Below are 288,358 nucleotides of genomic sequence, written 5' to 3' on the forward strand. Positions count from 1 at the left end.
CCATCCATCCAGTCCACACATATTTAAGGAGTTTATACGCAGTACAAGCCCTGTGTTGGTCACTGACTCAGGCATTAGAAAAATGATTATTCATTTACTCATCCAGTCATGCAACATTTACTGAACACCCACCACCAGGATGGTGAGTAGGTTTCATTTAGGTCACAGAGCCAATAACAATTGACAATAACAATTTTGAGAAGGACTGTGGGGTTTTTTCTTCCAGGGGAAGAGCGTTGAGATCAATTACTGACCCCTGCTGTGAGTGCAGACCAGGGGACTGGCGGCACGCCCACATTACGTGTGAGTGTGTGGGCACTGAGTCACAGGTGAAAAAGCCCCGTTTTCCACTCACAGTTTTGTAATGGATGGCTTCATTCTTTAGAATTGCAAATGGAGCAGATAAATGGACAGAGATCTTCTCAGTTCAAATGCCCCATTTTTTGTGTGTGCATTCGGGAAGCACTGGACTTCCCAAATGGCTCAGTGGTGAAGAATCTAACTGCCAAAGCAGGAGATGCAAGTTCGATCCCCCATGTGAAGGAGAGGAGGAGGAAATGGCAACCCACTCCAGTATTCATGACTGAAAAATCCCATGGACAGAGGAACTTGAAGCGCTACAGTCCAAAGGGTCTCAAAGAGTCAGACACCACAAAGGACTGAACACAACTGGGAAGCAAAACAAGGACATCTACCTGGTCTGGCATCTATAAGAGAAGATTCAGTTTGCCGGGAAACTCATGATGGGTCTTCGGAAAGGATCACCACCTCCCCGCACATTGCTGCACTGACCTCCGAGTTCTGTTCCATTGCAGACGCTGTTCCCTGTGCTGGCCACACAGGGCATGGTGGGGGCTCTGATTTGTGTGGTCGTTTCTTCGCTGGGTTTGCTCAGTGGTCCCCTCTGCGACACAGCAGTGGAGGCTACACCTACCCTTTCAGGAAAGACTCCCTGGAGTGGACAGCACTTATGGCCTTGGGTCGGTGTCTACCATGTAAAGATGATGCAGTGATGGCTACAAAGAGTGTGTGCTCTCAGAACTGACCGAGCAGTAGTGGGGCCAGACACTTCAATCAACACCTGGTGCCTTGCTCCTTTTTCCATACCAGATCGACGGTTTCCTCCCAAACGACCAGTCTCTAGAAGAATCTCTGATTGGCCAAAGCAAAGAGTGCCCCATGAAATAAACAGCTCCCCCAAGGGGTTTAATACAATACCCGATCCCTGGTTCGGGAAGATCCCCTGGAGGAGGGCATGGCAATCCTCTCCAGTATTCTTGCCTGGAAAATCCCAGGGAGAGAGGAGCCTGGTGGGCTACAGTCCACAGGGTCACAAAGAGTCAGACAGGACTGAAGTGACTTAGCTCATACGCACTTGACTTCATTAGCTCTTATTATTAAACTCAATGAGTATGTGCTGAGGGCCTGCTTAGCACTGACTAGGCACTGTGATAAGGGGACGGATTTCAAAAGAAGGATAAGACCAGCTGCTTATTTTTAACTTGCCTGTTCACGATCTAACTGGGGAGACAATAGCCAAATTTAGAGTTTGTTTTGTGATGATCTCAAGCCTATCAATAAGCATTGCTGTGGTTGGGCCAGCCCTTGTGGTTCTTATTATGATTTCAAGATGCTCTTTAGCATTAACCATCAAGAAACTTTGAAAAAACAAAGGTTTTTTATTTCTAAGACCTGGAGATTACACAGCCCACAGCAAGGAGGGGAGAGGGGTGCTGGAGAAGGGAGTGTGTGGGCCTTTAATTTTGTTTTCACTGGGGTTGAGGGTGGGGGTCTAAGGTTCCCAGGCTCACTCTTTATTGATGAATATAAAATAAAGAAAGAGTTTAAAGCACAGGAACAGAAAAGACAGGTGGCCCCAACAATCAGTTATTGAAATCAACCAAGATCTGTGAATCAAAGGTACCTCAGTCGGGCAGAGGCCCGACTCTATATTTGGGCAAGAGGCCTGCACTGTATTTATTCAGATAGCAATAGTGGATTCCTAGCAATCAAAGCTGAAGTCATACATTTGCATTACAAAAAGAAATACCAGCTGTCAGGGTTTACATGCACACATATCCTGAATGGCAGACCTGGTGACGCCGACAGCTTTTCCTCAAGTAACAGGGAAAGAAATCCAGAGTCACTGGTTGAGAAAGACGCTGCCTCTCTTCTCATGTCACGTTCCCCCAGGTAGAGCTCACCCACCCCCATGGCTTTCAGAACCCTCCATCTATTCATACAAATAATCCCCAAATGTCTGTCTCCAGCCCAGCTCTTTCTTCTAAATTCCTGATCCAGATATCAAATGATCTGTTTGAAATCTCCCCTTGAGCATCTCATGTCATTTCAACATTGGTTTGTTCAAACTCTGGTATTCCCTCTCCACTTCTGCTCTGTCGTCGCCAGCCCGTTAGAAGGCACCTGAGACCCGTGAGTCTTTGATTCTTCCCCCTTCTCGTGCCCGCATCCAGTCCACTCCCAGGTCCTATCGGCTCCGGCTCGACCATACACCTTGACTCCGGCTGCTGCTCTCCATGCGGTCTGTCTTCACCCCGTTCCAATCTGCAGCTCCCTCTGCCTCTGTGCCTACACCTCCAGCGAGCACCTCAGTTCCGTCTTGCCCATCAGTCCTTTCGCTGGAGATGAGCCGGGGATGGGGGTGGGGTGTGGGGAGCGGGGTGTGAAACATAAAAGTGCTGATGAAGGTCAAAAAATCTTTGCATTGAAGGAACTTGGAATCTCACTGAGAACTCAACAGATGAGTAAGGATATGGGCGAAGACAGAGATTAAAGGCAGAGATACCAAATAATATGGAACTCTATAGATACAGGGCCTGAAAACATACTCCATTTTCTTTGTCCTACTAGTACCCTCTGATTCCACATTTTCCTTACAGTTTTTGCTTATATGCTGTTTCCTCTTACAACTCAATGCCCTCTCCAGAGCTGCCGCCTGCTTCAAGGCCAGGTGACTCCATCTTTTCACACAAAAACTCTGGTTACTCTAGACCTCTGCTTTCTATGAAATAATTATGAATATATTTCCTACTGCATGGCAGGCACTGTGCTGATATCTAATCCTCCCAACCCAGTTGTTGGTATTGATGCCATTTTGAGCCCCATTTTATATATAGGGAAACTGATGTAGAATCTGCCTGCCAAAAAAGTTTGATCCCTGGGTCGGGTGGGAAGATCCTCTGGAGAAGGAAATGATAACCCACTCCAGTATTCATGCCTGCGAAATCCCAAGGACAGAGGCGCCTGGTGGGCTACAGTCCTTGGGGTAGGAAAAGAGTCAGACACAACTTAGCAACTGAACAACAAAAACTGATGTACAGAAACACGTCACTGTTGGAACCAGGGTAAGCTGCATGTTGATGCATATGTCAATCAATGGCGTATTATTCTGAATGAAAGTAACTTAAAAAAGAGATGAGGCAAGGCCACTCTGACCCTCCTCTCTGTCTCCCTGAAAGCAGAAAATAAATCTCTCACATCAAAGGTACACTCTTTACACCTGAGGGTAAAAGGACACCCTTATCACCAGAGACAGAGAGTTCAGGGCCAAGAATCCTGTATAAGCAGGTCCTGTTACTTCTTTAATTTACTACCCAAACTCAAACTGTTCATATTCTTTACTAATCAAGCACCTAAACCTAAGTTTCTTTGTCTTGTCAAATCCTCACAAATTTACTGTTTGTCTAAAGAGTATAAAAGCTGCCTCCTTTGGAGAATTCCCCAGTGGTCCAGTGATTAGGACTCCACACTCTCACTGCGCAGGGTTCAACCCCTGGTCCAGGAGCCAAAATTTCATAAGCTGAGTAGTGCAGCCCCTCCTCCCCCAAATAGCTGCCTTCTTTGGCCATTTTCAGCTCTTATTTCTATGAGACCTCCATGGGCATGAATTAAAATGTGTTTCTTTTTCTCCTATTAACCTGTGTTGTATCAGTTTTTGGTATTACTCCAACCACAAGAATGCAAAATGTGCAGAGGGACCATTTCCCCTTCCCCGACAAAGTGTATCAAGAACTTCCTAGGATCCAGGTCTATGGAAATTCAGACCTCTTGTTGTTAACCTTTTATTTATTTGTTTATTTGGGGGCCACGCCGGGCACCTTGCAGGATCTCTGCACGGGTTCCCGCTGCAGAGACTGAACCCACGTCCCCTGCAGTGCGAGCACAGAGTCTTAGACACTGGACGCAGGGACGGGCTGAGCCTGAGCTCTGAGCCACCCCTCACTGCCCCGGGAGCTTTAGCGCAGTCCACACCTTGTGCTGCCCGATTCCCGTTCCTTCCGGCACGCCCGTGCGCAGCTGCGCCCGTACCCGCAGAGCCTCGCTGAGACGCTGCGCTGTCACAGGGAATTTCCACCCTCTACCAACGGGCGATCCTAGATGTGCCATCCTCACAGAGACGAGAGTGCTATATTAGCCCAGTGCCTCTCACACACTTCCAGCTCTCCCCCTTTCCTGTCTCTCAAAACCAAACTAAAGGTCTCCCCTGTCCTGGCAGGAGCAGCTACTTACCCAACCAGCCCACCTGGGCCACCTGCCAAGAGACTGAGCAGGCCATCCTCCGGACAGAGTCTTCTTCTCCATCCTCCTGGGCATCAGAGTGGGGGAAGCTGTTCTCTGCCTCAGCCGTGTTGTCAGCAGACTCCGACATCTTCTGCAGTACATGCGTCCGAAAAAGACAGATCGGTGCATCTAGAACCCAGGAATTTTCAAGTCATATCCCCTGATCTATTCCTCACATCTCCCTCCTGCCCTGACCCCACACTCCCAGAGGTAATCCAATAATTGGGAAATGCCTTTTGAAATGCATAACTTCATTTGCCACCTGGGGCTTCATTTTCTTTCAGGAGAACATAACTGTCTTATGACCAGCCTAAGAAATTGCAACTGATTGGCAGAGTTTCCTGGATTCAGAAGGACTAGATTTGGTGAATATCAATCCCCAGCGTACTGAGAAGCTGAAGAAAAGTCCCCAGTTTTTATAAAAGTCATCAGTTTCGATATTCTTTGCTTGAATCTGGATTGTCATTTCCCCCAAATATTCTCTGCGAATAATATAAGAAGTCATAAGGCTGTAAATACTTTTTAACATTTTTAACAATAATAATAATAGAGACCTAATTGTATTCAGTTGTTTCCATATTCCAGGCCAGGTGCTAAACACTTTATCTACATTATTTCAGTTAATCCTACAAAAAAAGTGGCATTACAAAGTCATCATACTGATGAGGAACTCCAGTTCAGAGAGGTTCAGTTACCCAAAGTCAATAAATCTAAGTTTTGAATTTGAACCTGTTTCCAACATTTATATTCTTGACCGCTCTCTCCAGTAGTATTCAAACCACTGGACTAGCTCCGTGGATTGTAATAGATGTTATTCATTTACCAAACTGGGGGTGAAGGAGATTCTGTGGTCAAGTTGCTGCTGCTAAGCCGCTTTAGTCGTGTCTGACTCTGTGCGACCCCACAGACGGCAGCCCACCAGGCTCCCCCATCCCTGGGACTCTCCAGGCAAGAACACTGAAGTGGGTTGCCATTTCCTTCTCCAATGCATGAAAGTGAAGTCGCTCAGTCGTGTCTGACTCTTAGCAACCCCACAGACTGCAGCCCACCAGGCTCCTCTGTCCATGGGATTTTCCAGACTAGAGTACTGGAGTGGGTTGCCATTGCCTTCTCCACGTGGTCAAGTTAAACAATGTGTCATAGGTTTCTCTGCTGCAGGACTTGTCAGAACCTTTACAAAGCCAGTGTGCAGAGCTAATATCCAGGAGAATAGCAAATGCACAATTTCCCAGAAGTCTTATTTGGCCACAAAATGCTTTTCTACAGAAAAATTTTTAATGGGGCTAATATTTCCATGGAGCACACTTTGAAAAGGACTACATGGCTTCGTGATGAGGTCGATCCTACCTTATGAGACTTTTCCAAACCACCAGAGAACAGAAGAAAATATGGGACAAAACAGGTTAGGTTGACTGCTCTCCTGTGTTTTAAAAAAAGAAAAAAGTTTTGCTACAATTGCTGGAATCAGAAGTTTGTTCTTCAGACTTCCTCGCTGTCTTTGCAGAACATTTTATTTTTTTAGTTTTCATTGATGTACAGTTGATTTACAGTGTTGTGTTAGCTTTAGGTGCACAGCAAAGTGATTCAGATACGTGTATAACATATACATATACGTGTGTACATCTGAGTATATGCATATACATTCTTTCTCAGATGCGTTCCTATTTAGGTCATTACAAGATATGGAATACATTTCCTGTGCTATATAGTAGGTTCTTACTGTTTATTTGTTATTTACCTTTTTTATATTATATAAATATGTATTATAATATATGTAGTATGTATCTGTTAGTCCCAAACTCCTCATTTTTTATCCCTCTCCTTCAGTAACCATAAGTTTGTTTTCTATGTCTGTGAGTCTGTTTCTATTTTGTAGGTAAGTTTATTTACATCTTTTTTAGATTCCACAAATAAGTCATATCATATGATATTTGTCTTTCTCAAAACAAACTTTTTTAGTTTATTTGTAATTGGAGGATAATTGCTTTACAATGTTGTGTTGGCTTCTGCCCTACAACAACGTGAATCAGCCGTGAGTACACATGAAACAGACATTTTTAAGAACTCAGTTTTCCATACAAGCCATGGCAGTTCCCAAAGAAGCATCAGTTTCTGCTTCAGGAAGCAAACTAATGGACCTTGCATAGCTGACTGCTCCCATAAATGATCATATCCAGGGCCCTTGCTAGCCCACATGACACATTTGTACAAATTACTAATAGTAAAGAAAGCCAATATTACAGTTGGCAAGTAGACAGAGCTGATGGCAAATTTGTAAGAGGGGCCTTCTCTGCAGATTAATGCCTATTTGGGGTGGAATAATGCCTGACCCTCCCCTACCCCCCAGAATTCATATTTACAGAAATGTGTTAAATATTCCCTTATTTGGAATCAGGGTCTTTGTTGAAGTAGTTAATTAAAATTAAGTCATACTAGATTAGAGTAGAGGAGAAGGCAATCGCACCCCACTCCAGTGCTCTTGCCTGGAGAATCCCATGGACGGAGGAGCCTGGTGGGCTGCAGTCCATGGGGTCACTAAGAGTTGGATACAACTGAGCAACTTCACTTTCACTTTTCATTTTCATGCACTGGAGAAGGAAATGGCAACCCACTCCAGTGTTCTTGCCTAGAGAATCCCAGGGACGGGGAAGGCTGGTGGGCTGCCGTCTATGGGGTTGCACAGAGTCAGACACGACTGAAGCGACTTAGCAGCAGCAGCAGATTAGAGTAATTCTATCGGGATGGGGAATACATGTAGATCCATGGCTGATTCATGTCAATGTATGACAAAAACCACTACAATAATGTAAAGTAATTAGCCTCCAACTAATAAAAATAAATGAAAAAAAAAAAAGATGTGGCACATGTACACAATGGAATATTACTCAGTCATAAAAAAGAATAAAATAATGCCATTTGTAGCTACGTGGATGGATCTGAAGATTATCTATGGAGTGAAGTCAAGACACATAAAGACAAATATCATTTAATATCACTTGTATGTGGACTCAAAGAAAAACCAATGCAAATGAACTAATTTACAAAACAGAAATAGAGTCACAGATGTAGAAAACAAAGTTACAGTTATCAGAAGGGAAGGGGAGAGAAGGATCAGTTAGGAGGTTGGGATTGACAAATACGCATTAGTATATATAAATAGATAAATAATAAGAACCTACTGGACAGCACAAGGAGCTCAACTCATTGCTCTTCAATGACCGATCTGGGAAAGAATCTAAAAAAGAGTGGATGTGTATGTATGTGTGTGTGTGTGTGTGTGTGTATACACACAATTCACCTTACTGCACACCTGAAACACAATATTGTAAATCAACTATACGCCAATAAAAATTATTAAAAAAAAAAAAAAGGAGTAACTCTAAATCTAATGGACTCCCCAGGTGGCACCAGCGGTAAAGAACCCACCTGCCAATGCAAGAGACATAAAAGATGCAGGTTCGATCCCTGGGTCAGGAAGATCCCCTGGACGAGGGCATGGCAACCCACTCCAGGATTCTTTCCTGGAGAATGCCATGGACAGAGGAACCTGGCAGGCTACAGTCCATAGGGTCAAAAAAAGTCAGATACAACTGAAATGACTTAGCACATGCACGAAATCTAATACGACCAATGACCTTCTGAGAACAGGAGACACACACAAACAGAAGGCCCCGAGGTGGTAGAGGCAGAAAATGAAGCTATGCTGCCACAAATGAAGTGATGCCAAAGATTGCCAGCAACCACCAGCGGCCACCAGCGACCACCAGCAGCCACCAGCAGCCACCAGCGACCACCAGTGGCCACCAGCGGTGAGGAGACAGACATTGTACAGATTCTCCCCCTGAACTTCCATGAATTTTAGCCTCCAGGACTATGAGTGGATAAATTTCTGCTCTTTTTGTTGGTGGTGGTACTGGGGGAGATTGGCCGTGCCGTGTGGCTTGCAGGATCTTAGTTCCCTGACCAGGGATTGAACCCAGGCTCTTAGCAGTGAAAACACAGAGTCCTAACCACAGGACCAATAGGGAATTCCCAAATTTCTGTGGTTTTAAGCCACCTAATTAGTCATATAGCAGCACTCAGATACACATACATTGTCCCACACCAGGGCGTAGGCAAGGTGGGCACAGGCTGCATTCCCGCCCCCGCTCGCCTGGACCTCTCACGGCCTTGTGCAGAAACATCCTACTCAGACGGAGGGGGCCCTGCTGATGGCACAAACACCCATCTGCCTTGCTACGCCAGGCTGTTCCTTCAGCTTCCCTTTAGCCCTCCGACTGACATGAAGCAGACACACAGCCCCCAGAGAGGGAGGTGCCCAGAACCTGCAATGAGCCCAGCACTGCCCAGCCCCTGCGACTGTGCTCTCAGCCCTGACAGTGCTGAGGTGTCATCCCCTGGGGAAAACTGGGCTTTAGGGAGGGGGTGTCTTTAAAAGAGTCAGTCTGTCACATTGAATGTCTCTATATGGCCCAAATACTGTTTCCCTGGGTGGGAAAAAAAATCCAAAGCAAAAAGTTTTATTAGCTTTTCTCCATTAAAACACCCTCTGTGTAAAGTGATGGATTTGAAGCAAGGGTGGAGAAAGGTTTGCTGCCTCCAGCAAAAGTCCTTCTTGTGGTTCTTCCTTTGGTGAGTAAAAGGGATGTGGAGTTAAAAACACCGAGGAACAAACATTCTGTGGCCAATAAAGTGGGTGGAGGAGGCACTGAGCTGGGGCCCCAGCTCGTAAAGACAGCAGAGTTCAGCTAATGCCTTCCATCAAGGGCTTTGGAGGGCAGAAAGAATATCACCAGCATTTTAAAGTGGGGCCAGCCAGAAAATGATTCATGATCAGTCCACTAAAAAAGGTGCTTATTGCCAAATGGAAAAGAACTCTCTGAAATTAAATAGAAACAGTTGATTTTCGAAGCTGACTTAGGTCTACTTCAGCTACAAACAATTATTTCCTGAGTTTTTACACTATGCAAAACAAAGTGCCTAAACAAAGGAGAGATGGTTGGGCTCTCAGTTCTGGAAGAAGAGGTTTAAGCAGAAGGCAGTTCAGTGCATAGCCACCACGATGCAAGGCAGAAGCAGGGAAGGTGGTCACTTCTACCTCAATCTCTGTGTTTGCAAGCGTATGTCACTTTTTATCATTCTTTACTCTCTCAAGAAAAGCCACGTTTTCCAGATCAGAGTTAACTGACATTGTTTTTTCCAAACTTGTATTCTGGATATTTACAGTGTTGATATAACATGAAATGTCTGTTATTGAAAATACATAGAAAATAGCTCTTCATGATGACTTTAAAGATTCTTTACCCTTTATGCTTTGCTACAGTATAACAGTTTCCACACTTTTCAGAATGAGAACTTTGACTTTGATAATTATAAAATATGTGAGAAAATAGACTTTACCATTTTATGAAAATCTTTTGGAATACTCACTTATCTGCTGTGTCTGATGAAACACTCTTTTAGTTCTGACACTGACTTGAGAGAAACTTCATGGGTGAGAGGCTCATTTTCAAACCAGCATCTGGTATTTCTCCCAAGTCAAATGGGAAGCAATAATTTTGAAGGAGAGAGATGTAATATAGGGAGTAGAGTGGATCCAAGTAGCTTTGGAAAAAATGGAAATGTTTCTTTGACTAGAAACTATAAGGCTAAAGACAAAGGGAACTGTATATAAACACTGTCCTCTAAAACTGCTTCTCCCAGGAACATGAATGACCAATTTTGGAACTGCTATCCATGTATAAGGAAGTTGATTGGTGGATGGTGGAAGCCAGGTTTCTCACTGCTGTAGGAATAATTTTCACAGATAAGAAAAGAGGGGAAGTCTAGAATAATCCATGTAGTACTGGATTACAGTCAAGGACATCAATAGAAACTCGTGTTTGGTTTAAAATAGATACAGATGGACAGGTACAGAAATACAGACATGTGTGTATGCATGGGTTATTATACACACATGTATTTCCTGCTGAGAGAGCTAGGAGCAGTGACACCCTAGTAGCAATGAGCACATCCAGTTCCAAGATCTTGGTTTCTAATGTCATTCTCTACTAAAAGCAATTTGGGTCCCTTGAAGAAATGACTGATCCTAGGATGAGGATAAAGAATAAAGAAGAGTTGGAGCATATTACTGTGCCAGAAAGCAAGAAATTGCTCAAAAAGAAAAAACACAGAACATGAAATAAGCACATTGAGGGGACACAGGAGCCAACCTGAAATAGCTCCCAAGGGCCAAAGCAGAAACAAATTGAGCAACAAAATAAGTAAGTATCAGATTATAGCCCAAGTATAAAATAAATATCAATGTCAATGCTGATATAAATAAATGATTGATTAAATAAATAGAGAGAAACCAATCTTTTTTAAGAAGATTTTCAAGTAATTTTTATAGATACTCCTGTGTCTGTGAAATGGACTTCAGTCCCCCACCCCTTTAAATGTGGACTGCGCTTCCAAAGGGCTTCCGCCATGGCTCAGTTTGTAAAGAATCTGCCTGCAATGAAGAACACATGAGTTTGATCTCTGGATCAGGAAGATCCCCTAGAGAAGGAAATGGCAACCCACTCCAGTGGTTCCAAAAATAGAGTGTGAAAAGTGGGGGGAAAGTAACTTTATAGTGCAGCAAACTAGGAAACACCACCTTGGCCAGGTGATATTTTAATTGAGATTAACAGGGGGCTTCCCAGGTGGCCTAAGGGGTAAAGACCCTGCCTGCCAATGCAGGAGACATAAGAGAAGCAGGTCTGATCCCTGGGTCAGGAAGATCCTCTGGAGAAGGTAATGGCAAGCCACTCCAGTATCCTTGCCTGGAGAATCCCATGGGGAGCCTGGAGAGCTCCATAGAGTCTCAGAGTTGGACACAACTGAAGTGACTATAACATCATCAGTAATATATCATGTTGATAACAAGTACTTTTTATATTATGTGATGAGCAGGGCACTTCGCCTCTGTGCTCTCCCTCCCAAAATCCATACACCAAAAATATCAGACAAGCAAACTGAGAGTCATTCTATAAAATACATCTGACCAACATGCCTCAAAATTATCAAGGTCACCAAAAACAAGGAAAATCTAAGCAACCGTCATAGCCAAGAGCAGCCTAATGAGGCATGATAATTAAACACAACATCAGATCTTAGATGGGCTCTTGGAACAGAAAAAGGACATTAGTCAGAAAACTAGTGAAATTTAAATAAAATGTAGAGACTAGTTAATAGAAATGTACCAACAATGATTTCTTAGTCATGACAAAATTACCATGGTAATGTAAGATGTTCACATGGGGAAAGAAAGTGAGGAGAATATGTAAACTGGCTGCACTACTGATGCAATTTTTCTATAATTCTAAAACTATTCTAAAATGCTTAGAGGCATCAGTATAAACTCACGTTTAACTTAATAGAGATACACAAGGATAGTTACAGAAATGCAAATGTGTGTATATGCACGGCTTAATTATATATACATTTGACCTTTCATATCCACAGGTTCTACAACCACAGATTCAGCCAACCTCAGAGTGAAAATATTTGGGGAAAAAAATTCTAGAAACTCCCAAAAAGCAAACTTTTAGTTTGCTGTGCTACAAATTTTTACATAGCATTTACATTGTAGGAGATATTATAAGCAATCTAGACATGATTGAAAGTATGTATAGTATGTAGAAGGATGTGTGTAAGTCATATGCAAATACCACACCACTTTTATGTAAGGATCATGTGCATCCTCAAATTCTGGGATCTGCAGGAGTCCTAGAACCAATCCTAGCCAGATACCAAGGGATAACTGCATATATATTTCCTTGCTGTGTCTGCTGAAAGAGCTAGAAACAATGATATCTCAGTAATAATAAGCATACCCAGTGCTCATTTTTTTTTTATTTTAAAATAATTTATTATTTAAATTTTATTAAATTTATTATTATTAAAAAAGAAAGGAAGAAAGAAGTAAATGGGTTTCTTTGACTAAGAGGCTTTGAGCTTCCCAACCTATCCAAGCAGCAGTCCAGAATTATCCAAAATTGGACACAGACTTGTAGGGGAGCAAAATTTGACACCCCAAAATGTCTCTTCTGCATGTGGATTACTTCCAACTGAAAAAATTAAGGCCTTGAAAGACTCGGAATGAAACTTTGACTTTCACCTTAAATGCCTAATAGAATTTAGTTCTGTTCCCAGAAAAGAGCTATCACTAGAGAATACTGCAAAAATATTATCCAGGGGTGGTGGGGAAACTTTAAGCAGGACCCAGAGATCAGAGCCCACTCTGTGTCCCATCATTTCTGTGTGGGCCCAGCCAACATTTATTTACCAAACGTTTGCCTTTTCATTGTCATGTGCATTACCTTCTTCTTATCCAAATTTCCAAACCACTACCCCTAAAATCATCCTTTGTCTTTAGTTGAAGGTGATATTTAAGGGCTATCAGCCATTTTCTGGGCTCTCCCATGTATACGTGTTATTAACTTCTGTTTGATTTTCTCCTGCTAATCTCTCTCATATCACTTTAATCCTTAAGTCAGAAAAATCTAGAAAGGCAGAGGAAATTTTTTTCCTCCTGGACAAATTTAACTAGCTCTCCCTGTGTTTAACTAGCAGGCCTTATCCACAGATGCCTAAAGTGAGTAAAGCACTGTCAAGAAACACAGAGCTTTTTATGGAGGGACCCTGACTTGGCCTCTTGCTCCAAGGCTATGCTGAAAGTAGGTCTAAAGAAATTATTTCATGCCATAGAAATAAGGACAATGCCCCTGATTCCTGATAAACTGGCGGTTCAGCCCTAAAGTAGCTGAGAAAATGAATTCATATCCTTGTAAGTACAACAGTAGAATCTGCTGGACTCCTTGATCCTGTGTGTTTTCTTGCCCTGCCTCACACTGTCTCATGCCCACTGTAGCCTCTTACCCTCCTTGCAAACAATACTCAGAGTAACTGGCAACCCCCTGGCTTGAAGTAGGTACCCCCTCTATCCCGGGACAGATCTCCACTGTTGCACCCATGCACGATCCCTAAACCTAGTTGTGATTCAAGATGTAGCTTATGCATCTTAATTATTAGGCCCAGGGCATAATAGGTTCTCAATAAATGCTTAGTGAATGAATAAACCAAAGAAAGAATGAGTAAACCTTCCAACTGCAAAGGGAAAGGGCTCTGGAAATGTAATTAAACAAAGTAGTTTATACAGACAGAATGCCCAGCTCTTTAAAAACTCAGTTTCCCAGACATAGAGAATAGATTTATGGACATGGGGAGGGGGGAGGAGAGGGTGAGATGTATGGGAAGAGTAACATGGAAATTTACATTCAGTTCAGTTCAGTCGCTCAGTCGTGACCGACTCTTTGCGACCCCATGAATCGCAGCACGCCAGGCCTCCCTGTCCATCACCAACTCCCTGAGTTTACTGAAACCCATGTCCATTGAGTCGGTGATGCCATCCAACCATCTCATGTAAAACAGATAGCCTATGGGAATTTGCTGTGTGGCTCAGGAAACTCAAAGAGGGGCTCTGTATCAATCTAGAAGGGTGGGGTGGGGAGGGAGACGGGAGGGAGGTTCAAAAGGGAGGGGATATATGTATACCTGTGGCTGATTCAAGTTGAGGTTTGACAGAAAACAACAAAATTCTGTAAAGCAATTATCCTTCAGTTAAAAAATAAATAAATCTTTTAAAAAATAAAATAAAGCTGCTATAAACATTTGGAGGAAAAAAAAAAACTCAGTTTCTTTCTTTTGTTTCCTCTCTTTCATCTCTCTGGCCAAGGTGCCAAGGTTTCTAAAAGGAAACAAAGTGAGTTCTGAGCAGAGATTACTTTGCAACTGTGGTTACAATTTACTCCTGTCACTCAACCACCACCCATCAGCTGGGATTATGTGAAGCTTAGTATGGGTCATGCTGTTCTAGGTAGTGATCTTGTGACTGATACATAAAATTACACATTTTGATCTTCATTTCTGGCATGGAGCTTCTGAAACCCTTGGAATTTCAAGTAATGAGCGGATAAATATGTCTTTTGTTATTTTTCACAAGCCTCTTTCAAACTACACTACCAATAACCTCAGATATGCAGATGACACAACCCTCATGGCAGAAAGCAAAGAAGAACTAAAGAGCCTCTTAATGAAAGTGAAAGAGGAGAGTGAAAAAGTTGGCTTAACACTTAACATTCAAATAACTAAGATCATGGCATCCATCCCCATCACTTCCTGGCAAATAGATGGGGAAACCGTGGAAACAGTGTCAGACTTTATTTTTCTGGGCTCCAAAATCACTGCAGATGGTGACTGCAGCCATGAAATTAAAAGACACTTGCTCCTTGGAAGAAAAATTATGACCAACCTAGACAGCATATTAAAAAGCAGAGACATTACCTTGCCAACAAAGGTCCATCTAGTCAAAGCTATGGTTTTTCCAGTAGTCATGTATGGATGTGAGAGTTGGACCATAAAGAAAGCTGAGTGCTGAAGAATTAATGCTTTTGAACTGTGGTATTGGAGAAGACTCTTGAGAGTCCCTTGGACTGCAAGGAGATCCAACCAGTCAGTTCTAAAGGAGATCGCTCCTGGATTTCATTGGAAGGACTGATGCTGAAGCTGAAGCTCCAATAATTTGGCAAAGAACTCACTCATTAGAAAAGCCCCTGATGCTGGGGAAATTGAAGGCAGGAGGAGAAGGGGATGACAGAGGATGAGATGGGTGGATGGCATCACTGACTTGATGGACGTGAGTTTGAGCATGCTCTGGGAGTTGGTGATGGACAGGAAGGCCTGGCATGCTACAGTCCATGGGGTCACAAAGAGTTGGATATGACTGAGTGACTGAATTGAACTGAACTTTCAAACTACAGCTGAGTTTGTGTTAATGAGATGAATTTTGGAAAGCCCCAGGAGGTGGTGGGGGGTCTGGAATTAACCAGGGGAACCAACCAGGATCAGAAGGTTAGAGCTGTCAGCCCTACTCCCAACTCCAGACCTCAATGGAGGAAAGAGGGGCTAGAGATTGAGTTCAGTAAGCAAGGCCAATGATTTAATCAATCGTGCCTATAAAATGAGCCCTCCGGGGGAAAAACCAAAGAACAGGGTTCAGAGAGCTTCTGGGTTGGTGAACACCAGCGGTCCTGGTGGCAGAACGGTGCACTCTGCCCTGACAGGGCATGGAAGCGCCATAAGCTTTGCCATATTCCTTGTCCCTTGCATCTCTTCCATCTAGCTGCTTCTGGGTTATGTCCTTTTATAATAAACAGGCAATCTAGCAAGTAAACTGATCTCCTGGATTCTGTAAGCCAATCTAGCAAATTAATCAAGCCCAAGAAGGGTTCAGGGGCTGTCTGAGGTGTAGCCAGCAGTCGGAAGCACCAGTGCCAGGGCGGGGGATGTTCTGTGGGACTCAGCCTTGACCAGGGGATCCCACACCACCTCCAGGCAGGGTCAGAGCCAAGTGAGATCCACCTGGTGTCCCAGAATTACCTGATGTGGGGAAATAACCATGCATTTGATGACAAGAATGGAAGCATTCAGAGCACGGTATGGGATAGAGTGAAGGAAATCAGGGAGTGTTTTTTCTCTTTATAAGCATAACACGCAAAAACCCTCTAATGGTGTCTGAGATCTTTACATAAGCTGAGCCCTTTTCCTGTTTGGTCATGCTTGACACTAAAGCAGGCACATCACATAGTCCAAGGACAAACGGTTATCAGCACTTTACCGAGGATGACACCGCAGGTCAGAGGTGGTTGCCCAAGATGAGGCAGCCACGAGGCTCAACTTCTGATCCCAACCTGAACTTCTGACTCCAAGCCCACGATCCCTCCCACGAATCTGCTTAAGCAGACACAGGGGAAAGACCCAGAGGGCACAGTGCTACTGGCTGGACTAGTGAGGGGGGCTGCAGAGGAGACGAGCCGGGGCTGGGCAGAGAAGAGGCCTTTCGAGGCAGAGGGGACAGCAACATCAGAGGAAGGAAACGGGACATCCCGGGGCCTCGTGGAGGCACCAGAAGGAAGGCAGGTGACAGAGACGGTGGCATGACCCTGCGCATTCCTGGGGGTGGGGGGCTCGTCTACTTGTCAACTTGGGATGTACAAATCTTCCCACAAAAGCAAAGCTGAACACCAGAGCCAAAGCACCTTTGACCAGCATGACGTCTCAGCAACGGTTTTACCCTCTGACATACTGCTGGGCTCAGATCATTTCAAGAATTTACTAAGATTATTAAGAAGAACATCCTACATTATAAATGGAAAAAAGTAAGATTGAAAAAGATTGAAATGATAAGAAAAGGATAATGTTGCACATTCTAATGGCTTACTCCTGTGACAATAGAAATGATTCCCCAAATTGAAGAAAATTCCACCATGTGTGAGGTGTGGGAACGTTGCAAATGTCTGACAACCAGCAGGACCTGAAAGGAGATGAATAAAATGGACAGCTTCTGAACACACAGCTTGAAGATTAGCATGAACTTAATACACCTTAATAAATGAACAGTATGAAATGGGAAAAAGATATGACACTGAAAGATGAACTCCCCAGGTCGGTATGTGCCCAATATGCTACTGAAAAAGAGTGGAGAAATAGCTCCAGAAAGAATGAAGAGGCTGAGCCAAAATGAAAACAGTGCCCAGTTGTTGATGTGACTGGTGATGGAAGTAAAGTCTAATGCCATGAAGAACAATATTGCATATGAACCTGAAATGTTAGGTCCATGAGTCAAGGTAAATTGGAAGCGGTCAAACAGGAGATGGCAAGAATGAACATTGACATTTTAGGAATCAGTGACTCTATAGAGTCAGCAAAAACAAGACTGGGAGCTGACTGTGGCTCTGATCATGAACTCCTTATTTGCAAAATTCAGACTTAAACTGAAGAAAGTAGGGAAAACCACTAGACCATTCCAGTATGACCTAAATCAAATCCCTTATGATTACACAGTGGAAGTGACAGATTCAAGGGATTAGATCTGATAGACAGAGTACCTGAAGAACTATGGACAGAGGTTCATTACATTGTACAGGAGGTGGTGATCAAAACCATCCCCAAGAAAAAGAAATGCAAAAAAGGCAAAGTGGTTGTCTGAGGAGGCCTTACAAATAGCTGAGAAAAGAAGAGAAGCAAACAGCAAAGGAGAAAACGAAAGATACACCCATCTGAATGCAGAGTTCCAAAGAAGAGCAAGGACAGTTAAGAAAGTCTTCCTCAGCAATCAATGCCAAGAAATAGAGGAAAACAATAGAACAGGAAAAGCTAGATATCTCTTCAAGAAAATTAGAGATACCAAGGGAACATTTCATGCAAAGATGGGCACAATTAAGGACAGAAATGGTATGGACCTAACAGAAGCAAAAGAAATTAAGAAGAGGTGACAAGAATAAACAGAAGAACTATACAAAAAAGATCTCCCATGACCCAGATAACCATGATGGTGTGATCACTCACCTAGAGTCAGACATCCTGGAATGCGAAGTCAAGTGGGCCTCAGGAAGCATCACTATGAACAAAGCTAGTGGAAGTGATGGAATTCTGGATGAGTTATTTCAAATCCTAAAAGATGATGCTGTTAAAATGCTGTGCTCAATATGTCAACAAATTTAGAAAACTCAGCAGTAACCACAGGACTGGAAAAGGTCAGTTTTTATTCCAATCCCAAAGAAAGGCAATGCCAAAGAATGCTCAAACTACCGCACACGCTAGCAAAGTAATGCTCAAAATTCTCCAAGGCAGGCTTCAACAATACGTGAACCGTGAACTTCCTGATGTTCAATCTGGATTTAGAAAAGGCAGAGGAACCAGAAATCAAGTTGAGAACATCCACTGGATCATTGAAAAAGGAAAAGAGTTCCAGAAAAATCTACTTCTGCTTTACTGACTATGTCAAAGCCTTTGGCTGTGTGGATCACAACAAACTGTGGGAAATTCTCAAAGAGATGGGAATACCAGATCACCTGACCTGCCTCCTGAGAAATCTGTATGCAGGTCAAGAAGCAACAGTTAGAACTGGACATGGAACAACAGACTGGTTCCAAGTTGGTAAAGGAGTACTTCAAGGCTGTATATTGTCACTCTGCTTATTTAAATTATCTCCAGAGTATATCATGCAAAATGCCAGACTGGGTGAAGCACAAGCTGGAATCAAGACTGCCAGGAGGAATATCAATAACCTCAGATATGCAGATGACACCATCCTAATGGCAGAAAGTGAAGAGGAACTGAAGAGCTTGTTGATGAAGGTGAAAGAGGAGAGTAAAAAAAGTTGGCTTAAAACTCAACATTCAAAAAATGAAGATCAAAGGCATCCGGTTCCATCGCTTCATGGCAAATATGGGGAAACAATGGAAACAGTGACAGACTCTATTTTCTTGGGCTCCAAAATCACTGCAGATGGTGACTGCAACCATGAAATTAAAAGACACTTGCTCCTTGGAAGCAATGAACATGAATCTGAGCAAGCTCTGGGAACTGGTGATGGACAAGTAAGCCTGGCATGCTGCAGTCCATGGGGTTACAAAGTGTCGGACACAACTGAGAGACTGAACTGAATCCACCTTAGACTAATGTAATTAGATGTAGACTAGGACTTCCGTGGTGGTCCAATGGGGAAGAATCCACCTCCAATGCAGGGGACAGGGGTTACGTCCCCGGTCCAGGAAGATCCCACATGTTGTGCTGCAACTAACCCGTGAGCCACACTCCTGAGCCCACCTGCTGCAAGTACTGACACCCACGCGCCAGGAGCCTGTGCTCTGCGACAAGAGAAGCCACCCAAATGAGAGGCCCACGCTCCACCACGAAGCGCAGCCCTGCTCTCTGAGACTGAGAAAGCCTGCGGACGGCAGGGATGGTTCAAAATGTTTTAAAAGTAAGTTAGTGGTTCCTTATTCACTCACCCCACAAATACTTGTTGAGCATCTACTATGTACCAAGAGCTCTTCTCGATACTGGGGGTAGAGCAGTGAACAGTTAAGCCCCTGCCCTCTGGAGCTTTTAGCTAGTAAGGTGAGATGAATGACAAACATACATATCGGGTGCTGTTAAGTATTACGGAGAAAAACAGAGGAGCTGAATCAGGCAGTAATGGTCTGCGCAGAGCAAAGACTCATGGGTAATCATAATCAGAGGGCGGGAAGGCCTCTCAGACACGCTGGCTTTGATCACAGACCTAAAGGAAGCAAAGAAGTGATTGTTTGAAATCTACAAGTTTAAACACAAAGAAAATGCTGCCAATAAAACTTCTTGAAAGTTAAAAGCTTAAACTATTTAAGTTTTCACTAAATTTTGTGAGGTTTTTATTAATGTAGTTGGGGTGGGTGGGTAGTGGACTTAGGCTGAAAGACACAGAAGTCCAGTAGGTTCAAAGCCCCAGGAATGTTGTCACATCAAAAAGACCTAAATAAACCACAACATGGGTGGACCTAGAGAATATTATGCTTAGTGAGATGTCAGACAGAGAAAGACAAATACTGTATGATGTCACCTATATGTGGAATCTAAAAAAATACAACAAAATAGTGAATATAGCAAAAAAACAAGCAGATTCACAGACAAAGAGAACAAACTAGTGATGACCAGTGGGGAGAGGGGAAGGGGGAGGGGATTAAAAGATATAAATCATGATACATAAAACAGATGAGCAACACGGATATATTGTAAAGCACAGAGAATTATACCCACTGTCTTGTAATAACTTTAACTGAAGTATAATCCATGAAAATAGTGAATCACTGTGCTGTACATATGAAACTCATACAATACTGTAGGTCAACTATACTTCAGTGAAAAAATAAAAATGACCTGTAAGCAGTGGTATGGACACGATAGCGGCCAGAGTTTTCTCACGTTCACAGAGATTCTCAGGGAGCAAGGGGTCTGACTTGCTTTGCTTCTGCTCCATCCCGCTGCCAATAATGAGCAGAATCAGGCTGGTCTGGAGAAAAGAAGCACAATGATACAGCCATCACTGAGATGACAAGTGTATCTGATTTTAAAGCTTAAAATGAACTCACATTTCTATCAAGTGCAAACCATCTGGGAAATACAAACAGAAACCCCTTTTGTCACTTGGGTCTCCAAAACCTTCATCACTGAGAATGGTAAATGGTGATAATTTCTTTCTTTCTCATTTAGTCTGCAGAAAACAGAGGCATCTGCTTTGCCTTACATGGGCTGCTGATAAACCTCAAATGTTGGTGTTTTCGGGAGCATCCCATGCCTAAACGTAGCCCATAGGGAGCATCCCTCCAATCTGGAGAGTGTCTTTGTCACGCTTCGTGTTACAATGCTGACAGCAGCCTGCTGTAGTAACTCTCATAACTCAGATCCGGTGGCCTTGTGTGACAAGGCCGCAGCAAAACAAGCAACGCTCAGAGGGAAAACGAAACCAGCCCAGCACTGACCTGACTCACAACCTTCATGCCCAGAGGAAGTTGGGCTGGCCTCTCACGAACCTCTTACAAGCCAAATCAAGCTCTCTGAGCTGGACTGTTCGGGGAGGAAACTGGGAGCTTGCCCTTTAATTACTTAATATCCTACAAAGCTCCAGAATCCAGGTACATGTCACAGTGCAGCCCCGAAGAGTCACATCTTATGCCGACAACGCCAGAAAGCACAACCACCCTCCACGGCCCTCGTGTGACGGACACCCGTCTAATCAGCCCAGGAAGGGCCAAGGTGCGTGTATAACTAAAGTACAGCATGTTGTGGTGACGAATAGGAAGAGGCATCAAGAGTTGTGACTTCCTGGGACTTCCCAGTGGTTAAGACTCTTCCATTGCAGGGAGCAAGGGTTCAACCCCTAGTCAGGGAACTAAGGTCCCACATACTGGCAGTGCGGCCAGGGGGGAAAAAAAGATGTGAGTTCCTGTCCAGACAGTGGCTCTAATTAACTGAACTCAAGCAAATATCAAGCTCTCTGGACCTTAGTTTCTTCATCTATAAAATGAAGAGATTGAACAAAGTGGTCCTTAATGTCTCTTCCAGCTTTTTATTTTAAAAGTCCTAGAGAAAAAATTCTAAAGACCAAAAGAGCTATGCTTAGTTGCTTAGTCATGTCCAACTCTTTACAACGCCATGGACTGTTGCTCGCCAGGCTCCTCTGTCCATGGGACTCTCCAGGCAAGAATACTGGAATGAGTTGCCCTGCCCTCCTCCAGGGAATCTTCCCAACCCAGGGATCGAACCCAGGTCTCCTGCATTGCAGACAGATTCTTTACCACCTAAGCCACTAGGGAAATTAACTGTTACTCAGCCATAAAGAAGAATAAAATAATGCCATTTGCAGCAACATGGATGGACCTAGAGACTATTATATTAAGTGAAGTCAAAGACAAATACCATATGATACCACTTAAAGCATGGATTCTAAAAAAAATTATATAAATGAACTTATAAAACAGGAAAACACTCATAGAAAACAAATTTATGGTTACCCAAAGGGAAAACAGGGGTGCAGGATGAATTAGGAGTCTAGGGTTAACAGATCAACACTACTATAAATAAAACAGATAAACAAGGACCTACTGTACCTCACAGAGAACTGAATTAATAACCTATAATGGAAAGAATCTGAAAAAGAATACACATATTCCGAATCACTTTGCTTTGTGACTGAAATATTGTAAACTTACTATACTTCAATAAAATATATGAGTATATAGACATATTTTTTAAGCATTATGTTAAGTATAAGAGTCTAGATGCAAAAAAAAAAAAAAAAAATGTTTAGCCGTTTGAAAGCCTGAAAATGCCAAATGAGAAGGCTAAGGTATCACAGAGATAACAAGCGCAGATGTAGTCAGCCCCTGCGGTGGGGAAGCGAGAGAAGAGGGTGGAAAGGCTGAGATGCAGACGCGGAGGAGCGGCGCTCGAGGCGGGGCCGGGCCTCTGCGGAGGGGGCGCGGACCAACGCGGGCTGACGGCCGGGCAGGCGGGCGGGCGGCCGTGAGGCTGACGGCGCGGGCATCAGGAGCGCTGCCAGCTGGAGTCGCTTGCCGCTGTCGGAATAAACCGGCCCTGGCGGGTGGAGAAGCAGCAGCGCCGCGGCAATTCTGAGAGGCAGCCAGACGCAAGCAGAAGAGCCGTGTCCGCGTCTCTTCCGCCTCTTCCAGCCTGCCTTCAGCGCCCCCTACCGGCGCTGCGGGCCGCGGCTTTGCAGAGCCCCAGTGTCGGGGCCAAGTACCGAAAAGTGTACTTGAAGCTCGGAGACAATAGGTTAATAAGTGACACAGTATTTTGAAACTAAAAAAAACACTGGGTTTGTAATCTATTATACATAATGAACTTTTTAAAAAACTTCTCCATTGAGAAACCTAGAGCATCTTTTATTTATCTTTAATGGATCTGAGTTCTTACACTTAAAGTTATGCTTTTAAGACCAGTAAATAAATGCTCCCATTAATACCCGGAAGGTGTCTACTTATCACATTTCATTCAGTTCAGTTCAGTCTCTCAGTCGTGTCCGACTATTTGCGACCCCGTGGACTGCAGCATACCAGGTTTCACTGTCCATCACAGCTCCTGGAGTTTACTCAAACTCATGTCCGTCGAGTCAGTGATGCCATCAGACCATCTCGTCCTCTGTCGTCCCCTTCTCCTCCTGCCTTCAATCTTTCCCAGCATCAGGGTCTTTTCCAATGAGTCGGTTCTTCACATCAGGTGGCAAAAGTACTGCAGTTTCAGCTTCAGTGTCAGTCCTTCCGATGAATATTCAGGACTGATCTCCTTTAGGATGGACTGGTTGGATCTCCTTGAAGTCCAAGGCACCCTCAAGAGTCTTCTCCAACACCATAGATCAAAAGCATCTATTCTTCACTGCTCAGCTTTCTTTATAATCCAAATCTCACATCCATACATGACTACTGGCAAAACCATAGCTTTGACTAGATGGACCTTAGTTGGCAAAGTAATGTCTCTGCTTTTTAATATGCTGTCTAGGTTTGTTATAGCTTTTCTTCCAAGTGAGCAAGCGTCTTTTAATTTCATGGCTGTAGTCACCATCTGCAGTGATTTTAGAGCCCAAGAAATAAAGTCTGTCACTGTTTCCACTGTTTCCCCATATATTGGCCATGAAGTGATGGGACCAGATGCCAAGATCTTGTTATTTGAATGCTGAATTTTTTTTTTGAATGCTGAATTTTAAGCCAATTTTTTCACTCTCTTCTTTCACTTTCATAAGAGGCTCTTTATAATCACGTTTCATTATGTGCCCAATTATTCTGTCACCCAGTAAACTATTTGAGCACTTATCCTGTGTCATCTGTTATTCTGGGTCCTGGGTTCTTAGTTATGTGATTTTGGGTTGCTCTTATTCAGTCACTCAGTCATGTCCAACTCTGCAATCCCATGAACTGCAGCACTCCAGGCTTCCCTGTCTTTCACCATTTACTGGAGCTTGCTCAAACTCATGTCCATTGAGTCCATGATGCCATCCAGTCCTCATCCCCTGTAGCCCTCTTCTCCTCCTGCCCTCAGTCTTTCCCAGCATCAGGGTCTTTTCTAATGAGTCGGCTCTTCACATCAGATGGCCAAAGTATTGGAGCTTCAGCTTCAGCATCAGTCCTTTCAATAAGTATTCAGGGCTGATTTCCTTTAGGGTTGACTAGTTTGATCTCTTTGCTGTCCAAGAGTCTTCTCCAGCACCACAATTTGAAAGCATCAGTTCTTTGGTGCCCAGCCTCTTTTATGGTCGAGCTGTCACACCCACACATGACTACTGGAAAAGCCATAGGAATCTTTGTTGGCAAAGTAATGTCTCTGCTTTTTAATATGCTATATAAGTTGGTCATAGCTTTTCTGCCAAGAACTTCTGCCAAGAAGCAAGTCATCTGAAATGGAGTTCCTCTGGTTGGATTATGAAGGAAAGGGTAGTTTCTCCAGCAAATATAATTAAAATGTTGACTTGAGCTGGCATGTTGGTTTATCCTCTACCCCTCTCCCAACACCATCCACAACCCTTTCCTCATATGGTCCCTTACATTCACATTCACCCACCCGCAAAACAGCTTGTGGGAACAAGAGATTTGAATATACCCATGTCCCTAAGTGAAGAAAGCAAGGTTAATGCAGCTTTGTAAGAAGCTGAGCCGTTAGCATTTATACCCAGGTGCTCTGATTTAATGTTCAGGACTCTGCCCACCACACCAGGATGCCGTTTGCACAAATGACTTCATCAGATTGGCTGATGGTGTAGACTTCCTGGGGTAAACTCAGAAATTCTGTACAGACCCCAGGCAGGCATAGGGCACCTGTAGCCCCACATCAGTGCACACAGCCAGGCAGGCCATCTCTCTTGGCTGCAAACAGATGGCATCTCACCTGAAATCCTGCAGGAAGGCAATGCTGGGCAGCCTCCTAGCAAACTAAGGACAACAGAGAGCCTCACCATGTTCACGATGAAGAAAATCTGAGAACTCTCTGAAAGAACACCCAGGCGTCCTTGTATCAACAATGACAATGCTCAGCCAATAGAAACAGTAAATATGTGTATATATATATATATATATGTATGTATATTGTATAGATTATATATGATATAGATTATATATACATTATATGTATTATATAATGCATAATAATATTATATATTCTATAATATATACAATCTGTATCATATATAATCTACATATTATATATGTACATATATAATCTATCTAACCTTGGGCAAGTAAGTACCGTGGCTTCTCAGAGATGCATGGAATTCTCCCAAGCATTGGCCTCAGAGGTGCAGACCCATTCCCAGACTGGTTTCTTGAGAGTTTAACTTTGGTGCAAATGCCTTGCTCAGATTCACAGACTCCTCCGAAGACCGTTCACTATAGCGTTTGATTTTGACCTCTCTGTGTTCACTATAGCACTGAATTTTGACCTCTTTAGAGTTCTCAAGCTCACTTTTGCTCTGGGTTTGGTTTTTATCACGCACCCGAACACCAGCACGCACACACTCAAGCTCACTTTTGCTCTGGGTTTGGTTTTTATCACACACCCGAACACCAGCACGCACACACTCAAGCTCACTATTGCTCTGGGTTTGGTTTTTATCACACACCCGAACACCAGCACGCACACACACAAGCTCACTTTTGCTCTGGGTTTGGTTTTAATCACACACCCGAACACCAGCACGCACACACTCAAGCTCACTTTTGCTCTGGGTTTGGTTTTTATCACACACCCGGACACCAGCACGCACACACTCAAGCTCGCTTTTGCTCTGGGTTTGGTTTTTATCACACACCCGAACACCAGCACGCACACACGCAAGCTCGCTTTTGCTCTGGGTTTGGTTTTTATCACACACCCAGACACCAGCACACACACACTCAAGCTCACTTTTGCTCTGGGTTTGGTTTTTATCACACACCCGAACACCAGCACGCACACACGCAAGCTCACTTTTGCTCTGGGTTTGGTTTTGATCACACACCCGAACACCAGCACGCACACACTCAAGCTCACTTTTGCTCTGGGTTTGGTTTTATCACACACCCGAACACCAGCACGCACACACTTGCCCCCAGTGCTGGGAACTCCCACGCATTGACTATTACAGGCTCTGATCGCTGTGCAAATGCAAAGAACACTCTAGTCCTCTGTTTCTCACCCCGCATCCCTCCACGGCACCTCACAGTTGCATACCCAACTGACAGAAAAGGGGATTGGCTCAGTGAAGAAAGCCAGAGCCCGTGAGAAAACCCAGATGACCCCCGTCTACATTAATGAAGGAGATGACTATAGAGATCCCTCCCATTCTACACACAGGACACTGGGTTCAGCAGTGAGGATAACACACCTCTGTGTGTTGTCACACATCTTTGATGTTCACAGATTCTTTAATTGCCCTGCATCCCCAATAGCAAACAGACAAATGAGAACTGGCAAAACTCCTTGAAAAATGGGCCATTGCCTTTCATCTCATAAATTTCAAAGACCCTTTGGAAACGTTCATTAGGCCCAACCCCATTCCATAGGCAGTGGGTGGAAAACCCAAGACAACCATAAACTGAACTCTGTATCTCTTCCAGCCCACTCACACAATCACCTCCTCCCAGTAGGATCTGACTAAGTATTTTGGTCTGCTCGTTTACTGTTTCTTCTTTTCAGCCCTCAGGGGAGCTAGCCAGGTGCCTTCTTTACAAGGAAGCAGCCGTGCTCCTGCGGAGCGGCCTTCTTTTCTAAGGAGTCATCCCAAGGTGATCTGTGGGGAAGCAGAAGCGGACTCAACAGGAAAAGTAGCAGATACCGACAACCATGCACCAAATAGGCAGACAGCAAGGCCCTGCGGCACAGCACAGGGAGCTATGGTCATATCTTGTAGTAAATGATACGGAAAAGAATATGAAAACATATATATGTGTGTGTGTGCGTACATGCAACTTTATAAATCAGTTATGTTGTTGTTTAGTCACTCAGTTGTGTCTGACTCTGCGACCCCATGGACTGCAGCATGTCAGGCTTCCCTGTCCATCACCAACTCCCAGAGTTTACCCAAACTCATGTCCATTGAATCAGTGATGCCACCGAACCATCTTGTCTTCTGTCGTCCCCTTCTCCTTCTGCCCTCAGTCTTTCCCAGCATCAAGGCCTTTTCCAGTGAGTCAGTTCTTCGCATCAAATGGCCAAAGTTTTGGAGCTTCAGCTTCAGCATCAGTCCTTCCAATGAATATTGAGGATTGATTTCTTTGAGGATTGATTGCTTGGATCTCCTTGCAGTCCAAGGGACTCTCAAGAGTCTTCTCCAACACCACAGTTTGAAAGCACCAATTTTTCGGCACTCAGCCTTCTTTGTGGTCCAACTGTCACATCCATACATGATTACTGGAAAAACCAAAGCTTTGACTATATAGACTTTGTCAGTAAAGTAATATCTCTGCTTTTTAATATGCTGTCTAGTTTGATCATAGTTTTTCTTCCAAGGAGCAAGTGTCTTTTAATTTCATGGTTGCAGTTATCATCCACAGTAATTTTGGAGCCCAAGAAAATAAAGTCTGTTTCTATTGTTTCCCCATCTATTTGTCATGAAATGATAAGACTGGATGCCATGATCTTTGTTTTTTGAATGTTGAGTTTTAAACCAGCTTTTTCCCTCTCCTCTTTCACCTTCATCAAGAAGTTCTTCGGTTCCATTTCACTTTCTACCATAAGGGTGATGTCATCTGCATATCTGAGGTTATTGATGTTTCTCCCAGCAATCTTGATTCCAGCCTGTGCTTTATCCAGCTTGTCATTTTGCATGATATACTCTGCAGATAAGTTTAATAACCAGAGTGACAATATACAGTCTTGACGTACTCCTTTCCCAGTTTTGAACCAGTCCATTTTTCCATGTTCAGTTCTAACTGTTGCTTCTTGACCTATACACAGATTTCTCAGGAGGCAGGTAAGGTGGTCTGGTATTTCCATCTCTTTAAGAATTTCCCACAGTTTGTTCTGATCCATGCAGTCAAAGGCCTTAGCGTAGTCAATGAAGTAGAAGTAGATGTTTATCTGGAATTCTCTTGCTTTTTCGATGATCCAACAGATGTTGGCAATTTGATCTCTGATTCTTCTGTCTTTTCTAAATCCAGCTTGAACATCTGGAAGTTCTCAGTTCATGTACTGTTGAAGCCTAGCTTGAAGGATTTTGAACATTACCTTGCTAGCATGTGAAATGAGTGGAATTGTGCAGCAGTTTGAACATTCTTTGGCATTGCCTTTCTTTGGGATTGGAACAAAAACTGGCCTTTTCCAGTCCTGTGGCCACTGTTGAGTTTTCCAAATATGTTGGCATATTGAGTGCAGCACTTTCACAGCATCATCTTTTAGGTTTTGGAATAGCTCAACCGGAATTCCATCACCTCCACTAGCTTTGTTCGTAATGATGCTTCCTAAGGCCCACTTGACTTCGCACTCCAGGATATCTGGCTTTAGGTGAGTGATCACATCTTTGATTAAAAACAAAACAACTTTTAAACAGAGTAGCACAGACTGAGGTGAGTCTCTGGCTTTTATCTTCAGAACATTTGTTCACCCCCCAAGGCTAAAGCAGCATCAATCTCACCACACTCTGTATATTCTCTTTCTCATGGTAAGTAGCTCATTTTGAATACTTACTGTGTTCTCAGTGCTTTGCACACTTCATTCCATTATCTGGCTAAGAGTTTACCTCTGGAATCAGAAAGATGTGGGAACATGCGTTTTCCTCACAAAATAGCATAGCTAAAATAGGTATTTGACCTTAAATAAGATTAGTTGCCCTTGGAGCCTCAGTTTCTTCATCTGTAAAATGGAAATAATAATTCTATCAATCACAAAGAGTTGTGAGAATTAGATGAGTAAACTCATATGAAGCAGTTAACATATGCCCAGCACCATTTAAATGCTCAATAAATATTAACCAATATTAAAGTTCACACAACACCATGAAACAAGTATCTGAGACCACTTGGACTTCCCAAGTGGCACAGTGGTAAAGAATCTGCCTGCCAAAGCAGTAGACACAGAGATGTGAGTTCAGTCCCTGAGTCGGGAAGATCCCCTGGAGAAGGAAATGACAACCCACTCCAGGATTCTTGCCTAGAAGATAACCTGGTCAGAGGAGCCTGGCGGACTACAGCTCATGGGGTCTCAAAGAGTCAGACATGACTGAGCACAGTGCAGCAGCAGATCCTCTTTACAGATGAGGAAATAATATTCAGAGATCAAGTCATTTACCAAGGCCACCAAATATAAGTGACAGAGCTCAGACTCGACAGACCTGTGACTGACCCGGATCCATGCTGGTAACCAGCGCCCGTGTGGAGGGGCTCACGGTCACCACCCCAAACTGGCCACGCCCAGCCCTCCCGGCAGAGATGTGCAGGGAACACTCCGGGCAGTGGGAAGCAAAGGCGAGCAGACATGGTTGGCCGATGCATGAAGCTCATGGTCACAAGTCCTGAACATCTCGCAGCCACTTGGGTCTTGTTTTCTTCAAGAACTGGAACAGGATCCGTTCAGACTGTTGAGGGGATAAGTGCATTTCAAACACCATTTTATGCCCAGACATGAAGCTAGCTTCAAAGTTCATCAGGAAAACGGGTTTTATCTTGTGCTGCATGGCCAAGGCCTGGCTCTGGGAGGTTTCCCAGGGCACCTTCTCTTCTCCCTCCCCTCCCCTCTTCCACCAGCTACACTCATTCTTTCCTCCCAGACAGCAGGAGGAAAACAGTCTCCCATCTCTTCACAGCATGGATGACTTCCATGACTGTTCACTGGGGGCTGGCACTTCCTAGTCGCCACTCAAACCAAAGAGACTAAGAGAGATAAAATTAACAGGCAAAGCCATAGAGACAGGAGTGGAATAGTGGTTATCAAGGACTGGGGAGAGGACTGGTGGGGAGCTACTGCTAAATGCATATGGAGTTTCAGTTTGAGATGATGAAAACGTTCTGGAAGTAGATAATGGTGATAACGGCAATGGCTGCACAGCAGTGTGAATGTATTTGATGTCACTGAGTTGCTCAGTTCAAATGGTTAAAATGGTAAGCTACTTGTTATGTACATCGTACTACAACTTAAAAATTCATTGATTTAAAACATCATTCATTAAAATATATTATTAATTTGAAATAATTTTATTCAACTCAGCACTTCCTGATAAGGTAGTACCTTGGCGCCAATAACAAGAAGACCACCTCTTCACTATCTGGGCCATAGGAAGGAAGAAGGCAATGAGAGCTAAGCCTCTGGATTCTAAGATATCAAGCTGGTGGAGGGGCAAGTGCAGAGAACTTGTTCTGATTTAAAGGACAGAAACTAGGAAGAAGCACTGTCAAAAGAGTTAATTCCTTGTGATGTTGTAAGTAGGCATCATGCCATCCTGTTAGCATGACATCTTAAATCCCAATGGTACTTCTCCAGCTTTCCTGAGAGATAAAATATGGTAATTCATCCAACCAAAACACTGTCCAGAAGAAGCTGTTACCACCATAAACCGAATCCAGCCCAAAGGGAAGCATGATAAAACCCATCAGGGCCTTCCCTCTAAGGACTAGTTTGGGCCAACAGAAGCTGGTCTATTGACGACATTTATATAAACTCCCCTTTGCCCTTTCCCATTTGAAACAAACTGGGCAAGTATTCCTAGAGCTAGTCAGGGTCGATGCTAAGCCCTGGGCTGCATTATGAACTAGTCTTGCCCTCATGTTGTTTACAGTCCATTGATACTCAAAAGCTCTAATGCTCAGAGTCTCTGGCCTCAAAGCTCTTGTTCTCAGGTCGATTCTCAGGACCTGTAAAAGGCATTTGGGTTTGGTGGTGTAGGCTGAGACTTAGAGCAAATGAGATCTGAGTTCAAATTCCATCACTTCCCAACTGAGCTACTTTGAACAAATGTCTTAACCTCCCTGAGTCCTTCTCATCTGCAAGATGTCGATGGCAATCTCATTAGCTACTTGTGGTTGCTGGGAGAACTGAATGAGGTCGTATATGCAGAGTATTTTATATGGCGCTTGCCACTGATTGGAGTAGGAAATGGCAACCCACTCCAGTATTCTTGCCTGGACAATCCCTGGATAGAAGATTGGGGGGTGCAGTCTATGGGGCTGCAAGGAGTGGACGTGACTGAGGGACTGAGCATGCACACCACATGCCTGCTGACAATAGATGGCCGCTGTTACTGCCAATGAGAGTGATTTTGATCCCCTAACTGTGAATCTCTTTGGAAAGAAGTAAGGCCCAGTAGGAGATACAGACCTAGGTGTCAGGGATTCCCAAGTATGGTCTCCAGCTGCATCTTCAGATGTGTGTCAATCTTATGACCTCGGTCTCACCGGATATAGAATAGGAACAGCACTTGCTGTCTCCTAGAGCTCTTGTCAGGATATATTAATTACTTTTTGCAAGACCCCTTGAAGCTGAAAGTGCTGACTAAATATTACAAGATAGAAAGTTGAAAAGCATAACATTTGTAATGAATAAAGAAGATGTGGCACGTATATACAATGGAATATTACTCAGACATTAAAAAGAATGAAACAATGGCATTGCAGCAATATGGACTGACCTAGAGATTGTCACACTGAGTGAAATAAGTCAGACGGAGAAGCAGAAACATCGCTTGACATCCCTTATATGAGGAATCTAAAAAGACATGACACAAATGAACTTGTTTACAAAACAGAAGCAGACTCACAGAATTGCGGAATGAACTTACGGCTGCCAGGGGAAAGATGAGGCAGAAGAGATAGGGTGTTTGGGATGGACGTGTACACACTGCTGTATTTAAAATGGGTAACCAACAAAGACCTACTTAGCACCCAAAGTTATGTGGCAGCCTGGCTGGGAGGGGAGTTTGGGGAAAAATGGATACATGTATATGTATGGCTGAGTCCCTTTGCTGTCCGCCTAAAACTACCACAACATTGTTAATCAGCTATCCGCCAATATAAAGTGCTATGCTAAGTCGCTTCAGTCACGTCCGACTCTGCAGATGTGGACTGTAGCCCGCCAGGCTCCTCTGTCTGTGGGATTCTCCAGGCAAGAACACTGGAGAGGGATGCTATGCCCTTCTCCGGGATGGTCTTCCCAACCCAGAGACTGAACCTGCGGCTCTTATGTCTCCTAGCAGGCAGGTTCTTTACCACTAGGGCCACCTGGGAAGCCCCCGATACAAAATAAAAATTTAATAATAATAAAAAGGAATCTTTCTGGAATGAGCAGTGCCTTTTTAAAAAAAAAAAAGTATATCATTTCTACCAAAACATTTCTAGGCAAATGTTTCTAGGCAAAACATCAAACTGGTGCCTGCCCTCGTTGCCAGGGATACAGCCCCTGCAGCAACATCCCTCCTTGACTAATGCTAAGTGAGATCAGTTCAAATACCACCACAATCTTCCCCGGTGGCCCAGACTGTAAAGAATCTGCCACAGTGCAGGAGACCCAGGTTTGATCCTTGGCTCGGGAAGAACCCCTGGAGAAGGGAATGGCAACCCACTTCAGAATCCTTACCTGGAGAATCCCATGGACTGAGAAGCCTCGCGGGCTAGAGTCCATGGGTTTGCAAAGAGTCGGATACAACTGAGTGACTAACAACATATGACGCACTGCCATCCATCACTCACTTCCAGCTCAGGTGGGCAATGAGTATTTCAAACAAATTTTTTTTCAATGTGCTTTCAACGTTTTGGCAACAACAAAAGAGTACACATGCATCCTAATATACCCATGGCCATATTGCAGTGAGTGCTCTATTAGGTCAAGTTTCTCCAGAGAAACAAGACAAACAGGAATGCCTAAAAAAAGAGAATTCGCTCACATGATTATGGAGGCTTGGTAAGCCCTGAATCTACAGGGTGGACTGGCAGGCTGGAGATCCAAAGAAGAGTTACAATTCAAGCCTGAGGCCATCTGCTTGACAGAATTCCCCCTTCCCTCAGAAAGACTTTCAGCTAATCGGAAGAGGGTAAATACTTGCCAATGCAGGAAAATTAAGAGATGTGAGTTCAATCCCTGAGTCGGGCAAATCCTCTGGAGGAGGACACAGCAACCCACTCCAGTATTCTTGCCTGGAGAATCCCATGGACAGAGGAGCCTGGCGGGCTACAGTCCATGGGGTTGCAGAGTCAGACATCACTGAGCGACTTAGCATGCACGCACCCACATTATGGAGGGTACTCTGCTTTACTCAAAGTCTATTTATTTAAATGTTGTTATCACATGAAAAAGCTCTTCAGATTCTCCAGGGTGGGGCTTAGCAATCTGCTTTTTAAAAGCCTACCAGGGGATTCTGACACACACTCAAGACCACTGGCTTAAGAGCAGAAACAAGTCCAACAGGTGCCATAGGAAAGAAGCTTCTGGGCCCAGCGTTCTGCTTGTTTTCCAGATACACTCTGAACCATCTAGTGAATGCCTGTGAGATTCCACCTATGAGATTTCAGGGTTGGTTTCTCAGCAAACCAGAGTTTTTCAAAATGTGAATCCCACTTGTTATATACCAGGTACTCTTCTAAAGTGTTTTAATGACATGCATTCAATTTCATTTAAAGTGACTTCTTCCCCTAAGTTTGTAGTATTTATCTTTCTGAAGACAATATGGCTTAAAACTGCATTAAGACATTTGGAACACCCCCTATCAGCTCCTTTTATCCTTATAAATCTCATAAACCAAGTATGATTATTACTGTCACTATTTCAAAGATCAGGAAACTGAGATTCAAAGAAATGAAGACATTTTCAGGGAACCTGGCTCCAGAGTCAAACCGCCACTACCATACTGCGGGTTGGGCCTTCTCTTAACTTATGAGCTGCTTGGGCCTCAGTCCTGAAGGCTGACTGGACCCACGGTTGACTGAGATGCCCTCCAGGGGCCATCTAGCTTCACTGGCCCCCGCTGGCTGTGGCTTGCTGGGTATGTTTGCTTTCAGAGTAATTCCCCCAGGGCCTGCGAGCCCTCAGAGGTGTGTTGCCAGCATCACTAAACCAAGTAATTTGCTCAAACTATTTCAGCAGCTCCCACCTACACTGATCTAAGAGGCCAAGGGAATTATGGATTGCTTTTAGAGTTTGCATTGACCCCACTTTCCAACCTTGTAGAACATGGTACAAAATATTAACTATTAAGCTAATATTTAGTAGAATTTAGTACAAAGCATAAGCAATCACCACTGTTCCCACTAACCAAGAGGTCTGGTTCATGGAAAATTGCTATATGTCCTATCCACGGATAGTTCATTGAGAAAAATTCCAGAATCATAAAGCATATATTTTGGAGATTTGAAAGAGACCTTCTGATTTAAGTCAACACACCTTCCCTGGGTCGTCTGATCATGGTCTTGGTCAGTCATTCATTCAGACATTGACTGATGGGAATCCATCCCCATGGCTATCCATTCCACGTCAGATACTAGAAAGATCTTCATTCTTATGGGCCAAGGGCTATCTCTCTGAAGCCTCATCCTTTGACCCCTGGGTTTAATCTGTCCTTCATTCTCACGCACTCAGGTGTTTGAAAACAATGAGCATGCCTTCTGCAAGCCTTCCTTCCAGCTCTCAGCTCTGCCATTCCTTCCGCCAGCTGAGCATCGTCTCCAAGGTCACCCTCTCAACGTGTGGTAACCAAAACTGAGTCCATATTCCAGGACAGATCTGATCAAGAAGAAGAACAAAGCAATCCCCTCCCAGCTGATGGACTGGGATACAAATATAGTTAATGCCATCATGATGTGCTTTTATAGGCACAGAAACAGAGTTCATTTTTTTTAACTTTTTTTTTTTTGGCCACACAGCATGACATTCAAAATCCTGGTTCCCCAATCAGGGCTCAAACCTGTGCCCCCTGCAGTGAAGGCATGGAGCCTTAACAACTGGACCACCAGGGACGTCCCCAGAGTTCACTTCTGAATACACACATGTAAATAAACTCTAAATACACGGAGTCTATTAAATGATAAAAAAAAATTTTAATACTCAAAAAAACTTTTTTAGACAATTTAAAAACACATGGCCTTTCCTCACCTTTCCCAAGCTCTTCTCTGTCTTCCATTTCGGTTAGTGTCATGAGCATGGCAGCAGCTGGTTGAAAGAGTCTGGGATTCCAGAGACCCTCAGGGCCATGACAGGAGCTGCCCCAGGTCCTCCTGCCTGAACCCAGGGATGTCCCTCCTCACTGGGGTACTGGGCTGGGTGGCAGGACCTGCCTCACTCTGTGACACAGAGTAATGACTTTGTGTAGATGAAGCAGCGACAGGACTCAGCCTCCAGAGGCAGGCCCTGAGCTCAGACCTCCTGGGCACTGGCTCAGCCACTTTGTGAAAGCAGAGTCCACTCTCCTCAGGGGAAGAGGGCAGGGAAAGAGCATGTGCTGAGCTCTAGTGTACAGCGGGCACTGTGGGGCTTCCGTGCCTTCTGTCTCCTAGAGACCGCCCCCCCGCCAACCTCTGAGGGGTGCATGTTGTCCTCGAAGGGCTCGAGTGGGTATGTGAGGCCAAGGCCCTGCAGCTGGTTAGAAGCAGGCGAGAGGAGAACCCTGCTGCCCTAGGTCACATCTTCCTACGACAGGCCCACCAGGGAGACTGGGTGGTCAGCACTCCCCATGGCAGCCTGCGCTGAACCTCGTGCTCTGTGAGACAAGGCTGGGGTGTCTGGTGGGAACCACCAAACAGGCCCCTTCTCAGGAGCAGAGGCCCTGAGGCCCAGGAATCTGAGGACCCAACAGGGTCTCAGCCCTGCCCTCTAATAAATCACTCTTCTCCCCACCTTGGGAAATGGGTCCTCGGCTGGCTCACAGATGTCTGGGTTTTCTCTGTGGCCTGGGAAAAGCTTGCACCACTGCTAAGTCAATCAGTGCTTATTAATTAACAACAATGAGCATTTTTCTCTCCCCCTCTCCACCCCTTTGCACTTAGTGAAATGCCTGGGATTAAGGAGATAATTCATGATACATAAAACTGCCACTTTTCAAGTCAGATCATTCTGAGGGTATGTCTCAAGAAGGTGGTATAAGAGAGATTCAAATCACTTTCAGGAGGTCTTCAGAGTCCCAAGGCATTAAAGGTCTCTTGTGGGGCCAGCCTGGCGGGTATAATGTCTCGTCTGCATGGGGAGCTAAGATGCAGTTAAATAAGTTAAGAGGGGCATCTCCCAGTGTGTTCGAAGGAAAAAATACCATTAATCATGATGGGTACTTACATGGGGCCTTTAATCTGTGCCTCTCAAAGTATCTTAATCACTATTAATTATACCTCCCGGTATACCTCTGAGGCAGGTGAAAACTAATATACCCATTTTACAGGTGAATAAAGGACTACCTGGGGAGGAGGAGCAAATTATCTGGGGCCACACATAAGCCAGTGGCAGAGTAAGCAATTTCAGCCCCAAGTCAGGACGTAGGCTACCCTGTTTTCATTGGAGCTTCCCTCTGAAGGACTGGGCTCTGGGAGAGAATCAAAGATGCTATTGTGGTACCACTTCTAAGGGCCAATGTGATTGATCACTCTTAAAAAAGAAAAGTGCCCTCTTTATGGAAAGCATAAAAGCAGAATATTATCATGCTCTGGACATTGTCCCTCAGGCTAAAGGTGGCCAGTGACTGTCGGAACGTTTGAGACACATCTTAGACTATGACTCAGTTGTCCTGAGCCATGAGAAAGATGCTCCTTTCAATGGAGTCACAGCATAGGGTGTCCAAGTTGATCTGAACAAGCAGATGTTCTGCAGCAGCTCCTGCTTATGTCCAGGGCTCCCTCTTCTCCCTCTGTGCTCCTCAGCTTTGGGTCCCCAACCCCACACTATAGGAGCACACAGCAGGGATGTCTGATCTAGTCTTGGAGACTCAAGGAGAGTCCAAACGAAGAGCATGAGCAAGTCGGCAGAGGGGGTGAGGAGCACTAGACTTGCGAGAGCACGAGTGTGGGGAATGCAGGGAGCTTTTTCTTCTTCGGTGCACCAGGTGTTAGTTGCAGCATGCGGGTGCTGTCGTGGTGGCAAGTGGGACTGAGGTCCCTGACAGAAACAGATCCACAGACATTGAGAACAAACTTATGGTTACCAAAGCAGAAAGCGAGGGACAAATGAGGACTATGGGATTAATAGAATACACACGACCTAGCGTAAAAGAGATAAAGCAACAAAGATTTACTGAGAACTATATTAAATAGCTTGTAATAACACATAACAAAACATTGTAGGCAAAATCCCAAATTCCTGGACCATAAAGAAGGCTGAGCACCAAAGAATTGATGGTTTCGAACAGTGGTCTGGAGAAGACTCTTCAGAGTCTCTTGGACAGGAAGAAGATCAAACCAGTCAGTCCTAAAGGAAATCAACCCTGAATATACATTGAAGGACTGATGCCGAAGCTGAAACTCCAATACTTTGGCCACCTGATGTGAAGAGATGACTCACTGGAAAAGAGCCTGACTCTGGGAAAGATTGAGGGCAGGAGGAGAAGGGGATGACAGAGGATGAGATGGTTGGATGGCATCACCGACTCAATGGACATGAGTTTGAGCAAGCTCCGGGAGTTGGTGATGGACAGGGAGGCCTGTCCATAGGGTCGCAAAGAGTTGGACACGACTGAGCGATTGAACAACACCTGAAATAAACACAACATTGTATATGAATTATATTTTAATTTTTTTAAGTAGGCTTTCTTAGAGAACTATATAAACTGTGTCTTTTCAATGGGACTAGCATGATACCTTGCACATAATTGTTTGAAAGAAGGAGGAACAGAAGAAGGAAGGGAAGGAGGGAGGGAAGGAGGGAAAGCTACCTCCCTGGGCCCAGTCACAGGGCTGTTACCACCTGGGGCCAAGTCACCACCTCGTTCCTGGATTTGGTGCTAACTGGTCTCCCAGTTTCTGTCCTTGCACCCTATGGTCTATCTTCAGTGGGCACCCAGATGACTCCCGCTGAAACAGAAGTCAGACCCCCGCTCCTCTGCTGGAGCCCCAGCAGCCCCACCGCACTGGCAGTGCAAGGTGGAGCCCAGGCTGGCCTCCGAGGCCCCACTTGACCTCGCCCCGCCTCCTCTCTGCCCTCCCCTCCCACCCGCTCCCCTCACTGAGCCTTCTGGCTATTCTTTTCTCAAGCAACCCTGCTCGAGGGTCATGGCCTGCTCCCTCACCAAGCTCCAAAATATAAGCTTAATGAAAGCAGGATTCTTATCAGTTAGCTGTGTTCTCTACAGTGGAGCAGGGCCTAGTACATACTGGTGGTCAAAGAATATTTTTTTTTAAAGTCACTTAAACGGTGCCTTGTGCAGGGAAAGTATTAGCTAATTAAAATTGATTCACAAAAAAAGATATAAAGATCATTATTGAACAAGTGGGAAATCTTGAATATGTATTCTGTTATATTACTGTACCAGTATGAAATTTCTTGAATGTAATTATGTGAGTTATATAGGAGAATGTCCTTGTTCTTAGGAGACAGATGCTGAGTGTCATGATATCCACAACTACATTCCAATGTTTCAGCAACATATAAATACTGAGATGTGAGTGGATCAGAACAATTAATGAGTCTAGATGAAGGGCAGGCTGGTGTTCATTGTACTGTATTTTAAAAATCATCTTCACTTTGAAATTCTTCAAAACAAGATGCTGATGTGTTTGGTTTGTCATGTGCCAACTTGGCTCAGCTGAACTACATTTCCCAGAAATCCTTTTCCCGTGCGATCCCGGTACGGACGGGCCACAGGGAGACTCCGGTGCATGGCGTGGAGGGTGGCGGTGAAGTGGCGGCCGTCTCACACTGGCCCACCTGGTCACTTGTCTGTCGGGTCACCACACTGGCGTGCGGCAGCAGTGTCAGCTGCTCCGCCAGCCCTAGACTCCCTTAAGATTCTCTGACTCCTGGGCCAGGTGTGTGTTTTGGGTCCATGAAGCAGAGCCCCGGCTTCTGCAGGACATCCATGCCATAGCGACCAAAGGCAACAGGTACTCCACTGAGAAGCCCCGCACTGTGGGTCCAGCTTCTGTGAGTGCCGGCCTTCTCCCCCGTTAAATCCATCTGCCTGTCCCCCCTGCCTGCCCTGAAGACTTCAAGCAAGAGCGTCCAAGGCAAAGGATCCTCACAGACATCCTTACAGGGATGGCTTAACCAGCTCCCACAGCTGCATACGGTCATGTTCATACAACAGATTCCTTACACACACACACACACACACACATTCTGAACTTGGTGTCAGGAGTAGGATTTACTCCATTAGTGTAAAAAGCCACACTCACAAATCTCTTTGAGATGAGTTCTTTATCTTTGGCTTCTATTGAAACCATTGAGCAACCATACTCTTAAACTTCCTATTCTTTGGTTGAGAGGATCTGTAAGGCACACTCAGTCTTTCTAGAGGGCCTTTGGCTTGACAAAAAGGTACTGTGAGGCCCCACCTTTGCTATTTCTACTGCCATAACCAAAGTTTTATGGTCACACCCTTGGCTTCACCATCAGGTTTTCCTGGCAGTGTCCTGGATCTGATCTCTGCCTAGAAGGCATTTCTTAGCTTTAGCACCATATGCCATCTGGAGAGGCTGAGAATCCTCCAACCCATCACATCCCAGCTTCTTTGGACCTAATAGTCCCTCCCCTGATTTTCCCCTCTCCTCAAATTTCACAACAAGCAGCCAGGAAAAATCAGGAGATACATTCCTCTCTTTACCTATAAATACTTGAGTAGATCACCTACTTCATTAAGTATATTTTCTAGTTTCCACCTTGCTGCTGAAAACAGTGTTGCTAATGATTTCTGCTACTACATAATGAAAATCTCCTTTTTTCTTTAAGTTTCCATAAGATTTTTCTTCATGTGCCCACTCATAAATGCACTGAAGGTGCACCACTTCTGTAATATTAATGCATAACCCGCTGAGTCAAACCCAGATGGAGGGATATTCTACAAAATGACAGCCAATATTGTACAATAGTGTCTACATCATGAAAAACAAGATAAGACTGAGAAATAACAGGTAAATAAGACTGAAGAGAAATAATAGGTAATAAATGCAATGTGGGATCTGGACTGGATCTTGGGGCTAGAAGAACATCAGTGGGAAGGGCTTAGAGTTTAATTACTGGTATTATAGCAATGTTAACTTATTTCCTGGTTTTGATCATTGTATTATGATTATGGCTAGAAGAACATCAGTGGGAAGGGCTTAGAGTTTAATTACTGGTATTATAGCAATGTTAACTTATTTCCTGGTTTTGATCATTGCATTATGATTATATAAGTTGTTAACATTGGGGGAAGCTGAATGAAGACTATTTGGGAACTATTTTGCAATTTTTTTGTAAGTCAAAAATTATTTCCAAATAAAATTTAAAAATCTCTATGCTTGAAGAATTCTCAAAAAAAAAGAAAAAGATTTTCCTTACTTTAAGCCCTAAATTCTACAAGTTGTGTGCACCTAATGTTTCGCTAACATTCTCTTCAAAACCCACAGCCTACTTCCAAAGGCACATCCATTGTAGGGCTTTTTATGGCAACACCCCATTCCCAGGAACTAAAATCTGTATTCCTTACCTACTGCTTTAGAACAAATTACTGCAAATCTCAGCACATTAAAAAATTAGCGTTTATTATCTCACAGAGTTTCAGACTGTCAGGAATCTGAAAGCAACAGGGTCTCTCGCAAGACGCTAGTCACACTGAGAGCCCAGGCTACTGTCACCTGACTGGCTGAGGCTGAAGATCTGGCCCCCAGCTTCGTTCTCATGGTTGTTGGCAGACCTCAGCTCCTCACTGGCTCCTGGCTGGAAGCTTCAGCTCCGTGCCACCTGGGTCACTCTAGAAGGTATCCCACAGCATGGCAGCTGGCTTTTCTCAGAGCAAGAGACAAGAACGTGAGGTGAGGTGGAGGAAAACAGAGTCCTCAGATTTCCTCCATCCAGCTAGTTTAAGCAGAAAAGAAATGTTTGTTACAGAATGACTTACAGAGTTATTTCAGGGAGACATAGAATTAAGCCTGACTGCCACAAATTCAGGACAAGTCATCCAAGAGATACACACAGCTACACCGTGAGACTATTCTTGTAGAAACCCCACTGTTGCTTCTGCCTGCCTTTTGCATCTGTGGAGCAGGGACCAGAGAACAGATGCTCCACCACAGTGTCCAGGAACATCCAGCCTCTCCACCCAGCATCCCTCATCCAACACACGCATTCCTCACCCACGACCCATGTCCCTCACCCACCGCCCATGTCCCTTGCTCGCCGCCCGCATCCCTCACCCGCGACCCGCATCCCTCACCCATCGCCCGCATCCCTCAACCACCACCCACGTCCCTCACCCTCCACCTTCATCCCTCACCCACCACCTGCATTTCTCATCCACCACCTGCATTTGGTCATCCAGGTCTCTGAAGGCATGTCTAGGTCACAGGCAGAATCCTAACCACAGAGAAGTCTGTAAATTACTAGTAGCAGAGTCATTGCCGCTACACTGAGAATCTATGTCTGAAGAGGGACAGGATGATGCGAGACGTCAGCAGGCGCATCCTCCTATGACTGTGGGTGTCTGAGACTTTGAATACTCCAAACAGAACACCTTTGAGCTACGAAGTCAAGAGACCCTGGAATGAAACACAGAGGGCGATAGAAAATTGGAGGAAGGCAACACTTTAAAACACAAAAAGAATTAAGGACTCTTTATACTCATATGAAGGGTGGCCCATTTATAGGGGAAAAAAAAACAACAGTAAAACTAGAATGTTCTCAATTCTTCCCAGTTTCAAATATCCTCTCCCATAGTCAACATATTACACATACTCTTGACAGACATTGTGTCCTAGTTGTTTTAATAGTATTTTTACACCTCCAATTTCTACATGGTAACCCTGCCACTACTCTTTTGGGCAGACTCTCTTCTTTGAATTCTTCAGAGAATGAATCTACAATCTTCCTCACTTTGTGGATGCACCTGGAATCTAACTCCTGCTTAAACAAACGTGTAGCAAATTCTCCAACGCTTAGCCTCACATTTACCCCCTCTCTCCAGAAGGACTTGGTGCCACCCCTGTCTGAGTCTGTAAAGGCTCCCAAGGTGTAAATAGGTCCTTGACTTTTCCCCAGAATTTCTCTTCTGCTCACCCAGAATTAGCCCCATTCCATTCCATCTTCCAAAATTTTGTTTCTATCATCTCTTTTCTCCTCTATTAATCCTTAAGAGTGTGTGCTTTTTAAAAAAATCCTCGTATCATTGTTAATTTAGAGAGGTTTCAAGAGGGAACAGATCTGAATGGGTATGTTCAACCTGCCTCCTTCAATCAGAAGTCCGGGCCTTGGGTTTTGCTCCCCATTTTAAATAAACTTCAATCACTTTATCACTTCTGGTTGAGAATGAGAGTGAAGTGATAAGCATTAGTCATTCATTCATGTCCAACTCTTTGTGACCCCATGGACTGCAGTCCACAAGCCGCCTCTGTCCATGAAATTTTCCAGGTAAGAATAATGGAAGGGGTAGCCATTCCCTTCTCCAGGGGATCTTCCTGACCCAGGGATTGAACCCAAGTGTCCTGCATTGCAGGCAGACTCTTTACCGTTGTACATTTCCTTAAACTTGTCCAGGAGTCTTTCATACTCTAGACCTGGGTTTGGAAGCAGAATGGATGGTGTTCATCATCTGATAAATGTGACACCTGTCTCCACCACTTTCCATGAGGATTTCAGGCGTTACCCCAAAAAGGACTTGCCTTTAATGGCCCGCACTTTGGAAAAATCCTTTTTAGGCTAAGTATCTGTCAAATCCATGTTTAAGCACAATACTTATCAATCAAATGAATGGATTGGATGAGCAGTGAAGAGTGGGACTCGGCTATCTTTCTATGGGGAGTTGTCTAATGCAGAGACTCTCAAACACCCACCCACAAGTATTTCTGCCAATTCACAACAAAACAAGAACAATAGGACATTGTATTAATGTCTATTCAGGGAAATACATTCAATGTATAAGGCTACTTTGTTGTTAATCCTTCCCACCTTAATGTTAAATTATTTTAATGCCATGCTGGAAAGAGTTGATTTTAGAGTTTATTGTTTTGCTGATTTTTGTTTCTCAGCAAAATAAAACATTGTTGACCTTCTGTTACTTAATTGTTAGAACTTTCACATTTCCCTGAAATTCTTGAGCCTGGGAGCTGTGGGTGCAATAAGAGTTCTCAGTGGAAAGGACTTTTGGAACCGTGGAGGGGCATGAATGGGGCCAGCAGCGGGTGAAACAGTGGCGTCAGCGAGCTGTGGTTTGGAGCCTTCCCACAGCCGCTCATTCTTCTTCTCCACTCCCATGCACCCTCTCTGGGGTCACACCAGCCCTAAACGCCTTACACACCACACTGTCCAGACTGAGAACTGCCTGCCTCCTGTGAACACTGGTATGTTGAGGGGTGTTCCGGGAAAGAGGCTGGGGGGGCCACTCATCACTGTGTGTCAGGTTTTATTACCTGGTCTCTAATGAGGGTGTTTTTGCCTCATCTTGGCCCCACATTCTGGGACTTCCTTTCTACATATGACAACTTGACACATTCTGGCTATAAAGGCAATGTGACACAGGAGAAGGAACTCTGGACTCAGAGCCAGAAATAGGACCACTTTCCAGCCATGTGACGGGTGCAACCTCTCTGACCTAAGTTTCCTCATCTGCAAAATAAACATAATGATGCCACCTTCACAGACTTGTTGCAGGAATTAATTATTTTAACAGAGGTTTTAACATCCACTTGGGGGGGCTATTGCAAAAGCACCATAGACTGGCTTGAACAACAACCATTTATTTCTCACAGTTCTGGAAGCTGGTTAAGCCCAAGATAAAGGTATCAGCAGATTCTGTGTCTGGTGAGAGCCTCCTTCTTGGTTCGTGCATGTGTGTGCTCAGTCACTAAGTCATGTCCAACTCTTTGCAACCCCATGGACTGTAGAACACCAGGCTCCTCTGTCCATGGGGTTTTCCAAGCAAAGAATTCTGGATTGGGTTGCCATTTTCTTCTCCAGCAGATCTTCCCAACCCAGGGATCAAAACTGCATTTCCTGCATCTCGTGCATTGCAGTCGAATCCTTTACCACTGAGCCATGGTTGCCTTCATTCTGTGTGCCCTCACATGGTGGAAGGGGCAAGGGAAATCTCCGGGGTCTCTTTTATAAGGTCACTACTCCCATTCAGGAGGGCTCCACCCTCATTACCTTATCACCCACCTCCTAACACTATCACATTGGGGGTCATGATTAAGCACATGAATTGGGAGGGGGCACATACACTTGGAAGGAAAGTTATGACCAACCTAGACAGCATATTAAAAAGACATTACTTTGTCAACTAGAGACGTTACATTGTCAACAAAGGTCCGTCTGGTCAAGGCTATGGTTTTTCCAGTGGTCATGTATGGATGTGAGAATTGGACTATAAAGAAAGCTGAGTGCTGAAGAATTTATGCTTTTGAACTGTGGTGTTGGAGAAGACTCCTGAGAGTCCCTTGGACTGCAAGGAGATCCAACCAGTCCATCCTAAAGGAGATCAGTCCTGGGTGTTCATTGGAAGGACTGATGTTTAAGCTGAAACTCCAATACTTTGGCCACCTGATATGAAGAGATGACTCATTTGAAAAGACCCTGATGCTGGGAAAGATTGAGGGCAGGAGGAGAAGAGGACGACAGAGGATGAGATGGTTGGATGGCATCACCGATTCAACGGACATGGGTTTGGGTGGACTCCAGGAGCTGGTGATGAACAGGGAGGCCTGGCATGCTATGGTTCATGGGGTTGCAAAGAGTTGGACACCACTGAGAGACTAAACTGAACTGAACTGAACATACACTCAGTCTATAGCAGGTTGGAAAAGCAAACATGGTCTCTGGCATCTCAAAAGTGCTCAGCAAATGTTATTTGAATCTGATGGTAAGAAAATAAGAGCTGAGAGCAGTTTTCCCTCCATACTCCAATTCCCGTAGGAGGGAATATTGAGGCAGAAGAAGTAGCTGCTGGTGAAGTTGCGAATGTGGATTGCGTGTTGTTACTAGGGAGCTCTGAAGCAGATCCTGACTCCTCAGCTCCTGCCCTTCAGCCAGGCCTAGTGTTCCCATTCTCTGCTCACAACCTCCTCACCCTTGAATCCCTCAGTCACTGACTCACTTGGCTTCCCTCTTAAGTCTCATTCCTTGTTTAAAACATATATGTGTGTATATATTTATGTATTTGAGTGCACAGGCCTTACTTGTGGCACATAGGATCTTTGATCTTCAGCGTGGCATGTGGCATCTTTAGTTGTTGTTGCATGTGGGATCTGTTTTTTAAATGCAGTGTATAAGATCTTTAGTTGTGGCATACAAACTCTCGGTTGTGGAGTGTGGGAATTGAACCCAGGCCCCCTGAGTTCGGAGAGTGGAGTCTTAGCCACTGGCTTGCCAGGAACGTTCCTTTAACACTCATCCTTATGTTGTAACACCTGGGATTTAATAACTGGATCATGGAGCGCTTGAAAACCCACTGGGCCCTGCCTCTGTTGTTCCCGGAATCCCTGGGTACCATACGTCTACTCTGACCCACCCAGTCTCCCCTCTGCTCCCCATCTACACCCTAGGAGAGCAGCTGAACCACACACACATGACAAACCCAAGTCACCAGCCGTCTGGGGGGTCTTCCTGCCTCCATACCCAGCAAAGCCCTTCTTTGGGGTCAAGTAGGGCCTATCCCCAGGCTTTCCAGGTGGCACTAGTGGTATAAAGAACCTCCCTGCTAATACAAGAGACATAAGAGACTCAGGTTCAATCCCTGGATTGTGAAGATCCCCTGGCGGAGGGCACGGCAACCCACTCCAGTATTTTTGCCTGGAGAATCCCATGGACAGAGGAGCCTGGCAGGCTATGGTCTGAAATGTCCCAACAATTGGACACAACTGAAATGTGTCCAAACGTTGACCCCACCTCAGAGCGCACAGCACAGCGCAGGGTTTGTCCCCAGGTAAAGCTGACTCTGTCAGACAGCACTGCCTGCCCAAGTGAGTCTGGTCTGATTCCTCAGTCTCAACTTGAGCTATCACAGCTAGATGGTGAGGAAGAGTTATCAGTTTTAGGAACTGAAAAACCATGTCTTCTTAGCACATCTCAGCGTAGCATGAAAATGTTGACCCCGCCTCAAAGAGATGGTGGGTTATTCACTTACCACTGTCTCTCCTACTGGACCTTGTCAGTTTTTCTCACTGTTGCATTCCCAGAGACTAGCACATAATAATAATTAAAGAATTTTTTGAAGAATGGATAAGTGAACAAAAATGAAAGCGGGGGTGAAAGAAAAGACATCTCTTCTATCAACAGCATCATGAGAGGAGAGCACAGGGCGATAGGTGGGAATCTGGGCAAATTCAAAGGGACAGAGTTAGGAAGCAGAGTTAGTCTGCACAAGACGTCTCTTTCTTTATCTTGAGTTGGGGGTGAGGGGTTATCTCCTGAAAGGGAGGGGTGGCAAGAAACAGGAGAGAGGATTGCGGACAGAAGGGAAGGTTTGAAACAGTTACAGTGGGGAGTGGACTAAGTGTCCACTAGAGCCTCTTGGAGGGGTTCCTGGGCAGCAAGAAGGCCCAGACAACCGTGATGCCACGGCAGCAGATGCCATCAGCCCAGAAAGGGAACAGAGGGGACAAAGCCTAATTCCGGGAAGAGTAATGAGGGGTAAGACCTGCAGATAGAGCTCGTCAACTCAGATCAAGAATTTGTGAGGCTCCTACTATGTGCTACACCTGCTCACTGAGTACAAAGAAAAACTGGAGAGCTCTAGACTTGGAAGAGCTCAAAAATGCTTCAAGTACGGGGAGTCATAAATGCCTAAGTAAAACTACAGGAAGTCTCAGGCTGCAACTCCACTGTGAATGCAAAGGATGCAAAGACCAAAGGTGTTTTCTCTTCTCCCTTTTCATTCTCCTTTTAAACCAAAATTCACATCCTTGTCTTCATGTCTAGAATTCTTTTTCAGCAAATATGACCGACACTCAGTAGTCCTGGAATGCCACCTGGTGGGATTTCAGTGTACAGTGTTACTCAGTCGTGTCCAACTCTTTGGAGTCCACAGACTGTAGCCCACCAGGCTACTCTCTCCATGGAATTCTCCAGGCGAGAATACTGGACTGGGTTGCCATATCCTTCTCCAGATGGGATTTCAAGGTATTATATATTTAGCTTCCAGAGGAAAAGCTTCTATTCATAGATTATAAGACCAGGAGAACAAAAGTGCATTCGTTCAGCAATATTTATTCCCTACAACTCTGTAACAGTCACAAGAAATACAAACAGGTACCTTCAAGTTTCTTCCAACTTAATAAGAGAAAAATGTAATAGTTTATTAGGAAAAACTTATATTAATTTATAAATTGAAAGTGTATATGAATTCAAATTTAATAAGAACTAAGACCTGAAGACCTGATGGCTGAATTATGATCCCTTACAGAAGACAACACAGTGTCCACTGTTAAACAGAAAATAAAAAGTCTAGTCCATCTATGTAAACTGTTTTGGTTTCTGAGCCTGCTCTCATCTCCTCTGGCTCCCCAGATTTCACTCCAGCAGGTATGACAAAACCCCACATCTTCAAAGGTGCTAACAGGCGAGGCAACTCTAGGCAGAAGAAGGAGAACCAACTGAAGTTAAAAGTCCTGAATTGAGCTAAATAGAGAACAGTGAGCTGGAGTAAGTCTCTTTCTGGCTGCACTGTGCCCGTGGGCTCAGTAGTTGGGCATTCAGGCTTAGCTGTCCCCTGGCATTTGGGATCTTAGTTCCCTGACCAGGGTTTGAACCCGTCTCCTGCACTGGAAGGCAGATTCTTAACTGCTGGATTACCAGGGAAGTCCTGAGAAAGTCTTTTTATGTTTCTGAGCTTGGATTTTCATTAGTGAAATGAAAATTAAAATATTTACTTTTCAGGATGGTTACAAGGATTAAACAAGGTCATAAGGCAGGAAACACACTTCAAAGTGCTTAAAATTTGCTTCATTCCATAAAAGAAAAATGCATCCCTTTCTCACTGACAAGCTATCACTGACCCAGATAAATGAGGGAAAGGTGAGGTCAATGCTGTGAACATCTTATCAAAGATATTTTGCTAATTTATTTAGTTTAATTAATTAATTAATTTTGACTGCACTGGGTCTGTTTCTGCTCAAAGGCTTTCTCTAGTTGCAGCGAGCAGGAGCCACTCTTCATTGGAGTGCATGGGCTTCTCATTGCTGTGGCTCTTCTTGTTGTGGAGCACGGGTTCTAGGGCGCACAGGCTTAGTAACTGCAGCACATGGACTTAGTTGCCTCATGGCATGTGGGATCTTCCTGGACCAAGGAGCGAACCCATGCCCCTTGCATTAAAAGGCAAATTCTTAACCACTAGATCACCAAGGAAGTCCTAAGAATGTCTGCATTTCGCACACAAAAAATCAAAACTGCATAGAAAAATTCTATGTATGGCAGACAGATTCTACCTTTTATAATCACATCAAAAATATGAAACACCTGGGAATAAATAAAAGTTGTGCAAGGTTTTAGCAAAGAAAATTACCAAACTTATTGAGACACATTAAAGATAATTGAATTAAATTAAGATAGATCATGTTCAATGGATTGGAAGACGCAATATTGTAAAGATGTCAATTCTTTCAAATCAACTATAGAGTTGATGCAATTCCAGTCAAAATTACAGCAGGTTTTTTAATAACATTTGACAAGTTAATTCCCCAATTTTTATGGAGATGAAAAGGGAAAGGGACAGGCAAGATGCAAGAAGAAGCGGGAGGAGGATGAGGACAGCAGGAGCAAGAAGAGGGGAGAACGGAGGGCTCGGGCTACCAGGTGTCAAGGCTTGTTGTGAAGCTATAATGTTTAAGACAGCATGGATTGGTACGTGGGTCAACAGACAGACCTACACAATAAAACCCAGGAAAGGGACTTTATATTATATGAGCACTTGCTACATGATAGAGGCGGGCAAAAGACAGTTTTTCAGTGAGTGCTGCTGGGACAATTAACTCCCCATATAGGTTAAACGTATAGATTGCACTTTCCTGTTGGCTCAGCTGGTAAAGAATCCGCTTGCAGTGTGGGAGACCTGGGTTCGATCGCTGGGTTGGGAAGATCTGCTGGAGAAGGGAACAGCTACCCACGCCAGTGTTCTGGCCTGGGGAATTTCATGGACTGTATAGTCCATGGGGTCACAATGAGTTGGACATGACTGAGCAACTTTCATTTCATAGGTTAAACAAAGATCAATTCCTGTTGTATCCAAGTCCTTAAGGTAAAAGGCAAAATTACAAAGCTTTAAGAAGATAAAAATAGGAGGATAGCTCCATGACTCTGGAGTAGGAAGCTTTTTAAAATAAGTATAAAATAGGTGTGTGTGTGTGTGTTAGTCACTCAGTCGCATCCGACTCACTCTTCGTGGCCCCATGGACTACAGCCTGCCAGGCTCCTCTGTTCATGGAATTCTCCAGGCAAGAATACAGGAGTGGGTGACCATTCCCTTCTCCAGGGAACCTTCCTGACCCAGGGATTTAACCTGAGTCTTCTACATTGCAGGCAGATTCTTTACCATCTGAGCCAGCAGGGAAGCCCTAACTGTTAAAGAAAGCACTGATAAATTTTGACTATATCAGAGTTAAGAAGTTCTATTCATCAAAGTATACCTTAAGAGAATGAAAAGGCAAGCCACAAATTTAAGACATACATAACTAACGAAAGGATTCATATTCAAAATAAAGTACTCCTTCAAATCAGTGAGAGAAAAAAAATCCCATAGAAAAATAGTAAAGGTATTGGTGTGGAATCAGTACTTTTAAATATATATATATTTAATAACATTTACAGGGAAACCCTAGATTACAATGACAATGATATAATACTACAGACCCACCAAAGAGGCAAACACTTCTAAAGCTGGTATTATTCAGTGTTGGTGATGTGTGGCAATGGAATTTTCATACACTGCTGTTGGGAATACAACTGGTACAACCGCTTTGGAAAAATGAGTTATCTCCTAAATTTGAATGCATGTATATTTTATTGTATATCTAAATTTGAATGTATGTATATTGTCTTGGCAGGAAAGTTATGACAAACCTAGACAGTGTGTTAAAAGCAGAGACATTAATCTGCCAACAAAGGTCCATATAGTCAAGGTTATGGTCTCCCCAGTGGTCACATACAGTTGTGAGAACTGAATCATAAAGAAGGCAGAGCACTCAAGAATTGATGCCTTCGAACTATGGTGCTGGAGAAGACTCCTGAGAGTCCCTTGGTCTGCAAGAAGATCAAGCCAGTTAATCTTAAGGAAAATAAACTCTGAATATTCATTGGAAGGACTAATGCTGAATCCGAAACTCCAGTATTTTGGCCATCTGATGTGAACAACTGATTCATTGGAAAAGTCCCTGATGCTGCAAAAGATTGAGGGCAGAGGAGAAGAAGGCGTCAGAGGATGAAACGACTGGATGGCATCACCGATGCAATGGATATGAACTTGGGCAAACTTTGGGAGATGGTGAGGGACAGGGAGGCCTGGTGTCTCCCTCCATGACTGGGAGACTGAACAACATGTATATTTTCACTCTTAGATAAATTTCTTAGAGAAACATATATACAACTTTAGCAGAAAACATGTATAAGAACATTCACAGTAGCATTTCTCAGGAGTCAAAACACTGCAGACCACTCAAATACCCATCAAGAATGTAAAAGAAAAGTAAATGACGGTATATTCATATACAGCTAGGTTCAGAAAAACATTTCCTGTGAAGGGCCAGAGAATAAACATTCTAGGCTTTGTAGGTCTGTGTCTCAAAATCTTAGTCTTTTTCTCCCCAACTTTATAAATATAAAAACGCATTCTTAACTCATGGGCCATGGACCATAGGTTGCCAACCCCTGATGTAGAGGAAAACTACACAGCACTGAAAATAAATGAACTACAGCTATATCTGGAACCCTGTGAATGATTCTTACAAACATGACACTGAGCTAAAGAAAAACACAAATATGCACATATATACAAATCATATATAGAAAATCATAAACAAAACCTACAAAAATATACTTCCGTTCACATAAAACAAGCACAATGACACTATAGGATTTAGAAATGCACAAAGAGGCCTTAAAACCACAAAGAAATGCAGGAAAGTCATTACCATACATATCAGCATCATGGACACTTACGCGTGAGGGAGGGGATTGAGACCTGGAAGGGACCTCTGGGCTCTGCAAAAAATTTTATTTCTCAGCCTAGATGATGGTGACAGAGGTGTTGGCCTTATCATTATTTGTTAACTCATGTGTTTGTGTTTGTAAATTCTCAAACTGTGTGTTTATGTTTTATGCATTTTCCTGTGGATATTGTGTTCGGACAGTATCAACTGAGCTTGAAGTTGAGGTTGACAAAGACAACAGTACAGGAAAGAATCAAAGAGAAACCTACAGTCTCATGACCTACTGCTCAAGCAACAAGGAACAGGAATTGAGAGGAAGATGTCCCTGAGGAAAGAGGAGGCTGGCCGTGTCCAAACATGTGGAATCCAAGGGTCGGGTATCCATTGGGCCAGAGAAGCCCTGGTTAGAACAGAACTGGGCAGTGGCAAGCTGCCTAATTTTTCTGGTCCTGATGGGAACTGGGACTGGAAAGTCACTCTCCAGATTCCACAGTTACAGACACCAGACAGGCTGGAAGGGCCACTGGAAGGAAAGGAGAGGACTGACGGGGTGGGACAAGGCAGCTTGGAGCAGCTTGGACACTGGGAATGGTGAGCAGTTTGTACACTCTCTGTGCCTCACTCTCCACACTCCCTCCTGGGCACAGGGAAGCATGCAGGAGAGCTTGTGCAGAGGGACAAACATTTTAACATGCATAATCTTTTTTTCCCTACTTTTGGATGCATCGTGTGGCATGTGGCTCTTAGTTCCCTGACCAGGGATCAACCCCATGCCCACTGCAGTGGGAACATGAAGTCTTAACACTAGACTGCCAGGAAGTCCATAAAATACATGTGAAAGTGCAAGTGTTAGTTGCTCAGTCATGTCCGACTCTTTGCGATTTTTTAAAAATACACAGTGGAATATTACTCAGCCATTAAAAAGAATACATTTGAATCAGTTCTAATGAGATGGATAAAACTGGAGCCCATTATACCGAGTGAAGTAAGCCAAAAAGATAAACAACAATACATATATACTAATGTATATATATGGAATTTAGAAAGATGCTAACAATAACCCTATATGCAAGACAGAAAAAGAGACACAGATGTATAGAACAGACTTTTGGACTCTGTGGGAGAAGGTGAGAGTGGGATGATCTGAGAGAACACATCAAAACATGTATATCATCATGTATATCATCAAACATTATTATCAGATTGCCAGTCCAGGTTGGATGCATGAGACAAGTGCTTGGGGCTGGTGCACTGGGATGACCCAGCGGGATGGATGGGGAGGGAAGTGGGAGGGGAGTTCAGGATGGGGAACACATGTAAATCCATGGCTGATTCATGTCAATGTATGGCAAAAACCACTACAATACTGTAAAGTAATTAGCCTCCAACTAATAAAAATAATTGGGGAAAAAAATAAATACATAAATGCACTAAAAAAAACTCTATTTTTTAAGTTTGTTGTATAGATCAAGAAACTGAGAATCAGGGAAGTTAAGAGATGTGTCTAAGGTGACAGATTAGTAAATGGTACAGACGGGATTGGGGACTAGGACCTCAGCTTACCAATGCTGTAGTCAGCATCCCTCCATGCCCCCCACCAGAAAACAGAACAGAACAAATAGGGGAGGGAGAGAGACAGAGACAAGGACAGAGAGACACAGAGGGACAGAGATTGCTCATGCCAGTGGCAGGTCTGAACTCAGCAGAACAGGCCCTGGGGCTGGATGCTCAAGCAGGATTTCTATGTTTCAATACTGAAGCAGAACTGCTTCTTCAGAAAATCTCAGTATTTGCTCTTAAGGCCTTCGACTGATTGTGTGAGGCCCACCCACATTGTGAAGGGCAATCACCTTTACTTAAAGTCAGCGGATTATAAGTGTCAATCACTTTCACAGATACCGTCACAGTAACATCTAGCTCAGTATTTGAACAAGTTGGCATCATACTCTGGTGAAGTTTTCTGTGGTTTTTTGGTTGGGGAAGCATGCTCTATGGTTTGTGGGATCTTAGTTTCCCAGCTAGGGATTGAAAGCCCTGAGTCCTAACCACTGGGCTGCCAGAGAAGTCCCTGTAGCCTAGTCACATAAAATTAAACATCACAGCTGGACATGAGTACCCTCCATTGACAGACTGGCCTAACATATGGTGATTGAGTTAACTTAGGCAGGTGTCTCGGTAGAAAGCATGGCCACATTAGTGTTCCCACCATACAGCCAGGAAAATGAGGCAAGGCCGTATTGACTGACCTGTCCCAGTTAATTAGCATCAAGGCTGGGTCTGCCCCTGTCTCCAGATTCCCACGCCTGCCTCTTTCCCTCTGGCCACACCCCTCTCTGTAGCTGCTCCTCACTTTCCCTCTGCTCTAGGGTGGCCCAGGCACTAAGCCCAAGCTTGCCAGACATGGGCCTTGCAGCCCTGACATGTTTCACCCTCCTAATGAGAACACTGAACTGTGCTGGAAATTAATTTATTTTTACTAGACCGTTCAGCAGAACTATACTGGGGAATGTTTAATGGTAAAACAGACAATCTCCTGTACCAAAAATGGCCTCCCATCTCTCTGGGCCACCAGTCATCCTGTGGCTCAAAGGTCTGCAGAGAGAAGCCTTCTCTCCCACTTTTCTCATGGCCTGGTGAAGGACAGGGGAGCCTGGTGTGCTTCAGTTGATGGGAGTCACAAAGAGTCAGACGCAACTGAGCAACTGAACAACAACCTGTGAAGGAGAGTCCCTTGCTTAGAAAAGCTAAGCCACACCCACTTGTGGGTTCAAACCTAGCAAGCATGTTTGCGCCACTGTTGGGCCAGGGACCAATTTCATATCAGGAGCAAACTGCATCTTGGGAAATGATTCATCCTAATAGAAGAACCCCTCATATTTGGGGGCCGGCGGTTCAGCAACAATGGAGAGAGACATGAATCTCAATGTCGCGTGACACCTACCTCTCAGATGGCACATTGGGAGCTGTGATGAGGAGTGTGGACCAGGAAGCCAATGAGTGGTGTGTCTAATATCTCTGTAGGACATCTGCTCTGTGGCCGGTGCAGGAAATGCCATGCAGCGCCAGTGGGAGTGAGATGTGCTTGTCCTCTTGGAGTGAGGGCCACAGCTCTAAAGGGCATGAAAGAGAAAAGGTGAGCGATGGTCTCTTCCAGAGAGAGATGGCTAGAAAAGGTTAGTGGCTCCTAGGTCAGTTCCGATCAGATCAATTCCCTTCTATGTACCAGCCCCAGAAGCACACAGATGAACAAGACATAGCCCTTGTCCTCTCAGAACGGAAGGACTAGTGGGGGATATAGACAATATCAATAAGAGTAAGTGCTGTGAGAGAAACATACTCATGGTGCCATAGGAGCCTGGTGGGGGGCACCCCATCCCACAAAGGGGTCTGGCTACCAGAAGGAGTTGACACTTGAGCTGATTAAGTATGAGCAAGAATTTACTCTTGGAGAGCTTCCCTGGTAGCTCAGTGGTAAAGAATCTACCTGTCAATGCAGGAGACATGGCTTTGAGCCCTGATCTGGGGAGATCCCACATGTCATGGAGCAACTAAACTTGTGTGCCACAACTACTGAGCCTGCACTCTAGAGCCCAGGAAGCGCAACTCCTGAGTTCACGTACCGCGACTGCTGAAGCCTGTGCACCCTAGAGCCCACGCCCTGCAACAAAAGAAGCCTCAGTACGGAGGAGCCCACGCCCTGCAGCGAACAGGAGCCCCCATTCTTCGCAACTGGAGAAAAGCACGCACAGGAGTGAAGACCCGGTGCAGCCAAAAATAAATTAATTTTTTAAAAAGAATTTACTCATGGAAGAAAGTGAGACAAACAACGGTGTAAGTGAAGACCCAGAAGCATTAACAGCAGGGGTGAGTTAAGAAAACAAGCTGAGAGTTCATAGGTCAGAATATAGGAAGGCAGAAGGCCAAGGAGCTAAGGCCAGTAGTGAGAGGGAGTGGCCGGCTCTGTGATCAAACTAGTAAACAGGTTAGATTTTATTCTATAAGCTATAAGGAGGCCCAACAGACTTTAAGGAGGAGTATGGCCCATTTATAGAGTTCCAAATTGCAATAGGTATCAACAATTTCTATATGCGCACCTTCAAACTATTAAGGTTCCAGAGTGGTCTTTCTAATGTACAAATCCAATGACATAGTATGCATGAGTGAATGAATAAGAAGACTTATTCTAGAACAAAGTGAAAAGTTGTCAAGCTGCATCAAGGATCCGGCTGAGATGAGAAATCACGAATTTGCAATGGCATCAACCTACACCGCTGTGTCATTTTCTCTAGTAAGAAGAAAAGTCACGTCTGTGAGATGGATACAGAGACGGAATTTTGCCATGTCAGACCTGAGAGTGAAGGGTGTAACTTTAAAAAAAAAAAGTAGTTTTATTGATTAAGTTTATTTCTTTTTGGTGGTGCTGGGTCTTCACTGCTTCACGGACTTTTCCCTAGTTACAGAGAGCCGAGGCTCTAGCTGCCACGTGCAGGCTTCTGTTGCGCTGGCTTCTCTTGTTGCGCGCTGGGCTCTAGCGAGCTCAGGCTCCAGTAGTTGCGGCCCGTGGGTCCACAGTTGTGGCTCCCAGGCTCCAGAGCTCAGACCCAGTGGTCACAGTGCTCGGGCTTAATTTCTCTGCCATGTGGGATCTTCCCAGACCAGGGATCGAACCTGTGTGTGTCTCCTGCATTGGCAGGCCGATTCTTCACCACTGAGCTACCGGGGAAGCCCCTGTGAGCCAGCAACTTTGAGGACTCACCACAAGGTGCAGGTTGGGGAAGAGGGAGCTTAGCACAGTGCCTGGCACATAGTGGGGTTCAGTACATCGCTGCGGAATGGTGAGTGGAGGGGTAAACGGGTTTAACTCCCAGGGACGGTTCCCCTTCTTCTAGTAAGACACGCCCACTCTCCTGACCACAAACGTGACCACGTGATCTCAGGCTGGCCAATCAGCGCTCCCCAGCTCCCTCACGCAGGGATAGGCCTGAGACGGCCACGTGACCACAGCAGGCCCGTCGGTGCTCTTCCCGGGCTGCAGCGGGGCAGGTGGAGGCTGGCCTTAGGCCTGTAGAGTTATGCCGGGAAGATGAGAGGCTCGGGCTCCCCACGGCCGTCTTCCCCACCACACAGAGAAACCCCCTTGACAGCAGTGGGGACAGCAAAGCAGAGCTGAGAGCTGAGTGAAACACTGCCAGGGACAGCCGAGACTACACAGCAGCTTCGTGTGAATTAGGGAAACGCACCTTTACCACAGGTTTAAAGAGCTCTTTGTACATCCGAGTGCAGGGAAATCCCTGGTCGTCTAGCAGTTAGGGGTCAGCACTTTCACTGCCGTGGGCCTGAGTTCTTTTCCTGGCTGGGGAACTAAGATTCCCAAGCCTCGCAGAACTCAGCAAAAATAAGCAAATAAATAAACATCTATAGATGTCGATAAGTAGATACAGATATCAGAATACAACCTGAACAACCCTAAGTCATAGGCCCTGGAAATAGGAACAAAGGTGAATGCCCTCTGCCGTGCTCAGTAAGCCTGGTCGTAGCCACTCTGAAGGAATGTTCCAGCCCCAGTGGTCTTCCTGCCATCTTAGGAAGGCTGGAATTAGAGAGTAGAGGGACAGGAACATGCCGCTGAGAGTCACAGGTGAGAGAAACAGCCGTTGAGGAGGCAGGGAGTGGTTGGGTCAGGGCACAGATTGCACTTGTGTGCACATATTCTCCTGAGCCTGTCAGGGCTTCCTATGCCAATGTGGCTTTATTAAAGAGGGGATTCTCGCTCACTGCTCCAGGACTCAGCTGAAACTGTCTCACCTACCTGCAGATCTTATATAGGTGAGTATGTGAATGACATGTGTTTCACATACAATGCCATGGGGATGGTGCTTCCTTAAGATGTGGTGCCCTTGTGCAGTGCACAACCTGAACAACTGTATGCAGGAACCCTGAGTCTGACATTCCTCAGACCCTATTGTACCTCTGCCATTTCCAGTTTAAAAAAAACATCAAAACTTCCTCTCTAAGCAAGCATAAAATGGGTTCCTACACTGGACAAGCCCTATTAATACACACTGACAAGTGAAGTGTAACCGAGAGATCAGGGCCGACTACAGGCTCTGGAGGTAAGAAAGCCATTTAAAATGTCAGAGGTAGAGTTGGTCTTGGTAACAGCAGAGTCAGAGATGGGCCCTGGGAGTGGGGTCTGAAGCAGATGGAGGGAAGGGAAGAAAGTTAAGCTCTGAGGCTGGGCCACGTCCGCAGACACTGAAGTTCCCCAAGTGGATTGCCGGCAAGAGGTAGAAAACCACCTCAGGGAATTATGAATACTGTTCTTTCCCCTCAAACCCCTCCCCACTCTCTCCCACTTAAACTTGATTGGTTGGTTTGTCCCTAAATGTGCCTGGAAGCCCAGCTGCATGAGCTAATGAGGATTTCCTACTCTATCTCTGGGGGTGGGGGGAAGCCAAATAAAATCCAATATGTTAACTCCCAGGGCTTCCCTGGTGGCTCAGGGGTAAAGAACATGCCTGCAATGCAGGAGACCCAGCTTCAGTCTCTGGGTCGGGAAGATCCCATGGAGGAGGAAACGGCAACCCACTCCAGTATTCTTAGTTGAAGAATTCCATGAACAGAGAAGCCTGGTGGGCTACAGTGCATAGGGTCACAAAGAGTCAGACATAACTGAAGTGAGTTAGCATGTGCATAGTATTATGAGGAAACAAATACAACTGGGCTAAGAGTAACTGATATTGCAAACAAGTTTTAAAAATTATTGCTGTTGGATGAGGGAAGACTGGAGTTTTCAGACTACCTGCAAAGTCTATATTTGGCTTGGTAGAGTATAGACTAGGGATGGCAGCACCCACATTTGCCACATGCCTTGACCTTGGCAGATGTTACTTCTCAACTACCACCCTGCTCCCATAGAGCCCAGATATAGCCTCATAATCCCTTTCATCACTCTAGATTCATTAATCTTCAATCAAGTTGAGATAATGGGGTTTCCGTGGTGACTCAGAATGGTATAGTGGTGAAGAATGGTAGCGTAGTGGTAAAGAATCCACCTGCCAACCCAAGAGTCCTGACTTCAATATCTGATCCAGGAAGGTCCCACATGCTGTGAACTGAACTAGGCCCGTGTGCCACAACTATTGAGCCTGCGCTCAACCTGGGAACTGCAAGTCCTGAAGCCCAGGCTCTGGAGCCTGTGCTCCACAACAAGAGAAGCCACAGCAATGAGAAGCCTGCGCACCACAATGAAGAGTAGGCCCTTCCTGCTGCAACTAGAGAAAAGCCTGAGCGGTGATGAAGATCCAGCACAGCCAAAAATAAAGAAAGAAAATTATGTTTTAGAAAGTTAAAACCACAATGAGGTACCATTATGCACCAGTCAGGATGGCTGCTATCCAAAAGTCTACAAGCAATAAATGCTGGAGAGGGTGTGGAGAAAAGGGAACCCTCTTACACTGTTGGTGGGAATGCAAATTAGTACAGCCACTATGGAAAACAGTGTGGAGATTCCTTAAAAAGCTGGAAGTAGATCTGCCATATGACCCAGCAATCCCACTTCTAGGCATACACACTGAGGAAACCAGATCCGAAAGAGACACGTGCACCCCAATGTTCATCGCAGCACTGTTTATAATAGCCAGGACATGGAAGCAACCTAGATGCCCATCAGCAGACGAATGGATGAGGAAGCTGTGGTACATATACACCATGGAATATTACTCAGCCATGAAAAAGAATTCATTTGAATCAGTTCTAATGAGATGGGTGAAACTGGAACCCATTATACAGAGCGAAGTAAGCCAGAAAGATAAAGACCATTACAGTATACTAACACATATATATGGAATCTAGAAAGATGGTAACGATAACCTTATATGCAAAAAAAGAAAAAAGAGACTCAGATGTATAGAACAGACTTGTGGACTCTGTGGGAGAAGGCGAGGGCGGGATGTTTCAAGAGAACAGCATCGAAACATGTATATCTAGGGTGAAACAGATCACCATCCCAGGTTGGATGCATGAGACAAGTGCTCAGGCCTGGTGCACTGGGAAGACCCAGAGGGATGGGGTGGAGAGGGAGGTGGGAGGGGGGACTGGGATGGGGAATACATGTAAATCCATGGCTAATTCATTTCAATGTATGACAAAAACCACTGCAATGTTGTAAAGTAATTAGCCTCCAACAAATAAAAATAAATAAATTAAAAAAAAAAAAAGAAAATTATGTTTTAGAAAGTTGAGATAAGGGATGGACTTCTTTACATCCTTGTTCTAGAGCAATGGTTCTCAACCCTGGTACATGCTGGAATCACCTGGGAGGAGGGGTAGGCAGATTTCAAAGATAGCCCTCAATGAGCCCCACTTCCTGGTGGGCATGTCCCCTGTAATCCTCTCCCTTCTACTGTGGGCTGGACTAGGTAACTTGTTTCTAGTGAATAGAATATGCAAAAATAGTGGAGTGTCATTTCCATGAATGGGCTAGAAAGGAGCGTGACTTTCGTCTTGGAAGTGGACATTGCTCAGTTGACCTTGACTGAAGCCTTCTGAAAGACTTTGGGCCAACACCTCGATTGCACTTTGTGAGAGACCCTGAAGCAGAGGCTCCACCTGAGCTGTGTCTGGATTCACGAATACAGACACCGTGAGATAGTAAATGCATGTTCTTTGAAACCACTAAGTATTGGGGTAATTTCTTATACAGCAATAGATAGCGAAAACAAGTGGGAATGTTTTTTTTTTTTTAAATACATACTACCACTAATTAAATCAGGATTTCTTAGAAATTTCTCCAAAGAAGACATATGGCCAAAAAGCATATGAAAAGATGCTCTACATCACTAATTATCATAGAAATGCAAATCAAAACTACAAAGGGGTACCACCTCAGAGCAGTCAGAATGGCCATCATCAAAGAGTCCACAAACAATAAATGCTAGAGAAGGTACGGAGAAAAGGGAACCCTCCTACACCGTTGGTGGAAATGTAAATTGGTACAGCCACTATGGAGAACAGTATGGAGGTTCCTTAAAAAACTGAAAATAGAGTTAACATATGATCCAGGAATCCTACTCCTGAGCATATATCCAGAGGAAACCATAATTCAAAAAAATACATGCACCCCAATGTTCAGTGCAGCACTACTTACATTAGCCAGGACATGGAAGCAACCTGAATGTCCATCAATAGAGGAATGGATAAAGAAGATGTGGTACATATATACAATGGAATATTACTCAGCCACAAAAAGAATGAAATAATGCCATTTGCAGCAACATGGATGGACCTAGAGACTATCATACTAAGTGAAATCAGACAAAGAAAAACAAATATCATATGGTATCACTCATATGTGAAATTAATTTTAAAGTATGAAATAAATGAACTTCTTTACAAAATAGAAACAGACTCCCAGATACCAAAAACAAACCTATGGTTACCAAAGGAGCAACGTGGGTTGGGGGAGGGGTAAATCAGGCACTCACACACTGCTCTCTGCAAGTTAGATAACCAACAAGGACTTAGTGCAGAGCACAGGGAACTCAGTATTCTATGATAATTTATGAGAAAGAATCTGAAAAAGAATACATGCATATGTGAAACTGAAATACTTTGTGGTACACATGAAATTAACATGAAATTGTAAATCAACTATATTCCAATAAAATTAAAATTTAAAAAATAGGATTTCTAAGGTTAGGACCCAATCATTAGTAGTTTTTACATCTCCCCATGTGATTCTAATACATACCCAGACCCCACTGACTAGGCTTCTTCTCATACAGTAAAGTGCAGAGGAGTCATCTAAATACTTTGTCAAAATGTACACATAGGGTGGAGCCTAAGGTTTTGCATTTCCAACAAGCTCCCAGGTTATGCTGATGCTGATGGTCCCCAAGACTACACAAAGCAGCAAGGCTCTAAAGACTCTAGACACAGGACAAGACAGGCCTGGGCTCAGCGTATGGCTCTGGAAATAGTGTGCAGCAGGAGGGTGCGAAGTACATGAAGAGATGTTCCTCAGGTCTTGGCAATCAACTGGGCTTGGAGGGTGGAGGCAAGGGGGGTAGCTATCTTAAGGTTTGAAGTCCAGAGGACTGGGAGGAAGCTGGCAGTTTTAGGTGAGATGAGGAATTTTAAAAGAAGTCTTTTGGGGAGAAAAAAATAATCCATGAGGGAAGCAATCTGTTAGAGATGATCAAGACATAATTTATGGGACCCAGTATAAAATGAAGATGTGGAGCCCCTTGTTCAAAATTATTAAGAATTTCTGCAAAATCTAAAATATGACACAATCAAACTTATCTGCTAAACAGAAACAGACTCAGAGACATAGAGAACAGATGTATGATTGCCTGGTGTGGGGGTGGCGTAGGGGGAGGAAGGATGAATTGGGAGTTTGGGATTAGCGGATGCAAACTATAACATTATATATGGAAAGAATAGACAAGGTCCTACTGTATAGCATGCAGAACTATATTCAATAACCTGTAATCATAATAGAAAAGAATATGAAAAAGAATATAAATATATATATATACTCAGTTATATATATATTCAGTTATAACATGTATATATTCAGTTATATATATACATATATAATTGAATCACTTTGTTGTATACCAGAAACTAACACAGCATTGTAAATGAACTACACTTCAATGAAATAATTTTTTTAATTATTGAGAATTTCAAGGGATTTCCCTGGTGGTCCAGTGGCTAAGACTCCGTGCCCCAAAGCAGGGGGCCCGGGTTTGACCATGGTTGGTTAACTAGACCCCATATGCTGCAGTTAAGACCCAGTATAGCCAAATAAATAAATAAAAATTTTAAAAAAATTCCAGGATGTTGAGAGGAGAGCATTAATTCAAGGGTGAGAGGCCCTCTGAACATGGGTCATACACCCTGGGACAGATTTGTCAAAAGCAAGACTTACCTCCTCCAAGAAACTCTCTTTGGTGACCTTGACACCCCCTGTCCCAGCCCCTCTGCCTTGCTCTGTGCTCGGGGCCCCCTCCCACCTTCTCCTCCCACAAGGCACTGGTCTTGCTGGCTCCTATGGCTGCTCCTCAGTGAGACTGGAAGTCGGTGGAGGGCAGACACTGCCTTGCCATCCACCCCCCCACCTACCCACCAGGTCTCACAGCAGACTGGGAGTGGCTTGTTCAGCCCCGCCAGGGTGCTCGCCTGGCCTGGGTCCCTGTCCTGCGCTCGCCTCCCCTGTGCCAAGGCAGATCTGTGCTGCCTTGAACTACAGCAGCCTGCTTTCCCCCCCTCCATGCCCTCCCTCAATCTGTGGGCCTCTCCCAGATCAGTCGCCCCAGTAACAGGCTATGAACAGAGTTCACAGCCTGTAGCTCCAAGGATGTTCCCCAATAGTTAGTTTCAGCAGAGTGCTTATGGTTTATATCAGAAAAGGCTGTTCTCAGGGGTAGGGGGCTGGAGAATTGGATGAGGTAGTCAAAAGGTACAAACTTCCAGTTATAAAATAAGTGTTAGGATGTAATGTATTATTATCAATGTGCTGAGTTGTGCTAAGTCGCTTCAGTCATGTCTGACTCTTTGTGACGCTATGGACTGTAGCCCACCATGCTCCTTCCTCCATGTGGATTCTCCAGGCGAGAGAATGCTAGAGTGGACTGCCATTTCCTCCTCCAGGGGATCTTCCCGACTCAGGGATCAAACCTGCATCTCTTGTCTCCTGCATTGGCAGGTGGGTTCTTTACTACCAGCGCCAATACAGCATCACTAATATAATTAACACTGCTCTATGTTATATATAAAAATTACTGAAAGAGGAAATCCTGAGTTCTCATCACAAGGAAAAAATATTTTCTCTTTGATTTTATATCTGTATGAAATGGTGGATGTTCACTACACTTACTGTGGAAATCATTTCATGATGTATGAAGTCAAATCATTATGCTGTACACCTTAAACTTATACTGTATGTCAATTATATCTCAATAAAACTGGAAGAAAGAAAGAAAAAAAGAAAAGAAAAGAACTGTTCCCTCTCTGAGGCTCTTGGTTGATCATTTGACATCAATTGTTTTCCTGTGGTTGCCTGAGAATTGCTTACAATGCTAACCTGGACACCCTCATGATCAGATACCACTCTCAGGCCAGCCCCTAGATTTGCCTTAAAAGGAACTAGGAACTCTCCTTTTGGGCCAAAGTATGAACAAAAATTCATAATGTACTGGAAAAGTATGTAATCAAACTCATCTACTTGGCAAACTTACTATCCTGCAAGTGCTTAAATCAGGTCTCATGAGATGCAAGAAATTGAAATGTCTAGAAGATGAAAATAATGCAGTGTAGCAGTCTATGATCTTCCCTGGCGGCTCAGATGGTTAAAAAAAAAAAAAAAAAATCCACCTGCCAATGCAGGAGATGCAGTTTTGATCCCTGGGCTGGGAAGATCCTCCGGAGAAAGAAATGGCAACCCACTCCAGTATTCTTGCCTGGGAAATTCCATGGACAGAAGAGCCTGGCAGGCTGCAGTCCATGGGGTCGCAAAGAATCACACCCGACTAAACAACAACAACAAATCACAGTCTACAAAATTCCATTGAATTTTACCTGCTGCAACTTTGTGCATATGGTCCTGAAATTATAAGTAAATGGTGAGATGTTTGGCATCTTGTTCTGTGACTTTATACTTAAGAAAGAAGGACATGAATATTTACTGTGAAGCTAGTATGAGTCAGATACTGTGCTGGAACTAGATCTCACATGCCACAACTAAGAGCAGGCACAGTCAAACACATAAATATATATTTTCAAATGTTTCTTATCTGTGAACCAGGGCTTCTCAGGTTGCACTACTGGTAAAGAACCTGCCTTCCAGTGCAGAAGACTTAAGAGATGCAGGTTCAATCCCTGGGTCAGGAAGATCCCCTGGAGGAGGGCATGGCAACCCACTTTAGTATTCTTGCCTGGAGAATCCCATGGACAGAGGAGCCTGGTGGGCTACACTCTGCAGGGTAGCAAAGAGTCAGACACAACTGAAGAGACTTAGCACATATCTGTGAAATGGTTTGAATGATAACAATAGTATTTTCCTCATGGGGTTGATGAACTGAATAAAGAAAGAAATCAATTATTACTCATAAGGCACTTAGGACAGCACTGACTTTCCATGGTTAATAATCTACCTTTATATTGTACAACCTTGTGAGGTAGTGTGATAATGCTCAATTTGTAGATGAAGTAACAGAAAATCAGAGACATGAAAACAATTTGCACAAGGTCACAAAGCTAATATTGCCAGAGCTGATATATGAATTCAAGAATGTGCCAAGTACAGCTCAACACTGAAATTCCTGGCATTATTCATTTCCTGAGCGCCTGCCATGCGTCAAGCACTGCAGATAAAGTGGAGAACTATGCTGTGTGCACTATGCTAAGTTACCTCAGTCGTGCCCAACTCCTTGTGAGTGGGTTGCCATTACCTACTCCAGGGAATGGCAACCCTACAGAAAAAGTGGAGAACTGGAAGAGGTTTCAGCTGGGGAAGAAGAGAGGAGGCAAACACCACCAACAGATGAAGAAGGTAGTTTCAGGCAGTGACAATGCAGTGAAGATAGTGAAACAGACTGACGTCAATAGGCATAGACTGAAAATAACCTATATGTTGAATGAAGACACAAATGGCAGTAGACCCATACAACGTGGCATATAGGTCACCTTAATTTTTTTTTTTTAATACGATGGCAAATCATGATTTTTAAAATATGACTACTAAGTTTTCATCATACCTATTATATTTTTTAAGTTTTATTTTTTATTAATTAATCAATTTGTTTACTTATTTATTTACTTATTTATACAATTTATAAGATCCAGCTATACCAGATCTTAGTTGCAGCATTCAGAACCTTCAGTTGTGACTCATAGGATTTTTAGTAGCAGCATGTGAACTCTTAATTGCAGCATGTGGGATCTATTCCCCTAATCAGAGCTCAAACTTGAGCACCCTACATTAGGAGCACAGAGTCCTAACCAACAGACCACCACGAAAGTCCCTCATCATGCCTGTTTTAATTTCCTTCATTGTGGCCTGACTTTGTGGCTTTTTCATTGACTTTTATTGAAACTAGACTTGACTAGGTCAATTCCCATCCTGTATGTGAGATATCCAGCTCATCCTGGTACCTAACATGATGTCAGATCCTGCTAGTCAACTAGCTCAAAAATACTAACTAATTCAGGAAAACTGCTATTTGTTTGTTTTTCTAATCTATGTGTTTGTTTTGTTATTTTTGACTGAAAACCTCCTGCAGGTCATATTCTGGAATCAAGCACATGGCATCTGCTCCAGACCTTGTACTCGATGGCTAACCCTTCATCTTTACCAGTGAAGGAACTGAGACCCAGAGACATGAAATCACTTCTGTAATAGAACAGCTAAACTAGGATCAGACTGCCATCCACTACATATCTGTTGAACACCTTCCTTATACTGGGTGCCATGCAGGAAGAGACAGCCCAGAGAAGATGTGGGAGAAATGACCTCTGCCTTTGAGGAGTGTTAGGTAGTTAGAACAGGAAAAAGGAGTCTAGAATGGTGGTGGCTAAAAGACAAAGAAGGGCAAAGCCCGTGAAAATAGAACAAAGGAAGGTCCAAGGATCGGAGTGAGAATCTCAGGTAAAGCAAACACCCCTCCTGGCTAGCCCGCTTTACATAGGGCAGGCTCAGGGGGAGGAGGAAAACATAAAAAGAGGAGCCAAAATTGGGCCTCTTGCTTCTCTTCTCTTCACGTCTCTTGGGTCGGCCCGCCCTCACGCCTTGAGGGTGTATTTTCCTTTGCTTACCAAATAAAACTGAGCTGTAATACCGAGCTGTAACACTGATCCATCCGTCACTTCAAATTTTTGCTGTGGCAAGACAGAACCAAGGAAATTACACCCTCCCCCGACAAGAAGTATAGTCTTAGAGATGAAGACTAAAAAGCATGAACCCACCAGAGAAATGTGTTCAGTTGCCAAGCACCTATTATCACAGCGCTGGACACTGGACACTGTGATAATAACTGACGTGAACCAGAGGTTCCCCTGCAACCATCCCACTTCACGACTGCGTTTTATTTGACTCTCTCAGCAGCATTACTGAGTAGGAATATCAGAATCCCATTTTACAGAGAAGGAAACTGCTGGAAAGAAATTCTAAACAGCTTGCCTGAGGTCACACAGCTAGAAGTGGAAAAGCTGGGCTTTTCCTGCATCTGTCTGACTCCAGAGCCAGAGTTCTTACCCAGAGTGCTCCCGAGAAGCACTATTATCATGTAGAAGAGATATTAAGAGATTAAGTTTCGGTATTCATCCCTAAGGGGGCCATAAGCTAAAAGGGAACAAGGCTTGTCTACAACTCCACAACTCCTTGTCATAGAGGCTAACACAAGCTGTGTGGTATAGGCAGTTTGGACCAGCCAAGTTCTCAAGGGAGAAAAAGAATTTCATTTTGGATCTACCCTCTTAAAAGTCTTGGCCTACATGGGGCTGCAGGGTGACACGGGGAATACATATCAGCTCAGCTTAGGAAGCTTAAGACACCATAAAATCTCAGCTCAAAGCAACCAATTTTAATAAAGATTTGTACAGGTCTTTCATACTGCAGCATTCAACACAATTCCATCCCAGCTCAACCACCTGCCTGGCACCCTAACACCATGTACACAATAAACAACAATATTTTCAAAGGAGACCAAAAACAAACAAACCCCAGAACTTACAGGTTATCTGAATGTGATGACCAATTTTTCAGAGCCAAACACGAAGATATGCGGTCTCACAAATTCATATGTCCTTACAGGAACAATAGAATAGTATATTAAAAATCAGATCTGTCTCTGAACATGAGAATTGTTTGAGGATATATGGCTGTCATAAAGCTAGGTCACTATCAACACACATCATTTGCTTCTACTGGAAGTGAATAATGGCTCCTAAGCTTTTGAGAAAATAAACTCTGGTGGGTTTTCTTTTTAAACCAAGTGATTGATTGGTGAGAAGAATCACCAAATACATGAAGGATAAAGTATATGTCAAAGATTGCAAAGGAGAAGACTACATTTCATACTCACTATGAATCTTGAATTATATCCTTTAGAAAAAACAAGTGTCCTCAGTATTGGTATGTGTGTGTGCCTAGTCTCTTCAGCCATGTCTGACTGTTTGGCTGCCAACTATAGCCCACTAGGCTTCTCTGTTCAAAGGATTCTCCAGGCAAGAATACTGGAGTGGGTTGCCTTGCCCTCCTCCAGGGGATCTTCCTGACCCAGGGGTCAAACCCATATCTCCTGCATCTCTTGCATTGCAGGCAGACTCTTAACCACTAAGCCACCAAGGAATCCCCCAGTATCAGTATATAGACCTCTCAAATCTTAGCCCCAACATGCTTTTCTAGTTTTCTTCCCTATTCTTCCTCTCTGCCTCAACCAGATTTATTGCCATGCCTGGGACCTTGTAGGCACTTAACTAATAATTGTAAAAGGAAAGGAAGAGAGGGAAGGAGGGATGGAGAGAGAGAATGAACAAATGAAACAGCAGATATAATCATGGCTTAAATGAACTCATGCTATCATGCTCCTCCCCTCTATGAAATCCTACTCTAAGTAAAGGATCTGATAGATTCAGATCAAAGTGTCATTAAATATGACACAAGAAGCTTCTAACTAACCTAGAGCAGTGGTTTTCCACTCTGGCTGCACATTAGAATCATCCAGTGAGCTTTCAAAGAACAGTAATGCCGGGGCCCCACCCCAGAAAATATGATTGAATCGAACTAGAGTGAGGCCCAGGTCGTAGTGCTTTTTTCCTACCTAATGTGCAGACAGGGTTGAGCATTTCTGCTACAGCCTGACCCCTCCGAGGGGCAGAGAGCAGATGTTACCTCTCCATGACCAGAGAGCTGGTGGGTGACGGAGGTAGGACTGGAACTCAGAGCATCACTGAGTCACTCTAGCCTTAATCAGCCCTCGATCTAATGACATTCTTCCCTCTCTCTTATATCTCTCAGACTGCAATTTTTCTCATTCATATTAAGCACCAGCCACGAGCTAGGTGCCAGGTAAACGGCAGTGAGCAACACAGCCAGTCTGCTCCCATCTCGGCCTCAGCAGGAAGAGCTCGTATATCTGGAGGCCTTTCCCAGTATGGATCATACTGTCCACTTTGAGTTTCTCAAGACCAGGAGCCACGAGTCATTCATCTTTGGAGCTGCAGGGCCTACCACGTAGCCTGGAACAGGGGCAGAGGTGGTGGAAGTTTAATGAATAAGTAAATGAACACAAGTGGTTCCTGAATCCCCTTACATGGAAAGAAAAAGAACAGAAAACTGTCAAGAAGATCCCTTGTATGAGTCAGGACGATTTAAGTTTTATGTCATAGAAATCCAACATTAATTTTTTGAGGCAAAAGAGGGTATTTATCTGTTCATAACTGGCAAAGGCAAGTGTGTAGAATCCCAGAGCTCAAACCACGTCACAGGGCCTCTATCTCTCTTCTCAGCTCCCACCTTAGTTTGTGCCATCTTGGCTTCATGCTTAAGTCAGGGCCTTTCCAATATTCCCAGCATTCCCAGGTTCATATCCTCTGATTTTAACAATCCCAACAATGACCACCTATCATTCCCACGAAAGACTCTGAGGGCTCAATTCACCCATCCCTGCACCAAACACTGGTTGGTTGAAAGTATATTCTGATTGGTCAGCCTGGCTCACAAGCCCACCCAGGGGCAGTTGGCAGGGAACCACAACGGTCAGCCTCACCAATAACATGTGAAACGGGCGAGGAATCCCCCTTAGGAACCAGAAGAAGGAGATAGGAAAGTGTGCCACACTGCCATGGTCTTCTCTCTTTCCATCTTTTGCTCCATCATCGTACTTGGCAAGATGGCTTTTGTCCTCATCCATGTAACTTCACAGCGGCTTCTCAGTAAGGAATCTGCCTGCAATGCAGGCAGGTAATTACTCTTGCTCTGAGTCTGTGTAGCCTCCTGGGGCTCCCTCATCAAAGACACAAATGCTCTGTACAGCAATTGTTTGTTTTTCTAGCCCCTACCTCTTGCTAGGATTTCTAAAGACTTCTATATTGTTCATGGTTGTATTCCCAGCCTTTTGTACACCATCAGTGTTTTATGAGTATTTACCATGTGTTAATGAATTTGAGTAAACTCCGGGAGTTAGTGATGGACAGGGAGGCCTAGCGTGCTGCGATTCATGGGGTCACAAAGAGTTGGACACGACTGAGCGACTGAACTGACTGACTGAACTGAACATGTGTTAGGCCCTGTGCAAATAAGTAGGTTCTCAGTGAACACATCTTGGAGGCATGGATGAATGGAGGTGTGGATGGTGGCTGGATAACCCTATATGCAAAACAGAAAAAGAGACTCAGATGTATAGAACAGACTTGTGGACTCTGGGGGAAGGCGAGGGTGGGATGTTTCAAGAGAACAGCATTGAAACATGTATATTATCTAGGGTGAAACAGATCACCAGCCCAGGTTGGGTGCATGAGACAAGTGCTCGGGCCTGGTGCACTGGGAAGACCCAGAGGGATCGGGTGGAGAGGGAGGTGGGAGGGGGGACCGGGATGGGGAATACATGTAAATCCATGGCTAATTCATTTCAATGTATGACAAAAACTACTGTAATGATGTAAAGTAATTAGCCTCCAACTAATAAAAATAAATGGAAAAAAAAATAGTGGATAGAAGAACGGCGGGTGGGAGATGGACAGATGGATGGATGGTGCTCAGATGCATGGATGGTACCCGGTGGACAGCTATCACCACTGCCCAGCGGCTCCACCCAGAGCAGCCTGAGGCTCCCTCATCCTTTTCTCATCCCTTTCATTCCAGACTGTCATTTCACTTTTTTGAAAGCCGCCTCGTTTCACTTGGAGCCATTAGACGGTCCCTCTAGGCCCTCAGGCAACAGCTAATAGTTTCCCTCCCTTCTGCCGCCCAGCTGAATCCTGAATCAACACCAGTAAAGTGGGTGTGAACGTAAGGAGACTACATAATTTGCTATGATTTACCCGGAGTGTGTGCATTCCTCTCCTCCCTCCCTCCCTCCTCGCTCCTCTGCCTTGCCCGCTCCCAGGGAACTGGTTCAACCGGAGCACGGCCGGCGCCCGGCATCTGCCTCCGGGGCCGGCGGGACGCAGCCGAGGAGGCGGGGCGCGCGCGGGCCGCGCCTTCGCGCCCGGGACGCCGGTGCGGGGCGGCCGGCGCGCTCATGAGGCCGCCGCCGGGCGGGAGGACGCGGAGACGCGGCCTCTCGCTGGGAGTCCTCGCCCTCTGCGTGGCCGCCGCCCGCTGTCTGCAGAGTAAGCGCGGGCCGGGCCGGGTCGGGCCGGGCGGGCCGTCCCGGGTGGGGGTCGCGGCCACCGGCCGGCGGGGCGGGGCGCGGCCTGGAGCGGGGAGTGGCCCCGGGCGCGATCGGAGCCGGAAGCCGCCGGGGGAGAGCCGGCTGCCGGTGGCCGTCTCCGCGGCTGCGTTCTGTATTTCTTTTTCTTGGAAGAACCCGGCTGCGGCCCTGGCATCCTTGACCCCCGGCGCACGCGCGCCCCGCCCCTGCTATGGGGGCCATTCTCCCTCCGCGCCTTCTCGGGTCCCCAGCGCTGGTCCCTGGTTCTTTAGGCCCCCCACCTCTTAGAGGAACCCCCAACAGACGCTCTCACAGAGGAAAGGGGGTCGGGGCTGGGGTTGGGGTCTGAACTCCTCAGGCTGGAGATGGCCCTCGCCGCTCCGCCGCGGGCGGAGGCTTCGGATGGCTGGACCCCGGGGACCCAGACCCCAGATCAGAGCACAGCTGCACCTTCTCATTTAGTCATTCCCCTTATGATCACTCCCATTTTACAGATTACTCACCCGAGGTTTCCAGAATGACAGGCGCAGGGCCGCGGGCGGGGGAGGACCTCTAGGCAGAGCCGGTGCTTACTAAGCGCCTTTGCGCTCACTGTCGCCAGGGCTTGACGGCACGTCTGTCATTGAATCGTCAGAGCCACTCTATGTAAAAAGTGCCACTCTTCTTATTTTCCCTTAATTTTCACTGGAGTGTAGTTGCTTTACACTGTTGTGTTAGCTTCTGCCGCGCAGCAAAGGGAATGAAAAAGTGCCGCTCTCATGCCTGTTTCACAAGTGAGGAAACTGAGGCACAGCTGCCGCCACCTAGGCAGTGATAGAGTTAGTATTTAAACCCGGGTTAACGTGGCACGATTGACCCTTACACCTCTCCAGCTACAGCCCAGCTTCGAAGGCTGCGAATCCCAGGAACCCACAAAGACTGGTAGGGGCCGCGTGCCTCTGGCTGTCTGTGGAGGAGGAAGCAGGTTAGTCCATCAGATGAGTGGGTGCGTCTGGGGTCGCAGTGACCTTTTCTATCATTTTGCACTCCTCCAACATGTTTCCGACCAGACATTCTCATGTAACATCTGTACAGCTGTCCCTGACGTTCAGGGGTCAGCCGTTCACCGCAGTGCGGAGTCCATTTATCCACTCACTCATTCACGGCCCCCTCTGCTTCCAGGAAGCAGGCCACAGCGGTACTGGGGGTTCTGTGGTTCAACAGTGATGCTCTCAGACAAGCAAACAAGAGTGCTGGCTGGGAGTGGCCAGTCCTGAGAGGCAGGGAGTGCCGAAGTTCTGGAAGCTCTAGAGGCTCAGATCCCAGACGTGGGGAATTAGACCAAGACTCCCAAAGGGAGCTGTGCCTACCCAGTGACAGATGGACAGAGCTGCCGGGAATGGGACAGCGGGACACAGGGCATCCTAAATGAAGGGGAAACGCATGCAAAACCGAGAGGAAGGGTCAATGTTTTGCAGTTCTCCACTGAGGAGCGACTCCTGCAGAGCTGTAAACTGCAGGAAGGCAGGTCCCTAGCACTTGCCCAGTGCCAGCCGCTGTCTGCCCTGTCCCCCTGCCTGAGGGGGCTATATTTCCAGGCCAGCTCCGGTGACACGGGGAGGGGGGCTCTGCCCTCTCACCAGCGCCCTCCATTCTCTTCTGCAGCCTCTGTCCAAAGCCTTCACCCAGAAAGCCAGATATGCATCACTGACACTGAAGCCCGTGTGAAAGCACGTGCCACAAGCTCACATACACACACATACACACACACACACACACACACACACCCTGCACGTGAAACCTTTTCTCTGTGAATGCGACCGTTATGGACTGAATGCTTGTGTCCCTGAAATTCCCATGTTGAAACCCTAACAGCCTTTGGGAGGCATTAGGTTTAGAGGAGGTCATGATGTTGCGGTCCCCACCGGGAGGAAGAGACACAGGAGAGCCCCTCCTCTCTTGCTGCCTTGGGAGGACACAGCAAGACGGCAGCTGTCTGCAGGAAAGAAAAAAGTCCTCCAAATCTGCCAGGACCTTGATCTTGGCTGTCTCAGCCTCCAGAGCTATGCTCCTTAAGCCACCCAGTCAATAGTATTTTGTTACAGCAGCACAAGCTAAGACAGAAGTAAAAAAGTGCTGATGTCAAAAAAAAAAAAAAAAGTGCTGATGTCATAAATACCCCCAAAATGTAGAAGCAGCTTTGGAACTGAGTAATGGGGTAGAATTCTGGACGAGTTTTGAGGTACATGCTAGAAATAGACTCTAAGTGCTGTTCTGGTGAGGTTGGAAATGAGGAACAAATTATTGGACAATAGGGAAAAGGTGATCCTTGTTAGAAAGTGGCAAAGAACTTGGCTGAGCTGTGTTCATGTTCCAGAGTTCCCGTTGAAGGTGGAGCTTGGGAATGATGAAATTAGATAATTAACTGAGATTCTTTTTTTTTTTTTAATAATGTATGTGTCTAGATGCATTTTTTTTTTTTGCATATGGATGTCCAATTTTTCCAGGACGACTTGTTGAAGAGACTGTCTTTGCTCCATTGTATTGCCTTTGCTTCTTTGCCAGTGATCAGTTAACTGTATTTAAAGGGATGTATTTCTGGGCTTTCTGTTCTTTTTTTAAAATTTATTTATTTATGTTACTTTACAACATTGTATTGGTTTTGCCATATATGGCAGACTTGAATCCACCATGGATGTACATGTGTTCCCCATCCTGAGCCCCCCTTCCACCTCCCTCTCAATCCCATCCCTCTGGGTCATCCCAGTGCACCAGCCCAGAGCATCCTGTATCATGCATCAAACCTGAACTGGCGATTCATTTCACATATGATAATTTGCATGTTTCAATGCTATTCTCCCATATCATCCCACCCTCACCCTCTCCCACAGAGTCCAAAAGACTGTTCAATACATCTGTGTCTCTCTTGCTGTCTCGCATACAGGGTTATCGTTACCATCTTTCTAAATTCCATATATATGCATTAGTATACTGTATTGGTGTTTTTCTTTCTGGCTTACTTCACTCTGTACAATAGGCTCCAGTTTCATCCACCTCATGAGAACTGATTCAAATGCATTCTTTTTAATGGCTGAGTAATATTCCATTGTGTATATGTACCACAGCTTTCTTATCCATTTGTCTGCTGATGGGCATGTAGGTTGCTTCCATGTCCTGGCTGTTATAAACAGTGCTGCAATGAACTTGAGGTACACGTTTCTCTTTCAATTCTGGTTTAACTGAGAAGATTCTTAAGTGAAGTGTTGAAGGAGCAGCTTGATTCCCCTTGTCTGCTTAGAGTAAAATGCAAGAAGAGAAAAGTGACTTGAAGAAAGAATTCTTAAGCAAAAAGGAAAAGGAACTTAAAGCTGTGGAAAATTGGCAACCTGTCTGTGTTATAAAACAGAGAGCATGTTCAAAAGAGAGCACAGAGACTATGACAAACCACTGTTTGATAAGATTAGCCTGGGTGTGAACCATGGGCCTAATCATCCCCCCAGCAGGAACAACTCCAGTGTAACTGCAGGGGTGAAGACAGAGGGAAGTGAGGGGAGGCCGTCAGACTTGATGGATCCTGCAGGGCTGACAGTATCACTGTCTAGCTGTGTATGCTATTTTTTAGAATAAGAAAAGAATGAAGGCAATTCAGTCAGCATCAGAGTTGTCTCCTTGGTTTCAAATGTGGGGTGAGGGGGCAGGGTATTGGTTTCAACAGGCAAGGCGGAGGCTTTGCTGAGCCCTCCGGGGGGCCTGGAGATGTCCAGCAGAGCTGCAGGGGTGAGGTGACCCCTGCCTCAGTGGGTCCTGAAGGCAGAGCCTGGCACCACAGAGGATTATGAGCGAACCTTAAGAGCTGATGGATTTACCTTACTAGGTTTTGGACTCACCTGGAACCTGTCACTCCTTTCTTCCTTTTGATCTCTCCTTTTTTGGAATGGGAGTTTATATCCTATGCTTGTTCCACTGCTGCATTTTTGGAAGCACATAACTTACCTGGTTTTACAGGTTCTCAGCTGAGAATAATTTTCTTTCAAGAAGCATATCTCAAGTCTAACCCAGTCTGATTTATTATAGATGAGACTTTAGATTTGAAGGAGAAATGAGTTCAGACTTTGGGAACTGTTGGGATGGAATTGATATATTTTGCATGCAGGAATTCATTGCATGAATTTTGGGGGATCAGGGACAGAATGTTGTGGACTAAACGTTTCTGTCCCCCCAGAAAGCCATTATGTTGAAGCCCTAACTCCCAATGTAATGGTATGTGGAGGTGGGGCCTTGAGGGGGCAGTTAAGTTTAGAGTTGACGTCATGAGGGTAGGACTTCTGTGAGGGGTTGGTGTCTCTCTAAGGAGAAAGAGACCACGGATCCCGCTCTCTGCACATGACAGTGCAGCAGGAAGGTGCCCGTCTACAAGTCGGGAGGAGGGCCCTCAGCGAGAACTGAGTCTGTTGGCACCTTGACCTTGGGCTTTCCAGCCTCCACAACTGTGAGGAGTAGATGTCTGTTGTTTAGGCCCCTGGTTCATGGTGTTTTGTTATAGCAGCTCAAGCTGACTAAGACAGGGCCTTAAAAGCCCTGAAAGCTGGCAGGTCACCTGCACCTGGCCAGGTAGAGTGCTCTTCCAGGACGCTGTTCATCTCCTGTCGGAAGTTAGCCATCAGGCTTCTGAGTATCAGTGCCTGCTTATCTGGATGCAGGTGATCCAAGACTCGAGTAGGAATGCCTTGGGTTTTTTCGTTGTTGGTTGGTTGTTTTTAATTGAAGTACAGTTGATTTACAATGTTTTGTTAATTTCTGCCATACAGCAAAGTGATTCAGTTTATACATATATGTACATTCTCTTTTAAATATTCTTTTCCATTGTAGTTTATCCTAGGATATAAACCTACATAGTAGGGCCGGTTGTTAAGTAGAACAATTTAGTTGGTGGCCTGAGCCAAGTCAGCTTGCTGCCTGCGTTTCAACCCCAGCTTCTAAAAAGCAGCCTGCTCCCCTAGCACGCACCCACACCCACTCACACATGTGCACACATGAACATACACACAAGTATTTCGCATCCCCGCTTTCCCAGGGTGGAGCCGGGGTGGAGGAGCTGGCCCTGCTGAGTTGCTCCTGGCCAGAGCCCAGGAGAACGGAGGAGCAGCGGGGACCAGAGCTCGGCCTGGGGACGAGGCTGGGGCGGCCACAGCCACGTGGAGCCATGGTTCCGGCTTAGCTGGAGGTGGTATGGGGCAGGCGGGAAGGGAGGGCCGGCCTAGAGAGAATCCCCTGGGGAGACCCCAGGCTCCATCACCGCAGGACACGGCCCCGCTGGCAGCTGCTCGGCCGTCTGTGTTGGCCCACGAGTATTGTTACTGAGCACGTAAGGTGCGCCCCACTGACCCAGGCAAAACTGACGGATGAGGTGTGGGCTGTCTCCGATTTATAGACAATGGTCTTGCATACCTATAAACATACCCCACCCACAAGAGTGGTGCTTGGGTATGCTTTTAAAAAATGCAGTAAAAAATGGAATCATGCTGTGCTTGTTACTCAGCAGCTTACTTTTCACAGCAATCTTTTTTTTAGCTCTGTCCACGTTGATAGCCAAGATCTTGCTCATTCCTCTCAACTATTAACACCATACGTATGTCGTATCCATATCTACTTTCTCCTTAGCTAGCCCGTCCCGAGACATGGCATCTTGCGGCTGGCAGCCCTTCCCGTGGGGAGAGCAGAGCCCTGACAGGGTGAATGCAGCGCTGCTGACGTGACATCATGTGGAGGGCGAGCAAGGCTTACGGGTGCCCTCTCCTCACGCCTCCCCTGGGGGTGGTGCTCAGAAATGCCTGGGGCTTACACTGCAGTTGTTGAGGGAGGGGCAGCATCACCAGAAAGTCACCCTAATGGCTTCATCCCTGGTCTCCAAGAGTCCTGAGGCTACTCCATGCTGGGCTGAGAAGGGGCTGCAATCAGGAGATCCTCCTCTCTCCATCGTCCCCGGGGCTTCAGGCCACTTATTTCTTCCATCTGCTCTCAGGCTTTTTTTCCTTTCAGGATTCTGATGTATCTAAACTCATGGTGCATATTATAAGTCAGTAGCTTTGCTGTAATCTCTGTGGGCCTGGACTGAAGTTGAGTTCTTCCCTAGAGAATGCGTGTTGCTTCTGTCCATCACGGTCGGCAGGAAGCATCCTCCTCTTGGAGGGTGCGATGGAGAAGCTGAGGTTGGGTCTTGAAGGATGAGCAAGTGCATACAGCAGGACGGGGTGGAGAAGAGAGCTCCAGGCATACAGCAGGTACTCAGAAGCTAGGAGGACGATCCTCAAGGATCCTGACACGGTCTGGGCGTGCCAAGTGACAGAAGCAGTAAGGTTGTTGCCTCAGCAAGCACTTACTGGGGATTTAACTGGCCCCCCATCCGAGACCCGCTGATGCTGCACCCCCATAGCCTGTGCTCTCAGGACCCTCGTCTGACTGCACCTGGGTTTTTCCTAGAACATAGGCTCGGGTTAAGAAAGTATTTATCTATCCGGCAGAAATGGGAATAGGAGAGAGGCACAGTTGGCAAGTATAACGTAAGGCAATGATTTTCTTCTATAACTGGTTTGCCGGGCTGGGAAGGCACTGGTCAGCCCTGTGGGCAAAGCGGAAGGGACATGCTAGACCATCAAATGAGCACAGAATATTCCTGCTGCTCTCTGTGGTTCAGGAAGCTCAATGGCCTGCCCCTGTGGAGGCACATCCCTGGGGACAGCTCAGGCTGATACCATCTGGACCCCAGAGGAAGCCCACGGCTCCGGAGCCTCCAGGAAGTCCCCCGCTGGGAAGGGTAGGGGCGGAGATCTGGTCCCAGTGCTGGCAGTAAGCCCTGTATATTGGGTCACCTTCCTTCTCTGAGCCCATGGGGCCAGGAGGATGGGTTCTCAACCGGGGCTGCACATAAGAACCTCCTGGAAGGCTTGTAAGACCTACAGATGCCTAGCCCCCCCCCCCACCTTGTCTCAAGGAAACAGCCTGGCAGGAAGTGTGTGCCCCTCTCCCATCTTCCATTCTCAGAGCATCTACCACTGTGTGCAGGAGAGTCTTGCTTCTCCCTTACTGGTAATTTAATCCTGACAAACCCACGGACACTCTGCCTCCAGGCTTAGGTCAGGAGACTTTCACTTTGAAGTTTGGTTTGGTTTAGTAAATGGTTGCTGAGCACCTAGTGAGGAAGGGGCACTGTGCCAGGAGCCAGGGACAACGGCATGGTCCCTGCAGTGGGAATCATGTGACCCGGCGGGGAGGGTCGGGTCCTGCCCTGATGATCAGCGGTCAGATGCCCGGGGAGTATGAGAGAGGCATTCAGCTGAGAGCTGGAAGGAGGCTTCTTGAAGCAGCAGCCTCGAAGTCACAGTAGGAGGAAGCCAGGCGAGTGGGAGGAGCAGGTTCTGAGCAACAGGAATAATGAGCGCAGACACGGCAGCACCGTCTTCTCGTCCTTGGGGCCAGTAGCCGGTGGCAGTGCCTTAGTTAAATCAGGTTTTTCAGCCCTGGTTAGTTTCTTCAAATTCAGTCTGATAAATTGTCTAGAGAAATGGGATTGGGAAAGTCTTGGATCTTGGGTGCCGGAGTAGTTCCTCTGAGAGACTTATAGCAGCGCCGGGGGTCAGATGTGAGTCCTCCGCAGTGGACGGGCCAGGGACCCCGTGGGGCGCCCCCGCGGTGTGCCGTCGGGCCTGCGGCAGGGCTCCCGGCCGAGGCTCACTGTGGGGCTGGGGCGCATTCCTTTTGAAAGCCGGTGCCCAGAAGCGGGGCACCGGACCCTCTCTCTCACCATCAAGCAAGCCCTCCACATGCTTTGGGATGGGCGGCCAGGGGTCCTTCAACCACCTTCAACCAGAACTGGCTCCTTTATGCAGGTAGACTGTCAGCTCAGCTCGAGCACCTCAGTCTGAGTGAACCGTCCATCACGTCGCACCCTGCCGGGTTGCCAGCGATCCGGACCGAACTGCGTGCTCGCCTGCTCCTTCCAGCGCGGGCACTCCCTCCCCCCGCCTGAACAGAAGGCCCGCTGGGAGCTGCGCTGTGTGGGCTGATTAGGCCTGGCAGAGGAGGGAACAGTCAGAATGGACCCTTCCAGTGAGTAGAAACCTGAGTACGGGGAGGGTGATATCAGCTGAGTTACAGAGGCGAGGCTGCGGGGGGAGTGGGCCACAGTCTGTGCAACAGCAACTGGGGAGAGGTGACGAGTCTTGGGCAATGGGGCAGGAAAATGGGGTGAGGCCAGGGTTCTTGGGTCTTTCAGAGGAGACACAGCCAGGTGGCTTTAGAGAGATTACTAACAACAGCCTCCAGCCAAGAAGAGAAGAAAAACCAGTACCTCCCAAGTGTTTACAATTGTTTTTTAACAATGAGACCACAGGTGCCATACCTGTGACTATTTATCGATCATATACTTTGTGCCAAGCACTATTAACTGCTGCCTTCCATGCATGCGTGCATGCATGCTAAGTCACTTCAGTCGTGTCCGACTCTTTGCGACCCTACTGACTGTATAGCCCCCCAGTCTCCTCTGTCCATGGGGATTCTCCAGGCAAGAATACTGGAGTGTGTTGCCGTGCCCTCCTCCAGGGGATCTGCCTGACCCAGGGATTGAACCTGTGTCTCTTATGTCTTCTGCACTGGCAGGCTGGTTCTTTACCACTAATACCACCTGGGAAGCCCTCTTCGTAGTAATCCTGCCAATGGGGACTATTAGTCCCCATTTTATAGATGGGGAAACTGAGACTCAGAGAGATTGAGGGACTTGCCTAAAGACCTTCATTCTTTCATCATGTGTTTATGGGAAGCCCACAGTGCCAGGTACTGTGCCAGGCCTTGGGGGGGTCCATGGAAAACAAGGTAGACTAGCCCCCTGGGTTTGTAGCTGACAGCTGATCTAGGAGGATGGACCATTAATCAAGAGCAATTACAGTGGGGATTTCCCTGGTGGCCCACTGCAGGGGGCTCAGGATCCATCCCTGACTGGGGAAGGTCCGCATGCCATGTGATGTGGCCAAAAAAAAAGAAATTACAACGGGACTGGGTTAAGTGGATAGAGTGGCAAGCCAGAGCTGGAGCCCCCTGGTGTTGAGCGACTGCAGAAGGCTCCTGGAAGAACTGATGTTCAGGACCTGTGGGCTGGAGAGGGGCTGGCCTTCAGTCTCACTGAAGGAGAAGCTGTGTACTCTCGCCATAGTACCCAGTCACTCATGTGTCTGAATTGTCTTTTGATCACTCTGCACCTGTCTCTCAAGCGCCTTCAGGCATCCTGGGAAGTCCTCCCAGAAGAACTGTTGGAGGTAAGCACCTCATCTCCGCCTTCATGCTCCTGTTTGCACACACGTTTCCACAGAAGTGTCCGAGGAGGCGCCCCCCTCCCAGTTTCCCAGGCCGGCCCCTGGCTCAGGCCCACTGTAAGTCCTGCAGCCCAGCTCTGCAGAGGGTAAGCCCAGGGGCACCTCACTCTCCACGGCTGGGCAGGGGCAGGCAACACCTCCGCCATACCTGGCTTTCTTGGCCTCCAAGCAGAAACACAGATTTACAAATGCAGATTCAAGTTCTAAACTTGTTGTGTAATTTGGGCTGGAAGAATGAGCCTCCTTCACTCAACACTCCAGCTCCCAGCCTCAGCTTTACTGCTTCAGTCCCTGCTACAGCTCCAGCTTCTGCTTACATACCCCTGAGGATGAGGAGCTCACTACCTCAATAAGCAATTCAGTGCATCTTCAAAGAATTCTCTTTAATAAAAGAGAAATTATCTTTAAAGAAAATAGTATTCACTTTAGTATTATTGAATGGTCACCAAGTGTTAGAAACTATGATAAGCTCCTTATATGTGTTGACTCCCTTAAACTTCATTCAGACTTCCCAGGTGGCTCAGTGGTAAAGAATATTCCTACCAATGCAGGAACCGCAGGGGACGCAGGTTTGATCCCTGAGTCAGGAAGATCCCCAGGAGGAGAAAATGGCAGCCCATTCCAGTATTCTTGCCTGGAGAATCCCATGGGCAGAGGAGTCTAGCAGGCTACAGACCATAGAGTCACAAAGAGTCAAAGAGTCGGAAGAGACTTAGGCACAAACAGACGCTGGGAACCTTTGCTTTACAGAGTTGCTTAGCTCACCTGTTCTTCCTTCCTAACCCCAGGCATCTCTAGAAATAGGACTGGACACAATCAAATTTGACTGATGCCAGAAAGAGTCCATTTCCCCCAGAAATCTTGCTGAGACTGTCACGGGGTCTCAAGCATTCCTTTTCACACAATGGCCCTTCATTCTTTTGGTTTAGGCATTGTTAATGCCCGTAGGAAGTGGGTCTGCACTTCAGCTGCTAAGCCTTTAGTGTGGATTCGCTCAGTGGTTTTCAGTTTTGGCTGCACTCTGGGATCACATAGTGACTTTTAAAAAGCACAGAGGCTTTGGTCTCAACCCTAAAAATTCTGAACTCCTAAGTCCAAGGTAGGCTTTTTAAAAGCTTCCCCAAATGGCCTAATATTCACAGATTGATAATAACTAGATTAGATCAGGTGGTTCACCTGGGTTCAGCGTCCTGTGACAGGGGAAGTGGGTTTGCAGGCCCTCTCTGCGGGGCTCTGAGAAGAGGTTGGGTGGCACTGTTCGGGTGCACAGTAGTTGATTAGCCAAGTAGCGAATGGTGGACTTGGGTGTGGCGTGTGTGACTCTGGGTTGGTGTTCCATCAGTGTTAGACCCCTTCACTTCCTTCCCAAATGCTTGTTGAATGAGAGGAGACTTGATTAAGTCTGGATGAAAAATCACAGAAGGGAGCTCCCCTGCGTCCTTGGGATTGTTCCTGGTGCTCAAGCTCCCTCATGTGTCTGGGCTTTTTAAAAGAATGAAGCACTGAAGCCAAGCCGTGATGATCCTTAGTTACAAATGAGGAAAGGATGCTCAGAGAGGGAGGGGATTTGCACAGTGGCCCAGATAGGGCCTGATGCAGCCAAAACAAGACTGGGGTCTTCAGATTCCGGGGCTTCCCCAGCCAGCCTCTTGCACTCCTCTGCCACCCTCTGCCCCCACAGGCAGGTGTGCCTTCTGGGCATCTGGAGAGAAGGGCGGCATTTCCACTCTGCAATCAAGATGGAACTGAGAAGAGCCCCGGGTGAATACAGTGGCCCAGAAGCCACAGGGCATTTCAAGCATGAAAGGGTGCTCTGCAGTGTCCCAGATGGACAAGGTTATCTGCTGGGAATGAGGAGGAATTTGGAGGTCTGGAGAGATTGGGGGAAACTGCTCATAATAATCATAGAGAAAGGAGGCGTGAATTTACATGAGAAGTGCAGTAAGGCAGTCTGGAGGGCCGTCTCGAGGGTACACTGTGCTCAGTTGCCCTGGAGACTGTCTGCTGTGGACACTGTCCACTGTGTCGACTGCTCAGGCCTCAGTCTGGGCAGAGAGGAAGTGAAGAACGGTTGATCCAGGGTGGGGGTTTTGCCAGGCACAAGTGATGAAGAGAGGCCGCTAGAGTTTGAAGAATCTTGGCCGAGGAGAGGGAGGAGGTTCTTGTAGATGAGGGTGCTGGAGGCATGGGGGCTGATGCCGGACTTCGCAGCAGGTTTCTACCTGTTGGAAGAATGAAGAGGAAAGTCTGGGGGAACAGAGCACTCACATTGATGAGGGTGGACCAAACTCAAAGGTATAGGATTTTTCTGGAGAGGGTGGAGGAGTGATGGTCTAAACTAGTATCCAAAAAAATTATAATGTGAGCCGCACACACACAAGGCACATATGCCATTCTAAATTTTCTGGTGGTTACCTTAAAAAAGAAAGAAAAAAATAAGAAACAGGCACAGTTCATTTTAACAATATATTTTGTTTTACCTAATATGTCTAAAATATTATTTCAACATATAATCAATATAAAAATCATTAATGAGCTCTTTTTCATTTCCTTTAACATTTCTTAATACATTAAACAGAATCTTCAAAGTCTCCCAAATCTGGTGTGCATTTAACATTTAGAGCACATCTCATTTCAGACTGGCTAATTTCAAGTGCTCAGTAGGTACTGTGACATGTAGCTCCTGTCTCAGAAAGCCCAGGCCTGGACTCCTGCTTCTCGTCACATCTGCCTCCCAATTCTGTACCAGTACTGAGTGATGTGCTATGTTGGAAAATGAGAGAGTGAAAACCTCCACCTCCGTAGCCCAAGTGCCTGATCTTATTAGAGTAAGCTGTGGAGCAGTGAAGGGAGGGCTGGGCTCCAGTCCCAGCTCTGATCTTCTACTCGGCAGAAATTTGGACACATGGCATGCCTCTTCTTTTTCTTTTTTCTTTTTAATGAATAAATATACTGCTGGTTTAATAAAATTCTGCTCTAAAACATTCTGATCACAGACTATCTTTTAAATTGAGGTGTAGTTGATTAGTTTCAGGTATTATGATTCAAAATTTTATAGATTATATTCCAATTACAGTTTAAAATATTGGCTGTATTCCCTGTGCCATACAATATATCCTTGTAGCTTATTTATAATAGTAGTAGTTGTATCTCCCCTACCCCTGTCTTGCCTCTTCCCACTTTCTTCTTCCCACAATAACCTCTAGTTTATTCTCTAATATCTGTGAGTCTATTTCTGTTTGGTTATATTAACTAGTTTAAGTTTTTAGAGTCCATATATAAGTGATAATATACAGTATTTGTCTTTCTCTGTCTTACTTATTTCACTAAGCACAATACTTTCCAAGTTCATCCATGTTGTCACAAACGGCAAAATTTCATTCTTTTTCAAGGCTGAGCAATTTTCAATATAAACTGTTTATACCACATCTTCTTTATCCATTCATCTGTTGATAGATACTTAGTTTGCTTCCATATTGCACATAATGCTTCAGTGAACATGGGGACACACATATCTTTTCAAATTAGTGTTATTGTTTTTTTTTTTGGATGCATACTCAGGAGTGGAATTGCTGGTTCATATAGTGATTCTATTTTTAGTTTTTTGAGGAGCCTCCATGCTGTTTTCCATAATGGCTGTACCAGTTGACATTCCCACCAACACTGTACAAGGGTTCCCTTCTCTCCACATCTCACCAATATTTATTTATAGTTTTTGATGAGGGCCATTTGACAGGTGTGAGGTGGTAGCTCATTTTGGTTCTGATTTGCATTTCCTTGATTAGCCATGTTGAGCATCTGATTTTCATGGGCCTGTTAGCCATCTGCCTGTCTTCACTGAAAAAATGTCTATTCAAGTCTTCTGTATACTTTTTAATTGGATTCTTTGGGTTTTCTTTTACAGTGAGTTGTATGAACTGTTCATACATTTTGAATATTAGCCCCTCATTAGTTATATCATTTGCAAATATTTTCTCCCATTCAGTAGGTTGTCCTTTTACTTTGTCAATGGTTTTCTTTGCTGTGCAAAAGTTTTTAAGTTTTATTAGAGCCTATTTGTTTATTTTTATTTACTTTACCTTAGATTAAAAAAATGTTGCTACAATTTATGTCAGAGTGTTCTATGTTTTCTTCCAGAAGTTTTATAGTTTCAGGTCTTACCTTTAGGCGTTTAATCCATTTTGAGCTTATTTTTGTGTATGGTGTGAGAAAATGTTCTAATTTCATTCTTTCACATGTATCTGTCCAGTTTTTTCAGCACCATTTACTTAAGAGACTGCCTTTTGTTCATTGACCATAGGTGCATGGGTTTATTTCTGAGCTCTCGATGCTGTTCCGTTAATCTTTGTGTCTATTTTTGTGCCAGTACTACACTGCTTTGATTACTGTATCTTTGTAGTATACTTTATTTATTTATTTATTTTTTGTAGTATACTTTAAAATCAGGGTGCATGATACTTCCAGTTTTGGTCCTCTTTCTCGAGATTGCTTTGGCTTTTCAGGGTCTTTTGAGTTTCCATACAAATTGATGCTTTTGAGCTGTGGTGTTGGAGAAATCTCTTGAGAGTCCTTTGGACTGCAGGGAGATCCAACCAGTCTATCCTAAAGGAAATCACTCCTGAATATTCATTGGAAGGACTGATGTTGAATCTGAAACTCCAATACTTTGGCCACCTGATGTGAAGAACTGGTTCATTTGAAGAGACCCTGATGCTGGGAAAGATTGAAGGCGGGAGGAGAAGGGGATGACAGAGGATGAGATGGTTGGATGGCATCACCGACTCGGTGGGCATGAGTTTGAGTAAACTGTGGGAGTTGGTGATGGACAGGGAAGCCTGGTGTACTGCAGTCCATGGGGTCGCAAAGAGTCAGACACAACTGAGCGACTGAATTGAACTGAACTGAACTGATCTGAACCAATTTTAAAATTATTTGTTATATTTCTGGGAAAATTGCCATTGTTTTGATAGGGATTGCATCGAATATGTAGATTGCTTTGGATAGTATGGACATTTTCACAATATTAGCTCTTTCAGTCCATCTTATGATATATATCAAAAGATATTTGATAGGATTGTTTCCTTAATTTTTCTCTGATAGGTTGTTGTTAGTGTATAGAATTGCAACAGATTTCTGTGTATTAGTTTTGTATGTGCAGTCTTATCGGATTCATTAATGAGCTCTATAGTTTTCTTGGTGGCATCTTTAGGATTTTCTGTGTATAGTATCACATCTTTTGCAAAGAGTCACAGTTCTACTTCATCCTTTCCAATTTGGATTCCTTTTATTTCCTTTTTTCTCTGATTGCTGTCACAGGACTTACAATAGTATATTGAATAAAAGTGGAAAGAGTGGACATCCTTGTCCTATTCCTTATCTTAGAGGAAATGCTTTCAATTTTTCATCGAGTATGATTTTATTTGTGGGTTTGTCAACGTATGACCTTTTTTATGTATGTATGACTTTTTTATGTTCAGGTTTGTTCCCTCTATGCCCACTTTCTAGAGAGTTTTTATAATAAGTGAATGTTGACTTTTGTCAAAGCTTTTTCTGCATCTATTGAGATGATCATATTTTATTCTTCAATTTATTAATGTGACATATACTGATTTTCTAATGTTGAACTGTTCTTATATCCCTGGGATAAATCACAGTTGATCATGGTGTATGATTGTTTTAATGTATTGTTGGATTTGGTTTGCTAGTATTTTTTTTTTGAGGAATTTTGCATCTGTGTTCTTCATCAGTGATATTGGACTGTTTCCTTTTTTTGTGGTATCTTTGTCTGGCTTTGATATCATGGTGGTGCTTGCCTAGTAGAATAAATTCAGAAGAGTTTGTTCATTTGCAGTTTTTTAGAATAGTGTCAGAAGGCTAGATGTTAATTCTTCTTTAAATGTTTGGTAGAATTCACCTATGAAATTATATGGTTCTGGACTTCTGTTTGTTGAGAGTTTTTTAAATTAGTAATTCAGCTTCCTTTCTGCTAATTGCTCTGTTTATATTTTCTATTTCTTCTTGTCTCAGTCTTGATTGTATGTTTCTAAGAATTTGTTCATTTCTTCCAGATTATCCATTTTGTTGGTATATAGTTGTTAGTAGTAATCTCTTTATGAGCCTTTATATTTCTGTAGTATCAGTTGTAATTTCTTTTTCATTTTTGACTTTATTGATTTGGGCCCTCTCTCTATTTCTTGATGACTCTATCTAATGGTTTATCAATTTTTTTGTTTGTCTTTTTAAAGAACCAGCTCTTAGTTTCATTGTTTTTTTTTTCTATTGTTTTTTTAGTCTCTATTTCTGCTCTGTTCTTTGATTTTTTTTCCTTCTAATTTGGGAGAGGGTTGTTATTCTTTTTCTAATTCCTTTTGGTACAAGGTTAGGTTGTTGATTTGAGATTTTTTTTTCTGTTTCCTGAGGTAAGTTTGTATCCCTATAAACTTCCCTCTTTGAACTGCCTTTGAGCTGTTAAAAAAAAAAGAACTACCTTTGCTGCAACCCATAGAATATGGATCATATGTTGTTGTTGTTGTTGTTGTTTTGGTTTTCAGGTTTTTATTTCTTTGATTTCTTTAGTGAACCATTGGTTGTTTAGTAGTGCATTGTTTAGCCTTTCATGTGTTTGTGATATTTGCAGTGTTTTTCACATGTTGTTGATTTCTAGTGTCATAGCGTTGTACCAGAAAAGATACTTGATAGGATTTCACTTTTCTTAAATTACCTGAGACTTATTTTGTGGCCTAGCATGTGATCTATCCTGGAGAATGTTCTGTGTGCACTTAAAAATACACAGCAGTGTATTCTGCTGCCTTGAGGTGGAATATTATTTATATATCTATTAAGTCCCTCTGATATAATGTGTCATTTAAGGTCAGTGTTTCCTTATTGATTTTCTGTCTGGATGATCTGTCTATTGCTGTAGTAGGGTTTTAAAGCACCCTACTATATTGTGGTACTGTCAGTTTATCCATTTATGTCTGTTCATATTTGCTTTATATTTAGGTGCTCCTGTGTTGAGTGCATATATTTAGTGATCAAATAAGCAAGTACCTGTGAAGGAAAAAGCATGGATCCTTTACCCTAATCCCCTGCCTGCCTCACAGGTTCAGATAATGCTTGTGAAGTACTTTGTGAATTGTACTAATATAAATGTGAATTGCTAACATTTTCAAATGTGAAAAATCTGGGACTCTGACCCAATCTTGGCATGCAGTTTGTTTATTGTTTTTATTTAAATAATACATATACTCACCAAAATATTCTCTAACTGTTCAAAAGGATATAAAGTGAAATGCAAAGTTTTCTCCCATTCCAGTCCTTTCCCTGAGGACAACCAAAGACACCTGATTTTTAGAATACCCTTGGGGGATATTTTGTGCATGTTATGGATAAATGTGCATATCTGTGTGTGTGCACATGTGCATATATACATATCATTGGTTTACTCAAATAGAACCATTTGTACACACTGTTCTGCTCGGTGCTTTTTCATTATTTTTGAGATCATCTAATGCCAATGCTTACAGATCTATCTCATTTTTAAAGTGGTGGTGTAATATTCCAAAGTATGCATATTGATGATTTACTTAATCAGTTGTGACATAAGAAGAAATACGTATTTGTTTTCTGCTCCTGATTCCTGAACATCTAGTAATTTCCTGGGTGAGATCAGTGACAGGAACTTCTTTTTTTCTTTTTGCTGTACCAAATGGCATGCAGGATCTTACTTCCATGACCAGGCATCAGACCCATGGCCCCCTGCAGTGGAAGTGCAGCGTCTTAACCACTGGGCCAACAGGGAAGTCTCAGGACCATTTTTGTTACCATATTTGGTCTATTCTCTGGTTCCTGACATATAAGCTTCTAAGACCCGTGGATTCTCTAGAGTCATGAATGCTTTTTTGTTTGTTTGTTAATGATGTGACTCTTGGAAGATGAGGGCTCATTGGCAGGGATTAGAAAGTTGGAACTTTCAAGGCGTCCCTGGTGGCTCAACGGTAAAGAAGCCATCTGCCAATGCAGGAGACAGGGGTTCAGCCCATGATTCGGAAAGATCCCACATGCTACAGAGCAAGTAAACCCGTGTGCCACCACTGCTGAACCTGTGCTCCAGGGCCTGGGAGCTGCAACCTCGAAGCCCATGTGCTACCGCTACTAAAGCCTGTGTGCCTAGAGCCCAAGCTCCACAGCAGAAGCCACCACAGTGAGACGCCTGCTTTCCACAACTAGAGAGTAGCCCCCCGCTTGCCACAGCTAGAGAAAGGCCCGCGCAGCAACAAAAACCCAGCTCAGCCATAAGTAATGACTTTTTAAAAAAAAGGAAAATCTGAACTTTTAGCCTCTACCCCTGAAGGAAGAAATGCTGGGGATTAAGTTAATCACTAATGGCCAATGATTTAATCATGCTTACGTCAAAGTGAAAGCAGAAGTCGGTCAGTCGTGTCTGACTCTTTGTGACCCCAGGGACTGTAGCCGATCACGCTCTTAGTTCATGGGACTTTCCAGGCAAGAATACTGGAGTGGGTTGCCGTTTCCTTCTCCAGAGGATCTTCCCGACCCAGGGATCAAACCCAGTTCTCCTGCACTGTAGGCAGACGCTGTACTGGCTGAGCCCCCAGAGAAGCATGTCGTGGGGCCTCCCCCTGAAACACCAGCTGAGTGAGTTAGTTGGAAGAGAACGCTTCTGTGCTGGTGAACAGATGTAGGTGCCGGGAGAGTGGTGAGGCCAGAGAGTACATATGAGAGCTCCAGTTCCCTCCTACGTACCTTGCCCTGAGGCATCGTTTCCGTGTGGCTGTTCCTGAGCTGTATCCTTTATGATGAAGTGCTCATAGTAAGTAAAGTGCTTTCCTGAGTTCTGTGAGACGTTCTAGCAAATTATCAAACCTGAGGAACTGTGGAAACCTCCAGTTTATACCCAGTTGGTCAGAAGTCAGGAAGCCTGGACTTGTGATTGGTGTCTGAAGTAGGGAACAGTCGTGAGACCGAGCCCTTAACCTGTGGGATCTGCACTAACTTCCGGTAGTAAGTGTCAGAAGCATCCTTTGTGGGGTAGGAAACATTTTTCCTCTACTGGTTCCTTACCAGCTAACACATACGTTGTCACCAGTCTTTTGCTACTGCAATTGACTGTACTATGCTTCAGTGACAATATCTACACTAGTATCTTTGCATCTCTGTGCTCTTACCTCTTGTAGGATAAGTTCCTAGAAATAGAATTTCTGGGTCAAAAGGTATATACTGTTTAATATTTCTATAGGTTTCACCATATTGCCCTTCAAGCAGGTCACACCCACTTATAATCACCACAGTAGTGATTCGGTATAACTTCTACACACTCCTGACAACATAATGTTATCAAACTTTCTCACTGTTCCTAGTCTGATAGCAGCCAAGTCAATCAGCTTTCCCAGCCGAGGTTTCACTGGACGGTGATAAATGTATATGACAGGTAGTACTTAATGAGTGTTGCCACTAGAAATGGTGGCTCTTGCTGTTTTAGAGTGATTTTTCTGGTTGGGGCACAAATACAGGAACCTGAAGGAAAGCAGCCTGCCAGCCTTGATCTCAGCTTGCATCTATTTTGTTTGAGCTTGGCTGACATCTGGGTGACTTCCCAAGGCCATTATATAGCCATGTCAAGGCGATGGGAGGAGCTCCCTCAGGGAGGACCTGAGCTTTGGTCTCTGAGTAATCAGGCACCAAGCTGGGGAATTACTACCTGAGCTAACAGGAGGGATAGGTACCCTATAAATTATGTGTGGATGTCAATCATTAACGCCATTCATGGCATCTAAACCAGAAAGCCAGCATTTGGGGTTGCTGTGTTGGCCCCTTATGAAACTATGTTTCTTAAACTCCAGGCTTGCTTGTTTCAAGAATGAAGGGGACGTGCATATTTTAATTCCAACTTAAAATTGTGCTATTTCTCGTCTTAGCTATTTGACTTTAGTGGGGAAAGGAGTCTTGTCAGGATCTCCCCTCAATCAGAACTGTTACCTCCTTAGCACAGGTCCAACCCCACACTCTCCTGATCTTTCCAAATGGGCAGCAGTTCAAGCAGCAGGGCATGTGTGTTTATTTATGCTTTATTTGTTCTTTCCTACGAGTATATTGTGAGCACCTATGAAGTGCCAGGCCCTGTGCTGGGCACTAGTATTTCTGAAATGAACTGGAGATGAGTTATCCCAGCAGAGGTCTGTCCAAGGCAGCTCTGCCCTGCCTGTATGCACTTCCTGCCCCACCCCCACTGCTGTCTCCCCAGTCCTGGTCAGAGGCGGGTCCAGGTCTATCCACACTCAGCATTGCAGGGTGCTCCCAACTGGGCTCCAGCCACGAGTTCTCCTGAAGGTGCATAGGACAGGAACATGTGGTGGGCCCAGGGCAGTGCAGATGAGGTGCATAGATGATAAGATCGTGGATTCTGCAGCCAGATTGCCCTTCCTGAAGCCCAGTTTAGATATGTCATGCAGATGGCACTAGTGGTAAAGAATTTTCCTGCCAGTGCAAAAGACATGAGATGCAGACTCAATTCCTGGGTTGGAAAAATCCCCTGGAGGAGGAGGTGGCAACCCGCTCCAGTATTCTTGCCTGGAGAATCCCATGGACAGAGGAGCCTGGTGGGCTACAGTCCAGGGGGCTGCGAAGAGTCAGACTCAACTGAGTAACTGAGCACACACTTCCTCTTGAACACCATCCTGGGGCCTCACTGCCTGCGGACAACACATGCAGTTGATCCCAGCCTGTGACAAGATTCCTGCTTCTTATTCACCAGGCCTCAAACATAAGCACCCATCATGCCCCTCTAGGTGGGCTGTTTTCTCAGCTGGGATTGCCCTTCCTCCCTTTCAAAATTTTAGTCTTCAGGTCTCAGCTTTAATGATGTCTTGCCTCTTCCCAGCTCCTGCAAATATCCTGGCTTATTACTGGGACAGTTGAAGAATACCCTGGATTTCCACCTCTGCTCTGACACGTTTTAAACTGTGATATTGAACAAATTACCTAACCTCAGTGACTTTCCTCCTCTTTAAAATGGGGATGATGGTTATCTTTCCTCCAGGCCAACACCCACAAGCCAGTGCCCGTCGGTGGAGGGGGCATGGGGAGTGCAGGGCTGGGCTTAATCACTTAAAAGGAGATGCAATGAGATTGCTAAGCCATGGAGATGCCTCTGGGAGACAGAGGTTACCAAAGAATGACTTGGGACTTACCTGGTGGTCCAGTGGTTGCGAACCTGCTTCCCAATGCCAGGACGAGGATTTGACCCCTGGTCATGAACTGAGAGCCCACGTGATGCAGGGCGGCTAAGCCCACAGCTTCAGCTAGAGAAACCAGGGCACCACAGGTACTGAACCGTCGCATCTGGGGCCCACGCCCCGCAGCTCAGCACGGCCAAGAGAGCACAGGGCAGAGTGGCTCTGGCCTGCCTACCTAGAGCTGGCTGCCTCTGTACCCACTGTTGAGCCCCCGTGAGCGCCTCGGGAACCAGCGGCTGTCTGTCTGGATTATTCTTCAGTGTTTCCGCGAATCTCAGATAGGGTGACCGGCTGTCCTGTTTTGCCCATGACCATCCTGATTTTAGCCCTGAAGCTCTTGAACCTGGGAAAACTTGTAGCCCTGGGCAAACCAGGAGTCTTGGTCACCCAAGGCCATTGACCCACCGATGGGGAGGGGAGGGGCTGCTGCAGGCTCTGGGCAGGCTCCGTGTGCGGAGTCCGGCTGGGCCTCGCCCATGCTGTGTTGCCTCATCCTTGCAGCCCTCCTCTGGAGGTGTTCCAGTCCTCATTCCACAGCAGAGGAAGCGAGGCTCTCAGCAGTGAAGGCTCTGTCTGCAGGTCTCACAGCTAGGAGGTCCCCGGGGTGAACTCTGTAGACCCGCTCATGGCAGGTGTCTCCACCACACCTCACCACACCTGGAATGACCCTTTCGTGACAGGACTCATCACTTCACCACCCTGCTTCAGTCCTTCCAAGTTAGGACTACGAGACCTGGCTTTCTGACTCATAGTTTAGCTGCATACAGTCTTTTTTTAAATGTAATTTTATTTTTATTCAGTTAGTTTTAGTTGTGCTGGGTCTTCACTACTGCATGGCTTCCCATCGCAGTGGCTTCTGTTGTGGAGCGCAGGCTCCAGGGCACGCGGGCACAGTGCTTGTGGCTCCCAGACACCGGAGCAGACACACGGATTGGTTGCTCCAAGGCGTGTGGGATGTTCCTGGATCAGGGATCACACCCATGGGTCCTGCATTGGCAGGTGGATTCTTTACCACTGAGCCACCGGGGAGGCCCCTTAGCTGCATACGGTCTTGATGAGGAGGCTCATGACGATGATGCTTGTTTCCTGGGTCTCTCCTGGTGATCACACTGGCTGGACAGGTGGCTTTCCAGATGAGTGAGGTGCAAATGAGCTGTGCTGATTAAGGCACATCCTCCATAACCGGTAGTATGTATCTCCCCATTAATTCATGTTCTTGTTTCCCAAAACTGTGGCCCAAATACTAAACAGTATTATCCTTTATTGTGATTTGGCTTGGCTTTCTCACAAGGAGGATATATTTAAGGGAATATATCCTCCTTAAGTAATCAGTTTTTGAAGGCAGCGAAGCACCGGTGCTATACTTGTAGGAGAAGGAATAAGGGCCCATCCTGCGTGCTAATCTCCAGCCTGCTGTTCAATAGCTGGTGGCGCCTGCGTGGCGCTTCTCTGACTGATCTACGGTGGGCGTAAGCAGCTCGGGACGCCAGGTTTTCAGGGAGCCCCTTGGTCCAGGGTCCAGTGGCTTCTGTCCTGCTGATGTCTTCAGTTCACAGCCTCTTCCTTAAAGGGAGCATCTGCATTTATCTTGGAAATCGGTAGACTTTGGTTCTTTTCTTCTCTCCATATAGAATTTGAATAAATATGAAGAGCAAGGTAAACGTTTAAACTTTGCTCACCAGATTGTTGGGTCTAATCAGGAGAACTTTAAAAGATTTCTTAAACATTTTATTATGAATTTAATTAGTGTGAAAATTAAAAATAATATAAATGTATAACTTTAATTTTCTGTTGTCATCCTATCTCTAGTGCATAGTCCCTATTAATATAGCACCTATTACTCCAACATTTTTCTATACAGAATATATAAATATCAGCACTTATTTGCGCATATGTAAATAAGATCATAGCATAAGAGAACATTTTTTTGGCTGTGCTGGGCCTTCAGTTTTGTGCACGGGCTCTCTCGAGGTGTGGTGCGTGGGCTTCTCACTGCTATGGCTTCTCTTGCTGCTGAGCATGGGCTCGAGAGCATGCGGCTTCCGTAGCTGTGGTACTCAGGCCCAGGTGCCCTGAGGCATGCAGACTGTTCCCGGATAAGGGATGAAACCAAGTCCCCTAACCACTGAACCATCAGGGAAGGCCTATAAATTTATTTTTTAACTGAATATCATGTCATAGATATCTTCCTTGGTCCACACAAAATTCATTCTTGTTCAAGGCTGCCTGGCCTCCATTTTACAAGTGAAATCTGATTTACTGCATCAGCTTCCTTGAGTAGAACATTTGAGCCAGGTCTGAATGTTGGCCTGGCCACTCAGTTCCTCTGGACTTGTTCTGGAATGATTTGGGCATATGGTGCAGGGGTGGTTACTCATTAATTCAACTTTTTAAACAATTGACAAACAGTTTGCCTTTAGACACTTAGAACTATTAATTTTCCTATTAATCTTTGCCATAGACAGTTTATTCCTAATTCTGTGTATCAGGAAGAGGAGGAGCTCTTTGTTCCTAAAACCTAATTAAATGCCTGATTCATTTGTCAGATTAGGAGGCGGTTTCTCTGGTCAAAAAAAAAAATACAGGGTTCTCTTTCCTCTGCTGCCGCTAAGGTGCTCGGTTCTTCTGAGGAAGCTAAGGCCGTTTTGAGGTGAGGCCCTCACTTCATCCGGCGACTAGCACCGCGCTCGGCAGCCCCCACCTAGCACTCGCCCGCACCATGGCCTCCGTCTCGGAGCTCGCTTGCATCTACTCTGACCTCATTCTGCACAACGATGAGGTGACGGTCACGGAGGATAAGATCAATGCCCTCATTAAAGCAGCCGGTGTAAATGTTGAGCCTTTCTGGCCAGGTTTGTTTGCAAAGGCTTTGGCCAATGTCAACATCGGGAGCCTCATCTGCAATGTGGGGGCTGGTGGACCTGCCCCAGCAGCTGGTGCTGCACCAGCAGGAGGTCCTGCCCCAGCCACCACTGCTGCCCCAGCTGAGGAGAAGAAAGTAGAAGCAAAGAAAGAAGAATCTGAAGAGTCTGATGATGACATGGGCTTTGGTCTTTTTGACTAAACCTCCTTAGTAACACATTCAATAAAAAGCTGAGCTGTTTAAAAAAAAAAAAAAAAAAATACAGAAACTAACAAGGACCAGTTGGCCAGTTTCCACCTGTGTCAGCGTCTGAAAATCTTGGACTTACTATTTTTGTTTTTCGGTTTTGCTGTTTCTTGAGCCAAAGTAACTGAAAGGCTCAAAATGGAGGTTCCTGAAGTCCCTATTGAAGCGTTTCCCAGGTGGCTCATATGGTACAGAATCTGCCTGCAATGTAAGAGATCTGAGTTCGATCCCCGGGTCCGGAATATTCCCTGGAGAAGGAAATGTCAACCCTCTCCAGTATTCTTGCCTGGAGAATCTCATGGAGAGAGGAGCCTGGCAGGCTATAGTCTATGGGGCCAGCAAGAGTTGGACACGACTGAGCGACTAACACACTTCACTTTTCTTCTATGTGTTTAGAAGCTTTTGTTTGTTGCTGTTGTTTAGTTGCTAAGTCATGTCTTTTGTGACCCCTTGGACTGTAGCCCACCAGGCTTCTCTGTCCATGGGATTCTCTAGGCAAGAATACTGAAGTCGGTTGCCATTTCCTTCTCCAGGGGATCGTCCCAACCCAGAGATCAAATACATGTCTCCTGCATTGCAGACAGATTCTTTACCACTGACCACCAGGGAAGCCAAACCACCCAAGCAGCAACATTTCTATGAGAACATTTTAACAAGGCTCACCTCCTTGTTCACATAATTATTAGTTGTTCACTTACTCATTCACAAACATTTATTGGCCAATTGCTGGGTGTCAGGCCTTATCCTGGGTACAGGGAATACTGAGATGAAGAAAGCACTTACTTCCTACCCTCCAAGGGCTGACCTGAAACTTAACCTCTGTTTCCTTCCTGAGAGAGAGAGAAAGCGAATGTGGCAAAATGTTAGTAATTGGTGAATTTAGTAGAGGGTGCATAGATATTATACTTGTCTTTCAACCTTTCTATGAAAAACCTCCCAGTTTTTCAGTGTGGATCCTATTGGATTATCCCCAGCCACTTAGCGAAGATTTAGGAGAGGAATGGTAATAGGATATTCTGGGGATATGTGTGCATGTACTAAATTGCTTTGATCGTGCCCAATTCTTTGCAACCCCACGGACCCCATGAGCCACCAGGCTCTTCTGTCCATGGGATTCTCTAGGTAAGAATACTGCAATGGGTTGCCGTTTCCTACTTCCTACTCCAGGTGATCTTCCGGACCAAGGGATAGAACCTGAATCTCCTGTCTCCTGCATTGCAAGCAGATCCTTTACCCACTGAGCCGTTGGGGAAGCCCATATTCTGGGGATAGGAGAGGACGAATGAGAAGTCTGGAAAAGTAACAGATGTGATTACCTGGAGCCACACAGCAGGAGCCCTGAGGCAACTGGGCACCCAACAAGGAAAGGGGTTAAATAGGAAGGAAGTGGAGGTGGAAACCCAGGCATGGGCTCCAAGCCCGAATCCTGCCCTACCCCCTCTCTGGCCAGACCTGACCGTTCTCTGTGTGTGTGGTTGTGGGGAGAGGAGGCTGGTACAGGTCTGTCACATTCTGTGCCCTCCACTGGCAACCACTGACCTTTGACTTGAGCATAGAGGTTAAATATTTGAGCTTTGGAGTTGGCAACCTTTGTGAGAATCTCAGCCTTGCAGGGTGAACTTGGACCAGCTAGTGAATCCTGTTACAGCCTGGATAGACTTGCAGGGGGTTATGTGATGCTTTGAAGACACGGCTGTGTGTGAAGCAGTTAGCACAGGGCCTAATTAATAAATGTATCATGACATGTACCATCCTAGCCAGTGATCAGCTGTTCATCTGCACACTCACGCAGGCGTCTCTGCTTGATGCCTCTTTGCCTCGCCCACCCCACAGATGTAATCAGCAGGTTCTGTCCTCTGCTCCCATACACATCCTAAGTCAGACCCCCTCACTCTCTCCAAGGCTGTCTCCAGTTTTAGCTGCTGCAGCAGTTGCCTGACTGTTCTTCCTGCCTGCACACTGGCTCCCTCACCCCCAGACGTTCTCCATGGTGGGCTTTCTCAAGCTCAGTGGAGAACGTCACCTTTCTTCTCAGCCTTCTTATGGCTTCCCATCACCCTGACTCTCACATCATGACCCAAGTCCTGCCCAGCCCTCCAGCCTCGCCTCCTGACCCCCCCGCCAGCTCCCTGCGCTCTACATTCTGACCTCCCTTTTGTCCCTGCCATGCCGGTTCACTCTCACTTCAGTCTTTCAGTTGCCCTCTCTGCCTGAAACACATGTCTTCACATGATTGCCTCCTTTTCCTCTCTGTCCTTTGGGTACAGTTCATTTCTACAGAGAGGTTCTCTCTGGCCATCCTGTCTAATGTTGTGTACCACCTCCATCCCCACCTACCTGTTTCATTATCTTTAAAGCATTTATAAAGTGATCTTGTGTGTTTATTTAACTCTTGTATGTCTCCCTTATACAGTGGAAGCTCTAGGAAACAGTGATAACCTTGTGTTTTGTTCAGTGTTCTAGCTTGGGATGCCATAACAAAATATGGCAGACTGGGGAGTTTAAGCAACACAGATTTATTTTCACAGTTTGGAGGCTATGAAGTCTCGGATCCAGGTTTTGGCAGGGTTTGGTTTCCAAGGAGAGCTCTCTTCCAGGCTTGCAGACATCTGCCTTCTCACCGTGACCTCAAATGGTCCTTTCTCCATATGAGAGAGAGACTGTTCTTACAAAGACACTAATCCCTGAGGACTTTCCTGGTGGTCTAGTGGTTAAGATTCCACACTTTCAATATAGGGGGTGTGAGTTTGATCCCTAGTAGAGGGACTGAGATTCCATATATCATGTGGCATGGCAAAAAAACCCCCAAAAAGCCAAACCACTAATCCTACTGGAGCAGGGCCCCACACTTATGACCTCTTTTAACCCTAATTACCTCCTTGGAGACACCACTTCCAAATATAGCCACCTGGGTGGGGCGGGGAAGGGCTTCAACGTAGAAACTGGGGGGAAGGGGACTATAAACATTCAGTCCATAATATTCACCTCTGTGGTGTCAGCACTAGAACCCAGAAGACAGCCTGACATGTAATGTGTGCTAAGTCCCTTCAGCTGTGTCCAACTCTTTGTGACCCTATGGACTGTATGTAGCCCACCAGGCTCCTCTGTCCATGGGACTCTCCAGGCAGGAATACTAGAGTGGGCTGCCATACCCTCCTCCAGGGGATCTTCCCAATCCAGGGATCGAACCCACGTCTCTTATGTCTCCTGCACTGGCAGGCGGGTTCTTTACCACGAGTGCCACCTGGGCAGCCCTGACACGGAACAGGCACGCAGTAAATCCTTGAACGGATGCAGGATGAAGCTGACTTCCCTGCGAGCCGTGTAAGTGGCCCACCTCTAGCGCTCCATCCTGCAGGTCAGGGCGTATCTCTGTACATTCCCCAGCCAGCCATCAATGCCACGGTGGAAGAGGACATCCTGCTCTCGGTGGACTACTCCTGCGACGGGGTCCCCACCATCGAATGGAAGTACACGTCCAGCTGGGGAGTGCAGAAGATCGTGGAGTGGAAGCCGGGGACTCAGGCCAACATCTCCCAGAGCCACAAGGACAGGGTGTGCACCTTCGACAATGGCTCCATCCAGCTCTTCAGCGTGGGCGTGCGGGACTCCGGCTCCTACATCATCACGGTGACCGAGCGCCTGGGGAGCAGCCAGTTTGGCACCATCGTGCTGCACGTCTCAGGTGAGACGCTCCCGGGGCCCCCGGTGCCTCTAGAAAATTGGAGTGTGTGGGAGGCCAACTTGATATTCAGGGACGTTATCTACACCCTCCCCCCCACCCCTGTAGAGATCCTCTATGAAGACCTGCACTTTGTCGCCGTCTTCCTTGCTTTTCTCGTTGCTGTGGCCGCACTGCTGATCAGCCTCATGTGGGTTTGTAATAAGTGTGCCTATAAATTCCAAAGGAAGAGAAGACACAAGCTCAAAGGTAATTCCCCGGGACCATCACCTTCTTCTCCCCAGGAAAGCACCCCTGCTGAGTGGCAACTCACAGTCAATGTGTCTTTTGCTTTGCAGAAAGCACAACGGAGGAGATTGAGCTGCAGGACATAGAGTGTTAGCCAAGGCCAGACCCAGTGACATTCCTACCTCAAGAGGAAGACATGATTTTCCCATGAAAGGAAGACACGCGGCCAGTCCCGCCCGAGCCTCTTGTTCTGCCCTAGCCACCTGTTGCTGCATGCTGACGAAGCTGACTGCCTGGAGCTGGACTCTGGATTGGACCACGTCAGTCCCAGTGGCGTGGATGTCAGCGAGGAGGAGGGCAGTGCTGTGGGCCGGCGCTGTGCCCAGCTGTGGGGCCGCAGCGGCCCAGTGCCCCATCTGCTTCCTCACTGCACTCTGCTCCGGCGGGGCGGGGGGCGGTGGCGGGGTCCCCATGCCTGTGTGCCCTGTGCTCAGGCATGTCTGAGTCTGTGACCCCGTGGACTGTAGCCCACCATGCTCCTCTGCCCATGGGATTCTCCAGGCAAGGACACTGGACAGGGTTGCCATTTCCTCCTCCAGGGGGTCTTCCCAACCCAGGGGTCGAACCCAGGTCTCCTGTGGCTCCTTGCCTTGCGGGTGGGTCCTTTACCTCCTGAGCCATCGGGAAGCCCCATAGCAGAGGCGGGAGTGTTTCCAGACCAAGCGTGCAGTGCTGTAACACGCTCTCTGTGCCCTGGTCTTCTCTGCCTGTGGCCGCTTCCAGCTTCTCCCGTGGGGACTGCTGTGAGCACCTCTCAGAGCAGGGAGGGCACCCGCCTCCTCCCTGTGGCTTGGAGCTTTAGGGAGAAGAGCTAAATTTGTTCTGGGGGACCACCACTGGGAACAAGGGACAGGGAGAGAATTGCCTTTCTTTTCCTCTCTCGCTCCAGCGTTAATTAGACTTTCCCTCCTGAGGCCCCAGGGGAGGCCACTGTGAGGAGAGCAGCTCATCTCCACGCGGGCAGCCCCCTGACAAGCTGGGGATGCCACCTGTGTGAAGGCTGCGGCCGCCGGATGGGCAGGAAAGTCAGCATGGGCTTTGAACCTGCCCCCTCAGTCACTCAGGCTTCCCGGCACGCCAGGGCCTCGCTGGCTTCCAGCGGGCTGGGGAACACCTGGCCCTCAGCTACCTCACCCTCAGAGTATCAAGGGAAGCCCACAGTAGCACAGAGCACTCCGAGCAATTAAAGGAAGCTGTGAAGACTCTTCCAGAGCCTAGGATGCAACGAGCGCTATGGCGGGTCCTGGAGAAAGTCAAGCGCCCTGGAGTACCGGGGCCCCAGGTGCCCCTGGGGATGGGTCACAGCTGGCCCTGGTCCTTAGCCTCCGAAGTCACTGGCCACCGTGGGTACCTGTATCTCTCCATGCCAGCCTCCTTTCAGCAAGCTCTAAAGCAGGCCTGAATTTATCTTCCGTTCTCCTTTTCCTCTCCAACATTCTTAGCTACAAATCAAAGGTACCACTCCATTTATTGGTGGAATCTGACCTTATTACCTGTGTCCCCAGCCCTCGCTGCAGATTCACCCATGCACACACGAAGGAGACCTAGAACATTGTCTTCTCCCTCCCTCCAAGTCCCCAGTGTCCACATCGCTTCCAGAAAGTTGCCTGGAGACATTAGTATGAGAATTTTGCCTACACACTGTCTCCAGGGTTACACGAAGGAATCTCTTGGGGTTACAGGAGCTATCATCTATCCAAAGGCATTACTTGATTCAGAATGCCAGAGAGCAGCTAATCTGCATGACTGGCTTGTAGCCCAAGCGCATGACAGACACGGGTCACCTCGGGCCAGCTCTCAGTCACAGAGGTGTACACAGACACACCTGTGCCCTTTCCCCATGCAGCAGCCAGTGGAACCCGACCTCCACCATGGAGAATGGGTTTCTTGTACTGGTCTCCAGCACCATGAGGAAGCAGGATGAGACACGCCAGAAAGGATCAAGGATAACTTGACTGTTCCTTTTTTGCACAGAGAGCCCATCAGCAGGAAATCGGATTAAATCTAGTTAGCTGCCAGAACCTCTGTCCTCTTGACACCTTACCTGCTTTCCAGAACTCTGTCTCTCAGCTTCTCAGAAGTCAGGGGTGGTAATCTTAATAAAAGGAGAAGTGGAAAAGAATACCCAGCGAGAGGTACCAATCCAGATATAAATTAAATTTTCTCCCCCGCCCCAAATCTTCATCAAAGGTTGTTCCTTCAGCTTTCCATGTCTCTATTTTGCACTTTGAAAGCTCCGCCCAGTTTGAATATTCCTGTGGAAAGTTCTTGAGCCTGGGAGTTCTATTTTCCAAAAAAGAAAATAGTAAACCATAGAGGTTTAGCCACTGAACATGTTAAACTGTAAGTTATGTTTCAAGCTGTGAAAAAAAATATGTTTTAAAGGCTTAAATAAAACCTGAAAATAAAGCCCTGATCCTTTATTTGTGAGCCTAGCCCTGCAGAGAACTCAGAGGCCTGGAAGAGGTTTCTGTCAGCTGCAGACAAGCAAAACCCTCAGCCAGAGCCAGGGGTCTGGCAGAGTTTTAAATGACAGTGGAATTAATCACATTGATTCTAACCATAAACATTTTTCAGCAAGTCAGAAAAACACCATTATTCTCCCCTGTGTTATAACCAGAAGACTAATTTGAAGCTCTTGCTTCCAGAATGTGACTTACAATTCAGTAGAGCCCTTCCTGCTTCTGGAAGGCACCAAATCGAGGATGTGGCAGGTGTATCACCCGGTCAATGGTGCGTAGGACGCGGGACAAAACGTACATGCTCTGTGGACAGAATGTCCTGTCTGAAACTGTGATCTTGGAAACCCAGAAAGTGTGTGCACTTCTCTCACTTCATGGTGTTCAGGTGGGCGAGGACTGCTGCAAGAGAACCTCAGTCTTGTGGAGTCCCCGCCGGACTTCATGCTCCGAGTTGAAATCAAACCACACACAGCTGAGGAGCCCAGACAGTGAGAGATAGGAAGGTTATCAGCATGTCTGGCTCAGTTCAGGGATGCAGAGACAAGGCCTGAGAGAGGATCGGGTTCAGAAAGGCTAGCTGTCTGTAATGAGGGCAGAGAAGAGGTGGCAGACTAGAATGCTAGGAGATGGAACCACAAGGAGCTGATGTGATGGAGTGAAACTGCAGGGCCCTTGGGTGAAGGAAAACCCTCTCTCCATCATCAGCCTTTATATATCCAGCTTGTTTCTTCTGCCCAGTTTCCAGGGAAGATCAGATGCTTCTAGTTTAATGAAAGATATGTCCTTGTGATTATGGGCAGTGTGTCTCTCCCCAGCTCAGCTTCTGATAAGGAACGGCGTGAATCTCCAGCACATGTGCCTGTCTGCACATCCATCAGCTGTGCCCACTGTAAGCTTTTCCAGCCCTTGAGAACAGTTACTGCGTCCACTATTTATACTGCTTTTAATTAAAATAAACCTTTTATTGTAGTGCAGTGATAGCTTACAGTGAACGATATCAGATTTGTGATCTTGGAAGATTTAGCTTCGGGACCAGGGACCAGGCTTGATCACTCAAGAGCTTTCATGTAGCAGAGTTTTATTAAAGTATAAAAAGGCACAGAGAAAGCTTCTGACATAAGACACCAGAAGGGGGATGGAGAGTGCCCCCCTCACTAGTCTGAGCAAGGGAGTTATATACTTTTTAACTAGTTATTACAGTAAATCAAAAGAGTGTCTCAAGGTTGTAAAGATCTCACTAGACCCACTCCCATAATTTACATTCTGAGAGAACAGGATTAGAGGAAGGAGAAATTGCCCTCAAGCAGGATACGTTGTTGTTATATAATCCTTAGTCCAGACTTTACACTGAGTTGTTTGTTGTGTAATCATCAGTTCTGTGACTAAGACTAAGGAATGTAGAGGGGAAAAAAAAGATGTTTGTCCTTTCCTCCTCCTTGAGAATTCCAGACCCTGTGTCCCCCAGATCCCTCTCCTCCTCAAGGACTCCAGACTTCTTGTCAACCTGCCTAGGAATTGACTCTCTCAGTAGTTGATTTACAATGTGCGGTTAGTTTCAGGTGTACAACAAAGTGAATCTGTTATGTATCAGTATATACATACTCTTTGCGACCCCATGGACTGCAGCCCGCCAGGCTCCTCTGTCCATGGGATTTCCCAGGCAAGAATACTGGAGCAGATTGCCGTTTCCTCCTCCAAGGGAGCTCTCTGACCCAGGGATTGAACTCTAGTCTCCTGCATTGGCAGGCAGAGTCTCACAGGTGAGTGTGTGTACATGTGTGTGCGGGCGTGCGCGCTTAGTCACTTCAGTCGTGTCTGACTTTGTGACCCCATGGACTGTAGCCCACCAGGCTCCTCTGTCCATGGGATTCTCCAGGCAAGAATAGTGGAGTGGGTTGCCATGCCCTCCTCCAGGGGATCTTCCCAACCCAGGTCTCCTGCACTGCAGGCAGATTGTTTACCATCTGAGCCACCAGGGAAGCCCATATACATATACACCCATTCTTTCTCAGATTCTTTTCCCATCTACGCTAGTACAGAAACTGACGAGCTCCCTGTGCTGTGCAGTAGGTCCTCATTGGTAATTTATACGTAGTAGTGTGTATACTGGCATTTCCTGGTGGCTCGAACGGTAAAGCGTCTGCCTGCAATGCGGGAGTCCTGGGTTCGATCCCTAGGTTGGGAAGATTCCCTGGAGAAGGAAATGGCAACCCACTCCAGTACTCTCACCTGGAGAATCCCATGGACGGAGGAGCCTGGTCCATCTCCTAATTTATCCCTTCCCTCTACATTTCCCCTTTGGTAACCATAAGTGTGAGATTTATGAGTCTGTTGCTGTTTAACAAGTGCATTTGTGTAATTTTTGCAATTAGATTTTACTTGTGATATCTCCACTACCTTTTAAGCATTAGGTAGGTAGTTCACAAAGGAGATAAAGCCTTTAAAATTAAAATGATATTGAAGTCCATATATAAAGAAAAAATCAGTCCTACTCAATAAACTCGTGTATCCTTCTAGACCTGCTATATATGAACATATCTGTCTATATATACACATACTACAGTATGCATATTTAAACTATTTTCTCTTTAGGCAAGTGGAATTCTATTATACACATTACAACTTGCTTATTCTCCTTTAATCTTTCTTGGGCATTATTTCATGTCTCTACCTATTCCTAAATATTCTTACTGCCTCCACAATGCAATTTGTAGTATGGATACATTATAATTGTTTATTCACTTAAGAATTTTTATTTCAAGTGGTATATACAAAAATAATATCTGGGGCAATCTATTATATGAGACTTGTTCCTTCTGCCGAGATGGCTTCCTCTTGTTAACTAAGGTGTTCAGCTATCACCTATGAATCGCTTCCTCTTAGGAAATTCAATTTTTTATAAGATTAAAAAAAATTTTTTCAAGTATAGTTGATTTACAATGCTGTGTTAGTTTTAAGTGTACATCAAAGTGAGTCAGTTATACACACACACACGCATATTCTTTTTCAGATTCTTTCCCACAATAAATAGGGTGTTACAAGAAATTAAATACAATTCCCTGTGCTATACAGCAAGTCCTTGTTGTTTACCTATTTCATATATAGTAGTGTGTGTTTGTTGTTTCTTTTTAATAAATAAGTTCATTTGTATCATATTTTAAAGTCCACATTTATGATACTTGTCTTTGTCTTATTTCACTTAGTATTATCTTCAGGTCCTTCCATGTTGCTGCAAATGGCATGATTTCATTCTTTTTTTTATGACTGAGTAATACTCTGGTGTTTTACATGTGTGTGTCTATACCGTAGCTTCTTGGTCTATTCACCTGTTGATGAACACTTAGTTTGCTTGCATGTCTTGGCTATTGTAAACAGTGCTGCAATGAACACTGAGGTGCAAGTGTCTTCAAATTATGATTTTCTTCACATATATGTCCAGGAGTACCACTGCTGAATCTATTTTTAGTTTTTTAAAAAACCTCCCATACTGTTCTCTGTAATTTCCATTGGCTGCCCCAATTTACATTCTCATTAACAGCATAAGAGGCTTTTCTTTTCTGCACACTCTCCAGCATTAATTACTTGTAGACTTTTTGATGATGGCCATTCTGACTGGTGTGAGGTGATAACCTCATTCTAGTTTTGATTTGCATTTCTCTAATAATTAGTGATGGTGAGCATCTTTTCATGTGCCTGTTGGCCACTGGTACATTTTCTTTGAAGAAATTTATTTAGATCTTCTGCCTATATTTTGATCAGGTTGCCTGTCTTTTTTAAATGATTTCTAATATTGGTGGAGTTTCTGTAAAATTTAGCAAAGATTGAGTGTTGGGAGAGACGGAAAGAGCACTACTAATGTAAAATCAAAGGATTTAGCTTCAGATTTGACCTTATCAAGTGCACCCATAGGTCCTTTGATACAACAGACCAGTGGTTGTTCAGGAAATTCTGTCCCTAATATGCTAAAAGTACTTTTCCCTCAGGTACCTCACAGTTTGAAAGGACTTTTTCTCACTAAAGTGAACTTATTAAATAATTCAGTTTTCTGTTTTTATTCAACAATGATATACAAATGCCAATTAGAATTCCTGGTCAGCATGAAATTATTAGGACTCTTCACTTTGATTTCATGGTGTTCTGGCAAAGAAATCTGATGGTGAAGTTAGAGGATAAATGTACGATTTCTGTGGCTGGTTACCACAGACCACAGCTCTCTCCTTGGGTCTCAAGGGAATCAGGATGGGACTATGTGTAGAGAAGGTTAAAAAAGAGGTCATGAATCGAAGTGAGTGGAAAAAGAGCTCATGCCACTGGCCTCATCTTGGTGTATCACTAAGTCATCAGGAAGTTTTCCAGATTGTATGTTACTTTTCTATCTCAAACTTCTCCCTCATCTACCAGATTTCAGGCCAAGTATACCCTAAAACAATAGCTCAAAATCACTAAATCAGGAAAGGAAGACAGCCTAACATGGAAGTTTCTCTGGTGCAGAAGCAAGGGAAGTCAGAACATCAGGAGGAGAAAAACTCCTCAGTCATTCAGTACAAACGAGTGCCTGCGTTTGGGACCGCTGTACCATAATTTTAGTCATTATTTCCAATGTTTACATTGGTCTCAGTTTTTCACTTTTACAGACTTCTGGAATGATCTTTAATGATCTTTGTGAAGTATGACTATAAACAAATTTCTGGAAGTGACCATGCAGATAGTTAACAGCAAACTTCAGGGCAAAAACCCAGCTCTGGTCACTGACTTTTGAGTACCACTTGAGTTACTGTGTGTTTTTTCCAGTAATCATTTACGGATGTGAGAGTTGGACTACAAAGAAAGCTGAGTGCTGAAGAATTGATGCTTCTGAACTGTGGTGTTGGAGAAGACTCTTGAGAGTCCCTTGGACTGCAAGAAGATCCAACCAGTTCATCCTAAAGGAGATCAGTCCTGGGTGTTCATTGGGAGGACTGATGCTGAAGCTGAAACTCCAATACTTTGGCCACATGAAAGAAGAGCTGACTCATTAGAAAAGGCCCTAATGCTGGGAAAGATTGAGGGCAGGAGGAGAAAGGGACGGCAGAGGATGAGATGGTTGGATGGCATCACCAACTCGATGGACATGGGTTTGGGTGGACTCCAGGAGTTGGTGATGGACAGAGAGGCCTGGCATGCTGTGGTTCATGGGGTCACAAAGAGTCAGACATGACTGAGCAAGTGAACTGAACTGTGTTACTGTGCTTGCTGCTTTGAAAACACAAGAGCTTTCTCTGTGGTGAACTGCTTTTCACTCCCATCCTAAAGTGAGATATAAAGAGAGCTGACTTTAGCTCCAAGTATTTAAGGCATCAACACAGAGCAGGAGTAGGAAAGTGAAAGTCAATGAAAGACCAAGGCAGAGGGTGTGAGGAGAGGTCAACCAGAGAGATGGGCTTTAACAATGGACATGGAAAAAATAAATCTTCCACCCACAAATGTGCTGTCTTTACTGTCTAGAAATTTTTCATACAGGACATGCTAAAATGCCTAAAACACCTTCTCCTACTGATGAATAAAATTAAAACTGGTTATCTGTACCATCTGACTTGTAATTGCGTTTGGGTGGCCTCGGCCTGCAATGGCTTGGAGCAGGGCCTGGGCTCCCGGCCAGAGATCGAGGCTGGGTTGCAGCAATGAAAGCACCTAACCTAGCCATTAGATCAGTGGTCAGTGACAAGGGCTCTGGCCCTGAGGCTTTGCAGAAAGGAATTTCCACAAAGAAAGTAGTGAAGCAAACGAAGTATTTATTAGGAGGAAAAAGAGTACAGTACTTGTGGATAGACACACGGGCAGACTCAAAGGGAGAGTCCCTGAGTTGTGCCCTCATGGCAGTTTAAATCACTTATATGAGGTATTTCTTACCATTTTCCCTTGGCCAATCATTTTGATTTGCCTCATTCACAGTCCCTATCTGGTATATCTCAGGATCCTTTTGTGTGTACACATGTCTTAGCCAAGATGGATCCTACCGCAAAGGCATTCAGGTAGAGCATCCCTTGACATTGTAACCCCCTTGGCTTGCAAGGAGCCTTTCGGTGCATGTGTAGTCTGGGGAAGTCTTCTGACTTCGTGAATGAGAAGTATGTGGTCGGGGCAGGGCCCAGCCTCATCCGTTAATCGTCAAGCTGCTCTCATCTTGGGAGTTTTGGTCAATAGGGGATGAACCTCCAACTGCTTTACCCTGGCGGGGGAGGAGGGTCCACCTGCCTCCTGCCTCATACTTAGTTGGATTTTTACAGTTGCTTCATGTTTTACATTTGCACATCTTAAAGAGTTTAGTATCTATCACCAGCCATAACTAAGCCTTTGAACCACCCCTGCGGTTAGCAGAGGCATTCCTCCTTCCCATTTTATGTGCATGGAAACAGCTTCAGAGAGGATTACACTGGCAGGCACACAGCTAAGCAGAAGTAGAGCTAACGTTCCAACACAGCTCTTTTGCCAACTGTTAAACACCTGGTGAGGGGCTAATTGGCTTTCTCCAACCTCTCCCCCCAAGGCCACAGCACATCCTTCCAACTGTGGGTAACTCACGTTGAAACACTGCTGCCACAGCAACTGACTGGCCAGCCACTTTCCCATGCTTACCTTAGCTTCCATTCCTCTCAGTCAGGAAGTGACTGATCTCTGAACATGCCTTAAAATAACGGGGCGAGGAAGGCCTTTGATTACCCCTGTCCATTCTGATGAAGTGTACGTGAGCGGGTGGTAATTATGCACGTATTCTCATCCGTTCTACTCCAAGACTGGTCCTTTTACTGGTTTGTGACAAGATAACCATAGAAACAAAATAAAACATTCAAACATTTTTATATTTGACATTCAATTTATGTCCATTATAATAAAGAGGGGGCTTTCATTTTGTATCTTTTTAGGTTTGTCTAGTTAATTCTATTTTTAATAAACTCTATATATACTTGGCTGCACTAGGTTCTAGTTGGGGCTCACGGGCTTCTCTCCAGTTGCGGCACATAGGTTTCTCTTGCTGTGACTGATGGGCTCTAGAGCACACGGGCTCAGCTGTGGCACACAGGCTCCGCAGTTGAGACACATGGGCTTAGCTGCCCCTAGGGATGTGGGATCTTAGTTCCCTGACCAGGGATTGAACCCACACCCCCTGAATGATTCTTAACCACTGGACCACCAGGGAAGTCCCTCCAGTAATTCACTTTACTGTATTTTACCAAAAGTATCAATCTGCAAAGGATGGAAATTAAAAAAAAAAAAAACTAGTCCTTTGCTGAAAGTTTGAGATTCACTGTTCTGCACTTTGAGCCTTCATAAAAGACTCCATACGTGAGCACATGCATACACATTAGCTTACTGTAATTTACAAAGCAACTTTGGGGATATCATAACTTAGGAAGCACTGGAAATTTTTAAAATACTTGCAGATTAATCTTTTAATTTCCATGGATAGAAAGATGCAGAAGCTTAATCAGAGGAGGAAAAAAGCACACAAAAACACAAAAGTATTATGGTATTTCATGGCTTACAAGTTCCACTTACCTTTTAAAAGAGAAATACAAAGGATTTTTAAAGTTATTTCAGTAATAAATTATTAAGATACCCATCTTTTAAAAATTGAAAGCCTTCCTCATAAGGAAACTACAGATTACTTAGATTATTTATAGTGGCACCAAAAGGCCCATAAGCCCAAATTTCTTATTAAGGGAAGTTCTTCAGACACGTTTTTAGGGCTGGGACACTATTTCTAAATTCACATTATCTGTTCTTTGCAAAATGTATTCCATTAATCCATTAGTATTTTCCCTGGGAAAATGCAGAGACCTAGTGAAATAAGATGGAACAAATATTTAATCAGAAGAAGCAATCCAGTGTTGCTGGCTGAGGCTGGGGACTGCCAAGGTCAGGGTAAAGCAAGGCAAGTGATGTCATTCAAGGGGGAAAAAAGACCAAGGAGATACCGAGGAAGCCCTAAAGATACAATACTATCTGCCTTATAAGCCTTCAGGTGGAGCTCTAAGGAATTTCTCAGCGGACTGAGACCCAGGCATGCGTAACAAAGACAATCAGAGGGAAAAGTACTTTATCCACTAACACAAGAGCTGGCTTTAATAGGTGTGGTGGGGAGGGCAGGACAGGCTCCACTGGTTGGAAAGTACTTTGTTGCTCTTAGGAGAAAAGATCTGCTTCTCTCATTGTGAGGGAATTCCTGTATGAAAGCTGGGTCTTAAGAGTGTTTAAATATTCTTAAGCAATAACAAACAATGTAATGATATGACATAATTCATTTAGGTTAAGAGTTCAGAGTGTCTGGAATTTTTAACTATACTTTATTTGATGTCAACATCAAAGGGATATTTTAAAAAACAAATGTCAATCCATGTTAGTAATATTTCAAGTCAACTGCATAAAAAAAGTACATCTCTCCATGTTTGTATACCCTATAACTGTACATAAAATTTTGCATTTTAAAGCACTTGTCACTTATAAAGTGAAAGGTTTCAAAATGCTAAGTAAACATTTGCTAATTATTACTTTTTAAAAACAATATTCCTTTAGAAGATTACTCTTCTTTGTGCTTACTGTTGATCTGCAAACATTCCTCAAAGTTTCTGGAAACTTCTCTGGGGGAAAAAAAATCTGGAAACTGGTCCAGAAAAAAAATCACAGTAGACAAGGACTAAGTGCAGACATAAGTAGCTCCATTTTATAAACAAAGTTTCGGCCTTCCATTTTATTCCACTGAACTTCTTTGAATGGCCCACGAAGATGATTCCATTTGCTATCTTGTAAAACATCACTTTTTGGAAGGTCTTTACACTGGTTACGGGGAAACTGAACCATAATCTTGCTGCCACTTTCAGGGCCATTACGAACTGTGGAGCAAAACCAAAATATCAATATATTCATTTTCCAAGCTAGAAACAACAAAGATCAGACAACTTCACTTTCCATGAGCATAAAAAGCCTTGTTTGTCTACCAACTTGAAAGTGCTTATTTAAAAGTACTTTTCAGGTTCAATATGCTAAAATAAAATTTACTAATTTATAGATATTGTGTGTTTTTGTGTGTGTGCTCAGTAGTGTCTGACTCTGCAATCCCGTGGACTGTAGCCAGCCAGGCTCCTCTATCCATGTATAGTTTTCCAGACAAGAATACTGGAGTGGGTTGCCATTTCCTACTCCAGGGGATCTTCCCAACCCAAGGATCAAACTCAAGACTCCTGCATCGCCTGCACTGGCAGGCAGAGTCCTTACCACTGGGCCACCTGGAAAGCCCCTTACAGATACTGGGCTGGTATAAATATTTATGAATTAACGTTTGTAATATAAAAATGTGGCAAAGATCAGTGTTGGTTTAGGAAAATCAAATGTTCTATATATTTTTAGAACATCATCATTTTTTTTTTCTAAAATACTTGATAACCTAGTCATTTAACAACTTGGTTAATATACACCCACAATGTGATGAAAGTCAAATGTTCAAAATCAGAACTGGAAGGGATGGATGAAAAGATTATTCTGAATATGAACTTCAGGTTTTAATGAGGCTTTATAACTTAGGCAAGAAGAAAGGGTATTTAGAAATTCTTATCAATAAAGGTCTCAAAATGATCAAGACTACAGATTCACAAGCTGTGATCCTATGGGGAAGAATCTCTAACTACCTACTCTTTCAAATATTTAGAGCAAGTATTAAAGAAGATCACACTGAAACGATATATAATTGTCAACAAGACAAAATGTATACACGCCTATCAAAGTGCCCCATTCATGGTAGGTGCTTCTCAAAACACCTCTCTGTTCTATCCCTTGACCATCTTTAGGATCAGATACTATTCTTCTTGCATGTTTGCAGCAGTATATTTATAAACTTAAAAAAAAGATTTTTGGCCCCATCATGCAGCATGTGGAGTCTTAGTTTCCTGACCAGGGACTGAACCTGGGTCCACAGCAGTGAAAGTGAGTCCTAACCACTGATCGATCACCAGGGAACTCCCCAGCAGTATATATTTTAAAAAGCATTTATCCATTGAAAGTTCTGAACTGCAGGAGTAATAATGCTGATGGCATTTTTCAGATAATCGCCTAGGAAAATGTGTTGCCAAGCAAAACATCTTTTATAACTACTATAAAAAGATGTAATAACCTGTTGCTCTGAATATTAGCTATGATGAGATAAACACTCAACATAATTAATAAAGGAACTCACCTACTACAGAGGTAGTTACTCTTAAGTATGGTAACTACTAAAGCTAAATGAAAAGGCCAAATCCCCAAAGGTCTCCTCACATTCAGAGCAGCAGAACATACCTGAGATAGCATAGTCACCATTGGGGGAGGCCACGGTTATGGCAGAGGCATTGCCAATGCTCTCTACAGGCCCCAGTCCCACGTGATTACTGAAGCTCAGGACCTGCCAGCCCATAACCTTGGCTAGCTGCTGAACTGCATGCACCTGATGCTGTGACATCTGTGAATGAAAAAGGAAACTTCACTGACAATCAGAACAGGTATTTACTCAGCAGTGACTTGACATCATGACTGTAAAGTGAAATTTCATTGGGGATTTTACTGCCTAGCAAAGGAACCCTATCTTATGTTTGAGGAATTCTCCTCTGTGTGGGGCAAGGGAACAAGATCCCACCTTCCACTGCAGAAGCTAAAATAGCCTGATACTTGCTTTCCTGTACACTGGCAGCAGGAACAGAGCCCACAAGCTGAACTTGGCCAGCTGGAGCCTCTCACCTGGATCACCGAGTTTGAAGGAACAGTAAAACAGCAGCAGGGTGTGTGGCTGAGTATCTCCCACTGGCCCCATCAAGTCCACTCTCCAGTCCACTTTGTTCTGGGAAGCTGTCACACTAACAGCTTTTTTATTGATCCTTAGTAAAGAGACAACCCTGAAACCACCCTGAAAGACCCTGACTGATACACAGCAAGGAGGGTCGTGGTGCTGGGATGGCAGCAGCAGGGGCCCTGCCCTGCCTGTGGTTCTTAACATCCAGCTTCCTTTGATCCTGAGCCATTTGCAAGCCTTATTCTCTAGAATTCTTAGCAATTCTGGAAGCTCTTTAACAGGCTTTCATTACACTTCTGCATGTGTGCTCAAGCTAACCAAAGCTATTTTAGGTACAATCAACCAAGAGGTGCCATACCTCACAAATGCCCTTTAAATAAAGGCACCATAGAGGCAAATCAGTGTAATAGATTACTGCTTCTAAGATGGAGAGGGTCAGTATTTTTGTAAAAATTTATGTGAAATATAAATATGTTTCATGTGAAAGATATATTAGCATTTCAAAAATCAACCCTTTATCCCAATAACTCAGTATTTCAATGGATCATCACAACTCCATGAAGAAGGTAGGAAAAATACTGTTCTTACTTTATAGATGGAAAAAAAAAAGGTCAAAAAATTTGTCCAATGTCACAAAGCAAGTCTGTGGTATAAGCTGGGTACTAGAACTCAACATTTTCCATATTGTCCCTTACTATGAGGAACGCTGCCTTAGGGCTTATGCATAAAGTGTTCCATTCATCATTTTGGAGCATGGATACTATAGTTTTGTATTTGATCATCCTTTCTCTGGTTTTCTTTACTTTCTGATTAATACTTCACTTTCATGTGGTCCTATGGGTGCTGTAAATCTCGGCTAACAGGAGAAATAAAAAAAGTTTGGTAGTCTCAGAACTGGTCATGCATCTTAAATACAAACCAAGAGTAGAAACAAATCTAGAACAGTATCAACATTTTCAATTAGCCAAAAGGTGGTAAATGTGCACTAGAAATCATTGTATTTTAGTCGCTCAGTTGTTTCTGACTCTCTGTGACACCTTGGACTGTTGCCCTCTAGGCTCCTGTCCATGGGGACCCTCCAGGCAAGAAGACTGGAGTTACCATGCCCTGCTCCAGCGGATCTTCGTGATCCAGGATCGAACCCACATCTGTTTGTGTCTCCTGCACTGGCAGACGGGTTCTTTACCACTGAGCTACCTGGGGAGCTCTGCACTAGAAATTAGTTGGCAAGAAGAAACGGCTTTTAAAAAAGTAATGTTACTTCGTATCGGCTTTGTTCTTTCAATGGTAGAGTGGAAGGGGCTCAGGAACCCTGTTACCTGGGACAGAAGGAAGTCCTGCAGCTCCTGGCCCTCATGAGACAGTGTGATCACCCTCCCATCTCTGTGCACGACCCGGATCTGCTCAACTCCAATATTCAACTGCAGCTGAATGGACCTTTATAGACAACACACACTAAAATTCAGAAATGTCCAAAATTACCTTATACAAATGTCAAGAACCTTTAGAGCAAAGAAAAAGAATACAACAATTTTGATAATCTACACCAAGACCCATGGGGGGAGAGTTTCCTCAGGTTCAGTGAAAACTATCAGACTCACTGAACTACTGACATCATAGGCCACGGAGTGCCAGTCTACTCAGAAGGATGCGGGGCAGGAAGCACAGCTTGTCACCCTGCCAACAGCACCTGCTCCTCTTCTCCTGAGGGCCCTGAGGCTGTTAACACAGCAGCCACACACCTGTGTTAAATAAGAAGAGATGTGCGCTGAGAGCATGTGGGCCTGCCCTGACCCAAAAACCTGGGTCCTCACAGGAGCCACGCACTCTTGTAACAGCTTCACAGGCCAGATTCCAGGGTCCCCGCAGGAGACTTGGCCCACTGATAACACTCACCCCACCCTGGGACATCCAAAGCCATCCCCAGCAAGGGCTTGTAATTTCTCCCAGTCCAGAACCATGTTACCAACTGGGGATCATTTTTGCCATAAGCAGTGTTGCCTAGTAACACACATGGCATCTTTCCTTATCAAGTTACTAGGTAACTAGAGAGAGTTAGTCAAAGGTCAAATTCTCATATAGAAAGGAAAAACAATTAACTTTTCACTCTCTTCCGAAATAATCAGCTAAGAAGTCAAAATACGTATGCTCTACTAACTCAGCTTAGGTCAAACAAACTCATAAAATAGCCAATGAATATATATATACAGGTCACAAATCTCTTCCAAGTCAGTTCACAAATTTTTAGCATATGACATGTACAAGAAACACAAAACTCCTCAAATAATCCAGGTGAACAAATGCAGAAAAAAACAGCATTATAGCTTTCCACATCTTATAGTAACTCTTTTTTCCTAACTTTGCTTTTACAGCAAATATTTAAGAATAAAAAATTTTGGTAACTATATAAAACTGTAATTTTGATGAATTAAAGTTTATATATTTCTTTTGAAGGAAAAACAAACAAAATTCATAAGGCTTACAGAAAAAAAGACTTATAAATCTAACCACATTTCTGAGTTCTCCTTTTTCAAACAAAGGTATAAGGAAAAAGAAATTTGTATCACTATTGGTGGGCGCATACATATGGCAATTACTCTGAAAAGCAAATTAGGGGACTTCCCTGGTGGTCTAGTGGTTAAGAATCCGTCCTCCAATGTAGGGAACTAGGGTTCAATCCTTGGTCAGGGAACTGAAATCCCACACGCTGTGGGGCAACTGAGCCCACACACCACGACTGGAGAGAACCTTGCACACCACCAGCACCACCACAGAAGGGTCCTGCGTGCCGCACAAAGGCCCCAAGGGCCACAGCTAAGACCCAGTGCAGCCAGAGAAAATTGTTAAAAAGGAGGAAGAAAGAAAAGCAAATCGGTAACATTAATCAAAAGTTTAAATGTCCTTATCTTTTGACAAAGCAATTACACTTGGAGGACTTTATCCTACAGACATGGTTGCACAAGTACAAATCACTGTTCTGGCATCCAACTAAAATAAAATGTTCAACGACAGGAAGTTGGGGGGTTCTAAGAAAGAGAATTACTTTCAGTTTTAAAAAGTGTAAGATGAAAAAAATAAAAAATGTAAGACGACCCTACCAGCTACAAAGGTGGGTAAGGACATTCTATACTTCCTTCTACTTTCTCTCCTGTCCTGACACTGACCTCTCTTCACAGAAGTTTAAAAGGTGTATGCTGGATTCAATGCCCATAATCCCCCAGTTTTCTCATCTTAGTTGTAGATGCAAACAATTCCAAATTGATCAATTTTTTCTTTTCCTCTCCTTAGTGCTGTACATTTGTACCTTTTGACCACCTTTACCAACATCCCACTACTGCAAACCACCAATCTACCATCTGTGTAATAACCTGTGATTTATGAACGTAAATCAAGCAGACAGCTTCTCCAGGGATGCTGGGGACAGGAGTCACTGAGGGCACAATCATGGACTCGAATAGACACCGAGGTTGCTTCAGACTGAACATTATGGAAAGTATGGGCTCTAATATAAACGACCCTCTTCACTTCAAACACCCCAGACTGGCCATGGCCTCCAGGCAAGAACTGAAGTGGATCAGAGTCTGAGGAAGCATGGCAGCTTTCCAGTCAGTGCTGGGGTTCACTCCTGACCATAGTTCAAATATGCAGCATTTACGTAGAGACTATGTAAATAGTCTCTGTGACTAGAGACTATTAAATAGAGACTATTTTGGACATTCTTACCTGTCATTTTCTTTTTTTTCCTGTATATTTTGGCCTCACTACGTGGCATGCGGGATCTTAGTTCTCCAACCAAGGATAGAATCCATGACCCATGCAGAGGAAGCATGGAATCTTAACCACTGGACTGACAGGGAAATCCTTATCTCTTACTTTTAAAAACACTCTACAGCTCAAATAATTTACTGGAATGTTATGCTTCCCTATCAAATAAAACCCCAAATCTTGATGTAATCACTCTACAAACATCAATACATAAAAAGCAACTTAACGTATTAAACAACTTCTTTTCAATACCTACTTGCAAAAAAAAAAAAATACTTACTTGCATATCTGTTCATAGCCTTGTGATGTAATTAAGACTTTCACACTAGATTCATAAACATCATTAATATTTGACCAATGAGCCTGTATCTGAGGATCTTCAATGCGACTTGCTAAGCTGTCAATGGTTGCAGCAGTCCTTTTAAAGCAGAGAAGTTAAAATTTTTATAGTCACCATATAAAATAATAAGGTAATAAACTGCTTATCAGTTTTATGGCTATTTGAAAACAGACGGTGACTTTCTGAAAATACTACTATTTGAAAAGCAAAGATTTTAAAGAAAAGTCAGATGTAGCTCTGATGTACTGGTTCTCAACTTCACATCACAATACATTTTCAGGGCACAATGATTTCCTTTTAACTTCATTTGTTTTCTGCCACTCAGAAAATCTTACCAGAATACAAGTGAAAGGCATACTTCTAGAATACTAATCTCATCTCTAAAAAGAATAAAAATTATTCATAAATATCAGTATTTGATCCCTGGTAACAAATAATTTGGGACATACCTACATTTGAGAACTATTACTGTCATGGAATTAGCATTTTTCAAGAAAAGCTAGAGAGATTTACTGTACAAGTAAAACCTATACACCAAGAAAGAAAAGTATAAGTGAGAAATAAGATTTATCAAGTGATGATTATGTACCAAATACTGTAATAAGTGCTTTCATGAATTATTTTAACCTTACAAACAACAAAAGTAGACACTACTATTATTACCTCAATTTTTCAGAAGGAACAAAAGCAGTTTAGCAATGTTTAGTGAAAGTTTGAAGCTGTTTGGGGCACAAAACCTGGAAGTGTAACTCCAGAGCCAATAATCTTTCCTTTCCATTTTATACACACTAATGAATAGCCACTGCCTAGAAACAAAGCATAAATTACGTAAATCAACAAAACTACCGAGATCCTCAGTGTCTAAAATCTGATGTTAGCACTTTGACAGAAGGAAAAGGCATGAGGAAATGGAAGAAATGAGAATAGCTACTGAAGACAAAGGATTTTTATATCAATTTTTATATGCTCTTGTATCCTGCTTCTGCTCTAGTACTGATTTCCTTCAGTCCATTTTTAACTTTCCCTTCTTCTTCTGTGATTTGTTTCCCTGGCAATGCTTCAAGAATTTTTAAGGCAGATAAATATGTGAGAGTTTTCACCTCAGTATTAACATATATCAACAAACTGGAAATAAAAAGAAATATAGCAATTGAGAATTGGTAAAAGAAATTATGGAATATTCACACAATGGGCTATCACATAGCTATTATATCTTTGAAGGCAGGGTTTAAAATTTTATGATACCCTATTTATTAAAAAAAACAAAAAACGCCCTGACACATATACTGTTGACCCATGAACAATGGGTCTGAACTGCACCTGTATACTTACAAGAGCTTTTTCACAAAATAATTACTACAACACTGCACAATTTGTGGTTGCTTGAATCCAGGAATGGCAAATCTGGGAAATGGAGGAGCTGCCTGTTTGATGGCCGAGCACAAGTTATACTTGGATTTTTAATACAGAGGGTCGGTATCCCTAATTCCTATATTGTTCAACGGTCAAATGTATGTAAAAATATATGAATGTTAACTGTATGGAATCACAGATGGGTCAATACACTTAGAACATTATTTCTATACCTAAGGGGAGAAAAGGGAACATTTTTTAAAGTTTTGCTGCTTCCAAGATTACAACTACTATTCTGAAACTTTTGTTAGCCGCTCACTCGTGTCTGACTCTCTGCGACCCCATGGTCACATGGACTGTAGCCTCCTCTGTCCATGGAATTCTCCAGGCAAGAATACTGGAGTAGGTGGCCATTCCCTCCTCCAGGGGATTTTCCTGACCAGGAATCTAACCCAGGTCTCCTGCATTGCAAGCAGGCAGATTCTTCACTGCCTGAGCCACCAGGGAAGCCCAATTCTGAAACAAAATGATTCTAAAGATAACTTGTCCCATGCCCCTCATTTATTTCAGGAAATATTTAACTTTATGGTTAATCAGAAATTTGCAACATTAACAACATACTCAAATTAATTAATATCTTTTATACTTGAAATGTACAAATGGGAAGTAACAAGTCATCTAACATAGTATTCCTACTGTTTATAAGGAACCTGGGTATCCACTATTCAATTTGACCAGAGTCCTTTAACCCCAATTGAGAGAGGATTAGATATTAAGTAACTTACCCAAAATTACTCAGCAAGTGGCTGAGCCCTGACAGAAGTGTATCTTTCATCCTGAATTCCTTACTCCTTTCAATGTATCATGCTGTTGTCTCAACATGTCTTCCTAATTCATTTTACTTAAAGTTTCTATCCTGAGACCAAAGACTAATATAAAACCATGACAAATAAAGCTAGACTGTATTAACAGGAAAAATAAATTAAAATTCAAAGTAAAATGTCATCCACAAAAAGTGTGCCCTCACCTGCTGAGTACCATCAAGGCATAATCACTGAATGAAGTAAAAACAGACCTCTTTGCCAACTGCCAATAATGAAAAAGAGCACCCTGTGGCATTTGGAAAAGACTTCGTTTAGGTCCAATCATGCCAAGTTCTTTAGTAAATGATGTATGGAAAAAAGAAAATGAGAGGGGCAGTTCCAAGATGGTCGAGGAATAGGATGGGGAGACCACTTTCTCCCCCATAAATTCATCAAAAGATCATTTGAATGCTGACCAACTTCCACAAAGCAATTTCTGAATGTTGGTGGACGACCCAGAAAGGCAGCCCTTCACTTCAAAGGGAGGCAGGACAAAATATAAAAGACAAAGAGACAAAAGAGTTAGGGACAGAGACCTGTCCTGGGGAAGGAGTCGTGAAGGAGTAAAAGTTTCCAAACAGCAGAAAACCCTCTCACCAGCGGGTCTGTGGGGAGTTTTGGATGTCAGAGGGCAACATAACTGGGAGAAAAAAAAAAAAACCCACAGAATACACACCTAACCGCAACTCCCAGCGGAGAAGCAGCCCAGATGCTCGCCTCCACCACCAGCAAGCAGGGGCTGGACAGGGAGGTGCGGGCTCTAACCTAAAGTGCAGCCTGGCCTGCTCACAGAACAAAGGACTGAGCGATCACCAAAGGAGAGCTGGCTGGCTGCAGACCGGCCCCTCCCCCCGCCAGAGGCAGAGAGGCAGGCAGGCGACAGTCAGAGCCAGAAGGCAAGGGGCAATCTTGGCCCCAGGCCTTGCATCCTAGACCAAATTGTGAGCCAGCTCCCAGTTACTAACCATGTCCTCCTGGGGTCCTGGATGGCTGACATTGCCAGGAGGGTCGCAGCCTGAGATTAGCTCACCAGAGGACACACACAGCACACCCAGGAAACCGAGCGTCCAGGACCAGGGAGGTGATTAAGACACACGGCCTACCTGGGGAGAGTGTGCTCACCAAGCATCTGGTCGCCGAAGCTGCTCGGACCTGGGAAGGGCACAAAATGCAGGCACAATCGAGTCTGTGTCCTTGCAGAATACCCGAGAACCTGAGCAGCTTAGACCTGGGAAGTGCATGCAACCCAGGGCCTGTTTTAGACTGTTCCCCTGCAGAGCACCCTGGAGCCTGAGCAGTGCAGACAGGGAAAGCACACGCCGTGAGCGGGGGCACACCCAGCGTGGGCCACACACTGCGCGCGCTCCCCACACACGCCAGTGATATCTGTGTGCAGCGTTCCTCCCTCCCTGCAGCACAACTGAACCAGCGAGCCTAAACAAGGGACCACCTTCACCCCCTTGTGTCCAGGCAGAAATCAGACACTGAAGAGACCTGCAAACAGAGGAAGCCAAATGAAACAAAGAAGAGGGAACCGCTCTGGAAGTGACAGGTGCAACAGATTAAAACCCTGTAGTTAGCTGACTAAGAACTGGAGGGGGCCTATAGACCTTGAGAAGACGTACAAGCTGTAACAAGAAACTATCTGAAGCTGAACTGACCCCACACTGGCCCCAACAGCTCCAGAGAAATTCCTAGATATATTTTTACTATTATCTCTTCTAAAATTTTTTAAGTTCTTTATTGCTCTTTTAATTTTCATTTTTATAAACTACTATTACCTTGCAAAAAAACAGACCCTATTTTTAAAGCAAATTTCATACATATATCTTTTATAATTTTTTGATTGATTTTGTTTTGTATTTTTAATATTGTATTTTTGAGACTCTAACCTCTACTCTAGATTTTTAATCTTTGCTGTCTGGTATTTGTTATCCATTTTGGACCTTTAAGAATCTAATCTCCAGTATCCATTTTCGCTTAGGGGGTGTGGCTCCTGCCTTGACTGCTCCCTCCCCTTCTGACTCTCCCTCTTCTCCGTCTGGTCACCTCTATCTCCTCCCTCCCTCCTCTCTTCTCCATGTAACTCCATGAACCTCTCTGAGTGTTCCAGGCTGTGGAGAGCACATAGGGAACTGATTACTGGCTAGACTGCTCTCTCCCCTTTTGATTCCCACTCTTCTCCGCCTGGTCACCTCTATCTCCCTCCTCCATCTTCTCTTCTCCATGTAACTCTGTGAACCTCTCTGGGTGTCCCCTCACTGTGGAGAATTTTTTCACCATTAACCCTGATGTTTTATCATCTGTGCTGTATGGATGCAGAAGTCTTGAGGCTACTGTAAGAATAAGACTAAAAGCCAGAGGCAGGAGGCTTACATCCAAAACTTGACAACTCCTGATCCCAGGGAACATTAACAGACAAGAGCTCATCCAAAAGCCTCCATACCGACACTGAAACCAAGCTCCACCCAAGAGCCAACTAATTCCAGAGCAAGACATACCATGCTAATTCTCTAGCAAAGCAGGAACACAGTCCTGAGCATTAAAAGACAGGCTGCCCAAAGCCATGCCAAACCCACAGATGCCCCAAAACTCACTACTGGACACTTCATTGCTCTCCAGAGAGAAGAGATGCAGCTCCACCCACCAGAGCACAGACACAAGCTTCCCTAACCAGGAAACCTTGACAAGCCACTAGTGCAACCCCACCCACAGGGAGGAACCTCCACAATAAAGAGGAACCACAAACTTCCACCTACAGAAAGGGTACCCCAAACACAGCAATCTAAACAAAATGAAAAGGCAGAGAAATATTCAGCAGGTAAAGGAACATGATAAATGCCCACCAAACCAAACCAAAGAGGAGGAGATAGGGAGTCTACCTGAAAAAGAATTCAGAATAATGATAGTAAAGAAAATCTTGTAAACAAAATGGAGTTACAGTTCAATAGACTAGAGACAATGATTGAGAAGATGCAGGAAATGTTTAACAAGGACCTAGAAGAAATAAAAAAGAGTCAATCAATAATGAATAACACAATAACTGAGATCAAAAGCACTCTGGAGGTAACCAACAGTAGAATAACTGAGGCAGAAGATAGAATAAGATGGAAGATAGAATGGTGGAAATAAATGAAACAGAGAGGAAAAAAGATAAAAGAATGAAAAGAAATGAGGACAACCTCAGAGACCTCTGGGACAATGTTAAACACTCCAACATTCGAATCATAGGAGTCCCAGAAGACGACAAAAAGAAAGGACATGAGAAAATACTTGAGGAGATAGTAGTTGAAAACTTCCCTAAAATGGGGCAGGAAATAACCACCCAAGTCCAAGAAACCCAGAGTCCCAAACAGGATAAACCCAAGGCGAAACACCGCAAGACACGTATTAATCATATTAATGAAGATCAAACACAAAGAACAAATATTAAAAGCAATAAGATAAAAACAACAAATAATACACAAGGGGATCCCCATAAGGATAACAGCTCATCTTTCAACAGAAATTCTTCAGGCCAGAAGGGAATAGCAGGACATACTTAAAGTGATGAAAGAGAAAAACCCACAACCCATATTACTATACCCAGCCAGGATTTCATTCAAATACGAAGGAGAAATCAAAAGCTTTACAGACAAGCAAAAGCTGAGAGAATTCAGCACCACCAAACCAGCTCTTCAACAAATGCTAAAAGATCTTCTCTAGACAGGAAACACAGAAAAGGTGTATAAACTCAAACCCAAAACAACAAAGTAAATAACAGCAGGATCATACTTATGAATAATTACCTTAAATGTAAATGGGTTGAATGCCCCAACCAAAAGACAAAGACTGGCTGAATGGATACAAACACAAGACCCCCATATATGCTATCTACAAGAGACCCACCTCAAAACAAGGGACACATAAAGTGAAGGACTGGAAAAAGATATTTCATGCAAATGGAGACCAAAAGAAAGCAGAAGTCGCAATACTCATATCAGATAAAATAGATTTTGAAATAAAGGACATGAAAAAAGACAAAGGAGGACACTACATAGTGATCAAAGGATCAATCCAAGAAGATTTAACAATTATAAACATATATGTACCCAACATAGGAACACCAGAATAGGTAAGGTAAATGCTAACAAGTATGAAAGGGGAAATTAACAGTAACACAATAATGGGAGACTTTAATACCCCACTCACACTTATGGATATATCAAACAAACAGAAAATTAGGAAGGAAATACAAACTTTTAAGTGATACAATGGACACAGTTAGACATAATTGATATCTATATGACATTTCACCCCAAAACAATGAATTTCACCTTTTCCTCAAGGGCACACAGAACATTCTCCAGGTTAGATCACATCCTGGGCCATAAATCTAGCCTTGGTAAATTCAAAAAAATTTGAAATCATTCCAAGCCATCTTTTCTGATCACAATGCAGTAAGGTTAGATATCAACTACAGGAAAAAAACTATTAAAAATACAAACATAGGGAGGCTAAACAACATGCTTCTGAATAAATAACAAATCACAGAAGAAATCAAAATATTCACAGAAACAAATGAACACACGACAAACCAAAACCTATGGGATTCACAAAAAGCATGGGGAGGTTCATAGCAATACAAGCTTACCTCAAGAAACAAGAGAAAAATCAAATAAATAACCTAACTTTACAACTAAAGCAACTAGAAAAAGAAGAAAGGAAGAATGCCAGGGTTAGTAAAAGGAAAGAAATCATAAAAATTAGGGCAGAAATAAAAGAAAAAGAAATAAAGGAGCCTATAGCAAAACTCAACAAAACTAAAAGCTGGTTCTTTCAAAAGATAAAATAGACAAACTATTAGACAGACTCATCAAGCAAAAAAGGGAGAAGAAGCAAATCAACAAAATTAGAAATGAAAATGGAGAAATCACAACAGACAACACAGAAATACAAAGGATCATAACAGACTAGTATCAGCAACTATATCACAATAAAATGGACAACTTGGAAGAAATTGACTAATTCTTAGAAAAGCATAACCTTCCAAAACTGAACCAGGAAGAAATAGAAAACCTTAACAGATCTATCACAAGCACAGAAATAGAAACTGTAATTAAAAATCTTCCAACAAACAAAAGCCCAGGACCAGATGGCTTCACAGCTGATTTCTACCAAAAATTCAGAGAAGAGCTAACACCCATCTTACTCAAACTCTTCCAAAAAATTGGAGAGAAAGGTAAACTGCCAAACTCATTCTATGAGGCCACCATCACCCTAATACCAAAACCAGACAAAGATGCCACAAAAACAGAAAACTACAGGCCAATATCACTAATGAACATAGGTGCAAAAATCCTTAACAAAATTCTAGCAAACCAGAATCCAACAACATATTAAAAAGATCATACATCATGATCAAGTGGGCTTTATCCCAGGGCTGCAAAGATTCTTCAATATTCAAATTAATCAACATGATACACCACATTAACAAACTGAAATATAAAAACCATATGGTTATCTCAATAGGTGCAGAGAAAGCCTTTGACAAAATTCAACATCCATTTATGATAAAAACCCTCCAGAAAGCAGGCATAAAAGGAACATACCTCAACATAATAAAAGTCATATATAATAAACCCACAGCAAACATCCTCAGTGGTGAAAAACTGAAAGCATTTTCCCTAAAGTCAGGAACAAGAAAAGGGTGCCCACTCTCACCACTACTATTCGACATAGTTTTGGAAGTTTTAGCCACAGCAATCAGGGAAAAAAAAAAGAAATAAAAGGAATCCAGATTGGAAAATAAGAAGTAGAACTCTCACTGTTTGCAGATGACATGATCCTCTACATAGAAAACCCTAAAGACACCACCAGAAAATTACTAGAGCTAATCAGTGAATATAGTCAAGTAGCAGGATATAAAATTAATACACAGAAATCCCTTGCATTCCCATACACTAACAATGAGAAAACAGAGAAATTAAGGAAACAATTCCATTCACCATTGCAACAAAAAGAATAAAACACTTAGGACTAAATCTACCTAAAGAAACAAAAGACCTATATACAGAAAACTATAAAACACTGATGAAAGAAATCAAAGATGACACAAATAGATGGAGAAGTATACCAAGTTCATGGATCTGAAGAATCAATGTAGTGAAAATGAGTATACTACCCAAAGGAATCTATAGATTCAATGCAAACCCTATCAAGCTACCAATGGTATTTTTCACAGAACTGAAACAAATAATTTCATAATTTGTATGGAAATACAAAACACCTCAAATAATCAAAGCAATCTTGAGAAGGAAGAATGGAACTGGAGGAATCAACCTGCCTGACTTCAGACTATACTACAAAGCCACAGTCATCAAGACAGTATGGTACTGGCACAAAGACAGAAATATAGATCAATGGAACAGAATAGAAAGTCCAGAGATAAATCCTCGCACCTATGGAAATCTTATCTTTGACAAAGGAGGCAAGAATATACAATGGAGAAAAGGCAATCTCTTTAACAAGTGGTGCTCGGAAAACTGGTCAACCACTTGTAAAAGAATGAAACTAGAACACTTTCTAACACCATACACAAAAATAAACTCAAAATGGATTAAAGATCTAAATGTAAGACCAGAAACTATAAAACTCCTAGAGAAAAACATAGGCAAAACACTCTCTGACATAAATCACAGCAGGATCCTCTATGACCCACCTCCCAGAATATTGGAAATAAAAGGAAAAATAAACAAATGGGACCTAATTAGGCTTAAAAGCTTTGCACAATGAAGGAAACTCTAAGCAAGGTGAAAAAATAGCCTTCAGAATAGGAGAAAATAATAGCAAATGAAGTAACTGACAAAGAATTAATCTCAAAAATATACAAGCAGCTCATGCAGCTCAACACTAGAAAAATAAATGACCCAATCAAAAATTGGGCCAAAGAACTAAACAGGCATTTCTCCAAAGACAACCTACAGATGGCTAACAAACACATGAAAAGATGCTCAACATCACTCATTATTAGAGAAATGCAAATCAAAACCACAATGAGGTATTATCTCATGCTGGTCAGAATGGCTGCTATCAAAAAGTCTACAAACAATAAATACTGGAAAGGGCGTGGAGAAAACGGAACCCTCTTAAACTATTGGTGGGAATGCAAACTAGTACAGCCACTATGGAGAACAGTGTCAAGATTCCTTAAAAAACTGGAAATAGAACTGCCATAAGACCCAGAAATCCCACTCCTGGGTATACACACCAAGGAAATCAGAATTGAAAGGGACACATGTACCCCAATGTTCATCGCAGCACTGTTTACAATAGCCAGGACATGGAAGCAACCTAGATGTTCATCAGCAGATGAATGGTTAAGAAAGTTGTGGTACACATACACAATACTGGATGTTGGAATATTAGTCAGCTATTAAAACGAATGTATTTGAATCAGTTCTAATACTATGGATGAAACTGGAGCCTACTATACAGGGTGAAGTAAGTCAGAAAGAAAAAAACCAAAACAGTACATTAATGCAATTATATGTAATTTAGAAAGATGGTAATGATGACCCTATATGCAAGACAGCAAAACAGACACAGATGTATAGAACAGTCTTTTGGACTCTGTGGCAGAAGGCGAGGGTGGGATGATTTGAGAGAATAGCATTGAAACATGTATTATTACCATATGTGAGATAGATCACCAGTCCACTTGCAATGCATGAAACAGGGCACTCAAAGCTAGTCCACTGGGACAACCCCGAGGGTTAGGGTGGGGAGGGAAGGGGGAGGGCGGTTCAGGATGGGGGACACATGTACACCCATGGCTGATTCATGTCAATGTATGGCAAAAACCACTAAAATGTTGTAAAATAATTAGCCTCCAATTAAAATAAATAAATTTTTAAAAAAAGAACAAAAATAAGCTTTGAAGTTAGGCCTGAATCCTGACTTTGCTAATCTTTTAGTTGTGTAACCTTGAGCAAGTTGCACAACTTCTCTGAATCCCAGTCTTACCATCAGTAAGCAATGTGCTAACACGGCCTGACCCAGAGCTAAGGATTAAATAAGTCAACATATAGGAAAGTGCCTTCCAAAATCCTAAAATGCAGGACAACCAAAAAATATATGGAAAGTTTCAAAAAAGGTTTCAATCAGTTCAGGAAAAGTAGCTCATGGATGGGTTATCGGAGAACGTTTGGTGTTCCAAGTCACATTCCTAGTCAGCTGTCTTTCAAAACTTTAATGCCAAGTGTTGGAAATAAAAAAGTTACATGGGCAATAGATCTAAGACTTCCCCAAACTTGACAGGGCCATCTACAACCATAAACTCTTATACCGCAGTGACCTCCCTCCCCCTGGGAAAAAAGATTAAAGTATGCCAAAAATAATGTACATAAAGTAACATAAAGAAAAAAGGACTGCAGTTTCAAAGAAAGATAGTAACTTTGTTCTTACCTACTCCTCAGAAATATATGCTTTGCTTGTTTAATTATTTTTTCCAGAAGCCCTTCACTTGACTGTATGGAATTAATTTCATTTTTATCAAAAGCTTGAGGACCAGAAAGTCTCATTCTCTTGTGGCCGAAAGGTGCACTTGCTGGATGTGGCATCATGATGGAACTCAAGGTCTGTTTATGAAACTGTAACAAGAACAGCCCTTTTCAACAGCCAGTACCCACATATTAACTACACAATGTTCAATCAAATCATGGCTCACAGTTTGGAAATATGAAAGCAATGGATTGGAAACACATATAAAGGTAGTCTAGGCACACAGATAACATGTTAACATGTGCTGCTGCTAAGTCGCTTCAGTCGTGTCCGACTTTGTCCGACCCCACAGACGGCAGCCTATCAGGCTCTGCTGTCCCTGGGATTCTCCAGGCAAGAACACTGGAGTGGGCTTAACATCTACTAGGCTATGCTAAATGTAAGTTAGTAAAGAAAAGGTCTCTCTCCAGCTGTCGTTCATTTTTATGTTAAAACTTTAATAAAAAACAAAAATAAATATTCTTCAGTAAGCCCCATTGACAGAACACATGCAATCAGTAGATAGTTATTCTACCATATCCTGGATTAGAGGTTCTAAAACCTGGGTACAGAACCACCTTAGGAATATAAAAAAATACTGATCCTTGAACCATCACAACTAACTAGACCAGATCTGGGGGTGAGGCATGGGCGGCTGGAATATATATTCCTATTAAGATTCTCAGGACAGTTCTAAATGACCTGTAAGTAGAATATATATCCTGAAATAATTCAAGTAATCCTGTTCACAGACACTGGCAAGACATTTTCCAATTACCCAATCAGAATCAACCTTTAGCACGCGTTTCTTACACCTTTCTATAAAACCTGTGGTAGAATAGAAGCTATGCTTGGTCACAGAGACTATACTTCGATTTTCTCTGTATTCCCTGAGCCCATAACAAGATCTTTCACAGCACAACTAGTGAATGTCATTGCTTTATGAAAAATGAGGACTCAGCAGTGGGGAGGGTGTGTACTTTCATGTAGGTACGCTTACCACAATGCAAAGAAAACATTTATTACTTACCTCTCTAATCAGTAGATGCAAATTATGCTCTAGAACATAAAGATGGTCCTCTGGACTTTGCTTCTCTGTAGTAGATTTGGGGGATTTCTTATCATTTGAAGAATGGCACAAAGAAATAGATAACTGCAAGCCTATTTATAAAAATAAGTAGGACAGACATAAATAACCTACAATATGGAAAAGCATAAACTATTTTCATAAAGCATTACCACAGCCCATTCTCAAAAGATACATTCTGAACTCAAAGAGGAGGTTTTTGTGATTAACATTTTTACACCAAAATGACTACCCATGAATACGATAAACTACCATGTATTCAATTTCTATTGACTTACAATGAGGCTGCTGACCTTCAGCTATGGCTAAAGACAGGTGAACAGAAACTGTAATTTGCTACTTCTAGATTTTAAATTAAAACAGAGTTAATATCTGGTATTACTGATTAGAAGACGTTCCCTGTTCCCATGAGAATCAGGATGAAAATTTTTCACTCCAGAAATCCATTCTCTTAGCAAGACTGAAAAAGATCCTCAGAATTTATGTAAAATAACAAGTGGAGCTAATTAAAAATTGATCTCTTGGTAAATCTAACTGCTTCTGAAAAATATTTTAAATCCAATTTCCACAAATTTAGGATATTATGGATATTTAATTAAGCATTTTCTAAATAGAAACACTAATTGAAAAAGATACATGCACCTCAATGTTCATAGAAGCATTATACACAATTGCCAAGGTATGGAAGCAACAAATGAATAGATAAAAAACATGTGGTATATAAACACAATGGAGTACTACTCAGTCATAAAAAATGGCATTTTGCCACATGCAACAACATGGATGGACTTAAGAGAGTACTATGCTAAATGAAATTAGAGAAAGACAAATACTGCATGGTATCACTTACAAATGGATTCTAAAAAATAAAACAAACTATTGAATATAACAAAAAAGAAACAGACAGAGAACAAATTACTGGTTACTAGTGGGGAGAGGGAAGCAGGGAGGGGCAACATAGGGGCAGAGGATTAAGAATACACAAAAGACCTTGAAGGACACATCGGAAGGTAAAACTACTTGTGATTATGAAAGAGTTTTTTGCTTCTTGTGTTTTTTTTGGTTTTCTATTATGCACATCTTAACTTTAAAGAACTAAATGTTATTTTTAAAACTTAAAAAAAAAAGAAAAAACTATGTATAAATTACAAGGATCTATATTTTATAATAACTATAGATGGAATACAACTTTTAAAGAGTGTAAATCACTATGCTGTACACCTGAAACTTATATATCAACAATACCTCAATAAAAAAATTAAAAATTTTTAAAAATTAAGCATTTTCTAATTGACATCTCATAATAAGAGGACCTTAGGAAATCTTCTACAAATGGTGTTGGCATAGACACCTCAAAGCAACTGTTACCTAATAACAGGTTTGCCAGGGCAAACTTCAACAGATACTGTTTAAAGCCCAGGAGCGACACCACTGAGGACGCAGTCGGCAGTGCAGGCTGGCTGCACGCTTCGCGGGCTGTTATGGCTGTTATTAGGGACTGCATGCTACTTCTCTGCTGTTAGCATTCCTTCAACACATCCAAACAGCTACCCTCTTTGTCCTGGCCCCCAAATCACAAAGTTTTAATTATCACTCAATAGGGTAAGATGCACTTACTTGGAAAGGGCTGAGAGATAATCTGATTTTTCACCACAATGTGAGGGATCTGTGATTTAATTTGAACAGCTTCCCGGGAGAGCTGTGCAAAAATTTCTTTACATAAGAGAACATTTTGTGCTGCTTCTAATTTTGTCTGCCAATGTGGGGAACCTGAAAGACAGGGAACATGCATATATATTAATTACCTAATTGTTATTACTTTTTTAAGATTTTTGTTGCCCTAGGTCTTTGTTGCAGCTCTTGGGCCTAGCTACCCTATGGCATATGGGATCCTAGTTCCCTGACCATGGATCAAATCTGTGTCCCCCCTACTCCCTACCACTGAACCACCAGGGAAGTCCCTTAATTACCTAACTATCTTAGGCATTAATTAGCTTAAATGATGGTCTAAATACATACAACAAAAGTTCAGAAAACTATGTATTACAGCATACCTTTTCCAAAATATAGAATATTTTACTTCTTCGACACAGAGAAAACTGGTAAATAAGTTCAACCTTTCAAAAAAGACTGCACAGGAATCCCTTTGTGATCCTGTCATGAGGATTCTGCACTCTCACTGCTGAGGGCCTGTGTTCGATTCCTAGTCAGAGAACTAAAATTCCACAAGGTGCATGGTGTGGAAAAAAAAAAAAAAGACTGTACAGCTATTCACTAATAATTGATTAACAAATTATAAAGTCATATTTCCAATTGCTCTTATTTAAAGTACCTATTTTTCCTAACTATATTTACTTTTAGTCAAGGCAGACAAGACCAGAAGTTAGAGAACAGAACTATACCTGGTTTGGATTTAGGCAAAGGTCGTTTGAAGAGGTTAACTGTGCCAAGGTCACCTATGTCTGGAGCCTGTTTTTGAATTGAAACCTATGTGAAAATTATAACACAAAAATATGTTAGTGAATTAGCTTCTGGGCTATTAATAAGAAATTACTTGAAAAATACTTAGACAAATACCCTGATATATGCAGACCCTTCTAAATCACTAGGAATCTGGACATCAAGGGGACAGTAATCTTCAGGTATCTTCTTGTCTAGATCAATATCTGTATTCTTTATTACTTCAAATGTACCATGATGGGGAAACAAAGACCCTAATGGGATATTAAAAACAGGAAAATCAAAACAGTTAACATGCTTATTCAGTTAACATGCTTATCTCAGTGAAGCATACATTAAGTTCCCACCAAAAATGTGTATTTCAGGGGGTGGGTAGGGAGAGGCTTGGTAAGCAAAAAGAAGAAAGGAAGCAGGAGAAAACAGCTATTTACCTTAAAAAAAAATAACATGTCTTAGTCTAATAGTATCATTATAAGAACTCTACAGGCTATCCAAACTGTTTTATTTCAACGGAGTTTTGATAAAATGAATATAATTCTAGACTATACATATATATGTATATTCACACTAATGTAAGTAATATAATCTACTTACAGATTTAAACCTTGGAGACTAAACACTTTTGGAGCTCAGACTCTGTAATAAGGTTGCGATTGAAGGATTCTGAATTCAACAAGAGGACAAAAAGATAGCATATACACCACTTTTTGTCAACCAACTCCTAGACTTCATGTGATGTCTTTGTATGTAGTACATAAGTTTGAGATAGCTGCCTTGGGCTGCTGAATTACTTGAGGAGGGCATAGATAAATGTAACTGCTATGTGATAATAACAAAAGATGCTCAAGATTTTCTTGCAGTTAAAAACATGTAATCAAATCCTCTTGTATCACAAGTAACCGTTTTAGGTAAAGTTCTTATGCATAATTATTTGTTGAGAAGAGCTTACAATGTCCAGAGCCAGAAAAGTACTGCTTCTATAAACTATCCATTAAAATGTAAAAATGTCTTTGTCATCTTAATTCATCTTTTGATGGAACTTTACCACTAGAACTCAAAATTTCCCAATTCACATCAATAGTAAGGCATGCAGGTCCTTGAGTTAAACCACTGCAAATTACATTCCTTTAATTTGAAGATACTCATGGCTTGCTCTGGCAAATGAATCCTTTTCAAAATATCACTCCACTACTGTTATCTCAGTAATTACAGCCAGGGCTCCTTGCTTTTTTTTTTATCCCTTGACACCGAAGGGCTTTACCCCACTGAGCTGTGAATCTTACAAACTTTTACTGTATAGATCCTCTGAATACACTTCGGCAGCTTAAAGACATTGCCACAATTGCTTTGAGAAACCTGTTATTACATGTTATAGCTCAACAACAAAGAATTTATACCAGAAGATGTGAAGTCAAGACATCCAACTTTGTTATATACTCCAACAAAATATATTCCTTAAGTTAAGGTTGCAGCCCTTAATGAATGGAAAAAGGTGAAGTGTTTTCACCATTGTATCTCTTTACCCAAGAGTTTAACAACAGCTTACCAGACTTAAGGAAGAAAAACAGAATAAGAAAGAATAGAAAGGTTTCTTTTTTTCTTTTATGCTCAGTGTTTAAGGGACTGATCAAACTTCCCAACTGAGGAGTCCAGTCCTGCCTGCTTATTTCTGACTAAAACATCTATTATGGTTCAGGGTGTGTTAGCATATAAACTCTTTTCTCTGAACTTTCTGTTAAATGAACCTAAAATTTTTTCAAATTAACTATATATCTTTATATACGGCTGGCTTCCCAGGTGGCGCCAGTGGTAAAGAACCTGCCTGCCAATGCAGGAGACGCAGGAAACGCGGATTCAATCCCTGGGTCAGGAAGAACCCCTGGAGTAAGAAATGGCAACCCATTCCAATATTCTTGCCTGGAAAATTTCATGGACAGAGGAGCCTGGCGGGCTATATAGTCCTTGGGGTTGCAAAGGGTCAGGCACAACTGAACCTACACACATATATAAAGCTATGATGAGAATAATTTGAGTTTTTTCAGGCTTATGTGTACAGAAATTAAAACTTCAAAATGTAACATGTAATTGAGAATATTATTATAAAAGAATCGACGTTTATAGTTTTTAACAAACTATTGTTAAAAAGCAGAGTTTTTAACAGTTATCTATACCTGCACTTCTGTAGCTCAGATCTCCAAGAATTTTATCTCCAACTTTTCTAAGCTTCCAGTGTTGCCTCAATCTCAAAAGCTCAGAGTTGAAGTCTCTTTGTAGCTTATTTTCTTGGTTTTCAGTGACTGATTTTGTCAGTCTCTCTGCCCCCTTCAGTAGGATCTGTGCTGCTCCAGCAAGTGACTTCTTTTTAGATATTAACTGCAACGTCTGAGGATTCTATCAGACACAATCCAGAAGTGTAGGGCTGTATTATTTTTAAATGGTTTTTTAAAATAATACATTTCCTCAATAAAAAAATACCTACTCAAGGGAAAATTAAAAAAGAAAAGGAGAGGGAAGAAAAGCACATAATAAATGTTTAAAAGAATAATAACCTTAACCCATTTCTTTGGTCACTTGATAAGAGACTTATGCTAAACCAAAACACTACACCATCAGAACTTAACACTGCATAAACCTGGCCCAGCCTAGGTTAGGCTCCCCTCTCTGCACTGCCATTCCTCTCTTCATGTATGCCACTCTCCACGTCACCCACAAGAACACCCTTTTAAGGCACTCATTTATACTTCAGAGAAAAGTCTATAATTGGAAAACTGATGAGAAATCAAAACCTATGTATTATATATACATACATAAATATCCATAGTCACTATCAATTCATGTACTATCAATTCCAAAGAGCCAAGTTTAGTGAAAGTTTTCTGGCTGCATAAGAATCAAAATAATAAAGGTTCATAAAAATGTCACAATTTTTGATCACATTACAGAACCTAATTTTGAGTTTTTGGAGAGCTTTAAGACAGTCTTTAAAACTTCATGTGGACTTAATTTTGCATCTAAGGAAAAGGAAACAATAGACACACAGCCTAAAAGATGGTACTGAGACTTAATAAAATGGCACCAGTATTCAACCAAAGCCCACAAATACCTGTTTTGGAGGAAGTGCATCCTGAGAGACAGGATCAAGAGTCATAAATTTTTTATCCCTAACAATACTAAGAACATCATAGAGAACACACATCTCTGTCAGGGCACTTCTCAAATTGTTCCTCACTGAATCCCAAGGCCAAAGGGAGGGTTGAAATTTCACCAATCCTAAAAAGTGAAAGAAAAAAGTAAATACCCAGATATTAGTTATAGAAAATTCACTTAGAGATTCAAAAGTACTAAAAAAAAGAAAAAAGTACTATAAGAATAATGAATTCTATTTCAAATTGTTCCCTCTTTTATCCCATTCACTCCACCCTTTCTAGAATCTTTGTTAACATTTAAGTCGGCATTCCTACAATGGCAAAACAAATACGGTATCTAATTTCCTAAGTTAAATCTAACATTACAGCATGATAGTAGTCATTCAAATCTTTAAAATCTAAGCAAGCCTTCTTAATAACCTTTTTTTCCTTCCAGCTTTTAAAACCTGAAGAATTGTTGAGAATTTTCAATACACAGAAAAGTACAAAACTAAAAATGACCTATAATGGCAGCATTCTGATAGTAAACACTATTATCTTCCAACCTCTTAATCACTTTTAGGAATTAAATTTCATGTATAGATCCTCACCATAGAGAGTTCAAACAACAGAAATACAGAGTAAAAAGCGAAAGCTTTCCTTTATTCCCCACCCCCAAATCTCTCTCCTCCTGAGAGGCAATCACTAGTAACTGTTGGGGTATCCCCACCCAAATTTATTTTATGTATTTATATACATATACTCCCAATTTTCCATTACTTGCTTCCCCCGCCCCTCAATATGTCCTAAAGACACCTTCACATCAGAATATAGATCTACTTCATTCTTTTAACACTGTAAGATATTCTGGAGCATGCACTGTGTCCTCAGTTGCTCAGTCGTGTCTGAAGCATAGACATACAGTCAATTCAAGAATTCTCTGGCAGTCCAGTGGTTAGGACTCTGCTGTTCCACTGCAGGGGGCCCGGCTTTGATCCCTAGTAGGGGAACTAAGATCCCTGCAAGCTGTGCGATGTGACCAAAAATAATATTAACTGAACAATGTATAGTAAGTTTAACCATTTGTGTGTAATGGGCACATAGACTGGTTCCAACAATGCCAGTTTTGGCCTATTTTTTCAAAAAACTGTCTTCAGTTCGAAGGAACTCTGAATATCAGGGATATTAACCATTTGTGTGTCATATGTGTTGTATATACATTCCCCAGCTTGTCATTTATCTTTTTACTTTGTCTGTGGCATCTTTTTCCATTACTATTTTTAAATTTTCTGCAATTAATACACCTATCTTTTCTTTCATAACGTCTGTTTCCTATCTTGCTTAAGAAGGTCTCTCCTGGGATTTCCCTGGTAGGCCAGTAGCTAAGACTCTGCATTTTCAATGCAGGGGGCTTGGGTTTGACCCCTAGTTAGGGAACTAAATCCCACATACAACTAAGATCCAACCCAGCCAAAAGTAATAAATATTGGGGGGGGGGGGGGGAGAAAAAGAAGGTCTTTCCTAGTGCCAAAGTTACATGATTATAACTTCTTGCCAATATTTTACCTCATTCTCATCTTCATTTCAATCCTTGTGGAAATATTTCTGTGTGAGGTTTGAGGTAGTATTTACCAAATGGATCCCTATTTGTCCTAACACAGCTGGCCTGAAATGCTATCTTTAAATTCCGATTTACACAGGGTTTGTTCACATAACTAAATCAAGAACTGCTGGATTTTTTTTTATTTACGACACTAAGAATACAAAACCACTCATACTTTTTCTATAGCTCTCTCCTAACTAGTTTTATTTTCCCTATAATCCATTCACTATACATATAGCATCCAGCGTAATCTTCTGTAAACAAAATCACCTGTCTACTTGAAATCTTTCAAAAGCTTTCAGCTGTCCTTCTAATAAAAGCCAAACGCTTACCCTGGTTGACTGATTCTACGTGATTTGGCCTCTGCCTACCTTCTAGACCTTATCACATACTCCTGACAACATAATCTCTCAGTAGGAGTTAGTAACCTTGCACATGGAAACACGGTGATTAGTTCAAAGTCACATAGCTAATACACGGCAGAATCGAGACGAGAACTCGACTGCTCCTAACCAGGGTGCCACATAGAGATGTTCTACTGAAAATACACACACTCCCCCAGCGACAGGGTCTCACAGGCTGTCTCTCAAGGAAATCTGCGCAGACACGAGTACTGAGAGGCTAGCAGCGCCCCAAAGTGTCCGGACGCCGCAGCCCCGCGCGGCCACGTTCAAGGCGCCTCACCGGGCGCGCCCCGCGGCCTCACCTTCCTCATCGTCCTGGTCAGCGCTGGACCCCGCGCCCGCCCAGTCCTGCGCGTCGCCCTCGGCGCCCGCCGCCTCCTCCTCTTCGGAGCCGGAGCCCTGGCTGAAGTCGATCCGCTGGGCCAGGCGCGCCAGGTTCTGCGACATCGACAGAGGCTGCAGGTACGTCTCGGTGCCGTCCAGGCCCACCTCCTGGACCTGCTTCTCGCAGGCCGACTCGATGCTGATCCGCACGGCGCGCACCCCAGACATGCTGGCGGGGGCGGCGCGGCGCCCGCACCGGGCGACAACCGAGGGAGGGAATGGGAGCGCCTCGGGGCACCCGCAACCGCGACGCAGCGGAGGCGCCGGAGGAGACAGAGTGCGGCTCCAGGCCCGGAAACAAAGGCCACACTGGACGCTTTCCCACAATGCACCGCACGCCCCGGCCCTCACCCGGGCCAGGCTCGCAGTCTCGCGGGAGGAAAGCGGCCGGCGCGGGGCCCACACTTCCGGCCGCGCGCCTGGGTTGAATCCCGCTGCGGCGCGCGAAGAGGTTCTAGGTCTATGAAAGCCTTGGCCGGTCGCGGGAGGGCGGGATCCCTGCGGTCTTCGTTTTAACTGTTGCTTGTTGGAAAGTGATGGAGGAAGGCAGGAAGAAGTCGGCCGAAAAGGGGTAGGGAAAAGGAGGTGAATGGGCCCCTGCATCTTAGCAACGAGAGGCCCTCCGAGAGTGCGGAGATGTGAGGAGAACGATGGATCTGAAGACTTGTAAAATCTCATCAGACAAGACTAAAGAGTTATAAAATAAGGGCGTAGTTTGAGGAAAACAATGAATTGTTTTTAAAGCACAGTTATAAAATTTATAAAATTATACTGCATAATTAGTTTATTATCTAAACTCCCGTAGTAGTAAACTCTAGGATGGCAACAAATCTCAGGCGTGTAATATGCGCATAATATTAATTTCATGCCTGACTGAAAGTAATATGTGTACGGTTAACAAGCAGTGATGTAACTTAAGTCTCCGAGTTCCTAAGTATTTCATCAGTAGTATTTCCACTGGGGATTATGAAGGGGGACAGGGAATTACTTTGTTACAAAACTATTTAATTGAAGGAATTATATATATCATTTATCACGGGCCTTTCCAAGTTTTGTGCTAAGTTTAAGTTTTTAAGTGTTTGAGTTTTAAACTTTTTCTAAGGTACTTAGGAAAATACAGTTGCCATGGTATCAGTCTGCCTAAGCAATACATGTGTGTGTTGGGGGGTTCTGCGACTTTTCAAGGGAGGAAACTATTTTTGCAAGCTCAGCTGATTTTGCTGGACAATCATGTTTGAGAATTACTGTGCTTACTCTTTATACATAAGTTTGCAAAAGGTTTTAATACTTTGTTTACAAACTTGATTAATATTTATCATGGAATCTATTTGTGCCAGTAACTGTGCTAAGTGTGTTAAACATATTTTTCATTTAATCTTTATAAGGTGCTCATACTTCTGCAGTTTGGATGGGGCAACTGCTGTCTCAGCTGGACTGGACCTGAGGGTCCCTTGATCTAGGCTGGGCTCAGCTGGTTGGTTTTGTTAGGGGAAGCACACTGATTGAAACCGCCCATCCTGGCCAGGCACCATAGTAACAATTTGTATGAGTTGTTTTAGGACAGGAGATCTTACTAAGGAACAGTGAACTAATAAGCTGCCACCACCAAGAAAAGTTCGGGAAAGGTCGAAAGGAGACACCACATGTCCAACTGAAGGAGGAAAACAGACAGAGCTGGACTCCATCTTAGGCCAGGCTGAGAACATTAGGCTACACTCAAGGTCACCCTCCCAGTGGACTCTGAACTTTGCACCTGGTGTCTGTAGAAATGGCATACCAATGGAAAACCGTACCCCGGGATGAAAGAGCCTCAGGACTTGTACTTGGACTCTCCGTTGCCTAAAAGAATATGCTAATTATCTCTGTAAGAGAACAAAGTGGTAAATTCCATTATGTTTATCAGGATATGACCACAGGCTTATTGGTAAATATCCATTGTTTATCTAGTCTTGTGATACCTGAATCATGGGTTAACTTTGATCTTATCTCTCTTTTACCTTGTCCAGACTAATTTCAAGGAATTTGGGGAGGTGGTTTTGAGCAAGTACACTTAGGGTATATGAGGTTTTCACAAAAACTGGTCAGGGTCCTTGGCTAAGAGGAGACTCTACCTTGGGCCTGCTGGTGTAATGAACTGCACTCCACTATCTGCATTGTCCTCCTGAGTGAGTTTGTTTCCCGGAATGCGTGGCTACAACACAGCCACCTCCCAGAATCCTCTCTGGCATCCATCTTGGCCGAACAATGTGTGCACCACCAGGAAGGACTCTGAGTCAGAATGATTGGCTAAGGACAACCCAGAAACGAATCCCATCACCATAAAACCCGAGGTCGCAAGCCATGTGGCAGAGCTGTTCTCCTGGGTTCCCTTACCCTACTGCTCTCCACCCGGGTGCCCTTTCCCAATAAAACCTCTTGCTTCGTCAGCACGTGTGTCTCCTTGGACAATTCATTTCTGAGTGTTAGACAAGAGCCCAGTTTCAGGCCCTGGAAGGGGTCCCCCTTCCTGCAACAGTTCTACTTCCAGATATAGATCTACAGATTATTTGGAAGCCTTTGTGCCATTTGTCTCTCATTCTTCTACTAGCAAGCTGGTCAGAGTATGTTCTTTTCATGGAAATGGTAGAGGTATAAGATCTAAGCCTTGCTTCCATTATATATCTAAAATCCACAAGTACTATGGCCAAACCCAAAAGTCAAGGATGGGAGAGGACTTGTGTTCAGCCTTTTTAGTTGCAGAAGCTGAAGAGTTACAGAGAAAACGGTGTGGATAATGGGAGGAGCAGGGCCAACAACGTATCACATATGGAAAATAATACAGTTGCACCCTTATGTTGAATCCTAAATAAAATTTAATTCCAAATGGATTAATGAGCCAAGTCTGAGGAACAGTGAACTCCTGGAACTTCCCTGGTGGTGCAATGGTTAAGAAGCCACCTGCCAATTCAGGGGACATGAATTTGATCCCTGGTCCAGGAAGATTCTACATGCCACGGAGCAACTAAGTCCATGCTTCACAACTACTGAGCCCGTGCTCTAGAGCCTGAGAGCCACAACTACTGAACCCCCGAACTGCAGTTACTGAAGCCCGCAGCCTAGAGCCTGTGCTCTGCAAAAAGAGAAGCCACAACAATGAGAAGCCCACACACCACAACTATAGATTAGCCCCCAATCTCTGAAGCAAGGAAGCCCAATAGCAGCAAGGAAGACCTAGCGCAAACAAAATTATAATTAAGTTAAAAACACACACACACAAGAAACAGTAAAGTGTTCTGCATATTTGGATACATATGAAACTAAGATCTGCTTAAAGGGATGTATATTTGTCAGATTTTGAGGGTTCATGGAACTCAGATCTTGCAAAGGGAACCCCCTATCATTTTTCAGGACCGAAGAGGGAGAGATTGCATTCAGATTTGGCCTCAATTTTATTTAAAAGGAAACCTGGCCCCACCCCAATGGATCTCTGATTATAATCAGTCTTTCATCTGCCTAACAAAGGTGGAAATCCTCACTGCTGGAAGATTAACTTAGTAGTAGTAAGTCATGAAATAGTGACTGAAACCAAAAACAAAAACCCATAGTCAGGAACATATTCATGGATGATCAAAACATTGGAGATGGGAGGCAAGGACTTTAACAGATTAGTATGTTAAAAAAAAATAGAGGAAAATAGACAAAATGAATGAAAAAATGGAGTTTCAATAGAAAAATTTGTCTATTAAAAAAATCAAAATATACATTCTAGACTAAAAAGAATGTTTTATTTTTTTAGTTTTTTTTTTTTTTTTTGCTATGGATCATTTTAAAAGTCTTTATTGATTTTGTTACAATATTGCTTCTGTTTTTATCTTCTGATTTTTTGGCCAAGATTATGTTCTGGTTTTTTGGTCATGAGGCATGTCGGATTTTAGCTCCCCAGCTTGGGACTGAACCCACACCGCCTGCACTGGAAGGTGAAGACTCAACCACTGGACCACCAGGGACATCCCCAAAGTAACTGAAATTAATAGCTTATAAGGTGGCACTTTAGTAAAGAACCCACCTGCCAATACAGGAGACCTAAAAAGACTTTTGAGTTTGATCCCTGGGTCGGGAGATCCCCTAGAGAAGGGCATGGCAACCCACTCCAGTGTTCTTGCTTGGAGAATCCCATGGACAGAAGAACTTGGTGGTGCATCCGTGGGGTTGCAAAGAATTGGACACTACTGAAGTGACTTAGCACAAGATAGGTTTACTAAGAGATCTGACATAGCACAGAACAAGATCAGTGAACTCAAAGTTCGGTCAATGAAAAAATCCAAAACACAGAACAGAACAGAATGTAAGATAACTTGGGATACACTTTCAAGATTCTTAGAGATGTTAAAAGGCTAATAAAAAAAAAATGACTAATAAGGGAATATTGTGAATAGCACCCCTTTTCCCTTCTTCTTGCCACAAATACCAGATTTTCTTAGTTTTAGTGCCCTCTAATATCCCAGGCTGTAATGTAGTTCTTCACAACTGGGGCCACCCTCCATTTAAGAAGAACTACATTTATCTTGAAGAACCAAGAGAAAAGAGAGAGAAAAAGGGGACCCCAAGAAGTCCGTTTCCTAATTCCTCTGGAATCATTTTTCTCTTGCTGTTTTAGGTAACAGCTCCACTAAAACCACCGATGCAGTGGTGCTGCTCGGACTGCACTGGGGCAAAGCCTTTGGGCAGAGTCAAGAGATGGAAAGGGAAAAAGAGAAAAATGGAAACTTTCACACTGTGGCCTGCTGGGGCCCCCTTTACTGCTTCTCTAGCCAAAATGAACTGTCTCTTGGGAGTTTTTGCTTTCCATGCCCATTGCATTGTTCTGTGACCCAGTCTGCCTCGGATAAAAGAGGAGAGAAAAATCAGGAAACTCATCATCAGTATTGTTCATTTTTCAAGTTTGGACTTCCTTCTTCAATCATTCAGTCAAAATGGTTTAATTTTCAACAGTCTTCTGGGAGTTGCCATCTGCATTTTATCCAAAGCTTTGTATTTTGTAATTGTTGAAGAAATAGGCTGCTGTGGGCTTATTCCATCTTGGCCAGCACCAGAAATTCATGTGTTCTTTAGTAAATTTAGTTTTGTGTTTGTGAGATGAAGTTTCCTCTATAATGTACAATACAGTACAGAGTAATACTAATAGGACTTACCCTATTTTAACTATTTGTTCATATGTCAGTCAGTGTCTGATCCTGCATCCCTGGTACAGTGCTTGGCATGTGGATGATGTTCGTTAAACTGACATTGAGTGAGCAATAGAACATGGCACACAGAGGCTTCATAGAGAATCTAAAAGGAAGCTGGGCTTTTAAAACCAAAAGCAACTGAGTGTCTGCTTTTAGGTATCTGTTCTAGTGGCACATATTATATTGTTAAGGTAACTAACCCAAGCATTGCTTGCATGCTAAGTCAGTTCAGTTGTGTCCAACTCTTTGCATCCCCATCGACTGTAGCCCGCCAGGCTCCTCTGTCCATGGGGATTTTCCTGGCAAGAGTACTGGAGTGACTTGCCATGACCCCCTCCAGGGCATCTTCCCTGGAGGGTAAGTGAACCACGTCTCCTGCATTGCAGGCAGATTCTTTACCACTGAGCCACTGAGGAAGCCCAACCCAAGCATTATTGTAAACTTAAAGAAATTAGTTTTTCTTGCCACACTTAATACACACTTCAGAAAAACACAATGTTTCAGACAAATGGGGCATATCAAGAGAAGTGGGCCATAGGTAGAAGTTCCAGGAATACTAACCATGTATTTGACCAATGAATGGATATATCAGATTTTCTGTAGAAAACACAGTATTTAATACTTTATTACTTTAGTCACATAATTGCCTTTATAGCTGTCAGATTGTGTTCTTATTTTAGGTTTGGAAAGGTGGTGTCAATGTATTTGATCTCCAAGCTCTTTGAATTGAAAATCACAAAACTTTTTAGCTGAAACCCCTAACAGAATGTAACTTCAGAAATGTATGCAAAAATAGAAATTAAAAGGATGAAATAAAATATGTAAAGGCATTCTAATATTCCTGTGCAGCTTGGGATGTCCTTTGCAGTTGCTGTGGTTCTTGCACCCCTCTTTGGAGAGTACTGATGGAGAGGGAAAGGCAGTGTTCACACACTCATCAGAGGAAGAGGCTCCGGACCCTTTCAGAGGGCAACTCACTGCTCCTGCCCCCATGCCATAAGAAATCTGATAGGAAGCAGCTTGGGAGTAGGACTGAAGCTAATTCACTCTAGAGCTGTTTTAATATTGCAGGGGTTCTCAATTCAGGTCCTTAAGGCAAATCTAGAACTCCTCACCAGGCAGGCCTGTAGGATAGTTCACTTCTCCCAAGGGCTGTAATGCCTAAGTAACTCAACCCCACTCACAGCTTTATTAGAACAGGTTCTTAGTGGTGGTGCTGTTCCACACTTCACTGTTCTCACTTGCTGCATATAGAACCCCCTGCTTCTTAATCCTCTTCTTTCAGGGCCAAATCCTCTTTACCCTTTATCTACACTTCTTTTGAATTTTTATGTCACTGCATCAGGACAGACACTTAAAAAGCTGACTTAAAAAGCAATATGTCAGAAAAAATCCTAATCCAGTCAAGAAAACAAAAGGGAAGTATTTAATTTGAAAATAATTGAATATTAATTATAAAATCACCATAATTCTTTAGTATAAACTGGAAAATATTTTAAGAAACTGTGTGAAAAAAAAAAAAAAGAAACTGTGTGAAAAATTAAATACAAAAGAAAATACTTCTAAAACAGATTCACAGTACTATGTCCTTAACTTTATATTTGTCAAAAAGAAGATAACAACAAACACCTGTGTTTTCACACCCAGCTTAGTAATGATTCCTGATATAGTTGAAGCTCCTTTGTGCTCTTCCTAGCTCACTTCTCCCTTCCTCCTAGAAATAACCACTCCTTGTCATTTCTTTGTATTTTTTTTTTTTAAATTAGTCACCTACTGTTGTGTAACAAAGCATCCCAAAAGCCACAGGCTTACAGCAGTAATCACTCATACTTGAAGATTCTTTATGTCCTGAGGATTAGCTGGGCTTCCATTTTCTCCCAGATACTGGCCTTTCTTGTTAACTCTTCAGTACCTTCAAGAAGATACGTTTTATGTTTTGAAGCTTTTAAAATTATCTTTAGTGAGATGATTCATCTGAGTTATCTAATCCATTATTACTGGAAATAGAAATCATAAATTTAACAGTGACCACTGGGGACTTCCCTGGTGGTGCAGTGCTAAAACTCTGTACTCCCGGTGCGGGAGGCCAGGGTTCAATGCCTGGTTGGGTAACTGGATCCCACATGCATGCCACCGCAAATAAGACTGAGTGCAGCCAGTGGCCGTTGGTTTTTCTGCCAAATACCAGTTCATAATTTCAGCCTATTTTTCTACTGGAAGTTCCTCTTTTCCTTACTGACGTGTACATGTTAATGCATCCTGAACAGTCAGTTCAGTCCAGTCACTCAGTTAAGTCTGACTCTTTGTGACCCCACAGACTGCAGCACGCCAGGCTTCCCTGTCCATCACCAACTCCCGGAGTTTACTCAAACTCATGACAATCTGGTTAGTGATGCCATCCAACCATCTCATACTCTGTCATCCCTTCTCCTCCTGCCCTCAATGTTTCCCAACATCAGGGTCTTCTCCAAGGAGTCAGTTCTTTGCATCAGGAATTTAATCAGCTATATTTTGAAAATATGTTCTCCTAGTCGGTGGTTTGTTTTATTCCTAAGTTTTCATTTGACCAACAAGTGTTACATTTTAATGTTGTCAGATCAGATTTATTTATCTTTTATATAGTCTGTGCCTTATGTTGTTTAGAAAATCTTTTCATGCCCTTAGGTCATAAAGATACTTCCTATATTTTCTTCTAAAACTTTAGAAGTTTTCTTGTTCACCTGTAGATCTTTAATTTGCCAGGCATTGAGTTCAGTCTGGTTTGGTTTCCCCACATTAATGACTGGTTGTGCCAGGACTCTGTGGACACATTCTCCTTTCCCCGTCAATCTGCTGCATCAGAAAAATCAAGCATCTGCACATGTGAGGACCTGCTTCTGCTCTTGGTTTGACTGTCCCCACTGTACCGAAACCATACTGTCTTACTTAAATAACAAGTTTACAGATGTTGCTATCTTTCAAATATCCCTGACCTTGCTATCTTGAAAATTGTCTTTGCTTATCTTGGCCCTTTGCTTTCCCATATATTTTTAAATGAACTGGTGAGGTTCTATCAAAAGCCCTACTGGGACTAGACTGACATTGAATTTATAGATTTGAGAAGAGCTGATACTTCTAGAGATTACATCTTCCTAGATGTAACTGTTTGTTTTTATTTCTTTGCATTTTCAACAATTTTATAATTTTCTCCATAAAGGTTATATGTAATTTTTGTTAAACAAAAATACTGCTGTGTACTTTTAGTAACATGTAATTGGTATCTTTTTCAAATTTACTTTTTTGTTTTGGCTGCACCACTGCTGGATCTTAGCTCTTCAACTAGGGATCAAACCTGGGCTGTTGCCACTGAGAGCATGGGGTCCTAACTACTGGACTGCCAGGGAATTCCTTCCAAATTTATCTTTTTAACCATTTTTTTTTTTGTTGGTATGCAGGAATACAACTCATTACTGTGTATTGATTTTTACATTTAGAAACTTTATTTCTATTGAAGTGTAGACACAATATTGTATTAGTTTCAGGTGTACAGCCAAGTGATTTAGTTATATACATTTTTTTCTCAGATTATTTTCCATTATAGTTCCCTTTGTTATACAGTAAATTCTTGTTGCTCATCTATTTTATGTGTGTGTGCTAAGTCGTTTCAGTCATGACTGACTTTGTGCAATGCTATGGAACGTAGCCTTCGAGGCTCCTCTGTCCATGGGTTCTCCAGGCAAGAATACTGGAGTGGATTGCTATTTCCTCCAACAGGGATGCTATGCTCTTCCCCACCCAGGGATCAAACCCTGTCTCTTACATCTTCTGCATTGGCAGGCGGGTTCTTTACCGTTAGTGCCACCTGGGAAGCCCATATCTGTTCCCACGCTCCTAATTTGTCCCCCTGCCCACACCTCACCCCCACTCCCTTTCCCCTTTGGTAACTGTATGTTTTCTATGACTCTGTCCCTGTTTTGTACATAGATTTTTGTATTACTTTTTAGATTCCACATTTAAGTGATATTTAGTATTTGTCTTTCTCTGACTTATTTTACATACTATGATATTCTCTAGGTCTATCCATGTTGCTGCAAATGGTAATATTTCATCTTTTTTATGGCTGAGCAATATTTATATTTGGACTTCCCTGGTGGCTTGGTGGTAAAGAATCCGCCTGCCAATGCAGAAGACATGAGTTTAGTCTCTGGGTCAGGAAGATCCCCTGGAGAAGGAAATGGCAACCCACTTCAGTACCCTTGTCTGGAAATCTCCATGGACAGAGGCGCCTGGCAGGCTACAGTCCATAGGGTCGCAAAGAATCAGACATGACTTAGTGACTGAACAACAACAATATTTACATTTAGGAACCTCTTTGAACTCAGTCTGATAATATAACTATAGATTCTCTTGGGTTTTCAAGAGGTCAACCATGTTTTCTGCTGAAAAACTGATTTTTTGCTTCCTTTTCAGTTGTTATACCTGTTCTTTCTTGTCTTTTTTCCTGGTTGAAACTCCAATAGTTAATGATATTGGGCATCCTTGTCACATTCCTAAAGTGAATATGGTATTAACATAATTTTGCAAATACCTATATCTAGCTAGTATTTTAAAAATTGCTTCTCAGAATATGCAGTAGATGTTAGTTTCATGGAGTTCAGGTGATCCTACTTTGTTTACAATGACCTCTTCGCTGTTTCTTGAAACTACCAAGTTCCCTTCTGGCTGAACCTTTAAATCTGCCAGAAAGGATGTTTCTACAAATAACCTCATGGCTCACTCTCTCATTTTTTCAGGACTTGGCTCAAAAGTCTCCTTATCAGGGGCTTTACCTGATCCCTCTCTATAAAATGTGTAAGAGTCTGATTCCACTTCTGATGTTTGATTGCTGACAGATGTTAAGCCTTGCCCCACTCCTTCCTCCCCTTCTGCCCCACGTTTGTGTGATAAGAAAGCCTGGCTGTGGGCTTCCCCGAGTGGCTCAGTGATAAAGAATCCTCCTGCCAATGCAGGAGACACGAGTTCAATCCCTGGTCTGGGAAGATCCCACATGCCGCAGCGCAACCAGGCCTGTGCACCGCAGCTATTGAGCCTGTGCTCTAGGGCCCTGCAGCTGCAACTACTGGGCCCATGTGCAGCAACTGCGGAAGCCTGTGTACCCCAGAGCCTGTGCATCACAAGAGAAGCCACCGCAATGAGAAGCCAGACACTGCAACTGGAGAGTAGCCCCCGCTCGCCACAACTAGAGAAAAGCCAGCGCAGCAATGAAGACCCAGCACAGCCAAAACTAAATAATAAATAAAACAAATAAAATTATTATTAAAAAAAAAAAAAAACCCTGACTCCTCCTTGCTTTGACACCTGTGGAAAATTCAAACTGCATGCACAACCATCACCCTGACCCGACCTGCTAACCATCATAAAACCCCCAAGCCAGTCTTCTCTCCCTGTTCTCTCAGGCCATTTGTGGACTTCTTGGGAGCTGCCCTGCTACCTCCAGAAAGTCTCATTATGGGAATCATGAAGTCTTTCGGACCCCCTTGGTGTGTGTGACTTCATCATTCTCAACGACTGAGCTGGGTGTGGAGTCCACCTTTTCTCAGCATGGTATGCCCACAACAAAACAGATCCTCCTTCAGCCTTTCATTTTTCTTCAGAGCATGAATACCGCCTGATATGATATGTATTTGCTTATTTGCCTTCTCCTACCATGTAAAGGACTGAATGATCGATCCCAGCATCTAGTGAAGTATCTGTCATAATCATTCATCCATTCATTCAACAAATATTTATTGAGTGTCTACTTTGGGCAGATTCTGTTAAAGGCGCAGTGTATAATGGTGATCAAAGCCGCTGCCATGGAGCCTATGTTTCCAGAGGATAGGCTCTGTTGTTCATTCAGTATGTATTTGTTAAACGAAAGAATACTAGTATTATTTTTGTTTGGAGGTAAGATATTAATACGAAACACAGGGACTCCCTGGTGGTGCAGTGGCTAAGATTTCAAGCTCCCAGTGCAGGGGGCCCGGGTTGGATCCCTGGTGGAGGAACCATATTCCATATGCCACAGCTCAGAGTTCCCATGCTACAACCAAAGATCTGCTATGCTACAATGAAGACTGATCTCCAGTGCCTCAACTAAGACTCAACACAGCCAAATACACAAATAAAAATAAAAAAATAGAAACATAGTATCATATTATAAACATAAAATTTTTATTCATTTTTTTGTTACAGACTAGTGTTTACTTAAAAGTAATATTTAGGGATTTATACATAGGACACATTATAGTTAACATCCAAAGACAATCAAAACATATTTCCTGATGATTTATTATATGCTTAGTACTAAAAAGCTCCTAAATCTGTAGTGTTGGTATTACAAGATTGGAGAGTTGTTTTTGGCAAATGATTATTACAGAAAAACACTGAGGAAAATATCAACCATTATAATCAGTAAAGTATAATTTTATATTTCACAAAGGACAGTAGTCATATTTAGCAACAGCCTCACTTATACATTATACACACTTCAAAGTTATATTTCGATGCTTTTTTTCCCCCTTCTTGCAAATAACCAACAAGATACAAACTGCTTCCAACTGACATTTGTGAAAGGCAAACTGCAAACTTATAATTATGGTTCAACTTCACCAAAAGAAGTAAAGGTGCTCCCTCTGACTGCCTTATTCCATGAAAAAAAAGTGTACTCTGACTTCTAAAATGGGTTTTTAAAATTCAGTAGAAAGATTTAACAATAACCAACATTCCAACACTGATTTTTCTAATACCCAGAAACATTCACTTAGCAGTTGTGAGACTAATTTGAAAAACTGAATAATGTTATACAAATGTAAATTACTATTAGCTAATAGGAATAATCACTTGATTCTTAATCATGTTTATACTTAATTATAAACATAAGAATGATTTTTAGAATAAAATAATGAAGAACATCTCCATCACGTGTCTTGTGTTCCCAATAGTCCCTCTCAGATAGATATGTGAAATAACACAGAACCCAATGTTAACATAACTTTCATTTCAAAGGCCCCCAAAAATAGGGCTTAAGTAGTGAGAGCATTTCTATTAGACTTTATATTAGTATCAATTAATGAGTTAATCAATCAATTAACCTTAGTTAATTATTACTTTTTCTAAACAAGTACCAGATGATTTAATCTCGCCCAAATGAATGGGTCTCTTTTGGTTGATCAATGCGAAAGAGAAACTCGGCAGGTAAGAAGTATCCGAGGTACTCCACTATATCTGGGGTGGTGTCGTAATGGTAGTGTCCCCCTTCTCCATGATGACTGAAACAATGAGTGTGCTCCAACCGCAAATCAAATCCCTAGAACAGCACAGAAGCCATCTGTTAGTCTTCCAATTATTTGGCATAGAACTTAGGGGATAGGAGGCCTTTTTAATTTAGGCTACAGTAATTTTTTGGGGTAGGTAATACAGTCACATGAATCAAAATTCAGAGGGTACAAAAGTTTATATTCAGTAAAATGTATCTATCCAACTCCTGCAGTCATCATTCCTTTCCTTAAAGGCAACCACAGTAAGCAGTATCTTCTATATCCTTCCAGAAAGATCTATATTTTTAATTACTCATAGGTAGTATTCTGCAGGTACCATGCTATATGTTGTTTTCTTAAATTAACAATATAGCTTTCAGATCATGAAGTGAAGTCACTCAGTCGTGTCTGACTCTTTGTGACCCTATGGACTGTAGCCTACAAGGCTCCTCTGTTCATGGAATTTTCCAGGCAAGAGTACTGGAGTGGGCTGCCATTTCCTTCTCCAGGGGATCTTCCCGACTCAGGGATCGAACCCAGGTCTCCCACATTGCAGGCAGATGCTTTACCGTCTAAGCCACCAGGGAAGATCATGAGAGCTGCCTAACTCTTTCCAAATGAGATTAAGATTATTTCCAGCTCTTCTGCTATTACAACAATGATGTCATGAATAACCCTTTTCACTAATCATTTTATCATGTAAGTATATATTTAATGATTAATTCCTAGACATGTAATCACTAAATCAAAAGATATAACTAGTCAGTAGCAGTAGATATTTGGTTTAAATTAGACTATATTATTATTTTTCAAGGGTAGAAAACTAGATTATAATGAATAGTATGAAGAACAGCAAATAGATCTGAATCCTGTCCTGATTCTACTATTTAATAACATAACTTTGGATGCTATTTAAAATGTTTGTGCCTTCAGTTCTCCAAAGGTAAAATCTACTTTGCCTAGATCTTAAGCAGTCAGCTACTTGCTTCCTTACCTTTCAAGGTAATTCTAGAAATTATTCTAGTTCTTAATTAAGAACAATTTTCTAAAAAGCATTACCACTGTAATATCTTGCAATGTAAAAGACAGACATAGACTTACGGGGTCTCTGGAGACAAAAACTGGCAGACAAACCAAAGGAGCCTTCATCTCATAAAAACGCAACCATTTATTCACGTCTTCATCAGAGTTCAGTGGACAGGAAGAAAATTCTGCAGGCTATAATGAAAGAACATTAAACATGTAAACATACTGAATATTACTGAGCTAAAAATTTATATATAATTTCATTGTTAAAAGCTTTAAACTTTCCTATACATTCTACTGCAATTTCTGGCACCAGGAGATTCATATACCCTAGTTTTCAAAAGGACCGCCAACCATTGTGTACACACTGAAAGATATGAATGAATAAATAAAGGAGTCTATTGCTGTATTTTTATTTTTCATAGCCTCTCAGCTTTCCTATGAGCACATCCTCATACCAGTCTTAAATGTTATTATTGCTATTGCTAGATGGAAAAAAAAAAGCAAGGCATTGAAAGTGGAGTAGAAGCATCAAAAAGAATAAAATATTGAGGAATACACTTAAGGAGGCTAAAGACGTGTACACTGAAAAGTGCAAAGCATTGCTGAAATGAATTTTAAAAGACTCCAGGAAAGGCATCTTGTGCTCATGGATTGGACAATTTAATATTGTTGACATGTCAATACTATCAAATATGATCTCCAGATTCACTGCAATTCCTATCAAAATCCCAATGATGTTTTTGCAGAAACATAAAAATCCACCGAAAAATTCATATGGAATCTCAAGGGGCCCCAAATCGTCTCACACTTCCTGATATCAAGCTTACTGCAAAGCTGTAGTAATCAAAACAGTGTGACACTAGCATAAAGACAGGCATACAGTTCAATGGAACAGAAGAGATTCCAGAAGTAAATCCTTGCATATATGGTCAAATGGTTTCTGACAAGGATGCCATGACCATTCAATGGGAAAGGACTATCTTTTTATCTTTTTAACAAACAATGCTTGGAAAACTGATGTCCTTATGCAAAAAAATGAAGCTAGACCCTTACTTCATACCAGATACAAAAACTAAAAATGGATCAAACACCTAAATATAAGAGCTATAAAGACTTTTAGAAGAAAACAGTGGGAGAAAATTTTAAGACACTGGATTTGACTTTTTAGATTTGGTATCAAAAGTACAGGTAACAAAAGGAAAACAAGTGGGATAACATTAAGCTAAAAAGCTTTTGTATAGCAAAGAAAACAGTCAACAAAATGAAAAGGCAACCTATGGAATGGGAGAAAATATCTGCAAACCATATATCTGATAAGGGGTTAATATCTAAAATACATAAGGAATTCACAAGCAAAAAAAAAAAAATTAAAAGAATGATCAAAGAACTGAATTAGACATTTTTCCAAACAAGACATACAAATGGCCAACGGGTATATGAAGAAGCACTCAATATCACTATTCATTTGGTAAATGCAAATCAAAACCATGAGACATCAGTTCATTTTAGTGAAGATGGCTGTTACCAAAAAGACAAGAGATAAAAAGGTGAGGATGTAGAGAAAAGACAGCCCTTGTACACTGCAAGTGGGAATGTAGAACCATTATAGAAGTTCCTCAAAAAATTAAAAATAAAACTACCATATGATCTAGCAATTCTACTTTTAGGTATATAGCCAAAGTAAATGAAATCACCATCTTGAAGAGATAACTGGACTCCTATTTTCATTGCAGCATTATTCATGATAGCCAAGACTGGGAAACAAAACCTAAGTGTCTGTCAATGGATGAATGCAGCCAGGAAATTAAAAGATGCTTGCTCCTTGAAAGAAAAGCTATGACCAACCTAGATAGTGCATCAAAAAGCAGAGATATTACTTTGCTGATAAAAATCCATATAGCCAAAGCTGTGGTTTTTCCAGTAGTCATGTATGGATGTGAGAATTGGACCATAAAGAAGGCTGAGCACCGAAGAATTGATGCTTTTGAACTGTGGTGTTGGAGAAGACTCTTGAGAGTCTCTTGGACTGCGAGGAGATCAAATCAGTCAATCCTAAAGGAAATCAACCCTGAATATTGATTGGAAGGACTGATGTTGAAGCTGAAGCTCCAATACTTTGGCCACCTGGTATGAAGAGACAACTCATTGGAAAAGACCCTGATGCTGGGAAAGACTGAGGGAAGGAAGAGAAGAGGGCAACAGATACTGAGATGGTTGGATGGCATCACCAACTCAATGGACATGAATTGGAGCAAATTCTGGGAGACAGTGGAGGACAGAGGAGCCTGGTATGCTGCAGTCCATGAGGTGCCAAAGAGTCAGACACAACTTAGCAACTAAACAATAACAACAATAATGGATGAATGGACAAAGAAATTGCTACCTATCTTTCTAGTTGTGATATATATGAAATATCATTCAGGCTTTAAAAAGCAGGAAATCCCACCATTTGTAACAATGTAGATGAACTTGGAGGACACTATACTGAGTGAAATAAGCCAGTCCCAGACTAATATTGGGTGATATCACTTGTATGTGGAATCTAAAAAAGTCCAGTTTAGAGAAACAGTAGAGTGGTGGTTGTCAGAAGTTGAGGTAGGATGGGAGTGAAATGAGGAGATGCTGATCAAAGGGTACAACCTTTCAGTTGTAAGATGAATAAGTTTAAAAATCTAATGTACATCATGGTAACTACAGTTCATAATAAAGTATTGTTTATTTGATTTTTTAAAAATCCTCTGATCATTTGGTATTTACAAATGGATTGACCTATAATTTTGTTGTAAATAATTTGGAAAAGTAATTAAGTAGTTTCACAATATGTCTTTATATGCGATATCAGCTGGTTTGCCATTTAAAATTATCAGACTAAAAACTTTAAAACAATATATTTTGTGACAGCTTCATTGTTAAAACAAAACAACATTAAAGTGCAACACTTTTACATTTTGTTCATCATTGACTCAATGGACATGAATTTGAGCAAACTCCTGGAAATAGAGGACAGAGGAGCCTAGCATCCTGCAGTCCATGGGATCATAAACAGTCTGAAATGACTTGGGAATGAACAACAATGACACTTCATTCACTCACCTACCAAAAATTATTTTTTAAAATTATTTTGTTGTTTATTTTATTTTTGGCTGTGTTGGGTCTTTGTTGCAACATAAGGGCTTTCTCTAGTTGCTGAAAGCCCAGCTGTGGTGCGTGGGCCTCTCATTTGCAATGGCTTCTCTTGTAGCAGAGCATGGGCTCTAGAGTGTGTGGGCTCAGTAGTTGTGGCTCATGGACTTAGCCGGCCTGGGGCATGTGGGATCTTCCAGGACCAGGGATTGAACTTGTGTCCCCTGCAACGGCAGGTGGATTCTTAACCACTGGGGCACCAGGGAAATCCCAAAAATTATTTTTGAAAATCCTAGATGACCTGGTCTGTCCTCTTATGGTATTCCATCATTAATATCTTATAAATATACTTTTTTTTTTTTTTTAAGTTAGTCCAGTTCAGTTCAGTTCAGTCACGCAGTCGTGTCTGACTCTTTGCGACCCCATGGACTATAGCACTCCAGGCCTCTCTGTCCATCACCAACTCCCGGAGTTTACTCAAACCCGTGTCCATTGAGTCAGTGATGCCATCCAACCATCTCATCCTCTGTCGTCCCCTTCTCCTCCTGCCTTCAATCTTTCCCAGCATCAGAGTCTTTTCTAATGAGTTAGTTTTCGCATCAGGTGGCCAAAGTATTTGAGCTTCAGCTTCAGCATCAGTCCTTCCAATGAATATTCAGGACTGATTCCCTTTAGGATGGACTGGTTGGATCTCCTTGCAGTCCAAGGGACCAAAGAGTCTTCTTCAACACCACAGTTCAGAAGCATCAATTCTTCGGCGCTCAGCTTTCTTTATAGTCCAACTCACATCCATACATGACTACTGGAAAAACCATAGCTTTGACTGGATAGACCTTTGTTGGCAAAGTAATGTCTCTGCTTTTTAATATGCTGTCTAGGTTGGTCATAACTTTTCTTCCAAGGAGCAAGTGTCTTTTAATTTCATGGCTGCAGTCACCATCTGCAGCGATTTTGGAGCCCAAACAAATAGTCTCTCACTGTTTCCACTGTTTGATAGGACCAGATCTTAGTTTTCTGAATGTTGAGCTTGAAACCAGCTTTTTCATTCTCCTCTTTCAGTTTCATCAAGAGGCTCTTTAGTTCTTCTTCGCTTTCTTCCATAAGGGTGGTGTCATCTGCATATCTGAGGTTATTGATATTTCTCCCAGAAATCTTGATTCCAGCTTGTGCTTCTTCCAGCCCAGCATTTGTCATGATATACCCTGCATATACATCAAATAAGCAGGGTGACAATATACAGCCTTGATGTACTCCTTTCTCAATTTGGAACCAGTCTGTTGTTCCATGTACAGTTCTAACTGTTGCTTCCTGACCTGCATACAGGTTTCTCAAGAGGCAGGTCAGGTGGTCAGGTATTCCCATCTCTTTCATAATTTTCCACAATTTGTTGCGGTCCACACAGTCAAAGGCTTTGGCATAATCAATAAAGCAGAAATAGATGTTTTTCTGGAACTATCTTGCTTTTTTGATGATCCAACAGATGTTGGCAATTTGATCTCTGGTTCCTCTGCCTTTTCTAAAACCAGCTTGAACATCTGGAAGTTCACGGTTCATGTACTGTTGAAGTCTGGCTTGGAGAATTTTGAGCATTACTTTGCTAGCGTGTGAGATGAGTGCAACTGTGCGATAGTTTGAGCATTCTTTGGCATTGCTTTTCTTTGGGATTGGAATGAAACATGACCTTTTCCAGTCCTGTGGCCACTGCTTAGCTTTCCAAATTTGCTGACATATTGAGTGTAGCACTTTCACAGCATCATATAAGATTATAATTTTCATAATGAATTTTTCCCCTTAAACCACAACCTTTTTTTTTTTTTTGACAACCATCTTAACAGTAAACTCAATATACTGAGGTTAGGATTCTAGCAATGGAAACGATCAGTTTCTAAGGCTGGGATGGCGTTAGGGCAGGAGAGCCTGTCCCCAAATTAACTTTGGGCTTCCCTGATAGCTCAGTTGGTAAAGAATCTGCCTGCAATGCAGGAGACCCAGGTCTGATTCCTGGGTTGGGAAGAGCCCCTGGAAAAGGGAAAGGCTACCCACTCCAGTATTCTTGGGCTTCCCTTGTGGCTCAGCTGGTGAAGAATCCACCTGCAATGCAGACCTGGGTTCAATCCCTGGGTTGGGAAGATCCCCTGGAGAAGGGAAAGGCTACCCTCTCCAGTATTCTGGCCTGGAGAATTCCATGGACTGTATAGTCCAAGGGGTCACAAAGAGTCAGACACAACTGAGCAACTTTCACTTGCACTTTCAAGGCTTACACTCACAGCTATCTTGACCTTTGAAACAAACTAAGAAGAAAGTTCTAATATTATTAACATGAAGAAAGGACTCTAGCAGGACCTTATCATATAACATGCTTTACAGTATTCTCTGTCATTTGAATTTTAAGGTAACACGACTGTAGTAAAAGGACTTGTTCAGAATGTCTCTAAAGGTTAAATTCTCAATGTATATTCAAATCTCCTACAATCTTAAGCACATGCACACACACACACACACACACGTGCAGAGGCCTTTACCATAATGTGAGTCTTCACTTTTCCCTTCTGAATTATGAAAGCACCTCCCATTCCTACAGGCTTATCTCCATAATGTTTTTCAAGAGTCTCCCTCATACATGTCACAAAGTTAAGTTTTCCAGTTCTTCTTTTGACTTTCACCTCAATGACCTAGAGAAAACATACATACCATTGTTGTAAGCTGCAAAATATTATGCAAATAACTACCAAAGTGAAACATTATATAATTCATTGCCATCAAGCAAATATTCAACTGTTTGTTTTGAGCACCCAGATATTAGCAGAAGTGTCTGAATCCTCTAAGTCTTAATAATATATATATATATATGCAAGATATATCATTTACTCTAATAATATCTTATTCATGCTTTTTTGGACTGAGAAAGAGAATTATAGCTTAATTTTATAAATTTATAGCTAAATTCAACACTGAACTCTTGAGACTCTTACTATATGTCAATATGGTAAAAGATTGAGAATTCTTTGATTTAAGGGATTAATTTCTGATACCTAGAGAAGAAACGACTATATTTTCTCATTTCCTTTAAAATTCTGGACTTCTGTTACCCCCACTTTAGTAGGTATTTTTGCTTCACCACCTCATTTCTCAAAGTGGCTGAAGTAGTTATCTCTTTATAAAATCTGAGAGTTCTCACAACTGCTAAAACTGAAATCATCTTAAAAAAATAAACAGCTTTATTGGGGATACAATTCACATACTATACAATCCACCTACTTAAAGTAAACAATTCAATGGCTTTCAGTATATTTATAGAGTTGTGTGACCATCACTACAATTTTGGAACATGAAATCATCTTTTTTTGGTACTAATAGGAAATAAATATGAAGTGGGGCATTAATTCTCCTTATCTATTCTTTCTATAATTTCTATAATCTATAATATAATCCCATCATTTCTAGATATCTCAATCAATGTCTGATCAGTCAGGAATGAGCAAGTTACATATGTACTAACTGTAGGTAGACATTATCAACTTCAGCTGCATGGTTCATCTATTTGACTAACTCACTCCCCAGAAGAATATCCTATTACCTTTTAGTTCCTTGGAAAAAGGCTATTGTTTACTAGTATTATTCTTAACCTTAGTTTTAAATGAGACTTTTACTCTGCCTGCAGTACTTTCTGAATCTTTCATAACTGGATTATTTAAAGAGCTTTGACTTGGGTATCTTTGGATTTTCTTAAGAAAATTACAGTAGCAATAAGCATTCAGATTTTTAGCTCTCTGAGAAATTTTGGAGAATACTGCGTTTTTATGAACAAAATCACCTTCCCAGGTTGGCCTTCACTGGCAAAAAGATTAGCCAGTAACGCACACCCAAAATCATGATATTTCTCACTGTATTTCTCTAGTAGACACCCTCCATCTGCAGGGTTAACCCGAGCAAAGTAACTTCCATTCACAGGAGGTCTGTGTCCACTTTCTGTTTGAACAAGTAGCATAAACTGAAAAGAAAAGTAAATAAGGTATTTAGTCAATCATAGAATCTCTATGCAAAAGAGAATATCTTGAAAATGTGACAAGATATTTTGCCCTACACTTTAAGACATTTTATTTCAAGATCTAATAATAAAACATGAAAAACAGAATATTTAATGTTAGATTAAAATGTTAAAGATTTACAAAAATCAAAAACGGGAAAAAACATTTTGTAAAATGTTTACAGTATTATGGTGTTTCTAAGAGATTGTGACATTTGCTTTAAAATTTCTCATTTTAAATTTTAAACTTTTATCTTGAACACTAGCCAATTTATATTAATGTTTCTATAAGGACTTGTATGATTATTGACTAACGGTCACATCTGTAAGAGGCAGTGAGAGACAATGTGCAAACTGAGGAGGTTATTCAGTCTCTGTTCATGAGATGTGAAGAAGCACTGATATTTTTATGTTGGAAATGCATTGACATACACAGTGATGGATATTACCTTTTATAAATAACAATCAAACTACTGAGCTAGATCCCTGCTATTGGTCTGAAAGAGGGAGTTGACTAGGTCATTAAACATTTCATGCATCTTCTGATTAAAAGCTGTCTTTGAACTAGCCAAGGTCAGAGAAGCTAGGAATCCTCTGATGTGTAAGGATCGAAATCTTTCACATTCCAGAGTCCTCGGCAAACCACAGCAGGACCTTTGATAGACTCATCTATGACTTAAGAAAATCTAAATTAGAGATGAGTGCTCCATTTCAGTTTGACTAACTGGAGCGTGGGCTATACTCTAAATCAGTACCAAACAGTATCAAATCTGTAGAGAGGTATGATATCAACCACTTACAATTCATTCAGATGACAGGATTTCTGATAGGGCAGTAAAAGGAAAAAGGCAAACTAAGTGTCAAATCAATAAGTTAAAATAATTGTACTAATATATATTACATATTATATATAACATATGATAATATGCTGACCTCAGAATTGAATCCAAGAGTCTGAAATGGGCCTGCTCCTGCTCCAAGAATAAAAGCTCCAGGAAGCTGGATGTCTTTTGCAATCTTATTTAAATCATAAACCTAAGTAAGAGAAAAAGCATATTATTTAGAACTGACTTACATAAATTCCCAGGTTTACTTTTTGTTACTGAGTCCATTAACATTTGCTTGTCACACTGGTCAGTGGGTCTTCTAAGAATAAAAATAGGAATCAATTTCCATAATCTTCATGTGAATGTGAAAAGTAAAAATACACTTACTTTTTTTTGATTTACAAGAGGCAGTAAGTAAGGCACACCTCCTACTTCTGCAATTCTAGTTTTTCCACAGATGCCTAAAAAGAAAATACACCTTAAAAATAGGTGAACATCTACATCTAAGTATAAAATACCAGAAGACACTTATTAAGAGTATGTATATTTTAGAAGAATTGATGCTTTCAAAGTATGGTGCTGGAGAAGACTCCTGAGAGTCCCTTGGACAGCAAGGAGATCAAACTAGTCAATCCTAAAGGAAATCAACCCTTAATATTCATTGAAAGGACTGATGCTGAAGCTCCAATACTTTGGCCACCTGATGTGAAGACCCAATTCAATGGAAAAGACCCTGATGCTGGGAAAGATTGAGGGCAGGAGGAGAAGGGGACGACAGAGGGTGAGATGGTTGGATGGCATCACCAACTCAATGGACATGAGTTTGAGTCAACTCCAGGAGATGGTGATGGACAAGGAAGCCTGGCATGCTGTATAAGGTCCATGGGATTGCCAAGAGTTGGATACAACTGAGCGACTGAACAACAATAATTTTGGGGGCTTCCCTGGTGATCCAGTGGCTAAGATTCTGAGCTCCCAATGCAGGGGGTCTGAGTTCAAGCCTTGGTCAGGGAACTAGATCCCATATACTGCAACTAAAGATTCTGCATGCCACAACTAAGACCTGATGCACGCAAATAAATGAATGAATAAATAAATATTTTTTAACAGAGTATACACATTTTACTCTATATCCTGTGATAAATCATAATGGAAAATATAAAAAAAGAAGATATATATGTGTATAACTGAGTCATTCTGCTGTACAGCAGAAATTGTCACAGCGTTGTAAATCAACTATACTTCAATTTTTCTTTTTTTACATTTTAAAATTTTTTATTTGTGTTAAAAAATGTTTGTACACCAGTATTTAAAATCATTGTAACAAAAAGGAAATGGCACTCCAAACTGCACTTCAAAGACCAGAGGACATCTTGGACTAGCTTGCTTTTTACTCTAGAGTTCACTGTCCTCCCACCCAGCTTCCTCCTTCACCAACAGTTTTTTTTTTTCCCTCCCAGTCAGACAGGCAGATGAGAGAGGCAGGCCATGGCTTACACATTGTTAGAGTAGTTCTCCTTTCTCTTGTGTGAAAAAGGTTGGCAGTCATTTAATCGATCCAACCTCTTACATCTTACAAAGCTAAACATCTAAAAGTAAAATAAGAAGGCAGTGTTTGTGGAATGTACAGTGCATACTGGCAGTGCATGCTTCATTAGGATTTGCCTGCTTGCTTCTCCTGTTCAATAGTTTCTTTTGAAGGCAGTGGACTTTTCTCTTGCGTTTCTGTTTTCTTCAATTTCGATTTATCGGACTTTTCAATCTCAGTCATATCGGGTTTGTCAGACACAGTTACAGAGGGAGTAGAGAGAGCTGCAAAGGAGAGGAATCCGGTTTGCGAAGGCCGAGGAGTGCTCTGCTTCAATTTTTTTTAAAAAAGAGTATATAAGTTTTCCATTCTCATCATTTTACAAATAGTAGGGGTCAGAATCTGTATTGGGTTGGTGAAAAATTTCCTTCAGTTTTTAAAGTAAAAATAAAACACACATTTTTCATTTTCGCCAATAATTTTATTGAACAAAGTATTCACCATTTTGTTCCACTGCCTTCTGCCATTTTTCAACTAACTTCATAATTCCATCTTCCCAACACTTTCTATCTTTCTGAGCAAAGAACTGTTCTCAGTGCCTTTAATTTCAGGGAACTGAAATTTTTTCCATGAAGAAAATCTTGTAAAGACCAAAATAAATGGACATCCAAAGGTACAATGTCTGGTGAATATGGCAGATGAATTAGAACTTCCCAGTCAAGCTACAACAGATTTTGCCTGGTCATCAAAGAAACATGTGGCCTTGCATTATGGAGGATTATGCATTTTCTGTTGACTAATTCTGGATGCTTTTCATCAAGTGCTGCTTTCAGTTGGTCTAATTGGGAACAGTACTTTTTGGAATTAACTTGTTTGATTTTCCAGAAGGTGCTCATAGTAGAACGGACTCCCTTCCAATCTCTCCATATTCACAACATCACCTTCTTTGGATGAAGACCAGCCTTTGGTGTGGTTGGTGGTGGTACATTTCACTTACCCCATGATCTCCTCCATTCCACATTGTTGTACAGTATTCACTTTTCATCACCCATCACAATTTTTTTTTTAAAGAGTGTTTTCATGTCATTTAAGTAGAGAATTGCATGTGGAGATAATAGTCAAGAAGGTTTTCTCTGCTTAACTTATGTGAAACCCAAACATCAAAGCGATGAATATAACCAAGCTGCTGCAAATGATTTTCAGCACTGGATATTTTGACTGTGTCAGCAATCTCTTGCATGGTATAAGTTGATTATTCTCAATGTCTCAGTTTGATAGCTATCAATTTCAACTGGTCTACTCGACCGTGGAGCATCATCCAGCATATCTTCAACAGAAAACTTCACAAACCACTTTAGACACATTTGTTCAGTCCCAGCACCTCCTCCACACACTGCCCAAATCTTTTTTTTGGGTTTCAGTTGTGTTTTTACCTTTCTTCAAGTAATAAAGCATAATATACTGAAAATGTTGCTTTTTTTCTTTTATCTTCAATATTAAAATGGTTACACAAAACTTGCCCATTTTGATAAGTTTTTTTAAAAATGTATGCTGATATGACAGCTGTCACAATATAATCTAACAAAACTGTTCTGAATGAAGCTAAAGACAACTAAGTACTATTAGACCCATCTTAAGGAAAAAAACCAAATGAATCTTTTGGCCAACCTAAAAGTAGCTAGGACCCCTGTCCTATTCTAACTACCTGTTTTTTTTCTTTTTTGTTGTTTTTCTGGCTGTGCCACTTGGCTTATGGTATCTGAGTTCCCTGACCAGGAGTGCTAACCACTGGATTGCTGAGGAGTTCCCTACTTGTGTTTCTAATACTGTCATAACCAAGTATAACTTGATATAGTTAGTAACATAAAGGCAATGGAGTTGATGGTAAGGCAAGGGCTAGAACTGGGGCCAATGTCTGGATTGGATGAAGTTTCTATATTAGTCTATAATGACTTAGTCCTTTAAAAATCTTTTTTTTTGTGTGTGGGTAGGGGGCTTTAGCTAAAATTATATTTTAAGGGGACTTCCCTCATGGTCCAGTGGTGAAGACTCCACATTCCCAATGCAGAGGACCCAGGTTCAATCCATGGTCGGGGAACTATATGTATTCCACAACCAAGAGTCCGCATGCCACAGTGATGATCCCACGAGCCACAACTAAGGCCCAGAGCAGCCAAAATAAATAGTGTAGCCTTGGAGCAGGTTCTTCTTAAGGGTGACCAGTTCAGTTCAGTCGCTCAGTCGTGTCTAACTCTTTGTGACCCCTTGCACTGCAGCACGCCAGGTCTTCCTGTCCATCACCAACTCCTGGAACTTGCTCAAACTCATGTCCATCGAGTTGGTGATGCAATCCAACCACCTCGTCCTCTGTCATCCCCTTGTCCTCCCACCTTCAATCTTTCCCAGCATCAGGGTCTTTTCAAATAGGTCCTTCCAGTAAGGGACATACAGAACAGTATTCTTGAGCTCTTCTGCAGAACTAAAACCCCCACCAAATGAAAGATGTTAACTACTTGATGAAACATTCTTCATTCCAAAGAGAAAGGTACAGTTCAGTAACCTTGAGAACCACAGATCATAGGACCGCCTGAGACAATCTCTATACTGAACAAATGCAAGCCTTGCAAGCACCCTGATCCCAGTGAGAAACCCCTCCCATGACTAACCCCTCCCTGAGACTCCCCACAACCCCCACTTCAGTTTGGGACCCACAGTTTTGAGAGCATCAGTCTGTTATGTCCCCCTTTGCCTGGCAAAGTAATAAAGCTATTCTTTTCTACTTCACGGAATACTCTTTGTCTCTGAGAGTCAATTTGACGCTGCTACACAGAGGCTTTTCAGCATCAATATTAATGTCCCTCCTCACTTTGAACATTGGAAATCAGTTGACAAATTTGTTGAAGGGATGTAAATATTTAATAGATGATTCAAATAAATACAAGGCTTTTAAGATCCCTTCTGATATTGAATAAGTAAAACATAAAAATTATAATAAGTTTCCATAACAGTCACTTGAACAATTAAAAATAAAATTTTGATGTGATATTCAGATGCTAGCCTACTGAATAGCTATTATATAACCTATGAAAGTTATTAAAGTACATAAAACACCATATTTTTCTACAAGGGTATAAAATGAAATTTGACCAATATTAGAAAACACAGAAATGAAGCACAATTTAATCTAAAAGTTGGGGCAATATCCTTTATTTGGAGATAATTTAAGATAATCCTTAAAAATAATTTTGGTTTCAGGAAAAGATCTGGTCTGAAAAGGAAAAGCTAATTGCAAAGATTGCTTACCTTTTATAGGAAAGGTAAATGGCTCCTTAGTTAAATCAGGGCAATCAACTAGAGAGACCTGGACTTCAGCAAAGTTATCCGTTAGCCCCTTCTGCAGAACTAATGAAGACAAGAAAAAAGCTTAACATCAGGTAGAAATTTGCCATCACATATCAAATCTTCCCTCTACTGTTTTGTGTGTCCTATTTCCAACCTAAACTTGTGTAATTTGTTTTTTTTTTTTAATTTCTGGCTGCACTGCCCAGCATGGGGGATCTTAGTTCCCAGAACAGGGATGGAATTTTTGCCACCTGCAGTGGAAGCAAGGAGTCTTACCCTCTGGAGTGCCAGGAAGTCCCTAAACTTGAGTAATTTAAAAGGAGCCTTGGGGGCCAGCAGTTAAGACTCCATGCTTCCACTGACGGGGGTGCTCCTGCATGCTGTGCTGCCAAAAAAATCATATAAACAAACAAAAAGGGGGGGAACAATCTTCTTAATGAACTTATTTAGATATCAGACACATAATTAATCACAAGATATGCATACTAATTACATAAATAATTCCATAAATACCACTGTAAGCTGTAGTGATTATAAACCACTGAAGATAAACACTGCACACATTTTCTTTTAGGGAAAGGATTCCAGGAATTGAAATGTAAATATTTACACAGCTAGAAAGTAAGCAGTTACATGCAACACCTTCACTGTTTACAGGCAAAATGTTTAGCAAAAGAGGACATGAAAGTATGTGCTATATGACTTCACTTATGTGTATTTCAAACAAAGGCAACTAATCTAAGGTCACAGAAGTCAGAACAATGGTCACTTCCTGGGAAAGAGATATTGACTAAGAAAGTGTGAAGAGTCTTCTGGGATACTGGAAACAGTTTATACTTTTTTTTTTAAACTTTAATATTTGGCCATGCTGGGTGGTATGTGGGATCTTAGTTCCCCAAACAAGGATCTGTGCACCCCTCCAGAGTCTTTTTTTTTTTAACATTTATTTATTTGACTGCACCAGGTCTTAATTGAGGCATGTAGGATCTATTTATTTTTTAATTGGAAGAAAATTGCTTTACAGTGTTGTGTTGATTTCTGACGAACATCAACTTGAATCTGTCATAATTATATATGTATATATATATATTCCCTCTCTCTCCTGGTTTCACTTTCTTTTTCTTATCTATTAATAGATCCCTTCCTTTGAATTAATCCTGTGACACTCCCTTAAGTTCTTGCTCAAATAAGGTGAGATACCTAAAAATATATACAGACAGAAAAACCTAAGCAAGGTTCACTGACAGTCTGTAATATCAGGAGAGGGGGAAAAAGTAGTAGATTGGGAACATGATTAATGTATCACAGTAGATTATTTCAAGAGTACTACAACTGGTAAAAAGTTAATAAAGCAAAACTGTGTACTCTTTGGGCACCACACACATTTAAATCTTGGATTATCATATTCATTTTCATTCTGTAAAGTTAGTATCTAGTATATGTGCTGCCGAAGCGAGCACTCATTCTGTAAAGTTAGTATCTAATCAAGACTATTTGAACAGTGAATAGTATCTAATCAAGTCTATTTGAACAGTGAATTTAGGTTTTTTTGAGAGGTAGAGATTTGGACTCTCATTATCTTAGAATGTTTTATTTTTATTTTTTTTCCTTAGGATAATAGAAAAGACTCAATATAGTATTTACCTCCAACAAGCTCCTCTAGACTTGGCACATGAAAAGAATATTCAGCACAAGCCATCTTCTTTCTTCCTTAGGGGACAAGGCACAACCTTTAAAAGAAGGGAAAAAACTAGTCTGAACCAACCAAGTCCAAGATGGCAAAAGATTAAACTTCCAGTAGACCTTGAGTCTCATTGTAAAGCATTAGCATCTAAATGGTACATCCATAAGCACCATAACCATAGAAGGCCAAAAAGTGGGTGGTGGCCCAATTCCTGAAAATTTCTGCCCCAAATAGTTGGAATAATCCTCCCACTTGTTAGCCTATGAAGTTACCCAGCCCATAAAAACTAACCACCCTACATTTAAGGACCTCTAGCTTTCTGAGCTGGCCCACACTGCCTGTCTTTCTTCCAAGGCCGTCTTGCTTTTTGAAACAGACGGCATTCTGTTTATGAAATTAGTTCAGTTCAGTTGCTCAGTCGTGTCTGATTCTGCAACCCTATGGACTGCAGCACGCCAGGCTTCCCTGTCCATCACTGAATGTTGAGTTTTAAGCCAACTTTTTCACTCCCCTCTTTCACTTTTAAGAGGCTCTTTAGTTCTTCCTTGCTTTCTGCCATAAGGGTGGTGTCATCTGCATACCAGAGGTTATTGATATTTCTCCTGGCAATCTTGATTCCAGTTTGTGCTTCCTCCAGCCCAGCATTTCTCATGATGTACTCTGCATATAAGTTAAATGAGCAAGGTGTCAATATACAGCCATGACGCACTCCTTTTCCTATTTGGAACCAGTCTGTTGTTCCATGTCCAGTTCTAACTGTTGCTTCTTGACCTGCATACAGATTTCTCAAGAGGCAGGTCAGGTGGTCTGGGATTCCCATCTCTTGAAGAATTTTCCACAGTTTGTTGTGATCCACAATCAAAGGCTTTGGCATAGTCAATAAAGCAAAATTAGATGTTTTTCTTGAACTCTTGGTTTTTCAATGATCCAATGGATGTTGACAATTTGATCTCTGATTCCTCTGCCTTTTCTAAATCCAGCTTGAACATCTGGAAGTTCACAGTTCATGGACTGATAAAGCCTCACTTGGAGAATTTTTAGTGTTACTTTGCTAAGGTAGTGTGTGAGATGAGTGCAATTGTGCAGTAGTCTGAATATTCTTTGGCATTGCCTTTCTTTGGGATTGGAATGAAATATGACCTTTTCCAGTCCTGTGGCCACTGCTGAGTTTTCCAAATTTGCTGGCATATTGAGTGCAGCACTTTCACAGCATCACCTTTTATGATTTGAAATAGCTCAATTGGAATTCCATCACCTCTACTAGCTTTGTTCGCAGTGATGCTTCCTAAGGCCCACTTGATTTTGCATTCCAGGATGTCTGGCTCTAGGTGAGTGATCACACCATTGTGGTTATCTGAGTCATGAAGATCTTTTTTGTGCAGTTCTTCTGTGTATTTTTGAAATGTCTCTGTAAATAAATCTACTTCATATCACTTTGTCTCTCACTGAATACTTTCTTTAGATAAGACCTAAAGACTTGAGCTTCATTAAGTCCTGAGTGTGTGATCTCAAAAGACAGTGGGTTCAAGTCCCAACCTGAGCTGTGAGGTTTCATGAGGATTTACAAGATAAAGCAAGTGTAGATTAATGATTGCAAGAGTTCACAGTGCACCAAGCATGAACATCTAAAGCTCTGGAAATGAAAGACTTCAGTTATATAAGGAAGGCAAAAGGGCACTTAGGTGTCTGTCCTCACAGAAAGGCAACCACAGCTTTTAGTATTTAATAATCAAAGTGAGAAATGTTCAAGTAACCTCTTTTAATACTAACACCTTAGATAGCTGACATTTAAATAGACAAAAGGAATACCAAACCAAGAGGGCACATGATGCATTTTTCTCCAGTCATGTACCTGGACTGAACATGCAGCTTTCTAACAGTTGGTTTAAGGAAGATAGATGCTGAAGCAAAGGTAGTTAGTTGCTAAGGTTTATGTGTAAGTGTTTAAGTGGTTGTAGAATAACAGTTGGTTGTACGATGCTCAGGTACTTCTATAATAGATCATTTACTTGTGTTTTCTATTCTGTATTTGACAATTAGGCTAAAAATTACCTGAGTTTCTTACACTATCACTTTTACAAAAGAAAATTTAAATTACTAAGAAAAATGGAAATTTCTACAAATGATTAGCTTTTGATATTCAAATCATTTCATTTACAAATAAACATTTTATTTTTGGTAAGCAGCTTTAATGTTCAATTATTCTGATAACTAATGAAGTATAATTTGATTTTTAAAAAATACATGCTAAGCATTTTACAATAATTAGACATTTATGCAGAGATTAGTGCCACCTGGGAAGCCTGTGGACCTCCAGGGAATTCCCTCAAATATATTTTCAAGTTGAAATAAATTATAATTGTTTAGGAATAGCCATTTTAACTTTTGAAATAATTTCAGATGGACAGAAAATACATACAAAGAAAGAAAGTATATACAAACAATCTTGTATACACTTCATGCAAGGGCTTCCCAGGTGGTGCTAGTGGTAAAGAAACTGCCTGTCAATAAATTCAGGAGACACAAGAGACATGGGTTCGATCCCTGGGTTGGGAAGATCCCCTGGAGAAGTCCATGGCAACCCACTCCAGTATTCTTGCCTGGAGAATTCCATGGACAGAGGAGCCTGGCAGGCTATAGTCCATGGGGTCACAAAGAGTCAGACATGACTGAAATGACTTAGCACACATGAACAAGTCACAGAATCTTAGCTCCCTGACCAGGGATAGAACCTGAGCCCCCTACAGTGGAAGCATGGACTCTTAAACCACTGTACCTCCAGGAAAGTCCCATCATCTTATATACATTAAAAAAAATTGTGTTTTTCTTTTGTTTTGCAAATTTTTTTCTCTGTATAATAGGCTCCAGTTTCATCCACTTCATTAGAATTGATTCAAATGTGTTCTTTTTAATAGCTGAGTAATATTCCATTGTGTATATGTACCACAACTTTCTTATCCATTCGTCTGCCAATGGATATCTAGGTTACTTCTATGTCTTGGCTATTATAAACAGTGCTGCAATGAACACTGGGGTACACATGAAGTAAGTCAGAAAGAAAAACACCAATACAGTATACTAATGCATATATATGGAATTTAGAAAGATGGTAACAACAACCCTATATGCGAGATAGCAAAAGAGACACAGATATAAAGAACAGACTTTTGGACTCTGTGGGAGAAGGCGAGGGTGGGATGCTTTGAGAGAATAGCATTGAAATATCTATATTATCATGTGTGAAACAGATCACCAGTCCAAGTTTCATGCATGAAGTAGGGCACTCAAAGCCGGTGCACTAGGACAACCCTGAGAGATTGGATGGGGAGGGAAAAGGGAGAGGGGGTTCTGAATGAGGGACACATGTACACCCATGGCTGATTCATGTCACTGTGTGGCAAAAACTACCACAACATTGTAATTAGCTTCCAATTAAAATAAATAAACTAAAAAATAAATAAATGAGAAAATTTTTAAAGTTCAAAAAAAATTATTTTTCTTGCCCATCATTTATTTTTTAACATTGTTTTCTTTTACAATATAGAATATTTATACATGCACATTAACACACTTATACATACTTGGAAATAAGATATAGTGACACTTAAATATTTTAATTTAATTTTATTTAGCAAATAGAGCATTAAATTATGAATGTATATTTTATATATATATATATACACACACACATATCAGATGATAGCCAAAACTTTATTTTTTTCAAAACTTGAATTCTCTGTATCCAGGAGCAGTTTACTTGGTGATAATAATTAAAATAAATGGCTACCATACAGAATTAAAAGATTTATTCTAAAATGGAAAGCAAATGTCATTTTATTTTTATTTTTTTCTAATATATTTACTTGGATGAGTTGGGTGTATGCAACTAAGCATACACCCTAATCTTGTCAGCAAGATTTCTGAAACCCTTTCTGAAACTTTGCAGAAGAAGAACGCAAAACTGTTATTGCCATAATATAACAAGTCACATATTTCTGACCTGACTACATTGTGTGTTAGTCGCTCAATCAGACACCTTGCAATTGAATGACTGCAGCCCACTCAGCTTCTCTGTCCATGGACTACTCTAGGCAAGAATACTGGAGTGGGTTGCCATTCCCTTCTCCAGGGGATCTTGCATAACCTCTCCCTAATATCCAGGGAGAGGAGCACAGTTCTTGAGGCACTAGCCTACTGTGTTCCTTCTCTGCCTGCCAAAGAAAGCAAGCCTCTATTTCCTTCGCCATAACTCTGTCTCCGTGTTTCTGGTTGGCATCAGTGCACAGAGAGTCAAGATTTTGGCAACAAATTCTTGCTTCCCATTCACATAAATCATTTAAGTCCTGTGAATGTAAAATGCTGTTGGACCCACAATCCAAGAGAGTTCACTGAGATTCAAATTCCCTGGATTCCATGGAGTCGGTAGAATGAGCAAGCATCAAGAAGTAAAATAATACAGAAGTTTCATCAAGAAGTGAAATAAAAACAGGGGTGTTAGTTTTGTTCAGTGTTAGAGTGAGAACAAAATACATAAGCCTGTATGAACTACACAGTATGAACTGTGAAATTTCAGTGATTCTGCGTATAAGCTAAATCTTATGTTTGTATTTAAAACTGGTATTACACAATAGAGTGGTAAATCTCATGCTAATGAGCAAATTAACGATAGTATTAATAATATAATTAGTGGTTAATAATAAAATAGCATGATTAATAATGCCCTTGATGATAATAGCAAGTTAATGCTATTAGTTAAAACATCATGACAAGTTGAAAGAGATACTACAGAAGAAATGAGACAGCTTATATCTTAGTAGCTTTAATGGCACTTTCCCATTGCATTTTGAACAAGGGACACTGCATTTTCATTTTGTACTGAGCCTCACAAATTACAGAGGCAAGTTCACTCTGGAAATATGGCAGGGGATAAGGCATGCAATCCCTGTTCTGGAACTTACTGTACTTCACAAACCCTACAAGACTTGACTACCTGTGCCTGGAATTGTTCAACATTTAGAGCAAAATTGAGTAAAGAGGCTAGATTACCTTCCAGGTCTATTCAATCCTAACATGACACTATCCACAAAATAAGACTAGACTGCTTTCCTGGTTTTATTATATGATACAAGAAGCTGAGGATTTGATTCCTGGGTCAGGAAGAACCCCTGGTGGAGGAAATGGCAACCCACTCCAGTTTTCTTGCCTGGAAAATCCCATGGACAGAGGAGCCTGGTGCTACACAGTCCGTGGGGTCGCCAAGAGTTGGACTAGAGATCAAGCCAGCTCATTCCTTTTTTTTTTTTAATTAAAAAAATTTTTTTCAGCTCATTCCTTTTTGTAAGTACTTTGGGAAAAACAAGAAACACCAAAACTAAGCTAGTTTGAACTTTTAGCTTTTTAACACAGTAACCATTCAGGAAACAGTGGCTGACTATTTTTCTGGGCTCCAAAATCACTGCAGATGGTGACCGCAGCCATGAAATTAAAAGACGCTTACTCTTCGGAAGGAAAGTTATGAGCAACCTAGACAGCATATTAAAAAGCAGAGACATTACTTTGCCAACAAAGGTCTGTCTGGTCAAGGCTATGGTTTTTCCAGTTGTCATGTATGGATGTGAGAGTTGGACTATAAAGAAAGCTGAGCGCAGAAGAATTGATGCTTTTGAACTGTGGAGATCCAACCAGTCCATCCTAAGGGAGATCAATCCTGGGTGTTCATTGGAAGGACTGCTGTTGAAGCCGAAACTCTCTGATGCGAAGAGCTGACTCATTTGAAAAGACCCTGATGCTGGGAAAGATTGAGGGCAGGAGGAGAAGGGGATGACAGAGGATGAGATGGTTGGATGGCATCACCGACTCGAAACTTCGGGAGTTGGTGATGGACAGGGAGGCCTGGCGTGCTGCGGTTCATGGGGCCGCAAAGAGTCCGATACGACTGTGCGACTGAACCGAACTGAACCGAACCATTCAGGGAACTGAGAAAACGAACAACAAAAATCCGCCGCGGGTGTCTCCTGTGATCTGTTAAGCAACTCCTGGGAGGCTGACCCTTCGTTCAGAGTGAGGGTAGGTAAGAACACAAGTTCGAAAGTGGAGCGGGGAGCTGGGAGTGCTTGCATAACAGAGGCTTCCAGTACAAAGGTTACACATTTTGAGTCACGGTCAAGGTATGATCCTCTCACAATTTAACGGAAAAGCGATTTCTGAAGGCAAAAGTGGACACAACACGACAAAACACACCTGGCCAGAGACACACACTCGCAAATCCCCCACAATACCCGTGGTGACTAACTTCGGACAGTTATAGGAAACCTCAGCAGAGGTGAGGCCACTGGGAGCAAGTCAGGCGGGGTGCCTGTTTCCTTGCAGTTCACGTGCATTCCACCCTCCTGACCCCACAATTTATTCCCGAAACGTTGGCCGAAACGTCCTAAGCGATTCCACTTACCTAGTCGGTTAGAGAAGCCTACACCAGACTCCTGCTCTCACCTTACTCAACTCCACCTCTCCAGGGTTAGGGCGTCCAGGCTCCGCCCACTGGACTCGGCCCTCCCCTCGCGGGGATAAACATGGCGCCCGCCAGTCGCACCACCTCCCAGCTCTCCCGTTCATCCCGCAGTCCAGTTGTTATCGCGAGACTTCCGCCCCACTATTAGCTTGGGCGCGCCGCGCGCTCACCCTTTCTTCCCGCGCGGCGGCGGAGGCTGGCTCCTGGCTGCTGGCTGCTTTTCGGAGTGCTGTGGTTTGTAGGTTGCTGTCCGCAGCAGGAGCCCGTGTCGAGCCGGCGCAGGTTAGTATACGCCATCCGCCTCTGGAGGGGTCGGAAAGAGGACACGGGCGTCCGGGCCTTGCGGGCGACGGAGGGGTCGCTCTTGTGGCTTTTTCCGGGCGCGGCGGGGTGGGGCGCAGACCCGGGAGTTGGGCCCTGATGGCGGGGCCCCCTCGGTGGTTGTGGACTGCAGGCCTAGGGCTGCATTGCGACCGTGGCCCGAGCGTGGCCCGTGAATGTTACAGTGGAGCATAAATAATGCTCATTCTCTAAATGGCGGTTGCTGACGCCATCCTTGTCCGAGATGGGCGCCTGCTGGAGACGCTCGCCCCAGGATCGCGCAAAGCGCCGAGGACGAGTTGTTCGCGGTCGCGTGGTACGGTCAGAGTACCCGACTAGGAAGCAGCACTTGCACAGGATTGCTTTCCAGATTCCGTAAAAGATTGTGTTAACCTTAGTTTTGATAATACGCCCAGGTATTCCATCGCTGTCATTGGATCCACTTTTCGTTTAACTTGTTTTTAAGGGCAGTTACTTCATGGCTTAGATTTTGCAAAGCTTGAGATCTGTGCCCTGTTGTTTTCCTGTATTTGAAATATATCGCTCTTAAAATGCTAAAAACTAAGAACAGTGGGAGAATGATGGCACCCTCTATAAGGGAGGTTGAGAAGTAAAAGACATTATCTTTTAAAAAATTTTGCCCAAAATACTGTATCCACGGAAGTGAAAAAAAGACAACGGACATTGTCGTAGTCTGTAAGCCTTTAATCGAGAATTTGGAGAATTTACAACTTTTAATACCCTAATAGTAAATCTCAGACCGGGAGTTTGGATTGAGGTAGTAAGACCTAATGATTATTTCCCCTGCTATACTGAGGCCACACACAGTAGTTAACTTCCGTTGAACGCTGATACTCTTCATTGTACAGTAATATGGCTAAGGGTTAAAATTAACATTTTTTCCTGTTGGGAAAGTTCCTTGATACTGTTGGAAATTACCTACTCTTCTGGAATCTTATTCCATTGGACAGATGGAGGCAAAACAAACAGAACCCGTGAATCAAATCTCTGGGTTTTAGAATTGATCTAAATTTACAGTTAACAACCAGAAAATATTAAAGGCTTCGTAAGTGATGTGGCCTTAATTTACATATTTACATAACTCACAGCTACATCAATATTTGCATTACTCTGATTACTAACTGTTTGGCATTAATTTGTTCAGGGAAACTACACCACATTTACCAGATTTTTTATGGTCAGAAATCTATTGAAAGCAAAAGATAATTTGAGAGGGACTTGGATCAAGAATGGATTCTCTTAACTGTGCAAAGGCATCTGATACAGCTATGGAAACTGAGAATCAGAGGTAAGTGCCTTTAAAAAAAAAAAAAACACATTTTTCCTAGAAAAGAGACTGGATGGTAATATTTACTGTATTTGAATTACTGGGAGGGCATAAATCATCAGTAATGAGTGGTGGTAAATGTAATTTTCAAGAATTGGAACAGAAAAGGAAAACTTGGTATGGACAGGCCTTTGAAGTTTTGAACTATAAGAAGATGGGTATTAGTGAATCTTGCTTTAAAATCAACTTGTTCTCATTAATTCATGTTAGCAAGGCTGCTGACTTATGTATTACGTATCTAGTCTAAATCATTGATCTCACTGGGAAATCACATGAGCATTTCTAGTATATTTACATCAGATACCTCTCTACAAGATACTCTTGTTTTATTTAGAGGAGACTTTGTCTTACTTAGTTTAGGATCTAGCCATGAACAGGATGCCTTTATGGAACTTGCATACATGAAGGATCACCATGGGAGTGGCATTATGGCCCACTTTAGCAGTTTGTTAGTACTGAGCCCATCTTTTAAGAAATTATTCTAAGCATGTTTTCCTGCTTTGATTTTAAAAAAGTATATTACTGGTAATAAACATTCAGTAATTTGAGAGGGTGCAATTAATCTTTCCCTGTTTTCTAGTGACAACTCTTCCTCTGGTAGCAGCTTATTTAAAACTCAGTATGTTCCTGTTCCACCTAAACAGAAGCAAAGAAACACTGTTAGAAAATTCGTTCACATACCCAAAAGTACTCAAGCAACAGAGTCATCTAGTGACTCATCTATAGAGCCAAGACCACTGACTTTAAAGGCTATTTTTGAAAGATTCAAAAATAAGAAATATAAACGTAAAAAGAAGAAATACAAGCCAACGGGAAGATCAGCAGGAAGACCAAAAGGAAGGAGAACCACTAGATTCTCACAAATTACTGAGGAACAATTTAAAGACAAAAGACCTGGTTTCCCATTTTTAGAATCAGAAAATGGAAGAAAACCATTACCTTGGAGAAAAATTTTAACCTTTGAGGTAATTATTTATATATGCTTATACACAGCTTCAATGTGTGAAATGAGTTGTTGGGTCACTTAGAATTTAGGTAACATCTGGAGCGTGCAATTTGCAACTCTGATAATACTTCTTTATCCTGACTATACTGCCAGTTAAATGCCACCTCCATCCTTCAGTTCAAAGTTGTACTTGGGCTTGTATGTATATGGTAAACATATACAAGATTTATGCTTGTTGTGCTTGTTTTTCTTGGTGTACTAACTTTGGTAACTTGCTCGGTAGAACAGTGAATTCTTTATCTAAGCAGTGTTGGATAGAGGTGATTGCCATATGGCAGAGCTAGGGCTTCCTTGTTATTTTAGAACATAAGCATCTATCTGCTAAGTTGTGGCAGAAAAAAAATTTTTTTCCAAGTCCGTGACTTACAATAGGATGTTCTGGTGTATAGCAAGCAGTGGCAAGAGGATTTTTTAACTACCTTGAAAAACTGAAGTATGAATACTACCTCAAGGAATCCTTGAAGCAGATGAATGTTGCTGAAGATTTAGAAAAAGAAGACTTTGATAGTCGAAGATACAGATACTTGGATGATGATGGATCTCTCTCTCCTATTGAAGAGTCAGCGTAAGTTCAGACACTGGAACAATTTTGAACATTGTTGGGCTTTTAAATTTTAATGTCGCTCCACATTATATCAGTTTGTTTTGATTTTAATAGTTTTAATGTTTAAAATTCATATTAGAAGTTCAGTTCATGTCTGACTCTTTGGGACTTCACAGACTGCAGCATGCCAGGCTTCCTTGTCCATCACCAGCTCCCAGAGCTTGCTCAAACTAATGTCCATCCAGTCAATGACGCCATCCAACCATCTCACCATCTGTCATCCCCTTCTCTTGCCTTCAGTCTTTCCTAGCATCAGGGTCTTTCTCCAAGGAGTTGGTTCTTTACATCAGGTGGCCAAAATATTGGAGTTTCAGCTTGAGCATTGGTCCTTCCAAGGAATATTCAGGACTGATTTCCTTCAGGATTGACTGGTTGGATCTCCCTGCAGTCTAAGGGGCTCTGAAGAGTCTTCTCCAACACCACAGTTCAAAAGCTTCAATTCTTCAGTGCTCAGCTTTCTTTATGGTCACTCACATCCATACACAACTACTGGAAAAACCATAGGTTTGACTAGACGAACCTTTATCGACAAAGTAACATCTCTGCTTTTTAATATGCTGTCTAGGTTGCTCATGGCTTTTCTTCCAGGGAGCAAGCATCTATTAATTTTATGGCTGCAGTCATCATCTGCAGTCATTTTGGAGCCCAAGAAAATAGTCTGTCCCTGTTTCCATTGTTTCCCCATCTACTTGCCCTGAAGTGATGGGACCAGGTGCCATGATCTTAGTTTTCTGAATTTTAAGTTTAAAGCCAGCTTTTCCACTCTCCTCTTTCACTTTCATCAAGAGGCTCTTTAGTTCTTCTTTGCTTTCTGCCATAAGGGTGGTGTCATCTGCATATCTGAAGTAATTGATATTTCTCCTGGTAATCTTGATTCTAGCTTATGCTTCATCCAGCCTGGCATTTCTCATGATGCACTCTGCATATAAGTTAAATAAGCAGGGTGACAATATACAGCCTTGACACACTCCTTTCCAGTTTGGAACCAGTCTTGTTCCATGTCCAGTTCTAACTGTTGCTTCTTGACCTGCATACAGATTTCTCAGGAGAAATTAATTAATAATTAAGGATTAAATGTTACTTAATATTAAATATTCATACTTAATATTTAATATCATAACAGTATGCTATGAATTTACTGTCATCTGAGTAATAATGTTTTTAATATTGCAGCACAGAGGAGGAGATTGCAGCAAACCTTGAACATGATGAATGTGATATTAAGTTGGTGGTAAGTGACATTTTTATTCCATTTTGTTTTGGGAGGGCAGGAGTTGACAAAGGGAGATTTTTATCCTGTAGTGTTACTGTCGAATTTTAGAAAGGCTCAATGCCCTTGGTGCAAGAAATCTGAGGATAAAAATGAGAATTTTATAGATAATTGAGAACATCAATTAGCAGTACTGTGTCAATGGTATTGTAAATTTTAATGTGTTTTATTGTTACTAGGATATCAAATGAGAAAAAAATCCAAGTGTAATTTTCAGCTTATTTTAAGTAACATAGTTGTATGTAATTACTAGTGCAGTAAAATTGGTTATATGTCTTACCAATACTTCCTATGCAGGAGAATAGTTGTTTCATAATAAGTTCTGAATTTCCAAAGAAGAATGTATATTTGGATCAAGAGGAATATACTGAAGAAACTGCTTTGCTTAAAAAGAGAACATCAAAATCTAAACACTGGACAGAGGACAAAATGGGCTAAAGAGAGACAGGATTATAAATACCAGACAAGGTAAACAGAATAAAAGCGAAGATGATAAGTATGAATATATATGCCAGCCTTAGAAAAAAAAAAAAACCCTGTAAGAAAATAAAGAATACTTCAAACAGATTTGTGAAACTCCTGAAGTAGTAATTATCATAAAAATTATGTAGAAAAAATTTGAGGCTGTTAACAGCAGAGACTGACTTGACAAATAATAAACAAAAGTCATTCTGTTTTTGCCTATGATGGTTTATTTCTAGGTAAGAGAACTTAAAAGGTACCATTTGAGCACTGAATCAAATAACAGATTATAATCTTGAAAAGTTTGCATAAACTGATTTTTTTTTTCTCAGCTACTCTCCTTACTGTACCTACAACTTCCTGTTTTTGTTTTACTTAGACAAGTTTAGTGTGAAATGCTGAGTACTGTAATAATTTTCCCTTCCTAACTACCTGTATTTCAATATCATTTCATCCCCACTGTATATAATACATTTTACAGTAGCACTTGTGTTTGTTTTTGTTTAATTTGTGGACAAAAACTTACAGACAAGTGCGAAAGTAAGTCCTCTTTTGCAACCCACAACTCATTGTTCAGTATGAGTTTTGATACAGATAAGAAGGAACATGATCCATAAAATGGGTGTGTATTGATGAGCATAAAGATTGCTTCCAGGGCTATAAAGTTAAATAAGCTTTTAAATTACCAGCTGTATTGATCCTAGTACTCAGTTTTAATGTTGACATAAAACAAACAAAGATGGGCTCCTTTTTTTAGGCTTTTATCTTCGGAATACAGTGTCTGGATTTTCCAAAGGTATGTCTGATGCTTTAGGTGAGTTTGGTTCAGATTTGTGTAAATATGATACATTGTCAGAATTTCTCCAGAGGTTTATTTTTGAAAGGCATTTTTGCCAACTTAAATTTCTATTCATTATGTAATTTCAGAAAATGAATCTCGGGATTGGCATGTTTTATAGTGACAATGTGCCGGCTTTACTTTGCTTGCAGGAAAGGGTCCTAGAACTATAAGCTATCAGAATCTTGGCTATCCCCTCTTGAAGCATATGTATTTTTAATCTCCTAACACTCTCTATATAATTTATTTTAAAAAATTTTATTGAAGTATAGTTGATTTACAGTGCTAATTTCTGCTGTACAACAAAGTGACTCAGTTATATGATTTTTCTTTTTCTTTTTATTCTTTATTTTTATGATCTATTACAGAATATTAATTCCCTGTGCTATATATAGTAAGCACTTGTTTATCTTATGAATTTGTATCTACTAATTCCCAAGTTCCCAGTCCATGGCTCCCCCACACCCCCATCTCCTGTCCAACCACAAGTCCATATCTGATTCCACATATAAATGATACCTGTTTCTGACTTAGTTTGCTTTGTATATCACTAGGTCCATCCATGTTGCTGCAAATGGCATCATTTTCATATTAATGGCTGAGTAATATACACACCCCTCCCACACATCTTTTATCAGTTCATCTCTGGACATTTATGTTGGTTCCGTATCTTGGAACAGTGCTGTAGTGAACACAGATGCCTGTATCCTTTCTAACCATATTTTTCTTTGCGTGGGATTGCTCATCATATGGTAACTCTACTGTTTTCTGTAGTGGCAGTACCAATTTACATTCTCACCAACAATATAGGAGAAGGTTCCTTTTTTTTTCTCCAACACACTCTCTGGCATTTATTTGTAGACTTAAATGATGGCCATTCTGACCAATGTGAGATGGTACCTGCTTACAGTTTTGATTTGCATTTCTCTAATAGTGATGTTGAACATAGAACCCACACCCCCTGCAGTGGAAGTGCTGAGTCTTAACCAGTAAACCACCAGGGAAGTCCCACAATTAAGGGATGCATATACTAAAATGAAGTAGAAAATTTAATAGTGCAATGCTAGAAATGACTACACAGGACATATAATTTCATAAATCTGAATGATACACAAATGCCAAGTGATCCTCAGTGATCCCCAAATGGTCAGAACATCAGACATATTAACATTCTGTATTTTCATAATTGTTATCAATGAGAATATTTTATATTATAGTTCTCAATTTAAAGCCAAAAATTCATTTAAATAGTTCTGCAGTAATGTGGGCACTGCAAGGTTAAACACATTGTAGTAATAAAGTTCTTAATAATCAAGCTTAAATTTACATATGCAATTTTTTGGTTCAGCTGTAATAGTTACTTGGTACTTTATACTATCTTTCCTAAGCATTGATTTAAAACTACATATCATGTGATTAATTCATGGTATTATTTCTTTAATTTAAACAATGATTAAGCAACAGTTGAGGTCTATCCCGATGGGGCTTTTTCTGTAAACCTACGTCGTTGGAAACGCCTCATAGAGTAACCATGTAGTTTCCTTTACTCATAGAACTACCTGTTAGATCTGTGGGAAAGAACTACAAGACAGAGCTGCCAATTAAACTATGAAAAACCTAACAATTTTTTTTTATCTTAGGTATTGGCATATCCCAATGATCTCTGTCAAGTTTTAGGGTGTGATAACTTCGGTAAGTTTTTAGTTAGTGACTAGAATTTGGGGGGGGTTACCATTCCAGTTCAGATGATGAATTTAATGTTCAACTGCTGAATGATACAGATATGAATTAAAACTTAATTCTGATAGAGCTGAGTATAACAAAATATTTAAGTAAGCATATATTTAAGTTTTTGTTTTTTAATCATGAGTAAGTAACCCATAATCTTTTATTTGGTATCTGCAGGAATTAATATTATTTGAACTTTAAGCTTTTAGAGGTAAGTAGAATATTTAATTTCTATTCCAATAGGATTCAGAAGTTCTGAAAACAATGTAAATTTTGAGTATGGCATTCCATTACTATTGTGACTGCTAGTTATTTAGGTGTAAAACAATTATCAAGATTTTGGCCAAAAATTTGCTGCAATATTTGTACTTACAGATTTGGAAAAAAATGAAGACAGCATGTGTAGGACATGGAAATGCCCTGGTCCCTTGCACCTTTTATTAAACTAGCATGTAAATATCAAGTATGATTGGATAGTTTCCTATGTAAGTTTTATAGGTATAGAGAGGGTAAAAAGGTAATACTAAGTTTATAGTTTAAGATAAGAGTTAATGTAGTTGCCTTGCTGGAATGACAAATAGGAAAAAATTACATGTTAAAAAATTTTAGAGGTCTGTGTGTAAGTAAGTTTCTCAGAGTATCATTACAGAATGAGGTTGGGGTGGTTCCAGTTCAATCATAACTGCACTGCATGGTATCTGCATTCAGCAGTTTGTTCCTGCTGGCTGTTCAAAAGACAGTGCGATATAAATTCAGTATCTGGCATCGTTGGTTTCTTTGCTTTGTGCATGTCAGACCTGGTATTTCTACTGATACAGTATCCTTTTAGTTTCTTATACTGTTCAGTTTGACATAATCTTCAATAGTAACTAATACTTTTTTTTTTCTATGGTTGTCATGAAGAACTAGACATCCCATCTCCTGACCCTAAACAGGTATTTCGCTTTTCACTTTCTGCAGTTTTCCTTTACTGATAGCATGCTTAGCAAAACAGTGGAACTTCTATACAGGTGCTACTGCTGCAGTCATGTCTGACTGTGCGACCCCATAGACGGCAGCCCACCAGGCTCCCCCATCCCTGGGATTCTCCAGGCAAGAACACTGGAGTGGGTTGCCATTTCCTTCTCCAATGCATGAAAAAGTGTGCTCAGTTGTGTCCAACTCTTATAGACTGGAGCTGTACAGGTGCAGAAGAAGCCTTTTGCACATTCTCTTAAACTTGGGAAACTTATGTATAAAGCCTCATTCTACTGAAAATGGGCACTTGTTAATGGTGTTCATAAACTGTTAATGTGGCTACATTGAGAACACAGGTTTTGCTTCCATCCCTGTAGTTTTATTGCAGTGGTGACAATGAGACCTGTAACATTTTTGCTAGGCTTGTGAGTAAAACCTGGATATAATATGGCTTCAATATTAGGAAAGTTGAAGGGATAAACACCAATGTACTTGCTATATTTAACTTCTAGGATCCTATAGTGAACTGCTTGAGGAAATTGGATCTTAAAGATTATAGGTAAGATTTTCATTTCCTTGTATTTAATGAAAAAAACTACGTTTAAACAGCCCATTGGGTGTTTTTTACTGTTTTTTCAGTGATGTTATGATGATGGGCAAATTGTTCAACTGCTCTGAATAGGCTGAGTGAAAATAGCCTTTCTGAACATCCATATTAAAACTATATTTTAAAACATGAAAGCTCTAAGATTAAAGTTGCCTGAAGACATGTATGTTTCGCAACAAAGCTTAGGTATGAATGAAAATGGAACCGAATCAGTCCCAGTTATTAAAATACTTTTCTGTAGGTGGCAAACTTTGAAGTGCTCTCCATTGAAGATCAAAGAGGCCCAACTAAAACAGCTGTGGCAAGTAATTTGTTTTATCTGTCAGGTTTTGATGGTCATTACCAAGGCTTTTAGAATGCAGTTTCTCATTTGCTGTGGACATGACCGTAAAACAAAGTCCCAACTAGGTTTTTCTTCCTGCTACTTTGTTAGCATTCAGCCTGTTGGGAACATTTTATTAGCTTTTAATTAACACTTAGGAAGGTCAGCACTGTTCTAGTACCCAGACATTGCTAGTCTATGCCTAGCATGGAACAGTCTGTGCCTAGATTTCTGGAGTTGTTTTCTAGTTTACTGGGGTAGCTGGCTTCAGAACTTTACATGAGCATCTATGAAAATGAAACCTGAAATATTTCTGTTATACAGGCATCACAGCTGTGGACTGAGCAGAACTTTTTGTAAGGTATGTACACATTAGAGAAAATAATTTCTGTAGGTCATTTCAAAGAGGGCTGATGGGACCAAATCCTGGAGCCCTTAACGCTGTGACCAAAGATCGAGTTCTCCATTGGATATAATAGTCACTCAATAGTGCTGTGTTTTCCTGATGGAGATACAAGCCACTCATATCCATGACTGGTGATGTGGGAAAGTAAAATGTAAATGTCTTCCAAATTTAACCAAATTTAACTCTTCTTCAGGGCTGCCTTGAAGATGACAACTTTGGAGGAACTATGGTGACTGGCAGTGGAAAGAATCAGGACGTGTGAAAAATCCTTAAAAATTTATTGACTCAAATAACTTTGCCTATGTTATGAATAAAAAGAAACCTTTGTGCAGAAAGTCAGCATGTATTTTTGGCTTGAAGCTTCTCTAATGTTTTCTGTGGAGGAAATAATATCAGTTATTAATATTAGGCTCTGATGTGCCTTAGACATGAAAACTTGGGGGTATGCACGGGATGCTGCTTACCTTATGAAATTCTTTTGTCCTTGCTCTGCTTTGGGCATGTACATCTTGCTTTGCTTTCTCTTCCTTCTGCTTTTTCATTTCAGCTAATGGAAGGTATAATCTATAAGAAATTTGTATGGAATTAAAGACGGACACTTCAGGTACGTGTTTAGTCACTAAATTTGCATCTGACTATGCAACCCCATGAATCCCCAAGGGATTTCCCATGGCGTGGGTTGCCATTCCTTTGTCCATCAGATACATATAAATCCATATACATACCCTAGTGCCCTTTGGTGTGTATGGGGTTGTGCAGTCTTTTTATCTTCAGGAAGAGACACTTTAACTTGACGCATACCCTTTAGGTGACTTACAAATGAACCTGAGTGGAGAACAAGCCACTGAGTAAAACATGTAATGCCACTGAGTAAAACCACTAAGTAAATACATAGTTCGCTCTGATAACAGATACCTGTAGTTTTCTCCATTATTGTTTTGGTTTGAGAATTTCCAGAGGCGTGAACTTTATCCTTTATCTCTTTCTGTCTCTGTGAGGATCTCTCTATAAATGCCTTTTTTCTTTTTATGAATGCTTCCTGTAAGCTCTCTGGTGCAGCTGTACACCTTGAAAAGGTTTCTGTTTAAAAGTTTTTTTTTTTTTTTTAATTATGTATGTCAGCAGTATACAAATTCAAGTTCTCATGAATGGGTGTGGGTTCACCAATCTGATGCACATACCTGCACACACAGTTGGTTTCTCCAGTGGATGTTCTGACATAGCTGGATAATCTGAGTTTTCTGTTTCTGACACAAGAGGCAGAAACTCACTCACCTAATTGCAAGAAAGTCATAGAAAACTTTACCACTTCAGAGAAGACTTTTACAGACTTAAAGGCTCTAAACTTAAACCCCAGTTCTTTTGGAACTGCCTTTCAGAAAATTCAGTTAATTCAAAAATAACTTGAAGACTAAATTTTCTAGAAAGGATGAGTCAAGCAAGAACTGAAAAATGTAAAGGAAAACTTACAAAGCAATAGCACGTAGTTAGTGGCTGGATCCACTGATCACAGCCTTGTGAATGATAGGCTCAATGAAACTGAGCCATGCCCTCTAGCGCCACCCAAGATGGACAGGTCATGGTGGAGAGTTCTGAGAGACCGTGGTCCACTGGAGAAGCTTAAACAGTATGAAAAGGCAAAACAATACAACACTGAAAGGTGGAACTCCTCAGGTCAACAGAAGAGACGGAGCCAAAGTGAAAACAGTGGTAGGATGTGGCTGGTGATGGTCCAAAACTGCATAGGAACCTGGAATGTTAGGTCATGAATCGAGACAAACTGGAAGTGGCAAGAGTGAACATCAACATTTTAGGAATCTAAATGGATTAAAATGGACTGGAATGAGTAAATTTAACTCATGACCATTATATCAACTACTGTGGGCAAGAATCCCTTAGAAGCAGCCCTCATAGTCTGCAAGAGTCCGAAATGCAGTATTTGAGTGCAATCTCAAACAGAAGGATCTTTGTTTCCAAAGGAAATCATTGACTATCACAGTAATAACAAGTCTATGCTCCAAACAATAATGCCAAAGAAGCTGAAGTTGAACAGTTCTATGATGACCTACAAGACCTTCTAGAACGAACACCCCAAAAAGATGTCCTTTTCATCATAGGGGACTGGAATGCAAAAGTAGGAAGTCAAGAGATACCTGGAGTAATGGGCAAGTTTCATTTTGGAGTACCAGCAGCAGGGCAAAGCCTAACACTTTTGTTAAGAGCACACAGCAAACTTCCCTCATAGCTCCTGCAATGCAGGAGACCTGGGTTCAATTCCTGGGTTGGGAAGATCCTCTAAAGAAGGAAATGGCAATCCACTCCAGTATTCTTGCCTGGAGAATCCCATGGATAGAGGAGCCTGGCAGGCTGTGGGGTTGCCAGAGGTGACTAAACCACCACCACCACCACCACACAGCAAACACTCTTCAACCCTAAGCCTACACAGGAGATGACTCTACACATGGACATCACCAGATGGTCAGTAACAAAATCAGACTGATACCCATCTTCAGCTTCAAAGAATATAGTCAGCAAAAACAAGACAGGAGTTGACTGTAGCTCAGATCATGAACTCCTTATTGCCAAATTCAGACTTAAATTGAAGTAAGTAGGAATATCACTAGAACCCACTAAATCAAATCCCTTGATGATTATACAATGGAAGTGACAAGTGGATTCAAGGGATTAGATCTGATAGTGCCTTACAGAGATAGAAGAGAAGAGAAAAGCAAAGGAAAAAAGGAAAGATACACTCATCTGAATGCAGAATTCCAAAGAATAGCAAGGAGAGGTAAAGCCTTCCTAACAGATCAATGCAAAGAAACAGACGAAACCAACAGAATGAAAAAGAGCTCTTCAAGAAAATTAGAGCTACCAAGGGAACATTTCATGCCAAGATGGGCACAATACAGGACAGAAAACAGTATGGACCTAATAGAAGCAGAAGATATTAAGAAGAGGTGGCAAGAATACACAGAACTGTACAGAAAAGATCATGACCCAGATAATCACAATGGTGTGATCACTCACCCACAGGCAACCACTCTGGAGTGCAAAGTCAAGTGAGTCTTAGGAAGCATCACAAACAAAGCTAGTGGAGGTGATGGAATTCCAGGTTGAGCTATTTCAAAATCCTAAAACATGCTCTTAAAGTGATGCACTCAATATGCCAGCAAATTTGGAAAACTCAGCAGTGGACACAGGACTGGAAACAGTAAATTTTCATTCCAATCCCAAAGAAAGCCAATGCCAAAGAATGTTCAAACTACAGCACAATTGCACTCATCTCATGCTAGCAAAGTAAAGTGAAGTTGCTCAGTCTTTGTGACCCCATGGACCATCTACACCAACAGTTAAGTCTAATGCTAGCAAATTAATGCTCAAAATTCTCCAAGCAAGGCTTCAACAGTACACGAACAGAGAATTTCCAGATGTTTAAGCTGGATTTAGAAAAGGCAGAGGAGCCAGAGGTAGAATTGCCAACATCCACTGGAGAAGGAAATGGCAACCCACTCTGGTATTCTTGCCTGGAAAATCCCATGGACAGAGGAGCCTGAAAGGCTGCAGTTCATGGGGTCGCAAAGAATTGGACACGACTGAGGGACTTCATGTCACTTCACTGGATCATAGAAGAAACGAGAGTTCCAGAAAAATATCTGCTTTATCAACTATGCCAAAGCCTTTGACTCTGTGGATCACAACAAACTTGTGTACAATTCTTCAAGAGATGGGAATACCACACCACCTAATCTTCCTCCTGAAAATCAAGTTAAAACTGGACATGGAACAATGGACTGGTTCCAAATTGGGAAAGGAGTACTTCAAGGCTGTATATTGTTACCCTGCTTATTTAACTTATATGCAGAGTACATCATGCGAAATGCCAGTCTAGATGAAGCATAAGATGGAATCAAGATTGCCGGGAGAAATATCAATAACTTCAGCTGTGCAGATGACACCACCCTTATGGCAGAAAGTGAAGAGGATATGAAGAGCTGCTTGATGAAGGTGAAAGAGGAGGGTGAAAAAGCTTTTAAAACTCAACATTCAAAAAACAAAGATCATGGCATCCAGTCCTATCACTTAATGGGAAATAGATGGGGAAACAATGGAAACAGACTTGATTTTCTTGGGCTCCAAAATCCCCTTGGATGGTAACTGCAGCCATGAAATTAAGATGTTTGCTCCTTGGAAGAAAAGCTATGACCAATCTAGACAGCATACTAAAAAGCAGAGACATTATTTTGCTGACAAAGGTCTGTCTAGTCAAAGCTATGGTTTTTCCGGTAATGTATGGATGTGACAGTTGGACTATAAAGAAAGCTGAAGAATTGATGCTTTTGTACTGTGGTGTTGGAGAAGACTCTTGAAAGTCCCTTGGACTGCAAGGAGATTCAACCAGTCCATCCTAAAGGAAATCAGTCCTGAATATTCATTGGAAGGACTGATGCTGAAGCTTGACTACTTTGGCCACCTGATGCAAAGAACAGACTTGCTGGAAAAGACTGAAGCTGATGCTGGGCAAGACTGAAGGCTAGAGAAGGGGATGACTGAGGACAAGTTGGTTTTATGACATCACCAACTCAATGGGCATGAGTTTGAGCACGCTCCAGGAGTTGGTTTAATGACAAGGAAGCCTGGCGTGCTGTAGTCCATGGGGTCACAAAGAGTCAGACATGACTGAGTGACTAAACTGATTAGCACTGTTTTGTACCATGTAGTTGTGCTTCCCTGATAGCTCAGCTGGTGAAGAATCTGCCTGCAATGCAGGAGACCCTGGTTCGATTCCTGGGTTAGGAAGTTTATGTGGAGATGGGATAGGCTACCCACTCCAGTGTTCTTGCCTAGACAGAAGAGTCTGTCCTCAAGGACAGAGGAGCCTGGTGGGAGTCGCTCAGAGGCAGACATGACTGAAGGACTAAGCACCAGCAGCAGTAGCCCTATCAGCTTACCCACTGTCAGTTTCCTACTGTCAGCACATTCAAACATGATACTGTAAGAAGAAATGCCATGTACAAATCAAGGTAACCCTTATCCCCTACATTTCAACAATGGGTTGCTATATAATTAAGGTTTATTAATGAGAGCTGTGAAATTTACCTGAAAACAGCTCTTTGCCTCATTTTCTCTCTTTTCTTCTAGAGTTAAGTTTGCAAAATCCATTTCAGCAATACTGACATCACTGGTGCTTGTCAATGTAAGTTCTGGTTCTTCCATTATACCATGGCCAGATTCTGTTTCCTGTTTAACAAAAGGGAAACCACATTCAACTATGGACAACAGAGAAGGTCTACTCCATATATTATAAAGCCAAATGCTTACAGGACTAGGTGGCCAGAGTGAGTAGGGGCTGTACAGAATCAGTGTCTGCATCCTATCTAAATGGAGCAGTGGCTGGCTACTGGGCTGCAGCCAAATGTAGGTCACTGCTGCTAGAGCACCCTTTGTAAGGGAACAACCTTTAAACACTTAACAAGAATACAAGAAAATCCAAAAGGTGACCAAAACACCCTTATTTTCTGCTTATCTGTGGCAGGACAAACAGTACTAGGAGGTAAAAGCTATGTTCAGGTGACTGCTGAAGTATAGGCTTAGCTATCATTTTTCAGGTAAGCTGGAGAAGAGAAATGTAAATTGGAAAGAAAGAAATGTAAAATTCAGAGGGAGGTCAAATTGAAAAATTTGTCATTTCTACATTTCACTGGAGATTTCCAATGATTATGAGACTATCTCAGATAGGAATGTGAACAAGTAGCTTTGTTGCATGTCCTGCAGTTTTGTTTTCAAAGTCTTTCCTGAAAATGTATTCAGGTATACAGCACAGATTTCACTTACCCAGACTGGAATAGATCTCTGTAATGAAAATGATCCAGAATTTACAAAGAGCTCTGATTGTGCAAGTTGAGATGGGTTTCCTATGATTGTTGGAATTCCTGCCATAGTTGAATCCTGAAGACATTTTTCATTCTGAACAGTGAGTGAATATGGTATCTGAATTGAAGTTCCCATCTCTACTGTCCTTACACATAAATGAGAGTCAATTTCCTCTATGTGTGGATTTAAATCACAGGTTTCTTTTTTATCATCAGTGAATCCTTGACCTTGTAACACTGTATCAAGTCTTTCTGATAGTTTTTCAAAGCCCAGTCTTTCTTTTCTGCCTTCTGGTTGGTCTTTTATTGACCACTCACTAGAGGTAGAACCACATGGAGTGATATGCTGTAGATTTAATTGATGAAATACATTAGCCTCACCAGATGAATTGAAGACCAAACTTTGCAAATTTCCTACTGAGAGCTGGAAATGAACACTTTTTTGCTGGTTTTGTAACAGTTCATTTTGTTCAGAGGAACAGTTCTGATTTTCCACACCTTGGGAAGAAGCTCTCGCTTCAATGCTAAAAATGCTTGGTAGATCGGCATGCTGGCTCCCTTCCTGTGAAGAATATTCTGGTTGAAGTTGTCGAAAAGATTGTTCAGACCCTGTAAGAGATCAGTTGATCATAATTAGGTGTTGTAAAACTTGGATATAATCTCTAACAATTTCTGAGAAAATTATAAATACAGCCAGGTTACTTATAAAGTTCAGGAACAAAAACTGATGTACACAAACAAGAATAGGAAGCTAAAGGACAGTCACAGTGATTTTCAAATAATTACTGCTCACACCATGGATTTTCTCCTTTAATATTTAATAAAGGAAATACAGCTATTAGACCACAATGAGGACGTTTCCCCCATAACAGAATATTGACTTTATAACTGAAAGACAGACTAAAACATTCACGCATGTCTCACAGATGGGTATGCTGTGATGTGTGCATATACATATATACACATAATTTGTATAAAAAGTTTTAGAAGGATACTTTAACTGTAAGAGCTGAAGTAGGGAAGCTGAACAAGAGGCAGCACTTACTACCCTCAAAAGGAATAAGGGTATGAGTGGAGACAAACCAAGAGCTACTAGGCGCAATTTCCAAGGAAAAATGATATAAACCACCATGAGAAACTATCGCGCTTTATTTAACTTTCCCAAACTTCTGCATACCCTCAATATCTTCTGCAGCAAAACTCTGAGCTGCATCACAAGCCATGTTAGGGTCAGGCTGCTGGTTCAGACTGGTATTAGAAGAATGCAGGCTGGCCCTCCTCAGTGTTGTAAAAGAAGCCACACTTCTGGGGGATGGAGTAGCGTGGAGGCTTTCACAGGAAGAACCCGACCTCTGACGGGAAACAGGGAAAGGCTGTGTTATCAGTTCCACCAACAAATCCTCATGTTTCTTTGCTATTGTACTTCCTTAATTACCACTTTACTATCACATTAACAACTTGCTTATTCAAACCCAATTCTTTAACTTTAGGAAATATGAGAGACTTTTTATTTGGAAAACAAACTGTGTATTAACTAACAAGACACAGTTCAGAACATGACTGAATCATTTTCTGATAAGCAGGAACTATGCAGACTGCCTGGAAACAGAAAGACCCAGGTTTGAATCTTAGTTCCTTTACTCTGTAGGTGGAGACTCAAAATTTTGCAACATTCTATTTACCTCACTATTTAAGACTAAATTCCATCAAAGTAACCCTTGCCCCCAAACCCCCAAACCCTGAAAACTAATGATAAAAATGTTCTCAAGTTTTTATGGAGTGACCCATAGCTAGAAATAAAGCTGTTGGGACCAAATTCTAATGCACCTATTTTCAATCTTGGTTCCACATTATAACCATTTTATCTGACCATTCCTAGATTTTCTGATTTAATTGGTTGGAGGTACAGTCTGGGCCTGTCAGGCTATAGTTCATGGGGTCGCAACAGTTGGACACGACTTAGCAACAAAACCACCACCACCACAGTCTGGGCATTGGTACGTAAAAGCTCACCAGATGATTTTAGTTGGCAGCCAAGGCTAAGAATCATTCCTCTGTTCTAACAGAAGAAAAAACAGACGGTTTTTTGAAATTCACTGCAAAGAAGCATCTACTTTACCTGGTTAAAGTCTTTGCTATCTTGAGAAATCCCAGAGAAACTTGAAAACAAATCAAAATCTGGATGTGGTTCTAAGGGTTTAAATAGCTGGTGATGCAAATTTGGAAAACTGTGCTCCAATTCTGGAAAGTCAAAGTCAACTGTTGGAATTTAAGGGGAAAAAAAAAAAGACATTTATCTTAAAAGTAAAGCCTAGAAAAGTAGTACTAAGAACATATTCATAAAGGTTATTTTAAGGTAACTGCAACTCAACAAAATTACTTCTATTCCTCTCATTACCAGCAGATGCTTTCAAATTAAGCCCTATCATTATCATTATTTCTGATGCAAAAGGGGTTTCCAAATCCTTGACACATTTAAGTTTCCAAATGGGAAACTCAAAGTCTAGCCTCAAAGTCTCTATGGGGTTAATTAGGAATAAGATGCCATTAGGGTCACTGCTTTGCTACAATAAGCTTTGTTACTCTCAGATCACTTGGGGATCAATTACTTAAGAAAAGCTCACTGTACTGAGTGCTATCATGGGCCAGACACTGTACTTCATGTGTTTTATTTCACTTTATTATCTCCAACACCTCTTCTACAGAAGATGAAGAGTAAGCTGCCTGTGGTCTCAGGAAACAGTCACAGGGTCTATATAAGCCATACAGACCCTATGACTCGAGTTTACGTGCTCAATACAGGCAGTACTGCTTCCGCTGCTATAGGTAACTCTGCAAAGGTACAGGAAAACCTGCTCATCTCTTCTACATGGTCTTCAGTCTTATTTCAGAGCTCCTTTCTCACTCAGTGCCCTCCTCAGTGTTTTCCATGTTATAATTGCTACAGCAAGCCACCAAACACACAGCTCAAACAATCACTACTTCCAACTAAAAAGGATGATAGGTTAAAAAATGAAGAACACTTAGTTTACAGGCTTATTAAAAAAGTCTTACTTTTAAATAAAACTCACCCCGAAAGTCTGTGTTCTCAGCCATCAAATTTGCTTCAGTAATGTACCTGTCTCTCATCTGCTGAATGTGTGTCTGACCAGATGTCACTGTTTCCACTGCACATGGAAGAGGTTTACGGACATCCCGAGAGTCCTGTCTTTGATAAGTATCTTGTGTTGAAGGAACCCTAGAACTTAAAACATTTGTTTCCTCTCCTTTACTGGCAGGAGGTTCTTGTTCCCTATGGTCCACATGCTCTGGGACTGACTCTGAAAATGGGGTTTAATGAAAATACTTAATGGCTGCGTACTTCCTTTGAGACAGATTTTAGCAGACAGACATAGCAACATACATTGATAAGCAATCAGTACAACCAAGAAATGTGCTTGGTAGTTCCCACTGATATTAGCAGACCCTGCTCAATGTGTTACTGGAGATTGATAGAGCATCACAGTGACTTCCAAACATGTTTAGAATATCATACTGTCCAATATTCTAAAGGCATGATTACTTTACTTTTGAGACTTAAAGAACAATCCCTCTCAGCACATTCTGAAAAACAATGTTAGCTCTCATCACTGTACTCCAACTCAACTGGTGCTTGACTTTCAATTTGTTTATAAATGTTTTGATACTCGTACCTGGCTCTGTAAGGCTCAAATCTATGTTTTCGTAACTTAAAAAGCTCCCAGTGGAAACAGTTATTGAAGATAATGGCTCATGATAAACTTCTTGTGTTTCAGCCTAAAAATTAAGGAGAACATTAGGCCACTGTGTAGGAAGAAATAGCTAGAAAAAACCCAAACTGCCAACAGTAGAAGTTATTAATTCCGAGCTCAGATCAAGTGTAGAAACCTTCATAGTTATATAAAGTTCTGCAGTAAAAACTTTTCATCATTGCTCAGAACTGATCAGCCTTTCATACATGTACACCCACAACCAACTCTCATTACCCACCAATAAGCCCCTTGATTGTCCAGTCACCTTTACACACACACACACACACACACACACACACACACACACACCCCTTATTTTAAATTATTTTGCTTCTCAGAACTACAGAGATCATGCATCAGGTACACTGGGTGGTCTTCTGATGCTCAGATTTGGCTACTTTCATCACTGATCCACTTCAGTAAGAGCAGATCTCAGAGAACACAGATGAAGCCAAGCAGCTCTAATGATGCAGGGCACATCAAAACATTACCAACCTTAACATCTGACTTCACATTTGGATTCAGGTACATATGGCCTTCTCTCTCCACAGCGTAGCTTAATACTGCATGATTCTCAACCACAGCCTCCTTGGCTTTGACTAAAAGGAAGAGGGAGGAAGAAGGACTAGATTATGACAAATCAAATTCTCAGCACCAGAGGGCATAATTTCCTGCCTTCCTACAGTTCTCTCTTTTTGACTGAGAAGAAAAAACAATTCACGTTATTATTCATTAATATTTATAGTTAGCACATTATACTTTTTCATGGAAAACTGTAGTTGTCATTATTATTCTATGAATAAAAACCCTTTAGAAAAGAGCCAGTGTGATTCGAAATGCTTCTATCATCATTTTAAGTGAAGAAGCAAGAATATTCAATCATAAGTACAGTGTGATCTCAAAGTTGAGAAAAATGTACATAAAAAAGTGCAACCAGTGCTAGGACAAGGAGAAATCTGACTTCTTTATAACTTGCAGTGTTGTCTAAAATCACAGGCGCATGTACTGCTTTTACTATGAATTATCATTCCTAATTACATTTGACATACTAAAAACACATAGAAATTATACTATCTCACTATTAGTAATTTGGGTATTCTGAGTTAGTTTTTTTCTTACTCTCAATTGCCAGTATTTGTGAGAAAGCTGGCCAAAGCATATGTCATCTGTGGCTCTGAAACAGAATAAAATGAAAACTGTTCCACCAAATATAAAATAACATTTTCATCTCATTATCACCATGATATTAAGAGATCATGCTAATTAAATGTTTCTTAAGTGTTTATGTAAGAAATGTTTTCTAAGAGGTCACATATCCCAGGCACGTATGAATCTACGTATGTGTGTAGATATATATTCATAAAATGATATCTATATTATGGATAATTAAGTAAAACTACAGAAAATATATTTAAACATAATTTGTTTTTAGATACATTTTTTGACTCCTAGATGAATTAAAAATATTGTGACATAATTCAACCATTAAACTGTTACTTGGCCGCTTCTATATACACTAAGATTTTAAGTGAAGAAAGTAAGAAACTTAATAGTGAGTTATTTTTTTTTTAAGCAGCTTATCTCAAAAGCCAGTTTTGAGATAAGAAATTAGGGATTTTTCATTTCAGAATCACAATTCTTTTTAACTGTTATTATCTATAACAAACCAAAGATTCCCCCAGAGCAGGGGTTGGTCCAGGGTAGCATTTGGGTAGTGAATCCCAAAGAAAGGCAATCCCAAAGAATGCTCAAACTACCACACAATTGCACTCATCTCACATGCTAGTAAAGTAATGCTCAAAATTCTCCAAGCCAGGCTTCAGCAATACGTGAACCATGAACTTCTAGATGTTCAAGCTGGATTTAGAAAAGGCAGAGGAACCAGAGATCAAATTGCCAACATCCGATGGATCATCAAAAAGCAAGAGAGTTCCAGAAAAACATCTATTTCTGCTTTATTGACTATGTCAAAGCCTTTGACTGTGTGGATCACAATAAACTGTGGAAAATTCTGAAAGAGATGGGAATACCAGACCACCTGACCTGCCTCTTGAGAAATCTACATGCAGGTCAGGAAGCAACAGTTAGAACTGGACATGGAACAACAGACTGATTCCAAATAGGAAAAGGAGTATGTCAAGGCTGTATATTGTCACCCTGCTTATTTAGCTTATATGCAGAGTACATCATGAGAAACCCTGGGCTGGAAGAAGCACAAGCTGGAATCAAGATTGCTGGGAGAAATAACAATAACCTCAGATATGCAGATGACACCACCCTTATGGCAGAGAGTGAAGAGGAACTAAAAAGTCTCTTGATGAAAGTAAAAGAGGAAAGTGAAAAAGTTGGCTCAAAGTTCAACATTCAGAAAACTAAGATCATGGCATCTGGTCCCATCACTTCATGGCAAATAGACGGGCAAAGAGTGGAAATAGTGTCAGACTTTATTTTTTGGGCTCCAAAATCACTGCAGATGGTGACTGCAGCCATGAAATTAAAAGATGCTTACTCCTTGGAAGGAAAGTTATGACAAATCTAGATAGCACATTAAAAAAGCAGAGACATTACTTTGCCAACAAAGGTCCATCTAGTCAAGGCTATGGTTTTTCCAGTGGTCATGTATGGATGTGAGAGTTGGACTGTGAAGAAAGCTGAGTGCCGAAAAATTGATGCTTCTCAACTGTGGTGTTGAAGAAGACTCTTGAGAGTCCCCTGGACTGCAAGGAGATCCAACCAGTCCATCCTAGAGGAGATCAGTCCTGGGTGTCCACTGGAAGGACTGACGCTGAAGCTGAAACTCCAATACTTTGGCCACCTCATGCTAAGAGTTGACTCATTGGACAAGACCCTGATGCTGGGAGGGATTGGGGGCAGGAGGAGAAGGGGACAACAGATGGCTGGATGGCATTCCTGACTCAATGGACATGAGTTTGAGTAAACTCCAGGAGCTGGTGATGGACAGGGAGGCCTGGCGTGCTGTGATTCATGGGGTCACAAAGAGTCGTACACAACTGAGTGACTGAACTGAACTGAACTGAAGAATTGAAAAATAAAAATGAGAGAGAGAAGCAAGGTCGAGTTAGTTACGATGTTGAAGAATTCAATGGATAGGTCCCTGAAAGTAATTGGAAGAGAAGTATCACTGGTTTGAAAACAGCACACTGATTATAGGGATACAGTGGGAGGTTCCTAAAAAGGGGTTACATCATTAAAGCAGTGCCTTAAAGACAGTAATCTGCCCATACTGCTACTGGAAGGCAACATTTTCTGCTTTCCTGAGAAGCAAAGCACCATTTCCTGCTTTCCTACAAAAGCAAAGGGTACAGAGTACAAAGCTAGGGAATACCACCTAAAAAGCTGAGAAACCAAGGTGAGGTGATGACCTGATCAAGCGGTAGAGAGGGAGAAGACAGTAACAACACTAAGACCCTCCCTTCCAAGGTAGAAACAATACCACTCCAGGATGATTGTGAGAAAGAGACAAGCAGCCTCTGACAGCCAGGAGCAAACCTGGCACTATTGGCTATGCCTTGGAGTTCTCCTGGTAACAATACTGGAGAAGGCCACTCTGTGACTATGATGGGTCAAAACAAAAATCAGACCATCAGTTCTCATGTCTGAACAGAGACAAAACCATGAATACTGTCAAACCACAAAAAAAACCATCTCCTTATCCTGGCTGACATGAGTGACTGCTGCTTAACCAATTACAGCTTTACTTAGCCTAACTCCATTATTCCTACCTCCTAGATAAGAATTTTGTGGGTATCCAATAATAGAATCACACTTGCTTCCTGGTAATATCCAATACGAATAAGCAAAGCCCTATTTTCCTTGAACCCTCCCCAAAATTACCTAATAAAAGCCCAAGTCTTACAGTAAGTCCTTTCTGATACTCTCTCACTAACTCACTTTTGGTTCCCCTTGGTGTGCATGCTCTCTCACTGTAGCAAGTCAAAGCACACAGCTTTCTTGTGTAGAGGTGTGTTCTCTGGTAGTCTCTGGCTAGAGGACATTGACAGGTAGAATAAAAAGGAATGCAAGTATTCACTGAGGGAGTGGAAGTCACTCAGTCATGTCCGACTCTGCGATCTAATGGACTATATATACAGTCCATGGAATTCTCCAGGCCAGAATACTGCAGTGGGTAGCCTTTCTCCAGGGGATCTTCCCAACCCAGGGACTGAACCCAAGTCTCCCACATTGCAGGCAGATTCTTTACCAGCTGAGCCACCAAGGAAGCAAAGAATACCGGAGTGGGTAGCCTTCCCTTCTCCAGCCGATCTTCCCGACCCAGGAATCAAACCTGGGTCTCCTGCATTGCAGGTGGATTCTTTACCAATTGAGTTATCAGGGAAGCCTTTAAGTATTCACTGGCTAAATCTAAAAAAAAATGGTAATAGTTTTACTTTAAAATTTCAAAAACTATAATTCAGTGGAAATTGTATCTGTAGTTATTTCCATCTCCAATTTAAAAAGGAGATGCTGAAGTCAATTTCTCTATAAACTCCCGTGTAGAAAACAGGTCTCGCTCTTCTCTCATTCTACTAAACACTACGTACAACTAAGGCAATAGTTATCCAAGTGTAAGTGATAGCTAAAATAAGAAGAAATCTGGTTAGCAAAAGGTAACTTTTAAAAAGATACTTTAGAAGTAATGAAGCAGTACTGGAACTATGCTTTGTAGAGTCAATATTATACATAAAATACAGCCTGTTATAAACATGCATAAATTCAAAAGCAAGAAAACTAACATCAGTTGTCTTTGCGTGGCAGATTTTAGTCATTTAAAGTTTTTTTCTTGTAACTTGTTAATACTTTCCAACATTTAAAACTAAACATAAAACAGCTCATTTAGAATGCCACAGATGTGAAATTACTTATTCTCTAAATAAACTTCACTTTCCTCATTCAACTTTTTGCATATGGAATATCGGCTTCTTATGGGAAAAAATTTTACAGTATGTAAACACAGAAAATAGAAAGTGAAACCCAATCTCTAACAAGGGTTAACCTGTACCAACATGTTGATTCTTATTTCAGACAGTTTTCAAATGCACGAACAGACTTTTCTCCTCTCATTTAACACTTTCACAAAACTGCAGTTTTACTGAAGTTATTTACCATTTTTCATTACAAGCAACACTACAATAATTATCTTCTGCCCACATACTCTTGGTGCACAGCAATTCCACTTTTGATTCCTTTCTCCCTCACCTGCTTTATCAGAGTCATCACCACAGATGTTCTCCTGGGCAACTGGGCGAAGATGACCAAATGGATCATGGTCCAGAGGGCTCCCAAGAAAACTTTGTTCTCGGCTTATTGAGACCCTCAGGGGGTCTCTGTCTTGACAAAAATCAGGTTTACCTGGGAGGAAAAAAAATTGACATACTGGATTTCCACTGATGTTTCTACTTGAAACTAAAAAGGATAAAAATCTAAACTCTTAAAGATTTGATCAATGTATCAAGAAAAAGTAGCTGCTTAACTTTCACACAGCCTTTACACTGTTTTACTTCAATTTTACTAAGCTTTTAATATGCCTGGAGAACTTACCATTAATATTGTAAGGTATAATACGTATTCATAATGTAAAATTCAAAAACAGTCACAGCTAATCTGTGATATAAGGGACAAATTCAGGTGTTTACCCTGGGGAGAGGAGGAATAAGAGTTAATATCAAGGGTACAAAGGAAGAGTTTATGGAGTTCTCTAACATTCCAATTCCTGAGCTGGATGGTGTCTACCTGATGGTGATTTTCAAAGTACTTATTTCTGTAAGTAAAATAATACTTATGATTGAAATAAACACTTATGAAACAAAGGAATGGGAGACACTCAGAAGTAGAAGCTAATTTACTGGGGGCAACTCCAGAAAAACTTGAGAATTAACAGGCAAGATGTATTACAAAATGAAGGTGTGTATTAGGGAACTGAAAACAGGTAGAAGGTTTCAAAACATGTACTTGGAAAAGAGCCCTCCCATCACTTGAGATTCCTGTCTCTCAACATCATCCCCCAGAGAAGACGAAAGGTTTATTCTCTGGAGAAATGGAATCCTATACACTGTGATCAAATTTATCACAGACTCTCAAACTGGAAAAATGTCAAAGGGTCACCTTCTAAGGGGAAAAGCACCACAGCTGACAGGATTCAAGCCTGTGTGGGGAGACCCCAATGGATTTCCAGTCTATCCTCTTAGCCGTGTGGCCGCAGCTCCACTCTGAAATCAGAGGCATCAGGCACAGAATGGGGCAAGGGTGGAGGGAAGAAAAGGAACGGCATAAAGAAATCAGGGGTATTGAAAGAAAGTCTACATCCTCTACTCAGGTCCCTCAGGTCTGCCTCCATAGCACCAACAGCCAGGCTTGTATCAAAGCTGGAGGATCTTTCTTTGAAGAAACTTAACTGTAAATTGCTCAGGGAAAAGAACCACAGGTACTAAGTTGACAGTCCTCAATGAAAAATCACCTTTTCCAATGAAATCCAGAAGTAAATAAGGTCCCCATCTATAGAATTTCCAATTAGCCAGTCAGTGTTCCACTGAAATATGCAAGATTTTATATTTTAAAAATTCTAAAATTTCACACAGAAGAAAAAAAACAAGGAAGGACTTAGAAAGAATACAGGAACCTAAACTAACAAAAACCTATAAATATTCAGTGTAGGTAGTATCTTGCATCCATGAAACAAGAGCAAGATGCTATGAAAAGAAACAATCAGAAAAGAGGACAAGCTTTTAGAAACCATACTTTGAGAGCTAAAATAAAAATTTCTAAGAAATGTTAGAAGAAAAAGCTGAGAAAATGATCCTAGAAGGTAAAGCCAAAAGAAATAAACTACAGAGAAGAAATATAGCTCAAATTTTCTCAACTTTATCATCACCCACCTAAGGAGCCTTTTAAAGACTTTTTCCCTAATGGCTTCCCAACTCTATGAAATTTAATAACTATATATATCCTGTATATCTTTTTTTGGGGTGGGGGGAGAGTAAGCATTTGGAAACTTTAATACCAGTGTAACATTGCTTTGACATTCAACTGCATGGTCTGTAACTTAACAAAATATTGGTCTGAAAGGACTGGAGAATACCCTGGTCCTTCAAATACAGTTTCAGAAGCTCTGTTTTCAAAGACAAGGGATAGTATTCACAAAGTAGGAAACTACAAAAGGTGACAAATATTAAAATGAAACTATTTTTACAAATGCATGGATTATCTACAAATAAAAGTAGAAATATCTTAACCAAAAAAAAAGATTAAATAATTATACCATATATCATTCTATGTATATTTGTGCTTTGATACATAAAAAGTAAGACGTTTTCATCTCCCCCAAAACCAATTTTCACCCCTTTTGGAGGCAATAATAGCCTTGTCAAGAACGTATCATTCATCTCAATGGTGAAAAACTGAAAGCATTCCCCCTAAGATCAGGAACAAGAAAAGGGTGCCCACTTTCCCCACTATCACTCAACATAGTTCTGGAAGTCCTAGCTACAGCAATCAGAAAAGAAAAAGAAATAAAATGAATCCAGATCAGAAAAGAAGTAGTAAAGTTCTCAGTCTGCATATGACTTGATACTGTACATAGAAAACCCTAAAGATATTATCAGAAAATTACTAGAGCTAATCAGTGAATTTAGCAAAGTTGCACGATACAAAATCAATACATAGAAATCACTTGCATTTCTATATACTAACAATGAAAAATCAGAAAGAGAAACTATGGAATCAATCCCATTCACCACTGCAACAAAAAGAATTAAATATCTAGGAATAAACTTACATAAGGAGACAAAAGAACTGTACACAGAAAAGTATAAGACACTAATGAAAGACTTCAAAGATGACATAAACAGATGGAGAGATATTCCATGATCCTGGGTAGGAAGAAACAATGTTGTGAAAATTATTATACTACCAAACACAATCTACAGATTCAATGCACTCCCTATCAAATTACCAATGGCACTTTCCACAGAACTAGAACAGAAAATTTCACAATTCATATGGAAACAAAAGACCCTGAAGAGCCAAAGCAATCTTGAGAAAGAAGAGTGGAACTGGAGGAATCAGCCTTTCTGACCTCAGGTTACACTACAAAGCTACAGTCATCAAGACAGCGTGGTACCAGCACAAAAACAGAAATACAGACCAACGGAGCAAGAAGAAAGCCCAGAAATAAACCAATGCACCTATGGATACCTTATATCTGACAAAGGAGGCAAGAATATACAATGGGGCAAAGACAGCCTTTTCAATAAATGGTGCCGGGAAAACTGGACAGCTACATATAAAAGAATGAAATTAGGACACTTCCTAACACCATACACAAAGATAAACTCAAAATGGATTAAAGACCTAAATGTAAGACCAGAAACTGTAAAACTCTTACAGAAAACATGGGTAGAACACATGATGACATAAATCAAAGCAAGATCCTCTATGACCCACCCATCTCCTAAAGTAATGGAAATAAAAACAAAATTAAACAAGTGGGACTTGATTAAACTTAAAGCTTTTGCACAGCAAAGGAAACTATAGGCAAGGTGAAAAGACAACCCTGAGAATAGGAGAAAATAACAGCAAATGAAACAACTGACAAAGGATTAATTTCCAAAATATATAAGCAGCTCATACAACTCACTACCAGAAAAACAAATAACCCAATCAAAAAGTGGGAAAAAGACCTAAACAGAAATTTCTCCAAAACAGACATACAGATGGCTAACACACACATGAAAAGATGCTCAACATCACTCATTATTAGAGAAATGCAAATCAAAATGACAACAAAATATCACCTCACACCAGTCAGAATGGCCACTGTCAAAAAGTCTACAAACAATAAATGCTGGAGAGGGTGTGGAGAAAAGGGAACGCTCTTGTACTGTTGGTGGGGATTAAATTGATACAGCCATTATGGAAGACAGTATGGAGATTCCTTAAAAAAACCAGGAATAAAACCACTAATGACCCAGCAATCCCACTCCTAGGCATATACCCTGAGGAAACCGAAATTGAAAAAGACAAATGTATCCCATTTTTCACTGCAGCACTATTTACAATAGCTAGAACATGGAAGCAACCTAGATGTCTGTTGACAGATGAATGGATAAAGAAGTTGTGGTACACATACACAATGGAATATTACTCAGCCATAAAAAGGAATGCCTTTGGGTCAGTTCTAATGAGATGGATGAACCTAGAACCTATTATACAGAGTGAAGTAAGTCAGAAAGAGAAAGATAAATATCATATTCTAACGCATATATATGGAATCAAGAAAAATGGTACTGAAGAATTTACTTATAGGACAGCAATGGAGAAACAGACATAGAGAACAGACTTATGGACATGGGAAGAAGGGAGGAGAGGGTGAGATGTATGCAAAGAGAAATATGGAAACTTACATTATCATATGTGGGATGGATGGCCAATGGGAATTTGCTGTATGGCTAAGAAACTCAAACAGGGGCTTTGTGTCAACCTGGAGGCATGGGATGTGGGGGGAGGTTGGGGGGGGACATTCAGGGGGGAGAGGATATGTGTGCCTATGGCTGACTCAGGTTGAGGTTTGACAGAAAACAACAAAATTCTCTAAAGCAATTATCCTTCAATTAAAAAAAAAAGAATGTATCATTCAATTTCCAACTAAAAGCTGTTCCCACAAATAGAGAAAATGATGTGACCTCAAATTATTTTAGTGGTGTTTAGTATTTAGCTTAGTTTTTACTAAAATCCATTGCCAACTATAGGAGCAAATACAAGAAGAAGCACCAAGGAGGCTTGAAAAGTGACTGTGTTTGGCAAGTTAGGATTAAGGGGTGAGGGGTGTGTAGGGGCAAGAAGAAATGCTGTTTCATGCTGTAATCTTTTAGCACTATTTGCCTTTAATTATGTGATTAAATATTGCCCAAAGACGTGTGATAAAGGCTATGACGAAAACTCCCAAAGAGCACATGAGAAGGACACATGATAGTCCAGGCAAAGTTTATGCCACAAAGTGGCACCAAACTCAACCCTGAAGGGAGGGAGCAAGATCATGAAGGCCCTGATGGATGGCTAGGGACTTAAGACTTAGTTCAGACTTACCCTCCAGTCAAGGGGAAACTACCAAAGAGTTTTAAACACAGGGCAATAGAGGCAAATTACTCTGAGTACACAATGGAAAAATGAATGAAAGTAATGCTAGGCTAGAAACAGGGAGACATGGAGGTTTGCAGCAGTCTTTCAAGAAAGAAATGACAGCTTGAATTAAAAGAGTAGTAGTGGGAATGGAAACAAGTGAATTAACTAGAAATGGAAGTGGGACTGCAGACAGAGTCGATCAACTAGAACTGAAAAGAACTGGTAATCTGTTGGTTGCTGGAGAGGTATAGGCAAAGGAAACTGTCAAGACTTACATCCGAGTACTTGTCACTGAAAAAGGGCTAAAGGATAAGGAGGTGTAGGTGAGGGAATATACAGCTTTCCCTTCTAAGCAAGATGACATTTTTGAAATCTCAAACACAACTCATGAATTTATAGGAATCAATGGTGAGAAATTCCCAGTGCTCAATCCGAATCAGGGAAATCACTATTCCTAAATAGTTGTGTTTACCAAATACTGCAAAATGAAGCAAAGCTTCCAAAGCCTAGTAATAAACAGAATACTTACTTTATATTATAAGTTCCGTAAGACATAAGAAGAAAACAAAATGTGGAATGATTCAAGAGTTATTCAGAATTCTACCTTCTTAAACTCTTTTAGCCGGAAACAAAAGTACAATATTTTATGGCCTTAAGACCTAAATGGGCTTCCTTTGTGGCTCAGCTGGTAAAGAATCTGCCCGCAATGCAGGAGACCTGGGTTCGATCCCTGGGTTGGGAAGATCCCCTGGAGAAGGGAAAGGCTACCCACTCCAGTATTCTGGCCTGGAGAATCCCAGGGACTACACAGTCCATGGGGTTGCAAAGAGTTGCACACGACTGAGTGACTTTCACAAGACCTAAATAGCTAGTATCAATAGTAAACTTCCATGTACCTTTCTATTAACAAAGCTTATTTTCCCCCTTCAAAGAGTCTTCAAATTGATAAATTTGATCAATAAAACTATCTGGTTGAGTGTAAAATCTAAAAACAATTGTAAAACAAAAATAAAGCTTTTATTAAGGATCACCAGAAGAAATTTTTCTAGATAACTGGATCTCTGAAGAAGCACACAAAAGAAATATACATATTCTAACAGTTCTTAGAGTCAGGATTTTAAGCACCATAATTATCCTGTGAAAGATACAAGAAAAGAGCAGGATGGCATTACTGACTCGAGGGACCTGAGTTTGAGTAAGCTCTGGGAGTTGGTGATTAACAGGGAAGCCTGGCATGCTGCAGTCCATGCGGTTGCAAAGAGTTGGACATGACTGAGCTACTGAACTGAACTGCACAAATAAATTTTATCAATTGAATTGAAAAAAAAAACAAAAGAGCAGTGAAGGTACTGAGGTGAAAGAGCAGTACGGGAAAAGAGAGAGAGGGGAAAAAAACGAAAAAAGAGTTACATCCTAAAGAAACTGGTTGAGGAGGAACCAGAGGGAAGCAAGAATGTCAGAATAAGGAGAACAAAGAATTTTTGTCTACAATAAATTGCCTTCTCCCATATATAAAGAATTTAGTTACCTAATGATATATTTCTTAAGTCCACATTTTAAATACTGTTTATATAAACCACTTTTTCCCCTTCATGAGTACTCACAGTCTAGGTTTCTTCAACAGCCACAAAATATTTAGCATCCTGAAATAACTATAGAAAACTAGCAAACTATTAAAAAATCGTAATTTATCAAGCCCTCTCTTTACCTAGTAGAGAAGTTCTGCCACTTGTTGGTGACTCTACCTCTTGTATGGCACTAAGTTCATGTTGGTTCAAATCCAATCCACCTCTTACTCTTGCTACAGGTGGTTTTGAGGATTTCCTACTCAGTTCTTTGTCCTGACGCACACCTAACAAGTCAAAAGACAAAGTCAGGCACAATACAGATCTGTTAACACAACGAACTTCTTCAACGAGCAAGTACAGGAGGTGAAAGCAAAGAATCATCATCAGGATAATGAGTACAACAGAATATAATTATTAGTATCTTACCACTTTGCTTGGCATTACTACCTTCTGAAAGGAGCTGATGATCATCACAGTTGCTCCTGTCTGCAGGACCAATGTTTTCTTGATCATGGAGATGAGGAAGCCATTCTCTGAGCGTCTGGGTTTCAAAATCATCCTCAACTGTGGGCTTACTTTCCTGAAAAAGTAGATAGATGAGGGTGGGGATGACAAAGGATGAAGGATCATGTGAAGAAGTTATTAGATCTATATCTCCTTTCTTCAATTAGTACCTCAAGCAAACAAACAGCTCCAACCACATTAGTACAAATTTATCTACAGATTAAAAAATAATGAGAAGTACTTCTAATATTTGAAAGGGTAGTAATTCCACTGAAAAGAAAAATCAGTCACAGCCTTGAACCTCAAAAACAGCCTTCACTGCACCTTTCGAGATTAGATTTGAGTATCCCTAGACCTCACATTCTCATGAATTCAAACTTCTCCTGGGCATCAAAGGATCTGTAGAATTCTGTTCAGGCTAACTCATAAATTAGGAAACGGCCACACATTCATATATAGGGGGATACACTGTCTCCCATATAGAGAAACTATGAATAGAAACCAGAGTCCTCTCAACAATTCAGTCACAAGCAGCAGGTCCAAATGTCCATCAGCCTAAAATCACACCACTTTTATACCAGGTGTTAGTACTGTCACTTCAAGAAAAAGACGGTACTCATTTTGATTCTATACAAATGTCAACAAAGTGCTACAGAGAAAGCACGAAATCTGCTATCTGCCTAAGAGAAATTCTGCTAACTAGTTATTTTATAATTTAATCTTGTGGTAAGCTCAAAACTCTTTATAACAAAACTTCAAAACACAGCCTACATTTTTACTGATATTTTCCATTTGGTTGTATCAAACTACTGGCTGAAATTAGTTGGGCTTCAAATAACTATTAACCTCATAAACACCATGCAAGGTGGATGAATTTTTATTTTTTAATTCCCATGTTATTTAAGGTAAAAAATTAAAGCACAGCTAAGTTCAAACCACTTGTTCTCAATAACTAAGAACTTATTTCCACCTAGGAGTAAAACAAGTATTTAGTTTGGCTGAGTTACCTGAGTCATCGGGTTACTGGAGATGTTTAATTCTTAGATATTCAAGTTTAATACATACCTGGCTGTCTTTGAAGAAACCCTTCAGAGTCTCCTGATGTTTCTGTGTCTGCTGCTGCAAGGCTGTCTGTCTCTGTACAAGCAATACTTCTTGGGCTTTCTGACTAAAATGCAGAACTTCTTTTTGTAGCTCCAATTGCTTCTGAAGTCCCCAGTTATCTTGCTGAGCAAAGATGGGCTGTGAAAAACTCAAAATTCTATCTTGAAGCCTTGGGCTTACAGAAGCACTAGAGGGAACTGCACATTCAATCTTGGCTGAATACAATTCACAAATGTTTTGAGATTTTACCTCAGCAAAGGGGAGTGGAATAAACGAATGTTCTCTTTCCTTGGGTAAAAACAAAGAGGGAGAAGGCTGCCCAGAAGCATCACCTTCAATCGGCTTTATCTGATTGCCTCTAAGCCGTTCTTCCTGGGCTTTTTCACTAAAATGCAGCACTTCGCCCTGCAAGCCCAACTGTGTGGACACGTGGTCTTGCTGAGGCAGAATAGCCTGGGATAAATGCAAAGGCCTCTCCTGAGATCTCAGAATCTCAGGATGACTTGGGGAAACAGCAAGGTCACTTCTGGCAGGAAAAGACTTTGGCATTCCTTCAGAGTCAGCAACAGGCAGTGCTATGTGGGATAAGGATGAAGAGGCACTGGTCTGCTCAGGTGAGACCCCTTTGTCCAATTTACTTAGTGTTTGCAAAAGGAATTCTTCTTGGACTTCCCTCTGTATATCTAACTGCCGTTGATAGGCCTTTAAATCACCATGGTGAGGTTGGAGAAAATGCTCAGGTGACTTTCCCTCAAGTGTATATTGTCTGGGCAAAACCAACTCTTTTTGGATTTTCTCACTACATGGAAGGGGGTTGGTCTGGGCATACAAATGTTCTTGTTGAAATGTGACTGGATAATCTTGTTGAGGCAAAACAGGCTGTGGTAAACCTAAAAGTCTATCAGGCAACCTTGGTATCTCAGAATGACCCGAGGAGACTATATTATCACTCTTAGTTGAACAAGGTTCTTGGATTCCACCAGCGTCACTAGGAGATAATGAAGCAAAAGGAGGCTGCATGACTTGGGGTAGGAAGGAGGAGGGGCCAACCTGCTCGGGAGACACTCTTCCCTTCCACTGACCCTGCTTGTGCAAAAGAAATTCTTGTTGAGCTCCCTGTCTAGACTGAATGATGGCTTCCCTCTGTGTAGCTAACTGTTCTTGGAGTGACTTCAGGTTATCTTGCCGAGGCTGGATAAGCTGTGATAACTTCCAAAGTCTATCCTGCAACGCTGGGATCTGAAAACGGCTTGAAGGAGTTCTACTCTCACTCTCTGCTGAAAGAGGTTCCCGAGACTCAGCAGAAGGCAACGGAGTGAGAGACAGCTGCCCTAACTGGGGTGTGAACGAGGGGCAAGTCTGTTCAGAAGACACATTCCCTTGGGATCTCTGGCTGAATTGAAGGGCCTCCTCTTCTCTGTCTAACCGTTCTTGCTGTCCTTCCAAATTACCTTGCAGTGATTGTGTATGTCGTGAAAATCCCAGAAGTCTTTCCTGAGATCTTGGGATCTTCCAGTGGCTCAAGGGAACAGTACTGTCACTCCTGAATGACATGTATTCCTGGCATCTTTCAGATTCAGCTCCCTGAGACAGAGATAAAGAGGTGCCGGTCTGTTCAGAAGGGAAAATTTTTTCTAATTCACTCTGTTTGTGTACAAATTCCTGAGTTTCTTGCTTATCGCCAAGTATTACCCTCTGAAGGTGTGACTGATTGTGGAGTGCCATTAAATTTTCCTGCTGTGGCAGACTATACTGTGGAAAACTAAGAGACGCATCCTGAAATGCTGGCATTACCAAATTACTTGAGGGAATAACACTATCCCTCTCAGAGAAATAAAAGTTCTGAATTGTCCTAGGCTCAGTTTCAGCTGAAACTTGTGAAGCAAGTGAATGTTGAGTGACCACTGGCAGGAATGAAGAACTCATCTGCACAGACTTAGCGTCTTCCAAATCCCTTTGTTTACGTGAAAGTAATTCTGCTTGGGCTTCATGCCTGGCTTGGAGAGCATCCCTCTGTGTAATCAGCTGTTCTTGGAGCAACTTCAAACAATCATGCAAAGGTTGGAACTGTTGTGGTAAACCTAAAGACCCATCCTGAGATGCGGGCATTTCAGTCTGGATTGAGAGACGCTCCTTCTCAGTCTTAGATGAATACTGGTCCTGGATTTTTCCAGACTGAGGACCAGCAGAAGGCAGTGAAGTAAATGTATGCTGAGCTACTTGAGGTGGGAGAGAAGAGGACCCAGTCTGTTCAGCCCATACTCTCCCATCCAACTCATTCTGTTTATGCACACATAATACTTCCTGGGCTTCCCGCCTAGCCTGAAGGCTGTCTGTCTGCATTTTTAACTGTTCTTGAAAAAATTTTAAATTAAGCCTATCCTGAAGTTGTGGGACCCCAGGATGGCCTGAAGAAACTCCAGTCTCCTTCTTCGTTGGAGAAGATTCCTGGATTCTACTTGACTCAGCTTGGGCGGAAGGCAGTGAAGCAAACGAATTCAGAGGTACTAATGGAAGGAATATAGAAAGGCCAGTTTGCCCTTCCAACTCTTTCTGTTTACACAAAAGCAGTTGTTCCTGAGCTTCCTGTCTTGTCCGAAGAACTTCCTTCTGTAGGTCTAACTGTTCTTGGAGAGCCTTCAAATTACTCTGCTGGGCTATGATATTTTCTGAGAATGGCAAAGACTTATCCCGCATTTGGCCAGCTACAGAAACTACACCTTTGCTCGCAGTTGAAAAGCGTTGCTGGATTTCTCCAGACTCGACTTTAGTAGGCAGAGAAATAAAAGAATGCTCAGCTACCAATGGTAGGAATGAAGAAGGTTCAATTAACTTAGAAGACACACTTTTGTTGTTCTCTGAGAACACCTGCTGGGAGTCTAAACTTTGAAGAGCTGCTGCCCCAGATGTTTCAGCTCTTTCTCTAGCATCCTGCACTGTCAGTGGCTTATCATGGGATAAAGCCCTTGCAAGTGTTTGAGACTCTTTAGCAACCAATTTGTAGTCTCTCTGTTGTACTTCAGTCTGTGAGAGCTGCTTTCGGTGTTCTTGTGATTCCAAAGCTTGCTTGCCTAAAACATCTGAAGTGACTAATGCTTCAGTTGTTTCTACCAGTCTTTGTGGAAAGCAATTCTGTCTTGAAACCTGATAATCTTGCTCTAATCTGGAGACCTGTACAGGGGGTACAGGTTGTTTGTTAGGACTCAGCTTGGGTCTCTGACCTTGATCCTCCTGTTCTGATGGAACAGTGGGTCTTTCAGATGTTGGTGGTGGCACTGATGTAACAGAAGCAGGTATCATTGGGGTAGCTGACAGGGATGGGTACTTTCCTCTTAACATTGTCTGATATTCGAGTAATCGCTTCCTGGCTGTTTCAACAGACTGCTTGTGAAACCTACCCAAAACAAACAAACATTACTCTTTTTTGATGAAAACAGAAACAACCTACATTCTCAAGTATTTATACATTACATTCAATCTAGGAGTGGCCACAATCAAGGCAGAAATGGAACAATGCTATTAACATTGCCCTTTGAGAAATCTACATGCTGTAGTTCTAAAGGGAATCCTGGTAAGATCTTCATATAAACCAAATAATAAACCCTGAAAATGTAGCCACGCAGTATCACATAAGAACTGTACCCTAATTAATACCTGTTTTGCTGTAATAGCTGTTGTTGATAAATATGAATCATCTGTCTGTGCCTATCTTCATCAGAACGTATGGTGTATGATGCTGGAGCAGTGCTGACCTAGTAAAAGACAAGGCTACTAATCAAAAGGCAAATACAGAAACAGGTACTAAAGTATTTTACGTAAACTGAAGTTCTGTAATTGTAAACTTCCATATAGCCTTTTTTTTTAAATAAAAAACACTGGCACTTCCACTGTTGAGAAATGAAGTAATCTATCACTCTTGCTTAGTGTCAAGGAAGTTCAAGAGTTCAACATACATATTGCATACAACTCATGGTCATTGTATTAGCACTGTCTAGAAACTGAAAGATGAAAGTCATCAGGTTTGTATAAGCTTATTTATATATATATACATACACACATATATACATATATATCAATCAGGTTTGTATAAACATATATATATAATTTTAAAAGATAATCAAACACAAATTAGAAAGGCGTTTTACTTTTCTGAACACTAAGACTGACTGTTCTTATCCTCCAACAGTCTACATAGGAATGAGATTTCCTGCATCCTACCCCAGTCTGTTGAGTTTTTTTTCTTTTTTCTTCTTCCAGCTGAGCTCTGAAGCAATCCGTTTCTAATCTTAACTTCTGTTGTTCAATCTGTTCAAGTAATTCCAACTGTTTTTGCTTCTGTTCTTCTATTTCCATTATCTAAGTAACAAAAATACTACTGATCTATTAACAACAAACTCATACCAAAGTTTACATGCATTACACTGAAAAGTAATAGGTCTCATCCCCAAGAGTACCAATTCTCCAAGAAGAAAGTGGTGATATTTTATCTGTCACTGCCACTGCCAGAGGGAGGAAGGAAGCGAGACAGGGAAAGGGGAAAGGAGAGGGAGAGAAGTAAAAATAAACATGTTAACTATTTCTATTTCCTGAGAGCACAGGGAAACCTTGATCACCACTGAAGCACCACCTCCAGAGAAGTAGCAAATTCTCTGTTCACATCTTTAGCTCTACCTTGTTCTCAGTAAGGATAATGCCTAAGAAATTAAATATCAAGACCTCTCACAACACTTTGATTTCTTAGGCATACTCGTAAAAGGGTGCAGTTATCTAGAAGCTAAGTAACAGTAGAGTGAGCAACATTCGGTCTTTACCGTCAGGCATGAAACAGATGGGAAGACAATGGCAGAGGGATGATAAACTCTAAAATTATACCAACACACACATACAAGTCCAAGAAATAAAAACATCTATGTTAAAGTAACTATGATTCATGAGGACAAGGACTAGTCTAACTGGTTGCCTGCTAAATCCAATACCTTCTAGTCCTTTAAACATACATAAGAAACAAGGAATAAACAGAAAAGGGAATCTATGTGAAGCTTTATTAAGTGGCACACTTCTGCTAGAAATAATGATCTAATTTTCAAAATTAAAAATGTCTCTATCTGATACTACCTATTCCTCATCAAGCAAGAGTGACTATAGCTGAGTTCCTGTCTTTACCTTCCTTCAAAATGGTAGTCACTAGCTACATGTGACTATTAAAACTTAGAGCAATCCAAAACAAAATTTAAATTTCAGTTTTTCATTTGCACTACTCATATTCAACAGACCACGTAGCTAACAGTTATCATACTTGACACAGATATGGAAAATTTCCATTACTGTAGAAAAATCTATTAGACAACAGTGCTTTACAACACAGATTAGAAAGCATTTATCTGAGAAAAAACAATGGCTCTTAAGATTATCAACCCTCAGATGTATTTTTATAAAAGCTATGACTATAAACTGATTGGCTTAGTAACAATTAGTCTCTATCAAGTTAATTTGTATTAAGAAAAATTTTTCATTAAAGTAGAAGGGTCCAATATTATAGAAGCTGAATTTAAAATTTTTCTTTGAAATACAGCCTTTCAAAAAAACGGTTGGGATCACAAAGTCCAAATGTTTTAACACTATGACATGGACTCATTTATTCAACAAATATTTATTGAGTACTTACCATGTATAAGGCATTGTACAAGAAACTATGTAGGGTAAATTGACTTTTTAAAAAAGACAATCTTTGCCTTTATCAAATCAATGTGTAAGGTAGAAGAACAGTATCAAAAGTAGCCAGATTTTAAGACAAATCTCATTGGTCAAACAAAACTACAGTACCCAGGGGAAGAAACCTTTAAAAATAAAAATTTCAAATTACCTGTTTCTGCCTTGCTGCCATTCTAATTCTGACTGCTTCTTCTTGAGGATGAAGTAGAACTGAACTCGGAGCTACAGCTATAATAGGCTGAGTGGTTTTCATTTCTAAGAGAATTCCCAAAGCAAAAATTAGTTTCACTAATTTAGAATTTAATACAACTGTAATGTCCTTTGTTAATTTATTACATGTAATTTTATTAGGAAAAAGATGTGACGAATTAAGTTCGTTTAAGAATGTGAAAAAAGAAATACCTTGTTCCTTTTCAGAGTCTGTACTAAAGGAAGGTGGTTTATCTTCACTAGTAAGTGGTCCAGAGTCAACTGTTAGCATGTCACTTTCAACAACTGTAACAGATATATTAACATATTATCACTGTCAAAATTAAATCTGAACACTGTAACAAAAATCTACATTCAGATTATCACTGGTCCACATGTCTTATTTAGTTAAGATCCAGCCACCTTCCAGATGATTACATATTTTATCTGATAAGCTCAAGTCTAACACAAAAAGAAAATAAAGAAGATACAAGTAGACAGACTAAAATTGTAAACAAAAAGGAAAAGATGAAAGACAACTGACTTAAAAGACAGGCTTACAGTTTCAAACACAATGGGAAAGCATAAAAAGAATAGAGGAAGTAAGGCACCAAAGTGTAAAAAGAAAAATTTTAATGTATCTTCAACACACTTATATTTTAGGATTTTTATTATTTATGAAACCAGAGCAGAAAAAGTTAAGTTAAAGCAGTATACGTTGATCATATCAGGGTAGCCAGAAACTCTGCAGAGAGTATCACCCACTCATTCATGGAGCACCTACATATGCGCTGCATGCACATGTACCACAGTCAGGAAGGAAAGACCTCAAAGTGGGTTTTTGGGGCAGGTGGGAGCAGAACGTTATATAATCATCTTAGAAAAAAATTATAAAATTAGAAACAGTGCTAAGTACTATATAAGAAAAAAAAAAGAGGGCTTATACAAGAGAGTATTTCAGACAAATCTGGATTAGATTAGGAGCTCAGATGAGACTTCCCTGAGGAAATGGCACTTAAGTGGACATTTGAAAGGTAAGGAAGAATCAACCAGGTAAAGAGTGTGGGGATGGACAGGAGACCTTTCCAAACAGGGCAGCAGGCATTAAAAACCCCGTGAGGATTAAAAAAAAAAAAACTTGGTTCAAACAAGAGGAAGAATGCAGTCAAATGAGGCTAGAGAAAGATTATTACCCACGGCCTTTTCCAACATTACTTGGTTATGGATTAAAGATGAAAGTATCACCTTGTAGTAAGTGCCAATACCATATTCTCTTACTTCTCACTCCTTTTTACTGCTTGCCCCTTCTCTAGCCATCTTCTATATGCCTGAGTTCCTCAGATGTCTTATAAGCCCTTTTCTCACCGAATTCTTTCCACTAAGAGTTCTTCCATGCCCATGTGCTTGAATATCATATGTCTGACTTCCAAACTTGTCTCTCTCTGCTTTAAGCAGGTCAATTAAGTCAATAAATATAAACTGAGCACCTTTTATGTACAAGGCACTAGTCTAGACTCTGGGGATAGAGCAATGAACAAAATTAAGTCCTACATTCCAGGACTGGAGGATGAGCAAGGTGGAGATGGGTAGGTGTCAAGACAAAAAGCAAATGAGCAAGAAAGAAAATTATAGTCCATCAGATGCTAAGAGCCATGGAGCAGAAGAGACAGGAAGTGAGGATTTTGGGGCTGGGGGAAGGTATAGGAGTTTGACATTTTATATAGAGTGGTTGAGAAGGTTTTATTGAGAAAGTGGTATCTAGCAAGTATTTGAAAGAAGTGACAAGAGTGAGCCATAAAAATACCCAAAGAGCATCCCCCTCCCCACCCAAAACCTGCACTTGCAAAGACCATATGATTTGTATTTGCTGTGTTGGAAAATTAGCCAGAAGCCAGTGCCTATGGTGCAGTGGTTGGGGAAAATATGAAGTCAGAGACAGAGTAAGGGAAATGAGGGGAGGGGTGTGTGGGGAGATCTGATGCCACTGTAAAAAAAACAGTTTCCCTGAAGGAAATGGGTAGTTATTGGAGAGCCTCCCCCAAAGGAATGACGCAGCTGACATGTTTTAACAGGATGACTCTGGAAAAAGATTACTACAGGAAGGTGCAAAAGCTATGGATAGAAGACCAGAGAGGAGGTTAGTATAGGCAAGAATCTACACTAGAGAATGAAAATTACTTACACAAGGATGGTAGCTGTAAGAAATGGCTAGACTCTGGATATATTCTGAGCATAGGATCAACAGGTTTGATGATGATTTGGATGTAGAATACAGAAGAGACGAACCAGAATAACAAGCTTTTTGGCTTAAGCAAGAGAATTTTTTGCCACTTACTGAAAAATATGATCATAGGAAAAGTAGGTATAGGGCAGGAGGGGATATCAAAAACTTAGTTCTGGAGAAGTTTAAGATGTGATTCGATACACGAGTGTGTGTTAACTGTTTAGTTGTATCTGACTCTTTGGACCCCATGGGCTGTAGCCTGCCAGGTTCCTGTGTCCACGGAATTCTCCAGGCTAGAATACAGGAGTGGGTTGCCATTTCCTTCTCCAGGGGATCTTCCTGACCCAAGGATTGAACCTGAGTCTCCTGCATTGCAGGTGGATCTTCACCATCTGAGCCACCAAGGAAAAATATCAAATAGACATTTAAATAAAGAAGTGAAGTTCAATGAAGAGGCCAAGTCTGGAAAGACACACCTGGAAGTCACTGGCGTACAGACTGTAACATAAAGTCCTCACACTGGAGACCAACTAGGGAGTATCAATACAAAGAGATTGTGAGAATCAAGTTCTGGGGGCAATAACTAGTGGTTGTTGAGATGAGAATAATTAGCAAAAAAAACCATGATGGAGGAGTCAGCGAGGTAAGAAAACCAAGAAAGGGAAGTGTCAAAAGGTCAAGTGAAGAAAGTATTTTCAGAAGGATTCCTGTTGTACTTAGGATCAAATCGAAGACTTAAACAGCAACTACAAGCCACTTCTTTCAGAAGGCTGGCAGCAAAACATTTCCACATAAATCCAATTACTTTGTTTAAAAAAAATATAGAAGATAAAACTCAAAGAAAAAAAGCAAAGCAAAGAAGAGCTATATCATGATTCTTGTTTGCTAGTATGTAATTCAAGGAAATACTACTGGTTTGACTTTAGTAACTTCTGGAAATATATTTAAATAGTCCTATCTACCAAAATTTTTGCTAAAAAATTAACAAGGAATCAAATCTCTGGTGGGAAAGTAAAATAAACACACAATACTGTACATTCAAAAGCTGTTAATGTGTTCATATCCTTTGATTCAGGAATTCTTTTCCTTTGTTCCTATGGAAATAGGTTTCTAACGCTCACTGCCTATAAGTGGCAGCATTATGGGCTTTGAAACATTTTCTTCCTTTTGACCTCTGTTCTTTGATTTTTCAGAAATGAGCCTATCTTTGAACAACTTAGAAAGGGTTTATGTACTATAATGTGAGACTGGAGAAAACTACCTTGTTCCTGCCCAGAGGATAATGTTCTGTCTTCACTCACAGTTGCTCCTGATTCAACTGTCAGGGCTTTACTTTCAGCTTCACTGACAGTAGTAATCATTTCACTTTCCTCTTCAGACATGGATTTAATTGTCCAGAGAGATTTCTGGCTTCGGATCTTACTTAATAATTTTTTAAAAAGAATTTTTGAAGGAATCTGGTGGGTCTTCACTGCCGAAGGAACTAAAAGAAAAGAAAAGGAAATAAAATTTGTTCAGCAACTACTACAAATAAGGTAAATTATTCTATCTTTACACTTACCACAACCACCACTGGTTAAAACAAAAGTACAACTGTATTTTCCTCAGAATTTACAATTTAACACAATTTTGTAATGAGGTATAATTTTTTTCATCTTAAATTTAAATAAGGACAGCAAAATTCAATTACAGCGGACCCGTGAACATGTCTTTGAATTGCACGCGCACGCATGCTGGGTCACGGCAGTCGTGTCTGACCCTTTGCGACCTTATGGACTGTACCCACCAGGCCCTTCTGCCCACGGGATCTTCCAGGCAAGAACAGTGGAGTTGGACACCATGTTCTAAGGGATCCTCCTCAACTCAGGGAGCGAACCCACATCTGTTTCATCTCCTGCACTAACAGGTAGATTTTTAACCACTAGCACCACCTGGGGTCCACTTATTTGCAGATTATTTTCAAATAAATATGTTATCACAGGACTACACGATCCAGGCTTGGTTGAATCTGCAGATACAGAACACTGGATACTGAGGCCCAAGTTACATGTAGAGTTTGGACTGTATGGAGGATTGGCACCCCTAACGCCTTGTTCATGGGTCAACTGTATTTTTCAACAATCGGCATGCAGCAAGCTTACAAATGTATCAGGAAGATGCTTATTCCACTTGCTAAATGATGACAGAATGTGTACCTCTTAATCTGTGGTTAAGACCAGCATTCAATATATGTGCTATAAGGTTTGCAAGAAAATAAAAGATTCTGCAGAGGCCAGAAATGAAGTTTAAAGGGGAATTCATAGCAATTGAGCCCTGAACCCATTTTTCTGAAATTTATGCCAAATCATAGTAACCTTATACTTTGTTCGGACAGCAGTGTGAACACAGGCAACAGGGATAATGCCTACAGCCCTACCCCAAGGAGTCTCAGAGGAGATCCACATAAAATGGGAACCCCCAAGGACTACCTATCCACAGTGTCTGGTGAAGATGAAAAGAAAGTCTGAGTGGTTTTGAACAAAGGCAATACTCATAGGAATGGGGAGAAAAGAAGTCAAAAGGAAGAAGACTTGGTCTCTAAGGAGATGTGTAGTAAGAGACACCTTTTTGTCTTTTCAGAGGTATTGATGCCTCTCATAGCTTCGGCTTGGATTACTGCAGACTGTGGCATCATCATTAACATGAGGAAGACAGAAGGACAAGGTAGAAGATGAAAAATGTACTGTTAGACACTGTCAAGTGAAAAAATTCAGAAGGTGGAGACAGAGATGAAGTTTAGAAGAAACCTAAGTTTGTGCTGTTCATCACTACACATCAAGTGCCTAGAAGCACAGTAGGATGCACAGTAGAAGCACAAAGTCTAAAAAACAAAAACAAAAAAATGCTGACCTTTCAAATGAATTCAAAGTTGATCAAATAACCTAAGTAACCTAAAAAATTTTCATATATAAAAAACATCCCTCCTACGTATATGAAAAGGATCTTTAGTGATGAAAATCTGAAGTTTCCTCCCCTCATCACTCCCATTAGTATTAGGCACTGTTTGTGGTTAAATTAGACCAGTCTTTTCTAAATGCTGGCAAAAGATTAACTTTTTTTTCCTATAAAATAAAGCAATATTCAGGTCAGAAGTTTTTACCGTCTGCTTCACTAGAATGGACTGTTTCAGCTTCTGTCATTGGAATGTTTTCAGTCTCCCCTAAACTTTCGTGTTCCATTGAGAGGTCCAGTTCTTCATCTTGGATCTGATCAATCACAGCAGGCAGAGGCTCTGGTTCAAGGTGCAAAATCAGGTTTCCTTTCACCTCTCAATAAAGAAATACACAAACATGTTTCCATTCCAAAATGAGTAACAAGAACTTGTGCATAAAATTTTAAAGATCATCACAGTTTCAAGTCTAAAATATGAGCCCCTCTTTCAAATGAAAACTCCTTTCAAAACTAAAACTGCTTCATCAAGACAAATGTATTTTCCCACAAAAACATTTAATAAGTAACGTTTTAATGACATTTAATAACATTTCAAAGTAAACTTTGAAAGTTTACTGAAAATATCTTACTCCTGTCGGCATTGTACATGTCTTCAAAGGCAAATTCTAGCTCTCTCTGCCAATCCTCTTTCATTTCACTGCGTTTGTATGGAAGTTCCACTAGTTGTGGTGGCATCCGTGCTACCATCAGTCTCCTGCGTGCCAGGTCCTCGTGCTGGAGCTGCTGGAGTTCTTTCATTAGTTTCTCTTGATTCTTCAAGAATAAAGAGAAATAATTAACAACTGAGTCACACACTTTGGATAATAACATTCATAGTGAGGAAATCATGAAGGAAATTAAAAGTGGAGAAATCATGAAGATAGGGGCTGTAGTTCCATCCCCTCCTTTACCATTTGATCAAATGCCACAAGACACTACGAGTTGGCCCTCCACATCCGCAGATTCAACTAACTATGGACAGTGAAGCACCACAGTGTGTAAGCTGACCCACACACTTCAAGGGTCAACTGTATTATGCTGGCAAGTAATACGAGAAGATGGTTTTAGTTAGGCCACGAAGCTTCAAATGTGTCTGTCAGGTCTCCTTCCTCAGGACAGTCACAGAGCTACACTCCAATTAAGGTGCCACTGCTCCTGCAATATACTTCGTTTCAGTTCTCCACGCTGCCAGCAGCAGACACCATTCTCGAGTGAGCACCAAGACTCATGGTGACTGTGGCTTAACAAGTATTTCCTGTTACTCCACACTATGCTTGTGAGTAAACAGCGAAGTAGTGAAGGAGAGAGGAAAACCCTGGGAAGATTGACCATGGAGTCTACTTTCTTCACCACTAAACACTACTAATTTATGCAAGAATGTGCTCAGTTTATATTACTTTCCATGTTTTTTTCCCTGTAGGTTTAAAACTTAGATGAAATTCATCTTTTAGCTTTTGTAAACTAGGGGTAAGTTATGATTATCATGATGATCATAACTGACTGTAGTCTCTCTTCATGGAATTTCCCAGGCAGGATTACTGGAGTGGGTAGCCATTCCCTTCTGCAGAAGATCTTTCTGACTCAGGGATCCAACCCAGGTCTTCGGCACTGCAGACAGATTCTTTCCTGTCTGAGCCAACAGGGAAGGCCCAGAGATAAAAACTAAAAATTTAAGGGAGGAGGTCATAATTCAGTTCAAATTATACAAACTTTAAGACATCTAATTTTGTGGCATCTAATTACCATAGAAGTGCATTAAAAACTCATTCTTCAGATAAATGTTTAAAAATCCAAACATATTAGTCAAATTCAGAAAAAAAAAAAAGACTTCTAAGAAGAGGAATTGTTTCTATGCTGTTTCAAGAATAAACACTGAACAATACGCATGACAGATGCAATGCTGTAACTACAAAGCCAGTTTTCACCATACATATTTTATAGCTCCGCAACGAAGTTCAATGTTTCTTGACAGCAAAGATTATGACTATTTTTGAATCAACATTCTGCAAAGGCAACAAGTCCTTTGCTTGGTAAATATTTAATGATTTGAATCTGAAAATCCACAGAGCACAAATGTAATTCAAATAACTAAATTAGAAAAGTGATTAATTTCTTCTTGGTCTATTTTTAAACTGATTAATACATTAAACTTTTAATATATCCATTAGTACAAGTTTTAGAAGAAAAATTAGAACAGTTTCACCCAACCTGAATTTGAAACAAGGAGGTAAAAGCAAGTCGGAAAACTTGGAAAGACATGAATCAGACAGTATTTTCCCATTCTTCATGACTCTGTCCTTTGAGACTGTTCACTATCAGTTAAGTCCTACGGTGCCCATAGGTAATGCCATCAGTAGTGGTCACAGCCAGAACTGAATGCTTACTTGAGCCAAATGGATCTTTTTCATTGCTTGGAATCCCCGGGCATGTGCCTTCTCACTCTGTTCCATCTTCTCTTGTGCTGCCTGCTTCTGTAGTTCTTCTAACCTTTTAGCTTCTTCTTCAGCAGCCAAATGAGGATCTGGCTAGCAGTCAATCAATAACATTTTAGACAAATAAAGTATGAAACAAAGTGGTAACTAAAAGCAAAACAACCCTAAAATCATGTTTTTCTATTTATATCAAATTAAATGATAACCAGCTATATATATTTTTTCAAGTTATAGTTTTAAATACCCGCAATTATCAACAGCATGTATATATGAAAAAAGTCAAATTGTTAGTGTAAACAGTTTTACAACTTGTTCATTTTAAAGGAAAGTATACTATACTCATCCAAATACATTCCTCCATCATATTTTTATTAAGAAATTCTACTAAAACAACAGCGTTGAAAGGTAAACAAAGAGTTAAGAAACCACAAACATCAAAGGTCATGAAAGCCATTAGCACTAAGATTTGCCTTTGGTTTTCAGCCAAAATTTGCTGCTTGGCTTGCACCTTGGGAAGGCCAAATCACCAAAACACCTCCTTTAACATAATTTCTGGCTTCTAGAACTTGTGCATAATCAATGATCATGTGGTTGTACAGTGAGCCATTATTTCATTAACATAGCAATATTAAATGTGTGTATGTGTGCTGGGGGGGGTGTGGAACACAACCTGGATTTACTATTATACCTAAACATTCACTTTCAAATACAGGTAAGCATTTCAAATATAACTTTAAGTAAAAATATTTTACATGGTGATAATCTATCAGTCAATGAAACAATAACCACAAAAGCTATTAACCACATATTTAAAATTATTTATAACTCTCAAGTAGTGAGATAAATAGGTAAAGAGATAGCTAATGAATTAACAAAGAGTAGGGACTTCCCTGGTAGTCCACTGGTTAAGACTCTGCCCTCCCACTGCAGGGGATGTGGCTGGATCCCTGGTTAGCAAATTAAGATCCTGCAAGCTGCTCGATGCAGCCAAAAGATAAGAAAGAAACAGTGTACTGGCCAAATAAGTGTATGAAAAATATTACATTCCTTTTGAGCTAATAAATATTTATGTAAATCCTTATGTAACAAAGGTCAGACTAAATCAAAGCTATAATCTATATAAAATTTTTCAGTGTATTAACACGTAAATGAATTAAATTAAAATGAATTTTAGGAGCAACATTTCATTTAGGCCATGAGGTTTTTAAGAAAAAAAGTTATTTGGGAATTCTTCACATCATGTGAGGGTGAATTAAAAGCCAGAATGTCAACTGTGATAAACCAAAATTTGAAGAGAAGGAAAAACTTCAAAACACACAACATGTATAATAAACAGACTAAGTCCAGATATAAGAAGATATAAAGAGTATCAATGAAGGGTCAGAGAAACATTAGACATGCCAAACAAGTTTTAATCTGACCCCTGCTGCAGCTGTTCAATTGCTAAGCCGTGTCCAACTCTTTTGGACTATAGCCTGCCAGGCTCCTCTTGTCTGTGGAATTTTCCAGGCAAGAATACTGGAGTGGGTTGTCATTTCTTTCTTCAAGGGATCTTCCCGACCTAGGACTGAACTCACATCTCCTGCACTGGCAGGTGGGTTCCTTACCATGTAATCTGACCACTCAAAAACAAGGTTTTACAAGGAATTGTCTTCTTTAAGACAATCTGCTAAAACTTTGTGTCAATGCAATGAAAAATTTAAACAAATATCTGGTTGAAATTGCCAGATTCTATTTTTACCAGCTGAACTCAAAAGATATAAGTGAAATTTGCAAAAAGTGTGAATCCCAAGCAAAACTACTTTTTGGAAAATATCTGTCTGAAAACATCTTTCCTATGAATAGTAATCTGCAGTGCACAAAACAATAACGCTTTCTTAATTGGTGGCTGCTTTTAGGCCTACTATGGTGTTGTTGAATGTTACTCTCTAGTCAAGGTTGTATCCATTTCTAAAAGGCTGTACCTTCTTAGATTAACTTTTAAAAATACAGTGGGATTTATTTGGATTCTTTGGTATTTTTAAAGCTGAACTAAGATTCATTTTCTGGACAACCAGCTATCACCAGGCTCATTAGGTGTGTCACCTCTACTTACAAATTTTCTCACTATTTTGCCACACAGATGAGTTGGTTCTTGATAAACTGTTCATAAGTAGCTCGGCTGGTTTCGGGATACTTAGCTAAAATTCGTTTTGTTAAGTCTTTACTAGTTAACTCATTATGGAAAAGGTGCAAGGAGTAATCTTTGCTTGTTTGTACTTTTTTTCTTTCATTGTTCCCTTGCAGTACTTTCTCTACAGCATCATGTTTAAAATTTCTATCTCCTATACTTTAAGTGATAGATAAATGTTTTGTTTTATTTTATTTTTGGTGATTTAATTGGGAGTGGGGTTGTGGGCGAAATTTAGTTCAAGATATTCATGATATGTGAAACATTCTAGGTGTAAACTAGGTGCTTTGTTTAAGCTATGTCTTGGTTATCCAAGCACACTTTCCAGAATGCTTACCTTGTTACGACCTGTCCCCTCTCACATGGTTAATACGTATGAAGAGGTTTAAGTGTACTGTGCTTATTTGAGGAGGGTGACAGGCGGTGTGTGCATGCTTCATGGCCTAGTTCAACTAAGCACTCAATTCTTAGTTTACTACTAAATCCTCTTTTGGTTATCAGCTTCATAGTAACTTCCGTATTGGGTTTTCTTAAATTAAAAAATGTAGCCCATTTCTTCCCACTCCATAGATTACACCTTGACCTAACGTTTTTATGTACTATGATTGTGCTTACTTTTGTTTCTTTTCAGGGTTTGCTGAAGATGGTGGTGTATAGACTGTATTAGCAAGGACTGGTGAGGTTTATCAGCGTTCATCAATTATAGAACAGGCTCCTCTAGAAGGGTATAAAGCACCGCCAAGTCCTTTGAGTTTTAAGCTGTTGCCACTAGTACTGTGGCGAACAATTTTGTTTGTGTAATTATTTGTGTTTAGGGCTCAACATAGTGGGGTATCTAATCCCAGTTTGCATCTTAGCTATCGTGTGTCAGCGGCTATAGAGTTACTTCTGTTGTTTATTTTTGTTATAATTATGGCTTTTTACAGCTTAATTAGAATTTAACTTTATTTGGTGTAGTGCTTTAACATGCTTTACGCCATATCCCTATTAACTTGGGTTAATTGTATGACCGCGGTGGCTGGCACGAGATTTACCAACCCTGATCAATGTAACTTAGTCAAATTTTCATTTATGGCTTAATTTTTACAACTGCTGTCTCCTGTGGGGGTGTGGCTAAGCAAGGTGTCGTGAGCTACACGTGTGTGCTTGATACCAGCTCCTCTTAGTCTTATTAATCTAGGGGGCATCCTCAGAGGGATGTGGATGCTTGCATGTGTAAGTCTATTAAAAGTCAATAGGAAGGCTGGGACCAAACTATGTGTTTATGGAGTTGATGTACTCATCGAGGCATCTTCAGTGCCTTGCTTTAGTGTTTAAGCTACATTAACTATGCATCATAAGGAGGACCAGGCATTTATATACCTACAAGTGATTAAATATGCTACTTCTGCATCTTCTACCCAAGAAATATAGACGAAAATCTTTTCTGTTTGTCTGCTGACATTTCTGGATCTTACAGCAAATACAGTGGATGTGATTAGAAAAATATTTCTAGGATGAAAAATCCATTTTAACAAGTGCTATGTAACAGTCATTGACAAAGGAACAACTCAGATGAAAACATCCTTAGTATAAAACAACTTTTTAATACTAAAATTAAAGGATGAAGAGCAGGAGTCATTTAGGAATTTCAAGCATATGAAGTTTTGTTTATGTGTACAGAATGTAAATGTAGCACAAAATTTAGAGAATAACTGGCTCTAAATATGAATATAGCAGGTCAGTGTCATCATTCTGTCAAAGACAACCTTTATAACATACCAGAGACTCTATCAAGTAGATCCACTTTATCAAGATATTCAAACAAACATGATAGCAACTCTCACATGCTGAAAGACTCACTGAACATAATGAAAGTGCTTATTTGGAGAAAGCAGCTGAAGGAATCACTGAAATATATGCCAAGAATGCCAAGTAGTTTTTATATGATACCTCCTAAAAAGATCCTATCATTCTACTCAAAGAAAGATTCTAAATTACTGCACATGTGAAATAAGCTTAGATGCAGATGAAAATACAGAGATTTGTTTTCTGGGAAATCAAACACATTACTGCACTGTCACATTTTAAACCCAAGGTTTAAGGACAGATTTTTCCTAAGAGATCGTGTAAGGAAGAAAATACCAGAATGCTTTAGTTTGTGGGACACTTTTTATAAAACTGCATTATAACTATTAATCTAATCTTCAAGTCCAGAAATTGAAGAAAGTAGTCTTTTAGTTACTGTCAAAGAGAAAAGTTTAAAAACTTACTATGACATCATCAGTGATACCCTATATGACAGCTAAAAATAGAAATGTCTTTCATCAATCTTAGTATAAAATATATATTTAATACTAATATAAAGTATTGAAGTTATAATATTTTACAATTTTAAACAAGCTTCAAGATTTATTCCTTTCTTAGAAGTTAACTTTATGATGCTAATACTCATCTTGTGTCTTGATCAAATATTGATTTTAACATTTGTTATTACAGAATTTGTTGCATTCTAACCTCCACATGAATGCTACACTGTGAAATAGTGTATATATCTAGTAGATAAATATACTGACCATGAAAATTCACTGTTACAAAGAAACAGCAATTATAACAAGGAGTAACAATCATTTGTCACTTTTAACATGGACAATTAATTTTTAAGCCATATCATTTCCTACAGACAAGGGTATGGTGTGCGTGTGTGCTAGGTCACTTCAGCTGTGTCTGACCCTTTGCGACCCTAAGAACTATAGCCCACCAGGCTCCTCTGTCCATGAGATTCTCCAGGCCAAGATACTGGAGTGGGTAGCCATTCCCTTCTCCAGGGGATCTTCCCCACCCAGGGATCGAACCAGGGTCTCCTGCATTGCAGGCGGATTCTTTACCACTGAGCCACCAGGGAAACCCATGGGTATGGTAAGATGGCCATTTTCACATGTTGCAGTCACTTTTTAAAAGGGTGTAAAGATCTATATCAAGTATCTGTGATAAAATGTTATACACTGTGGAACTGATAATTTCTCTTTTAGACATTTATTCTAAACATACAATCAGAGCTGTAGACAAGCGTGGCTTTATTGGTGGTCCTGTGGTTAAGAATCTACGTTGCAATGCAGGGAACACCGGTCTGACCCCTAGCCCCGGAGGATCCCACATGCTTTGAGGCAACTAAGCCCAGGCACCACAACTACTGACGCGCACAGGAGGCCAAGCTCCACAACCAGAGGCCACCGCCACAAGAAGCCAAGCACTGCAACTTGAGGGGAGCCCCCACTCGTCACAACTAGAGAAAGCCAATGGGCAACACCAAAGACCCAAGCACAGCCAGAAATAAATAAAAAAAATTTTTTTTAAAGTTATAAAAAATGTACAAGATGAGTATGTTTGCATTACTTACGAAGCAAAAAAACTCTCCAAAACAGAATGGTTAAATAAACTCTATAATGAAATATTTAAGTAGCTATTAAAAATCATGTTTTAAAAAGCATGTGTATATGTTTATATACAAATAATGAAAATGTATTAATTAAAAATATTATAAGGAATCCATTAATGTATTAACCAATTACTTTTTGGTGATGAAACCTTAGGTTTTTTCCCATAGTGTATAACAGTATCTAGTTTCAAATTTCTAGAGTATATACTATTTTTATGTCAAATAAACTTTTATGGTAAGAAAATTAAATATATCCATTTAAGTAGCCAATTCCTTTCATTCATATTATATCAGCATTCCATTCACATTCAACATGACATTGTAATTCAAAGCATATTTAAAAGATTTTTTAATCACTCTTACCCTAAGACAGTCAGTATAGCTGTTCAAATTTTGATACCTGGGAACAATATATAACTCAATTCAATCGACAGAGAAATAATAGTGAGAGTCATGAAAAAAGTCAATCACCTGCTTTGTGTCCACCTCTCTACTCACAAAAGTACAAAGATGATGGTAGGTAGAACTGTTCGTCTTCACATTAGTTTTCTTGACTTCAACATTCTGAAAAATGAAACAAAATAGATTGTTAGGTTGAAAGTATTCATTTTTATTTGAAGCAGCATCCAATGAAAAAAGTAATTCTGTATTTTAATCAGTTATTCTTTATTTTTTTTCTTCATGAGAGCGTGCACTCTTTTTCCACTAATCCGGAATCTAGCTTTAAAAGTCAGGTTATTATTTCAGTAAGAATAATGAACAGGTGATGCTCTATAGTTTACTGTATGACATCAGGAGGCACATAATGGCAAGGTGTGCCTCTGTTACTGATTTTAAGTTTGCTCATTTGGTTATGATGTTTCATAATCACTGATAATAGAAAGTCCTCTTCTGTCGAACAGAAGTAGGCCAATGAATAAACATAGAAGGATGATCGATACTTGTGATGCTAAGTATCATCTCCCAGATTACTTGGCAATTGAAAAGAGAAAAATTTATGAATATAATTGAGATCTCTTGTACCCACATAACCAAATCAGACAAATACAGAACACAAGAAACTAGTCTATTCAAAAATTCTGAAATAAAAAAGTTGGCCAGGGTTGGGGAAAGAATGTCTTACTTTGCAAGAGACCAAGAGACAAAGCAAACAGAAGCAAGAGGTAAACCTTGACTGGATCCTGGTTACTTTTCTTAGTGTGATATTGCGGCCGCATAGGAAAATGTCCTGGACTACCCTGGTGGCACAGTGGGTAAAAATCTGCCTGTTAATGCAGGAGATACATTCAGTTCCTGGTCTGGGAAGATTTCACAGGCCACGGAGCAACTAAGCCTGTGTACCACAACAAACTGAGGCTGTGCTCTAGAGCCGGGAGCCATGACCACCAACTCTATGAGCAGTAATTACTAAAGCCCACGCACCCAGAGCCTGCACTCCACAACAAGAGAAGTCACCACAATGACAAGCCTGCGCACTGCAACAAAGACCCAGCACAGCAAAAAATAAACAAACGTAAAAAACAGAAACAAACCTAAAGCTTCATGATAAAGAAAGAGAGAATGTCTTTTTTCTCAGCAGAGGTACACTGAAGTATATAGGGTGAAATGTAACCTATAAACCTACATTCAAATATATTTTTATATATTCAAATGTATATACAACCATTTGAAATCTAAACATAATGCAAAATGAAATCTACACACAAGCTATTTCTTAACTCTTCTCTGTATTTAAAATTTTTTCATACTAATAATGTTGGGGAAAGAAGTACCACCACAGTTTAACATATAACTCATATCTGCCAAATCACTTACACAGACAATGTTTTGGTCAGTTTAAAGTTTTGACCTTGACTTGTTAGGGCTTCCCAGCTGGTTCAGATGGTAAAGAATCTGCCTGCAATGCAGGGACCTGGGTTTGATGCCTGGGTTGGAAAGATCCCCTGGAGAAGAGAATGGCAACCCACTCCAGTATTCTTGCCTGGAGAATTCCATGGGCTGTACAGTCTATGGGGTCAGAAAGAGTTGGACAAGACTAAGCCACTTTCACTTTCGGCTTGTTAGAAACATTAAGAATTATGACAAAAGTAATAATAATAAAAAAATGGTATATACTCCCTGCCTTTTAACAAGGTACCGGGGGAGTGGCTGAAATCTGACTTCTCTGTTTGGATCTTACTGGATCAAATGTCACATGGCAGATGTCTAACATAAAAGTAGGAAGGTTGACGAAACCAGAGGCTTAAGACAAGACTATCTGGTACTGAGGCTGATCACACATACATAAAATACATTTGTCTATACAACAAAATAATATATCCTATTTGTATTTTTTTAAATTTCTGTTTTTAACTTTTTTGATAAACACACCTACGTAATTTTGATAATCATCCAAATGAGCTATTTTAATAACCAAAACAAGATAATCTGAACAGGAGAAGCAATGCCTTTCAAAATTAATTTCTGATTAATAAGTGAAATTTTTTTTTTTAAAAAGCTTCAAATCACAAAATTACTCATTTTACTCTCACAAAGCAACAAACTTTTCTTACCATTTCACATATCTTATGTGAATTTATTAACTTATCTGGACCTCATTTCTGTGTCTATAAAATGGTAACTATTTACAATAGTCGAATCTTGAATGTGGGAAAATCTTTAAGGCAAATAATCCTTTTCTTTCCCAATAAAATAAAAAAGGTTACAGTTTTTCAAACAAAAAATCTCTTGAGAGAACTGGAGAACACTGAACACAGACTGGGTATCAGATTATACTGGGAACAACATTATATTAGCATTGTGCATTAAAATCCTTAAATATCAGAGATACAAACTAAAGCATTTGTGGGTAAAATGCTATCTAGAATTAAATATTCTAGATATGTAGTACCTGTACAGTTAAAAACTAAGTTCAAACAAATGGTATTTGGACGTGCACTGAATTCTAACAGTAAAGAAGAATTACTATATCCAAGCTCCCATACCCAGAGTAATTCACCTCAAAGAGAGCTGGAGGAGGGGGTGGCAGACTTGCGATTTTGGCAGATCTCTCCTTTTCTACAAGTAGAGCTTCTTTTCGAGCTTTTATATGCCTTAAAAAATAAAAGATGTCATAAATTAATCTCTCAAATAATGTTACAGTACAACTCAAAGTTAAAAATATAAAAGTCATTACAATCTTAAGAAATCTTCCACAGCCTGATCCCATAGGCTCAAATGCTATTTAATAAAGAGTGTATACACATGTGAGAAAATAAGAGTAAAAGAGGTGTAGCTAGACTTAAAGCTCCACAATGTGGACTGACCCAGCAAACATCGTTCTTTAGAATAATCTGGACTGAAAAAACCTAAAAATGATAAAGAGAAGCCACTGTATAAAATGACCACTTCTGACTAGCTAATAGGTTCTTTCATTTTTACAATATGCAAAAATCTCATCAACGACTTGCAGAGTGTATAGCCTCTTTTAATTTTCGTCATTGCACTGATTTTTTTCTTTTTATATCAGAGGCAGATAGATTTTGGTTGACCTGCATTCTAAACTAGTAATACATTTCTTCAGAAACTCAGTAACTGCTGCTAAAGTCAGAACACAAAAAAAAGTTCACTTGTTAGAACATACTCCCCCCAATGCATTATTTTAAACCAAGTGTAACAAACACCATGGATACACTATATAGCTCTAAAAAAGTATCCAATGTACCCTTTAATTCCAGCTATGTCAGTTTCAGCGGAGAATACAGTAAAAATTACTATTACATTACCAGGTTTTTTGTTTCATTAACATTTCTTTTTGATTTTTCTGTACTTTCAGGGCCTCTTTATGTCTCATTTCTGCCTTTTTTTTCCTTTCTGCTGCCCGGTGTGCCAGAGCATTTAAATCAGGCTCCTAAAAACAAATATTACTTAAAATGTCATGTTAAACAAGACTAAAATGACAAATATATAATAATATGTGTGATACTCTGCCAGGGAAAAAATCATGAAGATATATTCAAATGAAAAACTGTGCTATAGCACAAAATTAACGATGACATAAATAAAGCTACAAAAATCTGATGTCAGAACTTAAAGCTATTAATACTAAAAACACAAACTAAAACCAGGGACCAAGAATATTTTGATTGACACATTCTTTAAAGAGTTCTTCTTCCTAACTAAAAGTTTGGTAACAAAGACAAGCATTCTTGAAATCCAGCTTGTTTATTTTGTGTAACCATCTCTGGGACCACAATCTAGGATTTTCCAACCATAAATCAGAAGAAACAAAACAAGGTCAGGGAGTAGTCTTAAATACTGAGTTAAGTACTACTTTGTCTTTGTGAAAGGATGAACTCGAGTGTATACACATTCAACTACACATTTTGGAGGTGTGAGGAAGGAGTGATAATGAAAATGAAATCAGAAATCTGAATTCATCCCACCAAACTTGTCCCAAATGACTGAAATGAATAACAACTTCTAATTCTGAAGGTTACTCTTTTATTTACGCAGTTGTTAAGGACTGGAAAAGAATAATGTTTGTTTTTTTTTTTAAATGAAGTATAGTTTGATTTACAATGCTGTGTTAGTTTCAGTATAGAGCATAGTGACTCCATTATACATACACATATATATCTATTCTTTTTTGGATTCTTTTCCCTTGTAGATTATTATGAAATATTGAGTATAGTTTCCTGTGCTCTACAGTAGGTCATTGTTGGTTATCTATTTTATATATAGTAGTGTGTGTGCTAATCCCATTCTCCTAATGTATTATCCCTTACCGCCCACCTATGGTAACCCTAAGTTTGTTAGAGAATAATAATAATAGCGAATAATAATATTTATATAATTTATATAATTATAATAATAATGAAATAATAGAGAATAATAACTTAAACATCATAGAAAACAGATTTTCCTTGACATGCCTCTTAACAGGAAATCAATCAAATAGATTCTTAAGTTACATTAAATTTACAAAAACATTGAGGCTGCCCACAGCAAATTCTACACATGAAAACATATTTAAAACTAAGACCATGCCATCTGGTCCCATCACTTCATGGGAAATAGATGGGGAAACAGTGGCTGACTTTATTTTTCTGGGCTCCAAAATCACTGCAGATGGTGACTGCAGCCATGAAATTAAAAGATGTTTACTCCTCGGAAGGAGAGTTATGACCAACCTAGATAACATATTAAAAAGCAGAGACAACTTTGCCAACAAAGATCCGTGTAGTCAAGGCTATGGTTTTTCCAGTGGTCACGTATGGATGTGAGAGTTGGACCGTGAAGAAAGCTGAGCGCCGAAAAATTTACGCTTTTGAACTGTGGTGTTGGAGAAGACTCTTGAGAGTCCCTTGGACTGCAAGGAGATCCAACAGGTCCATCCTAGAAGAGATCAGTCCTTGGTGTTCACTGGAAGGACTGATGCTGAAGCTGAAACTCCAATACTTTGGCCACCTCATGTGAAGAGCTGACACATTGGAAAAGACCCTGATGCTGGGAGGGATTGGGGGCAGGAGAAGAAGGGGACGACAGAGGATGAGATGGCTGGATGGCATCACTGACTCGATGGACAGGAGTTTGAGTGAACTGGAGCTGGTGATGGACAGGGAGGCCTGGTGTGCTGCGATTCATGGGGGTCACAAAGAGTCGGACACGACTGAGCGACTGAACTGAACTGAGTAACACCAATCTACTTTTAACAAGTATCATTACCACAGACAGGCAGTCAAATAAGTGCTCACTTACGTTTTCTTTGGCTTGTTGATGCCCCTCTCCCATATTTCTTAAACTTGCCAAATACAGTTTTTCCAAGTTCTTTATTTTCTGAGTTTGTGATTCCTCCCATTCTGTCCTTAGTTCCTCTGCCAAACGAGTGAATTGCTGATTTCTCCTCTGTTTTATATCTTCTCTTATTTGTAAAGCAATATCTCTTTCTTGTTCTCGAACCTAAAGGAAGAATATTTAAGATTATATGAAAAGAGGCTTACTTCAACTTTTTGGAAAAGCTCTTTGGAAAGAGGATCCTAAATGAATCTGATTCAGGTATTAGATATATCAATTCTCCAGAGTATTCACAAGATATAAGATAAGGCCTATTTAAGGCAGAAAATCCAGGTGATGGAGGAAAAAACAAAATCTCAAGACTACTTACAAAGTTCCCTGATAAGCCACTGTTTCCTCCCCCGAGACCTAAGGGGACTGCCATTACCATTCTGATTACATACAAGAAGCTAAACTGGCAAGCATGATTCACTGAAATTTATAGCCCAGATAAATACAGAAAGATCTAGATGAGAATGATGTTATATATCACCCCCAATTCTGGAGAGAATGGGACATAAAACGTTTCACAAGGACTTAACTATGTTACTCTAAAAAGACTTCTAGACAATAATCTATAACTTCTGAATAAATTTATTTCAGTAGCTTTCCAATAAATCTTCTTCAAAGTCATTCTAATAATCTTCATCAATTACATGATTTTAAAAATGAACTATTTTCAACAATGGAGTTGGAGGAGTATGTTTGCGTATGTTTTTGTATTGATTCGCAGGTTTTTTGTTTGGGCTTCTTTTTTTGCCTTTATGCCAGATGATGCATTTTATGAATTTGTTTGAGAGAAGATCTTGGGAAATAAAAATTGCATACATTATATAAAGAGAATAAATAAAAATACCATCAAATATTTAGTAATCTCAAAAATGAACTATTTTATAATAATTATTGATTGAAATAATCCTTATCCTGAAACTCTTCAATTTATTTACTGTTTCAGTGTACTTCTCAAGTTTTCCAAAACTAGTTAATATGTAAGAACCAGAGCTCTCATAGAGCCAGAAGAAATTTTTAAATGCAATATTTTATTTAGAATACTCTAATGTAAAAAACCTAACAGAAGTAGAAGATATTAAGAAGAGGTGGCAAGAATACACAGAATTAAACAAAAAACATCTTCATGACCCAGATAACCATGATGGTATGATCACTCACCTAGCACCAGACATCCTAGAGGGCGAAATCAAGTGAGCCTTAGCATCACTATAAACAAAGCTAGTGGAGGTGAGGGAATTCCAGCTGAGCTATTTCAAATCCTAAAAGATGATGCTGTGAAAGTGCTGCGCTCAATATGCCAGCACATTTGGAAAACTCAGCAGTGGCCATACCTCCAAGAATTGGTGATGGACAGGTAAGCCTCAAGTGCTACAGTCCATGGGGTCGAAAAGAGCCAGACACGACTGAGCGACCGAACTGAACTGAACTGAATGTAAAAAATGGGCTTCCCTGGTGGCTCAGTGGTAAAGAATCCACCGGCTAATGCAGGAGATGCGGGAGAAAGAGCAACTCAGTCCAATATTCTTACCTGGAAACCCCCCACGGAAAGAGAAGCCTGGCAGGCTACAGTCCATGGGGCCTCAAAGAGTCAGACACAACTTAGTGACTTAACAACTACAATGTAGAAAATACTAATAATTTGGGGGACACAAAGAAGTTGACACTATGTTCCAAATACATCTCACCTGCAGCAATCTTAGTTTTCGTCTTCTTTCATAATCTTCCTTTAAAATGAAGGCTTCCTCATTAGGACTCAATCTCAGCTTGCAAGCATTCACTCCCTTTCTTTTCATTTTCATGTAGTACTTTAAATATGAAGGTTCTGCATTAAAAAAATACATATATATATATCTATTAAAATAAGGCAGTAAAGGTTAGAACACTTTTTAAAGGGCTGTAAACATGAAACAAAATGATTTGGGTAAACTAAGTTCAAATTATTTATAAATAGCAATTATTAATTCAGCATTTCTCACATGGGGAGAAAGCAGTTTAGTGGTGAGTAAACCATTTCAAGCATTACTTGAAAAAATGCTTCCTCATCTGTGGCAGATTATTGTTTACCTGTAATATCTGGGACCTAACTAACTCCTACTTGAGATTTCCAGAGTTTACCCAGCTTAAACATAGAAAACCACAAAGATTTCAAAAGGTGTGTCAGCGCAGAATAAATGCTTCACAAATTACAGCTTAACACTAGAACTCTGATAACTTGTTCATAACCAGCGAGACTACGGCACTGCAAGGGCTCCTGGCTCCTATTTCAGCTGCCAGCCTGTGATATAACATGCTCACCAAGTGTCACTGTATCTTAGGGAATCACATTAACCCCTCCACAGGAAAGCAACTCTTCAGTAATTGGTGGTGTGATTTTTAAATGAAATCATTAAACAAAACACCTCCTAGAACAAAGTTCTGTTTTTAGGTTCAGTCCAGGGTTTAAGATTCCTAGATTTAGTCTTCTATTGCGCCTGTTTACACTCAGGTGTTCTCAATCAAGTCTCTAGATTATAACATGCCCCAATTTGGGAAAGTCTGGTGGGGAGAAAACGAAAGAATTTAAGAATCTAAAGTTTTTATAAAATTTTAAAACCCTCCCCAGGTGACTCTGTATCTCCTTGTTCCAATTATTGCCATTTTCAAAAATTAGACACTTCAGATCAGTACATAACCATGATTTCATCTGAGATCAGTCTCTTTACAACAACCAGGAAGGTAAATACGGTAACCAAACACTTAAATCTTTCTTAAGATAGTATTTTTTGTTGTTTTTGCCCCACTTGGCTTGTGAGAATCCTAGTTCCCTGTGCAGGGATCAACCTGGGCCCCCTGCAATAGAAGTGCAGAGTCCTTATCAGTAAACCACCGGGAATCCCCTTCTGCAGCCCGTTTAAGCACCACTTCCCTGTGAAACTGCCCTCCAGGGATTCTTGCTCCGCCCACCTGCCACTCATTCCTGACCTACCTGTCCACAAGAAATGTTACCTTCACATTCATATGGGGACTAATCTATGCTGTCTTGATACTACCTTCCTCTAGTTTTTCATCAATAACTTGCCCTTTCTAGTTAGATTCCTTAACAATAAGGACAGAGGCTCTGGTTTTGGTTTTTTTTTTAATATCCAAATTAACCACGAATAACAACTACCAGGCAGTATTTCACATACTAAGGATAGATACTGTTTTCACTCAGGTGTACGAATAGCGGCCAGAAGAATTTGGGGTTATCTAATAGGAACTAAGGGCTTCCCTGGTGGCTCAGTGGTAAAGAATCTACCTCTCAATGCAAAGACCTGGGTTCGATCCCTAGGTTGGGAAGATCTCCTGGAGAAGGAAATGGTAACCCACTCCAGTATTCTTGCTATTCTTGCCTGGAAAATCACATGGACAGAGGAGCTTAGCAGGCTACAGTCCATGGAGTTGCAAAAGAGTTGGTACATGACTTATCAACTGAACAAACAAAAAAAGGAACTAAAACTTTTTCAGTGAACTCTCCATCAAAAAGAAGGCAGGAATCATCTTATTCATGGTTGTATGTGCAGAGCCTAAAAACTGCTTAGCTCCTAAGTAGGTCCTTTAGTGTGCTGACTGAATGAATGACTCATTCAATGAGTTAATTCACATAAAGTGCTAGATAGGTATATGTGGTCACTGTTACAACCTGATGACAAAAAGGAGTGACTGCTTACATGTGAAAAATCTTTTCCAGCTGCAACCCACTCAGCTGATATTCACAAGGCTTTGGTAATGTACTCTGTGAAAGTGCCAACCAACCATTCTCTTTATTTTAGACAAGAATCAAAGGCCACTTAGGTGAAAGGATTTGACCTGAGTAACAATATCTACTGGCAGAGCCAAAAGAAGAATCTGGTGTTTCTTATATATGGCTCCTAAATTTCTGAAATGCTAAAATATAGGTAGTGAGGAAAATTTTGTTTAATCCAGTATTTTTTGCAAGAGGGGATTGACAAGAACTAAACAAAGAGAAAACAAGTAATCCTGTAATCCTCAATTTTCTTTCCTAGAGGATTACAGGAAAACAAGCATACATTTGTTACTTTTACCTAAGATGTGACAGAATAACTGTTTTCTCTTGTGTAGTAATATCTTAATTTTTACACTTGTTTGGAAATAATCTTACTTAGTATTCGCAGCTTCTCTAAATGTCAACGACAGTACAACAACCAAAAGCAGGAAATTAACACTAGCACAATACACTAGCTAATTTACAGACCTTATTCAAATTTCTTCAAATGTCCCACTAATGTCCATTTTCTGGATCAGGTCCCAAGCCAAGGAAAACATATCCTTTGACTGCTGCGTCACTCTAGGTCCTCAAAGCAGATGCTAAAATGGCATAAAACCCTCGAGGATTTTAGTAGGGGAAATGCCTGTGTGAGGGAAAATGGGGAGGGAGCTGGGAAAAGCTAGGAGTGTTTCAGACTTTCATGCAAATCTGCCATTGAGTGAAGGAGGAAGGCAAAGTTGGGTAGACGACCCTTGAACTGTGCAGTCTAAGGAAGCTTCAGGAAGACTTCTGGGGAATCCTTCAGCCAAAATCCCTTGTGTCTCAGGAACAGGCCTGCCTTCACAACCACCCCACGCTCGTCATTAACTAGGAGCAGTCTATGGGAGGGATCCAGGTAAACAGATTTCAGAACACAGGGGCTGAGGGTCTGTGAATCATGTTCTAGGCTAGAGTTTTGTCTCCAACTCCTCTAATTTGAGATGTTCCTCAGTCTCGTCACCCCTCCCCCATCTTGACATTTTAAAAAGATACCAGCCAGTTATTTTGCATAATATCCCTCTATCTGGATGTGTTTAATCCCTTCCTATAGTTACACTGAGGTTATGCATTTTTGGCAAGACCACCACAGAAGTCATGAGGTACTCTTCTCAGGGCATCACACCAGAATGAATTTTGATCCCTTGATTAAGAAGGTGCCTAACAGGTTCCTCCACTACAGACACTATTTCTTTTTAAGTATTCGGTGGAGAGATATTTGAGGCTATGTAAATACCATGTTCCCCACCATATTTACCAACTAAATTTAGTATCCACTGATGACCGCATGAAACAATGTATTTTCTACTTAAATTATTCCTTCTACACTTACCAACTGGAATCCTACTGTAAGGAAGTTTCACCCATTCCTCTCTTTAGTATTTATTCATACCAATACAGGTTTTCAAATTCTAAGTACTGTTACTGACAAATAATAGAGGTGATACTACTTATCTTGCAAGACTGTCCTGAAGATTAAACGGCAACGGGCACCTCTTAATCACCTATATTAAGAAGATCTGGCTTCAAGGGCCAATTCCACTTAAAGCAGGAAGACACTTAAAATCACTTTGGTCTCACTTCCTTTAAATATATAAGCACAGTCATAATATCTTCTCCAACAGGTTGTTTTGATTTTGTGTCTTAGTAAATACAAACTGCCAGATACTTTCTAAAATTTAATGACTCTACCGTTCCCCACTGTTTATAAAGCAGACGTTTGCAGCAGAACTTAGTATCTAAGAAATTAAGACACTAAAAGAGAGCATGCTCTGTGCATGAAACGATTCCAAGCTGGTTCCCAGGAGTGAGGCCGCTCCGCGGGTGACCTGGGAGCAGGACGCACCCAGGAGGTCTGCAGTGGCGGCCCCGCAGACCCTTCCGGCCGCCCCGACTTGGAAGCTCAAGCCCCCGCGAGGCCCGACCCCACGGGAACGCGCACGGCCGGCTGCGCCAAAGGCGCCGGGGCGGCCTCTCACACGGCGCAGGCGAGCCCGTGAGGGGACGCGCGCCCCTCCGGGCGCCCCGCGGCCTCGAGCCCATGAGGGGACGTGCGCCCCGCCGGCCTCCCGCCCGGCCTGTGAGGAGAGCCGCGGGCCGCTGCGAGCGCCCCCCGCCGCAGCACACCCCCGGCTCCCCGCCTCACGAAGAAGTGCACGCTCGGGACCCTCGGGAAGCCAGCGCCTCCGTCACTCACCCGGGAGACGAGAGCCGGACCTCAGGAATCGCGGTTCAGACACAGAAGGCCCGGCGGCCCGCCCCACAGCAGCCTCCGAACAGCCCTTCGGGCGTGAGCGGGGCGGCCATTTCCGAGCCGCCGTCACTTCCGTCATTCAAACCGCTCGCCAGTGGCGCGGCTGGGCCGCGGGAAGCGCCGAGCCCCGCCCCGCCCCGGGGGCCGCCGGGATGGCCTCGGCGGAAGGACCTCCCGGGTCGCGTTCCGGCCCTACGTGGGGCCTATTATTTCTCGTTTCGGGCGTGGCTTGGACGTTTTGCTTCACGACTCCCGACGGGCTCGTTTACAGATCCGAGACAGAGGCCCAGGAAGGGAGAGATATTTACCACAGCCCACGCGGGAGGCTTCAGTCTCAAGCGTCTTTATGAAGACGCCTTGGCAGGTGCAGCCTTTCTTGTCTGAGGACACAGTTCGTTTGGTACTTTCCTCACGCTGCAGTTATTTTCTGATAGTTTTCAACTCACAACAGCGAGCCGTACCGTAATGCTGTGCCTCCAGAGGGCCGCACCCCCTAGAACATGTCAATGGTTTATCCGCTGTCGATAACCTACAATCAGAAAGGGAGCGAGAGCTGGTTCATATTTACTGAGCCCCTATTACGTGCCAAGCACAGTGTGATAGGTGCAGGGGAAGCCAGGGTGAGTGGCTTACGGCCCCACGCTAAATTTTGTAGTCCAGAGCAGGGGTCTCCAACAGGTTTGTGGCCTGTGAGGAACCAGGCTGCAGGGCAGGAAGTGGGCAGGCGGTGAGGGAGTCAAGCTGCATCTGTGTTTATGGCAGCCCCTCACCGCTGGGAGTACCGCCTGAGCTCCATTTCCTGGCAGCCCTGGGTTGGCGCCTCATAGGAGGGCCTGAATCGTACTGAAACCATTCACTGCTTCTCCTACGTCTGTGAAAACATGTCTTCCACGAAACCAGTCCCTGATGCTGAAAAGTTCGGGAACTGCTGGTCTAGAGGGTGAAACATACCAAGAATCAAACAAAATGAGGAGTGGGTGAGAGGGAATTTACTGATACAATTAGCTCTGACTTCATTGTAGAGAAGAGGTCAGAGGAAGTTAAAACCGAGACAAGGCACATAATCCAATTAGAATTGGGTTGCAAGAAATGAAAGATGATTACAAGAGTGGAGAGAAGTGGGTAGATTTAGGAGGCAAATCCGGAATTGGTTTTTATCTGCTTATGGAAGGCAAAAAAAAGAGGGAGAAATAAATGGCAATGCTGAAGTTCTCTATTTGGCAACTGAGTGGATGTGGATAACTTTCTCCTAGAAAACACAGAAAGAAGATCGGGTTTGGGACGGGGAAGTCGAAAGTTAAGCTTTGAATATTTTAAATTTGATCTGTTTCTGGGATATCTTGACAATATCCAGAAATATTTAGGAGGCAAAATTAGCAGTAGTTAACAATTGCTCGTAAGGTTGAAGGAAAAGGGAGAATGAAATTAACTTCACAGGCTTGTGGAGCACTGTTGAGGGTAGTGCCAATAACCAAGGGAGAAATAGAAATGGGAGTCAGTTTAGTAGCAAGTTTAGTAGGCAAGGCAATGAGCTCAGCTCTGAACATGTTCTGCTTCACGTGTCTGTGGAAGGATGTGCAGTAAGCAGAGGAATACAATGGTAGACAGCCCACAGAACTCGGCTAGCGTATAGACTCGGATTTCATTTTCATATGGGTTATAACCAAAGCTATGAAAGTGGATGAGATCATTTAGGGAGAATTAACAGAGTGAGAAGAGCAATGAACTAAGGACCAAACTTGGAGGAACATCAAAACTTAAAGGAAGTGGAGAAAGGAATTGTCAAGTATACAAAGAAGAAATAGTGGGACCAACCTTGAATGAGATGGTTAGATAGCATCACTGACCCAATGGACCTGAAGATAGTGAAGGAAGCCTGGTGTGCTAGAGTCCATGGGGTCACAAAGAGGTGGACACGACTGAGTGACTGAACAACAACAACCTTGGTTTTACAGACAAAGAAGCTGCATTATAGAGAAATTTGGTGACTTGGCCAAGAGCACATGTAAGGGAAGGGTGAAACCAAGACTAGAATTCATGTATTTATACCAAATACTGGGGTTCTTCCTTCATGCTTCCCTGTCCATGATCACAATTATTTTAATAATTGTACTTACTCTAAACAAACCTCTTCAACATCCTCAACACAGACTCATAGGTACTATCCCACACTCAACAAAACATGTATCCATTATTTCATGCTTTACGCTAATTTTGGTGCCCACTCTGTTTTCCAAAAGCACCAAGCACATTCCCCGTCATAGCACTTATCAATCCTTATTGAAATGACCTGTTTATTAGGCTCTCGGTTGACTAGACTGAATTCTCAAGAACTGGAGTGCATTTTGTTCAGTCACCTGCCACTTTGAGCTTCTCAAATGTTTGTGTTTTTTTTTTAATGATGAATTTTTATTTTCTTTTTATTGGCATACAGTTGCTTTAGAACATTGTATATGATTTTTTTCCATTTATTTTTATTAGTTGGAGGCTAATTACAATATTGTGGTGGTTTTTGTCATACATGGACATGAATCAGCCATGGATTTACATGTATGCCCCATCCTGATCCCCACTCCCTCAAATGTTTGTTGAATGAACAAATAAATAAATTATATGCATCATTTCCCCAACCTGCATCCTGGGCAGAAATCTTACAATTGGAGATTTTGAATTAAGGCTTGTTTTTTTGTTTTTTGGTTTTTTTTTTTTTTTTTTTTGATAGGAGGCAGTGAGGAATCAAAGAAAACCCAGTGGGCTTCGAATCAGAGTGTTTGGTCTACTATCACAACTCTGAGACTTACCAACTGTTGGACATGAAGCCAATGAGCCTTGGTTTCTGGTTTGTTTCTCCATTATTGCCAACCAGACCACCTCAGAGTGTCCAGAATGACTCACTCATTATGACTAGCAGTTGATTCTGATTGTCAGCTGAAACTTTGCTGGAACTATTGAGTGAAGTGCTGTTACCAACCAGGGTTCTTGGCCTCAATCAATTTAAATTATCAGAGGCCAGGCAAGAAATTCAGGCAAAGCTCTCCTGGGGTCCCTTTTGCAGCAGGGTGGAGTGAGAACAAACCACCGGTTCCCTTACTTGGTCACTCTTCAAGGAGGGTGAGCTTGTTCCTTATGAGGGGATGAGGGTAGGGGTGTATGTGGGGGTCAGGCTAGAGGGATGGCTTAGGTCGTTTGCACAGCACTTTGTGGCCTTGTGTGCAGGGGGCATGCACAGTACTCTGCTCTTGCTCCAGGCTCTTCAAATGTGGCAGTTCAGGGACTTCCCTGGTGATGCAGTGGCTAAGACTCTGTGCTCACAGTACAGTGGGCCCAGGTTCGATCCCTGGTTAGGGAACTAGATTCCACGTGCCTCAACAAAGATCAAAGATTCCATGTACCACAACTAAGATTCGGCACAGCCAAACAAATAAAAATAAATGTATAGATATTAAAAAGAAAATCACAGTTTGGTTTTTTGGTCTCTTTGCATCAGTTCATAATTTTGCCCCAACTGTGTATGCATGCAGTTATTTTTAGTCCCATACAGTTTCTTTGTATTTTGTTGCTCAGGGAGGTATTTGTCCAGGGACAAATATTTCAGCACTGCAGCAAAGGGTCCCAGCCCCAAACATGTCTCAGTGCCTTCAAGCAGCCTCTCCATGTGGGTTGGAATTCTTACTAGCTGAGATTTAAGAGAGAATGTCCAAAGAATGAGTATTTCCAGGGCAAGAACATGAAAGCTGCAAATCCTTTTAAAGGCAAGGCTGAGAAATAGCAAGTTTTGCCACACTGTCTTGATTAAGTATCTTAGGGCCAGCCCAAATTCAAGTGAAGGGGAAACAAAAGTCATCTCCCAATGAAGTGAGAAAGAATTTGTAGCCATCTTTAATTCACCACCATTTCCTTAGTAATACTTGACCTGCTCTCTTCACAGGCTGCTTGTGAAACTCAAAATCATGAATCATAAAGAGCACGTATGAACTCCAAAACCATGTTGGATACATTCAGTTCAGTCACTCAGTCATGTCTGAATCTTTGTGACCCCGTGGACTGCAGCACACCAAGCCTCCCTGTCCATCACCAACTCCCAGAGTTTACTCAAACTCATGTCCATTGAGTCCGTGATGCCATCCAACCATCTCATCCTCTGTCATCACCTCCTCCAGCCTTCAATCTTTCCCAGCATCAGGGTCTTTTCAAATGAGTCAGTTCTTCTCATCAGCTGGCCAAAGTATTGGAGTTTCAGCTTCAACATCAGTCCTTCCAATGAACATTTAGGACTGATTTACTTTAGGATGGACTGGTTGGATCTCCTTGCAATCCAAGGGACTCTCAAGAGTTTTCCCCAACACTACAGTTCAAAAGCATCAATTTTTCGGCACTCAGCTTTCTTTATAGTCCAACTCTCACATCCATACATGACTACTTGGAAAACCATAGCCTTGACTAGACAGACCTTTGTTGGCATACATTAGGGCTATTATATATATAGGCATCTTTGTCTCCTCTTCTTATTACAGAACCAGCCCTCCAGGCCACAGGGGCAGGCATGTGACCCAGACTGGGCAAATCACAGTTCTCTATCTCCTTTGCTATTGAGATTGACCCAAGGATAGGAACATGTTCTAAACTGAGTCTTTTGTGGCTTTTATTTTAATACAGTCACTTCAGACTTCAGGAGACAAAACCAAACCAAACAAACAAAAAATACCTTTTAAATGTGTTTATTGGTGTTCAGTGTTTAATTTTTAATTGGGTCCCTTTGTACTCTATTGGCCTAGGGCTAGGTGTATAGGCTTAGTTTCTAGTGTTGCTACCCAACTAGGAATGAACATTAATAAGCAATGATCAAGAAGAAGAATTTTCCCTAGGCAATAACAACACTAGTGTGACTGGCACTATGCAATGCTGCCCCTCAAACTGCAATGAAAGCCACTCAGGATTGGAGCAGTTTAGCATGTTTCTCTGATGGGGAACAATTTCACTGCTCTGAGTCCCTTTCATCTTTATGCACATTCAATATGAGAGATTGGCATTAAAGTCAGGGTGGCGGAGGACCCTCAATAATTCTCATGTATAAAGTCCAGATGAAAGGGAATCACTGCAAGAACAGAAGTAATCCGATTTCCATCTGACCATCTGCCAACTGGCCTTTCTCTCTCTCTGGCATAAATACCAAAAGGGCTTAACAAGTGATAGGATCTCAGGGTAATTTACAGCTGCTAACAGAAGTGAGATTAAGAGTGCCCAGCAGGAGAGGAAAGATGGGCTGGGAAAGGCTTTTAAAAGCTATAAATATTTTTTGAAAATGTGTGTGGGTAGATCCAGAGGTGGGGAGAAATTGGACCATTTATTTAAGGAGAGTGAAAATTGAGAGGAGAGAATAGGAAAATGAATTGATTTCATTTCATCTTTTAAATCTGTTTCAGGTAATATGATTTTTATTAATATTACTGATATTTATTAAGCAATGAGGGTGTAGACCATGAGTCATATACTTAAAAAGACAGGGAAGTCCGGTGACTTCCTGGTAGTCCAGTGATGAAAACTCTGCCTTCCGGCGTAGGGGACATGGTTCAATCCCTGGTCAGGAAACTAAGGTCCCATATACCATGAAGCATAGGCCCCCCAAGATAGTAATCATCCAGTTATAACCATTTTGGCTTCATCGTTTTCATTCGTTCATTGACTATTCATTGAGCAATTACTAAGTGCCAACCAAACGCTTTGGCTGAGGATACAGTGATAAACCAGATATTGAGGATATAACAAATGCACAAGACAGACGCGATCCTACCCTCAAAAAGGCAGTGCAGACGTGTGAACAGGCTCTCACAATACTTTACAACAACAGCCTGCTTGTTCTTTACATGTTTTCATTCCTAGCCAGAGCTCTGTCTGAGCCAAAAATGGGGCTGCCACGTAACTGGTGAACTAGTGAGGCGGCCATCAGAAGTCTGTGGGTTTCTTGAGGCTCAAATTAGCAGAAAGAATTAGCAGAAAGAAGGAAACATTGACTCCTGAGGATACAATTGATGTGTCTGCTACCCCAGAGACCCAACACATATAGTAAGCACTCTATGCTTTCCAGAGAGGAGGAACTCCAGCTATAAATCTTTGGCACCGGGAAGAAGACAGGTGGGAATCTAAGATATTCTAGCAATTTTAAAGGGAGCAGTGTATTGATAATATAATGCATATGGTGTCACTGTGTGTTGATGGGGCAAAATATTTTATGGTGAAACAGGCATATTGAAGGGAATTCTGCATTTCTATAATACTGCCAAGCACAGCTGAGAGAATAAATTTGTGCTTGCTTCAGTCTCTGTATATTTGGACTTGTTTTTTTCCACAGCATTCTAGAAAGTGGTGACACAGGGCAATCTTTTAGACCAACAGCCATCTATAAGCATTCCTGCCCTGCTTGAAACCTATAGTGGTTCTCTTTACAGAATACATCAACGCTAATGTCTCTTACTAGCTTTCCAGAACCTCCAAAATATGGCACTAAAGAGAGCAGAGCTCAGGGTTTCAGTTTATCACTAATCACTTTGTGCCTTGGTTTTTTTTTTTTTCCTTGTAAAATAGGAATAATAATATCCACCATGTCAAACTCACAGGACTGTGTCAGTGTTGAACAAAATGGTGCATCTGACAGCACTTTAATGTAGTGTTACTGTGCAAATGTGATTATTATGATGTTGGTGCTATTATGATGTTGGTGCTTTGAGCCATCCAGCATTATTTCATGTCATCCTTCAACTGGACCACAATGTGCTGTGATCCTTCTTGTCTCTGAGTTGGGACTTATGCGAGTCCCTAGCCCGGTGGGGAGGAGAGCGAACCCTGAGGCCAGACTGCCTGGGGTCTGGGTCAGCACTTGCCCTCGAGGCTGTAGTGAGGATTAAATGGGCTCCTGGGGTAAAGCTTGGCACATCACATCACTCCCAGCACTCCAGCAAGTGCTTTTCATACTTGACCACATCTTCCTGTTCTAGCTCACATCCTGTCTCATTCATGAAGTCTTCTCCCCTGGTTATCTCCTACCTATAAAAAGTTATACCCAGAGTGATGTCGCACAGGTTAACTATTTGTTATTTCATGATATGATTGTATTACCCAGTTATATGCATTAACTCAGCATTTAATGAACACCTGCTATGGCCAGGTTCTTTCTTGTGTTTGTGTTAAGTCACTTCAGTAGTGTCTGACTCTCTGCGACCCTGTGGACTGTAGCCCAACATGTGCCTCTGTCCCATGGGGTTCCTTAGGCAAGAATACTGGAGTGGATTGCCATGCCCTTCTCCAGAGGATTTAGACCATGAGAATAAAGAAATACAAGATGCAGGGCCCATCTGTGGTCAGATGACCAAGCAGACAGTTGAGCTGTAAACTGAATGGCTGTGTCCCCTGAAAATTCATATATGAAATCCTAACCTCCACTGTGGTGGTGTTTGGAAGTGGAGCCTTTGGGAGGTGATTAGATCATGAGGACTCACTGACCCTTCTCCATTAGAAAAAGCCCCTTGGGGACTTGCCCAGCAGTCCAGTGGTTAAAAGACTTTGCCTTCCAATGCAGGGGGTGTGGGTTCAATTCCTGGTTGGGGAACTAACATCCCACATTCTTTGGGGCCAAAACATAAAACAGAAGCAGTATTGTAACATTCAATAAAGACTTTTTAAATGGTCCACACCAAGAAGTCTTTAAAAAAGGAAGAGCCTCTGTCCTGTTTCTATGAGTTGTCTCTCATCTGCAAGAGCCTTTCCCAGATTTCAAATCTCTGTGCTCTTGCCCCCACCTTTTCCCTCCCTCCCCTCCCACCTTTGTTCCTGTGACTTCACTGTTAGAACTCCACAGCTGGAACTTCCCTCAAACCTTCCATTAGGTGTCTACTCATCCTGCGCTCTCTCTGCGGCTCTTACGAAAAAGGCTGATGACTTCATAATTCATGCCCTGATGTCACCTAGCGCAGGTCAAAAGAAAGATGTCTTTTTACGTACATATGCCGTTTTCACCTTCAACACCAGTTCTAGCATGCCTTGTTCAGGGAGACTTAAAACTATTGCATCATCTGTGGTTTAGCAAGCATTCTGCTGAGAGCAGAACTATCAGCATCATGCCCATGCTACAGCTGGGAACACTCGTGCCTGTATTACACGTCTTGTCTTCCGTTCCTTACATTTGGAACAGCCGAGGTACGCCTTCACGGCTCACTTCTGGGCTTACTTCCCATGGAATTTCCTAACCTCATCCCTCTGAGTCTCATTCCTCAGGCTGGCTTCATTCAAGCTAACGGATCCCCTCCCAGGCAAAGGCACGGGTGTGCGTTTTCAGAAGGACCTTCAAAGTCTTAACACAAGGAAGTGAGCGATGGGGCTACTTTTAGTCACTTTTCTTTTTTACATGGCGGCGGCAGGACCAGTAGTGAGAGGTGAGGCGACGCCTCAGATGCCATCCTTGATGCCTTTATGTATGTTTTCTGTTTCAACTCCTTGGGGGGAAGGGTGGAAATTATCATGTCTACCGCTAGAGGGCAGACTGGTCAAATTTAAATGCGTGCGGCCATTGAGACGCTGTGGGGACTTTTTTGTTTCACGTCCCCTCCACCCCCCGACCCCCCACCCAAACCCCATTAGACAAGAGAAGAGGGACCAAGGTCACCAGAAATAGGAAAAGCAGAGGCAGCGCCACCGCTGCTGGTAAGAGCCGGTCCCCCTCCTTTCGGTGCGTGCCGCCAGCTGGACTGGCCTAGGGCCGCAAACGGAGCGTCCGGGTGATCTAGCTCGGTGTTTAGTGCCTGTTATGGACCAGGCGCCTTACTAGACGTTTTACCTACTGCACCATCTGTGAGCCTCACAATGGTCTTCTGAGGCACATGTTTAAGATCACGACAAGTGAAGAGACGTGCTTGTTAATATGTTGCTCAAAAGCAAGTAAATGATAAATGACAGATACCGAGTTTGAACTGATGTTTGTGAAGGAAGGGATCGATGGGAAAGGGGTCTCGAAAGGGCCTGAAATTAAGCGGTAAATTACCATTCAAAGCCTCTAACAGGGCTTCAGGGCTGGGCACTGTCCTCTGCTAGTCACTGTAGAGTGGAGAAAATACCTTTAAAACAAAGTATGTATATTCACCTTAAAAAAAAAAAATCAACAGAGACTATCTAAAGGAAAAAGCAGAAACTGCCTTCAAATCTTATTGTCTAGATAAAGCATTTTTAACCATATTTAGTTAGACTCCTATGGTATTGTTTTTATTTTGTTTTATGAATTTTTTTATGGATCCGTGTAGCTACATGTGTACATTATCATGTAAATACAGAATATATACTATCAATTTTAATGATTGTGTTTTATTTTATTGTACTTAGACTCCTTAAATCACTCCAGTTCCTATTGATAAACTTTTCATTAATTTTCAGTTTTTTCCATTAGAACAATTTTGTAGCAAATTCTTTGTGTTTCTCTCCAAAGCTCCCCCTTCTTTTGTTAACTGGATCCCATCTGGTCTCCGTAAATTCCTTTGTCTTTTTCTCCTTTCTGCTATACCGGTTCTTTAACAAACATACCAGATTATCTCTCCCATCTTAAAAAAAAAAAAAAAACTTTCCAGATGTCACTCCATTTTCTTTGTTCCTCCAGACACCTAAAATTTTTGAAAGAATTGTTTAGACTCATCAGACTCACTTTCTCTCCAATCAGGTTTTCACTCACAGTCCTCCACAAACTGTTCTTGTCAAGGTCACTGTGACTGTCATGGTGTCAAACTCAATGGTTACCCTTCATCTTCATCTTTCTTGCAGCATTTGACATATTGGCCATTCCTTTCTTTTTCAGAATTCTTCACCTGCCTTCCAGGAAATCACTTTCTTGGGTTTTCTCCTATTTCATTGTCTGTAGTCCCCTTTGCTTGTCTCTCCTCGTCTTCCTGATCTCCAAATTTTGGAGCATCCCAGTATCCAGATCTTAAACCTCTTCTCTCTCATTTGGTCTCAGGACTAAATACTATGTGTATGCCCAGACTTCCTCCTAAACTCCAGATTCATAGCCAAGTGCCTTCCTGATAGTTCTACTTTGACATTTAATAGATATCTCAAACCTGACAAGTTGAAAGCCTTGGGTTCTCTGACCTCACTTCATTCTCTTCCTACAAGCTTCCTCACCCCAGTAAATATCAAACTTCTCAGCCCCAAATCTCAGTCATCCTTGATTCCCTTATTTTTCTATGACTCACATCTGCTCTTCAGGAAATCCTGTTGGCTCTACCTTCAAAACATATCTAGCACTCAACCACTCCGTGTCCCCCTCCCCCATTAGTTCCCACCTAGAATACTGTAACCTCACCCCAAGCAGTCTTCCTGCTCAGGCTTGTGCCCACTTCCAGCCTTTTCTCCACCAGCCGCCAGAGAATCTTTACAACCACCCACCACTGCTCTGCTCAAAGCCCTCCAATTCTGAGTGCTTCACTGACGGCCAAATGCAATGGCTTTATAGTGATTGACAAGGTCCTGTGTGGTCTCAGAACACAATCCCCTTGGCTTCCACCACTTTACCCAACCCCACACTCAGCTCAGTGTCACTGGTCGCCTCCCAGACCCCACCCTCTGCCTGGAATCATCTTTCTGCAGGTGTCCTGGGCCCTGCTTTCCTGCTTCCTTCAAATCCCTGCTCAGTGTCTCTTTGTAAGTGAGGCTTTCCTAGTCACCCTGTTGGGAACAGCGTATTTTGTTTTCTATTGCCTCACTCTGCTTTATTGTCCTTACCATCATCACTGCGTGTGCGCATGTCTGCACACACTCACACACACCCACACACACAATTTATTTGTCGTTTGTCTCCCATGACTATAATGTATGTTCTGTAAAGGCAAGCACTGTACTTGTTTTCTTTTCAGTGTACCCCTAACTCCTGAACTAATGCCTGGCACCTATCAGGGCTCAGTACAAATTTGTTGAATGAATGAATATTCATTTTCCAGAGCAATGATCTCCAGGTAGATTTCTAGGAGGGGGATTGCTGACTCCCAGGTTATGAATTTTTAAGACGTATTTGACACATTCGACAATTTATATTCCCACCAGCAGAGTACATGGCGGCGCTATTGACCAATGCTCACCAAAAGGGATTTTGTCAATACTTTTCATCTTTAGTCATCTTTCAGGCAAAATATTTTCTTTTCATTTGCATTTTGGGGTTATTTGCATGTTTTCATGCATAGACTTATTGACCATTTGTACATGCATTATTTGTGTGGATCCCCAGATTAAGTTTTTGTCTACTTCTCTGTTATGATTATTTTCCTTATTGATTCGTTCTTTGTGTATTCAACCTTTGAATTGCCAATATTTTTCCCAGTTTGTCATTTGTCTTTCAACCTCATTTTTGATGTTTTTGCAAAAGAAAATTTAAAAATGTATTATGCATTCAGATTTATTCCTTTTTCCTTGGTGATTTCTTATTTCTCCAATAAGAATATAGTTATATTGAGCTTTCTCAGGCTTTCTTGGACATGTCTACTAAGTATATTCTTTTCTTGTGGATAAATTTCCCACCAAAGCATTATATCATGGGTCCAGGTAGAAGGAAATGGGTTAGGACTACCTGGCCCATCAGACATGTAGTTCCAGGAATCTGGCTATTGGAATGTTATACCAAGGCAAAATGCCACAAACTCAGTTCCCCGGGAAGTTCACAGAAGGACAAGCTGACTACAGCTGTTAAACATCTATTCATAAAGCAGGTCCCAGAGAGAGAACACTGTATATAGCTCCTGGAAGATGTGAGCTCACATAGTTCTGCCCCAAGGAAAGACATGCAAAGGAACAGAACCACACAGTTCTGGAGACTCAGAAAGGGTTATTTTGACAGGTTTCCTTGCTTGCAGGACCATTTAATCACCAGTTATTTCCCTTCCCTTGTCAGCAAGCGGTATTGGCTGACATATGCCTCAACACAAAGTGGTGCTGTATTTATACACAGAAGCAGGTGTCTCCCTATCTACCCTCATCGTATGTGCATAAGGCACTAAAGATGTCCCCGGGGCAGAAACAACACTGGTCCCAACATAAATGATGAGTTCACTCATCGTGAGCGAGGATGGCAATTCACATTCATTGTGCTGCAGATGTGCTGAGGTGTCCTGAGGTGTTTATTCCCTCCTGGGCCGGGCTGCTGGTACAGTGCTGGGTGGGGCTGAGCCCCCAACTCTTATGCCTCAAATAATTGTCCGTGGACAAGCAGTATCTTCTGGGAGCTGCTGCATTTCAGCCTTCATCTCAGAATCTGCGTTTTCACAAGATGCCCTAGTGATCGTCTGCTCATTTAAGTCTCAGAGGCTGTGCACAATGGACTCTGGTTTTAAACAGTCCTATCCTTTATCCCAATAACTCATATGTAAAGATTATCACTGTTTGTTTTTTTATTGTGAAGACATTTGGAGAGCACTGGTTATTATAATCAGAGCTAGAAAGAATGTTAAATAATGTTACTGCTGCTGTTGTTTTTGAATGGAAAGCTGTGGCTGTGACTCAGCACCTGATTTTGTTGGCTTTGTCCCCAACTCTGACTGTTCATGTTTAATATGAGGCTTGCTCCTTTCCAATGAGACTGTAGGATCCTAAAGGACGAGGATTATTTCGCCTTATAACTCTTCCCTATGATTTGTTTTACTGCTGTAAAGCAGTGTTTTGCAAACTTTGTATAGGAGTCACTGGATGGATGGTGGGGAGGGATGTCTTTTTATAAGGCAGATTCTTATTCAGTGGTTCTCAGATTCTACTTTTCAAGGAAACTTTCAGGTGATTCTGATACTGCTGGTCCATGGACCATACTTTGAGTATCAAGGTTTTAGAGTATTCATTTAACTCTCATAACAACCTTATGAGATACCTTGGCTAGATGTCATCCGCATTTTATAGCTGAGGCATTTGAGGAGCAGGCAGTTAAACTATTATGCCTGAGACCCTGCCACTAGTCAGGGATGGAGTTGGGTTCCCCATGGCGTTCACCTCTTGAAACCCTTCTTTCTTTGTGCAGTAAGAGACAGAAGAGCGATGGAGACTGGCCCCACAATGAATGGTTAGAGCTGTCTCAGGGTTCAGACCCAAGTTTTCTCTTTTCTCTTTTCATGGCCATTCCAGTACACCACGGTCCATTCAGGATGCTCCAAATAACCATAGATTAGGTGGCTTATAAATAACAGACATTTATTTCTCATAGTTCTGGAGGCTGGAGGGTCCAAGACAAAGGTGCCAGCAGATTTGTTATCTGATGAAGTTCCTCTTCTGCTCACAGATGCCTGTTTTTGTGCTGTGTCCTCGCACTGTGGAAGGGGGGAAAAGGAGCTCTCTGGGGCCTCTTCTTTCAGGGCACTAATCCTGCTCATGAGCGCTCCACCCCTATGAGCAAATCATCTCCCAAAGATCCACTTTCAAATACTCTCACCTCAGCAATTATGAATTTGAGGAAGACATAAACATTCATTTACCATCAATGGCGATTAAGAGTTTTATACTTAGGATACATTTTGACATTTTCTTTTTTTTTTTCCATTTATTTTTATTAGTTGGAGGCTAATTACCTTACATCATTGCAGTGGTTTTTGTCATACATTGAAATGAATTAGCTATGGATTTACATGTATTTTGACATTTTCTCAGTGGCTATAAAGTAAATTTCATCCAATATGTTAATTACTTTAGATCCAATGGTTCTCAACCCTGCCTCACTTTTGGGACTTTAAAGACATAAATTCCTGGGCTCCACCTTACAGATACTAAAGTCAGAATCTTCAGACATAGGAGCCCAGACCATCTGCGTTTGTTGAAGCACCATAGGTGATTATAAGGGGCTTTCTGGGTGGCTCAGATGGTAAAGAATCTGCCTGCAATGTGGGAGACCTGGGTTCATTCTCCAGGTCGGAAAGATCCCCTGGAGAAGGGAAATGGCTATCCACTCCAGTACTCTTATCTAGAGGATTCCATGGACAGAGGTGCCTGGTGGGCTATAGACCATGAGGTTGCAAAGAGTCAGAAATGACTGAGCAACTAACCCTTTCATGCTTCCACAAGTGAATATAATGGATGACCAGAATTTTAAAAAAACACTACTCTCTGCATGTTTCCACACTTGCTATGCCAATTTTTTCTTCTAGTTTTTCTGAGATATATAGTTGACATACAGCACTGCATAAGTTATAGCACTGTATAAGGTGTACAGCATAATGATTTGACTTACATACATCAGGAAATGTTTATCACAATAAATTTATTAATTATTGACTTTATTAGCATATAGTTGCTTCACAATGTCGTGTGAGCTTCTACTGCATATATGGATCAGCCATACATATACATGTATCCCATCCCTTTTGGATTTCCCTCTCACTTAAGTCACCACAGTGCATAAGTGGAGTTCTCTGTGCTATACAGTATGTTCCCATCAGTTATCTATTTTATATATAGTATCCGTGTCCATGGGGTCTGCAAAGAGTCAAACATGATTAGCAACTGAGCAACAACAATCAGTAGTGTATCTGTGTCAATCCCAGTGTCCTGATTCCTCCCACCCACCCCTTTCCTCCTTGGTATCCATACATTCATTCCCTGTGTCTCTATTTCAGCTTTGCAAAAAGTTCATCTGTACTTTTCATGAGATCCCCCATATACACGTTAATATATGATATTTGTTTTTCTCTTTCTGACTTACTTCATTCTATGTGACACTCTCTAGATTCATCCACATCTCTGCAATGACCCAATTTCATTCCTTTTTATGGCTGAGTATTTCATTGTGTATATGTACCACATCTTTTTTAAAAAATATTTTTTTAATTATTTGGCTGTGGTGGCTGTTCGTTGTGGCAAGTGCGGTGCCACAACATTCTTGTGGTGCCTGAACTTCCTAGTTGCAGCATGTGGGCTTAGCTGCTCCATGGCACGTGGGATCTTAGCTTCCCCACCGGAGATCGAACCTTCGTCCTCTGCATTGCAAGGCAGATTCTTAACCATAGGAGCACCAGGGAAGTCATCCAAATCTTCTTTATCCATTCCTCTGTGATGGACATTTAGGTTGCTTCCATGTCCTGGCTATTGTAAATTGGGGGGGAATGTGTCCTTTTAAACTATGGTTTTCTCTGGGTGTATGTCATTGGGGAGCATATGTCCTTTTGAATTATGGTTTTCTCTGGGTATACATCCAATACAGGGATTGCTGGATCATATGGTAGTTCTATTTTTAGTCTTTTAAGGAGACTCTATATTGTTTTCCATAGTGGCTTTACCAATTTACATTCCTACTGACTATCACAATAGTTTTAGTGAACACTCACATAGATGCAAAATTAAAGAAACAGAAAAAAAATGTATTCTCCTTTGTGGTGAGGACTCAGAATTTGCTCTTTTGACAGTTTTCATACATAACATACAGCAATGTTAATTATATGTATCGCACAGCACATAACGTCCCTGATACTTACTTACCTTATAGCTGGGGGTCTGTGCCTTTGGACTGTCTGCCTTTCCCTGTACCTCACCCCGTAACCACAAAATCGGACTTTGTTTTTGAAGTATAATTGACCTACAATGACATATCACTAGTTCCTGTTACACAACGTAGTGATTTAATGTTTCTGTACATTTCAAAATGATCACCACGGTGTCTGGTGGTGATAGTTATATATATCAACATATAGTTACAATACGTCACTATACAAAGATATTACACAGTTATTGACTGTATTTCCCACACTATACATTTAATATCTGTGGCTCATTTATTCTGCAAATGGAAGTTTGTACATCTTAATCTCCTTTATCTTTATCCTTCCCCTTTGGCAACTACCTGTTTGTCTGTATTTATAACTCTCTTTCTGTTTTGTTGTGTTTGTTCATTTGTTTTGGTTTTTAGATTCCACATATAAATGAAATTTGTCTTTTTCTGTCTGATTTATTTCACTTAGCATAATACCCTCTTGGTTCATCCATATTGTTGCAAGTGGTAAAATTTCTTTCTTTTTATGGTTAATATTCCATTATTATATATATATATACCACATCTTCTTTAGCCATTCACCTATTGATGGGCACTTAGGTTGCTTCCGTATCTTAGCTACTGTAAATAATGCTGCAATAGCCTTAAGGGTACCTATATCTTTTTGAATGAGTATTTCATTCTTTTTGTGTAAATGCCCATGACTTACACAATGTATGGTAGTTCTATTTTTAACTTTTTGAGGAATCTCCACACTCTTTTCCATAGTGACTGCACCAATTTACATTCCCACCAGAGTCCAGAAATCAAGATTTTAACTCACCCCTCTGGGGGATTTTGAGGCAAGTAGTCACAGAGCACAATTAGCAAAGCACTAGCACTTTACTATACTTTCTTTATTTAATTTATCTTTAATTGTCTATTTTTCACTTATTTTACTATGCTTTCTAAATGTGCTTTTGGGGGAGGAAACTACCCTGTATTTCCAAAGCACTTCAAAATGCATACTGGGTTGATAGTAATAAAGACTTTCCCCACCTCATTGGACCCAGATCCCCTGGAAGCCCCTGGAACCCATTCCAGAACTTTGAGAGAGAGCATGCAGGAGTCCCACCACAGGTGGATAAGGGTTGACTGAGTACCAGACAGATCCTGAGGCCAGGTAAGGGAAAGACCCAGAATCTCTTTAAAAACAAACCCCAAATCTTGTTATTTTTCACAGTCTACAAAACTGAATGCAGGCAGGGATGATGGTTACCTTTTAGAATTTTTATTATGATTTCATGCATAATTTAGATCACTGGATGGCTGTAACTCTCGCTAATAAATTGTGTACACCCTGAACACAATAAAAATCAGTCAGCACAGCAGAATCAGTCTGTTCATTGCTGAACCCCTTGGGGCATGGCAGAGTTAAAGAATGAATAAATAACCAACCAAAAGATGCAGCAGCTCTCGCCTCCCATTTTATTTCAACAGGGTTCATTTTTGAACACAGGTATGTTTTTGAAATACACTCTTCTTCCAAAGGCTCAAGGTGTAACACACACATACATGCATGCATACTCACTCTCCTGTTATTTGATCACTGCTACAAGTGAACCTAGGATAGATGTATGAACAGAAAGGAAACTAAGAAAAACAAACTAGAAAGAATAAAGAGTAGTGAATTATTTGTAACACTCTCCATTAAATTTTTTATTCAGTTCAGTTGCTCAGTAGTGTCTGACTCTTTGCGACCCCATGAACTACTTACTGTATGCCAGGCTTCCCTGTCCATCACAAATTCCCGGAGCTTACTCAAACTCATGTCCATCCAGTTGGGGGTGCCATCCAGCCTTCTCATCCTCTGTCGTCCCCTTCCCTACTGCCATCAGTCTTTCACAGCATCAAGGCCTTTTCCAATGAGTCAGTTCTTTGCATCAGTTGGCCAAAGTATTGGAGTTTCACCTTCAGCATCAATCCTTCCAATGAGAATTGAGGATTGATTGCTTGGATCTCCTTGCAGTCCAAGGGACTCTCAAGAGTCTTCTCCAACACCACAGTTCAAAAGCATCAATCCGTTGGCACTCAGCTTTCTTTATGGCCCAACACTCACATCCATACCTGACTACTGAAAAACCATAGCTTTGACTAGACACATCTTTCTTGGCAAAGTAATGTCTCTGCTTTTTCATATGCTGTCTAGGTTGGTCATAGCTTTTCTTCCAAGGAGCAAGCGTCTTTTAATTTCATGGGTGCAGTCACCATCTGCAGTGATTTTGGAGCCCAAAAAATAAAGGCTCTCACTCTTTCCATTGTTTTCTCATCTATTTGCCATTGAATGATGGGACCAAATGCCATGATCTTAGTTTTCTGAATTTTAAGTTTTAAGCCAACTTTTGCACTCTCCTCTTTCACTTTCATCAAGAGGCTCTTTAGTTCTTCTTCACTTTCTGCCATAACAGTGGTGTCATCTGCATATCTGAGGTTATTGATATTTCTGCCAGCAATTTTAATTCCATCTAGTTCTTCATCCAACCCAGCATCTGGCATGGTATACTCTGCATATAAGTTAAATAAGCAGATTATAATATACAACATTGACGTACTCCTTTCCCAATTTGGAACCTGTCTGTTTTTCCATTTCTAGTTCTGTTGCTTATTCATCTGCATACAGATTTCTCTGGAAGCAGGTAAGGTGGTCTGATATTTGCATCTCTTTAAGAATCTTCCATAGTTTGCTGTGATCCACACAGTCAAAGGCTTTGGCACCATAGTCAATAAAGCAGTAGATGTTTTTCTGGAACTCTCTTGCATTTTCAATGATCCAGTGCATGTTGGCAATTTAATCTTTGGTTCCTCTGCCTTTTCTAAATCCAGCTTGAACATCTGGAAGTTCATAGCTCATGTATTGCTGAAGCCTGGCTTGGAGAATTTTGAGCATTAATTTTCTAGTGTGTAAGATTAGTGCAATTGTGTGGTAGTTTGAACATTCTTTGACATTACCTTTCTTTGGGATTGGAATGAAAACTGACCTTTTCTAGTTCTGTGGCCACTGCTGAGTTTTCCAAATTTGCTGACATATTGAATGCAGCACTTTTACAGCATCATCTTTTAGAATTTGAAATAACTCAACTGGAATTCCATCACCTCCACTAGCTTTGTTCATAGTGAGGCTTCCTAAGGCCTACTTGACTTCACATTCCAGGATGTCTGGCTCTAGGTGAGTGATCACACCTCGTGGTTATCTGGGTCATGAAGATCTTTTTTGTATAGTTCTTCTGTGTATTCTTGCCACCTCTTCTTAATCTCTTCTCCTTCTGTTAGGTCCATACTGTTTCTGTCCTCTATTGTGCCCATCTTTGCATGTAATGTTCCCTAGGTATCACTAATTTTCTTGAAGAGAGATCTAGTCTTTCCCATTCTATTGGTTTCCTCTATTTATTTGTATTGATTATGTAGGAAGGGTTTCTTATTTCCCCTTGCTATTCTTTGGAACTCTGCATTCAGGTGGGTATATCTTTCCTTTTTGCCTTTGCCATTTGCTTCTCTTCTTTTCTTGGCTATTTGTAAGGCCTCCTCAGACTACCATTTTGCCCTTTTGCATTTCTTTTTCTTGGGAATGGTCTTGATCACTTCCTCCTGTACAATGTCATGAATCTCCATCCATAGTTCTTCAGGCACTCTGTCTACCAGATATAAACCCTTGAATCTATTTGTCATTTCCAGTGTATAATCATAAGGGATTTGATTTAGGTCATAGCTGAATGGTCTAGTGGTTTTCCTTATTTTCTTCAATTTAAGTCTGAATTTGGCAATAAGGAGTTCATGATCTGAGCCACAGTCAGCTCCCAGGCTTGTTTTTGCTGACTGTATAGAGCTTCTCCATCTTTGGCTGCAAAGAATGTAATCAATCTGATTTCAGTATCAACCATCTGGGGATGTCCATGTGTAGAGTCTTCTCTTGTGTTGTTGGAAGAGGGTGTTTGCTATGACCAGTGTGTTGTCTTGGCAGAACTCTGTTAGCCTTTGCCCTGCTTCATTCTGTACTCCAAGGCCAAATTTGCCTGTTATTCCAGGTGTTTCTTGACTTCCTACTTTTGCATTCCAGTCCCCTATAATGAAAAGGACATCTTTTTTGGGTGTTCTAGAAGGTCTCGTAGGTCTTAATAGAACCACTCAACTTCAGCTTCTTCAGCATTATTGGTTGGAGCATAGACTTGGATTACTGTTATATTCAACAATTTGCCTTGGAAACTGACAGAGATCATTCTGTCATTTTTGAGATTGCACCCAAGTACTGCATTTTGAACTCTTTTGTTGATTATGACAGCTACTCCATTTCTTATAAGAGATTCTTGCCCACAATAGTAAATATAATGGTCATCTGAGTTAAATTCACCCATTCCAGTCCATTTTAGTTCACTGATTCCTAAAATGTCGATATTCACTCTGCCATCTCTTGCCTGACCATTTCCAATTTGCCTTGATTCATGGACCTAACATTCCAGGTTCCTATGCAATATTGCTCTTTACAGCATCGGACTTCACTTCTGTCACATCATATCCACAGCTGGTTGTTGTTTTGGCTTTGCTCCATTGATTCATTCTTTTTGGAGTTATTTCTCCACTGAGCTCCAGTAGCATATTGGGCACCCACCAACCTGGGGAGTTCCTCTTTCAGTGTTGTATCTTTTTGACTTTTCATATTATTCATGGGGTTCTCAAGGCAAGAACACTGAAGTGGTTCGCCATTGCCCTCTCCAGTGGACCATGTTTTGTCAGAATTCTCCGCCATGACCCGTCTGTCCTGGGTGGCCCTACACAGCATGACTCATAGTTTTATTGAGTTAAACAAGGCTGTGGTCCATGTCATCAGTTTGATTAGGTTTTGTGATTGTGGTTTTCCTCTGTCTGCCCTCTGATGGAAAAGGACAATCGGCTTATGGAAGCTTCCTGATGGGAGAGACTGACTGTGAGGGAAACTGGGTCTTGTTCTGATGGGCAGGGTCATGCTCAGTTAATCTTTAATCCAATTTTCTGTTGATGGGTGGGGCTGTGTTCCCTCCCTGTTGTCTAAGCTGAGACCAAACTATGGTGGTCTCAGGTGGACCCACAAACTGCGAATAAGTATACCAAATAAATCCTCACACTATTAAGAAAGTTCTAGAATGAACACAGATTTCCCAACCTGGGGATCTGGCAAAGGAACTGAGAACCCCCAGGAACTTGACTTTGGAGATCAGGGGATTTGATTACAGAACTTACACAGGACTGGGGAAACCCACTCTTGGTGGGCACAAACAAAACCTTGTGCGCACCAGGACCCAGGAGAAAGGAGCAGTGACCCCACAAGAGCCTGAGCCAGACTTACCTATGAGTGTCCAGGAGTCTCGGGCAGAGGTGTAGGTTGGCAGCGGCCTGCTGCAGGGTCTGGGGCACTGAGGGCAGCAGTGTGTGCGTGGGACCTTTTAAAGGAGGTCGCCATTACGTCTTCATTACGTCCACCATAGTTTGGTCTCAGCTGAAACAACAGGGAAGGAACACAGTCCTACCCATCAACAGAAAATTTTTTCTTAATTTGATTTTTATTTTGTATAAAAATATGGTTGATTTACTTGTTGTGTTAGTTTCATGTATACAGCAATGTGATTCAGTTATACAAATTCAAAACAACAGAATGGGAAAGACTAGAGATCTTTTCAAGAAAATTAGAGATACCAAGGGAACATATCATGTAAAGATGGACTCGATAAAGGACAGAAATGGTATGGACCACAGTAGCAGAAGATATTAAGAAGAGGTGGCAAGAATACGCAGAAGAACTGTACAAAAAAGATCTTCACAACCCAGATAATCATGATGGTGTGATCACTCACCTAGAGCCAGGCATCCTGGAATGTGAAGTCAAGTAGGACTTAGAAAGTATATCACTATGAACAAAGCTAGTGGAGGTGATGGAATTCCAATTGAGCTATTTAAAATCCTGAAAGATGATGCTGTGAAAGTGCTGCACCCAATATGCCAACACATTTGGAAAACTCAGCAGTGGCCACAGGACTAGAAAAGGTCAGTTTTCATTCCAATCCCAAAGAATGCTCAAACTACCACACAATAGCACTCATCTCACATGCTAGTAAAGTAATGCTCAAAATTCTCCAGTCAGGCTTCAGCAATACGTGAACCGTGAACTTCCAGATGATCAAGCTGACTTTAGAAAAGGCAGAGGAACTAGAGATCAAATTTCCAACATCTGCTGGATCATAGAAAGAGCAAGAGAGTTCCAGAAAAATATCTATTTCTGCTTTATTGACTATGCCAAAGCCTTTGACTGTGTGGATCACAGCAAACTGTGGAAAATTCTTCAAGAGATGGGAATGCCAGACCACCTGACCTGCTTCTTGAGAAACCTGTATGCAGGTCAGGAAGCAACAGTTAGAACTGGACATGGAACAACAGACTGGTTCCAAATAGGAAAAGGAATGCGTCACGGCTGTATATTGTCACCTTGCTTATTTAACTTATATGCAGAGTACATCATGAGAAAGCTGGGCTGGAGGAAGCACAAACTGGAATCAAGATTGCCTGGAGAAATATCAATAACCTCTGATACGCAGATGACACCACCCTTGTGGCGGAAAGTGAAGAGGATCTAAAGAGCCTCTGGATGAAATTGAAAGAGGAGAGTGAAAAAGTTGACTTAAAGCTCAACATTCAGAAAACTAAGATCATGGCATCTGGTCCCATCACTTTATGGGAAATAGATGGGGAAACAGTGGAAACAGTGTCAGACTTTATTTTGGGGGGCTTCAAAATCACTGCAGATGGTGACTGCAGCCATGAAATTAAAAGACGCTTGCTTCTTGGAAGAAAAACTATGACCAACCTAGACAGCATATTAAAAGCAAAGACATTACTTTGCCAACAAAGGTCCATGTCATCAAAACTATGGTTTTTCCAGTAGTCATGAATGGATGTGAGAGTTGGACTATAAAGAAAGCTGAGCACCGAAGAATTGATGTTTTTGAACTGTGGTGTTGGAGAAGACTCTTGAGAGTCCCTTGGACTACAAGGAGATCCAAGCAATCAATCCTCAGTGAAATCAATCCTGGGTGTTCATTGGAAGGACTGATGCTGAAGCTGAAACTCTAAAACTTTGGCCACTGATGCAAAGAACTGACTCATCAGAAAAGACCTTGATGCTGGGAAAGATTGAAGGCAGAAGGAGATGGGGATGACAGAGGTGAGATGGTTGGATGGCATTACCAATTCTATGGAGATGAGTTTGAGCAAGCTCTGGGAGATGGTGATGGATGGGGAAGCCTGGCATGCTGCAATCTGTGGGGTCGCAAAGAGTCGGACACAACTGAGCGACTGAACTGATGTATAAGTGATATCATGTATTGTCTGTCTTTCTCTGACTCCCTATTTTGAATCTAATCATTCATTATTTTATTTAATAGCCTGTATTTTATTTGATAGCCTATATTGATCATCACTGACTTCATGAAAATGAATTTGAGCAAGCTCTGGGAGTTGGTAATAGACAGGGGAGCCTGGTGTGCTGCAGTCCACGGGATGGCAAAGAGTCAGACACAACTGAGTAACTGAACTGAATTGATTGAGCATTTATCACATACCGGGCCATTTGGTAGGTATTTGAGTCTATCATGGCTTCCATCCTCAAGGTACCACAATCTCCTGGGGGAGAGGAGTGAGGATATGAGAGAAAACAAAAATAAACAATTTCAGCACATTCACTTAATGAAGGAAATCCTTCCTGCTAATATTTCTTCCTGGAATATATCTGTCATCAATAAGCAAGAAATCCAGGCCCTGGAAAATGTGCTGTGAGCAGCTGTGATTTGGGGAAAGGCTACTTACTCGTGTCAGCCACTCCTTGGAGCAGTACCATCTCTGCATGGCTATCCCAGACACACAGACAAGGGGGGAAAGGCCCGAGATGGTGTGGGCATTCCCGAGGTCACACTGGGGGAACATGGTGTAATCAGGTCCTATCAGTGCCTTTATCAGACCTGAGAGCAGAACTCTCTTGACCTTGCCACCTTATTTCCATCATTGAGAAGGTGATAAAGAGAAGAAAGGAAAATCCATATGTGAAGAAAGTTTGACAGAGAGAGTAACACCTCTAATGATTACTTCTGGGGTTTTAGAAATTCAATTCAATAGTATTGGATAGAGTTTAGTAACTTTCTAGGTGCGTAGATGGCCTGGGCAAGGTTAGATGGGTGATTCCTCCTTATAAAGCCTGAAAGAAACCCTGTAAAGAGATTCCACTCCAGCCTTCTCAGATTTTAATGCTTAGTTTATCTAAAGGGGACCCTGGTATCATGTAGGATGCTAGATTTGGGGGGCAGGTGGTAGGTTTTTCTTTGTGGGGGGGGGAGTTGTTTTTAATTTTTACTTTTTGGCTGCAGCATGTGAAATCTGAGTTCCATGACCAGGGATCAAACCCTCACCCTGTGCATTGTAAGTGTGGAGTCTTAATCACTGGACTACCAGAGAAGTCCCTAGGCTGCTAGATTCTGGGATGAGATTTTGTTAGAGCCTTAAACCCAGAGGCACTGATGACATCAGGGGACTCAGAAGACCACAACTCCCTCCAGGGCTGAGCTGTCACGGAACACCGAGTGTGCTATTTTCCCCGGCTGCTGGGTCTGCCGTCCCACTCGGAACCTCACGCTGTGTCGGGGCTAGCATTAAATGTAGCAGGCTGTCCGTCTGTCTGTCTGTCTGAAGTTGGTGAAAGTGGCAGGAATCCAAGGATACGGGAATCAGAGTCTGCCTGCCAATGCAGGAGACACAGGTGCAATCCCTGGGCTGGGAAGGGTTTGATCTCTTTCCCAATGAGTCATGTCACATGGTACATGACTACTGGAAAAACCATAACTTTGGGTTTCCCAGGTGGCACTAGCAGTAAAGAACTTGCTTCCCAGCGCAGGAGGCATAAGAGATGCAGGTTCGATCCCTAGGGTGGGAGGATCCTCTGGAGGAGGAAATGGCAACCCACTTCAGTATTTTTGCCTGGAGAATCCCTCAGACAGAGGAGCCTGGTGGACCACAGTCCACAGGGTTGCACAGATTGGGCGTGACTGAAGTGACTTAGCACATGCTACACACAGTAACAAATAAGACTAACAAATTTCAATGTTTATGATAATAAAGACTTATTTCTCACTCCTATGTCCCAAAATGACTCAACTGCCGATTTGTTCCATATCTCCATACTGAAACCAGAATCTCCAGGGAAAAGTCATTTTCTTAAGTAGCCTCTCCAGGGAATGTTTCAGGTCAAGGAGACAGAGGGAAAGAAAGATGGCAAACTATGTTCTTAGTGTCACTTCTGCCCACTTCCCGTTGGCCAAGGGGGTCCATAGCTGCTCTGGAGTTCAACAGGACAGGCTTTTATAATCTTCTCAGGGAGGAGGATCAGAATATTTGGTGATGAGTAAATCAGTCTACTACAATGAGTCAAGACTTCTAAGGGACATATTTGGGTCTAAAATCAGAAGCCATGTGCAGTGGGTCCAAAACTGGAGGCCGAGTTAGCAGGGAAGACCAGTGCAGCGGGACTCCACCAAAACTGGAGGAATACAGGAACTCACAGCAAGGGTGACCCAAGGGTGGTGGCCATGGATACCCTGGGTGGTTTTCATCCACTGACCTGTGACTGGCTGGGACATGGATGAACTGGATGAATGTGCAGGCCTGGGGAGCAGAACTCAGGGTTCATCAGGGCAGTGTGAGCTACCCTTTTTGCTGGACTGGATCAGAGTTGCCCTCGCACTGTCTTGTCTTCAGCTCTGTAGACACTGGTCACCCTGAAGGAACTGAGGCAGCACGCTGTTACACTAGTGATGGGTTCTAGAACGCTTCCTATGTCTACAGCCTTAAGGGTCCTTTTAGAACCTTAATCTTTTTTTTTTTTACATTATACATCATGTTAGCAGTAACATGATGTATAAAGAGAGCTCCAACTCACTTTAAAGGGTTTTTGATAAAGTGAAAGTGTTAGTCTGTGTCTACCTCTTTGCAACCCCATGGACTGTAGCCTGCCCGGCTCCTCCTCTCTCTTCAGGCAAGAATACTGGAGTGGGTAAGCCATTCCCTTCTCCAGGGGACCTTCTTGACCCAGGGATCAAACTGGGTCTCCTGCATTGTAGGCAGATTCTTTAACATCTAAGCCAGCAGGGAAGCCCAAAAAGATGGTGCAATTAGGAAAGACTTGTAGATAGTAACGTGTCTGCGATAAATAATGATTTACAATGAGCAATAATCAAGATTGGTAGCTCTGTTTGCTTTTCCATTACCTAGAGCAATAGGAAGGTATACTCTGCTCAAAGAAGAAAAGGCAAAGAGGGAGTCAGATCAGAGAGAGAAACACAGGATCTAATGACTGGCCTTTTAGACCTTGAGAAAAAGCAGAAAGTGAGTTTGGTTCAGCACTGGCTACCATTCCTGTATTTAGTGTTCATCTCACGAGTCGGGGACACTTTGCCCCCTCCCCCAGTGCCCTCTTGCGTCTCCTGCAGCACTCATTCAGACCTGCTGGGTAGAGTAGACCCAGATTAGACCCTCTCAAGCTAGGGTCTCAGTCTCTAACATTCTCTCTTCTCCACTATCGAAATTTCCATTCAGTTCCCTTGTTTGGGGGCTTTGCTTAAGAACAATACCCGAGGAATCTGTAGATAGACTAATTCAGACTGAAGTACAAAAGACCATAATCAGTCAACAGGTTAACCTTTTCCAGGAATATTTGCATTTCAAAGTTTTCCCAGGAAAACACTTTGACTAAACAAATAGTGCCATAATAGTGGAATATGAGGCAGTGTGGCTTGTCTATGGGGGAACTCTTTTGTTAGGGGGTCTTTTCTGGATCATTCCCAGTCCCTTCTAAACAACCTGTGTTTATCACATCCTCAATTGTTGGCACCCAGTTTGATACACAATTCAAGCAGCCCGGACGCTGATGGCTTCTGCACAGTAAGGGGCTCCTTCCAGCCAGACTGTGAATTTCAAGCACCATTGCCAGGAAGAAACTAGTAATTATAACTTCACACATAGCATCAGGCTTCACAACAAGGAAATCATGATCTCTTAAGCATTTTCTTATGGATTAGCATGTTAGTCGCTAAGTTGTGTCTTTGTGACCCCAGGGACTGCAGCCCGCCAGGCTCCTCTGTCCATGGGATTTTCCAGGCAAGAACACTGGAGTGGGTTGCCCTTTCCTTTCCCAGGGCCTCTTCCAGACCCAGGAAGAAGGTCGAATCTGTATCTCCTGCATTGGCAGGTAGATGCCCACCTGGGAAGCCCATGGATTAATATAATTAGTCCTTACAAAGTCCAAGATGGGGGCAGGTCAGGTTTGTTGCTCCCATTTAACAGATGCAGGAACTGAGATTCAGAGACGTTAAGTAACTTTTCTAAGGTCACACAGCTAGTCTCCCCATGCCTAGCCCAGTGCATGTCCTTCATGTGATGCTGCTCTTTCAGCCTCTGGCACTACCTGGACTTCAGGTACTTGGGATTTGGGCCAAGCAGGGCCAAGTGCAAGATGGTAGGGGTGGTGTCATCAGCCAGAGCCCGGGGTGTGTGGTCCCACCGCCTCTAGCTTAGCAACGGGGTTAGGGGTGGAGAGACAGGGACTGCTTTCTACATTGGTTTTCTGCATCTGTGTGGGTATTGACTTCCTTCTCAAAGGGTTCCATCTGCCTTCTACCTAATTATGTTACTAATCTTCATCCCAGTCCTTTGAGGATTTTTATCCCTGTTCTATAGAGGTGCAGGTTTCCAGGGTTACCAGAAATCCAGAGATTGAAGCCTTTCTCTGGCTTTCTTGTAAAAGTCCTTGTCAGTGGAAATCTGACTTTTCTCCACTTTTGTTTTCTGGATGGTGTGTCTCTCACCACTTTTCTGTTTTATTTGTTCTTGCAATTAATTTGTTAAGAATAATCCCTGAGAAGCTGTTTTGTGCAGAAGAGATTGTAAAATAACTTACAGGCCCTGTGTCCTCAGTGACACTTAAAAAAGAAAAGCCAACAGCTCCTACAGCAAGGGCAACATCCGGGCGGGGGTGGGGGGAGCACCCTGCTCTTGCAATCAGCAGAGCGGGGGGCGGGGTTAGGTCTCTGTTTCTCAGTGACTAGCTATGTGGTCCTGCTATAATTGAGTGAATGCTTCCATCTGAGTCTCAGAGGCTTCCTCTGTGTGATGGGGAAATGGTAACAGCCACTTAGAACTGTCTTTTGACCACTTTTTAATTGATCTTTCCACAATAATATATCTGTTCTTGTTCTAGCAAGATATCTTTTCAAAGCTATATTCACATTAGAAGTTTTTAAAAATTACTGGTGTCCAGGTCCTATCCCAGATCAACTAAGTCAGAATCTTTGGGATGGAGCCAAAATCCAACTGCATTAAAAAAAATTGTGAGAGTGATTCTAATGTGCTTCCAGAAGTGAGAAGTCACTTCTCAGGAATAAGTTTTGGGAACTGCTAGAGGAAATATATATATTTTCTCAAAAAGAGATATCTGTTTATGAAGGGATAGATACAGTCATAGTACTTGGTTTTTTGTATGTGCGATTTCTGGTACCTCATTCAAGGCCAGGTAGAGGGGTGGGAAACCGAAGTCACAGCACCCCTGCTATGGTCAGTTGCTCTGTTGGTCATCTGACTGCCTTACAGCTCGGTAAGACTGGTATTACTAATATTATGTCATCTGGCAGAGGAAGGCATTGAAACATACCAACGTTAAGTAATTCTTGCAAAATCACACAACTTGTAAGTATCAGATTTGGGATCTGAACCCGTATCTGTCAAGTGTATGCATGCTAAGTTGTATCTGACTCTTTTCAACCCTATGGACCGTAGCCCACCAGGCTCCTCTGTCCATGGAGTTCTCCAGGCAAGAATAGTGTAGTGGGTTGCCATGCCGTCCTCCAGGGGATATTTCTGACCCAGGGATTGAACCTAGGTCTCATGCTTCCTGCATTGACAGGCAGGTTCTTTACCACTTGCGCTACCTGGGAAGCACCTATATCTGTCAGTGCCAAAGCCCAAATGTGTTCTGCCATGCTGATGGTTCTAAACCCTGGCTGACATTTGCAGCAATGTGGATGGACCCAGACAGTATCATACTAAGTGAAGTAAGTCAGACAAAGACAAATATCATATGATGCCACTTATATGTGGAATCTTAAAAAAAAGGTGCAAATGAACTTATTTACAAAACAGACTCACGGACATAGGAAGCAAACTTATGGTTATCGAAGGGGAAAGGGGATGGGAGAGGGATAAACTAGGAGTTTGGGCTTAGCAGAAACAAACTACTATCTATAAAACAGACAAGAAACACGGCCCTGCTATAGAGCATAGGGAACTATTGATACAGTCAGTATCCTGTTATAGACATAATGGCAAAGAATATGAAATAAGAGAAAAAAGCCTTGACTGAGATTCTGATTACCTGAACTGGAGTAAGGGCAAGACATCAGTATGTTTCAAAAGCCTCCCAGGAGACCCTAATGAGTGGTCAAGGTTGAGAGTCATTGCCCAGCACTATCCTGCCTTCCCAAAGTGCTCAGAACACATTCATTGAACTTGAGGGTATTGGGGAAGAACTACATCCATCCACACACATCTCTCCCCATCCCTCTAATGCACGCTAGGAGGGAAAAACACTGTCATTCCATAGTGAACACTTTTTAGAACAGGGAATCTGGTCATTTAAATGTCCATGTCGAGCCTTTCTTGAGAACTTGTGCCCGAGGGCCTGTATTTCCAGGTGACTGGTCAGAGGGAGGCAGCACAGAGTGGGGAGGGGAAGCTCAGAAAGCTGGGCCAGGGGATCACAAAGACAAACTTGGACATCTTTACAGTTTTACCTGGAGTCAGTCTGCACTAGGAAGCAGTCAAGTCTTAACAAGCAGTTGTGGTCGTTCAGGCCAGACTGTATAGGGGGTAGCCTTGCAACTGGGAGATTATTAAGAAGTTTTTGTTGTTCAATCATTAAGTTGTGTCTGACTCTTTGTGACCCCATGGACTGCAGCACATCAGGCTTCCCTGTCCTTCACTGGCTCCCAGCGTTTGTTCAAACTCAGGTCCATTGAATCTGTGATGCCATCCAACCGTCTTATCCTCTGCCATTCCCTTCAGAGGTTTGAGCGCTCAGTCGCTCAGTCATGTCTGACTCTTTGCGATCCCATGGACTATACAGCCGATGGAATTCTCCAGGTCAGAATACCGGAGTGTGTAGCCTTTCCCCTCTCCAGAGGATCTCCCCAACCCAGGGATCGAACCCAGGTCTCCTACATTGCAGGCTGATTTCTTACCAGCCGAGACACAGCAGAAGCCCAAGAATACTGGAATGGGTAGCCTATCCCTTCTCCACCAGATCTTCCTGACCCAGGAATCGAACTAGAGTCTCCTGCATTGCAGGCAGATTCTTTACCAATTGAGCTATCAGGGACTAATCATATGTTCATCAAATGTTAATCAAGCTGTTACTCTGTGCTAGGTTCTGACCTAAGGTGGGGGTATGAAGATAAGGAAGTTGCTGCTACCTTCATCCCAGAAGTGTCTAATCCAGTGGGAAGACTTGAAATGTTTCCTCAGCCTCCCCTGAAAAATAAGAGCAGTGTTTCCACAGCCATTGATCAAGAGAAAGAGGAGGTAGCTGGCATGCACTTTGTTAGCTCTCCATGGCTCCTTCCTCCTGAGACCTGAGCCACACAAGGAAGCAGATTGCAAGAAGCCCAGCTTATTGGTACCTCCTGACACTGAGAGGGTTTAGCTACAGCACTTCTGGGAGCTCTTCAAGGTAGTGATAATGCTTGCTGACTTCTGTGGTGTTCTCTGAGTTCACTTTATAAAGAGGGAGGGAAAGGGGCTTGCTCTGATATAGTGCCCCTTTAATTTGGCTGCTTAGAGCCACAGACATCTCTTCTGGATCATATGCCTTACAGGCACTGTTTGGGTCATTTCACCTAGGTGAGTATAATCCATCATAGCAAGAGGAAATCTACTGTTTCCCTGTTTTTCCATTATTATAGTGTAGCTCACTTAACTGGGGAAAGAATGCTGGGTCTTGACCTTCCACTCAATAAGACATAGAGTAGGACTCCATCAGGCCAAGGGAAGGGTAAATCCTGGAACATCTGGGTCTAGGCATTAACCTAGACTACTGGGTGAGGGTGAGCCAAAGACCCATGGGAATGGTATATCAGTGGACAGGAACAGACAGAAGTCAGGTGACTCAGAAGTCTAGGAGCCAGGGATCAAATGGGTTAATTTTCTGATCAGAAATAGGCTAAAAGTGAGAGGGCTGGGGATTACAAAGAGCCATGACCCTCTTAGCTGCCGAGGTCAGGGTCAGACAAGGAGTTCAGAGAGGTGAGGGATCTTGGCAGCTGGCTTTCTTTTTATTCCCCCACTTCCCCTTGGCAGCTGTCTTGATAGGAATAAGGTCAACATTTGGGTGGGTGTTTGAACCTAGATTCCAGCTGAGAGGTAAGAAGGAAAAGTCACTGGTTAGGGAAAGGAAAATAGAGGCTATAGATTCTTAGCAAGCTGTTTCTATGTTTTAAAGCAGAGTAAATTCTTCCATATATGTTCTTAACCTTATTATTAGATTAATCTCTGTGTGTGTATGTGTGTATATATATATACATGTACATATATACATGCTGCTGCTACTGCTGCTAAGTCGCTTCAGTCGTGTCCAACTCTGTGCAACCCCACAGACGGCAGCCCACCAGGCTCCCCCGTCCCTGGGATTCTCCAGGCAAGAACACTGGAATGGGTTGCCATTTCCTTCTCCAATGTATGAAAGTGAAAAGTGAAAGTGAAGTCGCTCAGTCGTGTCCGACTCCCAACAACCCCATGGACTGCGGCCTACCAGACTCCCCCGTCCATGGGATTTTCCAGGTGAGAGTGCTGGAGTGGGTTGCCATTGCCTTCTCCACATACATACACAGATATATGTAATTTTTTTTTTCATATTACCCACCGAGCAGACTTGGAGGCTTCCAGGGCAGGGGTGTAAGCTTACCTATCTAGGTTGGACACACAGTAGGTGTTATTTACTTTATCCAGCTCCTAGTGCAAGGTTCTTTACTGACCCCTGAGGTGTCCACATGGAAGTGCAGACACATAGAAGTGACATCTCTACAGTTACCCAGGTCCTTTTTGCGACCGCGCCTCTGACGCCAGGGTCACAGTGGGCTTGCAAAGCAGTGTATAATGCTAGAGACTTTGCTGATATGCTCCACCAAAGTGTCCTAGGGAATAATATTTACTGAGAACTGTGGCAGGCTTGGCCCTGTCTGTACTTATGGTGCTGACCTCAGTGAAAATCACCATCAGTGAAGCAGATTTTATAAAAGCAGCCCCAAGGACGTGCCTCTCCTCATCCCATTGGTGATGAGTTGTTCTCTGGCAGCTCCTGGTATTCTGCTCCAGGCCTTTTATTTGGATTTTTCCACTGGGCTGTCAATCTTCTAATGAGGCACGACATTTACTCTTCCTAATTCCCCAATCACTGTGATACTGTGAAGCACTCTTAATTGGCTGCTCCATCTTTATAGTTTTTGTGAAGAAGGGAAAAAAGAGAGGGAGGGTAGGAAAAAGGAAAAGATCGGGGTGCATCAAGGGAGGGAAATGAAAGTAAAAAAATAGAAGAAAAGTGAGGGAAAATAAGAAAAAAATATGAAACTGTTGACAGTTCGAGTTTTCCCTTATTAAGAAAGTGGTTTAAATCCTTCGGAGCTTCTCTTTCAAGCTAGTCCCCTGTCAGAACTTGAAAGAACTTCTCTTCTGCCTGGGATACAAGTTGTAGGAAACTGCAAAGGCACAAAGGTACCTGCTTATTAATAGAGCATTTTCCTCTTTAGGGTGTGTGTGCTGTGTGTCTGTGTCTTTCCCCTAGTAGGGCTGTGGCAACCACTTCTGAGTTTGAAAACCAACGATGAATTCTCTTTCTTTCTCCCCAAACACAGGCTCTGCTTGTAGTTTGTTTTTTCACTGTGATGGCTTCGTGGGGTGGTGCAGAGGACAGCAACGCAGTCATTTATTTCAAGCCTTTGGTCAGCCAGGGGCAGGGGAAGGGAGATGACTAGCTTTCGCATTTCTACGACTGCTTTGTAAATTTCAAAACAGAAAACAAAAATCGTCTCTTCTCCTTTCAGCCCTCCTGAGCACCCACAGCCCCGCTCTTCCCTCTCGGGTTCCCGCCCGCAGCGGCTGGCGGCTGTGCCCCAGTCCTGCTCCACGAGAACTGTGCTTCCCCACCAGAGCGGCTTTCTTTTCTGTCAACTCAGCGGGCATCTGCCAGGCAGGTCCTTCTAAGTTCCCTTCTGATGACTCTTCTAGTGATGCTACTGGCAAAAGGTGAAATGAAAAGCCAAAATCTAAGGTTCTTAGAAGACGAGAAGCAAAATTTTCAACAGTGGGATCTTAACTATCAAGCATTAGTGTGTGTGTCTATTTAGGAGTGTGTATGTGTGTGTTTCTGTTCAGGAGTGTGTGTGTGTGTGTTTATGTTTAGGAGTGTGTGTGTGTTTATGTTTAGGAGTGTGTGTGTGTGTGTGTTTATGTTTAGGGGTGTGCGTGTGTTTATGTTTAGGAGTGTGCGTGTGTTTATGTTTAGGAGTGTGTGTGTGTGTGTGTGTGTGTGTGTGTGTGTGTGAGGGCAAGGTGTGGTGACAGAGAATGAAGAGGAGTCAGTGCTTGGATCTTCCTGATTTTTTTTTTTCCTGATGGTTTAAATTCTTCCCCTCTGTCCCTACCTAGAGTGACCTTTTTTTAGTGACAGTTCTATTGATTCATTTTAGGCTGTGCTGAGTTTTTCTAGTTGCAGCAAGCAGGGGCTACTTTCTAGTTACAGAACTCGAGCTTGATTGCCCCGCAGTATGTGGGATCTTCCCAGACCACGGGTTAAACCGGTGTTCCTTGCATTGCAAGGCAAATTCTTAGCCCCTGGAGCACCAGGGAAGCCCCAGAGCGACCTTTTAACCTTCCCTACCTGCGCTCGCTTGCTTCCTTCTTTAGGCCCAGGATGAAGATGAGGTAAGGAGCGGCTGCAGATACCATGTCTTTTCAGTGGCTGTGGAGGTGACACGGGGGGAGGAGGGGAGAATGTGGGTGGGATTCCGGGTGGGCTTCAGACACAAGCTAGATCTGAATCCCTGCGTTAGCACACGACAGCCCTGCAAGCACTTGTGACAGTGAAGGTGTTAGTCACTCAGTCATGTCTGACTCTTTGCAAACCCAAGGACTGTTGCCTGCCAGGCTCCTCTGTCCATGGGATTCTCCCGGCAAGAGTACTGGAGTGGGTTGCCATTTCCTCTTCCAGGAGATCTTCCCAACCCAGGGATCAAACTCAGGTCTCCTGCATTGCAGGCGGATTCTGTACTGTCTGAGCCACCAGGGAAAACTTATTACAGCACTGACATCTGAAATGGAAAAAATTGTATTATGTATTCAGAGCACTTAGAACACTCTATGTTTAATAAAAGGTCAATAAAGGTAAATATTATTGGCATTTACTGCCTGGTGGGCAAGAGCTTTGAAGGCATGTTTTTCATTGAGAGACACATGAGCAATGGTTCCGAAGAAGAACACTAGACCCACGCACCCCCGACTCCCTCCAGACTGAGGGCAGACCTGAGGGAAGGTGAACGGGTTGCCTCCCAGTCCCAGGACTCCAGTAAGGCCTGTGGGAGATGCAGGTAAACAGCTGTCCAGGATTCCATTAAAAAATCAGGTTTACGTCTCATCTTCAATTAGGTGACTCTCTAGGTCTTTTAAAACCTACTAAATCTACAAATAAATGCTGGAGAGGGTGCAGAGAAAAGGGAATCCTCCTACACTGTTGGTGGGAGTGTAAATTGGTACAGCCATTATGGAGGGCAGTATGGAAAGACCTTAAAAACTAGAAACAGAGATACCGTTTGATCCCTAATCCCACTCTCAGGTGTATATCCAGAGAAAACTCTGATTTGGACAGATACATACGCCTCAATGTTCATTGCAGTGCTGTTTACAACAGAGAAGACGTGGAAGTGAACTAAATGTCCACTGCCAGATGAATAAAGAAGCTATAGTATATTTATACAACAGAATATTGCTCAGGCATAAAGAGACTGAAATATTGCTATTGGCAGCAACGTGGATGGACCTAGAGATTGTCAGACTAAGTGAAGTAAGTCAGAGAGACAAATATTACACGATATCTCTGATATGTGGACTCTAAGAAAACAATACAAATGACCTTACTGACTATACAAAACAGAAACAGACTCACAGACATAGGAAACCAACTAATAGTTAGCAAAGGAGGAGAGTGGTGGAGGGAAAAATCAGGAATGTGGGATTAACAGATGCACACTCTGCTGTGCTGTGCCTAGTCACTCAGTCGTGTCCAATTCTTTGTGACCCTACGGACTGTAGCCCACCAGGCTCCTCTGTCTATGGGGATTCTCTAGGCAAGAACTCTGGAGTGGGTTGCCATGCCCTCCTTTACTACTTATAAAATAAGCAACAAGAACCTATTGTACAGCACAGGTTTGTTATAACCTCTAATGGAAAAGAATATGAAAAAAATGTATAACTAAACCACTTTGCTGTACACCTGAAACTAGATGCCAAGGGAACATTTCATGCAAAGATGGGCTCAATAAAGGACAGAAATGGTGTGGACCTAACAGAAGCAGAAGATGTTAAAACACAGAAGAACTGTACAAAAAAGATCTTCATGACCCTGATAACTACGATGATGTGATCACTCACCTAGAGCCAGACATCCTGGAATGTGAAGTCAAGTGGGCCTTAGAAAGCATCACTATGAACAAAGCTAGTGGAGGTGATGGAATTCCAGTTGAGCTATTTCAAATCCTGAAAGATGATGCTGTGGAAGTGCTGCACTCAATATGCCAGCAAATCTGGAAAACTCAGCAGTGGCCACAGGACTGGAAAAGTTAAGTTTTCATTCCAGTCTCAAAGAAAGGCAATGCCAAAGAATGCTCAAACTACCACATAATTACACTCATCTCACATGCTAGCAAAGTAATGCTCAAAATTCTCCAAGTCAGGCTTCAGCAATACATGAACCATGAACTTCCAGATGTTCAAGCTGGTTTTAGAAAAGGCAGAGGAACCAGAGATCAAATTGCTAACATTCACTGGATCATTGAAAAAGCAAGAGAGTTCCAGAAAAACATCTACTTCTGCTTTATTGACTATGCCAAAGCCTTTGTTGTGTGTCACAACAAACTATGGAAATTCCTTCAAGAGATGGGACTACCAGACCACCTGACCTGCCTCTTGAGAAACCTGTATGCAGGTCAAGAAGCAACAGTTAAAACTGGACATGGAAAAACAGACTGGTTCCAAACAGGGAAAGGAGTACGTCAAGGCTGTATATTGTCACCCTGCTTATTTAACTTATATGCAGAGTACATCGTGTGAAATGCCTGGCTAGATGAAGCACAAGCTGGAATCAAGATTGCCAGGAGAAATATCAATGACCTCAGATATGCAGATGACACCACCCTTATGGCAGAAAGCAAAGAAGAACTAAAGAGCCTCTTGATGAAAGTGAAAGAGGAGAGTGAAAAGGCTGACTTAAAATTCAACAGTCAAAAAGCTAAGGTCATGTCATCCGGTCGCATCACTTCATGGCAAATAGATGGGGAAACAATAGAAACAGTGACAGACTTTATTTTTGGGGGGCTCCAAAATCACTGCAGATGGTGACTGCAGCCATGAAATTAAAAGACGCTTGCTCCTTGGAAGAAAAGCTATGATCAACCTAGACAGCATATGAAAAAGCAGAGACATTACTTTACCAACAAAGGTCCATCTAGTCACAGCTATGGTTTTTCCAGTAGTCATGTATGGATGTGAGAGCTGGACTATAAAGAAAGCTGAACATAGAAGAATCAATGCTTTTGAACTGTGGTGTTGGGGAAGACCCTTGAGAGTCCCTTGGACTGCAAGGAGATCCAACCAGTCAATCCTCAAGGAAATCAACCCTGAACATTCATTGGAAGGACTGATGCTGAAGCGGAAACGTCAATACTTTGGCCACCTGAGGAGAAGAACTGACTTATTGGAAAAGACCCTGATGCTGGGAAAGGCTGAGGGCGGTAGGGGAAGGGGACGACAGAGGATGAGATGGTTGGATGCCATCATCGAATTGATGGACATGAGTTTGAGTAAACTCGAGGAGTTGGTGGGCTTCCCTTGTGGCCCAGCTGGTAAAGAATCCGCCTGCAATGTGGGAGACGTGGGTTTGATCCCTGGGTTGGGAAGATGCGCTGGAGAAGGAAAAGGCTACCCACTCCAGTATTCTGGCCTGGAGAATTCCATGGACAGTCCATGGAATCGCAAAGAGTCAGACATAGTGAGTGACTGAACTGAACTGAACTCCTGAAACTAACACAGCATTGTAAATCAACTGTACTTCAGTTAAAAAAAAACAAAACAAAAAAAACACCCTATTTAAAAAAATGATACAAAAGCAAAAAATGTATGAGAGGATTTATACATCTCCTCCCCAGTCTTGGTTCCTCTCCCCAGGGACCATCACCATAACCATTTTCTTATATATTCTAAATGTTCTAGCCTATGAAACCCCATTTCATAATATCCCCTTGTCCTTTGAGCCTGCATTAAAAACTAACTGAATATGTAGTCTTTTATCCTGTTTTTGGGACAACCTCCAGGACTGTCACAGCGAGTCGGATGATGTGTCTGCCAGCTAGCTGCTCACAAGTAGGGGCACATCCAGTGCGAGAACTTGAGCGGCGGGAACCTACGGGACGCCGGGGGGCGGGGTGGAGGGTGGGGAGGAGCAGAGCGCCCACTAGTGGGCGGACACGGTGAGGCAAGGTAACCCGGAATCAGAAGAGCGTAACACGCTCAAGAGTTAAAGGTACAGAAATGGAGTACGGAAATGGAAGGAATCGTTCCTTCTGTTCAAGAGCGTGCAGCAAAGGTCTGTAAGGCCAGGAGGAAACACCCAGCTAGAAAGCAGAAGGGTGACCAACAGAAGCCTGTTTTATAGCACATGGAACTCTACTCAATGTCATGTGCCAGCCTGGATGGGAGCAGGGTTTGGGGGGCAATGGATACATGTGTATGTGTGGCGGTCACTTCATGGTTCCCCTGAAACTATTACAGCGTTGTTAACAGGCTGTACCCCCACACAAAATGTTTTTGGTGTTAAAAAAAAAAATAAAGTTAATAAAAATAAAGTAAAGGGGTACCAGGGATAGAGTATCACTATTTTGGTGAGTTCAAGACTAAAACCCAAGTGCTTTTTCCTCTCCTGTTGCTTCCAAACTACCTCATCTTACATTCTTGCCAAAGGCGACTTCATTCCTTCTGGGTCCCATGTGCATTGTCCTGGTCCATTACACAGCCTTGTTGCTGATGGATGATTTTGCTGAGAAGCCCTCACTGGGCCGCTCAGCCCTAGGTTTTACAGCATAGTGTGATTTCATTAATTTTATTTTTTAAAAGTTTCTTAAAATAATACTTATTTCTTAAAAGTTAACATGTGCATAACAGGAAACCAAAAAACACAAAAAGGAAAAAAAAGTTATCTATAATTACAAGCAGTTTACTGTTTGATGTGTCCTTCCAGGTCTTACTTTGTGTATTTACACAACTAAGCATCCATTATTATGTAATTAACAGCGAACAGTTATGTATCATACTTTTTCACACACCATGAATATTTACCATTTCAAAGTTGATTTCACTAATTTTATAAGGTCAACTTATTAGAGGCAAGTTGGGGTGCCCCCAGATAAACAAATAAATGGTTTGCTAAGCCATTCACTTTAAATGACAATAATGAAAATGTTAATAAGCAGTGATATTTGCAACATGGTTTATGATCATTTTTAACAAGCAATTCTGCTGTGATCTTCGAATGATTTTCTTTAATAGATAACCTCCCTGTTGTCAGATTTGGTCTTGACTCAATGTGTTTATGCTACCCCACCACATGTGTGTATGAGTTAAAAAGCCTCTTGGCTGAGTTCCACAACTAAACTCATGAGTCAGACTCCTTATGGATTTTTATAAGTGATGGTCATTACTCTGCATGAGTTGGGATGGAAGTTTTTGGTGATTTAAATCGTAGAATTAAAACCCACTTAGATAAATGACTAATTTAGGGCCAAAATCTATTTCCAGCACAGAATTATCTGGATTGGGTCTCTGGACAACTACTAACTAATTACTTAAAATACTTTCAACATTATGTTCTGCTCTTTAGACATTAAGTTAGGCCACAAAATTCTTAAGAACAGACTGGATTGGGTAACCAAAAGGCTTTATTCACTCTGAGACTGTTTCCTCATCTATAAAATGGGAGTGATAATAACTGTTACTTCCCAGAGTTATATACAAGGCATACATGTATATGTACGTGCATATATATATATGCATATATATATATATATATATATATATATATATCTTATTTAAATAATATCCTGTACCCAGGTGGCGCTAGGGGTAAAGAACATACCTGCCAATGCAGGAGACATAAGAGACACGGGTTCAATTCCTGGGTCAGGAAGATCCCATGGAGAAGGAAATGGCAACCCACTCAGTATTCTTGCCTGGAGAATCCCATGGGCAGAGGAGCCTGGTGGGCCACAGTCCATGGGGTTGCAAAGAGTTGGACCTGGCTGAAGTGACTTAGTTTGCACGCATACCGAGTGTCTAGCATAGTAGTGTCTGGTGTGTTATCTGTCATTGTAATTACCAAACAGCAGTTCCCTCTAAGATTTTCCTGAAGTTTCTTAGTCCACTGTGGGCTCAGTTTGGTGTTTCCCTATTTTGGACTATCTTTCACACACTTTACAGGAATCTACAGACCATTCAGGCAGCTTTTTCTCAGATTATGTCTACCCTCAAATGATGTTCCTCCATGGAGTCCCTTTGTGGTTTTTTTTCCCCCAGCTCTTTACCTACCTACTCTCATTGACATGGATCTTTTACAGAAAGGGCTTAGATGGAGGGTGGCATGTTCCACTTGTTAGAAGGTTAACTTAAAATTAACTATGAAGCCTCTTTTGTCCAGATCTTGTTGAAAATATTTCCAAATGAGCAAGTTCATTTTTCTGTCCTCAGACAGTTCTATGAACATAGAAGTTCATCTTTCTGTGATGATAGAAGCTCTTGGGCTTCCTGAGTTATCACTGCAGATGTTGGCTTTTATCATCCTGGCCTGAAAGGATGAAGACTGAAGAGCAGGTGCTTCAACTTTTGACTTGTTTCAAAGTTGGCATCGAGAGTAAGTTTTCCCTGGGTTTGCTAGAACCGTGTCTTATACAGTTTTACATTGTAGGCATTCAGTATATATTTGTTAAATAAATGATAATTGCATCATTGCTTCCCCAACTCCTCAGTCCCTCCTGCTACCTCTCTTTTCCATCTTTTCCCAAAATATTGAAGATAGCTTACAAGGATGCCTAAAACAGACAACGGAGGCGACAACATTTAAGGACAAATCCGTTTCAGCCACTTCTTTCCTTTTCTCCTGCTGTAGCCTCCTTTGCGCTGCGGTGGACCCTGTTGTGCTGCCCCTGCCGGCTGGGCCAGGAGCCGGGGAGTGGGCCAGGAACCGGGGAGTGGGCCCGGAGCCGGGGGGTGGGCCCGGAGCCGGGGGGTGGGCCAGGAGCCGGGGGGTGGGCCCGGAGCCGGGGGGTGGGCCCGGAGCCGGGGGGTGGGCCAGGAGCCGGGGGGTGGGCCCGGAGCCGGGGGGTGGGCCCGGAGCCGGGGGGTGGGCCCGGAGCCGGGGGGTGGGCCCGGAGCCGGGGAGTGGGCCCGGAGCCGGGGAGTGGGCCAGGAGCCGGAGAGTGGGCCCGGAGCCGGGGGGTGGGCCAGGAGCCGGGGAGTGGGCCCGGAGCCGGGGAGTGGGCCAGGAGCCGGGGAGTGGGCCTGGAGCCGGGGAGTGGGCCCGGAGCTGGGGAGTGGGCTGGGCAGAGTGTTGTGGCTTCAGAGCTAATCAGACTCTCCTGAGACAGTTCTCAGTGTCAGTGTGATGGCACTTCCTTCTAGAAACTCTCCTTTCTTGGTTTAATTTGAGTGGATTCTGTCGATATTTATTTTATCATAAAATAAAAACTTATTTATTTACATTTTTATTTTTATAAATTTATTTATTTGGATTTCCCTAGTGGCTCAGCAGTAAAGAATCCATCTGCAGTGCAGGAGACACAGGTTCGATTCCTGGATCAGGAAGATTCCCTGGAGAAGGAAATGGCAACTCACTCCAATATTCTTGCCTGGGAAATCCCATGGACAGAGCCTGGTGGGCTATAGTCCACAGGGTTGATATTTATTTATTTTATAATAAAATACTAAATTATTTATGTATTATATTTTATTTCTTTATAAGTTTTATAAATTTTATTTTTTATTTTATAATAAAATACTTTCATTTTACAATAAAAATGATTTTGAGTGTTTTCTGTTCTTTACAAGAAGAACAACAAAATCCCCGATAAGTCAGACCACAGTTTAAAATTTTTTAATTAATTAATTAATTATTTCTGGCTGCACTGGGTCTTGCTGCTGCCTGCAGGCTTTCTCCAGTTTCTGCAGGCAGGGGCTATCCTACTTGAAGTGTGTGGGTCGTTCACAGTTCTGTGGCAAGCTTTCTATAGGAGGTGCAGAGTCAGGAAATGTAGAGTAAGCTTATTTTTATACAGTAAGTCAACTACTTTTTCAAGTAGTATGCTTAAGCTCCAGACATCTTTGTAAATGAAGTACCTCTAAATTTTAAGCAGTGGGTCCAATTGTTAATCTGAAAAATGTGCAATAAATATGAAACAGAGCATCAAAAATAAAGGTTTCAATACACAGGGAAGACAACGTATTTATTGTCCTTTTTTTTCCAGATGAACAATCTGAAAATTTTTGGTGCATTTATTTTGGATATATATCCATATTAGTAAGCATAGTAGTCAGTTAAAGATGACTAACATACTGTTTAAAAATAAGTTTATCTTAGATTCCCAGACTTTTCAGACACCCTCTGGTAGCCAGTGTGAACATGGAAGCTTCATCATTATATAGCTGAGAGAGTCATGAGATAAAAGAAAATGTAACTACTCAAGAGGTGATGGTCTACTAAGGCAGAGATTTATCCTGAATATCCTCATAAAATCTCACAGTTTACCATAACAGAGTGAACAACATCCTCAGCTCCATCTTTACAACAGCAGAATGCAAATTTTATAATATTGTTTCTTGTAATACCTGCCAATACTGGCAGATAGTGTTACCTGTAAGCACAACCCAGAGAAACTCATTTTGAAGGCAAAGGAGACGGTGGGCGCCAATCACCCTTTAGTGGCCTTGCTTCAGCCCAGTTTACCATCCTATGTTCAATTCTTTTCAAGAAATATTTATTGGATATCTGTGTGTGTTTGTGTGTGTGTGTGGCAGGGGGAGCGCACGCTTCAGTCGTGTCTGACTCTTTGCAACCCCATGGACTGTAGCCCGCCAGGCTCCTCTGTTCATGGGATTCTCCTGGCAAGAACACTGGAGTGGGTTGCCATGCCCTCCTCCAGGGGATCTTCCCGACCCAGGGATTGAATCTGCATCTCTTATGTCTTGCATTGGCAGGCAGATTCTTTACCACTAATGCCACCTGGGAAGCCCAATTGACTATGTATACTGTATATATTGGAAAAACCTACAATTTTCCCTTCTTCTAGTGAGTCTTCCTTCTCAGAGCTGACACCTCTGGTCACCAACTGTGTGGGGTTTCCCTGTCAACAAGTGATTCTCTTAGACATCAACCGGGTGTCCTACAAGTTAACTCCATATCTAATCCTCTCTATCTGTAGATGGTGTCAAATCCCACAGACTAAGGGCTCAGGCCCCCAAGAATGTTCCCCTTCTCCTTCAGATGCTGATTATGAGTAGTAGGTCCCCAGGTTATCTACAACTTCCATTAGTCTTGGTTACTAATTGGAGTGTCCCTTGTCCCCTCCTCAGGTTCAATTAATTTGTTACATCAGCTCACAAAACTCAGAGAAGCACAGTTATCAGTTTATTAAAGGATATGTAAAAGCAGCAGTCCCCAACCTTTTTAGCACCATGGGCCGATTTCACGGGAAACAACTTTTCTACCAACTGGAGTTGGAGGGGTGGTTTCAGGATGACTCAAGCACATTACTGTTTATTGTGCACTTTATTTCTAATCTAATGCTGCTGCTGATCTGACAGGAGATAATGGTCTGTGGCTTGTAGCTTGGGGACACCCGTGATAAAGGATCCAGTTGAGCAACCAGATGAAGAGATAGGAAGGGTGAGGTCTGGGAGGGCCTTGAGCCCAGGAGCTTCTGTCTCCAGGGAGCTGGAGTTTGTTCCCCTCCCAATAGGGATCTGTTCCCAGCCTGGAAGTCCCTTGCACCCTATGCAACTGGGATTTTAATGAAGCTTGCGCACGTACACATGATCTATTGTTGCCTCCATTTCCAGCCCTTCTGCCCTCTCTGGAGAGAGGGGAAGGGGCTAAAAATTCCAAGTTTCTAATTGTGACTTGATCTTTCTAGTGGCCAGTGCCCAACCAGGAGCCATCCGCAAACCCACCCAGAGTCAACCCACCCATTAGAGCAGAATATGGACCCAGCACTCTGCTCCTTCCCCTTAGGAATTAATGTGGAATTTAGCAGCTCTATGTCAGGACAGGGTCAAACATTAAATACTAGAACTTAAGATGCTCCCAGGGTTCTTATCACTTAGGAAATTAATTACAAGCGTTTCAGGAGCCCTGAGTCAGGAGCCATGGTTCAGTTCAGTTCAGTTCAGTTCAGCCACTCAGTCGTATCCGACTCTTTGTGACCCCATGAACTGCAGCACACCAGGCCTGCCTCCCTGTTCATCACCAACTCCCGGAGTTTACTCAGACTCATGTTTATTCAGTCGGTGATGCCATCCAGTCATCTCATCCTCTGTCATCCCCTTCTCCTCCTGCCTTCAATCTTTCCCAGCATCAGGGTCTTTTTCAATGAGTCAGCTCTTCGCATCAGGTGGCCGATGTATTAGAGTTTCAGCTTCAATATCAGTCTTTCCAATGAACAGCCAGGACTCATATCCTTTAGGATGAACTGGTTGGATCTCCTTGCAGTCCAAGGGACTCTCAAGAGCCTTCTCCAACACCACAGTTCAAAAGCATCAATTCTTCTGTGCTTAGCTTTCTTTATTGTCCCACTCTCACATCCATACATGACTACTGGAAAAACCATAGCCTTGACGAGATGGACTTTGTTGGCAAAGTAATGTCTCTGCTTTTTAATATACTGTCTAGATTGGTCATAACTTTCCTTCCAGGGAGTAAGCGTCTTTTAATTTCATGCATACAGTCACCATCTGCAGTGATTTTGGAGCCCCCAAAATTAAAGTCAGCCACTGTTTTCCACTATTTCTCCATCTATTTGCCATGAAGTGATGAGACTGGATGCCATGATCTTAGTTTTTTGAATGTTGAGCTTTAAGGGAAGAGACACCAAAATATGTTTTTATTATCTCAGGTTGTGCTAATTGCTAGGGATGCATATGTTAATAAGATAGAGTCACTGCTCTCATAGAGTTTACCATCTGGCAGGGATTAAAGACATTAACCAGGAGATTGCAACTCTTTACAAATAAAAAGCACCTCCTAGGTGCCAGGCCTTCTCCTGGACACTTTACATCCATTGTCTTTATTAAGCAGATCTTGTTATGCTCAGTTTAGGGTACTTAAATGCTTGGAGAAGCTGTTACATATAGATTTGAGATTTGAATCCAAGTTGGCATAATTTGATAGTCTAGAATCCTATGCTATCCAATATGGCAGCCACTAGTCAGGTGTGGTTATTTAAATTTAAAGCAATACATACAGATGAAATCTAAGCATTTAGGTCCTCAGTCACATTGGCCACACCTCAAGTGTTCAACAGTTACATGGAACTAGTGGCTACTGTATCGGACGCTGCAGATTCAGGACATTTCCATCATCACAGAAAGTTCCATTGGACAGCACTGGTCTGGACTCTTGAAGTCTAAACTCAAGTTCAACTTCAAGATCCTATGCCCAGAACAGATTTTCAAAGCCCAGGAGTCACAATAATTAGCATTGTTTCTTTTCCCTGAGCTATCAGAAAAGAAGCTTCTGAATAGGGAGCTACCCTGGCACACACTTTGAATGCTACTGATCTTGGATGTGACCTTAAGGTTCTGTTTGTAATGAGAAGTGTGCACAATTTAATGAGATAATAAGCCACACTTTCAGTGGGAAGCCTGCACATAGTAGGCATTCAACCAATGCTCATATAATATTAAAGAGTGTGGAGCGTGGAGTCACAACACTGGATTTGAGGCCCAGTTTATCATTTTCCAACCACGTGGCCTGCACAAATCAGTTAGTTTCTCTGAACCCAAGTTTCCTTAATTATAACATGGAGACAACATCTGACCTTGGAAGACTGTGAGCTAACAGATATGAAAGCACTCTGTTAAGTACAGGCTTTGTAAAGTAAGGTATTATTTCTGCCCTCTTTTGTGCCCTGAAAAAAATTATTAAAATAATAAATTTCCAATCTTAACTTGTTTACCTGTGCTTTGCCTGTTTTCCCTAAAAATGGAAGACATAAAATATATGGTTTATTGAGGGCCAGTATTACACGAGATTACCCAAGTTTTACTGCAGTAGAAAGAGGAAAGAAGGAATAGGGGGACAGTGCAAGTCAGCATAAATCTTTGCTAATTCCCTGATAGTCAGGATCAGGGCTGCGGAGATGGCCAGGCGTCTGTGGAGTGGATGCTGTCCTGGGTCTTGCATTGGTGAGTCCAGACAGGACTCAGAGAAGGGCGCCTGGTGGACCCCATTGACCACCTGTGACTGAGTGAGGGTTTATGCCAAGTCCTGGGGAGCAATGTGCCTCTGGGGCCTCCATCCTCTCCTGAACAGAGCTGGTATGAAAGCATCCAGGCAGCAGACTGCCAGACTCGCAGGAGAAACAAGGCACCTTAAATCTAGCTCTTTCCATTCAGGGAGTGAGGGTTTAGGAGGGAGTTTTAGCCCACTTTTGAAAAGGCTTGTTAGGACAGTTCCTTTTTTCTCTCACACCTGCAACCCACACTCATAACCCCAAAGTCAAGCTCCTCCCCCGAAGTCCCCTGAGTCACCGGGATCATCGTTTCCATGTTGCTCACCCATCCTCCTGAAGGAAAAGATGGTGGCAGAGGATGGCGTCACAGATTCAATAGACACGAGCGTGAGCAAACCCCGGGAGAGTGAGGAACAGGGAAGCCTGGAGTGCTGCAGCCCATGGGGTCTCAAAGAGTCAGACGCGACTTAGCGACTGAACAACCCCAGCACCATCTGTGCTCACCGCGTCCCAGCTCTGAGGTGGGTCACCTTGCGCTGGGTTTACCCAGGGTACAGGCCTCCCATCGGATGTTGCCCTTGTGTAGGGCATCCCTGAGGAGTACAAGTGGGCGTGTTCACCTGCCCTTTACTGTCCAGACCCTTCCCTTCCTACAACATCATCACCCAAGAGCCAGTGAATGGGTGTATCAGACTTCACATTAGAGCCAGAGTAACTAGAAGGAAAGATAATGAAAGGAGATGGGAGTCGGTGAGGGGAAGGGTCCTAAAGATAACCCTCCACCTGTCTGTCCTCAAAGTCAATGGTGAAGCATGACAGGAACTCACCCTTCGTAAGGGAACCCCAGGGGACACAGCCAGTTCCCAGGCAGGATCGCCATCCTTGGGAGGAGACATTTTTCCTCGAAGCTCAGAGTGTGTGTACCAGACCATCACCTTTTAGTGGAAATCCTGCTCTCCACTCTTGGGGGTGTTACATAACAAAAGTTCAGCTGAGGAAATTTGAAGATTGAATTGGTTTTATTCAGCAACTCATGAACCAGGCAACATCGCACCTAGCAATAAAAAGGAGCTCCAATGAGTGGTAGAAAATAAAAGTTTTCTAAAGGTGGAGAGGGGCAGAAAAGGGAAATTATTGGCCCCAAATGCACTGTTTTAGGCAGAATTACCCTCCGAAGGGAAATGGAAGGGGCCTATTTAGTGCTAACCAGGGTAATTCCAAATAGACTGGTTAAAGGTTACATCTCAAGGGAAGATTGTAGCTGTGGTTAGGTTGGGTATTATGTCTTGGTTTGGTTGCCTGACTTGGGTCCTTAACACAGAGACTCCGTTTTTTGTTTACACATATCAATCATTACTTTATTATTATTATTATTATTGTTTTACTAGCAAGTTAGGTGGCACTTTATTTTTTTTCGTGTCATGAATTCTTAATTTTTTTTAAATTTATTTATTTTAATTGGAGGCTAGTTACTTTACAATATTGTAGTGGTTTTTGTCATACATTGACATGAATCAGCCATGGGTGTACGTGGCCCCCTCCCACATCCCTCCCCACCCCATCCCTCAGGGTCAAAGAGACTCCGTTTATTTTGAGCCTGTTGGTTTTTTTGGTTTTTTTTTTTTGGTCTGTGCTGTGAGACATGTGGGATCTTAGTTCCCCAACCAGGGACTGAACCTATGTCCTGGGAAGTGGAAGGCAGATTCTTAACCACTAGACCAGCAATGAAGTTCCTGTTGGTTTTTTTTCAACAGGGATTTCTCTGGCCCTAAACACTGGGAACACAGAAATCCCATTAATCACATTTCATGACGTCTCTGAGCTGTACCACCTAGTCTCAAACGTAACAGAGTAGGTCAGGACTGGCTTTAACTAGCGCCCTTTGAAGTCTCTTAGCTGAGGCAAGGGGCACATGGGCCTCTTTAGCATTCTCAGTGATCCTAGATGCAACCATCAGGGCACTTGGACACACTGGCACATTAACACACACACACACACACACACGTTACAATCTAAATCCACATTGAGGAAACACGTCTCTAACTTGCAGCACGGTCCACTGAAGCACTCTTGCCCCTCAGTGAAATGAAACTAGCTTGAAGGCGGGACTAGAGAAATTTTAACCATAAATTCTCTCTGCTCGTTTGGACCACTATCCCTCTTTGGTGTGCATCATGCACCTGCGTTCACTTAACCAGACGTCTTAGAGGACGCAGGAATGCCTGCTTGACTGACAAGAGCAATTTTCTTCTGGTGCCAGCAAACTAATGCTTTAGGAGACAGCACTCTTTGCTCAATCCTGTAAGGCCCAACCTTTTTAGCACCAGGGATCTGTTTCGTGGAAGACAGTTTTTCCATAGCCTGGCCGGGGTGAGGGTTGGGGGCAGGGGATGGTTTGGGGATGATTCAAGCACATTATATTTATTGTGCACTTTATTTCTTTGTTTTAAATTATTACTTTGTTTGCTGGGTCTTTGCTGATGTGTGGGCTTTCCTAGGGACCAGGTTCAACAGCTGAGGCGCAGGGCTTAGCTGGTACCCGGCGAGCAGCATCATCTCGGCCCAGGGATCATCTCGGCCCAGGGATCGTTCCGCTGCTGATCTGACAGGAGGTACTGGTCCAAGGCCCAGAGGTCGGGGAGTCCCGCTGTAGGGGGTCAGAGTGACCCACTTCGCACCCGGTACATGCAGGTCTGGGCTATACGCATTGTCGGCATGTTATTCTGATGTGCAGCCCTTTGTCTCAAGGATGCGTATGAGGGACTTCCTTGGCGGCCCAGTGCTTAAGGGCCCACCTTCCAGGGCACGGTACGGACTTGACCGCCGGTCTGGGAGCTGAGATCCCGCGCAGCGGGGCCACTCAGCCCGGAGCCTCAACTACACGTGCCCCGGAGCCTCCTGCTGCAACAGAGAGACTACCTGCCGCAACTAAGACAGCCTAACCAAAAAATAGAGAATAAATATTAAATAAAAAAAAAAAAGGCAAAAAGAACACGTATTAAGACTGTGCTTTGACCTCTAGTGGGTGGAACAGTCCTTGGAGTTTTCCGTCTCCCGGGTTATAATCCTTGGGTTGCCTTGAATAAAATTCTGTTTCTTTCTTGCTCTATTAACTGATATTTCACTGGCCATGACAGAAGCAGAACATTATACTATCATGCAGAGTTCTGTCAGTCTCCGTAAGCTCCTTCCTCACACCTTCTTGGTGTAGGAAACTGACTCATTTGGACCATCTATCACTTGGCCACTAAAAACATCTTGTCGGGGCTTGAAAACTGAAGTTGTTTGTTCAGTTTTTGGTGCTTCCCAGGTGGCGCAATGCTAAAGAATCTGCCTGCCAATGCAGGAGATGCAGAAGACGTGGGTTTGATCTCCAGGTTACAAAGTCCCCTGGAGTAGGAAATGGCAACCCACTCTAGTATTCTTGCCTGGAAAAATCCCATGTCAGAGGAGCCTGGCAGGCCACAGTCCGTGGGGTCCCAAAGAGTCAGACACAACTGAGTGACTGAGTGTGCGCGTTCAGTTTCCCCTTTTGGGGATGCGTTGGTTTGCAAGCACAGCCATAATAAAATACCACAGCCTGAGTGGCTTAAACGACAGAAATTTATTTTCTCGCCATTTGAACCCTGGAAGCCTGAGATTGAGGTGTCGGCAGAATTGGTTTCCCCTGAGGTATCTTTCGTTGGCTTATAGACTGCCGTCTTTTTCTGTGTCTTCACGTTGTCTTCTCTGCGTGTACCTATAAGAAACTCTTTGCAGGAAATCAACTTTGGCAGGGAAGCCCCCTTTCCTGTCACTTTGGCAAAGCTGTACTGTAAACAACTTTTAAACCAGGCACCTCCATGCTCTCCTCTTTTCTGGCCCAAGCGCACCTTTCAAATCTTTTAATCCCTCAATACCTTGCCAAACTTGTCGGTTCGTTCTGTAAAATCAGGGACATAGAAATGAAGAATAAGTAATCAACAGATGACTAGATTTCTTTCCTAGTTTCCCCTTCAGTAACCTCCCGAGCAAAGTGTGTGACCAAACTGTGAGCAAGATAACATCTAGACGAAGATTACAAACCTGCACACAAGCCTGCACACAGTGGGGAATGGTGATGAGTCTGACCCCCCATTAACTGAGATGACCTCCCTGTTCCCCTTCAAAACCTTCAAGATGAGCAGAATCTTCGGAAGTAGTTTTTGGGAGACGCTGAATCCACCCCAGATTGCCAGCATTCTGATCGAAAGCACCTTACCTTTCTGCCCTTTGTGAGTGTTGGTTTTGTAAGTGGTGAGCATCAGGGTTGATTCTGTAACATCCAGATCTCTTCTTACAAGGACACTGGCCGTATTGGATTGTGGTCCACTCATAGGACCACATTTTTACTCAACTGGTTCTTTGAAGAATCTCCAAATACCATCACATTCTGAGGCTAGTGGAGGTTAGGTTTTCAACATATGAATTCTGGGGTAGGGAGTGGGGGGTGGAGGTAGGGACACAATACTATTTTTTTTTGCTCTTCTAATAGATTTTATTTTTGGAACAGTTTTAGGTTCACTGGAAAATTGAGTAAAACATACAGTGATTTCCTATCTATCACCTGCCCCAGTACATACATAGCATCCCCTGTTATCAACATCACCCACCAGAATGACACATTCATTATAATATATGAGCCTGCATTGACACATCAGTATTACTCAAAGTCCATAGCTTACGTTAGAGATCACTCAGTATTGTACATTTTGTGGGTCTGGACAAATGCATAATGACATATATCCATCATTACAGTATCTTACGGAGTTGTTTCATCTGTCACCTTAAAAACCTTCTGTGCTCCATTTAGTCCTCCTTCCCTGTCCCTAACACCTGGAGACCTCTGATCTTTTTATCGTCTCCATTGGCGTGTAGCTAATTAACAATGCTGTGACAGTTTTGGGTGGACCACAAAGGGCCTCAGCCGTGCCTGCACCTGCATCCAGTAGAGACACTGTGCTGTGCTTTCTTGCTCGGTCATGTCCGACTCTTTGTGACCCATGGGCTGCAGCCCACCAGGCTCCTCTGTCCATGGGATTCTTCGGGCAAGAATACTGGAGCAGGTGTCCATGCCCTCCTCCAGGGGAACTTCCCACCTCTGGTGGTCCAGTGGTAAAGAACCTGCCTTCCAAGGCAGAGGACACAGGTTTGAATCCTGGTCAGGAAACTAAGGTCCCACATTTCGTGGGGCCTGTCAGTCTGCCTGAAAATTAGAGACACAATTCTGTTCAAAACGGGAAGAGATTCAATTTCCAGCCTGGGTATTTTTCAACATGTCCTGAAATCTCGGTATTCTGAAGGAAGGCAGCAGGAGGTGCTGTGTTCCCCTGGTCCTAGTGACCCCTGGGGGTACAGAGGGGTTGGAAAGGGATGGGCTTGCTCTGATGTCTACACAAGCAGCTAATTCACTCCACACAGAACGGCAGGGCAAACCCTTGTTCTTACCCGCAGCATACCACTGGATGCCTCTCCTCCAAGCATGCCAGAAAATTCCCTGTGACCTTTAACATCAATTTAAACTTGGGTAATGAGTTTTCCTCTCTCTCCTTTTTTCAGACACAATACTCTGCATACTCTGACTCCTTAATAAAAAGAGTTAAACAGAAGCTATTGTGATAAGACTTTGAAAATCAAAAGGACCTGCAGAAGCTCCACGCTGCCCTGCCCTCCAAGAGGGTGGTGCCCGCGTGCTCAATCTTGTCCAATGCTTTGCAACCCAATGGACTGTAGCCCACAAGTCCCCTCTGTTCCCTGCAAGAACACTGGATTGAGTTGCTATTTCTTCCTCCAGCAGATCTTCCCTACTCAGGGATCAAACCGGTGTCTCCTGCATTGGCAGGCAAATTCTTTACCATGGAGCCACTGGGGAAGCCCCTACTAAGTGTGTGTGTGGGAACAGAGGGGGGTAATTTATTCAGCTCATTCCACAACCATTTACTAAGCACAGACCTTATGCCAGGCATGGTGCTAAATTTGAGAGCCTCAAAGATGAATAAGATCAAATTCTTCCCACCAGGGGTCCAGTTGAGGTTGATCAGAAAGTAAACAAATGATTAGCATACAGAATAGAATGGCAGCTGTAATAGCCTTAACCACTGGCTGGCTGCTATGAGAGTTCGGAGCCCAGGGGAGGGAGGTCAGGGAAAAGCACTCTGAGGTGATTACTGAGTGATCCCAGAGGAGAAAGAGAGGATGACCAGATGGCTACAGAGGGGTGATTCCAGATGGAGGTGCAAAAACCATCCCTAACGTGGGGATAGAGCCACCTAACTCAGAGATCTACTGTGAGAATCGATGAAAAATACATGGATAAAGTGTCCAGCCCAGTCTGTAACGTGTGCTGACCAAAGGCAGTTCAGGGAGCCCATTCTGTCCTCTCAACTCTGGTATTCTCTCCCCTTGTTTCTTTTTGTGGTAAAACCAACCTGGGACTTAGCAAGTCTTCCCAAGAACAGGTTGAGTTTAGAGGCTGCCAAAGATCATTCCTTCTCTGTTATGTCAAAGCTACCCATAGTTTGTTGTTGTTCAGTCGCTCAATCATGTCCAACTCTTTGCGACTCCTTGGACAGCAGCACACCAGTCTTCCCTGTCCTTCACCATCTCCCAGAGTTTACTCACGCTTATGTCCGTTGAGTTGGTGATACCATCCAACCATCTCATCCTCTATCACCCCTTTCTCTTCCTGCTTTCAATCTTTCCCAGCATCAGGGTCTTTTCCAATGAGTTGGGTCTTCACATCAGGTGGCCAAAGTATTGGAGCTTCAGCTTTAGCATCAGTCCTTCCAATGGACATTTAGGATTGATTTCCTTTAGGACTTATTGGTTTGATCTCCTTGCAGTCCAAGGGACTCTCAAGAGTCTTCTCCAACACCATGATTCGAAAGCATGAATTCTATGGCACTCAGCCTTCTTTATGATCCACCTCTCACATTCGTACATGACTACAGGAAAAACCATAGCTTTGACTGTATGGACCCATAGTTTATGCATCTTAATTCCAGAAGTTGCAAGGGGATTCAGCCATCTTCTTGATGGAAAATCAGGGAGTCCAGGAAGGCACAGAAAGAAGTCCAGTGGAATGGTTGGAGAGTGTTGACGCATGCCTGACTTATTCTCTGCGTGATCATTTCTATCACAGTAATTAGACTCCGTAATTAAAAATCACTAATGCTTCATGACAGCCTGCAGTTGGATTTGGGACACAAAGGAGAAGGTTGAGGGTATGCAAGTATGCGGAGAGGACACCGAACTCAGAGATGTTGTGCTGGGAGATGGTGTCATTCACTCAGGGCCATTTCCTAACAAAAAGTCTTTCATTTATATCTCGAAATAGTGAGGCAAAGGAGCAGCTTTTAAAAAGAAAAAAGACAGAGGGGGAGATAAGTAAAAAATGACAGATCACTTGGAAAGCCACAGTAATTTACCTGCCTGCATTCCTTTCCTGGGAAGGTTTTTATCTGCCCCTACTGTTGTGAATTAGTTAGTAAAGCTGAAATCAAAATTGGTTTCCATTCTTCCACTGCTATTTGACCTCTGTGTAAACAAGAAACCACATCAAGTTTCTTCATATTCTTAGCTATTTAAGAGCCCCCAAGAAACCAGGATTTCTGGTTCCAATCTATTGTGACTGTGGGGATAACAGACCAACGATGGCAGGGAATCAAAAGTAAATTCGCAGTCTTGCCATAGAGAGTTTCTCCAGGTGGCTTAGGAGCAGGGCGCTTCCTGGGTTCAGTGGGGCCTGTCCTTGGTACCCCTGACACGCGCAAAGTAGCCAGAAGGAGGGGAAGCTTGGATGAAAGCTAGTTCCATTCTCACCCTTGTCGAAAAGGAATTTTTCCTCCGGCCTCCGAAAAGCTCCGCCTCCTTTGAAAGTAAATTAGGTAGAAAATTACTTTTTCACAAACTTGACTGAGGCTGTGAAAGTCGTTCTGCCTAAGTTTGAAGAGTGATTGGAACTGAAGGTTTTTTTTTTTTTTAATGATTCTTTCCTCTTTCCTTTTTGAAAAACAGATTGCCCCTGGGGAAAGAATAGGAATTCAGGTAGATGGTGAGTCCTTTTCCAGTGTGTCTGATTCTGATGGGGAGTTCTTATCTTCATTTGCATGTCAATACCCAGGGCCCTCTTGGATTTTTTTAGGTATTCTGGAGTCATCTGTACAATTTTCTATTATTTCTCAGTGCAAATGTATCACATTTATGGATTAAGCAGCCTTTCCTACTAGTTTTGGGGGAATATAATCATCACATTTAAGCTGTTGTGTCTACAGTTATTTGTCATCTATTGCTGCATTACTGACTCAACAGACATGAATTTGAGCGAATTCTGGGAGATGGTAAAGGGCAGGGAACACTGGCGTGCTGCAGTCATGGGACTGCAAAAAGTTGGACACAACTGAGAGACTGAACAGCAACAACAAATTGCTGGGTAACAAAGCACCCTAAAACTTACTTAAACTTTAAACAACCGAGGTTGCTTATTTTCCTCAGTTCTGTGGGCTGGCAGGGCAGTTCTTCAGCCCCACATGGGGTCACTCAGCAAATGCATTCAGCTGGCAGATGGGCTGCTCGAAGGTCCACGAAGGTCCCTGTCTCTCATATCTGGGGTCAGGGCATGCTGACAGTCAGGGTACCTCCTTTCTCCCTGTGGTCTATCTCTCCACATAGGCTCATCCTCCAGGAAGACAGTCTGGACTGCCTTACAGCGTGGCTACTGGCTTCCAAGAGCATGAAAGGAGAGTGCCAGACCTTTTAAAGTCTTAGAGGAAAAGCCCAGCACTGGCCCAGTGTCACTTCCACCATATTCTGTTGGTCAATGCGAGTGACATCGCCAGCTCAGATTCAAGCTAAAGGGAAACTGACTTCACCTCTTGGTGGGAGAAGAATCATTGCACAGTTAGGACAGTGTGGCTTCCTCCGTGGCTCAGATGGTAAAGAGTCTGCCTGCAATGCAGGCCACTCAGGTTCTGTCCCTGGGTTGGGAAGATCCCTTGGAGAGGGAAATGGATGCCCACTCCAGTATTCTTTCCTGGGAAATCCCCTGGACAGAGGAGCCTGGAGGACTACCGTCCATGGAGTTGCAGAGAGTCAGATATGACTAGGTGACTTTCTTTTGGAAATGTCTGCCACAGTGGTAAAATGCACCCTGAACTGATGCTTGAAAACATATTCTGGGAAGTTGAGGG

The 288,358-nt window shown here is 42.1% G+C and overlaps 6 protein-coding genes, 1 long non-coding RNA gene, 10 other non-coding genes and 1 pseudogene across 51 annotated transcripts; 11 read left to right on the forward strand and 7 right to left on the reverse strand.

Moving 5' to 3' along the window:
• Positions 1-1,659: 1,659 nt before the first annotated feature.
• Positions 1,660-20,930, reverse strand: LOC139031725 (uncharacterized). Its single transcript, XR_011484193.1, has 3 exons — positions 20,365-20,930; positions 4,531-4,710; positions 1,660-2,639 (listed from the first exon to the last, which is right to left on the reverse strand). It is a non-coding gene; the product is annotated as an uncharacterized lncRNA (long non-coding RNA).
• A 49,302-nt stretch (positions 20,931-70,232) lies between these two features.
• On the forward strand, positions 70,233-100,654 carry VSTM5 (V-set and transmembrane domain containing 5). 4 transcript variants are annotated; one of them, XM_070457115.1, is made up of 5 exons: positions 70,440-70,526; positions 78,433-78,652; positions 95,443-97,960; positions 98,066-98,206; positions 98,296-100,654. In XM_070457115.1, exons 3-5 carry the CDS (start codon positions 97,567-97,569, stop codon positions 98,337-98,339), a joined length of 579 nt encoding a protein of 192 aa, XP_070313216.1. In that variant the 5' UTR covers positions 70,440-70,526; positions 78,433-78,652; positions 95,443-97,566; the 3' UTR covers positions 98,340-100,654. The 4 variants fall into 4 exon arrangements, with proteins under 4 accessions (XP_020725277.1, XP_070313216.1, XP_070313218.1 ...); XM_070457117.1 differs by having other exon boundaries at positions 97,634-97,960; XM_020869618.2 differs by lacking the exon at positions 78,433-78,652 and having other exon boundaries at positions 70,233-70,526; positions 97,634-97,960.
• On the forward strand, positions 93,871-94,258 carry LOC110136040 (large ribosomal subunit protein P1 pseudogene; annotated as a pseudogene).
• An 8,358-nt stretch (positions 100,655-109,012) lies between the features above and the next one.
• On the reverse strand, positions 109,013-135,738 carry MED17 (mediator complex subunit 17). The gene is made up of 12 exons (XM_020869600.2): positions 135,325-135,738; positions 132,994-133,160; positions 132,062-132,281; positions 130,008-130,144; positions 129,833-129,917; positions 129,048-129,200; positions 127,374-127,504; positions 126,269-126,453; positions 115,548-115,685; positions 112,822-112,939; positions 111,016-111,175; positions 109,013-109,577 (listed from the first exon to the last, which is right to left on the reverse strand). Exons 1-12 carry the CDS (start codon positions 135,572-135,574, stop codon positions 109,366-109,368), a joined length of 1,956 nt encoding a protein of 651 aa, XP_020725259.1. The 5' UTR covers positions 135,575-135,738; the 3' UTR covers positions 109,013-109,365.
• Positions 135,739-146,783: 11,045 nt separating this feature from the next.
• Positions 146,784-170,005, reverse strand: C28H11orf54 (chromosome 28 C11orf54 homolog). Its single transcript, XM_020869606.2, has 9 exons — positions 169,899-170,005; positions 163,411-163,496; positions 161,728-161,826; positions 157,284-157,357; positions 157,003-157,104; positions 155,857-156,033; positions 154,565-154,714; positions 148,992-149,108; positions 146,784-147,940 (listed from the first exon to the last, which is right to left on the reverse strand). Exons 2-9 carry the CDS (start codon positions 163,463-163,465, stop codon positions 147,767-147,769), a joined length of 948 nt encoding a protein of 315 aa, XP_020725265.2. The 5' UTR covers positions 163,466-163,496; positions 169,899-170,005; the 3' UTR covers positions 146,784-147,766.
• LOC110122184 (thymosin beta-4-like) lies at positions 157,364-159,438 on the reverse strand. Its single transcript, XM_070457099.1, has 2 exons — positions 159,422-159,438; positions 157,364-158,761 (listed from the first exon to the last, which is right to left on the reverse strand). The coding sequence occupies exons 1-2, from the start codon at positions 159,436-159,438 to the stop codon at positions 158,551-158,553; spliced, it is 228 nt and encodes a 75-aa protein (XP_070313200.1). The 3' UTR covers positions 157,364-158,550.
• Positions 170,006-170,969: 964 nt separating the features above from the next.
• Positions 170,970-233,870, reverse strand: CEP295 (centrosomal protein 295). 8 transcript variants are annotated; one of them, XM_070457120.1, is made up of 30 exons: positions 233,706-233,869; positions 229,410-229,546; positions 227,638-227,838; positions 225,663-225,787; positions 224,897-224,990; positions 222,370-222,462; positions 216,263-216,403; positions 214,469-214,652; positions 214,048-214,215; positions 212,170-212,391; positions 208,898-208,990; positions 208,647-208,750; positions 207,002-207,139; positions 206,438-206,535; positions 202,745-206,177; positions 201,602-201,755; positions 201,316-201,459; positions 194,688-194,840; positions 189,966-190,069; positions 189,393-189,495; positions 188,772-189,020; positions 187,820-187,959; positions 186,878-187,052; positions 185,663-186,309; positions 184,928-185,068; positions 181,009-181,102; positions 180,743-180,907; positions 180,553-180,652; positions 180,292-180,391; positions 170,970-174,278 (listed from the first exon to the last, which is right to left on the reverse strand). In XM_070457120.1, exons 1-30 carry the CDS (start codon positions 233,839-233,841, stop codon positions 174,246-174,248), a joined length of 7,869 nt encoding a protein of 2,622 aa, XP_070313221.1. In that variant the 5' UTR covers positions 233,842-233,869; the 3' UTR covers positions 170,970-174,245. The 8 variants fall into 8 exon arrangements, with proteins under 8 accessions (XP_070313221.1, XP_070313220.1, XP_070313222.1 ...); XM_070457119.1 differs by lacking the exon at positions 170,970-174,278 and adding an exon at positions 180,089-180,202 and having other exon boundaries at positions 233,706-233,868; XM_070457121.1 differs by lacking the exon at positions 170,970-174,278 and having other exon boundaries at positions 180,089-180,391; positions 201,623-201,755.
• TAF1D (TATA-box binding protein associated factor, RNA polymerase I subunit D) lies at positions 171,498-180,166 on the forward strand. 25 transcript variants are annotated; one of them, XR_011484255.1, is made up of 10 exons: positions 171,498-171,588; positions 172,208-172,592; positions 173,023-173,198; positions 174,411-174,468; positions 174,805-174,975; positions 175,727-177,499; positions 177,713-179,051; positions 179,341-179,404; positions 179,746-179,782; positions 180,021-180,166. XR_011484255.1 is itself a non-coding variant. In XM_070457126.1 (6 exons), exons 1-5 carry the CDS (start codon positions 171,530-171,532, stop codon positions 174,943-174,945), a joined length of 819 nt encoding a protein of 272 aa, XP_070313227.1. In that variant the 5' UTR covers positions 171,498-171,529; the 3' UTR covers positions 174,946-174,975; positions 175,727-177,617. The 25 variants fall into 25 exon arrangements, 1 of the variants encoding a protein (XP_070313227.1); XR_011484256.1 differs by having other exon boundaries at positions 179,341-179,400; XR_011484247.1 differs by having other exon boundaries at positions 177,713-178,627; positions 179,005-179,051; positions 179,341-179,782.
• LOC139031927 (small nucleolar RNA SNORA40) lies at positions 175,452-175,578 on the forward strand. The gene has a single exon (XR_011484481.1). It is a non-coding gene; the product is annotated as a small nucleolar RNA SNORA40 (small nucleolar RNA).
• Positions 177,271-177,401, forward strand: LOC139031923 (small nucleolar RNA SNORA18). The gene has a single exon (XR_011484477.1). It is a non-coding gene; the product is annotated as a small nucleolar RNA SNORA18 (small nucleolar RNA).
• On the forward strand, positions 177,547-177,617 carry LOC139031930 (small nucleolar RNA SNORD5). The gene has a single exon (XR_011484483.1). It is a non-coding gene; the product is annotated as a small nucleolar RNA SNORD5 (small nucleolar RNA).
• LOC139031918 (small nucleolar RNA SNORA8) lies at positions 178,219-178,355 on the forward strand. The gene has a single exon (XR_011484472.1). It is a non-coding gene; the product is annotated as a small nucleolar RNA SNORA8 (small nucleolar RNA).
• On the forward strand, positions 178,774-178,906 carry LOC139031920 (small nucleolar RNA SNORA1). Its single transcript, XR_011484474.1, has one exon. It is a non-coding gene; the product is annotated as a small nucleolar RNA SNORA1 (small nucleolar RNA).
• LOC139031973 (small nucleolar RNA Z40) lies at positions 179,132-179,204 on the forward strand. The gene has a single exon (XR_011484519.1). It is a non-coding gene; the product is annotated as a small nucleolar RNA Z40 (small nucleolar RNA).
• On the forward strand, positions 179,433-179,555 carry LOC139031922 (small nucleolar RNA SNORA32). The gene has a single exon (XR_011484476.1). It is a non-coding gene; the product is annotated as a small nucleolar RNA SNORA32 (small nucleolar RNA).
• On the forward strand, positions 179,814-179,940 carry LOC139031919 (small nucleolar RNA SNORA25). The gene has a single exon (XR_011484473.1). It is a non-coding gene; the product is annotated as a small nucleolar RNA SNORA25 (small nucleolar RNA).
• LOC139031924 (small nucleolar RNA U2-30) lies at positions 189,583-189,654 on the reverse strand. Its single transcript, XR_011484478.1, has one exon. It is a non-coding gene; the product is annotated as a small nucleolar RNA U2-30 (small nucleolar RNA).
• On the reverse strand, positions 189,803-189,882 carry LOC139031925 (small nucleolar RNA U2-19). The gene has a single exon (XR_011484479.1). It is a non-coding gene; the product is annotated as a small nucleolar RNA U2-19 (small nucleolar RNA).
• Positions 233,871-288,358: the final 54,488 nt, after the last annotated feature.

The sequence above is a fragment of the Odocoileus virginianus genome, chromosome 28 (genome assembly GCF_023699985.2).
Source record: "Odocoileus virginianus isolate 20LAN1187 ecotype Illinois chromosome 28, Ovbor_1.2, whole genome shotgun sequence".
NCBI classification, from domain to species: Eukaryota; Metazoa; Chordata; class Mammalia; order Artiodactyla; family Cervidae; genus Odocoileus; species Odocoileus virginianus.

Coding starts and splice junctions, on each gene's coding strand:
- C28H11orf54 (XM_020869606.2), bottom strand. CDS start 163,465: ATGGCTTGTGCTGAATATTCTTTTCATGTGCCAAGTCTAGAGGAGCTT. Junction 156,034..157,002: donor CTCTTGGATTCAATTCTGAG/GTCAGCATATTA, acceptor TTTTCTTTTCAG/TTTATGCTACTTGTTCAAAC. Junction 154,715..155,856: donor GTGAAGGCCAACCTGGGAAG/GTGATTTTGTTC, acceptor TGTTTTCTCTAG/GTCATTGAGGTGAAAGTCAA.
- TAF1D (XM_070457126.1), top strand. CDS start 171,530: ATGGATTCTCTTAACTGTGCAAAGGCATCTGATACAGCTATGGAAACT. Junction 171,589..172,207: donor ATGGAAACTGAGAATCAGAG/GTAAGTGCCTTT, acceptor CCTGTTTTCTAG/TGACAACTCTTCCTCTGGTA. Junction 172,593..173,022: donor GAAAAATTTTAACCTTTGAG/GTAATTATTTAT, acceptor TCTGGTGTATAG/CAAGCAGTGGCAAGAGGATT.
- CEP295 (XM_070457118.1), bottom strand. CDS start 233,841: ATGACGGAAGTGACGGCGGCTCGGAAATGGCCGCCCCGCTCACGCCCG. Junction 216,404..222,369: donor GAGAGGTGGACACAAAGCAG/GTGATTGACTTT, acceptor ATTGACTGCTAG/CCAGATCCTCATTTGGCTGC. Junction 181,103..184,927: donor AGGCAAAGAGCTGTTTTCAG/GTAAATTTCACA, acceptor TCTTGCAATTAG/GTGAGTGAGTTTCTGCCTCT.
- VSTM5 (XM_020869618.2), top strand. CDS start 70,436: ATGAGGCCGCCGCCGGGCGGGAGGACGCGGAGACGCGGCCTCTCGCTG. Junction 97,961..98,065: donor CATCGTGCTGCACGTCTCAG/GTGAGACGCTCC, acceptor CCACCCCTGTAG/AGATCCTCTATGAAGACCTG. Junction 98,207..98,295: donor GAGAAGACACAAGCTCAAAG/GTAATTCCCCGG, acceptor TTTGCTTTGCAG/AAAGCACAACGGAGGAGATT.
- MED17 (XM_020869600.2), bottom strand. CDS start 135,574: ATGTCTGGGGTGCGCGCCGTGCGGATCAGCATCGAGTCGGCCTGCGAG. Junction 133,161..135,324: donor TGACCAGGACGATGAGGAAG/GTGAGGCCGCGG, acceptor TTCACTTTTTAG/GATTGGTGAAATTTCAACCC. Junction 111,176..112,821: donor AGGACTTCCTTCTGTCCCAG/GTAACAGGGTTC, acceptor TTTCATTCACAG/ATGTCACAGCATCAGGTGCA.